Source organism: Struthio camelus, chromosome 6 (genome assembly GCF_040807025.1).
Source record: "Struthio camelus isolate bStrCam1 chromosome 6, bStrCam1.hap1, whole genome shotgun sequence".
NCBI lineage: Eukaryota > Metazoa > Chordata > Aves > Struthioniformes > Struthionidae > Struthio > Struthio camelus.
Genome location: NC_090947.1, coordinates 29,478,419 through 29,724,406, shown reverse-complemented (window position 1 = coordinate 29,724,406; position 245,988 = coordinate 29,478,419). Strand labels below are relative to the sequence as shown.

General features: G+C 45.7%; 3 protein-coding genes and 1 long non-coding RNA gene across 15 annotated transcripts; 3 read left to right on the top strand and 1 right to left on the bottom strand.

The window, feature by feature from the left end:
• The first annotated feature begins 27,646 nt into the window (after window positions 1-27,646).
• On the top strand, window positions 27,647-53,600 carry LOC138067659 (uncharacterized). 2 transcript variants are annotated; one of them, XR_011141944.1, is made up of 5 exons: window positions 27,647-34,282; window positions 40,714-40,852; window positions 47,082-47,189; window positions 47,632-47,787; window positions 51,713-53,600. It is a non-coding gene; the product is annotated as an uncharacterized lncRNA (long non-coding RNA). The 2 variants fall into 2 exon arrangements; XR_011141943.1 differs by having other exon boundaries at window positions 49,095-53,600.
• Window positions 35,189-148,926, bottom strand: MARCHF4 (membrane associated ring-CH-type finger 4). 2 transcript variants are annotated; one of them, XM_068948961.1, is made up of 5 exons: window positions 148,164-148,926; window positions 146,779-148,039; window positions 67,140-67,301; window positions 57,919-58,111; window positions 35,189-36,137 (listed from the first exon to the last, which is right to left on the bottom strand). In XM_068948961.1, exons 2-5 carry the CDS (start codon window positions 147,271-147,273, stop codon window positions 35,776-35,778), a joined length of 1,212 nt encoding a protein of 403 aa, XP_068805062.1. In that variant the 5' UTR covers window positions 147,274-148,039; window positions 148,164-148,926; the 3' UTR covers window positions 35,189-35,775. The 2 variants fall into 2 exon arrangements, with proteins under 2 accessions (XP_068805062.1, XP_068805063.1); XM_068948962.1 differs by having other exon boundaries at window positions 67,146-67,301.
• Window positions 148,927-166,619: 17,693 nt separating this feature from the next.
• SMARCAL1 (SNF2 related chromatin remodeling annealing helicase 1) lies at window positions 166,620-208,259 on the top strand. 10 transcript variants are annotated; one of them, XM_068948957.1, is made up of 18 exons: window positions 166,623-166,709; window positions 168,178-169,137; window positions 169,831-169,881; window positions 172,629-172,889; window positions 174,691-174,741; window positions 178,635-178,818; window positions 179,891-180,041; window positions 182,842-183,000; window positions 184,702-184,767; window positions 192,872-193,012; window positions 198,863-199,081; window positions 199,474-199,515; window positions 199,909-199,979; window positions 202,235-202,337; window positions 203,367-203,549; window positions 204,382-204,482; window positions 206,041-206,137; window positions 207,070-208,259. In XM_068948957.1, the coding sequence occupies exons 2-18, from the start codon at window positions 168,267-168,269 to the stop codon at window positions 207,226-207,228; spliced, it is 2,910 nt and encodes a 969-aa protein (XP_068805058.1). In that variant the 5' UTR covers window positions 166,623-166,709; window positions 168,178-168,266; the 3' UTR covers window positions 207,229-208,259. The 10 variants fall into 10 exon arrangements, with proteins under 10 accessions (XP_009687984.2, XP_068805058.1, XP_009687979.2 ...); XM_009689684.2 differs by having other exon boundaries at window positions 207,066-208,259; XM_009689687.2 differs by lacking the exon at window positions 166,623-166,709 and adding an exon at window positions 166,728-166,834 and having other exon boundaries at window positions 207,066-208,259.
• A 4,138-nt stretch (window positions 208,260-212,397) lies between these two features.
• Window positions 212,398-215,997, top strand: RPL37A (ribosomal protein L37a). The gene is made up of 4 exons (XM_068948960.1): window positions 212,398-212,917; window positions 213,128-213,256; window positions 214,473-214,555; window positions 215,843-215,997. Exons 1-4 carry the CDS (start codon window positions 212,915-212,917, stop codon window positions 215,904-215,906), a joined length of 279 nt encoding a protein of 92 aa, XP_068805061.1. The 5' UTR covers window positions 212,398-212,914; the 3' UTR covers window positions 215,907-215,997.
• Window positions 215,998-245,988: the final 29,991 nt, after the last annotated feature.

Here is a 245,988-nt window from a genome sequence, read left to right as displayed (position 1 = left end):
CATAAGAAGGTATCAAGGTATTTTAAAAAAAGGAAAGGTAACCTCTGGTTTTGTTATATGCTACTAAATTGTTGTCTGGAAGGAATGCCTCTTTGGAAACTTCTTCTGTTGCTAATAATATGGGACAACAACCCTGTTTAGCCTTGCTGAGAGATCAAAGCTTGTGATTGTGTTGTCTATTCCTTTCTGTTAATCTACTGCTTTGATATCTCTTTAACTCATTCAGCAGTATCAGTCAGGTTTAATGGAGGGGTAGCAATTTCAGCATTATATTCTGAAAGGATTTTATGAAAGTTGATGCTGGGAAGAGGAAGAGGGGGAAAAAGAGGAAAAGTTCAGTCCCTTTGTTTGACTGGCCTGGCAGCTGAGAGTAGCAGCCTGCAAGGTAATCAGCATGTCACACCAACAATATTGTATGTTGCCTTGTCCTAGTCTGCAGGTCCACTGGCTTCTTCCCCTCACCAGTTAGGTGAGCGTGGAATAGACAAGGATATTTTGCAGGATGAACTGTGAGTGGTGGAAGGTATCCAGAAGTATTATACCAGGAAGTGTTTGAACAGGGGATAGAGCTAGGAGTGTAGCATGGAACTGTGAATACCCTTTAGAAAGGACAAAAAACACCGTTTGGGAGCCATACGGGAAGAGTGAGGCTTTTCCAGTAATAGTGTATTGGGGATGGGACATGAAGCTGGGCAACCAAACTAAGTTAATTTCATTGCTAATGAAGCAAGCTGCACTGGCACTGAGGGATGGGGTCTGCTGACCCTGTAACACACTTCTTAAGTCTTGCCTCTTTCATTTGGTTCCCAGAACCCCATTTTCTGCTCTCAGACAGTTTTAAAAATACAGGCACAGACGTAGTGGAAGATGTTTTCCGAAATGTATGTGATTGAAGACTTTGCGATTCCCATGATACTGGATTGATTTGAAGTTGATTGTCAAGTCAACAGTATGGTGCCAGCCTGCCTGGAGAGTTCTAGGAGCAAGACTCCACCCTGGCTTTACAATGTGGCATAAAAGTATAACATATATCATTAGAAACACTTATAATATAATGAGTTTATTCTGCTGCACTGAGGACTCTTACTTGTTGGGGTAGACTTTCTTCTTAATAACTTTCCTGATTGTATTGTTTTTGACAGAATGGTCTGGTGATTGGGGCAGGGTCTTTGGGGTGAAGTGTTTGTACATCTAGAGAATATCAGGAAATAAGCAGTTTGCTGAAAAACTGGAGATGGTATTTAGGCTGTAAACTCTTCTGTCAGGGCCTGCCTTTAATATTTGGAAATGGTTTAGCATAGTAGAGTCCTGCTCTTTGGATGAGACTGCTGGCTGCTACCACAACTCAGACGATCATATATGATAAGAGAGCAGTTCCCTTTGTGATCTCAGTTGGGCTGGGGGTAATCCAGAAACAGGAAGATTTTTTTGACTTGTGTTTCATTAAACTGTAAAACATACCTGCAGATATTTCTGTTGTGCTTATAAGCAGTATTTTGTTGTTGTTGTTGTTTTTTCCAACTGAAATGAGTAGATAACTTTGTTAGTTTGTGATGGAGGAGAACTCATTTACACTGAACTTTCTGCTTCACCTCCCTTCCCCTCCTTTCTTCATTCATCTTTTCTTGAGTAGCAGCAAAACATAGGACACACAATTGAACAGTGCGTAAAGCAGCATTTACAAGGACAAGTAACAGAAACAAAAACCTTCCAAGTTCATTCCTATTTTGAGATCCAGGTTAACAAGATCATAATGTTGCTCGCAGCAATAGCAGCAAACCAGCAGGTCCAACCCAAGCCTACGTTCCTAAATTCTTTGAAGAATCACTGCCTAGGAAAGGATAGCCTTGCCTTTAAACCCCACCAGCAGAAAGGTGCTAGTCAATGAAGACTGCATTGACTTCTCCAAGAGACTGCTTATCTTTTTAGGTGGTGGAATTTGTGTATAGCATTTCTATGCACAGTTTGGAAAGCAGAGCGGTCCACTGGGTGAGCTACATTAAACATCCTGCCAAGCACTTTTGGGAGGAGCTCTGTATCAGTTTGGGCTGCTCTTTTCTTGTAGTTATTGCACCTGAAAATTTTAGAGGAATAGATTGCTATATGCTAAAGAAAATAAGGATAGTCAGAATAGCTGAAACTTTTCTTTTGTAATGCTGTTATAATCTTGAAAGAAGAACTAGGATAGATTTAAAAAAAAAAAAAAAGTCAAGGCTGTGTTTTTTAACCTGTTACCTTTCCCAAAGATGGAAAGAAAGCATACTGAATTTGAATTCTACATAAAAATATGACCTAGAGGCTAGACGGTCTATCTTTAAAGTACAAGAAAGTGACTTTAAGCTAGGACATAGTCAAATATTTAAGTTTGACCATATTTGTACATGCAGCAAGTTTTGATGAATTGAAAGTGAATTATTAGATCCCTCCCACCCCTTTTCTTTTACTGTTTTGAAATAATACTTGCATTTATAATAGTAAAAGGCTAAGCAAGAACTAGAAAACATGTCCCTTCCTCTAATGTTTACAGGCCAGACATAATTTTAGTGCATCTGTGACTTAAAAGTGCCTTAAAATCGTCCCTTCACTCATCTGACTTTTTTCTCAGCACATACCTGCTGTACTTTAGTGATTTAAGTGGACGGAAATTAATTTGCTACCTTTCCCCAGTAACTTTGCAAAGCCAATATAACTAAGACACAGTGAACTGAATCCTGTTCCTTCTGGCACCTGACTGGTACAATTCTCTGCTATCCACCATCATAAGTACCTTTTTTACTGGCAGCCTTAAGGACTCACAGAATTGTCCAGATGCCAGAAAGGGCCTCCTTTTTCCTGGAGGATCTTTCCTGTGATATGCTGCCCAAGATGGAAAGGAGACAAGGTTGACTCCATGCACAGAGGTACACTGATAAACAGGCAACTTTACAAAATAAAAGAAATAACTCCTGTCCCAGTCACCTAAGCCCATGTGCTGTAGAGCTAGTAAGAGAGTCTACTTTTTGTTATTACCAAATTGCATAAAGCTCCCTCAAAGGACCAAGGGAGAGGTGTACGGAGGGTGCTGTGCAAAGAGGTACAGGAACCTGTTCCTGCCCTGGCTCCACAAGTGGTCAAAACAAAGAGCAAGGTAACTGTTAAAACACCAGACTATTTTTTTGTGTCATTTTAATGATGTCAGTCATATATAACAGTAGTTATCTTAGGCAGTAATTGATTCTGTATGCTTCCACCCATCTTGAGCTGTAACTTAGCAAGCATCAGTATTGTTACATAGCAGGTGACTTTATCCAAAAATGCTCTTCAAACAGGAACAGTAGTGGAATTATGCATGTAGCATAATAGTTAAAAAGCCTATTTCACTAGAGTTGGGCATCTAAACCCATGTCAAACAGGTCTAACAACAGTTAACTACTTCTCCAAAAGCATTACCACCAAATTAGGAATAGAAGTCGGTGCTGGGCTACATTGAACTCAGTAGCTGCTTTGCAACTAGTAGTCACAGGACCACTGTCAAAATAGATTGTGACCAAGTTTCTTTAAGCTCTGATCAGAGGATCACCTTTCTTCCTTTCGCAAACATCTTTAGGACTTCCTTTAGCCTTGTTTTGCACTTTTTATTTTCCATTTCTCTTTTCACTGTCCTCTCCCCTTAAAAAGTACCTAAATTTGGTCATGTGTTGCTGGTGTACTAGTTGTTAGGATCCCTCCGTATGTGCCATAGCAGCTGTATGGGCTTCTATGGCAGAAGGTTTTTGAAGACTGCAGTGGAACTGGTAGGTCGACTACAGAAATGTTTTTAATGTGACTTTCAGTGTATCAAACCAAATAATTTTTTTTCTTGCTTACTTAGCTCCAACCTTGTCTCACACTTTCTTCCTATTTTATTGGGCAATAATATCCAGTAATAACTGTCATTTCCCTTTCCTCCAGAAGGGAGTGAATATTACAGCTTTCAAGATACCATAAAACGGACAGAAATTTCTCTATCTGCTGTCTGATACAAGACATAAAAATACCTGCTTCACAGTCTGTCTCTTCAGAGGCACAAGCTCTGTGCCTGACTGTGAAGCGGGTATTTTTGCCTGAAGCATGTGAATCAGAAATATTGTTAGGTAAAATAGCTGTAGTACTTGATCACTGGAGTTTCATATTGCTTGGATATGTGAGAATTCCTTCTGCCTGCCTGCTAATGTGAATAGTCAAATAAGTATTCTCTCCCCACAGAGTGAGGTACATCCACAATGTGAAGGGATAGCATGTAGCCGCATCCACTCTGCTGAATTTTCACAGGAGTTACAAAGCAGCTGCATCAAAATGCCTAGGACTTCTTAATTATTTAAAAAAAAAAAAGAAGAAGAAGAAAAGAAAAAGTATGTATGGGGCTCTTAGGTCCAAGCAGGCCAACATGGAAAGCCCTGAGCTGAACGAGAGTGTCAGCCAACAACTTCTACCTGTGGTCCCAAAACACCATGCATGAATTCCATGTGAAGTGCATCTTCCAGCTGTCAGCCTTCATGAATGTTCAGGGAATGACCTATCTCTGCCTACAAAGGATAAAAATTATGTAGCAAAGGTAAGATCAGAAATAACATGGCCTTTTCTATTAGCCACATGGGATGTATGTTCTTCACCCTGGAGACCTCTAGTACCTCTTGTGATCTAATTGATATTCTCCATCGCCAGACCCTTCAGTACAGTGCAGGCCTACTTGACTTGCTCACTTATGTTTTGGTATAAATAGCAGCACAGTGGAAGTAATAATCATGATTTGGAGCGTCTCCGTTACGAGGTGTCCACCTTGAATCTAATTTTCAGGGAGGGGTTTCCAGTGGTTAGCAAACATAGAACCTCCATGTCTCCACCTGGCCCCTAAGGTTTAGAAGGTTGTATGCTCCCCAGAAAAATGTAGCATAAGCAGTAATGATCCCTCTTTCACAAAACCATGCCAGGTGGTGTACAAACTTGTATATCATCTGAATGTCACCTTGGACGAACTTTCTGGTCGTTCTGTAGAAGCTAAGCTTGCTAATTCATTTATTTGCTTCAGTGGAAGTGTGAGGACAAGAAGTTATCAGAAGTAATGAAGTTAGAAGGGGGAAATTATCAAAGAGAACGTCAGCCAGCAGTCGTCGCCTACTTCCTGAGGAAAAAGGAGGAAAGGAGACAGTTTTGAGGAGGAAGGGGTTTTGGGGGATGTGGCAGTTGCATACGACTTGATGAACTTGCTTCTGGGTCATGTTCTACCACCTGAAGTATGAGAACTGTCGGTATTTTCTATAAATTAAACCGTTGTTGCCCTGGTGTTGGTTGTACACGCAGACAATAACGTCATCTTTAAAGGCATGCACTTAATGCAGAAATGTTTTGAAGGGACAGAGCTAGAGAAGCTTTCAGTCTTACACTTCTAATATTTGCTAGTAAACAACCAAAACTTGAGATCTGCCCTTACCAGGACCATGCATTTCACTGAGTTGCTTGAGTTGGCTAGGGTTTGTTTTTAAGGTGTGACTATACCAAGACAAATCAAAAGGCATGACTCAAAACTGAGTGAGATCTGACAGTAATGCTTCTTGGGAGATAGGGAAGGTACTGTAAGACAAGATGCGTTCTATGAGAGGTGGAGTTTCTGGGTGATGTAGTCAATACTAAATCAGCTTGTAAGTTGAAGATTTAAAGAAATAGCCTGTGTATATCCAGGAGCTTCAGTTTGAAAAAAAAAAAAAAAAAATTGCCATTACCTTACTTATTGAGAAAGTGAAAGAGCAAATCTGGTTCACTCTTGGAGGGCAGCAACACTAGGATTTTATGCCAAAATGGCCAAAGACCCATTTTGGGCTGCTTACTCAACCTCTCTGCCTCTTGATTCTGTCCTTTTCAAATGATGGAACGTTTTGTGCATGGAGTCTCACACAGGAGGCAGTTGAAAGAGTTTTGAGAGATTTGGGTTGGATGTGACTTTAGTATATAGAGAGGATAGGTAAGTATGAAAGTTTAGTGGTAAAGGAGTTAAGCAAAAAAGTAAATGAAGACAGAAAGCAAGCTACTGTAATGCCACCCGGGACCTTCAGAGAACATGATTGTGAGTCTTGAGGAGAAGTAGAGCAGAGGGGATTCCAGTACGTGTCTCACAGGCAGCAGGAAAATATCTGAGGCAGATGTTAAAAACAGAAGACTGAGATATTCTGGAAAAATACACGATCAGTTATTCCATGTAATGACTTTGAAAAGCAAGGAGAAGAAACAGATGAGGTTTCAAAGCTTATTACGTGAAAGAACAGGCTTTCTATGTCTCTTTCATGCTCCAAAAAGAATGAGCTGTTTTAAACAATGAACATTTACTTATGGTTCTCTTGGACACACACACACCCCCCCCACACACACGTACACTGACCTATTTAAAAATGCAAATGGTTACAAAGATCCCTTCAGGCAGTGACAAAATCAATGTAGAAGGAATAGGGTAGCCCAGCGAGACAATATTATGTAATTAGGTTGTAGCTTGTCCAGGAAAGATTTTTCAGCTGTCCTCAAGAGATGAGAGCAACAGAGGCTTTAGCATTTCAATGACTCACAGCTCAAGGTTTACACATGAGATTATGTATAATCATCATTAACCAAAAGCTGATGATGACTCAGGTGTCAGAACTGCAGTGAGACAGAGGACATGTGAAAAAGACAAACATGAAGAGATAAAAGTGTGCAGAAGTGACCATTTGTAACAACAGGAGTGATGTGTACCCAAGGGGACCACTGGAGATTTAGGGAACCCAATCACTGCCTAAGTATTGCATATGCAATTGCACAGACTGAGCGTGTGCTGGAAAGCAGGACCAGCATCACCTCCTGGACAGCTGTAAATTTCTCAAGATTACTTTAGTTCTTGATGGAAAAGCTGTGGGGAGTTCCAGAGCTTTAATGTGGGGTAAAGAGAATTGAAAGGCATATTTTTGGCTGTGTGCAGAAGCACACATTGGGTATTCAAAGCAAACTGTGTCCTTCTCCACTTTTTGCTACTGATGCTAATGTGCAGGAATTTCCATGACAGGATCAGTCCTTTAGGGTGCCAGTATCTGTTCCTGAAAATGTTTGTAGGTCAGACTGCAAATGGTTCAGAAATGGTACAAAAATATAGAAGGACCGGAACTGAAGAGAATAAGCTGTTGTGATTCGCTTGCTAGCTGCAGAATGACCAAAATCGTTGGGGTGCGATTCTGTATTTTGCTTGGCCTTAAAGAACAATGTCTTCTCCCTCGCTCTCCTGCCCTTAAATCCTGAGCAGATCCCAAATGCTCTGACAGCAGTGTTCAGTGAAACTTGCTCAGCTCCTGTGAATGCTGTTCCTCTGCAGTCACTTGGGGACCTGTGGATACCCATCAAGCCAGCAGTGTGGAGCACAGTCCCACCTCTACATGAATTAAGGGCAGCAAAGGAACTGAGAGAAAGGGAAGGGAAAAATAGCCTAAAACACGCAGTTAGGGCTCAGAGGTTAACTGAGAAATAGCGTTTCAAGACAAGGAGGGGAAAAAATTCGATGAACTCAATGAAGAGGGCATAACATTTACTATGAAAAGCGGGCAATTCGTATCTATCACCAAGGACGTTTCCTTAGGATTCATTTAACTGGACACACGCAGGCCCTAAGGAACACGATACTGAAGGACAAAAATATGTTCTCTTTTGGACTTTGCACGGCTTTCAGGATTCAGTCATTTGTCATCGGTTCAAAATACTACCCAGTGATAGAGAGTTCTTATGGCTATGGTGTATGGAGATTGTCAGTATTTATAATATATAAAAGTCTCTAATGCACATTAGTTTTATGTAGATAACACCCATCTGTCCTAGAGCTGCAGTCCCTTAATGGGTTGCTTTTAACAATGATTATTATCCAGCTTGAATTGCTTACTGAAGGCATTTTGCAAGGAAGTTACAACGTAGAGCTACACAATTTCTGCAGTACTTCAGTCTTTTCATAAGCAATCATGCTTTCTGGACCAGAGAGCTCCAATCCTTTGCATTTATTCACTTGGCTAATTAAAGGCAAGATTGTCATTTCTGCTAATATTGCTGTTGAAGCCTTAAAAGTTGTATCTGGCCTGTCTGCATCCAGGATCCAGGTATGGGGCTCCAGGATGGGATATCGGGGTTGAACAGTCCTGTAGCTTTCTGTCAGAGTGCTGAGGTCTGGGTGCCCTGAGCATGGTTCACCTTCCACCCTTGAGTAGCTACACCTACAGCAAGACAGGACTAAAGTAGAGAAGAAAATAAATCAGAGTGAGGATGTGCACAGTGCTGGCACGCTCTGCAGTTGGTTTCTCTGACTCCAACAGGATGGAACTATATGGTGACCCAGAGTCAGGTTTTCAGTTTCTTCTTTGTTTCCATTGGGGCAGGTTGCCTCTGTGGGCAGGGTGATGGTGATGTCTGCTCATGTGAATACACGTGCACGTGTCACAGGTATTCCCATACAAGCGCGCAGTTCCATAGCAGCACAGAACAGAAACACTGACATCTCCAAAATTTATTTTTAAAGTTGTGAAATAGATGCTTTATATCCTTTTCCTTTTTTTGCTTACTGCTGTAATTTGAGATAAGAAGCAATGAGTGGTTTATGAGCTGCTGTAGGCTGAGTGTATCACTTATTTTTACTGGTGCCCTGAGATCATCAATGGGGGCTCATTGGCTAGCCAACTGGCTGTTAACACCCTGGAAGGAAATACATAATTTATATTTACTAACAGAACTTGGAGAGACCATCTCACTTATCTCAAGCTCAGCAAGAATTTGAGCAAAAAATATGCTCAGGTAGTTTGCCTCTTGTGCATGGAACAGACAGCAAATCAACCCCTTCGACTGAATGATATTTCTCTCTGAGATTTTAAAAGAAACAATGTGTCAAGTGACAGTGGCTTTGTTAGTTGGTGTTTGAACAGCTCAGGACTTTAATGCTCAGTAGCTCAGGCTTAACGTGAGGAGACAGAGAAAATACCACCATCCCAGGCAAGTATAGCTGGTTTAGGAGTGACTTGGAATGGCTCGATATGCTGAGTCTCTAAGGTCTTCTCCTTTCTCCCCTACAGTTGCCATGGGTTTGTTATGTTTCAGTTATTGTTAGCATGTGGGCACCTTGTACAAAGGCTGTCACACTGCTTTTGCACACACATGTTTGAGAATGCAAAGATCCAACCCTCAGTCTGAGGAAGGTAAATATTGTTAGTCCTCATTTTTAAGGATGCTGAAAAAAGTCAGATAGAAGGAATGACCGAGTAAGTGTTCAGTGGAAGATATCAATATAAAAATCCAGGTGGCTTTGACTGCAAGGCCTGTGTGGTAGGGGACATCATTTTAATCTGTGTTTGTACCATTCCTCTTCACACAGCACAGGACCTGGCTCACGCTTGCTGTTGTAATTTGAAATAAGAAGCAACGTGTGGTGTATGAGCTGCTATAGGCTACGTTTGAAGGCTCATGTTTTAAATTCCACTGCTTTGCAGGTCAGCAGGAAGCAAAGCCGTGATGGATTCTGGGAATGTGATGTGACGTGGAAATACAGTAATTTTTTTTTAAACCCTTTCTTGGTAGTGTGCCTTCTCACTGTATTCCCCAGCCTCCTTCACTTGCTGTGTGAACTGCCTATGAAGTACCTCTGAACTTGGCTGCAGGTTCTTGGGTCTCCACCTGGCTTTGCTCATTTGTCCTCACTTCTGCCTTTTGGACAGGGTTGCCACTGTAACTATGACTGTTTCCTCCAGCCTATGCTTACTGCTGTGCTTCATTTCCAGGTCTCACCTTCAGCTGCAGCCAGCTTTGTCTGCTGCAGTTCCAGATTTGGGAGACAAAGCCACTGGCTGCAGGAAATTACCATGTGATTCCGACTCCTGGGGCAGGAACGAGACCCCTCAAATCCTTCTGACTTAATGGCTTTTCAAACTTGACCTCTCCAAGGGGGCGCAGAGGAGGCACCAAACCACCGTTCTTCAAGGCCATGTCTCTCTCTCCAGTGCAATATGATAGATGTCTTGTCAATTTGTCATCTTAGGTGCTAGGATGCTCCCTTTGCAGCTTTTCATCTTGTTCCTCCTGTGTGACTAATCTTTGGTCTCTGGAACAACTATCAAGCTGGTGGCCTGTCGTTACTTCTCTCTGAATTTTCTTGTGCTAATTCCTGAATGTCATTCTGGCCAATAAGATGAGAAGAACTTGAATTATGCTGCTGCTATGTAAACACTTCTCGTGTCAAGCATATGTATTTAATCCATGTCCAGAAATTTCTGTAGCTAACTTATATTGTTTTCTTTTCAGTAAGAATCTGTTAAAAAGATTTCAGGACTTTTTCTGTGTGGTTATTAATAACTCAGTGGCACAGAGTGCTGTAATAGCATGCTTTCATCGTGAGGTTTTCAAAAGACGGTTAAGTGTTGCTCCTATTTTTCAGCTGAGTGAATTGTAGCATAGGCAGTTTCCACACAGATGGGGTCAGTATAAGTAGAAATATCAGTGCTGGTAGGGCTAGATGGTTTCTGTGGAGGATTTTGAAGATGTTGCTTTTGGACTGGGACACCTTCAGCTGCAAATGCTCTGCTCGGCATCTGTATTCTGTGCATGTAGTACCCTACCTATGTCCCAAGGGTGCATCGCTTTCCTTGCAGAATTCACACGGGGGGGTGGTGTTCATCTGCAGGTGTTGAGGGGTAAGCGTGCTCAGACGACGTCTCCAGAACAGGTTAGACCAGAACAAAATTCAGCAGAGGCTGGCTGGTTGTGCTGTTCCCTTACCCCCTTGTTGCCTCTGCTAGCCAAGAGGTTAAAGTATCTTCTAGAGATACAGAAATCTCGGGTTCAAATCCTTCCTCAACCCGATTTTGCTTGGCTGTTAATCTTGGCTCTTAGACTTTCCTGCTGAAGAAGTGCTCTTTTGTATAAGTGTAATATTCACAGGGCAGCAAGCTGGGAGCTATATCTGTCAGGTGACTATTAACTACCAGCCTGGATCTGTATTTGCTGGGGTATTCTCAGTCTCCTTTATATACGACAACCCCTTTTTAAAGGGGTCTAGATGACCTACTGCTTAGGAGAGAGTTCTCACTGCTCCAAGCAAAGTGTCTGTCTGATGACTCTGGAAATAAATGAACCCTGCATTTTGCAGTTCAGGAGGGGATGTTTGTTAGGAAGGGGGAGGAGCAGGGGTAAACTGAAAAAAAGGACAGCAGTTTATAGTACAGGAGACCTAGATGCAGTTCTGGGCTGTGCCACAGATAACTGTGTACCTTCAGTTCAATGTACTTGTTTTCTCCTGTTCCTGATTTGCAGAGTGCCTATTTATCAATGCAGTGCATGAAACCTCTTGGGCACGGAAGGGTGTCCTTTTCAGAGCCTGGCTGAGGTGGCTGAAGGCATCACTGCTGCTTTGCTGGAAGCTTGTCATTCCCACCACCAGCTCTGTGGTAGGAAGGAAGAGGGAAACACAGCCTAATTCATTACTTTGCAAAGTCAGCCAGGCTAGTTCAGTCACCTCTGCTGGTGACTTTGAACTGGATTGGCTGGCTTTGGGGAATACTCTCATGTTCTGTCTCACCGGTTCCAGCATAAGGGAGGCAGTGGTGTCTTCCATCAGTAGTTAAAGAGTGCCAAGATACTGGCTGAGCTGGGGCCTAAGTGGAAGGCTGACTGATGGGGATTTGGAATGCGGTGTCCAGGTATCTCCGCCTGAATCATGGTGGAAGTGCCACGCTTATTTGGGACAATTCCTCCTCCAGCTTCTCCTTGGAGCTGAACTCTGCTCCCTGGGCTAAGTGGAGTCATCTCGCTTTACAGTTTCTGTCACGCAGTTTGTACAGCAAAGCAGTGATTTTTATAGCTCAGATAAGATCCAGCATAGATAATCTTTTAATGAAGTGGTCTTTGTGCTTGATTATATTAACATCACAGGGAGACGTATGCACTTGAGCTGCAAAAATGCCTTGCAGCTATAATTAGATGAATAAAGAGGTTCATATTGATCTGTATATCAGCAGGAGGAAGGAACAAGTGTCACCTGTGTAAGCTTTTGAGACTGAAAACTAGTGCAGGCTGCAGACAAGCCAACTTAGGATCTTCATGTTTAAGCAGCAGTTCCAGGACTGGCTCCCACCTACTCTGCAAAGCCAATAGTACTGAGCTGAGCCCATGACACAAGCTTTTGGGGTCCCTGTGTTATCTGCAAGCAGCTGTGTCTGGATTTATCTAGCAAAACTAAGACAGCACCTGGCTGCAGTAGCCCAGGCGCTGAGCACTACCTTGCGTTGGTCCAGGATCCCAAAAAACCTTTCTATAGCCCTCTCCTTACTCCTTGGCACCAAGTTGGCTTGTGCACAGCTCAGTGGTACAAGCAAAAATTGAGGATCTGTAAAATCCAGGTCTAGATGCAACTTAAGCACTGTCATCCTGTGCAATTTTTATTTCAATTGGGTCTTTTAGAGGAAGGAGAGTACAGTCCTCAGGGCTGTAGGCTGGCAAGGAGAAGGCATGACTGTGCTACAGACCTCTGTAGACCTCAGTCAAGTCACTTGGCTTCATCACTGTCTTCCCATGTATTCTGTCTTCTCCGTTTAGGTCACAACCTCTTTGAATCAAAGATCATTTCCTTAGTTGTATCAGGGCTGTTCAGCCAGTAAGGACTCAGCTACTCAGGAACTACAAATTGCAATGACAGCAATTATTTTGCAATGTTGATCTAAAAAAAAAATTTTGGGAGAGGATATTGTTTCTTTAAGTGCATTTAAAACATTTTGTAGAGTGGGGGGCATGGTGGGGACTGTCTGTTTCAAGGTAACGCTGGTAAGGTAGTTAAAGTATCTTACTAGGGGACAGAAGTCTAGGGTTTGAGCCTTGTGTGGAAGTCAACGGACTGGCTCAGAAGCTGGTCTGCAAGCCAATGAGTCTCTGCGCACCTGAGCTGGGCAAGTCAAAACAGGTCGGAAGTGATGTTAGTGTCTTCCTTTGTGCCCTTGGTGCAGTGTTGCTCCTGACCCAACATCAGATATGGTGGCAAAAGCCTTAATGGGCTTTTTGAGGTCCATTTAAACTATCAAAGACAAGCAACTGATACAAGCGCCTTTTGCAGTGGCGCAGAACACTTTCTCTGGGATAACTGTCTCTATCAGTGGGCTTTGCTTTACCAGCAAATCCTTTTCGGTGCTGATTTGTCAGTGAACAGCTGCAGAACGGGGCAACTGGAAAACCACGTGCGGGATGCAAATGATGCGAAAATCCAAATTGCACTGCAGAGATGGAGAAGAGGTGGAGAAAGCGTGGGAGGGTGAAGAGGAGGATGACAAGATATGCTGCAAGGCAGATTCTGAATGACTCCAAAAATACTTACTGTTCCTGATTGCAGAATGTGTTTCTGTGGGCTCAAAATGTGCCTGCGTTGCGACTAGCGTTCTCCTGTCATCTTCTGTCAAAATCCAGCCTTTGATAACTCTCTAATCTAATCTTATTGAGCCTAATATGAGCCAAACTTTCTACCAACTCATCTTCTTTGTGTTATCTGAGCACCTATAGTGGGGAGGACATGGCGAACTCTCTCTTGTGAAACGCACCTTGGAAGTAAGCATGTCTTGCTTGCCTGTCTTGCTAAAGATAGGATGCAACTGTGAGAGACGTAACCAGAGAAATGCTGATTTTAAGTGCGTGTGTGTCTGTAGTAACACCTTTAATCTTTGCACTTTGCAGACAGTGCTTCAGTTCTAGACAATCTGTTTACATCAGCTGCATGTTTCTTATGGTAATTTCACTGCATTTTGGTGGACTGGTAGTAACCTTCACCTCCTCCAATTTCCAGGTCTGTAATGTGCAGTTTAGTCATTTGCTTAGGGTCTCATAATTAATTAAAAGCGGTAATGGTAACAGAACTGCAGACACTTGATTCCCTGCTCTGACAGCTTAGATCAAAATATGGAGGAAACTGATGGATTTTTTCCATGTATTGAAGTCTTCAGATCAATGTTGTGATTTTCTGGGATGTGCATTATTAGCCAAATGAGTTAAGGGACTCAGGAGAGAAGGTCAAAGTAAATAATCCAATTGTTGTTTCTCAGGTTAGAATTCTGCACAAACTTTGTCCAGCATGCTGGAGCATGGAAGAACAAAGATGGAGGTGTCAAGCCGTTTATTTTCCCTCAGAGATCGCTGATGTAAGACAGAGCAGTGTTTTCGTCTCCTTCAGTGACATGGATTGGCTGAGGTTAGTGCACGCTCTTGAGTTTGGGGAAAGTGCAACTTTCCCCCATGCTCTCAGTGGAGAAAGAAAAAGCATTTCATTTTTATTAACTTTGGGTTCTTGATCCTTTGCAAAGCATCTTAAATGGACTGTTGAGTTAGCAGAAGCTACTGCACATGTGACCCTCTTCTCTCTGAAAAAATGCAACAATTAAAAAGCAAGAGGTATGGAAAGCCTTTATTGCTGTCTGCTTGGCACGTTTTAATATGATGCTGCTCTTTGACTGCTGAAGCCCGTTGTTTGTGGGTTTGCTGTCTCATGCAGCTGGCTGTGATCCTGACTCCGAAGGGAACAAACACATTCCCTTTCAGCTAGGCCTGCATTCCCTTGATTGCTTTTTAAAAAAATCTAAAAGAACATTTCTAAAACTATCGAAGGAATTTAATCGTCCATTTACACTTAATTCTTTGAGAGCTTGCAAAAGGACTCCAGATAGGAGTCATTTCAATGCAAGAGGTTGTTTTTGTACTTTGCTGTCTGTTGGATCTCGGCTAGCAGAGAGGGCGGTGTGAGAACGTGTCATTGGAGTCAGCGTTGCTCTAGTCAAAGCATACAAAAGCAGATGAAAGATCTTATGTATTGGTAGCCAGGTCTTATTGTGCTGGTAGTTAGTGGGGGATATTTGGGATTTTGACTGGGATTCAATTTCTAGTTTTGCCGTGGGTTCTCCCTCTACCCCAAGTGATTCAATTCTGAGCAGAACTTCAGCTGCCCAGTTCTTAGTGCTGTTCAGTGCATGAGCTTGTCTGCCATTGCTGACACACCCTTTGCTTTGTTTGTTTTTTATGTGTGAGAGAGAGATGTTCATTGTATTCCTAGACTTTTCCTCCTTTCAGTGCCCTCTTGTTGTTTGTTTTAAGTGCAACCTACTGGCCCGTTCCCGAGTCCTTTGATGTTTGACACATCTTTTGCACTTTCTTGGGTAGCGATTCTTCTCCTTTCTATGCTTCATTGCATTTCAGAGGAAACATTTGGTTCAGATGCCACCTGTAAAAGTACTGTGAAAATGCAGTATATTGTGTTAAGTAAGTGAGATGGAGGGATGAGGAGGAAGAGAGTAATAATTTTGTTGAAGAGGAAGGTGTTTAAAGTTGTACCATGTTATAGGTGGATGAAAGAAAAATCAATGCAAGTCAGAAATGGGTCTGAATCAAAAATCAGATAATATTCAAACCTAGATTGAGTCTTTGTCTCTTGAACTGAGCTGTTACAGTGGGCTGAACTTGAATGCTCAGCTCCAGACATGTATGAATACTTCGAAAGTTTATCTGTAAATGCAGATCTCAAACCTGGGACTGATCCAGCGTGTTAGGAGTCCAGCGTGTTGTGTTTTAATACTGTTTTTGCTGGTTTACATACCACTAGTTTCATTGACTTAAGCAGAGAGATGCTTTTTTTTTTTTTATTGCCTTGCGAATAAAATCAGTCCTTGTGCATATCCACATGCGTACAGTAGCCCCTAACAAAAGTAAGATAGCTACACTGCAGTAGCTAGTTAGCCAACTCAAAGACAACACAGCATCAAAGAAAGGTTATTTGTTTTGTTTCCCCCAAAGAAAGTCTTCCTCCTTTCACAGCTTCTGAATCTACTAATGAGACTCTCATGACATTGAGGACTGAGAATGTAATTAACAAGTGTCTAATGTGCCAGTCTAATTAGTGCTTCTCTTCTCTCTCCATGACAATAATGCTGTGTAAGTGGGGATATTTGTTGATTTATTAAACAGGACCTAGAAAGTGGTATGTTCTTTGAATTACACTTCCACTATATCCCTGCATATGGAGAAACAGGACAGAAGTGTGGACGAGAATTGCTGATTTAGTATAACGCTTGTTCCGTAGTGTGTCAGGTTACACCAGATATACCTGGTCTGTACAGTGGAGAAAAATAACATCAGGACTTACCTTGAATTGGTAGTGATAAACAGGAAATTCAAAGCTAAAGTTCTATGCATATCCTCATCTTGCCTTGCAATGCCCAAATACTGCAGGGAGCTTGGAACAATGGTGTTTCTCAGAGCGTACTATAAAGACTGGGATTTTAATGTTAATAATGCCTGATTATTTCTTCTAACTTGATTTTTTTGGAGGGAGCTATGAGTTTAATGTTAAACTTCAACATGTGAAATCAACCTAACCCTGAAACTGACAAAAAATCTGAACCCTTGAAGAAGGATTTCTGAGTTCTTTTCCTAAACGTGTATTCTCTTTGGGCTAAACAGGGAAAGGACTAATGGAGAGTAACATCAGTTAAATGTGTGCTACTTGGGAAGTGGTGCACATGCGCCTGCACTTCCTCTCTCCTCCCAAATAAAACTATCCTTTTGTTTGAGCAGTCTTTAGCTGAGTTGCAGGTAGAGTCAGAAAATCTGACCCAAATCTCAGGTTGAATGATGGATTCATTCTGCAGTGGATACACTTGTCTCTGTGTATCTGTCATATCAACTGATCTGCAGAGACGAGCTTTCTGATCTGCTTCCTAAAGATGGCTTAAAATGCATTGGCAGAACATTAGCCCCCTCTCATCCTTTGGGCTCTGGGGAATGCAGTGCTCTGAAGAGATACTTGCATGACTGACCTCGCTGGCTTTTTTTTCTGGGATGGCTAGGGCACATCTGCATGATACAGCCAAACCATGCTTACCTGAGCAGTAAGGGCTCCTTGCGTATTTTAGTTACTCCTTAGAAATTTTAGTTCCTGTAACATCTGCTCTGTCCTAATTTCTCTTCCATTCTTCTCCTGGGAAATCTAGGTATGCATGTGGCATCTGTCTCTCACACTCTTTAAGTTACACTGAGACAAAGAATTATTAGTATTTGCAAATAACCACTTCATCTGTTGGAAAGTACCTTCCTACCATCCCCCTTCCAGGTCCACTTTTTTTCTTGGCTCGTTTCCTGTTCTTCCTATAACTGGAGAAGTGGCCTGTTGTTTACTGTACTTGCAAGCTGAAAGTTTCTTCCCTTCCAGAAATGTTAGTAAGCCCTTTTGTGACCATCAGAGAAGCAGCTTCTGTAACTTAAAACAGAAGCATTATAAGTAAACCCATTTTTTTGGTCCTCTGTTACCTCTGTTTACCCTTATGTGCATGCTTCTTTCTCAATTACTGAACTAAAGACCCAGCAATAAAACATAAAGCAGGAGACCCATTGACCTAGGGTATCCTTCCCCCCCTCTCTAAGGTGATTATAAAGCAGTGATCTCTGTATCGAGTGCAACAAACCTGAACTTGTCAAAACTAAACTGTCTAAACTCTTCCCTGTCCCATTCCAGCATGGAGAACCGCAGCCTGCACTGCCTTCGGTTGGGGCTGCCTCGGCAAACAGGTTTCTCCTCTGTCATGCTTCAATGTGCTGATGTCTGCAATTGACTGGCAGGCTTTGGGATTGTTGTGTTATGGTCATATTAGCTAATCATTGTTGATAATTGTTAATAATCGTTGTCTTGGATCTGTGGTGTAAAGAAGCTTTAGTTTCTCAGTTATAACTATTTGGGGTGAAATACAAGAGCTGATTAACAGTGCATGAGTAGCATGAAAATTGAAGGAAAGGCTAGTTTTTCAGTCTGTCAAAAAGCAGCACCCTGTAGTGCAAGGACTCCAAACCACATATTTGAGCTGCACTGGCCTCTGAAGATGGCCTGGTGTCCTCTAGACGGTTTGCTGCAAAAGAAAGTGCTTTTTGGTGTCTCTTCAAAATCCCATGGTGGCCTAGCAGTGCTGAGTTTGGAAGACTGATGATCAGTGCAGACAGAGAGGGAAGGTAGTTAGCAGGCAGCGTAACTGATTTGTATAAAACAAGGGAGAGTTGTGTGGATCATTTTATCTGGGAGACGTAAATCGTCAGAAAAGTCCATGAAATGTATCACTTTGTGGATGATTTTATTTACATTTACTTTTTTTGCTAATATCAAGAGGTTTTATCAGCCTGACTCCTCTTGAGTTTCCTGCAAGCTAACATGCAGGAAATGTATGTCATTGAAATTTTTAAATTATTATTCATTTGTCTTAGAATTTCTCAGTGTTTTTAATCAGTTTACCATCTCACTGTTATGTCATATCCTCTGTGATAGGATCTCTGCAGCAAAGTTTTGTTTTATTCTTGAAACAGGAAGTCTTGGTAGAGGAATTGTCTAGTCACAGTCAGAACTGCCTCAATGCCTTCCTATTGCAATACCTGTCTTGAGCCCCTAACTCCTTGTATTGCCTACTTGGGAGGCAGATTCATCTGGCTGAAGCTGGCTATCATACCAAAGTTACTGCCTGTCTTTTCAACTGCAGGAATGTGATCACAGGAGTGTACTAAAATGAGGAGTATGGTTTAGCGAATGTTTGTGGAGTGTATGCAGAATGTTCACACAGTTATCCCTGCAGGTCATCTGATAGGGGAAACTTGTTAAGCTGTGGCTGAGCTGTCAGTTTTGTTGGCCAGAGTACGGGCCCTGACTGACAGCACTGTTCTGCCATGTGCTACTCAAAGCTTGAACCCACTCTTGCTGGTTTGCAACACTGCCAAGGCAATGCACAAGGCCTGTTCAACACCTGCTCTTCTTTTGTGATGTGCAATGCCATTCATCTGGAAGGGGCTGGTCTTCACCCTTCCCTGTCCCTGTGAATGTATATTTACATATTTATTCTTTGCCACAACCAGGTGGCTTTTCTGGGCCGTCCTGATGGATGCTTCATTTCTCAAGATTTTTCTGCAGCAATGACCTTTCCAAGACAGCTTTGGACTCCACAGCTGGAGAACTAAAGGAGATGCTTTTCAGAGAGGAAAGGGCTATCTATTTAGCAGCTTGGGAGTTTGTTTCTGTGGTGTAATGTGCACTGGGACTGTGTTTCTTCACACTTGGCAGCTTTACTATCAGAGTAATCTATAGATTTTAAGGTGGAAAGCACTAATTCCTCCCCTCTCCACTGCCTGAGGCAGGTTTTTCGTACAGTTGATTGTCAACATTTTTTACTCTTAAGGGATCACGTAGTAGGGCTTTCCCCTTCCCGCTGCTTTGCAAAGCAGTTCTGGAGTCTAGGGTTTCTTACAGTAGAAAGTGCTGTGATCATCTTCTATTTCTCATACCCTGCCTTTGTTCCTGACCCCCATGATCTGTGTCTGGTTTTTCAGATTGCAGCTCAGCGCAGAGTCTCTCCTTGACCTGTTCATGGGTGTATTTGATTTGCCACCAGTTCTTGGTCAACTGCTGTTGCTTTTTGTCTTTCTTTAAATGATGAACAGGGAAAACAACAGAAGAGTTCACCTCCCCATTACATTTCCAACGTCCTCCTCTATCAGGACTGGTTTCATCTGATCCAAGGAGAACAGACATTCAAGAGAGAGCAAATTTGAACCAATTCACTAAAACGCAGAGGGTTTGGACAGAGAGCATCGGGGCCTATGTCTTCTTAACAACACCCTCAGCAGTTCATACCTTTTACTGAGACTTTACTTCCTCTGATCTTGAGAGGAAAAGTAAGATAGGGGAATAAGAAGGAGATTAAACAAGTTACAATTAATAGGCCTCAGCTCTTGATATTCCACCAAAATATTAATGCATCACTGTTGAGGATATTTCGGACTCTATCTGCTTTCCTGCCTCTGTTCTGTGGCTGTTTGAAGTGGTTTGGTCTCCCAGCTCAGTCAGTGATACTGGTGGATTTATTGAGGACTCTAATAACTAATTGCTTTCAGACCTGAGAAGGTCTCATTGTAGTCCATCAGAGTTTTAATTAATCAAAGAGGCAGATGGGTAGTATCAGCCTTGAATAGTGGTGTAATTAACTCATTCATTATAGTGTTCTCTTGCTCTATGATGGTTCATAAAGGACATCTTTAATCTAGCTGCCATCATGCTGTCCCCATAGCAAGAGTTAAATGATTTTCATAAGTCTTTATCATAATTACCCTGTATCCCGGATACAGTTAGGGAAAATGCTAATTTTTGGCAATAAAATACGTGAGGCCCTCCTTGGCTTCAGATGGGCAAGCAGAGTATTGACCTGCAAGATGAGTGGGGCTGGTGAGAGTTAAGTTCCCACTGAAAGAGTCTGTGTGGAATGGCAGCTCACGCACCTAGCTCTCTTAGTGTCTCCAGGTTGTGTGCCTGAACTGTCTGGTCTCCTGGGTCTTCAATCTGTCAGGATAGAAAGGTGGTCATTTTTCACAGAGCACAACAGAGCCGCCTTACCTTGGGGAAAGAAAAAGAACACACATTCTTAGGTCTTCAGAACTGGATGTGGAAATTGCTGCAGGAGCATTTTGCTCACAGCTGATGAAGTCCTTACTGGGAAATGGCATCAGTTTGGGTGAGGTTTCTGGGGTCTTTCTGAATATGCTCCACCGAAGTGGTTTGAGGTATGTCGTCCCTTGTGTTGAATGGATGTAAGCTTTCAGTAACACTGTGAGATGAAGACATTGCATTCCCATTCAACAGTCAAGCTAAGACATACTGACTCCACCTATACCAGCAAGGAGTGCTGCCAGGCACTGGAGCTCTCTTGGTAAATTGTTAGCGTACCTCTTGGCATGCTTCTGGCCCAGGCCGTAAGCACAGTTCAGGAGTTAACACTGGCCAGAAACAATAGGCAGTTTGGATGTGGCCAGCCTGTCTTGAGAGGTAGGAGTCTGGACTCAGGGGAGTCTACACCTGTTGGCCTCAGCACCAGAGAAAGGTCCTAGGCACGTTTACTTTACTAGTATAAATGTTGCTGTAGTCACTCATCAAATGCAACATGAGGAGTTTGATGTAGAACCAAAAGGGAAAAGACCAAACTCCTCAAGTCCCATGCCTCTGCAGTATAGCCTATACCCCTCCCAAGTCTTTATGTGATGCCTAGGAAGACTGCTGAGTACCTCAGGACAGTAGCTCCTTCAGGAGCTTAGACATCATATATGTAACAGTTGGCATTCAAATGGCTGGCTATAACCTAATGCGAGTGCTGGCAAGCTGCCTTTGCTTCTAGATGATACTTCCTGGATTGCCCTGATGAGATGCAAAGGCAGGAGCTTAGGCCTTCTGAGGAAACCTTTTGTCCTGGATGTTCTTCTCGAGAAGAAAGGGAGGAAGGGTCCCAGTCTTGTCCCAACTGAGCCCCTTTAACATGAGGATGGGGGCAGCCTGTCCATGACACTGTCCAAGCTGTGAAGCCAGTGCTTCTCCTTAGCACTGACACCGTCCTAAATAATGAAGTGCGCCTTTAATGTGGTGTCAAGGAGGCGAAGCAAAGAATTTGCATCTCTGACTGCTACTCGAAGACTCTCTTCAGCTGTTTCATGGTTGCTTTCAAAACCATTTAGTAGGAACACAAAACCTGTTAAAATTTAGGCCAAAGCCCTCAGCCAAACCAGTACTGTGACTTTCTTAATCAAAAGGTTTGGGAAAGGAACAATTTGGCTTTTTTTTTTTTTTTAATTAAGATTCTCCTCCCAGGCAGATTAATTACCCAGAATGCGTTGCAAATTTCTGGATCCATGGATGGTATTGATCCAATTAGGCTGCCAGTTTGTGCTTGCAGGGATCTATCTGTGATCCTCATTCTGCAGGAATCTGGGAAGGGAGGGAGCAGACTGCCAGTTATTAATAGAATCTAGAACAGTTCCCCCCCAGCCCCCATCTGATTAAATCAAAATGCTAGACGGTTACATAATCTCGTGCATCTCAGTAAATACCACCATCACAAGCCAAGAGAAAAGTGTAGAAGTGTGGAGATGGATGCCAAAGGCAATAGTGGATTCTTTCTGGAAGGGTAAAGCCATGGGATTTTTTACATGTGTTCAGAAACAGTGTGCTCAGAAACATGCTGTGGATGGTCCAAACAACTCCTGGGCTGTAGTTTTATCCCAACATGATCTGTTCGAATCTAGCCTAAAGCAAGAAACGGGATACTGCTCTGCTGTGATGGTATCCATGTGAATTACAGGGGTGATCCCAGGGCTGTTGCCAGTGCTTGTGTGCTGAGGCCCTGTGGCCCACTTGCTGGTGGCGATGCGGTGGTGATGGGAAGCCAGTGACATCTGTACCCACGCTGCAGATGAATAGCTTCTTTTGCAAAGCAGGGGCAGCTTTTCAGCTTTCCAAGATGGGAGACCGAAACAAGAGCCTGTCCTGGATTCAGGTCAAGTGATGGAAGAGGAGCACTGCTGTTCAGGTAGCTGGGAAGGGCAACCCAAGGAGTGTCCTTTAGTGTGGAGCTCTCCCTGTAAAATATCGAGGCCTTTCTCTTGGTTTGGGGGGCACTGGTTACCAGGTCGGTGTGATCACTAACCATTGCTTGCTGTAGGTATGGTCATAGGTGATTTCCTTTCATAGATCAGTTACTTCGGAAAATACAGTGGATGCCAACATCTTTGGCTTGTTGAGCCCCAGATCTTCAACCTTCCAAATATTTTAAAGCCTCAAAACATCACTGTATGCTGCTTCTTGTTTCTTTGACTGGCAGGCAAATGCCTTAGACATTTCCAATGGTAATTTCTAATCCAGGGGCTATCCTCCAGCTTAAGGCCATGCATTTCATCAAGCCAGCAGGTTGAATATGGCGGCTGTAATTGCCACATATTCTGTTGTGTCAGGATTTTTTTTTCCCCTACTGCAGTCTTTATACAAGCAAACAAACAATTCCCCAAAGCTCTGAAAGATGCTTGTGATACAAGATGTGTTGTAATGATTAGAGCTCTCTGCAGTATCACGAGCCACAAATTTGTGACAGTCATGGAACTAGCTGCCTTGCTGTTTAGAGAACAGTTTTTTGCCAGGTTTCATTCACAGCCTTGCAGGGTTTGCTGTTAAAAAATGCTGTTTTCCTCTTAGTGTTTAGAAACTCGGGCTTGAATTTTCAGGAGGTAGCTGTGACTTGGGGGCTCTAACTTATGCCTAAAAAGGGTTTTTTTTTACTTTTAGGAAAAATTAAACAATATCCTTTTGGGATTTCTCCTTTAAAAAAAACTGAAAAAACCTAAATTAAACGTTCTGAATTACATCATCTTTTCTGCTAATTCAGACCAAATGTTGCGAATAGGAGACCGGCTGCAAGCGACAGATGTCGTGAGCTGTAGGTCACAAGCACAATTCACGGCAGGGCTAGGATATTTGGTGGCTGGACTCTTGTACTGACTGTGGATGGTAGGATAACCTCACTAGTTCTGTGGCTTTTCTTCTCCTTTCTTTGGTAGGATGAGTGAAGAAACCAGTGCTCCAAGGACCGTGTACTCTATTCAGCCTGGTGGACCTACCTTACTTTCTGTAATTAATAAGGTCAAGGGAAAGATGACTGATTCAGGCTGCCAACTTCCCAATATATGGATAGGAGAGATGGATGCGTTCTTCTGAACTTTAGGAATGGGAGTCAGTTTGAAATTAAGACACTGAAGGCCAGTCAAGCATCTCAAATTACACTAGCCTACTGTGTAGGCAGTTTGGTGCTGAGTACAATTAGGGTGAATATTTCCTAGGAGGTACCTATTTTTCTCTGCTGATTACTAAGGCAGCCTGAATAACTAGCTTAGAATTTGACAAGTGGCCTTTGGATGTATAAAGTTGGGTGAGATGTAGCTGTAGACACCTAGGTTAGATACCCGTTTAGGCAGGTTGAAATATATGGCCTGTGCTTAAGGCCCAAGCATTACTCAACTCATAGAGGTGGTTACTGAAGATTGGGGCAGGACAGATGTAGCTTCCACAGTCACTTCATGTGCTGGTGAATTCTGCGGAGGCAACTGCAGATCCGGCATCTTTCACCACCATTAAACCTTATCTGAATGGAAAGGACAAACACATGGATTGTGTGTCAAAGTGGGCCTGTAGTGGGATTTAGCATCCCTTTGTTCTGCTTATAGCTTTGGAAAAGATCCATTTTGCTCCGACCTGAGCGTGCTCTAAAGGATGACAAGACTTCAGTGACACAAGAAAGTTCACAGCATTCACAAACTAGAGAAGGCTGCTGGCATTTAAAATAATGAATGAGTTTGTACATGTTTGTTGATATGTAGTTCATTAAATAACTGAGACGTTGCTTACATTAATTTGTGCTTCTAGCTCATAGCTAAGTTCAAAATGAGAGAGGGGGGGAAAACTTTAATTATTCTTCTTTGTAAGATGTGTAACTCAGTGACTGTGTCTTGCCTGAATGCATAGGGCTAATATTGGTTAATTTTTGGCTGGTTATGGGTATATGGTAAATTAATGACCCTGGTAATGAACTCACAATGTTTCAGCTAATCTACCATAACTGCCTATGGACAGGCTCTTTTTCCCTGGCAGATGCAAGGTAACTAACTGTTTCTGCATAAGCTGTTCTTAGTTTATTGGGCGGCCGTTAAGACCATGCGCATCGGGAGTCGTCATAGCATAGCTGTGCTCGTTCCTTGGGCTTGCGTTGTACTAATTTTCTGTGTGCTCTTAACAAATTAAACGTCAACTCACACAGGCATGTATTTACACCTGTAAGCATGCCTGGACATAGGTGTGCAGATTCACGTGTCCTTTGTTTCAAAGCTGGTGCTTTTAAGATCAGTGGATATTAGTGCATTATACGCATTGTAATGCACTTTTTTAGTGGATGGTAAAAATGGTGGCTTTGGCAAACTATGCTGTGAGACTGACTTGGCCTAACAGAGAAATTCCACTTACTACTCTGCTGTGCTTTTGTCTCTTTGTTGTGAAACCAGAAGTTGTGAATACTGAAGAGCTGGGAATACAAAACGCCAAGGCTGCAGGCCTGATCGTGGGTGTCTGCTGTCTGAAGAAGAATCCTGATGATTTCAGTCAGGTTTATGTGAGGCCCTTGCTCGCTCTCTTTCAAAATAATCTGGTCATTTTACAGACCTATATTATGGGGAATTTTATCACTGAAATTTTAGACAATTGTCAGCCATGTCCTTCAGGGATTGTGATATCCTCAGGATGTTGAACAAAAGGCTATTGGATCACTTCTGGAACTGGTTCCTCCACAGCAATTTCTACATGGATGACACTGTTTGTTGCTTAAAATTCTCAAAACAGATTATTTTCTTTTTAGGACCCAGGTAAATATATCCCCTACACAGATACACCTGCATTCATTATAGGTTAGATTTTTGAAATCTTCACCCATTTCCAAACTGGTGTTCACCAAGTAGTTAAAAACTCTTTGTGCAACCGTCCTGCCTGGAAATCTTTTGAGCCTCAAGCCAATGATATTTAAAATTCTCTGAATTTTGCGGCTTGAGCTCAGACTCCAATGTTTTGGCAGTACTCCTGTTTGTATGTGAGGAAATACAGGCTGCAATATCACTCACACCTCCCCATTTTGCAGACAACCTTTTATCTCTTTATAGCAACTCAGCATTTCAGTATCTGTGTTCTTCCAAAATCCAGTGAGTTGGCTAATACCATAGTGTTATAGCTGCTACAATTCAGGAGAGCCCTGGCTGGCTGGTATAGGAAATTAGTTTTGGGCTGAGCAGGTTCTCACCACATTACAGGTTTAGCACTGTAGCCCTGTGCACAGAAACAAGCCCTGGGAGGCCTTCTTAAATTAGGAATAATACTTTTTGGGAAGGATAACTGAGTTACAGGTAAGATGATGCATGTAGTAATTTGCATTTGCCTAGCCTGGGTGATGCAGCTTTGTGTTAATTGGGGGTTATAATCTAACAAGAAGGTTTTTTGTCAGGCTGTAACGTGTGAAAGACCCATTTTTGGCCATGGACTCATAGAGGCTGGTTGGATAGGACCATGGGAAGTCCAGTCTGCCAGGATTTCATAGCTCCCTTCATCCTTTCCTTGAGGAGCCTTCTACAGCTTGTCTTGCCCTCTTTTCTCCAAACCATCAGTGTCATTACTTCAGTAATCAATAGTTGCCACCAGTCTTTTTGCACCTCATCTCTGTCTGCTGTTGCTTCTCCCTTCTCTCTACCAGTCCTATCCCTGCTTCCTACCACCTTCTCAACCCAGTCCCTACTCCCACTGTCTTTATCTCCTCTCCTACCCCCCCCCCTTTTTGTCCATTATATATTTCCGTTTCTTTTCTATTTAGCACAGCTGTTTCTTTCCAAGCAGGTACTTGTCCTGCCCATTTCTTTTTCTCCCTTTGTTCCCTTCTCCATCTCTCTGTGCATTTCCATAGACTTACTGGAATAGACCTGTATAAAAGAAAAGAGCTTATCTGGCATTGTTTCCTGGGGGAAGGAAACAGCCAGACTCGATGGCTGCCTCTCCAGGGCAGGATCCTCACGTGTGCAACTATATGAAAATTCTGTGCCCCTTCGGCAGGAGTTTTCAGAGCTTCTCAAGGTGGTGTCCTTCGTGAGCCCTGTGTCTGGCTGGTGAAACTCTATCCCGGGCTGCCCCTGAGAGAGGAGGGGTGTGTGGCTGGTCTCACTGGCATTCTGGACACATCACCCGAACGATGACACTGAGCACTCAGTGGGCACCATGGAAACAAGGGGCAGCCTCAAAAAAAACATCCTGAGGTACGGTTTGCTGTGATGTACCCAGCATTCAAGACGGGAGCTGCTGTTCTGTCTCAGCTCTTTGCCAACCCCTTCTCACTGTGATGTTGAGTGTTGCTTCCATCATTCTCAGTTTCTCTGTATATACTTGCTCTGGCCCCGGTGTAAGGGCTGAGGCTGCTGTTGCTTAGACAGGAGATACTAAGTGTCAAGGGCATCTGTAGTTTCCCTGGGAGGGACCTAGCCCAACCTATTGGGTACTCTGAAAATGCAACATTTTCCAGTGCTTGCCACATACTTTACTGTGGTTGCTTTGACCTTTCCATGCTTTTGCTTTGCACACAGGGTACGCGCTGCATGAGCCTTGTAGTGATGTTTGGCAATTTTTTTTTTTTTTTTTTGCAGTTTAAATAAATGCTGAGTCAAGTTGCTGATACATTGTGCTGTGTATGCTAAGCCATGGCCTCCCCCCCACCCCAATCCTCTAAGTGAAATCCTGACCTCTGGCATATGAAGGCAGAAGACGAAAGCTTACTATATAAGGCCCTGTGTGGATCATGACCAGAAAGAAAGAGATTTTTATTGACCAGGAATGGCAGTAAACAAACAAGGAGGAGGTAAATTTCACAGTGTGTGTTACAGGTTAACAGAGAAGGAGAGGAAAAGATTAACAGAGTCTTTAATTTGCTTTTTATTATGTATATTTTCATTAGAAAACAACCTTAAACACCCAGGAATAGTTTTCTAATAAATGTAAGCTCATGAAGAGCACTTGGAAGTTTCCATTCTGGGTTCAGGAGAATGACGGGACAGTAACACAGTCGACATGGTCATTCCTTTTAGTCAACCCCTCCCTCATGGCTGATTGTTTGACTTACATTACAGCCTTCCCTTCCCCCCCCATGCTTTCTGCCCTGAACAAAACCAATCCCCCCTAGTCCCCCCCCACACCCCCCAGCCCCACAGACATCTATGTGGAAAGTCTCAGAGTATTTCTGCATGAACACACTACTGTCTCATCTCATCCCTCAGTGGACATAGTGATTGTTCAAGGCCCTGTTCGGGACCCTATCAACAGGCCTCAGAGATCCATGCAGAGACACCATTGATCTCTCCTGGGCAGACCCTGTAGTAATGAAGGATCAATCTAGTCCTTGGGAATGATTTCAGAGGGGACTCATACCATGTGAGGAGATGCAGAATCAGCCTACTGGGGACTCTGGTCTCTGGGGATGCAGATCCAAGGAAGCGGATCTTTCCATCCCCTCTAGCTACCTCCCTCCTTACTCTCTGCCTCTCTGGGGCAGAAGTCCTGAAAGGGCTGATGCATAGCTATGGGCTGGTTGTGCTTCTGGTATGAGGAAGGTTCCCCCTCAAGCCTGGCCTGTGTTGCCTACAGGGGGTTTATTTATAATGGAGAACTGATGTGTATGAGTTAAAAATGCTAGGGACAAGGCTGTTTGTTTTTGCCACTGTATAAACCTTACAAAGGGGATTCTTGCTCCCCTCACACCTGGGCATTCTTCATTTGGATTTACCACCATCTGAAATTCAAATGCTTTGTCTTCACTGTGTTTTTGGCTCATGTTCATCGTCCACTCTAGTTATCCTGAGGTGAAGAAACAAACAAGATTTCCCATGCTGTTGTCCCACAGCTCGATAGCAGTGAAGGGAATGACTCAAAGTGTTTGCTCTTCTGGAACAAGAAGCCGAACTCCATGAATAAAGGTTCTGCTGGACACAGCAGCCTAGAGGGATGTGGAGGAAGGCTTGTGTGCCTGTTAGCAAGGAGGAGAAAGGCTGTCCACACATATCAGAGAGATACTTTGCCATTCAGTGGGTAATGAATCGCCCCTTCGCGAGGGAAAGCGAAGATGATAGGTTAGTGAGTGAAAAGGAAGGGGAATATAATCTCATAAGAACAAAGGTATCAAGATCAACTGTATGGAGAACATAAATTTTTTTCTCTATAGCTGCAAGAGGAGATCAGGTGGGTTAAGTAGAACTTCGTTCTGCTAGGGAAAATGACTAAACCGAACGTCTGTAACGTGCAGTGGAAAAACTTCTGGGGAAGTGTGACAGGCTGGGTATTAAAGGAAAGCGATCTTTAAGGAAGAGCTAGGGCAGAGTAGCTCTACTACCTCTTGGACTGTGGAAGGATGAGATAGAGTCATTTTCTGGGGCATACAGGCCATTTACAATTCTTGTAATTATTGATGTCAAAACTGATATAAACTGATAGATGTTCCTACTGCCCAGCAGCGACTTGCTAGCAACAGCCTTCTCCCTGTTGGGAAAATCTTTCTTCTTGATTAGTTGCCAGTACCCAAGCTGGTGCCTGCATAAATGATATGCTTGACCTTCATGAGACCTTTGAGCCCCTGAATACCGGCTCACATGGTGCAGACGTAATGTAGTAACAGATAGGGTGTCATCCTGCCCTAGAGGGGTGCAACTGGAAGCAAAACACCTTTGGCTGATGCTGGCTGTCCCATCCAGAGGATACCTGTTGTCCTCTGTGCAAGCTTAAGCTCTATGAAGACTCCTCAATTATGAGCAGACTCAGTTACTCAGGTTTTCTTTGAGCGGGCATGGAACAGAATTTCACATCCTAGTTCTGTTTGATAAAACACATCTTGATGCATCACATAACAAAACGTCTCCCCTTAGTACCTCTTCTCTACTGTTACTTTATTCATTAAGTCCTGGGTATCATAACCCCCTATCCCCTGCCCTTTTTTTTTTTTTTTTTAAACCTAAGATGCTTTGAAAAAGAAGGTGTTAATAATAGGTAGTAAACAAGTTCGGAACAATACTATCAATATGGCTTGGAAAAGATTTTCTCTCTCAGTCCTTCTCGCTGTTCAGAAATCCACCTCTTGTCAAGCAGTTGTCATGGCAGGTGTTTGTGCTTTTGCATCTTTGTGCTTGTTTGAGTATGGCTCAGTAAGTTGGAGGAGTCTTCAGTCCGTTTCCCGTTGCTGGAACTGAGTGTCTGTTTTCCACATACTTATACATTAATTAAATACTATACAGTAACGAGCATGACACAGGGATCACATAAAATCATCTCCCTCTTCTGTCTTGCCTTTGCCTGAAGTTGAATCACATGTCGTACTTTCTACACAGCAACTTCCTAGCTCCTCTCAAGACTTATTCAATATAGTTTGGTATTCTTTCAGGTTTATTTGTTGTTTTGTTTTCTTTCTATTTTGGGGAAAAGTTATACATAGATGTGTATATATGTATATATACTTTATCTTGCAATTCTAATTCTGGAAGAGAAAACGTCATTCTTCTTCAAAGGAGAAATTCACCTGCTGACCTAGGGGTAATTTGAATAATGAACTGAGATTTTTTTGATGTTTGTATAAACAGCACTGAAGTGTCAGATTCTGTTCTCCTTGTATCCAAGATGATAGATATGAGATCAAAGACTGCCTTCAGTAACTGCAGCATGTCAGGCTTGTGTTACTGGGGGAAGCATTCCTAGAGCCATCAGCTTATTGCTGTCATAAGGAAACCAATTGATGTTTTCGCTGTATTTCCCTCAAGGTGGAAGGGGAGATAAAGGTCAGAGCAATAAGCTTCTACACTTGTTTCTCTTTTCTGGATTCAAATATGCCATTGGCCGTCATTGAAATGAGTCTGCCTGTCTGAATACATGAAAGATCTGTAGCAAGACTGTAAAACCAGTCTCTAAGGAATCCTCTGCCTGTTTCTGCTCAGGAGATCTTCAGAGCAGGGGTTAGGGACAGCAGAGGGGATGATGAATCTGGTGACTCAGGAGAGAAAAGGAAGCATCACATGTTAGGTAACAAGGAGAGGGGAGGTTAGGATCCCCAGCCACTAACCACTAAGGCAAATGCACTGCTGTCCACCAAGGCAATTACTGCAGGGATTTTTCCCTTTGGGAGCTTGACTGACATAATAAGGAATAGGTCCTCTGGCCTTGTGCTCATAGTCTTGAGAGGCAGGAATCCTGGTGGTGGATCCACAGGTTGGAAGTGCTAGTGGTGCAGCCTGCTCATACATCAAAAGGCGGGTGGGATTCCTGTCTCCAGTGATTTGCTTAGTCAAAGTTGCTGCATTAGGATCTATGTGCTTTTATACTTGCCTGTTTCGAACATGTTAAGGAGCCTGTGAGACATGGGAGAGATCTGGCAAAGAAAATAATTGTTTTTCTCTTGAAGAAAATAGGAGTTTAGATGACTGAAAACCAGATGCGGGTAGAGGATGGTCTTCAGAACTGGATAGTCTTCAGATGTCCTCCGTCTACAGGCATTGGCTCTTATGTTTTACTGCTGACAGATAAGGGCTTTGAGGAATGTCAGGGAACTGGCAGACATGAGTAGTTTTTTTCTGTCTCCCTGAGTGAAAATGCAGCAGACCACTGATGCCTCTTTTGACTCAAACCTGTGTCGCTGACTTGCTCTTTCCTTGGGTCTGCCCACCGTAGTAAGGTGAGATAGGAACCTTTTCAGCACCTTGTTTGGGAAACCACAGCCCTCGCATGAATTACCACAATTGAAAGGGAACATGCTTGATTTACTTGAAAGACAGCCCATCACTGCTGACATTTGAAACTGGAAACCAAGTGTTAGTTCGATGTACGTGTTTCTCTGATGATACAGTCTTTTGTGGCAACCAATTAGCAGCAGGCACTGAGAGTGGCAAAGTGAATACATATCAAATAAGATTGACTGAGAGTTACAGAGTCTGACTGTAATATAGAGTCTTCATGGTCCCTGTGTTCTCTGGTCACCCTCGGGGTTGGTGCACGTGCTTGAGCCATTGCAAGCACAGAGGAAGAGGATCTGAACTTGGATCTTTAGCAAGAGAGTGAAGGGCAAGAATGGAACAGCTATGGGAGCTGGAGGCCAGCACTGTTGTTTCCGTAGGCAAAAACAGCATTGACAACTCACACAGAGTAAAACACCTCTCAAGAACATTAGCAGACAGACCTGTCAAAACTGACAGAAAATCAGGAGACAGTAGCAGAAATCACAAGAATGAGCAGGACCACACACACACAATCTCTGATGATGGCTGAACACGGTCCTCCACACTGACCACTCCCAAAAAGAGTTGGGGGATGACAAAGCCCAAGAACTGAGGGGTCTCCACAGTGATAGGACCTGGAATTTTTTCCACTGGGAGAAACAGCTGCCAAACTCTTTGCAAGCCTTATTTGTTGGTGGAAGCTGGTCTGACTGCTTTGTAAAAAAAAATACAAGTAATGTCTCTTTAGGAACCCAGTAGACAAGACCAGAGGAAAAATGTCAGTAAGAAGAGATACCTTCTGTAGCATAGCTCTGCCTTATCTTTTTGATCTGCCGGAACCCTCCTATACACAATGTACTTTGCATGTCTCAGGAGCATACTGTCTCCGTTTGCACCTTTTAAAGTCCTGCATAGTAGCACAAAGGGGATGGCATAAAGAGATTGGGGGATACCAGAGAACTGTGCTATGGAAGGAAGAGACCCTCCTCAGTATTTCTGCCATTAATGCTAGGAAGGGGTGGAAAAAAAAAAAAAGAAAAACCCAAACCCAATATTAAATTTGCACTTGTTCTCTTAGGCTGGCAGCCCAGAAGTTCATAAACTCAGAAGCACCTTGTTCTGGAACAAACTGGTTTGAAACAGTTTCCAGTGGCTTCCTCGAGTTTGCTTTGCTGGTGGCAGCCCTTCGGCTCCAAGCTGGCATGTATATGAAGCTCTTTGAACAAGTTTTTAGCTTCCTTTAGCCTGTCTGCCCATCAAGCCAGGTAACGACATGCTTCGTATTGCACAGAACACATACAATTGACAAGTTCATAGTGTTGTTTAAATATTAAACAATTTAGACAGGCTTTTGAGTCTTATGCCGATATGAAAAGGCTCAGACCATACCCATCTCTGAAATGGGGCTGTGGGATCATTTGCACAGTAAGACAGACAATAAGACTTGTATACATTGCCATGCAACAGAAGAGACCCCGAACCGCCAGCCCTAAGTGGAAAGTTTATTTCTAAGCGCAATATATGGAAAAAACAAACCAACAAACCCCACAGATATAGAAAACGTTGTAGCAAATCCCTGGTCAAGTAGGACTTCATATCTGTCGCTACCCTGCACCTCACAGCTGCTTAAAATGTCATGCAATGGAGGAGAGGGGACTCAGGTGACACCCTCCTCTTTGGGTTAAGGAGGATCTCTGAGCAGGAGAGGTCCCGTAGGACCCTCACTGAGTGATTCAGACTATAACCAGAAAAGGGTAGCACTGCTCACCCCCACCACGCTCCTCACGCTTTGTGACTGCCTGCAGTATGCATGAGACTTCGCATTTCAACAGGCTTTAGGAACGTGGATTCTCACAACACCCCTGTGAGGTAGGTATGTATTGTTATTCCCCCTTTGTGTGGATGGGGGACTGAGCCAAACAGCCCAAGGCTACAGAGTCGGTGGCAGAGCTGGAGTGAGAGTATGCAGAGTCCTGTGTGCTCAGATTACGGGATCATGCCACTCCTGGATGGCAAATTGTGCTTCTGACCTTATAAACTTTTAGCCTTTACTCAAATTAAAGGAATTTGACTTCTCCATATTAAATGAACAAGATAGGGAGGGAAACAATATTATATCTCACAGCTATCCCTCTGCTGCATATGCCTCTCCCTTCCCAAATCTAGCACAATTACCTATCTCTTGGAACAAGGATACCTTCCAGGACAGGCGTGGGCGTGAGAGGCTGCTGTGTTTGCTCGCTTTGACCAGGTTTCTACTGTGGAGCAGAAGTGTTTCTTCCAGAGACCTGTTCATTGCAACACCTTCGTTCTGGGGGTAGCTGCTTTTAGAGATGATCAGAATTGCCCCTTCCCTCTCCCTCCTCCCACTAACATTCCTTCCCTCCCCTCAGCCAAAAGCACTCTTGGGTAGATAGTAAGATTGGTCAGATAAAGGTACAGTGGTCTCAGAAACCATGCTGTTTGTGTAGGTCCTCAGTAAGTCAACTTTCTTGGCTGGTGTTTCATCTCCCACATTCTCTGCCAGAGAAGTACCTATTCTGTTGCATTCAGATATTCAAAGGGACACTGTCAAGTAGTTGAGGTGAAAAATATGACCTGCCTTAAGCTGCTAACCTCCATCTTCTAAACTGCAGAATGGCTGGTATTTTCAAACATGGAACTTAAAAGTTTGGCATCTTCCCTATCCCAGAAACACCTGACCCACAACAGCCTAGCTGCCAAAGGAGCTGGTGACTCATATCTGCCCTGGTTCCAGTAGAAGCTGTGAGAGATGCTGGTATAGTGACAAAGGGCAGTCAGACACAGCCATCGTGCAACATTCCTCAGCACTTCTGCTAAAGTCCTTAAATTAATTTTTGGGGAGCTGAGTTCAGGCTTGATCACTGTAAGCTCATTGTTTTGGAATTGTTGCTGAATTGTTGCTGCTGAATTGGCTAATCTCTATATTTTTAATGTTCCCACTTGCATGCTTCCTTTGTTACAGTTACACTGGCAAGTTCAACCCCTTAGAGCTGAGACATACCCTGCATGGTGCGAGGACAGCGAGCATGAGATCAGTAACATGGAACCACGCTTGACTTCCTATCGCAGGAGAACGGTGAGGATGGTGAAAGGAATGGGGTGAGTGGAGAGAACAGTACATGCCCAAATGGAAAAGGACAAAATCGTTAGGGAAAGAAATTTTATTTTCAAGCTTGTAAGAGAATATTACAAACAACGGAGAGTAAAAAAAGCCCAAACCCTAAAAACTATTTAAAAAGTACTTGACAGTGTCCCTTTAATATCCACAAATGATTCAGCCATTGTGCATTGAAAGAGAATGTTCCTGAAGAGCAGCCAGTACCTTTGTAGATATATCCCAGAAAAGGAGACTTATTAGAAGCCTAATATATTCGGTCAGTAACTGTGCTCCCTCTTCAGACTAACTCTCTGTTGAATGATTGAATGGAACAGACTCTGTAATAAACTAACAAACTGGATATGGAAGGCTCAGCCTGCAAGACTGAGCGAGACCCTGTTGCAAATTGAGCAGCAGGGATGCACGCACCAAAAAGATGTACCTTTCTAATGTATGGGCATCTGAATCAGCAAGGTAGCAGCAACCCACTGAGGTGGATCGCTTTCTTGTGACCGGAGGAAAATGGAAGGAAATTAACCTGGAAAGTATGCATGGAAAATGATGTGTGTGAGTGGGGAAGATTTGGATGCTGGATTTGGGGTAATGAAGGCAGAAATCACGCCAGTACTTGTGCTTGAAACACCTGCAGAGCGTTTGTACAAATTTGCCAAAAATGTCTATATGTCAAATAAAGGTCATGGAATGCCACCCCCCACCCTCTACCCCCTGCAACTCCACCCCCGCAAACCCTTTGTTAGGAACATTATGAAAAATCAGAAGTTTTGTTTTGCTGAAATCTGGGCAGGCTTGGGTTTTGTTAGGTTTTCTTGGTGAGGTGATTCAGTTCTCCCCCCCTCCCCCCCACTTTTTTTTTTTTTTTTTTGGTAAATCAATACTGAAAAATCTCCAGCCATTTCGCTTCGAATATCCTATGGTAAATTGAACAAGGTTCCAGAATGACTCATGAAACAAAACGACTCATAGCCCTGGTTAATCACAGTCTGGAAAAAAAATATCCCAAATATTTCATTCCCTTCATTGTTTTTATAAATCTCACACTTGTGTGTGTGTATGCGTGTGTGTGTGTACGGGGTGTGTGTGTACAGCATTACCTATTCCAGGTAATAAAATTTGAAAGACATACTAAGCTGTCTGTTCCTCTGCTTCCTCAGAACTCTGCCTACTCAGTTTTTAGTCTGTATTGCACTTGTTTTGTTGTTTTTTTTTGTGATTTGTGGTTTTTTTACTGGCTGGAAAACATTAACCTCTTTAGCATGAGTGTGCAGCTCTCCCTCCACCTGTTTTTTCCTCAGCTGGCCAAGTGCCGCCTCTTATATCTTGTGCAGTTACCAAAAAAGAAAAGAAGGAAGAAAAAAAAAAAGAAAGAGAAAGAAAAAGGCACACCATGCTCCTCTGCTTTATGAGTTCTTTGTCTCCTCCGCTTCGTGTTAAGGCCTCCTGAATTCCTAGGCTCAGACCGTCGTGACCCTCATGACGAGCTCTCTGTTACTACTAGACTGGCTCCTCTGTTCGTGAGGCCTCAGGTGGCTGAGTATATGCAGGATGGTGTAAGCACAGTGGTGGTCAGAGAGGGTGCCTGTGGCATGGCCGGCAGCCCGGGCCCCGCTGTCGGCTGGAGCGGAGTTAGTGGCTGTACCACCAGTGGAGGACGAGTGGGTGGTTTGGGAGGAGGGGCGCTGATTTGTCCTGGTCCCTGTTTTTTGTTCCTCCATGTCCTTTGTTTTGTCATAGTTCAGCACTTTCCACTGCTGATTGACCGCCTGCCACCGTTTAAAAATCCGGTAAACCGAGGGCCCTTCGTGTATTATTAGACCTGGAGGGAAGGGGGAAAGAAATAAGCATAAAAACAGAAACGAAATTTTAGGAAGAATCATAAACCTCCCCCAGCATCACTCCCTCTAGCTAGTTGGTTAGCTCAGTTCTCCCTTAGCTAGTGTTATTCAATGATAAATCATGTTTTTTAATTACCAACTGGCAGAGCACCAGTGCTCCTGCTCTGCTGGATCCCTTTTCCCCTGAGTTAAATGCATTACAGCTTTATCTTAGCAATCAATAAACAGGTCTTAAATGCAGCAGGGTGAGTTATGCTCTTACAGCAAAACAATATCCGTTTACCAATAAACACCTGAGGTTTATCCATCACTGGACTGGTTTTGCATGCTGCATAGGCATGATTCACCAAGCGAACGGTGCGCGTTTGGAGGGAGCGTCACTGGAACTGACGTGCTGGTGACGTCTGCTGCACCAACGTCATGTGTGTGCACAGATCAAGTCTCTCTCCACACACACAGCAGCAGAACAGACTTGCATATGGAGGCCAGAGATGGGAATCGAACAAAAAAGGGATCTATACCTGTAAATGGTTCTTTGTTGTCCTAGGCAAACATTTGCTCGTCTGCAAACCAGCTGCAATAATACCTCATTGCTCCCTTCTGAGGGGAGAAAACAACACGCTTAAAAGAAAATGCAGGTGGACTTGCACAGTACATGTGCTAACACTGAGTATGCACATGATACATATCCTGTTAGCAATCTGCATATACCGGAGTTGATGTCTGGAGGTGGCACCTGGCCATTAGGACACCTGACTTCCAATGCTGTCTGCATTTCAAAGACACTGAGCAGCTCAGGCCCTCCCATCCATCGATTAGTTCATCTCCCAGTGTTTTCTGGCATCGTCCCCACCCTTGCAAGTGGGTTGGAAGGATTAGATAATGTTAGAAGTCGTTTAGAAGATGACATTATCTGACTGTGAAGCACAGCTATTATTCAAGCTACCAGGCTCTGGCTAGATGCTTTGAATCCATGAGAAACAGCAGGGCCTGCAACACTGTGTTGTTCTTACCCGCTGAAGCTGGAGGAAACTGGAACATCTCAAGTAGACTGGCTTAGATGGCACAGTGCAATACAGCTAATAAGCTTTGATAGAGCTGTTTCATGTAAGGGTAGGGTTTATGTAGAACGAGGGGGTCTGAGTCTCCAAGTGAAGCCCTGCTGGCTTAGTTAGTTTATTTTACAGCAATCTATTTGTTAGGAAAGCACCCTTGTGCCCTGTGTGACTGCAAACAAACCAGCAGGTAGGCTATACGCTGGGCAAGATAGCACATGGTTAACTTCAGTTTTCTTAATAATAATGGATTTACTATTCTTGGTCAGCATCAAGGTTATGAGAAATGTTTCTGGGAGAAGCAGCTGTCTTGCCTATCTGTTGCAAGTGTATAAATATAAAAGCAAACAATGAAAGACCCTCAAGATCTTAAGAGTCAAATCATGCCAGAACCAGTTTTCCTTGACCAGTAGTGTGTGGGCAGAAGGTCACCACTGAACAAAGAGATTCACTACTATCCCTGATGAACCGAATGCTAGGGTTTTACCCTCCATCCAGCTTTTCCAGACTCCTCTCGTTTCTGACAGCAGCTAATTATTGGAGCAAGCCTATAATATATAAAAAAATCAAAATATCTGAAGGTCATCCTACCCCTAGGGCTGAACTCCCCTACACTCACTTATGGGATACAGCCACCTAGCTTCTTAGAGTTTACATCAGATTTCACAGTTTGAACTCTAGCTTCAGTTCAGATTGAGTTTCTAGCCTTTCTGATTCTAAACATACTTAGAAACAATGCTGACTTGATCACAAATTAGCTTTAGGGCAACTCTCACGTTCATCTTAATGGAGTGCTGAGCCTACTTAACAGCTGTAGAAGTAACCACATTAAATACTTTAAGTATTCAAATCTGGTTATTTTGGGATGGGGAATGGAGCTGCGCACAAAGATGAGCTTAGAATATGAGAGAGATCCCATAAACCACGGAGATTGCACAGATATAATCCTGTAGTAATGCCAGTTTTTCATAACCAAACATGATTATATTGTAATACAAAAACGTGGGGTTTTGCTCCCAACTTTGAAAATGTGATGGACAATTCTAACATTTGATGATCAAAGGATCAACCATAAAAAGCAGGACTTTAGGGACAATCAGCAGATCCAGTAGGATCTGGAAGGAAACAGACCTTTGAAGCAGGTCTAAAGTGGATTGGTCCATGACAAGGGACATTAGACATATATTTAAATGAACTCTCTGATCTATAATGAATGAAATTCCATTCTGCTTAATAACAGAGCCAGTGTTTCTCTGAAATCACTTTAAGCCATGGATAAAAGAGCCCAAATTGAGTATTTTCTCCTTGGCTGTACAACATCCTCCATAGACTCAAATCCATTCTCCCAAGTATTAAACACTGAGCCAGGAATGTAAATCTATTCTTAATTACCTTATCACAAATATTTAATGCGCAGCCTGATTCAAGAGGGCTGTTTATAAAATTCTTGTTTGTTTGCCTTCTAATTATGAATGTTTATGATCTTATGCAATTAACTGTGTGATGCTGATGGATGGGTTGCTGAGTCAACTGAGCACCTGTTTTCTTAGATAATTTTGGTTTCCAAATATTTATAAAAGTACAAAATAACTTGTTTTCTTCTATATTTGCCGGGCTCTAAATTACTTATTGATTTCCCGGTGTCAAGCTCAGGAAGCTGTAAAATTAAAAAGGAACCAAGCAGAGGGGTGGGCAGGGAGGCGAAAGTAACAGTGATTCATTTGCGACAGTGAATGCCAAGAGTAAGCAAGAGTCTTATCAGTTTATATCAAGCTATAGGAATTTTAGCTATTGAAACAAGTTTTGTCTGCCTGAGTTAAATTATGATTGGAATTCCTATGCTCAGCTTTGTGCACCCCCTTCCAGAAGCATCCCCTGTTGAGGATCATTCTTGTTAACTGAGTTGAATCTTTTCAATTAAAGACCAGACTTAAGTGGAAAATCCTTCAGGAATAACTGTATTCATCTAGAAGCATCCAACTAGAAGCAGCTATTCTAGAAGCCAAATCCTGTATATGTGGGGAATATAACATGTTGGTATGAACTTCTCTCTTTTCAGCTCAGAAATGTTTATATGAGAATTTCATATGGATTCTGGTAGACACCTAATCCTTCTCCACTCCTTCCAAGTTCACTTTCCTGCTTCTGCTTCACAAAATCTGTTCTCAATGGATTCTCTGTGAAAGCTGTCCTCTTGAGGAGGAAAACCTCTATGAATTTCATGCAAATCCATGTTGGTCCAGATTGTTGCCTCATCCACAAAATTCCTTGTTTGTGATGTTCATGAATTGAGGCTCTTTCAGAACATGGGCACTGAAGATGTGCTGTTTTCATTTGCCCTTTCCTTTGTGGAGACCTGAGTGGACCAGCGTCAGAGGAAATTCCTTGAGCTGAAAATTGTTGAAGGCTGGGGGGAGTACGCAGGGGAAACATCACAAACGCTTTCCTTGTTCTACTCTTTAGTCTGTTTGTGGTCATTGATGGAGACAGGGTAGCAGGTAAGATGGATCCTTGGCCATTCCTATGTTCTTAGACTTTTTGTTTGCAAAGGGTTTTGTCATTAAGAGACTTCCCAGATGGCTCTGGTACTAGAGCTGGCCTATATATGTGGTGGGATCATTACCCCGCAGTGAAGTCTGCAAAAACCATCTGAGTCTGATTGCATTGCCACATTAATGTGGCTGTACTGTTTCCAGGATAAGCAATAGTATCTCTGAGCTTAAACTGGGGGAGTAGGGGGAAGGGAGAGGTTAACCCAGTGCTGTGCTCTGAATTAATATAGTTGAATCTGGAACACATGCACATGTATGCACAGGAAACCATACTGATGTATTTCCGTTGAATTCACTCCTGGTATATATTAGACTCAGACTTTTCTGCTCTTTCTCATGTGGCTTTATTATTCGTGAGTCCATGCAGAGGATTAGCCCATGGTCAGCTCTGTGGAGCTCGGTAGAGTCCAGGCATGAGGGCAGATACAAGTCGGGACCAGTGATATTGTCCTGGATGCACATATTACTTCCCAGAGCGCAGAAGCTGCTTTATGCTTCCCAGCACAGGCAAACATGGCAATGCCTTGGCAATACGTTATACTCCACCTATAGACTATCACACTGTACACGCTCCTTACGCTAGTATCTTGTACTTCCCTTTTTACATTATACATGGAAGAGTACCCAGCATGGGGATTCAGCCTCTGATGGGGCATCTAGAGACTGTCCTTTTGCAAAACCATCACTGCAAGTGAACCAGCCCCAGAGAGCACAGAGCTGGTTCCAGATCGGATCTAAAGCAACAGGTAAGGATCATCAATACAGGTTGGCTATGCAAGGGCTGTTTCAGTGCAGTTGTATACACAATCACTGGCAGGCTCGCAGCATCTGGAAGAGAGCAAGCTGACGAGACTGCAGACTCTGGGGAACGATTTGTCTCCTCCATTTACCCACTACCCTACTTTCATTTTCATTACAGAACAGGAATAATCAGGCTATTTCTTTTCTAGATGATCAAGACGCAGTCTGCAGCAGAGCTAGCACTGGTGGAAGCTGTCTCATGTCCATGTTCTGCTGATTGCCACAACTAACTTGGAGCTTCTGCACACTTTAAATATAAGGGAGTTGGGAATGGGAGCACAATTAAGGGTGAGTATAAGACCCAGAGATGAGGCTGATGTCACCGTAGCATTTGCCTGAGCCTTGCAAAACATGCCCACGCCACACCATGATCCATGTGGGCAGTCTCCGTGCCAGTGAGGAAAATGTTCTTGGTGCTGAGGGAGGACACATGCAGACTATGTGCAGGAGGCCCTTTGCTAGAACAAGAGACGGGATTAGTCAGGACAGAGGTGGGTTGCCGTCAGCAGGCCTGCACCAAGAGTGCTTAAGAGAGAGGCCTTCAGGCTAAAAGGGCTGTTGGCAAAGCATGGGCGAAACCCGTATGTAACAGGGAGACCTGCATTTGTGGGGATCAGCTTATATTCCACCATGCTGTGAGATTAACCTGAGTGGTTATGAGCCTTCATTTTAAAGCAGCTTTGGAACAGCAGCTTCCCAGAAATGACAAGCAGTCAGCTTCTGCACGTTGTCAGCCCCTACCACCAAGTGATCTTTCCACCAGGACCTCCAGCCTCTATTTAACCTTCTGTTCTATTGTTCCAACACTTATCACGCATTTTCTTAAAAGAGATGGTTAAATTCTTTGGAGCAGAAGCTATGTCTCTCTGTTTGCCATTAAAGAAACTACCAAAATAAGGTTCTCACTGACTGTGAGTGGTACAGTATGCCTGCACTGCCACTCACATTATCTACAGGAAGAAAAATCAGTCCAATTCTTATTAGGTGCTCTATCCTGCTTCTCATAAAGCCTGTCCTGCCATCTGAGCCATTATCTCTTTTTTCTCACCTTCGGCAGCACTTTCTTCCTTCTTTTTCCTTCCAAATGCAGTTTTACCTCAGCCAGATGACGACTGCCATGCTTCAGCCCGTTTCTACTACTTTCATTGCTGGGTTTCAAGGGCAGATTATGGCAACTGTGATCAAAGCTTAGTATTTGCATCCACAGCAGTGGTGGCTTAGGCCAAGGCAAACCAGTCCTGGGAGATAAAGCTTTCACTGCTGGGCTTTCCCTCTGTTGACATCCTGTCTGAACACAAACCCTTCTCTCCCTTTCTGTGGATTCTTTCATCTTTTGTGGTAATTTCCAATTTCCCCACCTTTGTTTCCAAAGCTCCTGCAGCTCAGCCCTCACTTATCTCTTTGCCTTAATCTCATCCTATATGCTCAGTCCTCACCCTCTTTTTATCTTAACCTAAGAACATAAAAATGGTTGTGCTGGTTCAGACAAAGAGTCTGTCTGTCGTAGCATCCTGTCTCCAGCAGTGGCTCACAGTACAGGGAAGGGTATAAAAACAGGGCCAGCAGAATGTTTTTTTGGTGGGCTTTGCATACCACAGAGGACATCCCCAGCCACAGATGGTCCCTTTAGGCTCAGTTATATCCTCTAACCATAGGTCTCTAGTGCACTACAGTAATGTACTGACTTTTGCTCTGTGTTCTGCATTTGCTCAAGTTATGTTGCCCTTCCACATCCCAAAATCTCATAATCCCTATGAGGTTGCTCCATTCCAAAGTGCTTTAGAAATAACCACAAACCTCTGTCTCATGCCAGCTTCGCAAGGACCTCACTGGGCATGTGAGAGATGAGTCACTGAGCTCCCAGTGGACCCTTCCAATACATTCTACTTTTCAGTGCAAAGTACCATCCTCCCTGTAGTTTATCCCTCATTAATAATGTAAGATGGTCCTTGGTGATAAACCTGGATGAGACAGTCAGGGGGATCTTTTCATGGAAACATGGGCTAAGAAAGGGGCATCTAGTATCTTGCATCCCTCTACATTGAAGAAGGGTCAATTCCAGTTCCAGCCAAACCTGACACACTCTTTAAACAACCTAACACGTTCTTTAAATCCACCAGTGGCCGAGACTTAAGGCGGCAGAACAACGCTCGGCAGGGAATGGGGAACAGGCTGAACCAGGGAGGGAGGGGAGCTAGCATTTATTCTTCTAACTCCTGTCCATCATCTCCAGAATCTCTTCAATTTGCCCCCCCTTTTTCTGCAAGTGAGGTCCCAAAGAGGGTGCCGTCCCCAGAGCAGAGAGGGGAAGGATCAGTACTGTACACTCAGCCTTCCTTTCAATACTCTGATGGACCAAACTGACCTACATTGTCACACCGTTGCCATCTTGTCTTTGGGATTTTGATTTCTCCTTTGCACTTTTCTTTATTGAATTTCATCTTGTTGATTTCTCCAGTTTGTCAAGATCGTTTCAAATTCTGATCTGATCCTCCAGAATATTTTTCAAGCTTGGTGTCATCTGCAAATTTTATAACAGCACTTTGTATTTTATCATCTAAGCCATTAATAAAAAATACTGAAGAAAGCAGAGTCCAAAATGGTCCTGCTTGAAACATGCTCCCAGTTTAACAGTACACCACTGACAACTACCACGAAAGCAGTTTTTTAGTCAATTGTACACCTGCCTTATACTTATTTAGTCGAGACCACATTTCCCTGCTTTGTTTAGCAGACTCTTATGTGAAAGCATCAAAAACATTGTTTGAGTCATGTGGTATCAAACTGACTGCTTCCTCTTTAGCCACTAGAACAGTTACCCTCATAGAGTATGGTTATACTCTAGTGCTGAGCAGTTGGCCATTTAATGATTTCTTCTAATTTCTTTCTATGAATCAGGTTAAGCTGATTTGCCCTTCCTCTCCTTGATCCTCAGCTCCTGCCTTCTGTAATGATAGAGATTATATTTAAAGCTAGATACCTGGCTTGCATTTCCCCACCTGTCTGGCACCTCCTGCACCCTCCCCAAGTTTCTCATGATAAAATGCTTGTGGGTCAGAGACTGCTCCTGCGGGTTCCTCTGGAAGTTCATTACGATGTGCTGACAAGGACATAGCTAACTCATCTGAATGTTTTTGAGTCTTTTTTGATTCTGCCCTGGGCTCCTTTCTCCTCATTAAAATTATTTTAGTTAAGTTTTGAAGACTGAAACAAAGGCAACATTTAAGGCCCTTTTTTGCATGAAATATTATTTGAGTTCTTAGACTTGCCTTTTTTCCTCTCTTACTTTACATATATTTATGAGCCTGTTTCTTATTGGCTTTTGTATCTCTGGATGGTCATTCTGGGGCTGAGCCCCCTAACTCTGCTCCCTCATGCCTGCGTGATTCCTAGAGACTCATCGTTATTTGCATGCCCTTTTTTCTGTCTTGTTTGATTCCAGCTTCTGATTTTGGGTCCTCAAAGGGCTCCTGATGCAACCTCAGTGCTCTCTTCCCACACTTCTGAGCTTTCCCCTGCACAAACACAGTTTGCTGTTGAGCCTTTAGTATCATTCCTTTTGGCAACTATGAGCTGTTTGAGGGCCTTGTGTCCTTCAGGTTCTCTTCCCAAGAGACACTCCCTGCTCTGGTCCCCTGAGACTGCTGCTGTCCGCTTTTCTGGAGTCCATTATCCTCACATCATACTTTTCTTCAGCTCAGGAATGCTTTCTTTGCACAGTCACTTTTCACACAAACTACTGGCAAACTCAGATTTTCAGGGAGTTCTTCACTTTCAGTCAAAATCAAATATGAAGTATCAACTCCTTCATAATTGGCTCCTCTGCCTTCTAGATTACAAATTTTGTCCCGAGTGTGTTTCAAGAACCTAGGGGATAGTTAATCCTGCGTGCAGGAAACGTTCAGGTAATTGATGACCTGGGACCCCTGGTATTGTCTTTTAGACATTTCTGGTAGTTGCTAGACATTGGAGCAGTGAGCAGAATGCCTGTAGTCCACAAGATATATAGCAAAGGTCTGCTCTAGATAATGCTGGAACTGTATGAGGAGGATGTGCAGACTGCAAAATGTCCAGCATTGAAATGTATATAGCATAAACAGCAAACATGTATTCATAGTGATTTGAGCTTGAGTGAATGCTTAGCCTTTGGAAAAAGTAATTAACTGATTATAATCATGCATTTTCCTATCAATCATTCTTCATGCACATTTATTTCTAAAAGGAACTGACTAAATACGTGCAGGGCTGAGCTGTGTCTTGGCTTGGCTAAACTGGGGTAGCTGGGTGGCTGGACCCTGCTGACTGTTGTTGATCACTGAATGGTGTGTGCCCTCACGGAGTCCATGAATTTAAGGAAGACAAGACCCTCCTTCTTCTACCCATTGTCTTTTCAGTCTACTTACTGTAGTAGGACTCCAGTGATACACAGCTTTCATACTGATGTGTGTCTCATGGGGTGAGACCTCTATGGTCAGACACATTGGCTGGGCAGAGCCCTCACCTGTGTATACAGAAAAGTCTCTTCCAGTTGTCTTGGTGAGGTATTTTCTGGACGTATAGATTCTGCCTTATATGGATCCTTCCCTTTAGGGTCACTAATAGCCCACAAAGGCTGGCCTCCAAGCCTTCATTTGCTGATTGACTAGCAAACCTCATGCTTATTATGGCTTGGATACGCAGGCTGGGGTTCAACGCTTTGTGCCTCAAAGCGTTCTCAGCACCAGGTGGGCCAGGACCCCCCACAAAGGCAGCGAGAGCCCTTCTCTTTATTGCCTCCTCTGCTCCATCTGGCAGAGCTACAGGAGCAGCAGGTCCCATCTGAGAGGGTGCCTAGTCTACACCCCAAGTTCTGTGCAGCCATTAACACCCACCCTCAGACTCAGCAAGAGCCCTGCTGGATGAGAGATGGCTCCAGCATGTTGGGATCTCAAAGGGTCACCACAGTTACTCTTCTACCAGATGAGTAATCATTAAAGACCTCACCCCATGCCTCGCTGGGGCAGAGTGTGGGGGAGCTGGGGAAAGAAGGCAGCTCTTTCATTAAATCCTCCTGAGGCATTGATTGGAGTGCTTGGTCTGACAGCTGGGAGCATTTCTCCTCCAAGCAGCACTGCGATTTTGCAGGATGTTGCTGAATTATAGCAAGAGACAGTTTCCAGGTCGTGACACTGCAACACATCATACAGTTGTATAGCATCTTTCTGATGCAAGTATGCTGAAATGATTCTATGCACATAGGATGCTACAGGTTGCCCTTAGCAGCAGCCGCCATCCATCCCCACCTGTTTTATCCAGTGGGATCTACTGAGTGGCCAGAGAGGGACTGCCTGCCAGGGGGCTTGTGGAACACGTGGGAGCTGAGGACAATGTGTTGTTGGAGCAGTGGGGGAGCTTTGTGGCTGTCAGGTAGATGCCAGCTCCTGTGAGAGGTGGTACCTCCATCCTAAGGCCACCATCCTTAGTCATGTCCTCTGTCCACCCCTGCTTTCCTCTACACATGAGCTGGGCTCTATTGGGCTGAGCTGCTAAGACCCAAAACGAGGAAAGGGTGGCAAAAATAAGGATCTGATAGGAGGTGCCCAAGAGACAGGGAATTCCTTCTTGTTCAGCAGTCCCGCGTGGTTTGTTTGAAATGGGAAAACAGCATCAGTTGTCTGCAGGATGCCATCTGTGACAGAGGAGCAGGAATGACCCCAGGAACTGTACACAGCAGCACCAGCACTTTAGAAATGACACAGTATTTTCAGCTCTAAGCATATGAGCTACCAACCACCACAACTTTCTCCTTTCCTGCCCAGACTCACACTTTTACTCCCTGACTCAAATCTGGGACGAAAAAAAACGAAACAAAAAGTAAGAGCGAAAAAAGATAAAAGAAAACCAAGAGAAATCCTCACTCGGGAAATAGACAAACCATAAACAAAAGCACTCCTCTAAACCCCCTTGGCTGTGAACAGCTACAGCAGAATGGATGTTGTGCCCTTAAGGGCTCTTGTACTCCTGTGGTATTTAATTCACAGCACATTATAAAGTAGAGGATTAAAGGGCAGTGTCTACCTATGCAGGCAGCAATAAATGAGACTCTTCTTGGACAAAGTAAATAAATAAATAAATAAAGACTGGAGCCTGACCAGAGAAACAACCTTGCTTCTGAGCCATGTATCTCCAGCATTCTTCACTTGTGAGTGTACCCGTAACTGTGTCGGTATAGCAGGGATGGAAATTAGAGGGATTTCCCATATATCCCCTTGTTTTCTTAAAGTTTCTCCTCCTTGCTGTGTAACTAGGATTTTTTCCCCCAGTTTTAAAATGGAGATGATAACAACACCCCACACCTTAAAAGGGCTTTGTGCATGGGAGATGAAAGACACCAATTGTGTGCATGGTAGACACTCGTAGGTGTTTAAAAGAAGGGAGCAGAAAATCATTACAGACTTGAGCACTGGCCAAAAACAGAGCACTGGCCAAATGCGTGCCCTGGTCTCCTTGTGATTTTATGGGTCTTTTCTGCCCTCAGGTTCCAGAAGTTCCAGACAGAAGTTAAAGGAGGTGGTTGCTCTTGATGGAGGAGAGAAAAAGCATAAAGCTTCCATTTCACTATGTTTACACCGTGGCAGTCCTCCAGGTCTGGGTCCTGAACCTTCCCTATGCTATGACTAATTTTTAGTACTAACGTTTATTACTAATGTTACTTTGTCCGAAGAGCTGCCTTTGCAGCCTGGCTCTGTCCTCAGCCACTCCCGGGACATTTATTTAAGACAAAGCTGGGCAACAGCACTGTTTTGTGTAGAGCTTTGAAATCCAGCCTCATACGTGGTTGGAGCGAAAACTGAAAAAATTGTTTTGCCTCACAAAACTGAAGTATACATATGTGTTTTCAGACAGATCAGAATGTTTCATTTTGACTTGAATGTTTTCATGTTGTATACTAATTCTGATGCTGAATTTAAATTACTCAGCATGAAAAGTCATTTCTAAATGCTGAATTAGAGTGATTTGTTCGATAGTGATCAAAATATGACATTTAGTTATTGAAGGTTGACTACCTCCTTCTCTGTTTTTATTAGAAAATGAAAATCTGGAAGAAAAAGTGGATCTAGTCTCACAGTGTTTCAGTTTCCAAGGAGCTGCAGGCTGTTTGAGCATGAACCCTCCAGACTGCTTCGGCCACCCAGGTGCTCTTCCACTAATATCGACAGGGGCCGGTTGGGAAAGGCAGAAAGGTGAGTACCAATTATCCTAAACAGAACATCCACAGGGTAGTGTAGGGCACTTATACTGAACTGATGATGTACCTGGGAGCATCTCTGAAATTGCAGGTGGGAGTGTGCATTGGGATTTCTTCCATCCCCTTGTTAGAGTGAGATGTGAGCATCTTTCCCTTCTGCCTGGTGGGACAGTAGCCCAAGAAAATGAGGTACGAGGAAACTAAGGCACTCTTTGTCCAGGCCTTTCATCTGGATGAATGTGGCCCTGGGACACACCATAGAGTCCACCTGCCTCTCAGTTTTCCCATGGCCTTCATGTTTCACCTGGAGTGCCCGTTCCAACCCCACCAATCTCCATTTCTGGGTTCATTCAGTACTTCCTGCTGGCATGAGGAAAGTACTTGCAAACACAGCCTACCTTCACCCAGGGAGAAGGGAACTAGTGATTCATGGATAAATAAAATAGCACAGCCCTGCCTTACATTAAACTAGCAACAGATGGCATGGGGCAGATGCTCTGTTGCCTGCCTTTCACCACAGTACGGCAGTTAGCCCTGCAAAACCTCGTTATCACCACCCTCCTGTCATCTGCATTGTTTCTTTCAGGTCTTCTCCCTAGAGCATGGTGCAGTCTCTGTTCGTCTGCTTTGTCCTCCACAGCCCCAACGGAACCTTTCATTCCAGCCCCCAGGGTTCCTGTAAAATTTTCAGGAGTCTTTCCCCTTGGGTGCTGCAGCCTCTCCTCTCTGCTTCCCTGCAATGACCCTGCAGCTCTTACCTCACCTTCTCCCATTCAGATGTCTTCACCTCACACACAGGGGCACTATTCAAACCAAAGGAAAGAGATAGGAGCCAAGAGAAGAAGGGCCAGGGCCGTTGTTTCTTTTTGGTATCGTTATTAGTTCTCATGTCCCTGAGTATTTATATACTGTAACTGATCCATCACTAGCAAGGATCCCTGGAACGGTGACACTTTCATCTTCCTGCTCGGGGTATACAAGTTTCTTCCACTGGAGCTGACGACCATTTAGGGTTACAACACCCAGTTGAGAGAATGCTGATTCAGACTGAAAGGGGCAGGCAAGTATTCATATGCATTTATGGGGTCAGTCAATGCTGAACTGAAAAGAATGAGAGCAGTGAAAGAAAATGAGAGTGTCTGAGCCTGCAGCAAAGGGAGCACTACACCAGCCCAGTGGATTTGGGGAAGAACTGAGCCTTGCAGGTCTGTGATGTGGCTGTGGCTGAGCAAAGTGAATTATCCCACTGGCATAGTAAATGCCCACGCATTTCTTCTCTGAAGGCTTCTCTACATCCAACAGGTAATGATAACAGCCCACTCCTCCCTGGCCCTGCCTGAGAGTTGTTGCTGTGGGTTTGTTTGCTGGCTGGAAGTCTCTGCATTTCCTCTTCGAAGAAGGTAAAGTGCTGACTGGACTACTGGACACGGGAGCCGTGGCTTGATTTAATCTTACTGAATAACTTCATCAAACTCTACATGGTCATATGGGTATTGTACATCCAGTTATGTCACGGGGCAGGCAGACTCAGGCTGTGGCTATCACCAGTGAGTCTTGGTTCAGGAAGAAAAGCACTGCTTCAGGAAGTAAACTCCAGGCAGAATAAACTTAGCAAAGCCAAGACTTTTTCTCATCAGTGAGGCAACACAGGCACTGCTTGGCCTGAGATCACCCATGGGCCTATCTGCAGTATTCTTGCTTGCAAACTGTTAGTATATGAATCTGAATCATGGCTGTGTTGGTAGGTAGCCATCCCTTCAGTGGAGGAACCAATCAATCATTACTTTAGAAAGTGATCTCAGAGCTGAATTAATATGACTTCATGTTAATCTCCTCTTACCTCTATCTCTGGCTCCTGTTCCCTGTGGGGAAGAGAGCAAAAGCAGCTCATCTACTCCAAGCAGAGGAGGACGCCCCTGTGGTTTCCTCTTTGATTATGGAGTTGCCTCCTCTTGCTACAGCCACAGTGGCCTGCCACAGACCACAACCTCTCATCTCCAGGAGTAATGTGCGTGCTGGGACAGGGGCTCCAGCAGGAAGAGTGATGAGACAGAAGACAGCTGTGAAAACACAGCCTGACATGCAGCTGAAGGACCTTTTCTGTTGTTACTGTACAGCACAATATCATACATGTAGCTGGTGCAGGAGGTCCCACCAGCTGCCTACGAGGGAACCTCCTGCTGTGGTGCAGAAGCTGTGACAGGCAGGTGAGTGTTACTGCCTCTGCCCAAGTATGGGAACTTAGCCCAGAGACATCAGGCACTTCCAGCACAGGATTTAGTGACAGGGTAGCATCATTCTGGTTATACCTTATCTCCCTCTAAAGCACAAGATGCAGTTCACAAGCCAGAAGGATTTTTTTCCCCTTCAGAAAATGTTAATTATGTTGCCTTCATTAATTGCTAAACATATTGATCCACTGGAGCAGAGAGCACCATATGGTCATCCATGGCAAAATATATCTCTGGAGCCCTGTTGCAACGGTGGGAAGCTATGAAGATACATGTGGTAAAGGACTGTGGAGTTGAAGGGACGTGTGTAAAAGGCCAGGTGCTGTTCTGACTGTGCTGGAATCCAAGGCCCTACCCTGACAAAAGAGAAGATGTTCGGATCTGGGTGCAAATCCTGTTTTTTGCTCAGCAGTGATGTGCACCTTCTACAAAGAGCTACCAGTACTGCATTGGATTAAATATTCACATTGTGCCTCTGCAGAAATACCCGTTGGTGAAAACAGCACACATGTACACAGTGTGGCTGGCCCGCTCCACTCTCTTATTGAATAATCAGTGCAACATTAGACAAAAATAGTTCCCATCTTTCAGAAACAAAGGGGCTGCACGTCTTGGCTTTGTTGAGCATCCGACATTCCTGCATAAGGGCCAAGAAATAGGTCAGCAGATCAGTTGTGCAGCTCCAATTCTTGTGCTGCTGGCCCAGGTACGGGCCCTGAATGAGTGGTTCCTAGGGACAGTTTCTGCCCAGCGAGGTTGGAAGCCCCATAACCTGCCCTGTTCCCCTACTGTTCCTGTCTCCATGCCCCCCATTTGCAGCTGATAATCAGTGATTTATCAGACATGCACATTGTGGCAGGATGTATGCAGTCCAAGATTCACAGTGCAAAAAAAGGGCATCAGCTGTCTGTCTTTATCCTCTCTGCCTGCTCTGCTTTTAGGGCCTGGATCCAGTCCCTCCAGATAGCTTCAGGTAGCCATGGAAAACTGTGGGGACCTTAAACTCAGGGGAATGAGACAGGAGGAGAGTGTGAGGTAGAAGGTAATGAGGAAGAGGTACTAGACTAACACAGGCGGGTCAACTTCCTTCAGTCCATGTTTCCCAAGCTGGCATGTTGTTTATCCCTGTCCTGATTCTCCAGCCAGCTAGACCCTGTGAGTTGCCATATTCCCGTGACTCAATGGAAAATAATTAGGACATGGGGTTTCTCGGAGCACACTGCCAAGGGAGGAACAGTTATGATAGGCCTCTCCCCTTTTCCACATGGTTTCCATAGGAAGAACAGAGTGCTCAGATACAAAGACTGATTTTAGAGGTAGGAGAAAGAACCAAAGAAGGGAAATTTCAGTTATGAGAAAGCACAGTGTCCTCCACAACAGTCTTCTGCAGAACAACTGATGCATGACCAGGTGCTTCACAACTGCCCATACAATGGGCAGGAGATGTCTAACAAAAACACCCCCTTTCAGACATAGTGACACACGCAAAACTGTGCTATCCGTGCTCACCTTCATGAGACTGCTTTTCTCTCTCCTGGCCTGTTGGCTCCATTTTGGGATGTTATCTGAGAGAGGCCGCTCTGACTGCAGGGACACCCTGGCTATGTCTGTTTTTAAAGAGACACCCTGGGATTGGCTCATAGCATACATGACCATCATGCTCCCAGACCTTTCTGCCTCTGTTTGCAGGCAGCCTGGACAAGAAGTGTGTGAAGAGTGTGGCAAGCAGTGCATTAAGCTGAAGGGCATGGAAGATCTGCATCCTCTCATGGTTCTCTTCTAGGTGTGTTGAAGCTATTCATGTTTGCTGTCTGGGTTGGTCTCTCTTCTAGGTGTGTTAAAGCTATTCAAGTTTGCGGTCTGGGTTGGTCTCAGGCTTCCCCTCCAAAGAAAGACATTCACTCAACTTCTCTGCCTTGTGCTCTGCATTTAGAGTGCCACCCATTCAACACATGGGTTTGGTGCCTCCCCAGAGATTATTCTCTACTGCTGTAGCAGTTCTTCCTACTTTCTACCTCAGGGAACAGTACAAACCCGAGAGACAACATCCACTTGCCTCAGGAGATTCAGTTCATCAATACAGATGAAGACCAAGACCCTGAAGACGCTTAACTTTCTAGTTTCTCTTGATTTTGTGGGGACTTTGGCTTCTAAATCCTTGGGATGCTCAGGGCCCAAGTGACCTGGCTAGAAAACACTCTGAGGTTACCTCAGCCTGGTATCTCCTCAATGAAACAAAGCTCATTTAAAATGAAACCACATTAGTCTTGGCAGGAAGCTTGAATTGTGATTGTCTCAAGGAAGCTCCATTAATTACTGTTCCCATTGCACTATGGAAGATCAAATGCTGTGGATCAGTTTTAATTGGCTATTGATTTCTTATGTTATTACCTACGGTTGTGCTGAGATGCCATCAGACGCACTGATGCTTTTGATTATTCTTGCTGGCAGCTGGGATTAAAAACAGCGGGCACACACTTCCTGATCTGTAATGGATTGCCATGGTGTGCCAACAAAAATCGTTGGCAGGATGAATGGTCCTGCTTTGCTTGTCTCTTGTGCTATTGAGCTGCAGTGCAGTTACTGTTGTGAAGGCAAATACCTCAGGGACTGGCTGCCAAGGAAAGCTTCAAAGAACATGAGGATTTAGTGCTTACAAAAGTGAGCAACTGACAGCACCAAGGCAGGGGTGAGTCAGAGTACAAGGAGTGGATGGGTATGGACTAATCAACAGCTACCACCAAACAGTGATCCAAGGAAAGGCAGATCAGATTGCTGCTTGCATGTCTGGGGATAAACCCCCAGCATGCCAATCAGATGGATGCGCATGTGTGAGCACATGCAGGACTACCCACACAAACCATAACAGTTACAACCTTGCATGCATAGCCTGCTAATTGCCCTCCTGAGATGCAGTTCCCCCTCAGAGCATATCTGGTAATTTCCTTAGCCTAGACTGTGACATGCTCTCGTTAGCTGGCAAAGTTCCTCCTTGTTTAACAGGAGATTGTTTCCTGTCCTTCTCACCCTAAATGACACTTTAATCTACAAACACTGACTTTCCCTAATTGTACCTTGATGGAGAGAGAGGCAAACCCTTCCCTCCCCCTCCAAGGACTGCCATTTAATTAACAGGCAGGTACAGGTAAATCTCTCGGGATTTACAGCCCAGCTTTAAGCTGCCACTCTCTCTACTCAGTACCTCAGGCCTGTGATGACTCACTCCACTTATTTTTACATTTCAATACCTGCATTTCTGCTAATCTTTCTCTATGCCAGCTTTCTGGATTTAGCTTTCATGGACCTATGGGGAAAGTAGTTATTCCAACGAACTGTCCACATCTCACTTTTCATGCACTTCCTGGATACTGATATCAAATATTTATGTTATAGATGCCTTCAGAGCAGAACAACACCTATGCTCGCACTGTTACCAGATTCTAGTTTAATCCAGCCCTCATATCTGCCCTATAGACATGACCGGAGATAGCACACTTGAAAGAGGGAGAAATCAGAGTCAAAGATATTAGGACTGGCAGATCAAGAAGGCTAGTCCTCCTTCCCAAATTGGATCAACTCCCCCCAACCTGTTCTTCTGTTCTTGACAAATGCTTTTCTCACCAATTCTTAAAAAGTCCAGTATTGGCGACTTACACAATCCCAAGCAATCTTTTCCAGTGTTTCCTGCCCTCCTGTTATACATCTGAAAGCAAGGGAGAGAACAGTGTTGAAAGACCAGCTTGCACATCTTGCTCAGAGGGATACAGCTTCTGGCACCTGGGGCCAAATCCTCTGTCCTGCTGGTGGTGAGGAGCAGATTCATTTTACTTTGGTTGTGGTTTTGTTCCCATGGTGGATGAAGGAGTAGCAAATAGTATCCCTTACAGCTGTCTTTGCTATGCACATTGAGATCTAGAGAAGTCCAAAGAAAACTAATCTATTACTAAATGTTAGAGGCTGAGGGTCAACCCTAAGACCTCTGGATTTTAATGCATGGATCAATAGTCTCTGAGTTAACAGCCCTATTTTGAGAGCTCATCTTAGAGCAGATCTCAGACTGTTTCAGATCAGGCACAGCTCAAGTAAAGCTCATGAGCTCCAAATGGTCCAGGCAAATCCCACATTTGCGCATGCACCCGAGGGAACTGTATGTGCAAGTGAGCAGTTGTGCCCTCACCTTTGACTTCACATTGGAAAGACCAGTGTTGCCATGGCACTACCCATGCAAGCTGCCATAGATATCTCTGCCTTGGCAAATTGCTGTCTAAATCACTTGATGAAGGGCAGGGACTTGGCAGAGAGGAGATCACACAAAGCAGCTGGGGAGTTGCATTTCCTATTTGGCGATAGTCGGCATCTCTGCAGATCTGGTGTCTTCTCCAGCTTTGAAACTCTACGGTGTCAGGCTGTGCCTTGCTGAGACCTCTAGTGACAGGGTGTGCAAACCAGCCTCTCGGACAAATGTCACTAGCTCTTCAATGGACATGAGAAATCTAAGAACAAGCAAAGTGGGAACTAGCAGGAACTGCAGAGGAGCTCTGCCTTGGCACACCTACGTTTTAGTAAATACCTTACTTTTCAAACCTCTCCCCCTCTGCCAGGGAAAACAAAGTGCAGGGGGAAGGAACAATTGGAATTCATACAATTAATGTAGGATCTACGGGGTAACATTTGCATACTAAGAGTAGCCAGCCTGTTAGCAAACAATGCACCAGTGCCTGTTACATTAGCTGACAACAGCAAGTGTAACAGAACTGAGTGTATTTAATGTCCTGCTCTTTCCCCATCACTGAGCATTTCTTAGTTCCTAAATCTTTCCTATCCACCCACAGGCTGGAAAGCAAAAGGGGAAAAGGGGCTGAGAGTGGAGGAGGAGAAACCAAAATGCACAGACTGTGCCCTGGTATTTCAAGAGCTGTTGTCACTGCAATTATCCACAAGAGGTTTTATCCTGAACTTGCAGAAGTGGAACTAAAGCCCAGGGAGGGATAACAACAGGCTTTGGGCTATGCTAGCAGTCAGGAGCAGAACTCTTAAATCTCCGGAGCCAGCTTTGCCCAGCTGTGATCAAAGACATTGCAGGAGACTGCAAGGTTTGGGAGAAGGATAAACAGAGGGAAAATAGCTGTTCCATAGTGAGGAATTCACTGTGAGTCTTCTCTGGAGCTGACATCGCTGCATCCACTGTAGTCAAGGAAACCTTTAATTAATAAGGAATTAAACGTGGTTGTTTCATTCCCTTTGATCAGCCCCATCTGCTGACCTGACCTGGTCTCTCTGCAGGACAAATTAGCCTTTTGACTAGTGCTGGTGCAGCCCTCTGAAATCAGCAGGGCTGTAGAGAAGTCACTCAGAGGAGAGACCTGACTGTATCAACAGCCAAGCAGTTCCAATTCTTGGTGAAGACCTCATTTGTCACTCTATTCGACCTGGACAGAAAATGAAGAGGAGGAGGAGGCAGGGAGGAGAGTGAACAACTGATCTCAGCCTAGCACTGCTGAGAGCTGCCCTTCCCCTCCACTGCAGAGCAGTGAGCAGCACCAGCCGATATGGATTGTGGCTGGATTGCAGAGGGCTATTGATGCATGATATGAGAAAGTTTTTTACACAAGGAGGATGCAGAGGGCTAGCTTCACGCACATACTGACATTTCTAGGGCAACATATACAAAGGCTCTCGTGGTCCCAGAACATCACTTTTCCTAGCTGAACGTGGGTGGGCTGCCTGGCAATACAGGCAGACATGCTGCACACGACGAGTGGAGCCATCTCTGGTGGACGCTACTCTGAGGTGCCGGGCAAGAGAAGACATGTATGGACATGTCTCCAACATGGACATGTCTCCAACAAACTCCATCTAGACCCCTTCCTGCCTCCTTTTGAGTATGTGGAAAAAACAGCATGTCTGGCCCACTAGGACTCCCAGCTGGCCAAGGAAGACTGTAAGAGAAGGAAGGGGCTGCCGTAAGCCATGACTCTTAGATGTTTCTGGCAAGAGGATGGCCGCTTGCTCTTTCGCTGTAAAAATCAATGTTCCCAGCCTAGGGCACTAAGCTTAAGAGTCAGGATGGATTGGTGGGATGGAAAGGGGCTTTATTCCCCCTAGAGCAGTTGGAGAGGAGAAATAGATGCCAGATCCTTAAAAAAATCAAATAAGAAAAAAACAAAAAACCTAAAATCCAAATCTGTCTGCCTGGTTCCCTGCAGTTCATGGCTGGCATGTTTTGTTCTCCACCAATGGTGTGGGAGGATTTAGCTCCTATTGACAGATGAGCTAATCAGTTCCCCTCAGTTCTTGAAGCTTTATCAAAGCCAGCTAATCATGTTACTGACATCCGCCCAGGCCAGGGCTCTCCGCTTCCATCGTCAGCCAACAAGGCGACACACACATGCACACCCCACCAACATAGGGATCAATTTGTTTCCTGTCCCAATCCCACTGACAAGAGGATGTCAATAGTGGCCATTGTACCAACGCGTGGATGCTGCCTGTCTCTCTCTCATGTGCTCTCTGCCAGCCCTCATTCCTGGAGACATATGACAGCTCTACCAGCATCTCATGGAGAAGGAGGATGACCTCTGAGGGCCAAGCTCATGTCTGGTTACCAGCATAGTAATGTCAACAGTAGGAAGAATTGCTATGGGTTTTTGCAGGCCCAAGTCCTAACCTATAAGGATGCTGAGGCCAAGAGTCATTTGAACCCAGATACTGAGGTGCGCTGTCCAAATCTCTCTCCTTGGCACTGGGTTTGTTTTACTTCTGTACCTTCATTTCACCAACTACTGCTCTGTGTTACAGTCTGTACTGCTTCTCCTGAAGATCAAACTGGAGTCTGTGCTCCTTTCCTCAGGAGTGCTTCTACCCACACAGCTACAAATCTACCAAGTCAACAGGAATGGCTTGCCCCATCGAGTTTCTGGGAGGCTTCTTCTGCATTTACACCAATGATGGAAGAAACCCATCACGAGGTACTCCCCAGGACCGTCTTTGCTTCCTGGCAAGGTCACTTGAATCAATGTTAGCTGGTAGCCTGTGCTTGGGTGGACAATGCTCAGAAGCACATTTAGAGATGGCTGATGTTTACTAGACTTCTTTGGTAAATGCCACTCTTGCAATGGCCTGGCTTGGTGACTATCTCTGCCATCAGGGATCACCAGCTACATCCTCCCTTCTGGCAAGCCTGCTTGAGGCCTTGAGGATTAGAGCTTGAGGCCTTGGGGAGACTGCTGCACCCAAGCTGTCTGGAGGCAGAGATCTCTCCCTTACCCCCACCATCCTCCCACACCTGCCTGCATAGCTGGCTAGCTCAGAGCTGCTCAGTGCCAGGGGTTTCTGTCCCTCGGACAAGGACCCTGGGCTAGGTCATGACTCAGGCTGGTTAGGACTTGCAACTCCAGGAGAGGCAGCTCCCCTTGCCAGGCAGAAACAGTGGCTGGGGAGCCAAGCAGTTGCATGTGAAGACCTTGGTGCTGGCTGCGGGGTGCAAACCAGGCCCTGTTGTAGGTAAATATGGGTTGCTCCTTAAGCTACTTATTTCAGAAAGGAAAGAAGTGTCTTTCCCAGTGTTAATTAATGGCCTTACACTTCCCAACCCCCCAGTCCTCTCTGCCCTCTTCTCACTCTGAAGAGAGATTCATTTCCCTGGTTTGACTCTCGATGTGTTTGTGCAGTTGCTGCAGGTCCCTCTGCCAGCCCAGCCAAGGAGATACCCCAGGGCTGCAGAGGTTAGCAGAGAGCTCTGTAAAAGAGGTGCTGCAAAAGCAAAGAGGGGGAAAAGCAGAGGGTTCAATCCAAGCAGAGCTGCACAGGCCAGCTCTTTGCATGCCGTCTCCCGCTCCTTTCTGGGGATGAGTGGGCGGGTGACATCTGCTGTGCCATGAGATGTGTTCACCCACCTATACAGACAATGTCCATGAAGCCGTACATTCCATAGCAGATCTGGAAGAGCAGGTCCTGGCGCTGCCATTTGGCCGAAGGACTGAAGGTTGACCAGATGAGCCACGAGATACTGGCGATGAGGAAGAGGGAACCCAAGATGGCCGCTGCTATCTGAACCTTCTCAATGACTGTCAGAGAGATGGCCTGCCACTGCAAGGGGAGGCAGGGGGAGAGGAGAGGGGACAAGAGGGAGGGAGGAGGAAAAAAAAAAGAGATTAGTTATGTGGTGGACAGCACTGTTTTACATTGTGGTGATTTGGAGATCCCAGAGAGCACCTGTGACTTGAAATGTGCGCCCTATGCGTAGATCCTTTCGCTCGGTGCTGAAATGCAGGCTCTTCTGGGATGGAGCATGGCAGTTGTTTCCTGACAGCATGGTCCCGCATTTCCTGACAGCATTTCAGAAGAGGAAATGGGGAAAAATCCTGCATCTCACCAAGAAGGCACAGAAAGCTGAGGAAGGCAGCATGGACTGGGGGAAAGGTACCAAAAATAGCATCCTCATAGCAGTGGGTCTGTGATGGCCATCACAAGCCAGGACATTCAGTTGCTACCTGAAATGAAGGCCAAGCAGCATTCTGGGGCCACAGCATTCTATCAGCATGAGCAGAAGTGCCCTAGAGAGCTGAACTGTCCTTTGGAGGCCTCCCATGTAAGCCATGAGCTGGCTCTGTGCCACTTTGTGAGATCTGACAGGATCATAGCACTAGGTAGGATCTCACTGAGGCAACGCCCACCCCATAAAACGTGTTACAAGCAACACAAGTTGCTGTGGTCAGACTCCTTGCCTTTAGGGCGATGACACAATCAGGCTGTGTTCCAGGGTAAACGGCAATGCTTCTTCCTCAGAAGAAGGAAAAAAAGAAATAACTCCCCCCAGTCCATTCACTATGTCAAATAGCTCTGTATAACTCTGTATAGTATAAATATCCTGAGCCTGGACTCCTCTCTGTCATCCAGAATAAGCTCTCCCTACTCACATTTACACTGCTGAGAGAATGGCCCTGTAAAAACCAAGAGCTGAAATTGCTTTCTCTAACAAGACTAGGGAACATGGGCCAAGACTCCTCCTGCAAATCAGAAATCAAATGCTTAAACAAGCTGGGGAGAGCTAGTCTCTTCTGACGTTGAGGTATATAGGCCAGCTTTAGCTGTGAGATACATGCCCTTGAAATCTCAGAGGGACTGGCAGAAGGATAAATAAAGGTGGAATTCAGCCTCTTGGAGGTATAGAGGATTCAAAGGAGCTGAAAAGCTTCAGCCTGGAGTCAGCCCTCATTCAGTGTCCTTGTGAAGTGGTAACTCGGGAGAGCCCTGAGCACCTTGCCCATCTTTCAAACATCCTGGGACAGCATGGTCACTCCTCAAGCCTTGTACCATCATTTCAGAGAGCAAGAAGGGAGTTCAGTTGCTGGGTCCCTCTTTAATGGTCAGTGCCTCTGGAAAGTCCAGGCCAGCCTGGAGCTACCAGTGTTTTCAGGCCGTGGGCATGACATGGGGCCCCGCTCAAAAGGCAAAAAGGATAACAGGAGACTTGTGCTGGGGCAGGCACCATGACATTTCTATGAGTCCAGTGACTAGAACCCTAGACTGGATGCAGCCCCCTGCAAAGTGCTGCTTTTGGAGAGGAACAGATGAGAGCTTCAGCCTGATGTTGAGGTGTGCAGTTGAGTCTGGACGGAGATTTCTTGGCTTGGCTCAGAGGTGAGCTGAAGTGTCTGTCTCTGCCAGCCTTGGTCCTTGGCTTACATCCCGCAGGGGCAGACATCTTTCAGATTAGTTGTCAGGGATGTGCAGTATCAGTGAGGTGGGTGGTATCAGCTTATTTCTTAGCTGGCCATAAGATAAAATAGCCACAAAGCTCCTGAGCAGAGACAGAGACTGTACTCTGCTGAACCAGGCCTGGGCTCAGCTAACTGCAATCGCCTTCCTGCCATCCACTGCAATGGCTGGCCCAACCAAAAACAAACAGAGAGCACTGAGGACATACAGTATTCTGTTAAACAGCTCTGCCCAAAGACCCAGCCTGCTCCATTCCTCCACCAAAGGCAACCACACCAGTGGCCCCTTCATGCCATGAGGAACACGAGGCAGTGAACAGCCCTCTTTTGAGGGCTGGGAGCTTGATGGTGCCATTTACGACAGGAGGATCAAGGCTAGATGCTGGAGTCCATAAGAGATGCACAGCCATGCAACTCTTCTCCTGTCACGAGACAGAGCAAAGGCCACTCCAGGGCTAAGAGGGGGCAATGGGCCTGCTAGTATCCATCTCTCTCAAATTAGGATTCTGAGGATGGGACCAGCAGCTAGCTACACAGTCCTCCCACAGCCCAGTTCACCTTCGTCCTCATAAGACCATAAGCAGACGCAGAACAAATCAGCTGCAGGTATCATCAGCTCCCAGCTCCAGGACTACAGGTGTGTGTGTGAGGGAGGGGGCGGTTGGGTATGCTGGTGGGTTTGTATTTTCACCTTTGAAGCTTTCCCCAGACCTTGTTTCCCCTTCCACTAGCTCTGGCAAATGCTGAAGAAGCAGGAATGCCTTTCAGTACCTAGTGCTATGTGCTAAGGTTTTACTGCTGGTCCCTCATGCTGACCCATGTGCGCCTATGCCAGCCAAATCATTCTGCATCATTTCTCTCTCGAGAGGAGGTAATGGACTGGCCATTCACCGTCTGTCTGGCAAACTGCAAGCCTGTGGCAGCAACAGGTCCTTCCGAGTAATTAAAGAGAGAAAAAGAAGAAGGAGCTGGTTTCTACAATTAACAGCCATGTACAACTAGTGTGACTGCTTTGCAGAGACAGGGAGTTAGGTTTATTGCTGCAATTGTTATACTATCAAAGAGGACATGGCTCAGGGCATTGAGAAGTTACACTCCTGAGTGCAAACTTCAAACCCAGCTCCCTTCAGCTGGGAATAGGGGGGGCTGAAACAGACAGGACTGCTGCCTGACACTGCTCTGTGGGTAATTCACTGTGGTGATAATGGATGAATCTGGAGTCCTTCAGCCATGCTGGGTAGCAGGAGACTCTTCCCCCAGCATCTGACACTAAGTGACTGTGACACACACAGCAGCAGTCCTGACTCTGTTCAGGAGGTGGCACTGGGGTGTGATTACCCTCTGGCAAGGAGGTAAATGGGTCACAGCTGAACGCTGGGCAAAATAACTGCTTGCAAGAGAATTTAATATTTTCCAGACCAAAAAAAAAAAAAAATGCTGTATTTCCTCTTTGGCAACCCTGAGAACTGCAATTTAGCATTACACCTAGCCTGAACCACCAATAACCACCAAGTATTGGCGTTATTTTTTCATCTTTTAATTCCGTTTTGTTATACATCCTAGGGTAAGAGAGAAAAACAGGGGCCATTCAGAGGGTAAAGCATGTTGCCCCAGTGAAAGCACAGACAGAGGTGTCCAAGAGCTGTTCAGCTGATGAATTTTAGCTGCAGGAGGTGGGCCTGACACATCCCTGCACCGGCAGTCTCAGGGGCTGATCTCTATCACAGAACTGTGCCTTTCGGATTTTATAACAGCCCTTAGAAAATCACCCATTCTCCTAATCCATCTCCATAATCTTTAAGGCCAGCAGACCAGGGATTTGGTGGGTGACCCTATTGTCCTCAGGTCATTGCTACAGCTGCAAAAAAAAGGTCTTGGCAACACTGCAGTGTCCTTCTACTTGCACTTCTGAAACTCCCCAAAGCTCTTTACTTGAATGCCTGGTTATAGACATAGACTCCTCCTTCCATATCTCCAACTCAGACATTCGTATTCTAGCAAGGTCACAGGGTCAAGCAGTCCCACCTTACAGGGGAGAGACCTTCTATCCTCAGCTTCACTGCCAAGTCCCAGGTAACTGCTGAGTTGTTTTAGAAGTGCACCTTTAACAAGTGGCAGCTCACCCAAGTTGTCAGTCAAAGGAATAACTTCTGGATGGGTAGAAAGCTCTACAGATGATCTGCCACTGCTGAACAAGGCAGAACTAAGGCCTTGGTGGTACCAAAAAGCTTTAAAGGCTCCTGTGGGATAACAGGAGCAGCTCTGTGAACGCTGCGCTTACAATGGCTTCAGAGCATGCTGAAGCAGCAGTCTGCAATGGCTTGCCACCCGCACTGGAAAAAAGACTCCTTTCCTCCAGATTGCTCTGAAGAATTGTCCTCATTCACTCAGCAGCTGGCTGGCTCTTCTCTGCTACCATGCCCTTTGGCTGACTGCTTTGGTGCAATACCCATGTGCAAAACACCAATCTCTCTTGGACTGTATTCCCCCAGTTTTCCCCAGTTTCCCCAAACTGCAAAGCTCTGTGACCCAAATGCCTCAGAATGGCCAGGTCTGACATTTGCAATGATGTCTGCCAGAGGTGAAGCTGGGACCTGTGCCTGCCGGTCATGCCTTACTTGTTTTTTTGCGCTATTTTGTAATCTATTTTGAACTTGGGACCAGGCTGTTTCCCTGTTTGCTTCAGTGCTTCTGCTCAGAGACTTGTGACTGAAAACCCCTGTTGAAAAGTCTCCAGATATTCATAAGCAGCAACATGACCGGATCCAAGGCACATATTTGCCTGCAGAAGAAATCTGTGTCTTACTGCAGCCACTTGCTAAGAAGACTTGTTTGCTAGAAAAGCCTTCTACACTCCTCTGAGAGCTCCCCCATCCCTGCCTCAGGCAGTTCAGTTTATTTTTATTGCTGTATCTGACACATCCCCTTAGTATGTATCATTAACATCCTGAGCTGTGCTAGTCAGCGATTTCGTTTTCAGGCCCAGGATCACAAGCAGGCGGCATTTTTTCCTAGAAGGATGAAGTGGACCATTCCCAGCACTGCTTGGTCTGGCTCTCCCCTCGCTGCTGTCCCAGGGCCCTGGGAAGCCTCTCCAATCATCTTTTGGAGGATGGCTTTCCTTTCTACAAATTCACCAAGCAAATGTATCCTACAGCTACAATAGCTCCCTTGTTGTACATTTACAGATCATATGGCTTATTCAGATACTGGGAAGGCAGCAGGGAGGAAGGAGGGTCCATTCCCAAAGCTCCAGTAATGAAACATGGGCAGTGGTGAAACCCCCTCTCCCCCATGTGCCACAGCTTCCAATAAAACTCAGGCTATAGTATCTGTGTCCTAGAAAGCCCCTATTACAAGGCCTATCCTGTGATGTCTCTGTTGCTGTGACTGCTCACTCTGCTTGCAGGCTGGAGCTGAAGGGATGAGCTAGCAGGGTCTTAGCTAACTAGCTAAGGCTCATACTCAGAGCAAGAGATTCAGCAAGCTGGGACAACTGGGAGACCCCAGTGAACTTGTCTCTGGCCTTTTTGCTCAGGAGTTCAGGCTGAAGTTCAAGCACTCTGGGGCCTCAGCTGCATTTCTTGTGGATGTGGGAGTCCTGATGAAGAGGCCACAACAAACAAACATTCATCAGCTCTTAATGGACCACCACAACAGTCAAACTAGAGCTAGAGAAGAACTGGTAGCAAATCCCAGCCCCAGGACTGGATAACTGAGGATCTTTGGAGCTGAAACAACCCATGAGACAGAAAGTCTCGGAGACGACAACTGTAACCAGAGCAGAAATTCCCCAGACTTCAGACCGTTGTAGGTCTGGAAAGGCTGGTTCAAACTGATCTTGTTTTTGCTAAAATTAGAGGATATGATTCTGCTCTTAGAAAAGGGAATGTGGCTCAGCAGTGGTTAATAAGGAGCAGGACAGAGGAGATCCAATGCAGAGTCTGTCACAGTGGATAACTCCCCCACCACATATCAGCACCAAAGTGCCTGCAGTGTTATCACATGCTTCTTTAAAGTTACAGTTTTTGTACAAATTTTGCAATGAAGAGAAGGATTTAACCCCCCCCCCCCACACACACACACTGTTCTTTCCTCTAGGACTGGCAGACTGGGCAGCAGGAACGTGGATGTAGGGAAGCAGGCTCTGTACCCTCTGGTTTGTCACAGCCTATGGGATATTTTTGCTCATTTGCTGACTGACTGCTGCTTGGCAGGATGCTTTCGATGTTCTCTGACAACTTTAATCCCCCCATCTCAGCAGGTCTGCAGTGTTGTTGCTTTAAGATGTTTCCAGCAGTCCAGGGCTGGGGGGGTTAATTTATAGACATTCATTCTGTTCTGTCAGAATACCAGGCCAGAGGCCTCTCTCTGCTGTGAGACATCATAGCAGCCTGGAGGCTGGAAGGAATCTGCGTTAGTTAGATATTAACTGTGTTCCCCTGGCTGTAACTTCTCTGCCCATGCCGTGAGTCTCCACACACATATGGCCCATGCCATGCTCCTAAGCACTCCAAAAAATGTGCAGCACATGTCAAAATGGGCAGAGAAACAAGAAAATCCTGGGGAACGTGTGGGCATCGGGTGTGCTGAAGTACAGCATCCGGTCAGATCAATTAGACTTGCTCCAGGGAGCCCAGGGCCTGACAGCTGCCTATGTTTGACTTTCCAGTGGGCCGCCACAGGAGAGGACGCCGGGACAGTGGCAGGGGGTATGTAGGCTGTGTTGCTGGTTAAAATCCATCCAGGCTCAGAGCATCATCCAAATCAGTTTCACTTGATGGGGGCGGGGGTGATTTTTTGTGGTCCTCGCCTGTTGTATGGTTGGTCTGGAATAAACAGATGACTTGTTTCCTACAGCATTTGCCCTCCAAAACCTGTGATTGAGAAATTCAGAGCTTTCTAATAAGAATAAAACTGGGCATAAATTCTAGCAGACCCAGAGAAGAAAGGCCAGGGGTTATTGCTTTACGTAGAGACATGCTTGTCTGTCTAGGTGGAGTCTGTTATCCATGTGCAGGGTGAAGAATGAACAAAACAGATGCCCTTTCTAGCTACACACTATTACAACAGCAATCCATTGTTATAGCACAGAGCAGCAGAGTACTGCAGTCCCCTGTCCCTTTCTCAGTGTTGGAGGATGGAGGGAACCACAGAGGAATGAGGGAAACCCTGGTGGCATGGTTGGTGCTAGGTTACCAAACGCCTTAGCCCCTTAGTCCTCTTGGAAAGTCCAGGCCTTGTACATTAGCAACTGCCTGGAGAATTTCTCACACTAGTGCTTGTGTAGCATCTGCTTCCCAGAAGTGGCTTTGTGCTCACGCTACATAGGTGCCTGGGCAGGCAGCTACAACTCTACACATGCTGCATTTCTTCCAGACCAAGCAGCTTTTCACTCCAATTGCTCCTTGCCAAATCTCCCAGCATTTCTCTCAGAAATGCTGTGAAGCCTAAGCCAGAAACATGAAGCCCTCAGAGCTCAAGATTTGCATGGTCCTCTGGAAATCTGTCTCTCAGAACTAAGCTCTGTAACTCAGTTGCTTCTGCCAGTCACTTTTTGTTTGTGGCAAGGCCCATAGATTAGGCCACTTTCTAAGAGAGAAGCCTAAAAAGAGCAACCATTTGTGCAAATATTTGAAATGTGCATGTAGGGGGTGGGGTGGGGGCTTGTCTGTGAATAGCTCTAGCAAATTTTGGCCAAGTGAGGAGCAGGGTGGAGGTCACTGACCATTGCCCTAAGCTATAAAAAGGTGTAGGGCATTTGGAGTTTGTGCAGTATAGGCAGTGCTGGTTACATTCACGCTCACAAATCTGCACCCATGAGCCTTTGACACTGCTTGGCATCACACCCCTGATCTGAGACACGTGAAGCATTAGGGTGCTCATAGACCATCTTCCCAGAAATAAACAAATGCTGCTCTGTCCAAATCTCCCCTCCTGTTTTTCAATCTGGTCCGAGTTACTAGAGCCAAGAAATTAAAACACCCTGGTCTGGCGTTTGGGATGAAACTGCTGATCTCTTCAGCCCACAGCACATGGAAAATTGAATCAGAAGCTTTAGAGCAGGGAATCTTTTTCTTTCCCCCAGCAAAACTTCCCCATGACAGCCCACTAATTTTGCTACTTCATTTAAGTATGGATTCCTAAAGAGATGTCCCTGTTTCCTCATTGTGTTTAGTGACCTTAGGATTGAAAAAAGACAAACAGAGGAAGCAGTTTGGAGGAGAGAGCAAGGCTATGTCTTACCCTCTCCCTCCTGCCCCCCAATAGAATGAGGTTACAGCTCCCTGGCAAGGTCTTTGCCTCCTGTCAGAGAGCAGCGAGACCAACACAGAGCCAAAGTTTCTCAGCCAGGTGCTAGACAGAACAACATCCTTATAGATATGGTCTAAACCATGGCATGCTGCTGTAATATGTCTCCCCTCCAGATGATGCTAATTAAGCAGTAGTGCCTGGATCTAATGGGCTTCCTTACTTCTGAGGCACTAATGGTGCTCAGCAAAGGCATGCAGCAATTAGCCCAGCTTCAGGTGTTGCCCTAGCAATAAATCAATAGCTATTAAGGATAAATTATCCAATTTTTAACAGTCACACACTTCTCCCCATTCCGAATCTTGACTTTCAATTGCTAGCCTGCGTGAGCCTTAATAAACCCCAGTGCTTTTGAACTCAGAAGAGAAGGTCTTCTGGTGCCTTTAACAGCCATTTACATAAAGATGTGCTTTACCTGTTGTGTGCACACCTGCAAACGATCACTGAGAATCAGGCTTAAAGAGAACAGAACAGCAGATCTAACACCCTTCCTGCCATGCCAGGATGTGTTTGCTTGTGGGCAAGGGGGAAAGTGAAGATGTTTGCAGCATCAGAGAAGAGACCTGGAAGAGCTCTCCATCCATCTCCTCTATCCCTCATGCTAACACGAAAGACTCCCAGGAGGAGGAGATTGGAGTTAATGGCACAACTTTAGACAAGCAGGTGTGCAAGACACTGTTTTGCTGCAGACTTTTAGCGTGTCGTGTAGAAAATCCCTTAATTCCTTTGAATTCTGTCCCCCATCTGTCCCTGGGGAGACACATCTGCAGTCTCCAGTGGATGAACACATTGAAAAGGCTGTGAGATGTTACAATACTACAATAGTCACACAGCTTTTTATGCAGGAAGAAAATTAATGCAGAAATTGTCAAAGGAGAGGAAGAGCAGACTCCCAAGGCATTCCCCTGCTACCACCAGGCAGAGCACGGGGCCTCTCTGGACTGGCCCCTGACAACCCTTTCTACAGGGCTCAGACAAAGAGATCACTGCACATGGAGAAGGAAGAACCACTCAGGTAAAATCCACTCGCTCCCAGAAACAAAAATAGAAATGAGAATAAATAGACTTTGAAATGTCTCTAGTACCTTTACCTGCAGAGGGTTCTTTGTGCTTATGGCAATGACGTGATACTTGTAGTAACACAGCTCACAGCTCCAGCAGCCTCTCTCGCTAATCCATTTGATCAGACACGGCTGGTGCGTGCATTTCACCGATCCGTCACATCGACATGGGCTCAACAACTCCCCCTGAAAGAGAGAGACAATATCAGCAAGGCTCCCTTCCTCCCACGGTGCCCAAGCATGGCATGGCATGGCTAGGCAACCACATGCAGAAGCTGGTGGTGGCCTAAGTGCTCCCATCATCTGCTCTTTTGCTCTATGTTTCTTTTTACCTGGCTTAGGCAATTGTGTGTTGTCCATCAGTTTTCCCTGTAATAATTCCTGGCCAGTCTGAACAGTTTGACAGAGATGTAGAGGTCTCAAAGACTGAGGTCCTACAATTTTGCAGAAAGAGGTGGGTGGGTAGATGAGAAACACCCAGTATCACTGCTGAAGGAAAAACTAGATGAATACAACTCTTATTAGGCCCAGAGAATCCACCCTAGACTGCAACAAGCAGACACAGCTCTATCGGAAACCAGACGCCACTGTTTTACTGCTGAGACTTCTGACTCTCTGCAACCTTTTTTACAATAAAAAGTTCCTGGTGGATAAACACCAAGTGCTAGACACACTCTGCTGGAGACTGGTGTCCTACTCAGCCTGGGGCAGCTTCCTCGAACTGATCCAGGCACCAAGGGGGAGCATAGTCACTGTGGTCTTTGGTCTTTCTGTGTGACTGAGTCGTGCCAGACCTGGTGGTGCTGTTCCTCTCCTGGAGTTGGACCGAGCCCAGCACCATGTGGTACCTCCCAGGAATTGCCAGCTGGTAAATGTTTGCAGTGCTAGACGTGGGTCTCTCTTTCTGAATACTCCTGGACCAAAAGGAACGAACCTGAACGTGGGTATCAGGCGTGTGCTTTAGATCCAAGTCTTTGTATAAACCAGTGGGGAGAAGGTCCTTAAATTTCACCCCCCACCCCCCTCCCCGCCCCGCTTCAGACAGACCATTTCAAAAATGAGTCCTATGCATGGATATCTTGTGGGTTTGGCTACTTCCACCCTGGAAGCAAGCAATATGAAAAACAATCTATGTCCCAGCTTGTGACACATGCACACATTTATGACTAGCAACCAAAGTATCCACCTTCCTAGATTGCTCCCTTTTTTCTGGTATAGCTTTAAACAGAGGTATCCAGTAAACCTCTGTATTATTCTGATCCAGGTGCTATCATCCTGTTCATATCACAGGACTAAATTCACTTCTGTACACACCAGCTCAGGAGCTCATTCTACAGTCATTTGCCATCACTTATTTAGGGAAGACTAGAGCCATTACATTTTACTCCCCACCTCTTAACGTATAAAAGCCGTAGTATGGACCCCAACTGGGTATTTAGCTGAATACAGAATTGTAAAAGCTTTTAAAGGCAGAGTGGGAGTGTCTAAAGGATGGAAAAGGGTGGCATCATAATTCCAGTGTTGGGGAGAGGATGTTTCCTCTTACACCCCTAGATCAGATCCTTGTTCTTCCCACTGTTACCGCTGATAGTGCACCAGGAAAACAGAGCTTGGGGACTGAGGGTGCAGGACACAGCAAAAGATGCCCACCCTGGGTTGCCTTGGATTAGAAGAACAGATCCAACTACTGCTAAACCCAAGGGAAAACTGCCTTAAGATTTCAAGGATCCACATTAGGTCTGAAGGCCTGATGAACAGAGAGCTGTGCTGGGCAAGAGTGATACCTTTTTATATGAAATCTAATGCAAAAAAGTTAATCATTTCATTTGCTTCAGCTAGGTGGCCTGAAAATGTCATTTTTCATAGAATTTCAGCAAAACTGTAAATAACTGTTTACATTACAAAGCTCGGCTCCATTCTACCTGTCACTGATTTTCATTACACACTGGAGGGATGCGAAGGGAGGGGAATGGAGCTAGCAGAGTTTTAGTAACTGTGGATTTTTTTCCCCCTGGAAAAGTGTGACAGGACAAGACAGGTATATCTGGAGAAGGAAAATGGGAAAAGATTAGATAGGTGTGTGGGAGAGAGGAGCACTGATATTTGACATTCAAACTATCTGTGCAAGGTGTAGTTTGGAGGACCTGAAATTCTGCCGTGTGTGTTCGTGCCCCTTGCTGGGATCATGGACCGTGCTGGGATGGTGGAAAAGCACAAGTGCCATAAGAAGCCTATGTGAGCTCATGCTGCCAGCCAGGAGGCAAACAGAGAGGGATCAAGGCTCAGCATAGCATCCCCTCTCCCCCACCTGCTAAATCTGTGCCTGCTACATGCCCCCTCTGCTCTGAGCTCTTGGGGAAAGCAGGGCAAATGAAGTCCAGCTGGGAGGCAAACCCACATGTCATTTTTCCAGGCATCACCAGCAGCTCCCCTTTGTAAGATAGCATGGCCAGCCTGGCACAAGCATAGCTGCTTCATGGCTCTAGCCTAGCCTCCTTTCTCGATCCCCCTTGCTTTGCTGGCCTTGTTTTCTCAGGAGCTTCACTCCTCAGTGCGCAGGTTTGATCCCAGCACCAACAGCATCCCCAGCTCTGCAGCATCCCTGCCTTTCCACCTCATCAGATACCTGTGTCTCCTGCAGGGCTTAAAAGTGAATGACCTGGATTTTGCTTAAAGAGCAGCTGAAAGCATTGGTGATGCAGGCTCAAGAACAGGGCAGAATGGAGCAAACAAACAGCAACAACCTCCAGGCAAAGGTAGCGGACAAAAGCTGTAGTCATAGGCTGCATTGTGCAGAGGGGCAAGGGAGACACTCGCTGTGGGTTCTTTGACTCTGTAATAATCTACAAGATCTGAGCTCTTTTCTCCAGAGGCGGAAGATGTCCATAAGCTTCCCATACTGCCGTGGGAACCCAGTCCCCCTTTCCTAATCAGGAGTCTGTGACATAAGCAGTCCTGCTGTCTCCTGCAAGAGCTCAGGACAGAGTTGTGGAGATCGGAAACCCTTGATTTCTCGATATTTTGCAAATCCAGCAAAAACCTGACTTATTGCCATTTTCTCCAGCCGTGTGAAATATTATATCTTTGCATGTGGTGCACAGATATTTTTGCATACTGTGAAGCCCAATTCTGTACACAGCAGGCATTCATAAAAAGTGCCAAATGCACACACGTACACAGGCACTCATGTACCACAAGAAAAATAAACACCAAGTGCATATCAAAGGAATAAATTCTTAGTATGGCAAAGGAGAAAATCTCAATGCTGACTGTACAGCGAGCTCAGGAACGGTCCATCCGCTGTGATTAACACATGAAGGATTCACTGCACAGAGACCTTTGCCAAAAACTACACACACAAAAGCAAGCCTAAAATGAGGCACAGATCACAGCAATTAGAAATGGAAATCAGGCCCCCCGTGTCCGTTTCTGCTGGTTTGTAGAAGATGGTTCTGCACAACATATCCTCCAGCGCTTCAGGCAACAGCGTTTCCATCAATTCCCTTTGGAACTGTTCTCCAAAGACCTTTTGAAGGGAGGGAATGATTCCCAATACTTATTTTTGCAGTTTTCTTTTGTTGAATTACATCCTGTCATTCAGATCAGCCTAAGCAGTATTTCTGCTTTGCCAGCAACTAGTGGAGAAATGCTCCCCGGCTGCAGCTTCCAATAGATCCTCAGCTTGCTCTATACCATCTTGTTCCCTCTTAAACAGCCAAGAGGGCTTGGGACACAGAGGCATCTCCCTCATGTTTTGTTTTCCAGGTCTAAATCAGGGTTAGTATCAAGAGTGGTAAAACCTATAACAAAAAGGGAATTGGGGCCCCGGATTCAGCTATTGCCCTGCCAACGTATGGATAAAATACTGCTTTGTGGCTCAAATGCCAAGCTGTGAAAGGCCGTGTGGGCTCCATCACTGGGGGAATATTGTGCCTGCTAATGTTTAGCACAGCTATGCCTCCTGCCTAGCCCTTGTGTGGGATCCCCTGGGATCTCCCTCCACTGCCTTGATGAACTGGCTGGGGCAGAACTGTCCTGATTTAGGGGTTTCTATGGCTTTGCTAGGAGCCAGAGCATGGGCCTAATTCTGCCAGCTGCCTGAAATTAACTGGAAAACCAGTTGCCTCAGAAAATAGCCTTTCAGATAGCTGCAGAGAAACAAGGATGATATTGCTGGAGATGAACTGGGAGCCTGGGTTTGTTCCAGCTCTGTCCTCTCTTTATGAAATCCCAATCTGTGTCCATTGCAATATGTCAAAGTGGGTAATGATTATCTGGGCCCTGCTATTTTAAGCCTTCTGGGAGGGGTTCTGAGGAAGGATGGAACAAATTATTGCCAATGTGAGCTTCTGATGCTCGATATATCCAGGGAGAAAATAGCTGCATCAGGATCAGCATACTGATGTCGCTGTTTCACTCGGCCATTTTATTTGCTATTTAACAGGCTCATCTGTGGTGCTGGGACTCCATCCATACATTGCTACCAAAGCTGAAACTGCTCACCCACCAGCAGGCAGTTATGGGAAGTGTTTCTCAGGGCTGTTCTTTTAACTACAAATTAACTGTAACAGATTTTCCCCTTTTCTGTCCCTTTCAGATGGAGGACCGTCTAACCTGGTTTAACCTCCAGCCATCCCTCATTCGTGGTCTGATGGAGATAGCTGAAGAACGGGCACGACCCAGACCTTCCAGCCTTTGAATGTGCAGGTGTAAGCCATCCCGGTCTCCTTTTGAGCATGCAAGGCCTGGAGATGGCGATGCCGTTTGGCCAGCCCATGGTCTTCCAGGCTCTCCCAGCTCCAGCTGCGTGCACTGCAGAACTCTCTGGCCTCCTGTATCTGCTCCTGTGATCCCTCCTTATACCATCTCAGCTGGAAAAAGCCAACGTCTAGCGAGCGTTTTGAAAGCCAGTGCAAACCATGCAGCAAACTGTGATGGTTGGTGGTGATCTTAGCACTTGCAGCTTTTTCTCAGCTGTTTGTTTTCTTCGCTCAGGCACAGAAAGTAGCATCAGTTGTTAGCATCCGCAGCAGGATCAGTGTCACGGGACAGACCGTGGCAGTGAGAAAAAGCTAAAAGAGTTGCCCACACCATGAGGGCTGCAGCCTCTCTCTGGATATGTACATGCAGCTTCTATTCATCACAGAGTACCTGCACACATGGATCTGACTGCTAGCATTAATCTGAGTTTGTCTTGTTTGGAAAAAGGAAACTGGGAATATTTAATTTCAGGTCTTCAACTGAGTCTCCTAAATACACTTAACTTCACATTGAATTTAAATGCAATGGGAAGTTTTATTATGGCAAATAAATGCCAAATGATTTCTATATTAAGAACATAATTAGGGAGGAATTAACTCTGATGGCAAAGAGAAACCCATTGTTACATAGCTAGTAAACTTCAATAAATTTGTACTAATGATCACTCTATCTTTACACACACTTACAGGACCTGCCCCTCCATCCTTTTAAACCTAAACACACACTTTACTATAAGCATCTCAAATGCTTCCAGTAAGTACCCTCCTGTGTGTGAACAGCGCACCAGCCAGCAAGAGACAACAGGAGACACATAATAAGTACCTCTGAAAATCTGAAGTTATGCATTTCCACTGTGCCTTCTCTCTGAGTCATTTAAAAAAATATATATATATATATAGCGTAAGACTCTCCAGCATTGTGGGACATTGAATGTGGGCCCAGTGAGAAGAGGGCTTATGTTTCCCATGGTGTCAGGACAGCGCAGGGGATGCTTATCCTGCTGCTCGTGGTGGGAGCTCTCCTGGGACCTGCATAACCTCCTGCGGGGCCCGAGCACAACAGCAGCTGGGTGAGCAGGAGGGTGCAGGGGGCTGGGGCTGGGCACGGCAACGGCATGTCAGGGGTGCCCAGCAGAGCAGGGGGCCGGTGCCAGCAGGACAGCGGGGAGGAGTGAGGCCCTGCTCCCAGGCAGCTGAGGATTGCAGTGTGGAGAGAGGCACATGTGTCCTAGCTCTTATGGCACGCAGCTGGACTTCATGCCTGCTTTTGAGATGAAGCAAAGAAGCCAGAATACCCCGGAGGAAGGAGGAAAAAAACAACCACCCAGAGTGCCAGCAGGTGGGTCAAGAAAGGAGCTGCGTTTCAGCCAGGCAGCAGATGATTACGTCTGAGAGAGGAGATGGGGGAAGGCCAAGGAGTTGATTCAGGCAGCCACAGCCTTGCAACAGTCCCAGGTGTTGCTCCACACCCAGCCTGCAATGCACCCACTGGGAGGTGAGAGACGTCCTTAGGGGGGATCCCTAAGGCTGGGCGGGTCCCTAAAGCATGGGGAAATTATGTGAGTGATTATAGAAAGACTTCACCTGGTGTCTTTGCAGTTCCCCTCCTGCTCCCGAGTGTGACCCACTGGTCACGGTGCCACCTCTGTGGTCGGCATGGGCTGACCCCATAGCTCCTCTCTTGAGCCAGGTGCTTGCCTGGCAGGCAGGGGCAGTGCTGCCCTGGGCTGGGGCCGGGTGATATCTCTGTGTGCCCTGGTGGTGCTCAGCCTCAAAGGGCGATGAGCACCCCAGCCCCAGCGGGAACATGCAGCCCTGTGCAGGACAGCAGAAAAATCCAGCTCCAAACGATTATTCCTGTTGCTGAGTGGCAGGAACAAAGAGTAAGGACAGCAGAAACCGTTCAGGGGAGACTTCACGAGGAGGATTCAAATGAGGGTTTTATAGGCTTTTGTAAACGCACCACGGCACACAAATAGCTGTTCTCTCAGGCTGCCTGCGTTGTCTGCTGGCGTAAAACTAGTCGTGGGATTTGGTGTGCTCCAGACAGCCCCAAACCCCATGGCCAGGGCTCTAATCCCTCAAAGCCTTGCTCTGAAGGATGACCATCTCTCTCCTCCTTGGGGGCGGATGGTGGGTTGGGGAGGTGATCCGTTTCAGTGAGGAGATAAGGACTTACCAAGTCACAGTGGAGAGGAGTTTCCAGCCTGCAGCTGCCTGGCCAAAATTCCTGGCTTAGGATCTTGGCCAGAAAGCTCTCGGGGGCAGGACTGTCTCTCAGGAGGCCTCCGGCACAGTAAGGTGTAGGTCCCTTTTTAGGGTCCCCAGAACAGTTACAAGTGAACAACCACAACCCGGTACGTTAGTCTAGGGGCTTTGAAATGGGTGCAAGGGGGCACAGTTTTGTGGTTCTCTGCCATTTTCGATGGGTATTAGCTGCTCCGGCAGCCCAGCGAGTGGGGCGCTTATCTCCAGCAGGGCCATGACTAACCCCAGGCACCGCTCGCCTGCAGGCTGGGTCTGAGCAGAAAGCGAGGGATAAAGCTTTAACCTCCTCAGCAAAACCACCAGGGCCTCTCAGGATGTGGACAGGCAGGCTTATTTTGGGGCTGTCTGGAAATGCGGGCACTGGGCTGGGGAGGGATACGTTTCACAAGGTCCTGAGCTAAGACTGAATGTTTGCTCCAGAATGAATCCTGTCTGAAAAGCCGTCATGCTTGCAGAAAAACTGCCGGTCCTCTGAAAGCAGCACAAATTGCCTTTCCACCCACAGAAACTGCCTCCTGCAACACCTGCGAAGAGCACGGCTCTTGTCCTGTTGATGTCAGAGCTCTGAGGCTGCCAGACTTCTTTTAATTTTTGTTATCATTTTTTGCATCTCTCTGGTGAAGCCCATATTCGCGGCTGGTGAGCACAGCAAGGCAAAGGTGCGTCAGGGCGCGGAGATGTCTCGGCTCCCCCCTCCCCACCAGGTGACGTGGATTGGCGACATTGAAGAGCCTGGGGGCAGGCTGTGACGCTATCCCTGTGACGAACTGTCTCGAGAAATCAGCGGCTCGCAGCAACGTTAGGGCTTTCTCAGCGCTGGGGCACGCTTAGATCAATTCTGCTTTACCAGCTAGGACTTATGGCCTTTAAAATAGCACTTGACACCCCTTGCCCTCCCGATATCTGACTAATGTCTAAAATTCAATGCTTTTGCTGCTCTGAAATATTGTCCAATGCCCAGAGAGATAAGAAACATACCCTTGTACCTAGGACACTGCAGGCACCTAGGGAGGGGGGCTATGGCTGAAGTTTCTCCCAGATGTGTCCCTATCAGGTTAAAATATGAACGGCTACAGCCTCTTCTGCCAGGAGAGCAGGATGGGGCCAGCTCTGCAGTCTCCTTTCTCAGGAAAACTTGTCCCACCAGCATCACAAGTGACGTGACTTTCCGGCTGAGCAGCTGCTGCTCACAGCCCTCGGCTCCGCCATGGCCAAGGGGAATTTTAAGTGATCTCTGGTCCTCCCCCTCTCCAGCGTTTCGCTGCCAGTGAGCCCAGCGAAGCAGCCTGTCACCACAGCTGGGACAGATGGACGGACAGACAGACGAAGCTGGGGGTGGCAGCTCAGAATTTGGGGGCAGGGTGCGGGGGGGGAGGAGCAAGGGGGAGCGTCCCGGTTCTGAGCCTTTTAGATCCCGACTCTGCAACTCTGATCTCCGGAGCGCCAGCGAGTTTTGCCCACATAATAAGCCAAAACAAGCAAAGTTCAATGAAAGCGTACGACTCTGGAGGCTCAGCTTTGTTGTGGGCGCAGAGCAGGCCAAACCCCAGTGCCCCCAGGCCACTGCAGTGATTTGGGGGAGAGGTGTCCGACCAGTTTGTATCCCAGAAAGCCTCAGGGGGGCCCTGAGCTGTGCCGTCGTGTTTGCTGCCCGGTTCAAACAAATCGCCCTGCTCCTCCTCTGCCACCTCTGAACCAGATGCTCAAGGGCAGCTGCTGCAGGGCTGCCCGGTGCGCCCGCGAGGTGCCCTCCACTTACTAACAGTGACGGGTGTCACATCAAGAAAACCTGATGGCAGCCGCCTTACTCTGCCTTTCCCACGGGGTAAGCACAGTGCAAAGGACCCAGCTGCGCAGGAGCAGGGACGAGCGTCCTCTGCATACAGATCAGCACTCGGCCCTGTCAGGGAACAGAAGAAAGGACGGCTTTTTCTTTTCTTTTAATTGCTAAAGCTTAAAGAAGGTCTGCAGGGCAGCAGGGTGGGAGAGAGACAAACGAAGATGAGGAATAAGAGCTCAGGAAGAAAAGAAACAAGGCGGAAGAGGCGTTAGAAGTCCTTGGCATGGAAAGCCCAGTGCATTAGGGAGCAGCAGTTCTGCCTCCATCAGACAGGAGCCTCCGCGCTGCAGTGACTCATCATCGGAGCAGTCTGGAGCGGTGGCTCTGCTGCATAGCTCTGCCCTGGCTCCCTCCCTGTGTTTCAGGGGAAGGTGATTGAACCAGCTCCTTGGAGCTTCATGTGAGCTGTCAGGGAGCTGGGGCACGTTTGTGCAGCGCCTCCGAAACAGAAAAGCAAAGCAGAAACGTTGTGGAGTTTAACGTGAAATATTTGGATGTGCCCCTACCACTTCCTGTGGGGAAAAAAAAAAAAAAAGAGAAAGCTTCCTCTGGGCTAGGGCTATTTCAATACTCGGATGGAAGTAACTTGCCAATGCATTTGCCTACAGGCAAGCACAATCCACCGGCCCAGAGTACCTCCCTGCCACCACGACTGAAGGCCAAAGGGAGCTGGTGCAGGTAGGACCAGGTGTCTTTATGGGTGAACATCAATTCCCTTTAAGGAGAAGGACTTTAAAGGGACAGGAAACGTACATTTTTCAAAAAGCAGAGAATCACAGGTATTTTTTGTGCAACAGGCTACGGAGAATTTTAACACCCTGGTTTCAGGCCAGTGAAAGGTAAAGGGCAGAGAGCTCTAAGGTATAAATCTCATTCAGCTATGAAAGAGGCACCACATGGAAAGCTGCTCTTACTGGCCTGGGTTGCTATGGGCTGGTACTCATCCGGGACAGTCATTGCCAGCTGAGTGAGAAAGAGGACAGTCCCTAAGGATCCATTCAACTGAGCTAAAGATAGCCGAGATCCACTTCTGCATGCGGCTCTTGCCAGCTGATAGGCAAGGAGATTCCTCTGAGCAGGAGTGCTGACCCATCAATTAACCTCAGAGCAAATTACACAGAGGATTACACTAGCTGAGTGATTAAAATAAGTCCAATGACAAACAACAAAAAAAAAAGCCCATAAAAGGCCTTTATGAGGATGGGAGCCAGACACAAAGTTCGGAGCATGAGGTCCCCTCCTGGCAGGGGAGCAGTAAGGAAACTGCTGGCTCCGTGCCAGGGCGGGCAAAGCCAGCGTGTTCAGAAGCTGTGGTCAGAGAGGAGGTGTCTCCTGCTGTGCCACTGCTGACAGCCGAAAGCAGCTTGCTGCCACCACTGAACCTCACAAAAAGAAATGGGGATGATCAGGCGTTTAGGTGAGCATCACCCCCACTGCATTGCATGAACATGTGATCAGGCCCTCATGGAGAGAGTCCCCTGTCTCTGCAAGATGAGGCGTTGGGGTCTCCTTTGCACAGACTGGAGGAGATCACCTAATTTCAAGGTGACTGGAGGTTGGAGGTGAATTTCCCCTCCTCTGTCCCCTGTACCAAGCTTTCTACTTAGCCCCTTCACAGCTCCACCGGCTTGTCCTTCCAGGATCAGCTCCCTGGAGTAGCCAATCTCCAAAGACATTAATTTCCTGAAGTCAGAAAACACCCTTCCTGGCGGATGAAAACATGTTTTCAAGGATCTCAGTGCCTACTTAATAGAAATGACAAGTGATGGACCAAGGTTTTCTAATGTAACTAGACAAACACTGCAAAGGAACGTACCACTGGCTAGACACAGCATCGCCAGGGTCCCACCTGCTTTGTCTACATCCTACGACTAGTCCTCCGTCCCCTTTCCCTGGCACGGTGAAGGCAGGCACAAGCCTTTCCCAGCTGCACACACATGTGTCGCAGAGCCCAGCTGTGGCCCAGCTGTGCTGCTATGCAGCCTTACTCTGGCTGCTATTGCACGCAGGCTCTTGGCTGGTCTCAACCACACTGCCAAAACACAAGAAGGAAACGGTTGTAAAGATCTGTTCCACAAGCAGAAACCCAAACCTTGCCTGAAATACTGAATAACAAAAGTATCTCAGCAACTATATCTACTTATCAATAGCCCAAGAAACAGAGAGTAGATACGTAGTATCTACAGTGTGTATTGCAATATATAGGTCAAATTGGGAACCATTTGCTTTTCTCTCTAGAGAAAGATTTGCATGAGAAAAATAACTCTGCTTAGGTGTTCTAGAGCCCACTTCATCCTAAAGTTGTTGAACGTGTTTTTTGATTAGGCGATTTAAGTGATTCTTACTAAATGTTGCTCGGTTGCAAGGAATCAAAAGCCAAGTATCTCAAATATCTCCTGCTGTGCCTCATCAGGTGTGATAATAGCAACGATTAAATGAAGAGCCTTTAGTGCATAGAAATCAGAGTGCTGTGTATGTGAAATCAAGGCACCTGAATACCCCTGAGCGCTTGGGTGTTAGAGCCCGATCAGCTTCAGACTTGTGCTGAATGCAGAGCGGGAGCTGTCTCAGCTCCTAAGGGGATAAAAAGTGTCCTAATCTACAGCTCTCGGGACTTTCACCCCAAAGTATTGAAGCTTTAAACGTCTGCTGGAGTTTTACTCCAGACCACATCCATTTTGTAAAGCACAATCATCTGGTCTGTTCTGAAAGAGAAATCTGCTGTTGCTTCACTCTGGTTCTTCTTAATTGAAAAACAAAAGCATTTCAGACAATATGTAGATTTATTCTGTGTGAGATGCAAGAATAAGCCATGTTTTGCTCCCTGGGATGCTGGGATAAATCTGACGCATCTCCACGGAGCCGAACAGCTCTTCAGCACAAATCAAGTGCCCCTAAGTTATGGCTTGTTGTAATAAATTTTCAACCAATTAAAGAGGTTTGCCATTAAGAATTTTTTATACGGATGGCTTTTTCTAGTGAAAAAGTCTCAGCTAAATAGAATTCTTCCAAATATACCACTTATTTTTCATGAAAAAGATACCAATTATTCCTTATTTTCTCTAATCCTTGGGGACCTTCACCTTTCTACATCTTCAATCCTCATCAGATCCATCAGTGCGTATTTTAAAAGTTCAAAGTATAAAGTTAATGCTTTCAGCATGCAAGTACCATATAATGCAATTCTTATCAGAGCTATGCTCATAGTTCAGCAGATTGAACTTTGCAGCTACTTCCCTGGGAAGCTGTTCATAAAGATACTCAGCTAATGGCCATTTCAGAAAACATTATGCCATCAGCTGCTAAGGAGCAGTCATGGAAATCCACAGAAATGGATGCTGGTTAGACTCTCCAGATGATAGATCCTGCTTTGAAAAGTGGTGAAACAAACAGAACAATAGACTTCTTCTTCTTTCCCTGAGAAAGCTGAAAAACCCTTCAGTATGAGAGCTGAGAGAATACAGCTGTATTCTGTAACGTTTGCCTCATCTTCCTGCTTTATTCGTGACCAATAAAATGGCCAGGTGGCACTGGCAGCATTGCAGTAGCAAAATGCCCGCTTCCAAAACTGCAACAGTTGTTCAAGAGCTGCTTCTTGCAGGTACCATCAGCTTTCACTGCTGAGGGGACAGGAAACTGGTGATACGCCAGCATTTTGGGATTCCTGTTTGTCATAGTAACCTCAAGTGACCACTAGCCAGGGCAGAGGGTAGCGGAGGTAGGGAACCAAGGGAGCTGAGCGCACCTTAAATAAGTGGAATCCAATAGTAATGTGAGGACAAAAACCCAGAGTGGATTTCCAGGACTCAAAGACAGGAGGCAGAAGGGTGGAATTAATCAAAAGGTTTTAAAGAAGTTGGTCTACATAGAAATGTTCTTGTTAATGCTGATTTGGAAGGTCAATGAGCCCAGCCAAGTTTGTTCAAACCTGCTGCGCTGCTGTGCTGTGAGCTGTACATGTAGTTGCATTCGATGGCAGCTCGACAAGTTTAGTTTCCGAGTCTGGAGATAAGGGTCAGTGCACGCTTTTGAGAAAGCCTCATCCTGCTGCTGGGGATCAGCGCACAGGGTGCACCCGGGTGGCCGCGCCACGGGTGCCGTAGGAAGAGCCTCCAGCTGTGGGGCTGCAGCGGTATCTCTTGTTGCTTGTAGCTGCTGAGCTTCACGGTGTGCCCCAAAAGCTAAGGTCTTTGGGGAGAAACCAGCATTTCCCAGCTCAGATGACAGATTAGAAGTTAAGGCTGCCCGAGTGGGGTCTGCACGGGGATTGCTACAAAGGAGCTTTTGCTTACCCATCTGGATTAGTTCCGAATAGGCAACCCAGAGATGAAAAACCTCCATAGCCATTTGTGTCTCCTTTTGATTTGGATAGCATTGAGATGGAGGCCACTGCTAGCTGCGGGTGCACCTGGTACAGGCTGGAACAGAGGCCGTTGGTGCCCGAGGGCACTGTGGTGCAAGGTTAAAGCGGAAGCAGCAGAGGGGAAATGAAGTAGGAAAAAGCACTTCTGACATGGAGTTGCCGTGGTGCCTGGGTAACAACGACATAAAATAATGAGAGTCATTTGTTCACTTTTAGTTTTGGTAATGCTGCGGGACTGAACTGTTTCATTAAGAACAGGCCTGATCCGCTTTTCCTTTCTGCTTCCCAGACTTGAGAAGAAGAATACGCAATTACAAAGTTCACTCATGTAGAGCCCGTCAGTTACTGGGGAACTCTGTTACTGCCTTTCCAAACATTACAAGATTCATGCAGTAGGACATGACGTCTGAAGTAATTCATTTTTCATCTGCCGATTAGCAGAAATTAAAACGGTTCTCAGAACATCCCAATTTATGTGAGATCAAGTTCCTTATTAATACAGAGCATCTTAGTGGGGGAGTCATTTCTTTTTAAAGTCCCAGGCAACCCTGCAAGCAGAGATGCTGCACAAAAATATGCCAAAGAGGTAGTGAAGGGGAGAATATAGACCCCTAGGGCCTGTGGGCGATGGAGCTCTAGAGCCCTGCCTTCAAATCCTGCCATAAGGTCACTTAAATGTTTGGCAGAAAGTCAAAACGTGTGCTGGCATAAATGTAAACTGTAGGCAGAGGTACCTGCTTTGGAAATGGAGCAGTTACAGAATGAGGCAGAACAGGCTTTACCAGCAATGAGCTAAAAGCCAGCCATAAATAATAAGCTTTTCTTCATCAGTTATCTGCTGATCCAGTCGGTTAAGTGGCAGCAGAACAACTGACTGCAAGATGCAGTCGTGTAACGATGATGGATGCCGCGCAAGAACCCAAACGGGCAGAGCAAACAGCAGCTGGTGACACCTCTCTAAGGGGGTCTGGGGAAGGAGCCTGAGGGCTGGGGTCGCGGAGGTGCCTGCAGGGCTGGCAGTGCCGGGTCATGCCTGGAAGAGTCAGCAGCAGTGTGAAGCAGTCAGACCGAGGAAAACAACGAGCCCTGAACCGTTTGGCAATGATGAGAGCAGTCACGTTGCTCCTACAATTGCATTTTACTTCAAGGTATCCTGAGTCGTGGAAAAGTAGGTGAAGTCCCCTGGGGAAAAGAAGGGATTAAGAGGAGGGTGAGCGCGCTTCTGCCGACCCTCCGCACCACGGGCTGCACTGCTGCTCTCGCTGGTGGACCGTGTCCTCCCCCCACAGCAAGGAGCACGGTCCAGAGTTCATAAAAACATAGGCCCACTCATTCAAACTGCAGCAAAAATAAACCACAGGAAAGGAGAAGAGGCGACTTAATCCCCAAATCCCTTTGCCTAACATGACAACTTTCCAGATGAGTGAAGCTGGAGAGGATGAATCTGAAGGTACCACTGGCACTGGCTGCCCAGGGGAAGCTGCACAGCACTGATCCTGATTTTCCCGTGCTGCCCTGGCCAAAGACCTCCTATATATGAAACTGCTCAGATCCATGCGTTTCAGTCTTTGCTTGCATTTTACCAACTGGTGAAAACCCCTGCTGTGTTTTCCTACTCCAGCTGGGTAATCGAGTCAGCTGCCCCTTTTGCAAGCAGAGTATCAAACAGTGAGGACAGGAGGTAGAAACGCATCTAAGAATAACAGTATCATCAGTGAAGTGGGCTGCAGAGGCTGCCTTCTATTTATGTCTTTCAGTCTTCCTTTTGCACAAAAATAATGTCAGGTTTACTGTGTGCGTAAGAGTGAAATACACACACACATAGACGTGTGTATGTATAAACAGTGCCAGGGCTCTGAGGTTTTGGCACTGTCAGCATAAAGATTTAGATTAAGCATTACATAAGGCTGATTTATTTTCTGACTCTGCAATAACCTTTTGAAGATATACTGATTGGCAATTTGCATATTAACAGATATAGCAACATTGAGGCAATGTCAAATGTTACACACAGCTCTGTTCCACTCCGGAGGTGGCTGAATTTCGAACTGTGGCCAGAAGGAAAAACTCACTTGTATCCTTCAGCATGAAAGATGCGCTATTGAAATATGAATTATTAGCCTCTGTATAGTTGGTCTTTATTGTGCACTATCAAATTGCTTCTCCTACTCCCTCCCCATAGGATTTGCTATGTCAAATAACAGAAACTGTTTCTGTCATGAGAGGGGTCTCCCACCATACTTGGATTAGTTTATTTAATTCAGTGCACCACATCTGGTCAGACTGAGCTGTAACAGGTCTTCCTGCAGCCTCCTTTAGCTAGAAAATAGCCTGCCTTCCTGCAAAACAACACCACTTTTCCCCGACACCTTATAACTCTCTTAGCAAGTGATGTCCACCGCACAGGGAAGGCTAGAGCAGGTGCTCCTGCCTGGGCTTTTCTTTTGCCTTTATAATGAAGCTAAAGACCCAAGCAACAAAACTGGCACTCAAACTTCTCTCGGGTAGCCTTGGGAATAAAATCAAGGACTCACTGAGTGAAAACCTCTGGCCTCTGCCGCTCGAATTAGAGACTCAGCAGCTGTTACTTAGCAGCACTGGAGTTTTTATTGCCTTCCTAATCTACAGTCAGCTATTAGTAAGGTATCATCCTTCACACCCACTGAGCCCACTGTACTGCATGTCTAGGTGCACTGAGCACCTAGAGTAACCAGCAAACGTGCCCTTCTTACAGCCTGCTTCCCTGAAGATGACCTTCCATCTTCTAACAGGGCCATTGACTCCTCTACTGTTATTCAGGCAGCAGGAGATCTCTCTAGGAGGGCAAACATCTACCAAGCCCATCAGTCAGACACAGCTCAGCAGCTGTCACGTGCTACTGAATCAAGATCTCTTTGGTGCTGAAACTGCTTCAACTGAGAGATCAGAAGAAAAAATGGTCTAAAAGCATAGAGGTACCTGGAGAGCTCAGCAGCACTCGAGCAGTGGTCGTGTGCTCCATGCATTAGATGAAATGACCTCACTGAGCACCTGATGGCAAACCTGGCAGGTTGCTTTCCATGCAGTCCTGGCAGCTGGGAAGATTTGCTCATTAGAGTTACCTGAGGACAGACTATACCTGCACTATGACTCTTTTTTCATCAGTTACCTAAAACCATGGCTGGCACCATCCCATAACCTACACAATACCTGTGGCATCATGCGCTCAAGGAAAACCAGCAGCTCTTCTATCTCCTACCCATGGGGACACATAGGAGCTGGGCAGCTCATCATCGCAACTATCCTGCAGCTCACCCAATGGTGTTGTCAGGAATATGTGAACAAATGTCTCATATCATTTCTGCAAAGGCAAGATGTTAGAGCCATCCTTTTAGTTTCTGGTTTTTAAGATATATCTGCTTCATTAGAGTGCAGTTCAAGAAGCAGAGCTATCCCTTCTAGTTTTCCTTTCTTCCTGCGTTTAATGCTCTTATTCGAAAGACACATTTCAACTACCAGACACCAAAGACAGGTGTCAGTGGGATCTGTGGCTGCTTCCTGAGAGATACCAGCATCTCAGGCTGCTGCTCTGCAAGTCAGTCACCAGCTGGACAATCAGAGCAGAGGAAAGAGAGATACTGGACTCATCACTTTGCCTGGGGTGTCAGCAGTGTATGATGGACATGGGGTGAAACTCAGCTGGGAACGATGAGCATAAAGAACCACTGTGACTCAAAGAAGACTTTGTTTTTTCTGAGTCAACTGGCCTTGAAAGACAGGGCTGGAAGTCCAGGAGCTGAGAGATCTTTCAGCGCAGCACTCCTGGGCTTTGTCATGCCACAAAGATTTTAAGAGGTTTTTGAAAGTTCCTGCTTTTTTCCAGCCTTCCCAGAACTGCATTTGGTAGAGAGGTGAGCACAGAAATGCTCACTATTCACAGATGCATATTACCTGGAAGAAGTCCCACTAATTGTTAAGATTTGTGTTCAGAGCAGGGTAGTGTGTAATCAGCTACTCATCTGCTCTTTGGTGCTGAACGCTGTGAAGTTGTGTCTGCAGAGCTGAAAGCATTCAGGCAAGACTAAAGAAACTCATTACCCAGCCATCACCCTCCACAGAGATGCTCCTGGAATGGGAAATAGCTGCAGTAGCTGCAATCACTTCCCATGGGCCTGGATCCACCGTGGCAGGATGGGCTGCAGTGGGGAGAGGGGGTTGTGGCCCTGGCTTTTCCTTCTGCAGCTCTGCCAATGAATTTGGGGCAATCTCCAAGGTGGGATCCTCTCTCTAAGTATCAGGGATAATGACTCTTATCCATCGCACACAGCTGACTGGAGACTTCATTTATCAGCATTTGTCGAGGGCTTTGAGATCTTGAATAAACAAGACTGTTGAAGTGCAAATGATTGAACGTGACCAGCCACGAGTCAGGGTGGAAAATGAATTTTGCTGGTATGAATTAGCTGCTCCAGCAATCAGAGCATGTGCCCAGTCTTGAGTACTGGGGGCAGCCCATGTCAGCTCTGGAGGAAGGTCCCAGCCCCTGCAGCAGCCTTGTCTACCTGCAGGTGTATTTATCTGTAAGGTGTCCTTCAGGGCCTCTTGCCAATGTTGCACAAAGAGGAATTGAGCCTTTCAGGGAAGAGAAATTATTCTACTACTGCCCATCCATGTGGTCATGAGGGCTTTTGTTATTGAATACATTTGCACACAAATCCTCAGTTTGACTTTTGTGCCCTTGTTTAGAAGAATGGGCAGTGGGAGATAGTCTTTTTTAACCTCATTTCCAAAACAGATACCTCCCTAGCTGCTGTGCAAGCCTCCAGGGACCAGGGCTTGGGAAGCACCACAGTGACCTTGAGATGGGCGAATTGTGGTAGAAGGGACTGTATGAAGTGTCCAGGCTCAGAGAGGTGGCTGTGGCCAGGTCAGGCCTGCTCACTCCCAGTCTGGGGTGGCGATGGCCACACCAGCCTCTGCTAAACAGAGCTGGGCCAAGGTGTGCAAAATGATGGCTTCCATCCTTGCAAAGCTACAGTGAAATTTTAATGGCAGTCACATCATAGAAGGCTCGAAGGGCCTCATAAATGCCCACCAAGGCCACTGAAGGATTTGGCACAGCAGGTGGATGCTGTGCTTGCTGGGAGCAGCAGGACCGGGTCTGGGCGGGTGTGGGAGTGAAGCACGGGAAATCCTCAGGTCATCCCAAGCTGCTAGTGAGGCAGAGCAAACTGCTCTTCCCCGGGTCCATGCCACCTGCCTCCCACCTCTGCAGGACTGCAGTGCTACACTCTTCTCCCAGTTTGCCCACGTGGCCCCTGCAGAGCCATTACAACTCAATGCTTCTGTCCTTCAAGACTCATCACCCTCCGCCTCTCCTCCCAGACTGGCACCTTGGTGCCTTCCTTGCTCAGACGATGCCAGCTGTTTGCCTCCTTCCACCTCTACCCCAGGCTCTCCTTTTGCTCCATCCCCAGATTGGGGCACAAGTCACGGAGCTGTGGCCACGGATGGAGGGGGCCAGGGGCACACTGGCACAAGGGCTGCAGCGGGGTCACAGCACCAGGAGCTACAGAGCGGGGTCTGCAGACCAGGGATGAGATGTGCCGGCAGAGATATGGCGCCTACCTCCGTGGCTCCTGCCCAAGCCACATCTGCCTTCCTCTCTGGTATTCACATATTTCCACAGGCAGTAAATTTGCTTGGAGATTTTTTGAGGGGTAGAGGATAGGAAATAAAACCCATGGTGTCTGCAAGCAAGGGTAATTGCAATCATCCTGGGAACGTGGAGCACTTCTGACAGCTCCAGGGCCTGGCTGCTGGAAACTCTCCTTCTGTGTCCTTCATACCCCTCTCCCTTCTGCTCCTGGCCCCCTTCCCAGCAGCCAAAGAGGCTGGGCAGGATTTCCAGGTGGGACCTGTGTCCTATGCTTCACCATCCAGGATCTTTCGCAATTTTGCCAACCTGCTGCTGGGAGGGGGACAGCATTTTTTGAATTTTTAATTTAATTTAATTTAATTTTTAAATTTCTTTTGTTGTGGGAAAATGCCAGAGATGAAACACTGCCTGGTAACAGCACTGATGAGCATGGATACACAGGGCTTAGAGCTTGAAATGTGCTTTGCTGCATTGCCACTTGTTTCAGGGGCTGGGTATATCACAAAAAGAATGCAGGATGCCCAAGTCTCTCCTGACTAGCTTATTTTCTGCTTATATTCATTGCTAATAGGGACTAAAAAATGATAATAAAAAAAATCTAAGCCTGCAACTATTAGATCTGCCTGTCGTTATAGGGGGAGCCCTCCTCTCCTCCCTTGGCTGATTGTGTTGCAAGGAAACAGGGACATCAGCCGAGTGAGAGTTTCCCCAAGGTGAGCCAGAGACACCGGCATGTTTGGCACCGTGGGAATGATTTTATTTGCACAGCCTGCAGGTGACTTGGGCATGCGATGGCAGTTCTCGGTGGCGCTGGTCTGTGTTTGGACCGGAGGGTAGCAAGGGGAAGGCAGAGTGGAAGCGCTTACTTCGGCCTAATGTGATGAAAGGGAGCGAGGTGTGAAACTGCAAAGGAAACAGAAACGCGGAAAGCTGTGGTGTGAGGAGGAAACGCACGCCGTCAGCGCACGCCGAGCCCTGCCTGGTCCTGGCCGCACGCCGGCCACAGCTCGATAGCAGTTGTCTGTGCAGAAACAGTGAGGCAGCAACCGGGGGTGATTTATGATTTGGCTTTCCCCATGTGGCAGGGCTAAAACGCTGCTGGGACTAAGCGTGTTAAAATTATACTGCCTCGTGACTGCCAACAGACCCGGTCCTGCCTCAGCCTGGGTGATGCTTTGCTGCTCCTCCTCGGGCTTTGGGGTTTCAGCCAAAGGAAGGGCAGCAGATTCAAGGCCGGTCACTCGCTCGTCATCCCTGCGCATGAGCCGTTCAGGGCAGGGCTTTGTCTTCATCCGTGGCTTTGTACAGCACCGTGCACATTGTTTTGCAGAAGCAGAACCAGTATTTTCTCCACGTTAAGTGCGGGGCCAGCTCAGCCACGTACAGGCCATTGCTCAGACCTGCCCCGCTGACTCTTTCATAACCTTTCATTTCCTCCCTGTCTGCTCTTTACGTGACCTCTCTATATACACTGATTTCTCCATCTCCTCTTTCATCCCAGAATGCCATAAGTAGATGGCAATAGATGGCTGCATATGGCTATTTCACATCCACCAGCACTTTTCTCTCAGGAGAAACCTTGTTGGGTGCAACTCTGGACGATAACAGGGGCAACGTCTGTCGCCCTGATCAAGGGCAGCGCAAACACACGGAGCGAGGGACTGCAAGGGAAAAGCTGTTACCCCTTTGACGGGGGCCTTTAACAGAACAGGCATCGATGCGGGTGTATCCAGGCTTTGCACTTTGATATTCAGTTACCAGAGATTATCACACATAGAAAAGCTTCCCTATTCCCGCTGGACAGTAGGGGAAGGATCCTAAAAAAAACCACAGAATATGAAACAGTCCTATTACAGCCTCTTTTTAAAAATGTATTAATATCAAATTAAAACTGAAAATATCCTGGCTGAAGAAGAAAACGCTTCCAAACGCTAAAAGACAGTCCTGGGAGATCCAGGAACCACACAGCTGCAGAGTCTGCCAGCGCTACACAACCCCTAAATACATCTCAGGACTTCTCCTGTCTAAGCCTTCTCCTTACCTGGATTATTCAGGACACCTGAGGAAAGCCATTGGGCTCATTCCTGCAGTCTGTCTCTCGTTAGCAGACACACCTGAGTGCCTGTGTGCACCTTTTAAAAGCAGGAAGCAAGAGTGGCTTGAGGTTTGAGTGGAGTAGGTAGTTGCCTAGGGTGGTAGGCTGTTTCTGGATTTTTTTCTTCTCTCCTTTTCTTCTTTTTTTTCTCTGCTATATGTTCTAGTGCTGAGAAAAGATGACAAATAGTTGTTGGTGGTCTATCTGGGTGCAGCTAGTCTTCTCTAGCTTCTGCAAGTGGTGGCTTGCCTAACAACAGGAGAGGGGCAGGGGGTGGGTGGAGAAAGAAAGGACAGGGTTTTCTATCTCCTGCAGCAGCACTAAGTCATGTATGTGGGCCTTGTGTGCTTTGGTTATTTTTGACTCAGGCTGAGCACTTAGAATAGTGAAACCTGTCCTTAGGGAGCCCTGGACTGCCTGCCTGGGAGCAGAGGCTTGGTAGGTGAATGGCTTCCCCATACACACATGAGGAAACACTTTCTGGATCACTATGAAAGCAGAAAGGTGGCCAGGTATCATGCTGGGGCTGGCTGGCGGCTGCAGTCCAGGTTGAACTGTGGAGCAGTGCTGGGGGCAGCTTGTGCTTCTGTCCCTCCCTGCGCTGGGGCTTCACTGGGAGCTCAGCTCATATGATGTGTTTGAGGCAAACTGTAGGGTAGAAATAGTCCCCTTGGACAAAGATCAAGCTACCACTCACTGTGAGTTGACCTTCCCCTGAAGATAACCTTGATCTAGTTTTTATTTTCCCTTTTCAGTGAAAATACCAAACAAGGGTTTACTGTGGGCCTCACAGATATCTGCTCCTCTCTTGATTTCCTGGGGAGTCAGAGGTGGCTGGGAAAAGGCTTGTTGTTAGTTAAAAGAAGTGATTTTAGGTAGAGATGAAGTGGGGTTAGTGTCTTCTTTTAGGCAAATTTCAAACTTAGCTTCAAAACTATGAATAAAAGTTGAATAGGAAAAGATGTTCAAAACTAAATGCTAAGATTTTTATGCAGAGCTTTTTTTAGCAGAAACACTGTAATTAAATCTGACTTAGTTTTGCTAATCACAAGCTAAATAAGTATTTGTGAAGAGGATTTTTCTCCCTCCCTCCCCTCAGTGAAGTCAGATAGATGTTCTTAAGGGTAATAGGGTAAAGGTAAAATCTGATTTACTTTAAGCATTTCAAAGCATGGTCCTACCCTCTCTCCTTGGCTACAAGTTTCTGCCAGCTCCCTTGTGCAGTTGATCAGCTCTGTTCACTGATCTGGCTAAAAATTAACCTGGGGGGGAAAAAATGAAGTTTTCAGTGGGACAAAGGAAGGGCCTGATAGAAGGGAACCTGTGGTCAGAGCAGGGTGGAAGGGAGGCAGCGTGCTCATTTAGGCAGCAATATGGCTGTAGGTGGGCTTCTTTGGTTCATGATATGTTACTGAATCGCAGCGTTGGTTTCCCTGGTAGAGCAAAAATGCTAATGTGCACCTCTCTCCTAGGAGGATTAGCTCACCAAAGTTATAAAATGCCTTGAGATCCCTCAGAGGGTGCTATTGATTTTCTCAGCCTCCCCTTTTTGCTGTCTCCTCTCCTCTTCATGTGCATGCAGTGTTCACAGTACATGTGCATGCTTCATAGAGCTGATTCCTGGGCATGTCTTTTAAAAGTGACAAATGCTCTGAAAAAAATGCAAACTAACTTGTTAAATCCCAACTATTGTCCTGGGGAAGAAAAAAAGCCATCCAACAGCCCATGGTGATCAAAGTGCATCCAAGCCCACCCACATTTCAGGGAGTTTGCCTCCCCATGGCTGGGGGGCTGCAAGGGTCGCTTTGGAGTGATCCCCTCGGGGAAAGATGTGGTGGCTCTGGTCCATAACGTGAGCAGGCTCAAATGGGGATGTGAGCTCTGAAGTTATGTCTGGGACTCCTGTTGCCTCCTCCTTCCGCCTGCATGTTTGTTGGGTATGAAGTCCCCTATTAGCAAATTAACAACTGGTTGTGAGCAGGCAGCAGGTATGAGTTTTTTAGCCTGATGCTAAGCAATTTTCATCTTTATGTTTTTTTTTTGGTTCAGGAGCCCTCATGTTTCTCCAGTCCTTAGATATTTCCTGCTGTGTGGTGCAGGCCTAGGAAATGGGACTAGCACAAATGTCAAGAAGTCCCTCCTTGCTCCAGGCAGGGTCAATTATACTCTTGTGCTTTATCCTTATGGCTACTGGTGTCCCCCTAATATTTAGTCTACACTACCCTCCCTGTGTTTTAGGCCCCAAACTTGTCCTCTCTCCCATGAACGTGAATGGAGACACTAAGTTAATGGTAAGGAAATAGGAATTTTTCATCAGATGACCATTCCAGCTCTGATGTTTTCTTCTTGATCCTCTGGAGTTCAAAAGATGAGCCTGAGGCTAAAATCACAGTTTTACTCTCAATGAAACCCTGTCCTCCTGGATTTAAGGCCCATACTCACCTGGCTGCTCACCCCTCTATCTAGCTGGTGCTCTGTGTTTGAAGGGGCTTCGTGCCTTTCCCTTGTGCTCTTTCTAACCCCTCGCTAACTCCTGAGGCTGCCTAGTCTGTCTTCCCTCCCATAGTCCTGTGACTAGCTCAACCAGATTAATCCAACAACCCTCGTGTCTTACCTGTACTTGGCACACATTTTTCTGTGTGTTACAGAAAAAGAGAGAAAGCCAGAAAGTTTCTGTGTTTTTTCTGGCTGTATCAGCTCAGCTGATAAAAGACATTACTACTCTCCGCAAACCTTGCCATTGACTACATTGCTTCATGGAGATATTTCCTTGCTTTACTCCCAGGGCTGTGCAAATATGCATATGTCACAACCAGAGCAGCCTTTCAGGGTAGATGTTCACTTCTTTTCAGTAATCTTGCCTTAATTCTCTACTTTCATGAGCTGTGAAATTGTCTTTAATAGCACTGATGCTGGTGTCTGCACTGCTGTACTTCTTGAAATGAGCTGTGGTTCAGCTCTCTGACCTGTTATTTCAGGCTCTCTGAAAATTTAGGGAATAGTCACTGAGGCCTCCACAGGGCCTTTAATAGCTTTTTTGTAGGCATGACAGTATAAAATGTTTTGAAACTGCAGACTGAAAATCTGGAGAACAATTACAAAATATATACCTCAAAGATTCCCACTTCCTCCAACTAATTCTGCGTTTTCCTTTAACACTTTGAGAAAACTATATCTTAGACTATACTATTCAAGAAATAAGTAATGCTAGCAGCAGGCTGGATATGCTGTTGTGTTCCCTGGGATGCTTTTCCTCGGGGCAATATGTTTTTTTTTTCTATTCTCTTGAATGGCTCGTTAGATGCTATTTAGGTGGAAACAGTTCTTGTTTCACTTGGGAGATACTCAAAGCTGTCTGCCAGGCAAGCTGCATCTACCTGGAATTATTTTGGAGGATGCTTCTCTGCAATTCAAGAGTAATTGTAACAAAATCACCCAGGTGTATTAGCAAACTGGGAACATTGCTCATTTAATGTTATTGCTGAGCAATGAACTGTTTGCCAATTTGAGGTTTACTTGTTCCCTCACGTGTGAGCTCAGAGGCCTTTTAGCAGGTTGCTTTCAGTGACTGTGGTTGATTTCAGGATTGCTTGTCCTGATTCCTGATCCACAAAACCTGGAGAGGGAGCAACAGGGGGGAGCTCCCTGTGCTAACAGACTACAAGAAGGAAGGAGAGGGATAAATAACCCCACTGCGTATACGGCCTGCTGAAGGGTGCCAGACCAGGGAGGGAGAGTAGTTATTTAGCAAGGTACAAGGAGAAGCTATAGGAAGAAGTGAACAAAAATCCTCCCCTTGACATGGAGTCATCTTAGCCTGGATGGTGCTCGCTAGGCTGGGAAGAATCTTCTCCTCGTATTAACTCCTATCTGCCCTTCACGTGCCATAAACCATGATGCTTCTGCTGTTTTTGTGGATGCCTTTTCTGCAGCTGCTTCTGTTTTAGAAATATCAACGTACTTTTCTCCTCATGGTCAGGGACAAAAGTTTGGAAGTATCGAGGGACGTTCCTCTGGAAAGAGGGCCGTGGTCAGGTTTGACTGTAGAGGAAGGAATAACGTCTTTGGTGCAGAGATGTTTGTTCCTTTGCACTGTTGCTTCGCTGTAACTCCACGGACCAAGAAGCGGGAGCTTCCAACCCAGCCCCCAGGGAAATCAGACCCCAGGAAGCCAGTCTGAGCAATGAGGAGAAGCCCTTTTTGGGAGGCAAGTCACATATCTTCCCTGGCTAACCAAGAAAACTCACTCCTTTACTTTAAGAAATTGGAGATTGGGATTCTGCTTTGAACAGACAGATATAAGATTGAAAAGATTGTTTCAGCAGCCAGCTTCAGCCTCCTGTTATTGCATGTCATATAAATTTGCTCACAAATGTGCTCTGCTCCATTATAAAATCTGTTCGATTTAATGCCCCAACTCCTCCTGGAAAGCTCCTCCAAAACCTCCCTATTCAGTCACTTAGAAACTCGCTTGTGATTTTCACCCTAATTAATTCCTGGTCAATCTATACCCACCTTATTCCTGTCACAAAATAATATTTTACCTTGAACAGCTCCTTCCCTTCCGAGTGTTCCCCCTTCTCTCGTGTATTTATGGGGAAAAATCAGTTCCTATCAGCTGTTTTCTCCTAAACTCTGAATTTCTTATAAGATCACCGCACTGCACTTATCTACGTAGCCTGTTTCGGTCCTCTTGGGTTGAAGTCCTCTTTCTTAGGAACAGCTGATCTGCCCCTCACACTATTCTGGGTGAGTCCTTCCCACTGCTAGGCATGGCATTGCACACCTACAGTGGGGGAGACCCTATTTTCCACAGTGTTGCAGGATCACATCTGTCTTTGTCAACTCAGAAGCACACCAGTCACTCAAAATGATGGTATGTTCATCCACAACACTGAGATTTTTCCCTGTATTACAAACATGCTGATACCAGGCTTTCTCAAGGAATTCAATTACCTTTTCTCTATTGTTCTGAATTTTCTGGGGACTGAAATTTAGCTACAACAAAACAAATATCTTTCTCTGTTCTTCTGATGTGTGCAGGTCCTCAGAGCAGCAAGGGTAGGAATCTTTTTATCAGGTTGTTTGTATGGGAACCTTGTGAGACCAGCCTATTTGAGGAGCACTGCATTAGCTGAGATAGTAGAAATCCCACGTTTACCAAATCTCATAATATTTGTGCGTTAGGGACTGAGATTTTACCAGAGGATGCCACACCTTTAGCATTGCTCAACGCTAGATCAGCTCCAGCCTGCTGCAACTACCATCTGGCACTAAACCCCACACGGATCCTTCAGATCCTGCCTGCTTTAGGGGTAGGGTAAGGACCTGAGATTTTCCTAAAGCCAAAAGGGTCTTTAAATGACAGCAAACTCTGGTTACAAAAAGAGAAAAGATGTGTAGGAAAAGCGGTAAATGACGCATCAGCAAATGCCCAGATGAACTGAAGATTTCCTTCAGTAAAGCAGAAGCCCTCGATGTGTCACTTGTCTGCATTTCCCTCTTGAGACCTGAGGCGCAGCGAGCACTTTTATGCAGGGGTCCTCTGAGCCGTGTTGCTCAGGAGGGGGAGAACTGCCCTGCCGATGGCAGTGCTGAGAACATCCAGTTCCGTCTAATGCCAGAATTCCTTTGTTTCCTGCACATCGGTTCAAATGTTATGTTGTCCAAACGACAATTCATTACAAAAGGGAATTAAACAAACAGCTCCTTTCATTCTCCACAATAATTGTTTTATTCCTGAGAAACCTTTCTTGCTGCACTGTAATTTAATGGGCATATGACAAATGTACCAATTCACTCTAACTAACTGCTTCTAAATTTACTTGGTTGGTGCAACAAAAGGGAGCTTGACCTCGCTATGACTGAATTTCAATGACAGGCACTTTTGAGAGGCAGGTCAGGATAAGAGGCTAAATAAGTGCCCATCCTGGGGTGCAGTGCTGCCCTGTTCCAGTACTCCTCTCTGTAGCCATCCTACACACGGGGCAGAGCACCAGACTGGAAGGCAGCAGTTCAGACCCCCAAAATACACTCAATACCACTGAATACCAGGCAGTCCTTCTCCCAGCTGTACTCAGTCTGGCTGTGGCAATAGCAGGAGTCATACCGTAACCTCAGATTCACAGGATATAAGAGAAAAAAGCCTTCTGTATGCTATTTTCTGACGTGATCTTTTGAAGTCTATGGTTATTTTCAGACCTTATTCTGTGAAGTCAGTGGGAGGTTGCAGGCGCAGATCTCAGAGTGCCTTCTGGACCCCTTTGGTGCATCACTTTCCTGAGCACATCACCAAAGGTGCTCAATTATTGATGCTGGAGAAGCAACAAGGCAGTGCATGGGTTCCTGGGCACTTCTCCTCCTCTGCATTTCTAGAGAAAGGCACGATCCCCCAAGCTGGTGTCTCACATCCTCCATTGTTTCGGTGAATTTGGTCTTTGGGTTTCAGTTCAGCCCATATGTCCTGGCCCACGAATGTGGCTGGTGGCCATCTGGACAGCTCTTGGTGCCTCTTGTGCCTCCTCTGTGCCTACTCTGCAGTGAGACAACTTTCATGCCATGGCAAGGGGAAACTGAGTCATGGGGACACCTGATTCTGCGGAGGCACCTGTGTTGGATGAATGATCTGGCCGGCTTCACATCTAGTAAAGGGCAGGGCAAAATCTAAGGAGCTACCACAAAAACCAGTGCATTCAGGGCTGGATCCAGCATCCCAGATGTCCTGAATCTTCTGATGCACATTGTAGAAGAAAAAACCAACTCCTCAACCCTTACTCCATGTAATTTTCCATACTTCTTCTTATCCACACTGGCATGGCTTGTGAAAGTATGAAGGCACTCTTTGGTTAGAGGCAAAGATTTAAGATGTAATCCCTGCAATTTTAGACATTTTAAAAATATGAATGCATCAGAAGAGTGATCACCCCTCTCAGGTATAAGAGACTTTGGTTATATGTGAAAGGGAAGGTCAGAAAGGACGAAAGAAGCCTCAATCCTCCTTTCCATCAAATTCAACAGCAAAACTCTTATTGACTCTTTTGAAAGTGGGACCTTGAAGAAAGCGTCTCCTGCCGAAACACTCTAAGGATATTTTAAAACCAGATTAATAAATAATTGAACCATCTGCATCGGAGTCAGTAAGTGGAATGACACATGGAGGGTGTCTGTAAATGGAACAGCTTCAAATATGCAGAGTAAAATACACAATGGAATGGATTTTTTTTCCATAATAGACATAATTATCACCAATTTGGGTCTCTATTGCAGGCACAATGAGAGGCCCTGCCTGAGAGATGGGCTGCTTTCTCCTAAGAACTGAACAGATAAACACTAAAAGACTGCTCCTGCCCTACAGGGGTGACCATCGCATTAATAGGACAGACCAGGGTCAGGAGCCATACCAAGGAAATGGTTTGCCTGAGGCCATATAGCAGATCAGCAACAGAGCCGAGATCAGCCTCCGTTTCCTAGATCCCTGCGCAGACTTCATCTGCCAGGTTTCTTTGCTTTTAGACAGAAGACGATATTGCCTCTAAAGCCACCAATGTCTGTTGAATCGCCTCCCATCACCAGTCTGTATTTTCTGCCCTGGACCAGCTGGCTGGATTTTAATTAGCATTCTTCTTGCCTTGGTAGCAGTGGTTGGGGTTAACATTTTACGTTGGCAGTCTTCACAAGGACAAGGGTCAGACCAAAAGTTCGTTTAGAGCAATCGCATCTGGACTGCTGATACTAACTCCTAATCCCTCTCTGAGCTGTTTTATTCGTTTTGCTCCAGCAACATCTTTAGGAAGTGAGTTGCCCAGCTGATGCACTGTGTGGGAATACCTTCCTGTTTGCTACCCTCACATCTGTCATCTGCTAACTGGGTACCCTTTGCTTCATGGACTGGGGGAAAGGGTGAATAATTAATTGTTCCCTGTTCCTTTCTTCCACTCAGCCTGGATTTTGTAGATTTCTGTCCTATAATCCCCCTCACCCTTGCTTCATCAAGCCAAAGTGAGCTGGTTATTTAGCTTCTTCCTACGTAGAAACACAACGTAGAAAGGTAGCTTTTTGTTGGGGGGAGAATGGTTTTCATTTGCATAACCTATATGTAACAGCAACATCAGATTTTATATAAATTTGAAATAGAGAGAAACATTGAGAAAGCCACTGGCAGCAAGATATATGCTTCAACTGAGAGCCACTAAGGGTGGGATTTATCACACCTAGTGTGCAGCGTTCCTGTGCAGATGTCTCTGAGGTTGTCTCCCTGGGCTTCTGGTTTTGGGGTTAATCAAGGTATCTGAGAGAAGGCTGGGGTCTGTTTAGCATATTTAAGGTGCAATGAATCCTGCCCTACAGCCCACTGTCTATAACAGCTGATGAGGAAGATGTAGATATCTGCTTTTTAATGTGATGACACTGACATTAAGCAAGGTTCTTGGGCTGCGAGTCACCAAACGATTGAGGCCGGGAGCTGATATTACTGGGGGTCACTGTGATTTCCAGGTTAGCACGTGCCACAACTGACAACAGGGACCTGGCGCAGCCTTTGGCATGAAGCTTTTTAGGACACTCCCAAATCACTATGGATAATCCACTACTTCAACTGGAAATGTCAACAGGCAACCTCCATCCCTGTCTGTAGTGCAATGGAGAAGCCTGAACAAACAAGATCACTTGAATGAGTGAGGGCATCTGTTGGACATATTAATCCAATAATTGCATGGGTCAAACAAAAGAAATCCTACTTGTGTAGCAGTAACGAACCATGGCCAATGAGTTGAGTTTAACACTGCCTTACTGTATCATATCCATTGTTAATCCTTGGTGATAGTGTCCTGGGCTGGCTCTGCCTGGTTTCTGGACATTTTTGGAGGTATATGGGGTGTAGTGTGCTCACTGCTCCCTGAGCACCTGGAAATTTCCCTCCTCAAATCTCTATGGCAGGAATTCTGTCAAGAAATCTGAGATGTGCTATTTTTAGGCTTTTTCCTGCACAATCATGCTAACTAGAACTTAAATTTTTTATAAATGCAAAAATATTTTTGATCAGTTGACTTCTTGTCTATACTAATCGTCTTTGAACACAATGAGCTTTTACAGGGATAACTTTCCTCATTTTTAAATTGCAGTTGGAATTATATTACATGTATATAGAGGGAGGAGATAGACTTTTGGTTTCAGTTGATTTAAATATATCTTTGCTGAGAATAATACTCTTTGTACTTTTGAGAGAACAAAGGAGAAAATCACATATATCTCACTTCAGTTCTTCTTTTGGTGTGCGTGCACATGATCAAAAGAAAACAGCAGCATTAGCATTAAATACATGCTGAATATACTAAATACACGCCAGACTCCCAGAAAAGGGTGCCTAGTCATGGTAACGCTGGGGTCCATCTCCAGTGATAAAACTTTAACATAGAGCATCCCCTTGAAAAATATGAAAGTTCCACCTGGAAGGTAGAAGACTGATACCAAGAACAGCCACCCCCTGACTTTAGGCACCTGCCAATGTGGGGCCCAAAGACTGGGACTATGCCAGGACCATCCCCATGAGCGGACAGCTATGAGGCTGCTCAGAGAGGCAAACCACACAAAACCTGCAGCATCTCCCTCCAGGCCCTGCTCCATGACCAAGGCAAGGAATTGACTGAGGACTTCACCAAAGCAACCAAGCGATGCTAGGAAAAAGTGTGGGAAAACATGGAGACATGAAAATACCAGATGTTTCCATGTGGATCTCATTACTTGACTTTCCTCTACTTTCCTGACTACGGTTCTGGATGTCCAAGGAAATGCATAAGAAGAGATCAACCAAAGGGGCCGCTTTGGCCAGGACATATCTGACACATGTCCATGTTGCACCCTCATGATAACACACGCTGCCTACTCTTTTCTGTAAGAGCCTAAAGGCCAGTCCCTGCCAGCATCGCTGGAAAATCTCATCTCCACTCTTGGCCCCACCATTCTCACCATGTAAGAGTATGAGTAGGGTCTCCACTCACAACCTTTACTGAGATCCTTCATCTGAAAGGATGGCAGGACAACATCAGTGAAGTCCATAGCTGCGTTTTATGCCCTGTGGTCTTAGCTCTTAACATAGAACAGCAAGAAGTTGGTTTTCATGAGCACTTTTCTCCCCAAGCTATCCAACCATTGCCTGCTGAAATCTCTCTGATTAGGGGTTGGAGCAAGATGGCTGTCAGAGCCTCTGTGGGAGATTTGGGGTGGGAAGTGAAGATGACAGCTCTGGTTTGCTGCTTCTGGCAGATTTGATAACGGTTTAATCCTTGTGCAATACTTCCTCTCTGCACCCAGGCATTCAATGAATGTAAAGCAGAAATAAAAGAATTGCCTCATTAAAATCTCGTCACAGAACTGAAGATAATATCCTTGTTTTTGTGAAGCAGATATCAAGCTACATGAGCCCCATCAAGGAAGGAAAATGATAGATGGAGCAGAATTTACCTCCTATCCCTTAGACACCCCTCACTCCCATGCAGTGCTGCCAGTGGCTGCCGTCAGCACGTAACGTCTCGGGCAGTAATGAATGACTGACATTGCTGTGCGAATCCCTGCTGGAGAGCTGTCAGTCAGGGGCTCTCAGGAGGAAATGCGAGAGAAACCTGATTGAAGAAATAACCCCTGATTCAGAGCTCCACTGAGTCCCCTCCCACCTTCCTCAGCAGACCCAGACGCACCCTCCAGGGGCTCATGTCTTTCAGTCGTGCAAATGAGACTGCGGCTCCTTCTCCTCCTGCTCAGTGGTGACTCCTCCATCCTTTCAGTTTCATGCATCTTCTAATTCTCGATTGAAGGCTTGTTTCCTTGCTCCTCTCCTTGGACCCAGCCCATGCTAGAGAGCCACCTAAACTCCCAATTCCCCTGAAAGGTCCTGGACACCATTCCTCACGCACGTGACGTTATAGCTCTGGGAACTTCTCACCACCTCGCTCCTTCAAAATAGCCCCAGGGGTCAGGGCAACAGATGTCTCCTAGGCTCAGCTCGTTTCCCTGTCCATGTGGACAGTCGCTGACTGGGATTTAGACCAGTGAGCTAGAAAGGAAAAATTCCTGTTTTTCTTGTTGCCAGACCTGGGAGCTTACTGATGCCGTGACTGTTTTGGGTTTTCAGAAAGCAAGCAGAATCTGACAGCTCTGGGATAAATCCCTGAAAAAATAAAGCAGCATTTCATTTTCAGATCTGAAGAAAGAGAAGGGACAAAATAGAAATCTAGATTTGAGAAAAACTCTTCAAAGAGTCTCTAAGCAGGCCTTCTCCCCTAAGATTTATCACATTAAAAAAAAAAAAAAAAGCTTTTAAATGCTCCAGAGACGTGCCCTGGGCAGGGTTGATAGAAAAAGTGGAAAGTTGGAGCTGATGATTGTAACAAAAGAGGCCCAAGGCTGCCGAATTCAGGTCTGAAACCCATTCTGGAGGGCTGCCTACATTAATCTGTCTGAATCTTGGGCTTTGACTTCAGCCTGTTATAGCGACGAAAGCTAAAAGCAAAGGATACGAGCTAGGATGTCCCACTCTGGAGACACTGTCCAGTGTTTCAGGAGTCAGAGATGAGTATCTTGTATCCAGGTACCAAGGATGAGTGTCTGCCAGCACTGGACCTGTGGGGGCCCAGACGGGGGCTCGGGAAGTCAAGCAAGCTGAATTGTTGCTTTTTCTCTTGAATTCGCATGCTGTAGTGAACAGCTACAGTTTGGCTCTAAGGGATTTGCCCAAGATCCCATAGGAGGACTGTGGCAGAGTCAGGTTTCTAACTCCACTTCATCTTTTTCTCTTTAAATGAGCACCTAAATTACCTCTTATTTCTCCTAAGCAAGGCTTAGATTTTAGTACTGGCCAAGCAACAGAATTCCAGACAAGTCAAGAGCTAAGTAAACGTTAACACAGGATGATCGTCTCCAGAATTGACCATTACAAGGCTAAGAGTAAGGAAAATCACTTAAAATCAGTTTCTCCGCATGCCATAAACTTAATTCAGTCTGTGATAACGGGACAGAATGCAGAGCATGCAAATGAGATCATTAGTTCTTAAACGAAGCAGGGATTATACAGTACTCAGTAGGTCAGTGCTAAAATGCTGCAGACTGCTAGTCAGGGGCTGGCTCCCCATCTTGGCAGGTTTTGATTAGCCACGATAACAGCTGGATAACTTGACAAGTCCCTCGCAACAGCATCCCCTGGTCACAAAGCACAGCTCACAGAAGTGCCCAGCCACAAGTGCCTTAGACCGCAGCATCTCTTCAGTCTGCTGGTGAAAACAGAACATGCACTTGGTGGAAGACGTGGTGTGCTGTGACTGTAAATACCATGTGAATTATTAATTTGCTGTTTACTAACTTCAATATTTTTCTATTCAATTATTCTCTATAGATAGAGCAAAGGACTGCTCTGATTTTTAAATAATACACAAATTATTTTTTGTACATATTTACGGGAAGATTTTTTGCGCATCTTTTCCCTTGAATAGATTTTGAATCGTTTGTTGCATGTTTTATTAAAGCATCTATTCAATAATTAAGGAGGGTATATAATTATATGTAAGGCTACTGAACGATTTGTATTGCAGTATGTATTAATACTGTATAGAAAATGTAGCCCATCCCCCGCAAAGTGTTTTCCATGAATTACTTCAAAGCAGTTTATAGGGAGAAGATACCACTATCTCCATTTTACAAATGGGGTAACTGGGGCATGGGAAAGGCAGATCCCTCAGGAGACTGAGTAAGGGCTTAAGAGTCAAACCCAGGCCTCAAGACCCAGTGCAGACTTCTGCTCATTGAGCATTGTTGCCGCCTGGCATATTTTGCAATCCTGTGTGTCATCTGCAATCACAGCAAACTTCTGTAAACACAATAGCCTCCCCTTGGCAAAAGGAGTGCGGACAACTAAAATCCCTTTTGCTTTTGCTGCTGTTGAGTAGGTAGTCCTAATGACTGCAGCTTTTGAAGAACTAGGCCCCAAATCCACTCTATGGATGACATTTAAACACAAATGGCCTTAAAAGTTTCCCAGGCAAACTTGCTGACTCAGGAAAAGAGATGTTTCATGTTTAGGCTGAACCCAATTGCACATGCTGTGATGTAATTTATTGTTCGTACTGCACAACTCATTTAAGGCCCTGCAAGCTGTGAAATGTTTAAATCAGCAAGAGGGTGACTTTTAATCCTCGTAAAGGGTGACTTTGAACAATGTTACTGAAACATGCAGGGAAAGCCTTCACCTGAAGAGACAGGAGGAGAGTTTGGCATTGGCCTGTCTGGTGTTTTGCATTGGAAAACTAACTCCAAAGGGAATAGACTTCTGTTTAAATGCAGGAATTTATGTCTGCCTTTTCATGTATTTATTAACTATTTCTAGTACTAATCTCCAGACACTGTGTAGGGCTGTCCAGGAATATAAACTTAGCTGAAAGAAGTAAAAATGCAACAAGAGATCTTGTCCAAGGTAACATTTGCTTCTAGCTCTCACCTTTTATCAAATACACACCCTGCTCCTCATCTGAGACTTATGAATTAAGTTTCCATCAGCACCTTTTAAGCACAACATAAAGGATCCAGGCTGAGGTGGAGCAGTAGCAACAACTGTGCCGAGCTAGGAGAAGTCTCTGCTGTGGGCAGAGATTTTACAGACATGCCTGACCTCCAGCACGTCACAGACTGGAGGAGGTCTGCTCTTAAGCTCACCTTGTCTGTAGGGAATTAACCTCCCATTCTGGCTCATCACTTTTTTCTGTGGGACCTGTGAATTATGAGAGCTTGATTTTGTCCTTTCTGTGGATTTCAGAGTTGATCCATACAGAAATCTCTGCTAAATTGGATTTGAGAAACCTAGCCCATCCTCTGCTCTTAGCATCCCCCAAATCTTACAGTGCCTTAGTTATGTGTTAAAATCTTGCTAACTGCTGATTAGTATCAGATGAAGGAGATATTTTTTTCCCTTTCTATAGAAGGCGTCTGGCATGGAAATTAGAGGAAAAAGGTTTTGTGCTGCCTCCCTTGCTGACAGGCACCTCTTCCCATTCACTGACACTTCAGTTTTCTTTTTGGAGGTGGTTTCTAGTCCTGTTGTGTCCTGACATGGACTGTCTCATGGAGGATCCACATTCTAATTCATTCCTGGGGTCATTTCATAGCCTTATTTCTATGAACACATTTCCAAAGGGCTGGTGACCCCACTGGCTAAGGTGACCCCTAATTTGGCAACCACTGGTCCAGAGGTCACAGCTGTGATTTACAAGACGATGTAGAGACTGACTTGATTCTATTTTCAACTGGAGGCCTGGTGACGGCAAGGCTGGTCTTTATGAGGAACCTCATCCTGGATTTTTTCCTGGAAAAGTGAGACTTTTTTTGACTGAACCTATGCCTTTGTGGGAGAACAGCGTATGGGAAACGCCACTGCCCTCAGGCAGAACCAAAGAAAAGGGGCAAATCCTGCCCAAATGTGCTTGCTCTCACAGCGCTGACACTGGAGAAGGCCTAAATCACTGGCGCACGAGGACCTAGTTCAATTAGTCCAGCTGGGACCCGAACCTGCAGCCACATGAGATCACCATAGAACCCAAGTTTACATCGCAGCAAACCTCAGAGAAGTCCCCAACATGGAAACCCTCCAAAATCCATCCCTGCTTGCTGACCATCTCCCTTTGCCAAAGAGGTCAAAATCTACATGCTTCAGACAAAATATCTTTTTAGGATCCTTTGACGAGAAGAGAGTCCAAGTATCAGCACCTCCTGGCCCATGATTATAACATTACTCATTAACCACCCCTAGCATATCCCAAAGACACTCCCATTGAGACTTGGCGCATGGAGCAACCTTGCCCTGCAGAGCAGGAAGTGACATGATCAGACAGATGTCTGCACATGTGGTGCTGGCCTTAGCCCTGTCCAAGGAGCTCAGGGACATAACTAGGAGCTCTGCAGCCCTGGTAATGACGATGACATCTCACTGCCCTTATCAGTTTGGATGTGTTTTCCATTCCTCTCCTGGGACTACTTGGGTTTCCTCTATGAGCTGATATAATAGTTCCTCCACCAAAATGACCCCCCTCCCAAGTCCTGCTGCTGCTTTCTTTCCCATCCTAAAGAGATGCTTGTAGTGTGCAGGGTATGGTGATCCAACTCACAAAGCTGTGCTTTCCCAGTCAGTTGGGAGTACTTATAATTACAATTCCCATTACTGAAAATTGTGAACACCGTCCTGTAAAACATGGCACTTTAATCCTATTAATAGCTGCGTTTCCAATTCTTGCCAGTTATTTACCTTTCCTTCTCCCATTCCCAACACGAAAAAGAAAAAAATGATTCCATTTTCTCTGCCATGACACTGCAGTCAAAGGAGAGACCAGCCTGCAGCAGCCTGGTTTGGAGATCCTGATCTGCTCTCCCAAGTCATCTGAGGCTGACACAGTTCATAAGGGGTTGTAAGGTCCATCTCTCAGCTGCTGGGAAGATCTGCTCTTCCTGCAGGATTAGTACTGCCAATGCTCTGACAAAACCTAGGCTCATCAGTCCTAGCCTCTTCTCTCCCTCCCCAGTCATGCTCACACTCACCCTTCTCTGGAGGGAGTACACCCCTCAGTGCAGATTATCTGGGAGTTTAATTCAATCAAACACTAAGCTTAGACCCATTTCTGGTTCCTGACTCTCAGCTCCGTCTCATGGTTGACTCTTACTCCAGACTCACTCCAGAGACTTCCAGAAATGAGCACCCTAGCTTGTCAGGTAAGGGGAGTACAGCACCCCCAAAATAGCCTGAAGCCTCTTGGGTGTGCAGTTTGCAGGCATAGGTGTGTTAGTCACTAGCTCCTGTCCCCATTCCAACTTTCTTCCTAAGAGTAAAGCCCTGTTCTTCAGCTCACCTGTCTCCCGAGCACATCCAGTCTCTGGCTCTGTTTGGGCTGTTGTGTGCTTGGCAACAGTCACCTTCTTCTTCCCACCCATCACAGGTCCTGTCAGCAGCGGAGAACCTGTGTCCCGTCTTTGTAAACAATTTCAGAGCCCTTCCGGCTGAAAATAATGCAGCAGAAGCAAAAGATTGACATGTAATAAAGACTGAGTGGACTATAAACACTAATAGTTTTCATGTCTAGAACATATGCGAGGACCCCAAAGGGTTTTGCAAATGACAGTGGGGCTCTGATCATGTCCTGATGTTGGAAGACAGAGAAAATACGTCCAATCAGAAAAATGGAATCAAAATGAGATGATGGGGACCGAGGAAGGTAATAGGGGTCCTGCTCATCAATGTCTTCTCCCTATTTGCCTTAATATGAGAAATCTTATAAATGCATTGGATTCAGAGAGGATAAAGGCCAGCACTAAGACCCCAGCCCCAATTAAGTGGGTTGTTCTCCATGCTGTACAAGAAAGAGCAGAGTGAAGTAAACAAAAGCATGAAATGGAAATCTTCCTCAGAGTAAAGTAAACAAAAGCATGAAATGGAAATCTTCCTCAGAGCTAGGCGCTAGGCACAAGAACCCCAAGTGCTGCATCTGACTCTTTTCTAATCCCTCACCAAGTGAACTTTCATCATATTCATAATTAGGGGATAATAATTTAAAGAGATAGTTGAATACCCAAATCTGCTAACCCTTCAGTGGAGCCTCTTTCCTTTAATCTCTTTCTGAGCTGCTAATACATAGAAATGTAGCCAGGCACCCACTGCTCTCTCCTGCCCTTGTTAAAGGGAAACTTTAGCCTCCTCCTCTCTGCCTCGGAGGCATGCCAGGCATGAACAGAGGGCATAAAGGCAGCCCTTGGACCACTTAAGATGTGCAGGAACTTTGAAAACCTTAGGACTGGGCTTGTTTCAAGACTGATGTCACAACAGAGGCCAGTTGTCATGGTAACAAGTTATCAAATATCAAAAAATATCAGGAAAAAAAAGATATCACAAGGAGAGAAGAGAAGGAGGGGCAGCAGAGAAGGGGCATGCTGCAGGACTAACTTTGCCCCTGGATGAGGGGGAAGGCAGAGAGAGCCCCGTCCTCCATGGAAAAGAGGTACCGACCATTACAATAATCAACCATTGTTCTTTTGGTTACCATGTGGGTGCCAACGGGCAGCAGATCCAGACAGCTTCTGAGCACAGCAGAGGGGGCATGCGGACATGTAGACTCCCAAAGCCGACTGTGTGGGCCGTGAACGCGGAGGGGATACACTAGTGCTGGCGATGCTCTCTTTCTCTTTCCGTAGTGCCTTTTCCCTGGCAAGGCTGAAGCATTTCATAGGGGAGAGAAACCAAGCGACAGCAAACGAGAGACGGAGGGGATCTGTGGCAATGAAGACCTTCAAACCCTCCTGTCCAAATAGCACTGAGCCCTCGATTTGGAGCAAATTCAAAGCCTACAGACTGGCTGGAGGGAGCTAGGGCTGCGAGGAGGATGAAGAAACTGGGGCTGTGAGAAAGACAAAGGCCCAGCATAGGGGTGACTTAGCACCCAGAGCCCTCCGCTCTGACTTGCTATTCAGCATATTTGCTATCATTTTTGATTTTGATTTGCTATCACCTGGTGCAAGGTGTCACCCCACTCTTCCCTGTGACAAAGCTTGGGTGGCCACCAACATGGGCCTTTTGCTTGTCTCCTCCTGCCTTTTTGTTAGTGCCTTGGACACTGACCTCCCGCTGCAGGGCACTCAGGAACGCTACTATCTGGAGCAGTGCCACCAACATCAGCATCTGTTGGGTGAGAGCTGATGCACTTGATGGGCTAGGAGAATTCACAAGTGGGAAGCCACTGTTAAAAAATTGGACACGCAGTGTAATAGCAGTAATTGCAATCAATGTACTAGATAAGGACGATCAAGATGCTGCGCAGTCCCTGTCAGATAACAAATATATCTCCATCACCAAGCCTTGCAAGGGCTTCAGGAAAAGCTGGGAACGAGACCTTGGTGTATTGTTGTGGAGGTGGGCAGTGAGGGCTGCACTGTTTCTCAAGGCCCTCTGAAAGGCCCTCTTCTCCACTGGAAAGGCACATCAGCCTCAGGCCAGAGTTGAGTGTGGGTAGAGACTTCCTAAAAATGCAACACATCATCAACATCGTTCATACTGACTGGCTCTTCCCATTTTTTCCTGAGGAGCAACCTCCATGTTCCATTCATCTTATGTTGCCCCCTATCCCAGGAACAAGAATTTTATCCTGGAAAGACATTTGCATCTGGGCAAAGGGGCTTTCTAAAGAAACGGTCCTTCCTCCTTGCACATGTGGCCACAACTACCCGGCATAAACTGATAGGGTAATGCATTTTCTGAGACAGCTGCCATAGCAGAAGAAAGAGGTACCTTTGAAATAACAATACTTCTTTTCAAATAGGAATGGTTTTCATTGCAGGTACAGTGACTAAATGGAAGAAGTCTATTCCTGTTTCAAGTCTTGCTCTCCCTAAAGCACCTAAAGAAAAGAAACCCTAGATTTACCAAAAACTTTGACAGAGATAATGACCAGCCCCGGTTCAAAAACAGAAAATCATACCTTAATCTTGGGTAAAAAAAAAAAGAAATCTAAATACATTCCATTATAAGCAGACAAGAGGATATGAAAAATACTCTTTCAGGCTAAACAATAATAAAAAAAGATTAATAAAAATAACCCAAATTGGCAGAAAAGCCTAGTGAGTCATTTAATGCTCTCAGTGCAGCTGGCAGCAGCTGGGTAATTTTATGTCTCTCTACAGCACAGTCTCAGGGCAGGTCACTCAGAGCATATTCAACCCCATTAAGTTTTCAGCTGTGAAGAAGCAAAGGCTGTTTCCTTTAAAGGACGTAAAGGCTGTGGGGTGGTGAGGTGCCTGGAGATAATTCTAGATGGAGGTGTCTGCCCCACAGCCTAGGGAAACAAGGGACTGCTTCCCAAAGAAACTAACCAGTTCAGGGACTGCAACACCAGCACGGAAACAGTCTCAACTTGCACTTTCCAGGATTTCAAGAGGTCTGGAGGAAGCTGATGCTACCCCTCTAAAGGAAACCTCACAATTTCTCAGTGGAAAAATACAGTCTCTTTGAACACCACCTAGAAGACCAGCTGAAGCAAAGGCCTATGCATTCCTGTATCTGTCCTCTGACCATGCCCAGATGTGGGTGCTGAGGGCATCGAAACCAGGGCAAGCACAAAGTGAGCCTTCTTTTGGCTTAACTTCCCAGGCAGTGCTACCAAGAGTTCAGCTGACCATCCTCCTCCCCAGAATGGCTGCAAAGGCATCATTTATGTAACACAAACCATTGTGATGGCTGTGAGAAGCAATTTTACTTCTTTTTAGCAGAGGATGAAAAGGGCTGCATGGCTGCAAAGCCATGAGAGCCGAGACAAAGTCGAGACAAGGTCTTGGTGTCTGTGCTTGCTCCTTCCCCTTGAATATGGGAGCAGGGGTTGGACTAGAACAAATTTCAGCTCCTTTTGTGTGCTTCCTGACAGCGGACCCAGCTACTTTAGAGTGATGAAGAGCATGTGTGGAGATCTAGACCTTTCTAATATTTAATATGTTGCATGCAAAAGGAGCTTTATTCTGATTAAGGTTTAGGGTAATATTTCTTTATCTACGTGTAGATTCCAAAAGATGAACTGTCTGATTTACAGCTCTAGTTTTTGATCAGGGAGAAGAAACTAGAGATGATGAAATAGTCATAAGTTTGAAGTTATTTTTATTTTTTGCTAGCGCATGAGTCTTGAATGACTGAAACAAACAACTCCAGCAGAGGTTCATCAGCTGTATATATAGGATTTTATACTGAATATTGGAATCTCAGATCCTCTTCTTTCAGGTAAAACTTCATGGCAGCTTCCTCCTACCTGTAGTCACCTTATTTATTTTTGGGGGGAAATGACTTTTGTCATAGGGGAGACTTTGACCTTGGATAGACCAAGTTGCATGACTCCAAAGCAGGCCTCAGTCTCAAAGAAAGGAGCCAGGCACCTCTTACAAGTAGATTTCCCATCCTCAGTGTTCCTGTTGAAAGGCTGTTCTGGAATCTCTCTATTTTATTAGTTACAAACTGTCTTCTCACAGGCAATATCTCATGTTCACTGAGTATCGGCGCTGTCCACTAGCTTATAGCACTTGTTCTCTCTGTGGTCTGTCACCCCCAGCAGAGCTAGAATAAAACAGTGCCTCTCCTGCAGACTTTTCTCTCTCAGGCTGAACTTGTGGTTCCTCTCATCTGATGGGATCTCCATGCTCGTAGTCATCCCAGAAGCCTGTTTCTGCCCAGGGCTCCCCCAGAGAATTTGCCAGTGCCTTGGCCGATATTATTGCCTTACCTCTGCAGGAAATGCCTTGCCTGCTACAACTGACATTGACCTTTTCAGTTGCAACAGTGGAAGTCCAGGTTGTTATTCCCTGCAGTGCTACTTTGTTTTATCCCATTTTTATTACCCAGAGTAATCCAAAGCTGATATTCTCATTCTCCTCTCGTTGCCAATACCTCTGAACCTCGTATCACCAGCAGATTTCATTAACATGCTCCCGTATCAACAGTGGACCTGCTCTGGCCTTCAGTCAGGCTTTCTTTGCCCCTCAAGAAACCCGATAAGCAAGAGCCCCAGTGCTGGTGGCCACAGCTAGGGCTGCGCTGGCTGTGTTGGGGCTTTAGCTCTAGTGCTTTTTCTGCAGAAGTCCAGAGAGGGAGAAAGCTGACGAGTTCGCATCTCTCTCTGTTACACATGAATGATATTTTTTTTTCCTTTTTTCCTCTCTTGTATTTTTATACCTGTATTTTCCCAGCCTTTTCATGTTATTTCATTTTAAGGCGCAAAAAGGAACATGAATCCACACCTATATACTGTGGACACCCACGATCTCCGTATGGAAAAGGCACTGGGAGAAGATTACCTCTAACAGTCCTTTCTACAGTCTTCATGGTTCAGTCCTCATCGGTCCCCCAGACCTTAAGTTATCATCCATGACTTAAGTAAGAGAGGTTATCCTATCTTGTGTGTTTTGGGGAAGCCTGGTGGGGGAACAAGGTGGGGACCGCAATCACCACAAGAAAGTTGACTTCTGAAGCACTCTGATCCACTCTTTCTACCCAGAGAGCTAATAATCTTGTTGCTTATTGAGAAATTTAGCCAGTGTTAAGTTGTAGGTTTGATTGACTGTGGTAAATGCTTTTAGCTGGGATTTAGAACCAAACAGACAGACGGCTCATTAAACTCCTTAGAATTCATAAGGATTAATTATTTTTAGTCCGAATATTGTCTGTAACTGAGTATCTGCACTGCAGCTCAGTGTGTAACATACCTAAGACCTTTCACTTCTGCAGTGAAGTCCTGCTAACAGGACAGAAAGGGAATTTGGCCACAGTTATGCATGTGGTACTTGTGGTCCTGCCCAACTCCATGATTAACATGTACCCTTATATCTGCTGAGCTTCATGTGCTAAGCATAAAATCTCACAACCACTTCTCTATCGCATGGTGTGACATATAGGAGGCATTTCCTGGACTGCCACCCAACCATCACCTCCTGAGAAAGAAGATTTTTGCTATGCAAAGTCCAGGGCCACCTGAAAGCATCAGATTTACTGCTCAGTGTACAACTCACCTATGTGACACTTGGGTAGGAGGCGTCCATACATCAATAAGTATCTGGAAATGTGGCAGACTAGCGTCCAAATCAGGAAGGCAGTAGAGTGCCTCTAAAAGTAGTAATTTACTGTCAATGTCACTAGCGTTGGCAGGCCTACAACAATTTAATAACTCGAAGGTGAGATCTAGGCAGATTGCAAGAGCAGTGATTTCCCCAGCCTGGCATGTGGCCAGGACATTGGATGCCCTTTCAAAAAACATCGTGAGAATTTTCATGACCACTAGTGGGACTGGACATTGCCATTTTGAGCAAAAGCAGGATTCTCGAGTTAAATGCAAGCCCTAACATCATACCGGGGACTGGAAGCAGGTGGGAGTTATCTCTTTGACTCAGTAACACTGCTTCAGGCAGTCCATTGTGTTTGTCCCCAAGCAGCAGGCAGGCTTGTTCTGGTCACACCAGGATCACTTCCAGCCTCCTCAAACTCTCCTTTCTTCCCCCGAAACTTGAAATTGTTTTCTTCTTTCTTTCTTCTAGATATTTCTCTGTCATTCCTTCTGAGAAGGACCTTCAGTTCATGGCAGAGTTTAGACGCTTGGACATCTCTCTTCTGACACTGACCAGAGAGAGCAGGAGCAAAAAGGTGTTGGGGACTCAGGACAAAAGGCTTTGAGTGCATAGATCAAATTAGCTAGTAAGGGATTCATGTTTCACAGACTACAACAGCACGCAAAGATATGGAATTGGACATCTTTCTGGTTCAAAATGCCAAGGCCTGTCCACCCACTGCTCCCCATGGCAGCAATGACAGCATGTTCTCAGACTACTAGGATGAGAAACCGTGCATTTACACTGAGGGAGGAACGTGTGATTTAGGAGTGTGGCTTGGCCAGAAATCCCAGAGGTAGAGATGCTTTTTTAGACTTTGCATGTCTAGTCAGGCAGGAAGCACCCTTGTTATACAGCTGTTCTCATGTTACTCCGTGCTCTGGTCCCAGTGTAGCAAGGTAGGGGCTCAAGAAACTAGTGGTGGGAACAGTTATGTGAATCTGTTCAAACTTACATACTTACAGGAAGTTTCAGGCTGAGCTTTGGATCAATTCTTATTCCTTCCAGATTGCTTCACTCATCCCTCCTGGATTCTCTTGATCAAATCACAAAAATGCTGAGCAGGTTCTTAAAACATACTTTCTAATAAGCCCTTTAGGAAAGCAGAACTGACTGCATCTTGCATTTTTTTCTTCTTTCTTCCTTTTTAATCTAGCTCCACAGCCTCTGCCAAATGCAAGGATGCCAAGTATGATCAGGCTGTGGATGGCACCATTCGTTTGTGTCAATTCTCTTCATGCTAGATGAGCAGACAGGACATATGGGCCTTTCCTTAACAAAGTGTACACAAGAAATAAACAGGAGATTTTTGCAAATGAGTAAACTTCCAAGTCCGAGATTAACCCAACTACTGCCAGACAGAGAAAGGAGACACTGTAAAGGCCAGGCTCTGGGAAATCAGCCTCTCAGACAGAGCATGTTTGGCCTCTCACGCAGAGCCTATGCCTTATCCTTATATCCTGAGGTTAGTGTGATCATCTGAACCACGTGGAGTTCACCCTGACTCCTCATGGCCCTCCTACCATTTCAGAGGTAAAAAGCAGAACTGTGAGTCCATATTTGGGAAAGCCTGCCTTTCTAGTGAGTAGAGAAAGAAGCTTAATCTTCTTAGCTTGATGAAGAGAAGGTGAAGACGGGACGTGACTGCAACCTGTAAGTCCTACCACTGGGAGAAGGCTTTTAACAGTGGAGGGCTTTTTAATCTGCTAGACAGGCAGAATGAGATTTAGTGGATGGAAGATGAAGGGAGGCAGATACAGTCTAGAAATTAAGCAGTGAAACAGTGAAAGCAATTATTCATTGAAAACCTATGGAGAGATGCATTGGGTCCCCCAGCGCCTGAAGTCTTTAAAGAAACCTGGTTGTGTTTGAAACGATAGCGGTCACCAGGTCTAAACTGAGATGACCTGCTCAAATTTTACACCTGACATAGCAGAGAGGCCAGAATAGCTGGTATATAAAAGACCACTTAAAAATCTGTGAATTTACCTTTGCTTCCTGTCCTAAATGCTTCTGAATTGCTGTTTAATAGCTGCTGCCTTCCAGCCACGTGTTGTGTATCGTGTGGTTACACACATTCTCCAGGGGAGAACGTTAATCAGGCTCTTAATCACTTGCACATACTCCTCCTCTCCTACTTCAGTTTTCAAGGGCCCTACGGTAACAGCGACCTCAGCTCCCCACTTGTACGCAACCAGAATAACTTGCTTCCTTGTGCAGCCAGTTATCACGCTTTCTTCTCGCACTATTTTCTCCCTGATTCTCTTCAGTGCTCTCACTCCCTGCCTCTCCCCTGGATCAGCTCAGCTCGAATGTGTTTTGAGCCAGCTGAGAACATCTGGCTCCCGGACTGGAACGTTGTTTCTCCTTGTTTTCCTACCTTGCTAGCTGGGGCATGGGGAAGATCTCTGTTGACCAAGTCCCAGATGCCTCTCCAGCCCTCACTTGAAAGCAGTGGTTCTGGCTAAGGCATTGCACTCCAAATGAATGACAAAGTTTCCACAAAGAAAGTGATTTTCTCATATCCATCTGGTGACCAAAGAGCCACGCGACTGCTGTTGAGAGATTCGAGGAATTTCTGTCATAATTACTGCAGCCTTGGCAATGACATGTCACACAGGCATTTTCTATTGTCTTTGACACACATTGCCTAAACCCTTTGAGAAACTCTGGCAGTCCAACCCTGAGGCCCTTCTGCAGGGCACAATGTGCTTGTGCAATAATGTGTGCAGAAATGCATGCACAAATTCCTGCGCCTGCACCAACTTTCCCAGCGACTGCCAATGGTCTGTCCGGTTCTCTAGCTTAAACTCCAGGACATCCATAGGATTTTAGCATCAAGGCATTCAATTGAGTTCTCAATCACGCTTGAAATATCAACATTTGTCCAGAACTACAGGGTCTTTTAAACTAATCTAGCATGCGCTTTGACCAATATTCGTCAGATACATCCCACCATTTCAGCAGCCTCATGCACTGCTGAATTCCACTTTTTTCCGTCTCTCCAGCACAACCAAAGCTAGTTTACCTCTGCTCTCTTAACGCTGCCATCTCTGCGTATCCCATCTCCCTCTATCACCACTCTCCTTGTCTCATCAGATATCAAAGTCCCACAGAGTCCCCTTTTTAGCATGGTTTGCCATGGAAATGAGGCTTATGAGTTCACATCACCAATAACATGGGTCTGTGTATCCCACCTAATACCTCCTTTTTAAGTCACTAGCCAATTTCAGCCAACTTTGGCAAGGAGTGGAGGGTTCTAAGATATTAAATTTGATCATGTTTCTAGAAAATATGTGACTGTATATAGATAAGAGTAGCCTTATTAGAAACCCCTAATGAAGCAAAATCTATGGAGTGAGCTAAATTCTTTATTAGACTCTAAAGAATCCACATGTGGTGGAGAGAAGACAAAGAGGTGTCAGAAATATCCTAGTATTCTGGGAACTGCGATGGAGCCCTGGCAGAAAATTCAGTCCCTCATCCCGCAAAATAGTTGCCTGAAGCAAAATGAACTACACCTCTTGTAGGACAACAGCACAATTCTGCTGACCAGTTCTCTCTGCTCCCCCAAGCCCTTCCATGAGGAGGAAAATGACTATTACTTTTTTGAAGGAAAGAGTAATTTACATCGCGTCCTGCATTCAGCGTTCACTAGGACTCAATTCTTCAATAGACTCTTTTCTGTTTTACTTCTTCATTGGCCTCCGCCCTGCCCGGAAACCCTTCTGGCAAAAATAATCTTGGCTAAGGACAAACGGTTAGAATTTCACATCTAATTAATTTAGAAATATGTTTAGCTGGGAAGCAGCAGTGAGTCTGTCTGCAGAGCCCTAATATGACAGGGGTAGCAGCGCTGGAGGCAGCGTTCACTGAGGCTGTTTGTGGAGGATCCTGTCATTTTGAAGATATCTGACTAGCAGGAAAAGTACAATTTCCAGGCTCCTCTGGAATTCCCTCTCTGTCTACAAAGGAGTTAGTTCCCCCCCAGCTGACTGAATAGTGTGTGAAGGAGTAGAGAAGGCGGAAGATCCACCAAAAGAGCAGTTGAGAGTTTTCTCTCCACAGGGATATTGTAGGTGTTGCAGAGGTTTTACTATGTGAGGAAAGCTTGTCTGCCAAGAGCAGAGGGAAATTCAGGGAATGGGCATTCCTGTCTTGCACGTGGCTGCCCCAGTGGGACAGTGCTTACAGGTCAGAGCTAAAAGGCTGAGCAATGAATTCAGCAAGAGTTAATACAGCCACTGGGACTTGCAAGTCATCCCCGAGCGGCCATTGCTTTGGTGCTGGATCAGGTGTGGCTGTACCATGCCCCTAGTCTGGCCGGGATGCAGAGAGCACCGGGCTTACTGAGACGGGCAGTCCCTGCCGATCCCTCTGCTGTGTGCAATATGCAATGATTTACCAGTGATAACCTGATAGCCTTTGTCATGGTATCCCCCATCCCCCCGTCTTTGTCATGACTCAGAGCTATGTGTGGCTGTGACCATGGTTTCTGACCTTGTGCTGGCCCTGCTTGAGGCTGATCTTTGGACTCCTCCTCAGATTTATCTGAATGCCCAGTTAATTCCCCTGGCAATGCAGGCTGTGTTGGTTGTTCCTGGGATGCTGTTCCCTGCCCGGTTGGGCTTCCCTGGTGCTACCCCAGGGGTTTTTGGTTGTGATTTGGATTTAATCCTACGCACAGCTGGAGATTTCCGCATGGAAAGGAAGGGACAAAGACGCAGCAGGTGACATCTTCAGAGGAGGAGAGAAAACTAAATAGGTCTGAGGGCAAGAAAAGGCAAGTGCCAGGCACTATGGGAAGACCCACATTCCTCCTGCCTCCAGTCCTCGGCTTGGACAATGTGACCCTGGAGTCCCACACCAGTATTTCTGTCCTGCGTTTGAAAAGCCTCAACTTGGATACTGCAAATGCCCTTACGGCTCTGTCCCTAAGACAAGCTTTCCCTGGTGATTGACAAATCTGCTTGTCCTGATGCTGACACCTATTAACAGTGCAGCTTGGGCACTGCTGTGATATAAGTACTGCAGGGACTGCATTGACAGTTAGAGCAGCCGTGTGGGGGGGTTGGGGTCTGAAGCTGAATCGATGTGCCATTTTGCTGGCACAGGCAAACTCGCTCTGCCCGCGCTGCGAACAGCTGAGCTCCAGGCCCGCTGTGAACCGGAAACCACTGAGCTGCATTTAGCTCTGCTGCAAACCTATATTCACTTGTATCTAGCATTGCCACTATCTCCAGGTACAGACAGAGCCCTTTTCGTTTCAGCCTGCAAAGATTGTGCATGTACTTGGGAGAGGCACTGCTATAAAAACCTGTATATAGAGGCGTCAGAAGGATTTGGAGTCACTGTACCAGTAAGAAAGTGGCGGTGGTTGACCACCAGGTCCTTTGCACTCCCTGGTCAATCTTTGCTTTGTACTTTCCCACTCAGAGAAAGAGTACCAAAAGGTGGCGATTGCTACGTAGGAAAAGGAGGAGAAAAGACTCATAAGCAGATAGCGCTGGGGCTCCCAGCAACAGCAGGAGGAATGGCAGATGGGTGTGCTGGTGAGATAAACAGGAATGACTTTCAAAGGGAAACTGGCAGGTTATTGTGCGTAATTCTCCAGCTCTTCCTACCAACCTAGGCTCCCTGTTTGCTCAATGACACTTACAACAGCCTCCTGGAAACACATTTTTGCACTGAACTCTGTCATCTTGCATGTTTTCAGGGGCAGCTGCAGCTGCAATGTGAATAGGAGGGGAGGAGAGCCACAAACAGGTCACGTTGCTGGGGCAGGAGTTGCTGCTCAGTGCCCTGGGCAGGAGTGGGGCAAGGGGAGAGGAGGCTCTCTCTTAGCTTTCCCAGGGAAACTCCAGCTGGCTTTATTTCTTATTATGCAGTTGCTCTGAAATGCCAGGCTGCACATATGAATTTGTTACTGTGGGGTTACTCCTGCAGAAGAGGTTGCTGCATAAATGTATTTATTTTAATGAGAAAACAAGCAGTATCAAAAGATTTGTTCTGAAACCCAGAAAGCTGGAGGAGCTCATCAAAGCAGGAGAAAGAAACAGAGTGGTCATGTTTTGCATCGCCCCCTCACCCCAATGGTTGTACTGGAATATGTTACTTGGTTTTTGTGGGTGCCAGTGGTCAACATGGAAATGCAAAAGTCACAGCTGAAAGATATTTGTACTCAGCAAAGATGGAGAGCTAACGCTTAATATTCTGAGAAATGCAAAGCAGCTGAAGTCATGCAGAAATGTGCATCAGACCAGATAACCCCAACTCGATCCTGGCTAAAATTGTTGGAACTTACAGTTAACTGGATACCAGCTCTTGGAGCAGGGCTGGTTTTGCTCCTGCTCCCACAGTGGATCCCAAAGGCACGCCTATGACTAGGATCAGTGCTAGCCATCCTTGGTGACCGCTGGGTTTGGGGCCCAAGTGCTATGCTATGCTCTGCCTTTCAGACCAGAAGCAGTGGAGATGGCCCACCTGGGACGCAGCTCTGGTTTAACACAGCCTTCCTAAGAAGACCTATATCTAAAACCAGCAGATTCTCCTTTGATAGCCCTTATAGGCTGGGTTGTAAGATGAAGGATGGGAGTGAATCATTATAATCATTTTTTCTTTAGCATATAGGGAAACTGAGGCACAGCCAACCAATTATATGGAGATAATCAGTGCATTTGTGAACACTAATGTGGAGACACCCAAACTTCTCTTCCAGGCCATAAGCATCTGCAGTTAATGACAAAATGTTAATTACTGGCAATCAGCTAATGAGGGTAAAAGCTGAACTAATTTTCTGCTGCCTGAAATGCTACTCTAGACCGTGTTTTGCCCATCAGCTGAACTGCTATTTAAAAAGAGGATAAAAAAGAAGAAAAAAATGTTCTGGCACCTCATTCTGTCTCCCCTGCCAGACCAGATTAGTGTGGGGGGAAATTCTCCATTGAAGACAAGCCCCAGTTCATCTTCCTGTGTTACGCTGTGAATCGGTTATGAGCTGAATACTGGGCTCAGGGGCCCTGCTGCTCAGTCCTGCCTCCTGCGTCCCGCTCTCTTGCTGAGATTTGCTCAAATGACTTTAATCACGGATGGAAATTTTGGTTGTTCCTTGTGCTCAGTAAAGGCTCTGGGCAACTTAACGCTCCATAGAGGGAAAGAGACAATACGTTACCTCTCTTTTTGCCCATCTAGGGGCTTAGCTCTGAAGAGCTATGGCATGAGAGAGGTGTAAATCACCCCGCTCTTGCTTTTGAGGCTACAGCTAAAGATGACATTCCTGGAGCACTAAGCCAGCATGTAGTGTTGCTGTGCATGAGTAACCAGCAGCAATTCTGGAGGAGGCTGTACACTACTGCTGGGCAGAATGATTCATGTATATGTCACGGACATGGTGGCGATAGCCGTGTAACAAAAGGCAGAGCCACGGGATAATTTGTCATTATGGTATGCCTTGGACTGATCAGCCTGGGTGGTCACATCTCAGATATACGTAGTAAAACCTCTCCACTGCACCAAACCGTCAGCAAGGAGGGAAAGACTCCAAGATGGAGTCACTGAGCTTGCCCTGGCGGAAACTCTAAGTTGGTACATTTTACAAGGAGTTTGGGTGTGTGTGTGGGGGGGAGTTTGGGGGATTATGGACATGTTTGGTAAAGTCTCCTGCAGTGCACTGGGCGTAGGAGGGCAGATGAGCAGCATTGCCTATGGCATGGTAAAAACAACCATTAGCACTGTGTTTTAGGCTTCCCCGGCACAGCTGGTTTGTAGTAGCTCTGTGCTCTGGAACCAGAAATGCGAGCCTGACTCTCACGCTGGTTTAGCAGCTGAAGGCTCCTTCTCCACTGACCCAGCTACCAGGGACAGACTTGTCACTTGGGCTGGGGAACGCGGGGCAGCCAGACACGATATCGGCCACATCCTTCTTCTAGAGAGACATTCCTTCTAGGGAGACGGCTGTGCTTTTATCAAGGCGGTCCAATGGGCTAGCCGTACTCTGGCAGACTTCTCACATGCTACCTCCAAGGGTTAGTATGCAAAAGCAGGAATCAAGAAGCATAAGAGGAACTGTACTTAGTTAGGTCAAAGGTTCATGTAGTTCACTATCCTGTCTCCAGCAACGGCCAGAAGCAGCTGGCTAGGGAAAGAGGGAAAGAACAAAGCAAGGACATGCAGTGTTTCCCCTATGTATGCTGACCTGACAGCATCCAACAATATGAGTCGGATGTGGTTTCTGTGAATTTAGTAGCCCTCAATAGATTTCTCTTTCATTAGAGTCTCCAGCGTTTCTCTGAACCCAAGGAAGCTTTCTGCATGCAACAGTACCCTCAGGCAAGGAGTTCCATGGGTAAAATACCATTGTGCTAGCATAAACCAAGGATTTTAGTCAAGTTGCTTCCCTATTACACCTAAGCAAGTGTGCACATCTCTCTGTGTGGTTTAGCTAACCTCCCCACCCCCCCGAAAGAAAGGTTAGCTGAGCTGGTAGGAAAAGAAGAATTTGTACGGTTTTGCCCACAGAGCAGAACTGGTAATTGGTAACCAAGTTACCAGTTTTAATTCTGCTACCTCCAAAATTCACTTTTAAATCTCATATTTCAGATCAGTCCCAAGCCCTGGTTTATAGCCTGCATCCCCAGGGATTTCTTTGTGGTACCCTTTCCCTAGATGGTCCCATCAAACCAGCTGTGCCTGAGAAACCTGTAGATGGCATGCAAAACCTGCAGACAGCAAGATGATCAAATGCATTTGCAAATGTTATTGGCCTCAGTGGCATCATCTCTTCTCAAGCAGTTCTGTAGTCCATGAGGAGTTTGCATGGGAATGGAAGGCCTACAGAGAAAATGTCCCATGGTCACTGCTCTGCTGGCTCCCCAGTGCGCCATGTCTCCGCCAACAGCTGACCCGGCTCTGCTCCTGTGGCTCGGATGACCGGGGCCATTTCTCAGGTGGCACTTCCCAGCTGCTCTCCCATAGCAGGTGGGGTCCTGCTCTGGACCCCACCTCAAGTGAGACGGACAACTGAGTGACTGCCGTGTGCTGCAGGCCTCGAAATCCACGGGGTTACGTCAGGCGCTAATGCCTTCAGATGTATTTGGTGTCCAGCTGCCCGCTCATGGCTGAAGAAAAAGCCTCTAGGTTAAGCTGATTCTCAGCTTTTTGATAAAGTTCACATCTTTGTAGGTTTACCTCCCCACCACTGTGATGCTGAGTGTCTTTCAGTTTCTCCTGTTAGTGCAATTAATTCAATCTCCCTTTGCAGTGCAAGTTCACTGCATGTAGGGAAAGCTATCACATTTCATGCTCTAAAGGGCTTAACACCCCTCTGCACACTACGCATACACACACGAGCAGGGTGGCCAGCAGTATGATTTGCAACAGACTGGAGGAAGGGCAAATAAGCGGTTTTCATCATAGATGAGGCCATCCTGAAACAGATTTAGAGGGTGAGAGGACAGAGAAAACCAGAATCACTCCTGTGCAGTGTGACACAAGCTTGCCATAACTCACAGCTTGGGGTGGACACGTAAGCCTCTTACCCAGGCTATGGCTGTGTCCAGCCCGGCAACTGCTGTGGGTCAGGATTACCTGTCAGCCCAGCTGGGCTCTTCATTTGCTCACTCAGGCGGTTGACAATGGGTTGGCATTTCTTGTTTTCCAAGCCTGCAGCTGCTGCCATCCTTTCCCCAGTTAAAAGCTACCTGCCTGGCAAATGGGCCAGGTGGAGAGGTGAAGTGGAAGAAAGCAAATATGTTTTCCACAGGAGCGTTTAGCTCCTGAGATGCTCTGTAAGCACCTGGGTGCTCTTCCCCATGCAGAACGGGCTGACTCCCGCCTGCAGCTGGGAGGCAGTGCCCCGCAGCCCCGTGCCGTCCATGGACCACGTCCCCTGCTGTGGCGCGAGGGCTGGGTGCCCGGCAGAGAGCCCTGGCAGGAGGGATAGGTCCTACTCTGAGGACGTGACACGACCAGGTAGAGTAACATGGCACTTTCACGGATGGTTGCTCCAAATCTGAGCCTAGGAAACTACTGGGAGACCCACCCACCGTAATGAGGAACTGCTCTGCTGTGAGAAGGTCCCTTCATGGAGCTCAACTGTTTGATACTCAACTGCCACCTTTTCTGCACAGGACTCAGCAGCTTTGGGGAGACAGTGCAGAATGAATGGTAGGAAACGCAGATGTTAATAAAAGAGGGAGCCATTTTCCATTTGCTTTCATTTTTGCATTTCCATTTGCTTGCAATCTTTAATACATTAAGCAACCTTGTACCTATCAGAGCTAGCTGCGCTCACTTGTACTTTACATACAGCAGAAAATGAGACAAACAAAAGGCAAAGGGAGCAGCTGAAAATTGCAGGGAGGTGGGACGTGCCAGGGACTCTGGCTCTCTGCTGCCCAAACCTGCCCTGCAATGCAACTCTCAGTGCTGAAAAATGCCCCTTTGCTCTCAGAGGGGGATCTCCATGCAGCTACCAGCGTTTGGTAAGTCAAGCCAGTGAGGAAACCCAGAGCCCGAGCAGAGAGGCATGACCAGAGTTTGAGCAGCCAGGGCTGGGGCCATGCGATGTGGGACTAATGCTGCCAACAGCTCCCCAGATGACTGTAGGGGGAAAATCCTACAAGTCACTTGAGCTTATAATATTCGGGCTGCATTTTACAAATGTGCTCTCCCTGTTCAGCTTGACGAGAGCAAATTGAGCTGAGTGATTGGCTTGCAGTGACTGCTGCACCTCTCTGTTCTCATGCGCTAGCGCAACACAGCTGGCGCGCCCAACGCTGCAACAGCAAGTCAATAATAACTATTATCTTTATTAATCAATAATAATATCCTTATCTCCTCTTGTGGGGCTTCCCAGCACATCCTTTCTTATTCATCCTTTGTCTTATTTATCTCCTGAGTTTGCAATTAGATCTGGGCGAGTGGCTGCCTGCACTGACCTGGCTGCTGAAACGCAGCCTCACTCTCACAAACAACTCACTTTCAGGGCAGGAAAAATTTGACTGACTTCAATCAGCCTGCCCGTGAGGAGGGAGTCTTGCAGAGCCGGGACCTAAGTGATCAGCTCCTCTAGGCAGCTCTGCCTGAGCTGAAAGGGCTACATCTAACGTCCCTCCAGGGAGACACAGAGACATCTGCTGCAACTGTAAAAATATATCAAATAAGGCAAGGTTAATAGCGGCTATCTCAGGCATGTGTGTGCCCCCTTTTTTCATATTGTTTGAAGGCCACTTAATTGTTGATGCCTTTATCTTCATGGTCTCCCTAGGGAGGAGGGAAAGCACTGTGTCCCTGGAGCCCTGGTGGGAGCCAGCACGTGGGCGGTGGAGGACGCCTGAGAAGTCTCTGGCAGGGCAGGGGTTTAAAATGTGGATTTCCGAGTGCCAGGCTAGAGATCTCACCTCGGCATCACCCCCCCTTTCCACCACGCCTCGTTTTGCACAGCCCGCTACTCCCCTACTTGCTTCAAGAGCACATTGGCAGCGTTTGCATTCATCAACAAAATCTGCTGGTCTTACCCTCCCTGGCAGCAGCCCATAAAAAAGCACGGCAAATTCCTGAGCTAGGACATGTTTAACAGCAAAAAGCAACCGTTCCACCCGAGTGCCGCATTAAAGCTCATGCTTTCGGAGAGAGCAAAACGCGTTCTGTCTAATTGTCTCTGGCAGCGCTCTCTGCCGTAACGACGGTGGAACAATGATGGCAGAGAGGGGCAGCTCCACTTCTTTGCAGTGAGCCTGGCCTCAAAATACTTCCTTTTGTGTTATGTCTCCTAAAGAACAATGCGCGGCTGCTCTTGCTTCTTCAAGTCGCCTGCGCTGCGAAGAGCAGAGCCTGCTTTGAGTCAAAATACGCCTCGCACACACGCCCAGCTCTGAGCGCTGGGAGGCGTCTTGTCTCTCTCTCTCTCTCTCTCTCTCTCTCTCTCTCTCTCTCTCTCTTTTTTTATGAAAAGCCTAAAATACGTCATAAGTGAAAACTTACATTGTGGAAAGGCTCTTTGATATATCTTTTGGACTGCTTGTTTGATGTGCCCAGTGGGCTTTGCAATAGTTAATTTTGCTTCCCTGCTCTTCGGAGGGAGGGAGGGAGAGAGGTGTTGCTATTTGCAGTTTGCTGAATAGCACAGTGAGGTGGATGGCTGAGAAATGAAGTCCGTGGCCTGACTGTGCTTCTCGAAAGCATTAATGGACTTTCTTCCTTCTTACACGCTAGCACAGTGACATTTCACACTTCTGCTTGGGTCTAGCTCTCCAGAGACCTTGTGTCCATTCCCTAGGGCCTCTCTTCATGGCAGCTTAAGTGAAAATCAAAGCCCATGCCTAAATCAGAAAAACGCCTTCTCTACAAACTAATGCTCTGCTACCAAACCTTACCCTGAAGCAGAGAAAGTAACCCCGTCCAGAAACAGGCAGGCTGGTTGTGGCACCTGATCCAAGCACAGAAAGTATAGGACAATGGGAGAAAAATTTATAAAAGAAAAGGAAAGGTTTATCAATCAACTATTTCACAGTGGAGGGCAGAGAGTGTACCAGGGAGGTTGAAAACCTATCTCTGGCTGATGAAAGGACACAAAACCACATGAGTCTAAAATAGCCCAGACTTAAGGGTAGGCTAGAAGTAAGTTGAGTTTTCCTGGTAATCAGAGCAGAGGTGTTTGGGGTCAGTCCCCACTGCAAGCAAAAGGAGAAGAAACTCATTGTACACTGGTGTGGGGTACGATCAGGAAATACATGGTGTCTGGGACAGCCAGGATCTGGCCAGGGTGAGCTCCCACTGCCTTTCCAGACCCATGATCTTCACCTGTCTGAATCTGAATGGCATCACTTTCTCCCTTAGCTGAACAGGAACAAATAAAAATTCTTGGCCCACTCCTTCAAGGGAGGAAAAAGTGGTGTTTCAAAGCATACTCCAGAAAGCCATAACCAAACCTTTTGGTAGCTGCACCTCACAGGTAGAAACCAGCACCCACCGCTAAACAGGGAAGTTATTTACCCTTGAAAGACAGCACTGCAGTGAGGCTAAGACGTATCTTTTTTTTCTTTTTGTAAACGTCACAAATGAACTCCATTAAGCAGTGACTGAGCAGACTGCACTGAAAACAAACACCAAATTAAGTACACCCACTCTACGGGGAGAGGATTTGCCTGCGTTTTCCTCCCACGCTCCTGCCAGGGAAGAAGGTGATGGTGGTGGGGGGGGAACAGGACCTGGGAGGACCATTTCTGGAGCTTGGGCTGATTTGGGGAGCATGACTGTAAGAGATACTGTGAGAGGAAGGGAATGGGGAGGGGATGAGTAAGAGGGGAAAGAGCCCTGTGTGAGGATAGCCACAAACGTGATGAGTTGGCATGAGCTTGGAAGGTCTCTGGGAAAGATGGGTGTAGGGCGGTGCTATTAACTGGGGCTCTGAGGTAACAGTCACTGGGGCTGGGGGCATTGGGCTACCCTGGCGAGAGGTGCTGGGGAATCATACTGAGGGCAAAGGGTTTGAGGAACGGGGGAGGAAGGGTGTGATGTTACACAGGAGGGGTCTGGATAAACTGGAGTAAACTGAATTGGCCAAGGAAGTGTTTTCTCATTGCTGGCTGTGTTTCCCGAACCCTTGTTCCCTAGCAGGGAAAGGGCAGCAGCAGTGTTGGGACGCGAATGGGGATGCACCTGAGCCACGCTCTGCAGGGTCCTGCGAGCAAGACGGGCTTGGAGAGAGCAATCCCAATCTCTGCTGGGAGGGAGGGGATGGTGGGAAAGGGGCACCTGGGCTCACACCTCACTGGCAGATGCTCCTGCCCCGGGAGCTGAGGGGACCTCAGAGCAAGGCCCCATCACTAGCCCCCTTGGCTGCTAGCCCCGAGGAGGATGGACGGGATCTGATACCTGGCCTGAGGGAGGGAGGCTGGAAAAGGGAGGAGAGCCATACATAGAAAAAAGCTTTGGGGCAAAAAGCAGGCCTAACCATGGGCTTTCCAGCTCCAGTTTTCACTGGTTCTGCATTAATTTCATCTTAAAAGGGCAGCAGGCAAAGGGTGGGAGCACCAACCCCCATGCCTTTGTGGCTTGGCATGAGCAGGACGCCTGTGGCAAGCAGCTCCTGTGCCCCAGCAACACACCACGGGTCACCGAGCAGAAAGCATTCATGAGGCCGTTGCTTTGTTGTGCTCATTAGGGCAGGTGCTCACGCTGGAATAGCTCAGGCATTTAAAGGTCAATAAGACTGAAGTTGAGACACCACTGAGAAAGCCGCAGGCACACCAGCCTCTAAAGTCAAGCAAGCGTGCATGTGCACGTGTCTACGTCTATGCCCTGGACTCAGGGTTACCGCTTCGGATGTGCTCTTGGAAGCCCCTATGACAGCTCTGAGATGTGGGAAGGGACCAAACACTTGCAAATGACAAAACTCAAGACTTTGTGCATCTCTGTATCAAGGCGCTGTATGCAGTAGGGCCAGGCTGAAGGGGAACAGCCAAACTGCAGCGCACGTGAGATGTGCAGAGGGGAAGCAGGAGGGCGCAGACAGCAGGCAACCTGCTCAGTGCTGGAGCTGAGCTTACTTCAAGCGAGGGTTTCTTCAGTCCCTGCACTACTGCAGTTTCATAGTGCAGCTACTTACTGATGCTGAACTAGAGCTGGAAGGCGCGCAGAGAAGGAAGAAAGCGTGTGTGCCCGAGGCCACTAAAAGCCTTCTCGTATCTTTTTCTAACAATCTTCCATCCTCCCTCCACACACTGCTCCAGAAAAAGATGTCAAAGCCCTAACGACTGTGTCTGGAATCTTGGAGTCAGACCCACTGCAGCTTTTGCACAGACTGGTGCATCACTTGCTCACTCCTGCTTCGATTGCCTCCTTTCAAGGCGTTCAACCTGAGCAGAGACGTTGCAACTCCTTTTCAGTCCTTGCACCCTGTGTTTCTTGTAGGGTCAAAGAATAATAGGTTGGGAGGGGTCTCTGGAGTTCTTTACTCCAGCTGCCTGCTCAAAGCAGGGCTAGCTTCAATGTTAGGTCAGGTTGCTCAGGGTTTTGTTTTGTCGAGCCTTGAGGATCTCCAAGGGATCCCACCACATCTCTGGGCACCTGTCTCAGGGCTGCACCACTCTCATTGTGAAAATTTGTTTCTGTATATCCAGTCAGCATTTTCTTGCTGCAACTTCTGCTGTCGCCTCTTACCCTCTGCTGCGCCCTCTAAGAAGAGTCTGTCTCTGAATCCCCCATAATCTGAATTTAGGTAGTAGAAAACAGCAATTATCCTTTCACATTTTTGTCACGAGGCTGAACAAGCCCAACTCCCTCCTCCTCTGCAAACATACCACGGGCTCCTGCCCCTCGGCCATCTTAGTGATTTCCACTGCACTGGACCCACATTGTCAATCTCTTGTACCGGGGGGCAGTCTTTGGGAGAAGAGAAAGAAGCCTCTGAAATTATAACCTGTACCCACCCAGCCCTAGCATAATAAAGATTTGCACTTGGTCCCAGCTTGGCCGGAGGACATTACACCCCTGCCCTGGGAACAACTTCATTATCATTTGGGAGAAACAACGGAGTATGTGAGAATGGTTTTCTTTTTCCTTTTCACAGCAGTAGAGAGAAAGGGACTCCATCCTGCGATAGATATTCAGATGTCAGACCAGGCAAGGAATTTGGTTTCTAGAAGAGCTATGCCCAAAGCATTCGTCATCTCACTGGGCTGAATTTAGTATAATCCCCTTGAAATTGCTGTGACATATCTTTAAATCCTTATATTGCACCTTCACTGGAAAGCAGTTGCTAAATTCTTACTCTCAGGACGCAGTTCCGTGGCTGTGCTGCCATCAAAATAGGTGACTGATTCTGCCATCTCCCTTCCCCTCAGCCTCCCCCGGTGCGCTGTCCAGCCCCTCCTCTTGTGCTGGTGCCAATGACTGTGTGGTCACTCAGACTGCGGAAATGATCCAACTGAAAGCTAATCAAAAAAAAAAAAAAGTTGATTCTTGTTGGATCAAGTCCCTAGATACATGGTCACCGGTGCTAGAGCTCAGAAAGGGTGAAAAATGTAAAGCTGAGATTGCTCTTCACTATGGTAGCATAGGCTTAGATTGGCTCTACCTGCTCATGAACGCACACCACCAAGGGACCAGAAAGTCACCGATATGCTGAGGCAAAGTCTGTGGATTATATATTGCCTTCTTTCAGTGACACTCATCTCCTCTCATTCAACTTCAGTGAGACCTTTGTTTTTCTTCTCTGCTGCTCACGATTCAATTGCTACAAGCAGGGAAAGGTGTTGAGAGGACATAACAGTTTCCAAACTGCCTGTAGTCTGACTTTGCTCACCACAGACGTCTTGCTTTCTGGCATTGTATGTCTTTTTCCATGCAGTCTCTCCCCCGGAGTAAATCATCTGGGCCAGCCCAGTCCAGTCACCCCCACTGCTTATTCAGCCTGGCCTCTGTCATCTCTCCAAAGCAACCAAGAAGATGCCAGTCTTCATTAGCAAAGGACTAGTTTTTATGCTGGAAGAATTTTCCCAAGTGCACCGGCCGAACACATCATCCTAGCGGAGACAAGGCACTTCCAGGATTTCTCTCAGTGGTGCGAGCTGGGACCTAGCGCGGACATCACCTACCTCAGCTGGGGTAAGGGCTTTCCTAGGGTTTTATCTTAAGACAGTTGCACTGACATACCTATCTTCATCTCATGATATTGCCCAGCTCCCTTTTTCGAGAGGGGTGTGACCTAGCGTTTTGAAGGAGATCAGACTCTTCTGTATTACAAATATTTGGACACATCAGTGTCAAAGGAAAACGCATCCCTCTTAATCCTTCTCAGCAGTATTAACTGGACAAATCAGGAAGAAATTAATTAAGCAAAAGAAAAACCAGGCTGAATATCTGAGAAAACGTCTTGATACTGAATTGCCTTACAGTAATCTCTTAGGGAGATGAGGGCAGGTCGTGCCATTCTTGATGGTTGAAAGTGAGTGTGGACAAAATGAAAGAGAAAGCAATGGGAGCAATGTGCACCTGTGCTGGGAGGTACCAATGCTATAATAGGCCTTGCATATCTGTGTCACTGCTGGAAGAAGGATAGAGTCAGCCAGCTCAGATTTTGAAAAATCTCAATAATGTAAATTCCTTAAGTACGAGCCAAGCCTACGAATAAGATAAATCTCTTAGTCACTTTGCCAGTGATACCCTTCTAATCTCATCCTTCCTCAACGATGCTGCTCAGAGAGTGAAACACTTTGCATAAATGGTTTGCTGCTCAGAGCAATCACTCACGCCTCCCACTCAGACCCCAGGATTTGAGAAGTCCCCTGGATTAAGGTTGTTACTATTTTGAGTCCAGAGTGAACCAGCTGAGCAAGGGCTCAGGTAATTTTCAAGCAATTGCGAGAGAGAGAGAGAGAGAGAGAGGGAAAGAGAGAAGGGGAGGCAAACAGAAGGGCACCACCATCCTATATAACAGTATGTCCCACATTGGTCTTGAACCATACAGAAGGATCTTAAAGTGTTTTACAAACAGAAATGATCCAATAACAGGGAATTAGCAACATGGTGATGGCAAGGTAACAGTAACTGGAACACTGGAGCGTCTTGCTCCCCAGCTGGAAACAACCTGCTCAAGGTTAAATAGTGAGTTGGGAACCATAGCCAGCTGCCCCGACCTCGGATGTCCTAGGAGTGCGGTAGAGTCATTTATACCCAACCAGGGAGAGCGTTCAACATTGCCAGGTCAGGTTTTCATACGCATTCCAGGTCACTTTATGGAGAGGAAAAAGATGATTCTGGATGCCAGGAAGACGAAAACCAAGCATATTTATCCAAACTACATCTAGGACCACTAATAACCATTGGCTTTTTGCTTACTATTCCCTCGTAGTGCATGTACACACAAGAACTGCCCTCAGTACTACTTATACAGTATACACTATTAAAAAGTATGTAATCCCTTAAAATACAAGAGCTTTCATAATAATCCATGCACATGTAAATCCCTGCATACATTTCATACTTTCTTACCCTATGAGCAGGGAGTAGTTTTAAGGTAAGGACAGACATATGAATTTTCAGAAGTGCCTGGTGCACACTTACTGTGTCACTCCCCCCACCTCTCTTTCTCTGTGGAGCGCCCCTCTGCCGGTGCTCTTCCCTCCCCATGGGATGGTTTCCACCAGGGATTCCAGTCTGATACTGGAAAGGGAAAATACTGAGAGCCAGGGAAGTCTTGTCATTAGCAGCAAAGAGGCCGGACTTGCAGAGCTGTGCCGGGGGAACGCTTGGGGGAGAGTGGGCATGTCACGTGCCATTTCTGCCTAGCTCAGCACAACAGTGTTTCTGGGTTTTGCTTAATTAAAACAGAGTATGTGTTATACAAGTTTTGAACTCTCCTATTTGTGGGGCTGCAGACTCTCTGTCACATCTTGCAGGTCCCCTGTGCCAAGACCATAGTTTTCTATTTGATTCTAAATTATCCATTTTAATAAGGTATAAGACAATTATTATTGGTTTTTAGTGAGTCACTTTTCTCTCAGTAATTAGTACTTGTCAGTTCAGCACAGCCCAATGCTGGTGTAACCCAGTGACTTCAAGGCTGTGTTTAAAATCTTTTTTCTCCCACACAGCAGTTCACCATAAACAATACCATTTTTCCTGCCTTGTCCACTGGAGCTGTGTTACACAGTGACTGTTTTGAAAATTCACAATCAGGCCAGCAACACTGGCCAGTCTGAGCACATAAGGAACTGCTGGCCAGGGAAAGAATTTGGTCAGATAAAGGCAACTCACCTTGTTGACCTCATTTCATTGCTATATGCTTCATATCTTCGCTGTGTCTGTCTCTCTACAAAAATGTCAGACTGTCTCTTACGCTCATTTTTACTCACTGCTTCAGCGAGGCCTTACTTGGCAACTTCTTCCATCTGTTTACTACTCTTTCATGTTCTGCCTGTATTCCCAAATTACTCTTCTTATAATAATGCTAATACTCAGCATTCACAGAGCATCTAGCTATGTAGGGGTTTTAGGTGTTTTGCAATCAAGTGAGGATGTCTTACTGCTTGGCTAGGAGGAAGTGGCGATTTCTAGTCCCACTTTCTGGTGGATGAAAGGGCTCTAACATTTCACTGAGGGGGCAACCAGGTCCTAATAGAAGGTATCCAGATGCGGCAGCTATATGTGCGCAGGGTATCTGTGTTCCCATATAATCAATGGAGGACTAGTCAATACTGTCAGGGGAGCCTGCAGGGTGAGTCAGCTGAGCGAATGTTGGTGTCTAGCTCTTCAGCTCCCCTGACTGTAACAAGGGGCGCAGCTCAATTACCTACCTCGCGATGTTTTCAGCTAAGAAATTGTCGCGTGTGCATGAGTCAAGCTCCTAATTTTCACTGCCTAGACACCCGGTCCACGTGCAGACACCTACACTGCAGCATTTGCACTTGGAGTGTCTGCAATCCAGAGCTGAGTGCCGCCTCAATGATGGGCCCAAGATCACAGCTTGGTTACAAAATTCGGAAGTGAAGCTGAGATCCTTGGGTTGCTGCTCATCCTCCTTTGTCCACTTTGAACTGGAAGAGGCACCTCCTCTAGCCAAGTTGTTACCATGGGGAACAGCTGCTTGTGTCCTCTGAGAGCCAGCAAGCAACCCAAGACCTGAGCTGTTGCCTGCTTGTTACTCAGTGACCAAGCTGCTACCTTGACCCTAAAACCTAGGGTTTGCTAATGCTGATTTCCAGCGTTAACTCTCATGTGAGTGGCCTCTGTTTGCTGCTCAGTTCCCCTCTACCCTTCAGTCTACCTTATTTTTCTCTAGCAGAAAGGCAGACCCTGCCTCCTTAGAAAGCGGAGGTGGCCCTCTCTGAGCGCTTGCAAGGGCAAATTATGTGTTTTTTCTCCATATCATGGTGGTGCTATTTGCTGGGAGGTCTCCTCGCATGGCTTAACAACTGCCCTGACTGGGAAATTTTTTTTATGATTTGTATTGTTTAGTGAGGGTTTGCTGCTGTTTCACAGAGCCACAGCCCTGACATTCCTGTGTCAGAGTGCTCATCCTCAAAAATCTCTGCATAGACCATCATGCGTATCCAAAACGCTCATTGGAACCTGTTAGCTCCTAGTCTCCAAGGCAGAGCCCATGGCATCCTCCAACCCCTGGCCCAGACAATTTGCTGGCATTTGCAGAGGCAGTTTTCCTGCCCCAGCTGAATGGCTCTGCACATCCTTTCCCTTCCCCCTATCCCCGAAAAACATGCTCTCCTCCCACTGGCAGGTACCGCACAAAGTTCAGGAAGTAAATAACAGACAGGGCAAATAAGGTGCTGCAATCTCTTCCCTTTCAGCTATCCAAGCTTATACAACTGTGTCATTCTGCAGATGCAAACAATTCTCCTATGGAAGTGTTTGGGAAAAGGTTTCACAAGACAGGGAAGCTGGATCTGAAAGAAGTAAAGTAGGAATTACCACTGCAAAGGTTCTAGGAGCCAAAAATCCCTTTATCAGTAGGAAAACAGGCCTAAGTTCTTAAATATCACGACTTGGATGTTTCCAGGTCAGCTTGCGTTAATGACTTGATGACGCTCCCAGCTGATCAGCCAGATGGAAACATATTTTTCAGTGGACAGGCACAGAGCACTGGTGTGGGGATCAAAAAAAGGCACAGGCCGGATCAGTGGGCTAGTGGGATTCAGCCTCATTGTGATAAGCTGGAAATCACCAAACTGCACTGGACGAGCCGTGCACACACCGCTGGGAGAAATAACCCAAACTCCAGCGCTTCCCTGGGCTGCGGGAGCTCTTGCGTCAGCACACTGTGGCTCCAGTCCTGCTGCAAGCTCAGAAGAGACGGCCGGCAAGGCGCCCGGTAACATCCCAAAGCTCTGCAGCATCTGCTAGACAGCCCAGCTGTGCACTGTGGCCCCAAGCCACCCTTTGCAGGAAAAGCTGACCCACAAGTGACCATTTAATCTCCTTCTCTATCCAATTTGGTTCAGCTATGTGGCATCTGCCTTCCACTGCACTGCCACAAACGCGCATGGCAAATCCCTGCCTAATAACGACCACTGGGATCAGTGCATGCTGCGACAATTCACGCTAGCTGGCTGCTGCTTGGGAATGATATTGACCCTCAAAAGATAGAGGTGTCAGGGGGTGTGTTAATGGGAACTCAAGGTACCAATCTCCAGCATCCCACAGAGCATCACATGGAAACCCCAGCATGCATATAGTCTGAGAGGGGAGCAATGAACAGAAGATACCTTCCTCAAATACCGCGTGCCTTTTGCAGGGGGAGCAGAAGAACAGCTCAGGGCAATGTAGTACCCATTACTACAAGGAAAGGAAACAGATTAAAGACAGTCACATCGGTGCAGCTGTTGCACAGTAGTTATGCCATACACATTTACAGGTAGATAGGTAGATCTGGCAAAAATTGCCCCTCCCCCCCCAATAGGATATAAAACTTAGGAAGGGCTGTTATTCATGCTGTGGCCCACCCATTACTGAGGGACACGGCACATCATCTGAAGCTGTGTCAGAGGCTTACCAGAGTCTAGCAACAGAGTGTCGACAAGGAGGACTCGTGGGTTTTATCTCACCTCTGGGAACCAAATGGAACAGGACAGGCAGAGAAAAAGGAATCAAGGGGTACATATTTGTCCCAGACATGGATAAGACAGGCTGAATGGCAGAGATCCGGATAGTTTTGGCAATCTCCATGTATTTAGGCAGCCTCGCTTTGACTCATCGGTATATCTAGCATACAAATAGCTAAGCGCCTTCCAGACTTAGGGGAAGAGACCTTGGCCAGTGCTGAGGGCTGCGAAGTACATGAAAATGCAAAACAGCTGTCAGTGGAAGAGAGTTTTGAACTCCAGGTTGTTTCATTTCCAGCTGAGCAAATTTTCTCTTATTTTAAGGCATACAGTGAGAACACACTCTGGAGTGGTGCCTAAGGACCGTTCCTTGTCTCTGCAATACAACAGAACAAATAGCCTAATCAGGCCAAAATGCACAGAACACTGAAAAGCTGAGAACATTTGGGATGTCATTAGAGAAGATGAAAACCTCTCTTGTAGCCTGGGAGGGCCAGTACTGCTGGTCTGATCACAGTGCATAGAGGCAAAGGATTATCTGCTGAGAAAAGACAGAGAGTAACGTTCTCCAGCTTTGTCTGAGAGACATCACCTGCAAAGGGATGAAGGTATAAATCCAACAGAAGGAATTATGAATGTGGGATGGGCAGAACTAGGCATGATGTAAAGAAGTGAGGAGCAGGGTTAGGGGAGACGAATGTTGCTGGGCTCTTGTGGGGGCAATGAGATAGCCTGCGGGAACTATTGGAAGCTGAATCAGGTGCAACACAGTGTTGTGCTGATCAGAGAAGCAGAGCACGTGTTTTCCAGCTTCTGCTCTCCCAAGACGATCTGTTTGCACTGTCTGTTTCACCAGTGAAACCTGATATGAGTGGCCTCTTCACATCCATTACAGGGAGAAATAACTGGATCCAACCCAAACAGAAAACAGAGCCATGATACGGTAGCAAACCTTCTGCCAGCTTCAGAGGAGATGGCAACATTCACCCTGTATGTTTCTGATCCTCTTAAACACACACAGAGCAGCTCAGTTACACACACACACACACACACGCACGCACACACGCACATGTTCAAACTCCCTGTGTTAGCAAATAATCTCTGAAGTGGAACCGCAGTGACTGCTTTGTGGGAATCTATAAGCCTGTAACAGTGTCTGTGTTCCCCTTGGCTTGCCACGACAATAATACCTTCTGCGGAGTTCCAGCAGTTCACTCTCCCACTTGCAGATGTACTTTGGCTGCCTCTAATTAGAGCTCATTCTCTCATTAAGTTGTGCAGAATTATTTCTGATATTCTCTCTGCAATGCATGCTGACTTAACTGATCTACAATCGCTTCCTCAACCACCTGGCTCTCTACTCCAGTTGGGTTTGCTATAGTGATCGAGTGACTGCTCTGTAGGCTTAGGGAAGAGGTGTTGCCATCAATCACACTGCTATAAGTTGCTGATTCAATCTTTCAGGCCTTCCTTGGTGTTTGTCTCTCAACCTCCTCCACGCCTGCGCTGCCTGAAGGACAAACAACATCCTTAAGCTGGGTGCTACCACCCTGTTGGGAAGTGCCCTCGGAAGAGCAAGACTGAAATAACATGCCCTAGACTGTGGCCAGTGGAGAAGAGTTCAAAACACCTACCATGTGCTGCTTTGATTTTCCTAAATGTGTAATTTTCTGAAATCCTTACATTTGCATTCAAACTTGCTAGACTCAGCTTCTGCCGAGGATGAATCTTTTTCTAGCCATTTTTTTTAGCAGTAGGATGGAGGAAAGAAAAAGTTCTGAAAGCAATGGAACTAAACAAAGTGTAGTTTCTACCACCTTTGTGTCTAGAAGGTGGCTTCTTTGGTGTATAGTAGGGGTAGACCTCTCACGACGGTTCCCCTCCATGGGGTCACTAATTTAATGTGGAGATATGCCCCCCCTTGACCACCTGTTTTCATACAACTCATAAGAACTTAAGAATTATACAGCCTTAAAGCTTTTGTCAAAGGTGGGTGAATTTGGCAAAAAGGTCTCAATCTTATTCAGCACATCTCACAGACTTACAGACAGAACTTACATGGACAAGTACTGCTGCTTTGGAAAGCAAGCTAGAAAGACGGAGAAGAATATTTTTCACTTTCAGTAAAAATACATCTTCAAACAGGCTTCGAACAATTTTCCAGATGAAATAAGTGAAGGCAGAAAGCTGAAATAGCCTGTAGAAGGGAGAATGACTGTGAGCTTCCAGAAAGCAGCAATTATAACAGAATGCTTTTGCTTCTTATAAAGAGACTAATGGTTGTTTTGGTAGTCATTAGATAATGTGTAATAAATTTCTTCCATATTACTTATTTTTAAAGATCCTTAATTTTTCAAAGTCTACTTTTGCAAAATTGAAAACCTTAGTTACAGATCTCTTTTAGATTATCCTTCTGTTCAATTTAAACAGAAATAATTCCTACTCAGCTAAGCTTTTCTACAGCTAGTTTTCCTATAAGATTCACATTTGAAATAGCATCACCTCTTGGAGATTTAGTAATTATTGGATCAAGAAGTGTCTTGGCTATAACAAACAGAAATATTTGAGTCTTTGCTATTATTAGCAATGTTTGTTCTCATTCTTCAGTCTGCATCCGGGCAGTTAGTCTCCCGTGATATTTATTTGCCTACCATCACAAAAATCTCAGCCTCTATCCAAATCCACCCTGGAGAGCTAGAGCAGACATTTAATACTACCTTTTGTACAGTTCCTCCTAAAATTACCGTAAGGGCTAAGGGGAGATCTTATTGCTGTCTTCAGCCACCTCCTGGAAAGGTACAGATGGAGCTAGACTCTTCCTGAAGGTGCATGGTTATAAACCAAGAGGCAACAGACACAAGTTGGGACATGGAAAAATCTGATTAGAAATCAGAAGAAACTTTTTCACCATGAGTGTGGTCAAATATTGGACCCAGGGCCCAGAGAGGCTAATGGAATAGCTACCCCTGGAGATATTGAACACTCAGCTGGACAAGACCCTCTAGCAACCTGACCTAGATGGATCTACTTTGAGCTGCAAGTCTGACAAAAAGACCTCCAGAAGTCCCTTCCATCCTAAATTATTCTGTGGTTCGGTGATTTTGTTTGACCTGAGCTATAACACTGCGAATCACTGTCTTCCCCTGACATTTGCTTCATATGCCTGAGCACACCTCCAAAGAGATGCAGTTTTTGTCCAGCAACACCAAGAAAAGGTCAGAGAGGAAATCTCTCGAATAGATGGGAAGGCCAAGACCTCTTCTCCAGATTTTAAGATGTCTGTAAGAACAGCAAGAAATAAACCAGAAAGCTGATGGCAGCTGGGGAGGCAAAAAGGGTTAGGTCATGGTAGTTCAGCAAGGTAGAGTTTAGCTATGAGCCCTCAACTGTGGGCCGTGGGCCTGTAGAAATGTTTTTCTTAGAAATAATGTAGCCATCCTGTCTACAAAAAAAATTGTCAAAATGTGGGTTAACTGTAGACGGCGACACTTCTGCCTTCCTGAGTCTGCAGGCAGCCTGGGGCAATAGGTCTAAAAGATGAATGAGTTCTAATGTGTCAGAGGAGGTTGTCAACTAAAAAAATAATGAAGGGTATTTAAATGTCATAACTATTGCAAACTATACAGCTTCCTGGCTGAGCACAGCAGTGCAGTGGCTAGACCAGGCTAAGCACTGTAGTGTGGCACCACCTTGGTCCCACTCCAACACATGCATGAGCCCAAGCAGTGCTCCTGGCACTACTGCTTCCCCATACTGCTATCCACCACTGTGATGTACCGGTATTCCGCACGCACCAGACACTGGAGACAGGAAAGGCTTGGTCTACAAGACAGAGAGAGGTTTAGGAAGCAGGTTTGAAGGAGCAGACAAAGCTACGGAGAACTAGGAAAAGCTGGTAAAGCACAGCAGGTCGGGAATCCTCTGAAGCATGCTGTGTCATTGAACCTCCCATTGAAGGTTCAACCTTCAAGTGGAAGTGGGGGGAGATGCACTTTTTTAAACAAAACACACCTAGTACAGACTGGCAATTTAGAGTCAGGAAGCAAGTGCAGCCTTATCGAGGACAGCCACATCCTTTGGGCTATCACTTGGGTAAAAGAACAGCTCCAGTCCCTGCTCTGCCTGATTTGTAACCCAGGAAGTGCTTTAACATCTGTTACTCTTTTTTTCCTAACTAGCTGGATCCCATGCATGTTTTGCCACACTGAAAGCTTCTTGCCTTTAATTTGATGTGGAATAAAACTGTCTTCAAAGATAGGACTTTTTCCACGAGGGAAAACCTTTTCGCTAGCCAACCCAAGGGTGATTGAAGTTGGTTTCCAAGGATGCACACAATATACAGTCCTTTCTCTGACAGTAAAGACAAAGGTTCATATGCAAAGAGAGTTTCATTTCTCAGTTTCCCCAGCTTTTCCCCTTGGACATTTTAATAATTTTCCATTGTTGGAGATTTTAAACTCAAGATAGGACATTTCTTCTCTAGTCCTTGCACAGCTATTAAATGTCAAGCAGAAATTTCATTGAGGGAAATTATTTGACTGCTATTATAAAGACGTTCAGACTGCACTAGCCCAATAACACCCTCTAGCCTTAGATCTTGGAAGAATTCACCTTTCTTCAACGTTAAGGAAATACTGGGTTTTTAATGTCCTGAAATGTGAACTCTTTGGGGCAGGAAAAGCCTTTGCTTCATTTCTTGGTACAGTGCTTTACATATGACACCCTCTAAAGAGTACCGCAGTATTAAAATAAAAAATAGTCAAGAGGTGAGAAGCATCCATTGCTTCACTTCTTCCTCTTGTGAAAACCATCTCTTTAATTACTTAACTACTATTTCTCAGCTGATACAATATTTTATTATTACCTACTTTTCTTGAATGCTCAGCTGATCTGTCTTAATGTTCTTTTAAGATAACTTGGAACGGGATAATAATCAGCTTGTACTTCTCCAGCACTTTTAATCCTGACAGGTCCTAGTGTGCTTAACAAGGAGAAAAGGAGAGGAAAAGTGCTTCATTCATTTATCAGATCTGACAAGGTTGTGCAAGATACCAGACGGGTTAAGACCCCACACAATTGAAAATGCTGAGGAGTTCAGTGGGGCAGTGATAGTCTATGGCCCTGTAATTGTGGAAAGTGCAGCACCACTCTTAGAGCTTTAGTTCAACTCCCACATGAAGTTGCCAGAGCAGATACTGATGTGACGTGCGTGAAGTGTCACCAAGATTCCTGCATGTCACTGTGTACATCAGTCACGTCTAAATCAGGTCCATCCAGAGGGCTTTCTTGGCTCTCTCAAAGTCTGAGACATGGAGTAAAAACTAGGCAGGACCCACCTGGATACGGACAGGGAACACAGACGTGGAAGTTCCCTGGGAAACCACTTCTTCCATCAAAATACCAGTCAAAGAAGGTGACCTTCACATTTGGGTTCTGACTGATCTGAAGCAGGGCAATGTCCATGCTGGGGAGGCTGGAGAAGAAGGGATCACAGAAAGGAAGGCAGGACATGAGGACTTGAGCAAATGTTTGTATCGCCCAGAAGAAAGCCAAAGAAGTTCTGGGCACAGCATGAATACAAAGGTGGGAAGCAAGAGTGAAAAAAGTTCCAGCTGAGAGTTGGGTTAATGCTCCAAGCAACAGTGCTGGCACAAGGGAAGGAAGAAAGAAGATGGACATGGAGGGAAATGCTGGATACAAGACTGACCTGATGCCAGAGCATTCAGGAGAAGATGTTTGCAAGACAGAAAGAGATCTGGAGTAGGGTTGAAGCAAATCAAGCCTGCAGAGCTGGCTTTAAAAGCTGATATAATGGAGGAAATGGATAAACTGGAAAAAGACAGGAAGGGTGAAGGGGAAGAAGCGTTGTGAGACCTTGTTAGGGGATTGCAGAGGAATCACGAGCCACCCAGCCAGTGACAGTTTGATTGGAGAAGAGGAAGAGAAACAGGTGATGGGAACAAGATTTCAAGCAGCATTAGCTGAAGGTCAGGAAAGGTCATGTTCAGCTTTGCTGAGAGTGACTTAAACTAGGGTCAGAGAGCAGGTACCTGAACTGAAGTAACGAGGATCCCTTCTCCCCACAGCTACATGTGAACAGCGGCAGGAACAACTCCAGCCATGCCATAAACCTCATCTCGGGCAGCCTGGGGATCCTTAAAGAAAAGCAAGGTCTACTCCTCCCGCCTTTTCCTCCCTCCTCTCCCCCCGAGTCAAGGCAGAAGAGTTCAGGTCATTAATGACATGGAATAGAGTAACACTTATTGCAGACCCACCTGGAAGGGGTTGTTACTGTGAAGGGGATAACTGAGAAGAAAAGGATGCAGTTCAGTAGGGCCAAGTACAGCTTGTCCATTAAGGCAGTAACGTCAGCTGCACAGATCCAGGACAGAGGAGGACTGGCCAGGGAGCAGTTCTGAAGGACATGGAGATCATATGGGAACACGAGTCAAATACGAATCAACAGTCTCTTGGGTCTCCCTCCCCAAAAAAGAAAGAAAGAAAAGAAAGGAATGGACAGCATCTGTTATCTGTTAAACAGGAACTATAATCTTTCTGCACTGCTCAGCACTGACAAGGACTCAGCTGGAGTATTGTTTCCAATTTCAGACACTGCGTTTAAAGAAAAATATGGATTAATTGGTAAGAGTCCGGAGGAGAAAAATAAGGGTGATTAGAGGTCTAGAAAGCATGTCATAAGGGGAACGATTGATAGAATTTGGATTGTTTGGCCTAGAGAATAACCAGGAATGTCACGGTTTCAAGTGGCACTTCAACTTGTGAAGTCCTCAAAGGATCAATTTTCTCTATATTTACATGCAGCTACTGGATGATGCACTCAAGTACTTACTGCTTGGAAAAAGGGAAAGAAAAAGGTAAGAATAACCTGCTCTCTTTCTGATGGATAGGGCAAGAAGAAATGGGTTCCTATTGCAGCGGGAAAGATTCAGGCCAGACATCAGAAGAAACTTGCAAACAAGATAGATCAGGAAGTTCCTAAACAGAGTGTCTAGGGAGGAGCAGAGTCTCCAACCATGCTGACCTTTAAGAACTGGTTAGATAAGCCTCTGTCAGGTCAGGAGTTAGTTGCTTAGATTTTGGACGTGTGAACTATTTGATTACTTGAGACCTGGGCATTGCTTAGTGCTTGGACAACATCAGTGCATGGATGAGGAACAAAAGCTAAAGCCACAGAATATCAGAGGTTATGATAGTAGTCACAGGGAACTACTTCAAAAAGGCTTCAGTCACAGGGATGTCTCCATCAGATGAAGGCAAACACCCCCAAATGCTCAATCCAGTATACCCTTTGGGGGTGCTTCTTATACAGAGGTCTTAGGTTGAGACAAGTACTTCTTGCATGGCATAGACGCGACCTCATGGTCTCATCTTAAACTTGAATACATTGTCATTTTTTGGCAGGGCTACAGCATGAAACAAACAACGCTTGGTAAACTTCTCCTTATGCAGAACAGCATGGCACAATAGGACACCACAAAGACAGTATCAGTCTTTGGTCCCCAGAATAATTGGAAGAATATTGAGTTCATCATCTCTCTCCTATTCTGCAAAGTCGCTCTGTGTCTAGGGCTGGCAGGTCTAAAAGGATTTGTGGTTCAAAGATAATGAGTACAGCTGACAATCCTGTTCTCCAACCATAATGAAAGGTTTGTGTCCAGTGTTAAGGAACACTGTAAAGCTGATCTACAGAGGAGACAAAACTTTCTCAGGAATTGGCTCAAGACTGAATTACCCCATCCCTTGTGCAGTTTACACAACTTTCCCCCAAGCATAGTTTGGTTTCTCCAACAAATACAAAGCATCAGGTGTAGGAAAGAGTAAAAAAACAAGTAAAAATTGTTGGCTCATCATTCTCCCATTGTACCTCATCCCTTCCCTCACTCCCATCCAAGGGAAGGTTAAACCCTGTGTAACAGCTGCGAGTCATCCCACTCCATGCACCACCAGTGTTCAAGCTGCAAATGGAAGGTGGTGGGATACAAGGGTAACATAGGAGAACCTGTGCAGAATTGAGCTGAACGGTATGAGTGGGACCAGGATCTGATGGGTGCATTGATTTTAGCCAAGAAGAAGAAAAGAAAGAGGAGGTGAGAGAGGACCACCAAAGAGTTTAAAATCATGACTGACAAAAGGAGGCGTGATGACTGCAAGATCTGGGCCCTGTCTCTGCAACCAGTCTGCCCACTAGCATTTTGCCTCATCTCACTACTTGTCACAGAGGGGCATGAGAACACTGGATTTATTACCTACATAAGTTTCCAGTTCTCACTGTTTTCTCCCTCACTAGGGGAAAGCCATCACTCATCACTCCCAGCTGCTGACAATATAATCTGTTCTACTGTAACCAATGATAGAACAAAAAAGGATAAAGGGTTAGGTGTGAAAGAATGGGGGAAGCTAAGTTAAGTCTTCATCATCAAGTAACTCGTTTTAGGCAAGTGACCCCTGTTAACAAACGAAAATGAGAAAGATAAAAAGTTAACAAGCTATTCTGCAAGTACTGTTTCAGTCTGTTTTCCCTTGGAAACAATATTATGCTGACTTTTCTCTGGTCTGATAGGATGCCAGCTCCTGTTAAAGCTTTTGCTTCAGCTGAAGCTCTGTCCGGCATGGACTCTCCATGTGCAGGGTAGCTGAGCCAACACTGTAATCTTTCCCTCAACAGGACATTACTAGCTTTCCTCTTCTTCATCCAGCCACAGTCTTCATGAAACTTGCAGGAATTTAATGCCTTTGAGATCCCCACTCTCTGCCAAATCTGAAATTGGCCAAAAGGCTTAGAGGAGGGCTGAATGTAAAGTCTCATAGCTAGCACAATCACATGGCTTTATTCCTTTAGAAATCAGCTACTAAAAGGGAGGGGATGATTACAGATATGTACCAGTAATTATGGTCTATCTTACTCCCTTACTCCAGGCCTAGGACTGAAGAAAACAGATCATTTTAATCTGGTCCACATCATTATATCAGCTCTCCCTATGGTTGGTATTCTCCTGGGAGCTACGGTGAGATAAGCTAGCCATGCAGACTAGATTATCTCTTTAGTGGCAGCTCGTTGTGTCCTCCCTCTCTCCCCAGCAAACGGAAGGCTTTAGGTGGGGGACCGGTAATTAAACTGTAGCTGAATTTTCTCTAGCATAAAAATTCAGTCTAAAATAGTGACCCGCACAAGTTCAGTGAGCATGATCTCCAATTGGTTTATTCCTTCCCACTTGCCATGGATCTCTACAGGCATAATTTGAAGGGCTGCTCAGCACTTTCAGCTCCTCAGGAAGTGAATCAAGGACAGCTTCCACTCAAAAGCCTTGGACTAAGTCCTGCCACTCAAAGGCCTTGGACTAAGTCCTGGCCCAGGAACGCAGTCAAGGTTGGAAGCTGTACACGCACTTATTAACCTTTCATCGCCTTGGAGCCACATGCACAGCAGACACACGGGACACATCATAGCATCACAAGTGCTACCAATCGTCCAGCTTTTGGCACAACCATATTTCTGACTCCTGGACCATCCTTGAACAGAAATACAACAACATGAGCAAGAGGCTGCCACAGGGGAAGCCCTTGCTGTGAGTGAATATTTGCTTGAAAGACAGCCTGAATGCAATTCAGTTTTGTATGAACAGAGCCCTTCCAGGAGCAAGTGTTGCCTTTGTGGAAATAACAGTGACTCTACAGATGCAAACAATGGAGCTACATGCTTTTGCACTGCTTGTTCTGTCACTAACTGACATCAGCCACTGTTAATCATGGCCTGAAATGTATATCTAAGAAACAGTGACACAAACACAGACAAGTTCCTTCATGAAGCCCTTTATATGGGGGAAAGTGAAAGAAAAGAAAAACTGCTCCTCAGGTTAGCTAGTGCCACTGAAATAAATGGGTCAGGCATCAGTTTCAGAAGGCACAAAGGGTGAAAACCCTGTATCCTCGGGCAATTAAGAGTCAATGGGATTAGGAGCCTTCACTACTGTTTATAGAAACCCTGCTGTGTGCACAATATTATTGAAATACGGGGTCAAGTCCCTGCCTACCCCTCTGCTGTTGAAGTTAATGGGAGCTTTGCTGATCAACTCTGGCAACAGAATCCAAATCTAAAATAGATGATATCCAGGACTATGTTCAGTTGATGTCTCTAGCAAGACTTTTGCTGAAGCCAAAGAAAATTCTTCCTTAACAATATAGATTTGATACTGGGACAGGTGAAACAGGAGAATTAGAGATAAAGGTGTTAAAAGTCAAAGACAGAAAGGCAGACAGGTGGATTGAACGTCACAGGAAGCTTCTTCCTTGTCTTTTTGTCATAAGTTGCAATATACATATTGAAATCTAGGGGGCTGCGTACCAGCATCTGCTAGTCTTTAGTTTTATCAGGACTGGCTGTTTTCCAGTGAATGATTCTCCTTCTAACACCAAGTAAATGAATCATGTGGGAATATGCATATGAAAAAGGACATGGATAGGACACCTGCGCAAGAAGCACTGTTGTTACGTGACTGAACGTGTTTGAAAACCATGTGCAGATATTCTAGCCAGTTTGGACAGATCCCACTGAACATCAGCTTCTCTTTTTCTGAGTTTCTCTGGCTTTCCTACATGCTTGCAAAGTTGGTTGCGCAATTGCTTCTTCTTCCACTCACTCACTATCATGCTCCTGTCCTGAATTCTGCCATAGACCACCTTTTTCCTCTTCAGCTGACGCTAGAAACAAGGTACCTGATTCTGCTCTCTCTTAAAAAGGTGTAAATCAGAAATCTGAAATCAACGGAAGGTGGCCTTGAATTCTTTTTATACACAGGAGAAGTGCTGCAGCTAGTTCCTGCACTCCTCAGTGTTGCTAAGAGAGCAGTTTGTAGAGTGGGGATGTTTCCTGGCTTCATTCATGACTTCTCTGCAGACACTACCCAGCAGGAAGCTAATGATGACTTCTGTGTATGCCTGTATTTGTAACAGGAATCGAGCTGAGATTCTCACTTGTTATTTCAAACAACCCTTGCTACTGACCAGCCATTAGATGGTACTAACGATTCATTACTCCTACGTTTGGCCTCCAAGAATGACATTTTGATCCATACTGAGAAATTAGGAGCAGGAACAAAGCAGGAACTGTCAGGTAGGGGCAGAGCTGCCACGCATCTAATCTAGTGAACTGTGGCAGAGTGGCCTGAGCCAGATGCTTCAGGGAAAGATGTAAGACTCCAGAGAGAATCTCTCTTCACATTTAGGGCCATCTTAGCTTTAGAGAGGTCCTGGGCATGGCAGGTGCCTACACACTGAAGACATGACACTACATGTGCCTGAAATCCTGACTTGTGCACCTGGTGAGGTAGATCTCACTGGCCATGCACAAGCAGCTGTTGAGCTGTGGGGCTAAAGCCTAGCCCTGGGGATCTGTCCATTACCTTGATGTCTTCTAGATTGGCTTCAGATTTAAAACATGAATCTTACTTTCAGATGTGTTACCATTAATTCCAATGACCCTAGGTATCCTTAATTACTACATGGTTTTACAATCCTTTATTAAACTTAGTTAACCTCTTTGTCCTGCTAACCTCCTGCAGCAAGGAGTTCCACTGCCTAATGACACATCACACGGAAAATTTGTGTTCCATTACCCTTCGTAAGTAGTCTTCTCTTCCAATTTCCTTGAAGGTCTTCATGTTTTCACATTAATGAGTTGGTATCCCTAAAGTCTGGAGGGTATTTTGAAGTGGAAAGCATAGATATAGTGTCTATTTTCAATCATTGCTACTGAGTACGGAGCTAAGTCCAAACTAGCAGTCTGCAGGCAAAAGCATCCACAGTTTATTCTGTCTGATCCTCCTTAGCCAGCCAATCCTATCTGCGCTGACTTTTCAAATTTCCGTCTTTACAGTATTTTTTCTTAGAAAGGAGAAATAGAGAAACACAGACAGAAACTAACAGGTATAAAAAAAATTTATGCATGCTCTAACTGACAATCTAACAAGCAATCCTTGAGACACACTGATTTCTAAATGATCTCCGTTTCATTTAAGAATGCTTCTCTATTTATTTTCAGCACAACTAGCACCAACTCTGAGATCCTAAACCCTGTCGTACTGCTAACTCCTTGTGACACAGACAAGCAGTTTATCAATTGATGTGAAGGGACTTTTCACCCCATGCCTTTTTACTGCTGCTCTCCATAACGTGCTTTCAACTTGGCTCCATACCAAGCACTATGAAACATTTGTGGGAGTGGAGCTCATCTCAGTTTCTTTCTCTTGCAGAACATTGTCAAAGATCCAGGAAAGCAGACAAAATTCTGAAAACGCAGAGCATTAACCAGAACAGAAGAAAATACTCCAGGATTTTTCTTTCTCTCACTTTCCCCCCGAAGCTCTGCCTTTCAATTCATGGCCTCAGAATTAGCTGGCACAACGGTGCAGGACGTTTACTCAGTGAAACCTTTGAAAACGCAGAGCAAGTCCCTGAAAGGCAATGCCATTACCAAGTGCCGACTCCAGCTCATCCATCAGCTTTCATAATGTTAAGCCCTGGTTTTCAATAAAAGCAATTGCCTCTTTCAACTGCCAGCCTTGAGCAGATATTGCTCTTCATGCCCTAGACTCAGGAGCTCAGACGCTGTGTTCACCTGGTCATCAGATCCACTCTTTTTTGTCTGCATTACTGGTTGCTCTTGAGTAACATGCAACAATCAGAACAGTTTTACACTAATGAGCTTTACTCCTTCCTACAGTCCTCAGCGTATTTTTAAATGAAAGAAACAGCTTACCCATAAGAGCCACAAACAAACACAAGGAGCTTAAGATATAAGCAATTCAGTAGCCTCAAGTATTGTGCATATTGGGCAACCATAAATTTAAAGTGAAAATCCCTACAGATTTTGTTTTGCATTAAATATTAAATAAAACCCACTTGCAGAGCCAGATTAGTAAGAAACCTTTTGGGCTGTTGTATTTTCTTAAGAAAATCAAAACAGGATTAAAACATCTTTTTGAGACTCACTGTCATTTTATCTGGGTAAATAAGCTTAGAGCGCCTAACAGTCAATTTATAATGAAGGCTTTTGTTCTCGGTAGTGCGATGCAGCACTGCAAATTTGCCCACAGCTGCAGCGGTTTCAGATGTTTTTGACAGGTAAAGAAAATACTGTTTATTTCTGTCATTGTCATTAATCTGCACAGTGAAGAATTAGCAATAACATTTTGTGCCCAAGCGGATAAATTTTCATGATGATCTTGGCAAGACTGGTATAGAATAACATACATTTATCACTTCTGTGGTAGTGAGGGTCTAAAACATGAAGGGTCTATGCTCAGCTGTTAGGCTGGAAAATGAATGGGAAATAAAGGCTAAAGCAGCAACAATCACCATGATAAAAAGGAACAAGGATTTCAGGATATAGCCCAGTTATAGTTTTACTGGGGTAAGGAGCAAATAACCAAAGTGCAGTACAGCCTCAGCTGCACCGATTCAGTTTTCACAGTTATTCTGAACTTTATTTCTGTGAAGCTGTAGCCAGGATCTGACCATGCTTTAATACCCCAGGACGTGGGCCTACATAATGATTTGTGCTTCTGAGCTGCTCCAGGGCAAAGGGTTTCAGATACTCCTCAAGACATGCTAGTTAGGAAAAAATCATTTGCAGAATAAGGTACTACTCGAGAACAAGTGTCAGAATCCAGCTGTGAGTGTCCTATGATACTGGTCAGAAACCGAGAGAAGCAAAAAAGAGAAACCTTGGTGTAGCTGTTACATGCAGGTCACATCTGCTCAGTTTCTCACTCAGGTAGGCTGGCAGATGGTCAGCAAATAGTCTCACTTTGACAATGCAACTTACACAGGTTTTAAGTGTGAAAATTAGCATCCAATTATTTTCAAGCGCTTATGTTCTCCAAGGAAGCCAGTTACCTCTATTTTAACTCTGCTTAGGATCACACACACATAAACCAATCTTGCAGGCGCTACGTCTCGTGTACGCAGGCAGAATGGTAAGCCAGGGAAGAGTACTAGAAATGTGAAATAATGCAAATTCCCAGGCAGGGAGTTGCAAGGCTTCCAACTTTTACAAGAGCTGGGGAGGAGATACTCAGGTAAGGAAGGCAAAAAGCATGTCTGAAAAAGAAGGATTTCCCTCTCCTCCATCTAAAAGCCTGTCATGAAAACTGTGCCTCATAGCCATCAGTCAGCTGCATAAACCATTAGAGAAGGCTATAGTCCATTGAGCACCTAGCTCTGATCCATGACACCTATGGTTTGACACACCCAGCAGAGCTGTGGATGTTCAGATGAGTTGGTGGCAGGCTCTGCTTCTCCCTAAGAAGAATGTGAGGCCATTCCTCCCCTCCATGCCCCTGTCACCACCACCTTGGACAGACACAAAGGAAGAGAGGATGGCTGCATAGAAGACGTTGTCATTACCCATGGGACAGGCAGGATGTGTGCCCGAGCCTGGCCACTCTCAGATGAGTGCACTGGCTTTCCTGAGCAGAGCATACAAGCCCATAAAGGGGAAAGAAGAAATGGGGCAAAAGCTGTTTTGTTCAAGTTTTCAACTTAGGTGACTGGATCTATGCCAGAAATGGAAATGGGTATTAGCCAAGTCTAGCCTTGCAAACCTTCCTCATGCAAAGATCCCTTATTATCACAGGTAACAGGACTGTCCTGGGCTGTAAGGTTATCTGCATATCAGAGCTTGATCCCACAAACAGAGGTCTGCAGCCTTTCCTACTGCCTGCAGTTGTGCCATGTTAAATACAAATGTTGCTGTATATATGACTGCTGGAAGCTGCCAGCCTGAAAATACATGAACTACTTTTAGTTACCTTTAAATGGGGAGAAAAATGCCCCGGGGTGGCACTTTATGTTTTAGTGAGGTTACGTTTGTTTCATTCTCCAGCGTGGTGGAGGGAAACTCGCTGGCCCAGCCTCTGTCTGTACCAAGAAGCATTTCTGCAAGGCTGCAGCAGATACTCTTCCACCCAGCAGTTCTCCCCTCCAGCTAGTGCAACTGCGCGCATGGGCCCAATGGCATACCCGCAGAGCTCTTGCTGGCTGTCCCTGGGAACGGCCGATCAGCTGTGGTTGCCTCCAGCCACGTGTTTATAGTGACTTCAGTTGTATTTTTAAAAGCGAACAGCATGCGAAAATACTCCGGCCGCATCACTTCTCCTTGCAAACGGGGATTATGGTGCGCGGGCACCCGCCGGGCGACCAGGAGCCCCCACCCCCAGAGGTGCCCTGCTCCACGGAGCGGTCCCCGAACCGCTGCCGTCGCCACACCTGCCCGGCCCTGAGGCTGGCCAAGGCCCCCGGCCCCCAGCCTGCTCTCCCCCGCCGCCGCGGTGCCCGGGCAGCCTCCGCGCCGGGACCGAGCGCCTCCGCCAGCCGGTGGGGGGGGGGGGCGCCGCGCCCACCGGCACCCACCCGCGCCCACCCGCGCCGCCGCCCCCTTCCCCCGGGGGCTGCGGCCGGCGCTCTCGCCTCACCTGCTCGGGCCCCTGGAAGCAGATCCTGCAGAGCGGGGTGCGGATGCCGCTGTCGACGCTGCTGCCCAGCGAGTAGCGGTCCTCGGCCTTGCCTTTGGCGAAGTCGTCCGAGGAGGTGCTGCTGGGCAGGGAGGCGGGCGGCTCCCCGGCCGGGCTGCCCCACTCCTCGGCGGCGGGGCTGCCCGCTCCGCCGCCGCCGCTGCCCGCCGCCGCCCGCCAGCCGGGCCCGCGCCCCCCGGGCGCCGCGGCGCCGCCGGCCCCCGCCGGGCCGCCCGCCGCCGCCTCTGCGCCGCCGGGCATGGGGAGCGGCGGCGGCGGCGGCGAGGGCGGCGGCGGCGGCGGCGCGGGGGGTCTCCGCAGCAGGAAGACCTTCAGGTCATTGAAGAGCATGCGGCAGCGGCACTTGAGGAGGCCTTGGTTTCGCAACATCTGTCTCGGACGGAGGAGCCCGCAGCAGCAGTAGCAGAAAATGACCGCGCCGGGTGGTATTAACATGTGCCTTTCCTGGGCAGGCGGGGACGGCGGGGGAAAGAGAGGGCTGGAGCCGGGCGCCCCGCGGCCGGGGGGCTCTGCCGGGGCCTCAGCGCTCCGGCGGGGGCCTGCGCTGGCGGCTCGGAGAGCGACGAAAAACCTCGGGAGGACGGCGGGGTGGCAAGCGCCGCCGAATCGAGCGAGGGTGATGACAGCGATAATAATAATAAAAAAACCCGACTCGGCGCCCCTGGGGGGGGTGGTTATTCCCCCCCTCCTCCCCCGACGGGGCGAATTCCACAAGTTTGTTTAGAAATAAGCGTAAAATCAATGTCCCACGCCCGAGGGTCCGGGGGGCGCGGGGCAGCACGGCGGCTTTTGGAAATCGGTGCAACGCTCTGGGGAGAAAACCCCAGATCAGCTCTCGCAACTCCTAAGCCTGTAAAAAAAACGGGTCCACGTCTCCGGTGGGTGTGGGGAAGAGGGAGAATATGGTTCTCTCGACAGTATTTGGCATCTCAAGTAATTTTCCTTTTTTCTTCTGATTTTTTTTTTCCAGTTAAAAAATAAAACCCAACCACATCAGCCCCAGTGTGCACCCCGACAAAACAAGAGCCAGTCGGGCTAACAAAATGCAAAATTGGTAGCTGTCGTTATTATCAAAACTGCCTCTTTGACAAAAAGACCTTCACATTGTGGGAAAACACCCTACATTTCCAACACTGTACTCCCAGGTGGCTTCACATTTCACCGTTGCCTTTAAAAGATTTCATTGTAAATATTAAAAGTCCTGAAAGAAATAATTAGCATTCAATGAGCTTAATCCCAGATGTACTGAGATAAATATATTTATATATATATAATATATATATTATATATATCATATATTTTAATATATATTTATATATTCTGACCTTCTCTATTCCAGCAGCTGTCTGGACCACACCAAAAAATCAGAGCGAAATTGGTGAGGGAGGGTGGCTGAATTATTCCCTAAACTGTTACCATGCTGGACCAAAAAATCCCGTCGAAATCGGATCTATTCTTCGCATGTAATAGACCGGGGAAACGTGGATCTTACATGGTCACGTTTCCTTTCCTCCTTTCACAAAACAGGAACGTCATCAAACGCATTGGCAGCTTGTACAGACCGTTGTGGATGGCGAGGCGGCCAGGGCTCTTTCAGCAACTGCAGGGACCTCCTTTTGATGCGTTGGACGAGGCTCCTTCTTTCTCTCCACCACCGTCCCCACCTTCATTTTCCTCCCCTTCTGTCCTCCTCCTCTGACTGTTGTTCTCTCTCACAGGCATTGACATTCAGTCATCGCAAGTCTATCGCACTCTCTGTGGCAAGGAAAAAAAAATCGGATCAAATAATTCTCTTCTTCCTCCTAAAAGGCTCTGATGGAGCACAATGCGCCAGACACACAGGGAAGCATGGCTTATTTTTCTTGCAGCTCCTACTGCTTTGGCAACATCGAGCTGGTGTGTGCGTGTGCGTGTGTGCCTTTCTCTCTCACCAGCCTCCTCTCCGCTCTCCCATCCGGCTTGCAGTGATGATGTTGCTGTTGCTATCTCCCTTGGATGCAATGGGGAAGGCAGATTGTTTGCAGTGCAAACGGGGATTTGCAGGAAGGGAGGAGTGTAACGTGGCCGCGCTCTCCTCCCTCCCCCGGCTTGCGAAAAAAAAAAAGGCAAAAAGAAAAAAAAAAGCAAACGGCGAGGTGTGGGGGGGGGGGGGGGGAGAGACTCAAAGGCAGAAACGGGGCCCTCCCCACCCTCTGCTGCCCCGGGCTGCCGGCTGCTTGCAAGAGCCCACCCCGGGGAGGAGGGGGGGGCGGGAGGAAGGGGCAGGGCGGCCGCTGCGGCTTCAGCACCGCGAGCTGCGGACAGCTCCGGCGGGCGCGGCGCGGCGCGGGCGCGGCGGCTCCGCGCGGCTCCGCGGGGCGCGCACCCGGTTGGGCGCGGGAGGCCGCAGCCCAACGCGGGAGGTCACGTTGCACCGAGCACCGCGGGAAGCGGCCACCTCCGGCCGCAGAGCGGCGATTGCAGCACTAAGCCCTTCGGTCTCAAAGGAGCTGGAAGGCAGCGTGTTGTCGCGGCCCGTTTAATAAGAAGCCTCCGAGCTCCGGCATGTTTTCAGCCTGGTTTTCACCTCCCACTGACTGTTGCAGGGACCTATGAAATAAGGAAACTTTCAGGGGCAGGTGGCAGCAATCAAGTGTTTGGTGGTTTCTTAGGCAATGGTGCTTGCTTTACAGGTTCTCAGCAGGATGCAGAAATCCCACTAACATACTTTTCCCTAGCAAATTAATTAGTTGCAGAGGATTTCACGGTTTAATAGGTATGATAATCAATATTTTTCATTTCACTCTAGCAGTGTTTGTTCACTGATAGATTTGTTTTGTTTCAAGAGCATATATTTCAGCAGAAATATGGGTTTCTTGTAGCCCGGTGAAGGGTAAATATGACTGAACGCTATCATTTAATTAGAGATTTGCTAAAGGTAACCAACAGCAGCCAAGCTGATAGTTTTTACTCTCTTCAGCCTATTTAAACATTTTAAGTAGCAGCTACTGGAGTCCTGTAGCTTGTGGCTTTCTCCCCATTGTCCTGTGAAGTGTGTCCCTGCCTCCAAATAAACGCAAGGGGAAAGTCAGCTCTCCACAGTCCTCACCGTTCCAGCTGGAACAGCTGACAAAGGTGCCTGATTTGATGTGGACCAAAAGTATTAATGATATGGATGATCTGAAGGCTTGTAAACTATGCAATCTGGCAAATGTTGATTGATTTAGCTCAGGGTCCAGTGAACATCCTCCAGAAGAGATGCGCCTTTGGTTAAACAGAACTGCGTCTGATATCATGTCAACACCATTGAAATTTCAGACTCCTTAATTTGGTTTCTCTATAGGCTGTCCTCAAACTTCTGCTTCGATAGGAGGTAACATGCAGCAACTCCCAGGCCCAGTTCTCTAGCTAGTCTGTGTGCAGGGTCTTCACTGGTAGTGACCTGGAAGTTATGACCAATAGACAGGGAATCTAATGTCATTCAGGTTGTTCTAGGCCCTAAACGACAATTTGAAATTGTCTCCCTCGGTATAAAACGTGACATGCATAACCACTGTGCCATGATATGCGGAGGAATCTGTGTTGTTACCTAATTAAAAAGAGAGCAAAACTGATTGTTCGCTACAGGAAAATGAAACCAGCACATGCAATTAACTTCCAGCAAATAAATTACACATCAGGATACTGCAAAGTTAAAGCATTCATCATTGCAGCCTGCCATTTCTCAGAAAAGCTGGGCACATTTGCCACTGAGGATCTCTACAACATATTTAAGGCTTCTCAGAATTTCACATGTGTCTAATGCGGTCATTAGAGAAATAATAATGGAATGAGCAATGTAGGGACTTCCTGAACCTGAGACAGGCTGGCTAGAGGCTGAGTCTCTGTGCCCACACGGCTTTCCTGCCCCCGGCTTTTTATTGCCCTCATCTCATTTTCTTGATGTCACCAACATTTTCAGAATGGTTCCATCAATAACAAAATTGGAAAAAAAAATATATTGTTGTCATCCTTTGCTTGTGTAAAGCATCCTTCATTCTTCCTCTCCTGCCCATGCCTGTTTTTTTCAGAAAGGATGTGCTCAGGGTAGAGGAGATCTTTGTATTATACTCTGGGTTTTAATGTATGGGCTGTGTGCCCAGAGAGTTGAATGGCTGATAAATGTGACAAAATAAATAAAACAAATAATAAATCGGAGGCACTCCATATGCTTCCCAGAGGTGAGTGGGTACTATTATTCCTCTTTCAGTGAATGGGAGAGCGGCCAATGTTTTCACACTTGGATGCTGCATTCACGTCCCTTGATACGGATCAAGGTGCCTTGCTTTAAATGCTCACATTGGAAAGAACTGGCCCAAGTCACTTCAATAAGATCCCACTGAGAGTAGGGGGGCTGTCAGGACAGCAACGCAGGCTGCCGAACTTTGCTCTGCAGGAAGCAATGTGGAGCAGATGATGTGCAACATCTTCTCCCCTTGCAGAAGAACCTGTCTCTGGCAGGTTTGACTCTGTGTCTCTTCAGCTCAGTGACAGTTATGGTGATTTCTAGGGATGAAATGTACTGGAGGCATCAGTTCTGGGCTATCCCTGCCCTCCTCAGGTACACAAGGAGTGAGAAAAAACTATGGAGTCTGCAGTTGGGAATGGGGAAATGGTTCTTCTTGATTCTGGTTATCCTTGACCTACTGACTGGGAAGTCTGAGCTCTGCGACGTCCAGGAAGGAGAAACGACTATTCTCTCTGTAGCTTGTTCAAGAGGAGAGAGCAAGCAGGGACTGGCAGGGTTAGTCTCCCTCCAGCCACACGAGATCAAGTGGCTCAAGGTGTTGCACAGCACAGAGAAGCACAATCCAACTCAAGACTTTACAAAGCTTTAGCTGTCAGTGCCATGTAACAGATCTCCCCTGTAATGAGAGCATTCGTGTGCTTTTCTTCCTCCCCTTCAAATGAGGCCAGGATTCTGGCATGATAATCTCTCTCACCCCCATTGTTAATAGCAGTAACAGCAATAATAATCCTTATTAGCAGCACAGCATATCTCATCCTCTAAGCTGCATACAGGCAGTGAGCTTGGGAAAGGGCCACATACCCTATAAAGCACCCATCCCAGCTGGGCCTCAGCACCAGGTCTGTTGCCATCCACACCATGGGCTCTCAAGGTCATTGAGAGGGGACTTCTACAGAGATCTGATGTCCTCCAGAAAGGGATCGCTCTCACTCAGGCATTTTAGCGCAGATCTGTGTGCACGTTTGTTGTGGATCCTGTGACAGGATGGACTATCTGCAGGTAAGTCCCACAGCAGATATCCAAGCTCTGATCTTGAGCAGAGCATGGGCCCGTTGGCCTTTAGCTACTACCCCAACAGGGAGGAAAGGAGTATTGCTATTTATATGCCTCTTCTCCTCTGCTCTTCATCTCTCTATATAAGCCCTAGTTCAGTGCAGAGGGGATGGAGGAAGGAAGAAGGAGGGTGGGAAGAGCAGGCAGCGATACCTGATCTGCTTATGCAGTTGGGGAAAGGAATTATATCAAAATTCCCTGTCTTTGATGTCAGGACAGAGATTAAGAAAATAGCAGGGACAGAGAGAAGACAGATGCGAGCAGGAAAAATTCTCTGTGTGGATCAGCCTAACGGCTTCAACACCGTGTAGCAGTCATAGTGCTTGAGCATAAGAGAGAGAGAAGATAGAAATGCTTAGGTAGACAGCCAAGATCAGAGGGACAGAAAGCTGTCAGAGAAACATCCCTTTGTTTTCCATCATCTCTCAGGAAATAAACAGTCACCTAAACCCATTTTCATGCCCACCTACTTGGTCAATATCTGCACTGCACTTCCTGCTCCACTAATGCTCCTTAATGGTGCAGAGGAGCTTTGATTGCCATGGTGTGGACCCCATTCCTCTGGCAAACCATTACTTAAATCCAGTCCATCGAAGGCTCCTACTGCTCTCTCAGCAACTGGGAGCTACTCATCAGCTGAGTACCCCTCTGATTGCTGGTCACAGCCAGACTTCCTAGTTCTTTTTTCTGGATGGATATACTAAATAAATCTCAAGTGATGTGATTAACATAACTCAGCTGATGAACCTTGTGGACAGACACAGCTGGGGGCTGGAGGTCTGTCACATTTTATTCTTTCTTTGGCCTTTCTGGGCAGTTGCAAATGTGCTGATGCAAAGGATGTTGCTGCTGGGAAGAGGGACTGAGCAGGTCGGGGTTGTGCATCCTCAGAGGATCTAGAAATAATCTATGTATTGATTGGAACGATCTTCTCAAAGAAGATCACAAATAATTTCTGGAGCGCTGTGCACTGCTGCCTTGGGCTGCAGCAAAAAGCAAGGTAGCTTGCTCTCAGAGAGTCTCTGTGCTCTTGCCCTTCTCCCCAAGAAGGGATCAAACTGCCATTTGGTCTGCTCTGTGAGGATCATAGTATGCATCTGGGCTGATGCAGAGCAACTTTTCTACTTCCACCACAGCATGCTTGCTGCTAAGGAAAGAGAAGGAATTATTCTTTTTTTTTGGAAAACCATGCGTGGCCTTTCAGGTGCAATAGGAGCCCAAGCAGAGAAACACAACTGCACATCTCTTTTTCCTTGGGTTTTCGCTCCTATTGAGCTTTCTCTGCAAGCAGTGTAGGGGCCCTCACCTTTCCTCCTTTAGGATTTCAAATGCAAACCTGCACAATGAGAGCATTTTTCTTCAGGACTAGACAACCCAGAACATGAGGCTTTCCTTTTATCGAGCCCTATGCTAAATGCTGCCATAGGAATTTCTTATCCCCTTGGATGACTAGCCAGAACCGTGACTTGAATAGAGCAGATGCAATGGATGGTGCATTTCAGGATAGCTTAAGAAGGCATTTGGCCAAATGCTTTTAATTATCCAAGAATGCAGTAATTGTCATGAAATCCCAAGCCTAACAGGATCTGGAATTTAGGCATTGAAAAACAAAGAGAAAGTATATAATCACTGGTCCCTTGGGTATTTGCACTGTTCTCCTGAGTCAAGTCAAATTTGTTTCAAGTCTCTAATTGCGTTATCAGATGTATCGGCTATTTTACTGACACGCACAAGTCCTAGAACTTGCTCTCTCTTGTCTGACATGGGATTCAGAGAAAAAACAATGATGTTGTTAAACAAGCCCATTAGAGGCTGATCCTCAGAGATATACTGTGCTCTCCAAATCAAGGTGAGCTGAGGAGACCTAGCATGTCGTTAGACATTTGCTAGCTAGCAGGATTCATGATCAGACACAGTAACACTGAGGATATTCCCCTTAGGATCATCATGACTATAATGTGGTACAACTCTCCCTTACTCAGCTTAAGGAAACAGGAGGAACTTTGTACAGCAGGACTGAATGTCTGTCCTCTGGAGGGTCTTTCAGTAAAAGAACCATCTCAAAGGGGCTTTAACCTGTTGGGACAAACTGAAGAAGCTGTTGGGCCATCTTCACCTCACAACTCCAAGAAGCCACAGCCTCAGGCACATGGGAACAGGGCACATGGGAAGGACAGAGCAAAGTTTAATCCTGTGGTCTCAGAGCTCCCCCAGCAAAATGAGGGAGGGACTTTTGCTGGTCACTACCCTCCTCCTTGAGGAAGCAGCTAGATCCGCAGATGCCCCAGCTCCCCTTAGACTGGGGAACTGCTTTGCAAGGTGCTGCATTGTTGCTCCCTGACAGGATTTTGGGAAACCACAACTGAGATGAGAAACAGTCACTCCTCACCTTCCATCTCTCAGAGCTGACATCCCCGAGCTTATTGCACTGCTGTGTGTGACAACTCTACACTGCGGCAGGACTGTGCTTGATGCCACATGTCGGGGCTGCGATGAGGAGAGCTGCACTGGAAACTTCCCACTGTGAGAGGGACAGGGATCCTGCTTTGCAGCAAGGTCTCAGTTGCAGCTAGCTCCTCGCCTTCTCTCCCACAGTGCGACCCCATGTGCCTGGCACTACAAGGTTGGCAGATCAAAGGATCCACTCATGACACAAAGGAGTCATGGGTGGTGACATGGTGCTTGGATGTCCAAGAAATGCTGAACCTGTGAATCCTGTGCTCAGCTGAGGTCCCTCTTGAGTTACAACTCTGCTACAGTACAATGAACAGCTCAAACACTATAGACCGTTTCCCCTAAGTCCTGTGAATCCCTGTCTTAGGATTGCACATATTAGGGTGACCATATGACTTCCTCAGCTATAGCAGCTTGTCTCTGGACCAGCAGACAGATGTACACATGCTGCATAAATACAATGCAGGCAGAGAAGTCACTTACAAGCCAGAAAATCTTGTTAGCTTTATCTGAATAGTAAATGAATCTCCAGGCTGGCAGAGGCTGAGGTCCAGACATGAGGAGAAGGCCACTTTAGGTCTTTCCTAAGTGACTCTTATCATGCATAGAGGATCTTGAGAAGGGAGGAGCTTCTGGAGGTTAGAGAAAGGCACGCAGTGGAGACTACTGCAGTGCATCCTAGTTCCTCCTTATGCTGAAGAAGCACCCATTGCATATGCACCAGCTTCATATTATTTTCACAGCAGGAGAGGTCAATAGGTTTCCACACCTGCTTGGAAATGTCAGGTGCAAAATACTGAGCTAGCCCACGGTGTGTCAAGATACAGTGTTGTCTCTCTCTACTTGATTATGCCCCAAAGCACATCGGAAATACAGGAGAGCTTAGAAGCTAATAAGTGTGAGATGATTTCACTGGCAGGTATCATTCTCCCTGGTGGTCCCACACCTTTGCACAGAGGACAAGTGCAGTGTCTGCTGACAAACAAGCTGAGGGCTCCATCAGGAAGAGATCAGATAGGGATAAGAAGATAGCGTGGATTTAAAGGCAGGGCTGTCAGAGAGGGAGTGCTGCTGGAGATGAAAGCAGAGAGCAATGCAAAAGAAGCGAGTAGGGAAAGTTAATGGATTTACACTAGTGGAAACGGGAGTTGGTATTTGACCCTTGCACTTCTGAGGAGGGTCCCCCAACACTACATCAGCAGGTAAATCTTAGCCCAAGAGAGAGGTCTCAGCCTGGCACCTGGCCCAGACACAGCATGTGAAAGGCAGCTCAAGCACTGCAGTGACACAGTCTCCCAGGGCTTTAGGAACACATGAAGCGAGAGACTCCATTACCTCAAAGTGATGGCCTAGATTTACAACTTCCTAATGGACTTCGTGTTAATTAATGGGAGATTTCAAAAGCATATATGTTTTCCTGATGAGATAATTAATTGATTTAGAATAAGATTTATGTAGTTAAGGGGTTTTATAATTACATTTCACGGTGAGGGGAAGGAGGCTGTTAGGTGCCGAACACCTTCTGAAAGGTGCTGAGTGGCAGGGTTTCTCAGTGGGCTGAACACTTTCTGCTGAGGAGTTGGAAATCTTCTTGCTTCCCTGGGGTCGTACAGCTGTTAATGACTTGGCCGTTAGACTGAGGTACTTGGATCACAGGATCAGCCCCCCCAAATGGAAATCCTCAAAAAGGCTTCTTTCAGAGCCAGAGTTTGCATGCAGGCTGCTCTTCCCTGCTGTTGAAGGGGCTTCTCCCTCCTACTGGGCTTCAGCTCTCCCTGTTGATGGTTTTTAGTCCTCAAGCCAGATGCAGGTCACTGTGGTGATGGGCTGGCTCCAGTACCAGCCCTTTCCTCTTCAGATTAATGAGGTTTCTCTGCATCTTCCTCCCAGACAAACACTTGATCTTATTCAAGAAGAGGGGAAAAACACAGGATGTTACTCTGGGAAACATTTTCCTCCGTATTTTATCCCCAAACTCACAAAAAACGGGCATAAACATGACCTTCCCTTCCTGGGATCTGGCTCCTGGGAGATCTGACAAGCTGTAGCTAGTGTCTGCCCGGGCTGGATGTGAGCCAGCAGCTGTCCTGCAAGTATTGCTAAAGCCTTAGCCTTGGCAGTCTGTAGCAAGGCTCGGAGGTCAAGGCCATAACAAGTCCCAGTGCCACAGAAACCCTGAGCTTGTTCAGCCTCCCTATTCCTCACTGCCAACCAGAGTCCCTTCCCTCCCCAAACCAGGTTGTTAAATCTGAGCATCCCTCTGTTTCCCTAACCTCCTCTTTGCCCACTCTGTTTTTATCAAAATAGGCCCCCCCCCCATCCTGTGAGCCCTTACCTCCACATCATCCTCCTTCCTCATCATCTCCCCAGACCAGGATCTTGGCTCCAAGGCTCACCAGTAGGTCCGAGCTGTGGCCCCTCTGGAGCATCTTACCACACATCCAAGCCTTCCTGACCATGCGTAAGTGCCTGAATAAAGGCCTGGTCCTGAAAGCACTTAAGCTATGTGGGGAAGAGCTAAAAATCCTTTGATTTCTACAGAGAAACTGAGGCACAGGGAGAAGAAAACATCTCTCACTCGAGAGAGGAAACCCCTCCTTCAAGTCAGCAGCAAAGCAGTAGGTGGGAAGCTATTTCACCTCACAGCAAGATTCTCTTCCGCGAGTGATTTGTACATTCTTGTGTAATGTGCAAATAAGCACACATACAGCAAAAATTTATTTTTCTTCCCTCTCTTACAACTGAACAACAACAGGACCTTTGTTCTGTGGAAGTTTGACTGCTGCTGTTTATTGCCCCCTGGAAACAGGCTGATGATAGCCCACCGCTCCTCCACAGCAGCTCGCAAAGGCCTCCCGAGTGGAGGATTATGCCCATCGGAGGACATTAACAGCAGGAATGATAGAGTGACTAAGCGCCAAAGAGCTGGTGTTTGTGTGGAAACTGGCAATGAGAAGGAGGAAAGGACACCCTGGAGGATAGATAGTGCCTTAGTACAAAAAGTTTCCAGTATGTTCTAAAACTGAAGGTTCCCATGTGGAAGACACTAGCCAAATTTGAACCCCATGATCTCCAAAGCTGGCAGAAGCTTCGTGAGTCAAGGGAGAGCCCTGTCGCCCCAGTGCCTGCCCTGTGGAGAGCCTCATTTATCCAGCGAGGGATCAAAAATATAGGGGATCTCAGCACATAAAAGCCCTCCGTTTCTTTTCAGCTATTCTTGTGGTGGCACTGGCGAAACATGCTCCCATGAAATTGCTGTCCTGATGAAAACTCAGGTCCTGATGTGCCAGGAAACAAAAATCAATCTCCTTCTGCTCTCTTCCCTGACCATCTCCTTTCTACACTTTTCTTTTTGATTCATTTTTATTTTCAGTGCTATAAATTTTCCGGGTCAGTGCTAAGTCCCTTGCTTGTGTGATCTTTGCATACCAGCAGACTTATGTGGAGAGATGAGTGGAGAGCAAGTGCAAACCCATCCATCCTGCTGACACTTTTATTTAGCTAGTTTCTTTCCCCATCCGCCATTGCTCAACTCCCTGTGTGCATGTGTGTGGAGGGATGGGGAAAGAGGATGGGTTACTGGTAGAGGCACTGAAGATCTCTTTGCTTCCAGTCGTAGGTGTCCCTTTTCCTTCCTACAGCCTTGCGATCCATCCCTTCTCCAGCCATTTCGTGCTGCCTCCATCGCTTTGCTAATGCTCTGCTCTCTGGGGAAAAAAAAAAAAAAGGAGAGACTAACTTATCTAATAAAAATAACAAAGGGGTTTTAGTGCTGGTGCAAGATGCCAGGGTGACAGTCAGGAAACCGGAGCCATCTGCTAAGCCCTAACTGAGCACCAGTGGCAAAACTAGCCAGGTGGCTGCCTTGCTGCTGGCAGCATCAGAGTTTCCCAAAGCTAAAAGCACCAGTATCCACAGTCTGAGTTGGGCTCTCAGGCTGAAAGCAGAGACAGATGCACATCATCTGTGGTTCAGGCATAGAGGGGGACACTTAACTTACACTGACTATTAATATTTAACGGCCCTGATGTCCAGCAAAAACAGTGAGATGAGAGACGGGAGTTTGTTCTTCACATTTAACCATGCCCTTCCCTCTAAGTGCGCTAGCTGAGGCTAATCGTGGCACGCAGTGGAGTCCTCTGCTTACAAGACCTGGACTGAGATCTTGATTATTCCATTTAGTCTGTATCTGCTGTAACAATTTCTAACCAATTCTGACCTGAGATGGATCTGAAACATCGACTGTGCAAAGCAAGATCTGGCAGCTGTTAAATCTCTCACTCATTAAATCATTCAGATAATATCCTTCTAGAGTATTTATATTTTCCAGCAATCCTTTTTTCTCTTCTAGGAACTAAGCCTCAAGAACTCATGACCCACCAGGTATTTGCAAAGTGGCATGCATTCAACATGCACTTCTTTTATAGCAGTGATGTTATCACGTAGTGAGCTTGTTCCTGGAATGAGCATTGCTTAGGAGCTGTCAATACTTTAATCTGATTTACACAAGCTGTGTTCTCTCTCCCTTTCTTCCCTCAAATGAGCACTAATAAGTTCTCAACCTGGACAAATCCCAGATAGTGGGATCAGTACATTGCAATATATCAGCTTGGTTGGTGAAATCAAGGATGAAGCAGGGTCAACAGAAAATGTTTCTCCCATTCGTTCATTTTTAACTCTATTTGCAAATAGTCTGGTGCTTGTCTGAAGTACGACTATGCCCTATAGGAATACACTCCATTTCTTATATTACTGTGCTCCAATTAAGGAATTCGTGGAAGTCTGGAAAAAATCTACAAAAAAGTTGTTTGGCTCCATGGGAACCGTTAATACCTCATGGTGCCATGACCATAAATAAAACCTGAGAGCATGTGGAAATGCAGAAGGAACTACTCGTTCTATTGTTAAGAGATCCAAGTTCAGGCTCCATTGAATGATTTTCAAGACCTGATCTTTAACTTGTCTGCAGACTGGAAAATATTTGCAGGGCATATGAGGGGTTAGTCTTTGTCCTCCAAGACTCAGGTGTCACTTCACAACCATGTGATGTATTAGACATTGCCAGACATGAATGTCACTGCTTTTAGCCTCAAATTCTAGCAGCATGATATTGTGCTGTGATGCAGTCACAGTCAGCATCTTGATTTGATTTGTGCCTTGCTTCACAGTTCTCTCCAGGAGGGCTTACGGTCCAATTCTGCAAACGACTCTGCTAAAGGGGAAAGTGAGCTCCATGACTGCTTGCAGAACTTGCACCCCTAGCATCCAGCAAGCAGCATTCTCAGAGCATGGGCAGCACCATCCACCCTGGCAAAACTGTATAGAAATGATGGCTATTTCCAAACTTTTGATGACCTCACAGGCAATGCTTGATTTCTCTGTCTTACAGGGAATCCAGATGGACAACAGGGAAAGAAGCAAGAGGCGTGCTGAAAACCCAGCTGCTGCTTCTGAACTTTGATTTTCCAGGTCAATACATTTCAAAATCTTTTTTCCACTGACAGAGAGAAGGGAAAACCTCACCCTTCCACATTCGGCCTTAAATCTACCTCTTCCTTTGAAAGGAATTTATTGCTTGCTAAAAGAAGTGTGACTGGGAGAACCACTCTGATCCCATGCCTCTGCATCATCCTCTTTTTCAAGGCAACACCATCGCAATGAGCACAGCTTCATCACCATCCAGCCAGTGCATGTTAGAGCTGCTAAGTCAGGGTCTAAATAGCAAAGGTGGGTTTTGTGACAGGAATATCTATTTCCTAGGAACTGGATCAAGAATCACAAACTCTTTTCACATATGTCAGTGAGGAGCTGTCGGAGAGCAATAGCTTTCAGCTCTCATAAACTTAAAAGCAAATCCAGGCAAAGAAGTTACGGACAAAAGACTGCCAATTCATCATTGACCTTTGAAGCATTTCTGTCCTTGAGAAGAGCAACGTAATCTCGGGCTAAGAGAAAACAATTCTATCAGCAAACCTACGTATATATTTTTATATATACAAATATGTATACATGTATAAACTCAATGTGTGCATTGTCTGTGTATGTATGTGCACCCTTGCATGGCAACAGACCTAATGAGACAACTCTTACACTGATCTCCTTTCTTAACACAAGAGCTAGTGAGAAGCCAGTGAATCTGAAGGATGGAAAATGTAAAATGGACCACCAGAAATAATTGTTGTATAACATATGATCAGCAAATGAAATATGTTGCCTCAAGATATCGCCCAAGATCAAATAGCTCATGGGGTTAATATATAACTGTCTCCTGTAAAATGCACTATCACCTGTGGATCTGCTCCATTGCAGAGACAGAAGAAAGGACTCGATGGACAACCATGCTGAATGGGACCAGTAGTTCCTACATTCTTGTATAATGAAGCTAAAAATCGCCATCTTCTATTGTTGTAACTCTTGTATTTTTGAAATCCTTCTTACTAGAGCTGGACAGAATTATTCCAAATAACACCAGTCTGTTGAGTCCCAGAAGTTACACTGAGTGTGAGTGAATTTCCTGTGGATCCCTTGGAATCTCAGGGTGTTTCTCATGGTGAGGTGAGGCCTGCGCTCATGATGTTGCAGGAAATTAAGCTCCTACATCAAATGTGAGCTTCTAATTGAAAATGGACATATTTGACTACATGACAAATGCTGAAACTGTTGCTTGTTGTACAATATATATTGTCTCTCTTTAGTTATAACCCCACAGGGGAAAGGGCAACTCTTTTCATTTGCCTGTAAAGAACCCTGGATGCCTGTGCCCCCATAAGAATAAAATAATATTATTAATTGCTCTACCAGTCCCTTGAGCTGTTCATGCCACTTCCTTCTCCCCCATAACCCTATAGTCAGCCTTTTAAAGCTGAAAGTGGCTGTAAATCTTTCTAAATGCCAGAGGACTGTTTTGCTAAAATATTATCCATCTTAACATCATGTCAGATTTCTGAATGAGAATGACTTCTTCAGTGGGAACAGGCCTATAACTTATACTGCTTTTCATTTCCTGAAGCACTGGAATTGTGCTGCTCCCTAATGTTATTTTATTAAGATGCGATTTGTCATCATATTGCTGAAAACAAGATAAAATGCAGGCTAATTAAATTCCTTATTTAACTTGACGAGCATCTGCTTTCTGTAGTCACGTTTTTTAAGCAGAACCTTTATAGCTGTTTCTTGGGATCTGAGATGAAATGGGGAAATACTCCACCCCTAAACAGACATGTGTGTTCCTATTGCTCATGACTCTTGCTATGTATAATAACAGATGTATAGCACCACCCAGGCACAGACTCCCGCTGTGCCTCGCGAGCACGTTGTCCTGACACTTCAAGTGCACTCTCTGTTGTGGAATAATTGCTATCCCAAGGAGCCCAGTGGAAGACACTGAGACAAGCTGGTAGCAAAATACTGCAGCTGATAGCAAGTATCTTCTAGATCTGGCTGCAAAAATATACAAAATTTAACAAACAAAACACATTGTGACCCCTCCCTCTGTAGCAGGTGAGACCCCCAACATAAAAGAAAACCATCTCTATTGGGGGAGGAGGCTTAATAAGATGCTTAAGCATACACTTAAAGTTAAGCGTGTGCTGCTTGCTAAGGCCAGATTCTGGCCCCCTTTCCATACACTTCACTCATGGAGGTTTCTTAGACGAGAGCAACCTTCCTGCATTATTGGGTGAGTGAAGACTGAGGCACAGGAGAGCTCTGTGCTGAGTCCACATTCCTTATTAAAGCAGTAGTATTCTGCTGGTTCTGTCTACATCACAGCAGATGAGGGCACACAGTTACATCAGAATCCACCCTAGGATCAGGGATTTTTAGGAGTGTCTCTGGCTTGCTGGGGCTGTCTTTTGGAAAAGCCCTTGGCATCAGCCCTTACATCTCACAGAAGCCCAGAGCTGCTCTGCCAACTCCTCTTGGTCTGCAGCATGCTTTGAGGTCCTCCAAAGAGAGACACTACTGCTGTGCAAGAGCAAAGGACCATTAATATTACACTGGTGGATAATTATTTAGCATCAGTGACCTCTGATGCTCCTGCTTTAAGGATTTATCTGTATCTCTGGGTCTCTTGCGCACCAGGAAGAGAAAGGGCCAGAGAACCATGGGTAGTTTTAACCAACAGAAGCTCAAAAGTTGGCTTCACATCAGTACTAAAGCTATAGGATTAACTGTTTATTCTGAGCTTGAAAACTAGGCCAGTAATTTAGGCTCCAGAATAGAACTGGGAGGGCAACTTTTGTTTCTTTAGCCTGGTTTCCTAAGGAAATAAAGCTTATGCAATTAAGTTATCTGTGCGTACATGTGGGCCTCCCCTTTTAACTTTGCCTCCTTCAGCCAGTTCAACCATGTTTCACCAAGATAATGTTTTGTTCTGCATTTGGGGAAACAAACAGTTGTGTAGACCAGAGGGATGTATGATGGCCTGAACTCAAATATATTATAAGACATCGGGGGGTCCAAATTGCTAGTGCCTCCCAGAACTAGATCACACCTCACTTTGTGTTAAATGCTGGCAACACAGAGGCTTTGGAAACCCTGTTTGCATCTTAATGTAGGATATTTTTTTTCTCTTTTAAATCTTTATTCCAGGTGCCAAAGAACTGTCCCACACACCTGAGTTCTATCATATAAAAAAACAAGAGTCAGCTCAGCCTTGCAGCAACCATGTGAGTGTGGTGGAGGCCTGGCAGTGAGGCAGAGGCCATGTGCTGTGCAGACCATTGCTCTGGACTGGAGCTGTGGAGAGGAATCCAGCCAAGAAGGACAGACGGCAGAGAAGAGCCCCTGCAATCTGTTGGAGGGGCTGCACAATAAACAAGAGCAGGAAGGCTTCAACATGCTAGGGGAGAGCAAGCTGTGTAGATAAAGGCGGCTGCTTCAGAAGAGTGGATGGTGACTAATTTTCTTTGCACGGGGTGGCCAAGGAGCAGGGAAAGAGGATTCTTCTTCACTGAGCTGGCTGTCAGAGGGGGGAGCAATCCTCACATGTTAGAAATACCGAGAGAAAAGGCTCCACAGGTCCCCTTTCATTAGGGTTTTAAGGGCAGCTGGGCTCCAAGTTTTAAGGGCTCCAAAGTTCAAATTTTGTCTTTGGTGATACAAAGAAGCTCTGGGAAAGGGTCTGATTCAGAGTGGAGTTGTGGTAGTAGCTGGGCTGTCAAATGGGCCAGTAGGCCATTGTCCTTGATGTGCCGAGGCAGAGAGAAAGTAGAGGGTATTAACAGATGACTAAGAAAAGAAATCCGGGAAGAACTGCTCTGGGAGAATATGGGGTCAGCCACTGTGCCCAGGTCCAACCCTGAACCCCAGCACCTGTGGGAGCTCTGAGCATGGGGTTCTGGCTCTCCATTAGGAAGCTTTGACCCTGCTGAGGACCCCAGACCAGAGAGGAAGGAGCACAGCCCCTCAGCCCACGGATCAGGTGCTGTAGAAAGTATTCAGCTCAGATCCTAGCAGCTCAGATGACAGATTGGTTTTCCCCAATGAGCTGTGCCAGCCCAGGGGCCTTTCCCTGCCTCCTCTGCCCTTAGACCTTCCTTGAAGGACTTGTGTGTGACCTGCACATTCTCACTCTGGTCACTTGACTGGTTTTACCTGGGAAGGAGCTGATAAAGCCTATGGTCTTGGGCTTAATTTCTTTTAAAGGGGGTGACTACAAGTACACCTCGGCTGGTCAAAGGTGAGTGTGTTTGGGAGCTGATAATGGTGTTGCTGAGCTCCATGCGGGCTTCTGAACTCCTCTGAGAAGTCGGAGCACCCGAGGGCTGTTACTGCATGCCAAGCTCTGTGTTTCTGATTGTCTCCCAGATGGCACCAGGCCTGAGGATATGCAGCGGTGAGAACCATGGAGGTGTGTTTGAAAGGGGATGGAGCAAGGTGAGTACATTCAGCACGACAGCAAGTGAGAGAGCCTGAGAGCAGCTCAGAAGATATCCCCAGATGAAGAACTGTGAGATACAGAACAGGTCCAGGATCCGGGGTCACTAATATTTCAGATATTAGCTGCTGTTTGTACAAGATGTATGACAAATGTCCAGGCAGTTTTGGTTTCTTTCAGCAGGAAGCAGTCAGGATCAGCCAGTCCAGTCCATGAGAGGATCACTACATTTTGAGTATGATCCAAATGATGGAAAGATCCTAGTGAGAGCAGTACTGAGAAGCCTGTTTCCTCAAGCTTTTTTGCTAACTGGAGTGGTTCTGAGGAAGCGGAAGAACCATCTCCTCCCCAGCAGAGCTGGGGTCTGCTAACCCACTCATCCTCTCAGGATTTTCTTACTGCATCTCTGTTCCCTGACCTAGTATGTGGAAGGTGAATCCAAGCCATTGCTGGAAGCATGTTCTGATTGAAAGGACACCTGGAGTGCTACCAGCAAACTGCTTGCAAACGGCCTCTCATTTTGTAGGTCTGTTCTCTGCATGGTTGGGCTGTTCCTTGTGCCTTGCTGAAGTTGTGCCATATGGAGCAAATGCTTCAACGTCTGTCTGTGTGTCTGCCTGACCGTGCAACCCAAGAGCTCTTATCTCTGCAAATGATGCTTTAATTTCATTGTCCTCATGAGCTGGGGACAGTCCCTGAGAGGGGCTTTTCTCTACTTCTCCCAAGTCTATTCTTTTCCAGCTCTCCCAAAACATAAGGAGTCATCACGAGAGCCCTGGAACTGAACAGCCGCTGGAGAGAGAGAAAGTGGCTGAAATACTTGCAGGGTTATGCTCTGTGCTTCCTCCCTCTCTTGCCTGTATGTAACTCCGGGCTCTGGTTTAGCTTTGAGCAGCGCAAAGTGTGACAAGAAAGAAAAAAAAAAACTGATCTCTCATCCCTTCCTTCCTCTCTCTGCCACTTAATCAGCTTGAGGCCACTGGCTCAAAAGGGAAGAAAAGGGCAATCACTGATGATCTGAAATGAGACCACAGGACTGAACATCCTTTCTTACCATGCTCCGGCTCTGCAGGGGGGAGCCCTGGCTTCTGGAAGAATGGTCAACTTTTACTCTTTTGCTGTCTTCCTAAGAGAAACTAAGACAAAACTCTTGGTCCAGATCTCTCCTCAGCACTGTGGCTTTCTTTAAAAGTTGCATGTTTGCGAGTGTCTGCGTGTATGTGCCATGCTCACGTTTGTGTGTTTGTGATTCCTGGGTGAATAACTGCACTCCCGGGGTTGTGCTATTTGTCAAGTCGCACCTCATCCTCGCTGCCTGCCTTGTTTTTCTCAGGCTGACGCGCTCCTGACTAATGGCAGTCACTGCTTCTTAATCAGAAAGCAATTTAAGGATAACCTTTTTTAATTAACAGTGGAGAGAAGACTGAATAAATAAACTGTGAAGCAGCCAGCTGGCTGCTTTGTCCCTAGCTGAGGGGTCTGTCAGGTGGGGGAAAAAGGTATTTGGGGACAGCGACGGCAGGGGCTGAAGTAGAAGGTGGGAAGGGGCTAGGCTGCTACCCAGAGACGATCACTCCAGCTACTCTGCTCTGGTCGCTCACAGGGGAATCATGACTTGAACTGTCCAGGAGGGACAGCTTGCTCTACGTATTTAAACCCTGAAAAGTCCTTTTATTCCGAATTTTAAAATGGAGGCAAATAATTACCTCATTGTGAATTTATTGCCACTCTTTTTCCATGTATTAACTCTGTTTTTAATTTCATGCACTTACTAACACCTCTAAGAGTGACGCCCTTCCTCCCAGGCCAACCAAACCCGGGGCACCAGGACACCGTTGTACGTGTGGTTTTGGGAGCGTGGCCCAAAAGGATTGAGGCTGTGGGGCACCGGGGTAGGGCAAAGGCACGGTCCATCACGGGTAGAAGGGCTCCTGCGCCCTGCATGTTCGTACGAGAGAAACCGGGGCGAGAGGAGGGTGCTGCGGCGCCCGGCTCCACAGCTCGAGCCCCTGGGCCGCGCTGCCCTTCGCGCCCATAAGATGGCGCCGGGAGGAGAAGACTACATTTCCCAGCATGCCGAGCGGCCCACAAACCATCCCAGTTCGCGGCGTGCCACCTGCGGTGGGAGTACTTTATTCTCTAGAGCGGGGCCTGCTGGGAGTTGTAGTCCGCGCGGCTGCGCGCCCTTTGGCGGGGATACCCGGCCTCTGCCATCCGGTGGGTGCGCGGGCGTTTGGGGCGGGGGGCGCTGGGACGTGGCTGCGACTCAGGCGCGCTGCAGGGGAGCTTCGGGGCGATGTGGGACATTGCGGCCTGTAGGGCGGGCGCCGGGCCCCTGAGAGGTGAGGGCGGCCCGGGCCCCTGTTAGGGGTGGGCTCCGGGCCCCTGTGGGGTGAGGGGGCCCAGGCCCCTGTTAGGGGTGGGCGCCGGGCCCCTGTGGGGTGAGGGCGGCCCGGGCCCCTGTTAGGGGTGGGCGCCGGGCCCCTGAGAGGTGAGGGCGGCCAGGGCCCCTGTTAGGGGTGGGCGCCGGGCCCCTGAGAGGTGAGGGCGGCCCGGGCCCCTGTTAGGGGTGGGCACCGGGCCCCTGTGGGGTGAGGGGGCCCAGGCCCCTGTTAGGGGTGGGCGCCGGGCCCCTGTGGGGTGAGGGGGCCCAGGCCCCTGTTAGGGGTGGGCGCCGGGCCCCTGTGGGGTGAGGGAGGCCCGGGCCCCTGTTAGGGGTGGGCGCCGGGCCCCTGAGAGGTGAGGGCGGCCCGGGCCCCTGTTAGGGGTGGGCGCCGGGCCCCTGTGGGGTGGGGGGGCCCGGGCCCCTGAGAGGTGAGGGCGGCCCGGGCCCCTGTTAGGGGTGGGCGCCGGGCCCCTGTGGGGTGAGGGGGGCCCGGACCCCTGTTAGGGGTGGGCGCCGGGCCCCTGTGGGGTGAGGGAGGCCCGGGCCCCTCTTAGGGGTGGGCGCCGGGCCCCTGTGGGGTGGGGGGAGCCTAGGCTGGAGAGTGGGCGCTGGGACAAGGGAGCCTGGTGTTTGGGAGAGGAGTGGGGCAGGGAGTGAGCCCCACAGTGCAGGGAGAGGAGGGCAGCCCCCAGGATAGGATGCTAGGAGTAGGTGAAGCGAGGCCAGTTCCTGGGAAATGCGGTGGGAGCTGGGTCCTTGTTCCCATCAGAAGGTCCTTGAACTGGAGTGGACCTTCCTCAAGGCAGGAGCTGACCCTGCCCTTTGCAGCAAAGTATTTCTGCTCTATGCTGTGAACGGCCTGAGGACTGGAGGACGCTCAGGAAAGATGGGGTGTGGTCCCTTCTTTTTTGTTAGGTACCAAAAATGTGAAACACTTCCCATACAAAACTGTGCAGATTAACTGCTTTGCATGCATTTGCCTTTGTGGGGCAGCCTCTGTGCTGCAGGGTGTCCCTGTGTTTGGCCTTTTTATCTGAACTGCCAACAGCTGGGATTGGGGAGGAATGGTGCCCCAAGCTGGCACTGGAGTGGTATGAGCAGGTTCTCCTTTTTCCATATGCTCTATCTATGTGGAACTGCCCTGCAAAGCCTAGCAGCGGTTGTCAGCATCTGCATGCTGACAATGGCTTAGCATTGACCTGACAGCTTTGCTGTTTTTGTGTAGGATCAGTTACAGTAGTACCTGATCACTAAGAATACCTACAGAGTTGAAACTTCCTGTCTGCTATATTTTTATAGGCTGGCCTCCAATCCTGTAAAGAAGCAACTGCCCTGAGATTAACTCCCGATGTGGTTTTGATTCAGGATTATTATTTGAATTGCTGAAGATGTCATCAGGCCTTACAGAGGAGCAAAAGAGAAGAATCGAAGAGAACCGCCAGAAGGCCTTGGCTAGGAGAGCAGAGAGACTAGCAGCCCAGAGAGGTGGGCAGGTGGGGAGCACTGAACCTCAGCTGAAAGAGCGCAGTTTACGCAATCAGGGAAACTTGAAGCAAGAAAACGATCATGTCAGGTTCATTAGCCAGCACCAACAGAATCCGAACAGTCCTAAGGAGCAGAAGAGCTATCTTCATAAAGATTATAATCATTGCACTGCAAACCAACAGATGGCTGGCTCACATGGAGAGCAACAAAAGAATTGTTCGGAGGACTCAGAACAAGCAAGTGGCATTAAGCAATTCCCTGCAACGATTCCAAATTCTCTGAGTTATTCCCATCAACATAACTCAGGTGCTGATGGCCAGAAACACAATCAACAAGCTTTAATTAATCTTGGTACATTCCAGCAGTCCAAGTACTACCCAGCTTACAAAAACCCTACAGAACTATCTCATCCCAGATTAATAGATAACTGGCACCCTGGTGATATTAAAGATTTACAAAGTCAGAGCAAATCTGCCACTAAATATGTTTCACCACCAAGCAGCACCACCCCAGGTGATTCAGAAATGCTGATAAACACAGGCAGATCAACAGAAAAAGAGGGAGGAGGTGGTGCCTCTCAGGCCAGTGGTAAGGTGCAAAAGCTGACCAGCTCTGCTGGTGCAGGCTCTACCTTTGAAGCTGTCTCTCACAAGAAAGCATGCAGTGTTACAAAAGGAAAGTGTGTGAAATATGGAGAAGATCGATTCCAGGTTGAAATAGGGTATAATGCCGAACTCATTGCTGTGTTTAAGAAGGTACCAAGCAAAAGCTACGGTAAGATTTGCTTGTTTGCTCATATCTCTGTTTTACATTGGAACAAAATTTCAGCATCTCTTGGAACTGTAGTTGATATATGCTCTTAGCAATGCATCTGCTGTTAGGGTGGAATATGGAATATTAATGGGGGATTGGAAGTAAAGGCAGTTGAAATTTGGAAAGAAATTCAGGGACTGAATAGCTTGAACTTGGATTTAGCCAAGAAATCAGAAGTCCTGACTTATGAACCATGCTGTGAGATGATTAGTGGTGCCAGCTGGTCAGGGTCTTTTGGGAATGATGGAAGAGAAGTTATTCATAAACTGATGTGGGAAAATGGGTCAGTCTGAATTCAGCTATCACTCAGAGTTGATGGGCTGATTCTGTTAACTGGGTTACTGACAGGACTAAAGCCTGCACCTTTTCTGGTTGCTTCTGTTCTTTTCTTCTGGCTGTTATTTGCATATTTATTATTGTTAGTATTTTTTTTTCTCCTCTGTTGCTGCTTTCTGTGAATGGCTGCTGCATTGTTCTTACATTGTACCTTCTGACTTCTTGGGGGACCATGTACCTGAAAACCTGGGCATGCTGTTTTCCAGATGTGTGTGGAAAAGCTTGAATGAGAGAATAGAGTACATCTTGCCTGGCATAAACATTTCATAGGACCACTTTTTTTCTATCCCAAATGATTCATATTCTGCCCTATTTTAGATCCTACTACGAAAAAATGGAATTTCAGCTTGGAAGATTACAGGAGTTTCAGTAAGTAAATGGATTGCAGAATGATAAAAAGGGTTCAAGCCTCTCTTCCCCCCTCCCCTCCCAATTATTATTGGACTTATTAATAAGAGAGGTAGCACTGTATAAAAACAGAATGCCTATCTTTTAGGCATCTGGTTCATAACACTTCTCTGAGAATTGGTTGTTGATTAAAAATAACTTGAATTTTTTGATGTAATCTACTCGTTGAGCATAGACTTAATTTTTTTCCCCATTTAATGAGTATTTCAGGGGTCAACAAGCCTGATCATAGGAAAAAATCTCTGCTGGGCAGGTGCTTCGTGTGAGTTTATATAGAGAACTAAGAGTGTTCCAGTGGCAAATGCTTAATTTGTGGGCCTGTTCAGGTATTTTCTTTTCAAACAGCCCTTCTTTAGTTTTTCCTGTTACTTTGGGGTGTCAGAAGAAGAAGAAAGGGTAATTCTGTAGGGTCCTGAGTGAGGTTGAAAATGAAGTTGCCTTTGTTTGGCATAACAAGAGTGGCTTTATATTTTCTCTGCTGTCATTTTATTCTGGAAAGATTGAGAGATGATACGAGGCAAATACTTCAGGTATGCTTTTCAAAAGCACATCATATTGAAGCCTGTGATAAATCGCTATTGATTTCAGTGGGAACAGAATTAGCCCTGTGTTGAGCACTTTGAAAAACCCACAGTTGAGTGCTGGTATTTTAGCTTCCCATGTGGGTTGCCACACATTTATAATTTAAATGCTGCTGGTTTGCTTGAAGTGTATCAAGTACAGATGAGAGCAGAGTCTCTGCACCAAGGAGCTTGCAAATGAAGGGGGTGAGTTTTAGAAATTATGTGAGGCTTTTTTTCCTTAAAGCTATCAAATGTATGAATTCTCTACAGAAAGTCCCTGATGGCAAGCTTGAGACAATATGTGATCAGCGTTGGACTATCGGTGTTGGCTATCGTTATAGCAGTGGAAAAATACCCTGAGGGAAGGGGGGACTGATTTAAAAGGGTCTTGGTCTGAAGTTCTTGTCAATCTTTAAGTGCAAAAGCAATTATTTTTTTAAACGTTAGGTTGTTAGTTTCATTCTTCTGAGTGATGTCTTCCTATATTAAATTTCTTTCCTTGTACTGCAGATGAAACATGCAGTCAAGCCTAGAAACAGATAATGAACTAAAAGAGTTAAAGACATGTATTTTCCAATTTCATTCAGTAATAACAGTTGTAGAGGTGAGATCTTAAATACATACTGCTAAAATAGTAACATTCAAAATCTTTTTGTTTGGTGCAGTGGGAGTGGAAAATCTACGTCAGTGGTTTCCCAGGCCTCTGCTATAAACAAGACTTTCACTTGATGCTCTGGAACTTATCTTTCGGGTGGGAATTTCAAATGACTGGGTTCAATCTGGAAGTAACTTACTTTAAAGTTCCATGAAATCCAAATGATTTGTTCATTAACTGGCTAGGAGGAAACTGTCTTTTTTTCCCCTTCCCCTCTCTCTCCCTTTTCTTCCCTCTTAAAGGCTTAACCACTGGACTTAAATTTCTAAGTTTTTCTTGCATATTGGTGAGTTGGAGTGCTTAAGGAGGAGAAGCAGGGTGGATCTTGACGTGCTATTCAGCCCACAAAGGACTGGGTTCATCTGAGTTTACCCTCATAGCTACTGGGGAGGCGAGGTTGTCTCTCTCTACAAATGTATGGATGTAGAATGAGTTTAGTGGTCCTCTGCTCTGAGTCTGATGAACTCTGATGCTAGTGAATATCTGTGTTACTGTAGTACCTATAAGCTGGAGTGTTGTGGCAGAGTGTGGCTTCACTGTTGTGGTGCTCTAAAAATACAAGACAAAAATGGTTCTTGTTATAAGCTATCACAGTTTAGCTATAAGGATAAAGACCGCATATGGATACGGATCAGCAGAGAGGTGCAGGGAAAAAATGAGACAACGTTTGTTAGTGTGAATAGCCATGGTCTTAGGCTAACAGCCGTAAAATGCTACGTCCCTTCTCTCTCCAAGCTCTGGCATCACGGCAGAGGTGGTTGCTAGTGATTAATAAGATAGGAGCGCAGGTGGCTTGTTGGAAGCACAAGTCTGTAACTGTGAGATACACCAGGTAGATACATAAAGGGTGATGGACTTAAATCGTAACAAAGAAAATTTAGGGTTTGGGCTAGGTTCCTTCTTGAAATACTCCCTTCGTCACTGAGTATAGGGCATTCCTCCTAGAAGAGATTGAATGTCAGACGTTGGCATGAGACAAGAGGCAGATATTTTAGATCTTCCTCCTTTTCTGCTTGCAGAAGCACCTCCCAGCCTTTTCATGCAATGTACCATGGATCAGCTTGCCCCTGTGTTGACAACTTTTTAACTGAAAACGCTGTAGCGAGGGTGGGTGGTTTACTGCTGAATGTGGTTCTGCAGATTGCCTGCCCTGGCCTAGTGAGCCATGGTTTGGGATTGCTGACAGAGGGAGCATAGCACAGGGATGATCCTGGACAGGCATTGGTTCCCCTACTCTTGTGTGCTCCCCCTGTTCCTACTGTGTTCTCGGTGATGAATCCCACCAACCTGCTGCTGCAGGCCACCACTCTCTCTGTTCTTTGTCCTTATGAGCAAAAGCAAAATGTCCTCATTCCATTTAAACTTGGAAGTACAGGGTTTGTCTGTTGTCCTCTTGTCCGTTCTCTTCGCAAAGTGTCCTGTGCATCTTTAGTAGGTCCATGCTCTTAGTTATTCATTCTCTCTTCTGTATTCCATATTTTTCTCCCTAGTTGAAGCAGCAAATCGACTTTCCTCAGTAATTCTGGTACCCCTAGAAGGAGAAAATGCTGTGGACTTGGTGTCAGGTGCTCGTTTCATCAGCAGTGGGACTGATGTGAAATCCCTCATGAAGATGTGCAACAACTGGAAGAAACCCTCAGCCCTTGTCAAAGGGAAGTGTGTGCTGATCTCTCGCTTTCGGTTTGAGGTTGATATTGGGTACTCCGCAGAAATGGTTGGAGTGTTCAAACAGATGAATTCTAGAAATTATGGTGAGTCTCTGTTGTTCCTTTAATCTAAGGAGGCTGTTGGGGTGCTATGAGAGCTACAGAGGAGAAAGATTGTGAGAGCACATTCCTCTTTGAAATAGGCATAAGGGAATGTGGTCTGGTGAAGATTTTGGGAGCTCCCATAATCGTGGTATGGTGCTGCACCTCTGTCCTGCGCTTTACTTCATACTAGGATATGTCATCTTCTGAGCGCATTAGCCGAGATGATGTTTCAGCGCTCAGCATGATTACTTTCAAGGAGGGATGTGTTGGTAACTTGCCAGCAGTACAAAGGCCATGCATAGATTCTTGTCTGTTCACTGTTACACACTCAACATCTTGTTTATGGGCAAAGGAAGCTTACTTTTTTTTTTTTAATACATATCTATCTACACACACCCACACACAGCCAGGAATATAAAGCTACTCTATCGGAAATCTTAACAGTCTAAGTCAAGAATCGTCATTAATCTAGACCTAATTATTACAGAAAAGAAAGAATTAATAAGGCAGTTAAGGTATTTACGTAGAGGAAAAGTAATAATGTTAATGTAACACACGGACTTCTTAGCATAACACCAGGAAAAAGAGGTGAAACTCACCCTTCCACTGTTCCTCTGGTTCTGAAAATAGGTGGTTTCACTCTGTTGTTGGGGGTGGCAATATTATGGTGAATTGTCACCATCTGAGTCTTTTGTTGGGAGGAACGTGGTGTTCATGTTGATGGTTTCTTCTTTCCCCCTGTCCTGGGGTCTGCTTACAGTCATTTTTATATGTTAACACACGTTTAAACTTTTCTTTTTCTTCATTCATCTGCAGCTCCAGGTTATATCCAAATTTACGTGCGTTGGATACTGTTTCTTTGTTCTCTTTGTTCCTAAAACCAGTTTTGTACAGCTGTGGGTCTTTTTAACTGTGGGACAGCAGTGAATTGTATATGGCTGTGGGGTCTCCAGTGCCAAGCCTGTGCCCCATGTCTTACCAACCCGTGCCTGTACTCCTCTGTGCTACGTTCTGTAGCACATACTCCTCTTTTCAAGGCCTCTTTTATCATAGCAGGCCTGCGTTTCTCTACACTCTGTCAGTGTTAGTCGTAAATATCTCATTCTACACACAATGACTGCTTATTACTGCTACCTGCATAAAACTGTGGTTGTACCATGCAAAGATTAACGAAAGTAAAACAAATTAGCCATAGACAACTGATCGGTTAAAAATGTCTGTCACAGCTAGACCAGGTGTAACAAAGCTACAGGCCACTCAAGAAAACTTCTGACAGAGCAGGACTGACAAGTGTCAGTCCTGAGGCCTTGCAAACTCAGTACAAAGCTTATGGCCTGTCACTAGCAATGGCAATACAGGGCTATGCAGTTATAACTGTGCCTCCAGCTGACTGTGGATCCACTTTGCCATTGAGGGAAATTGCAGGAGCTATCCTGGGGTAAACCTGCAAGCTAGATCTTGCCTTCATGTTGCACTTTGAATATGGAAAATTTGGGCAATTTCCTCTGCACGGTGCTGAGAATGTTCTTTATAGGGTACGGAGAAACAACTGAAAGTGATTGTGCTACTAACTGTAATCAGAGTTTGTTAAATAATGGATGGGAACCTTCATGTGTACTCTTCATGCCTTCCCACAGTGAAGAGAGAGTGGCTGCTGAAATCCTTGGGCAGGCGAGTTAATTACAATGGCTCATTTGGGGAACTGACCTTGGCTTGCTCCAGTGATACCATTTTAAAAAACAGCTTTTGACAATGTTTGTTTTAACTATTGCATTGACAACGTTTGTTTTAACTATTGCAGATACGAAGAACAGAAAATGGAGTTTCCTGCTGGAGGACTATCCCAAACTGAGTGAGTAGCTGCTTTTTCCTAGCAAGGGCTACTTTCTGGGTAGGGAAATGAATTCTAACTTCATTTCTTGGGCTAGGCCTCTTCAGTCTGGGGAAATGAGTGGCTAATGGACCACAAAGCAGGTGTCTTCCCGTTCTGTCAAATGTTTACGCTGTTTGCCTAGACTCAAAACTTTATAAATGTGTGTTATTAATGGCAGTCTTCAGGGGCCTTATCAGGAGGGTGGCTCTGTTGTGTCAGTTTCTGCACAAATATTTATAGACAGGATTTGTGTCAGGGAATTTCTGTTCAGTTTCTTAGAGCGTGTGTATGTATTTACTCTTACAAAAAGTAATTTTGGTTGCCCAAAATTTGCTGCTGAGGTACTGCAGCTCAACTTGAACTAAGGAGCTGCAGGAGAATGGGCTCCTCTCTTCCCCCTTGCCAGGCTTGAAGAGGGAGGCATGGTGGCTGCCAGGCCTTCATGTCCTTATAGAAATTCTGTCTTAACTGTCTCCTCAGTGCCAGCCTGCCCGCAATTCTTTGCTCCCTTCTATGCATACATCAATTCTGAAGCTGACACAACAACCTCTTGCTCAGAAGAGAGCACAGAGCAAACACATATCAGGCTGTTTTATTGCCAGCTCGTCCTTTAGTTGCCACAAGATTTAAGTAGTGTGTACAGTGTCATGCTATTTCATTTCACACCCAGCAAATTTTCTTTTTCAGGTCAGGGCGCTAGGCTTTCAAGTCAGCTGATGATTTCTGTAACAACCAGTTCTTCCACAGTCACAGTCTGCGTGCTCACTGCCTCGCTGGTTTTGTTCAGCCTCATATATTACTGCTAGTAGTAATTGCTTTGCAGACAGCAGACAACTCTTAGGTTTTTAGTTGATGTACAAGGCAGGTTAGAATTGAGGTTGCTTTCCCATAGCTGAGTTGATTGTGGGGCAAACCAGAAACACTGCTTATTTGTCTCATTGAAGTGTGCAGATCCACTTGAAGCAGATGCTCTCTCTGCAGAATTTCGTGTTCTTGTAAAACGCTTTGGTGCTAGGTTGATAGGTGCTTAAAAAAAAGCTTAGCAAAAAAAATCTCTTTAGAGAGCATCATTTTCCCTTTTCAAGTGGAGTCAAAGTACTTAGTGTTGCTACAGTGTTCATTTCTGGGTGGAAGTAGACTAGTAGACTCCTGGCTTTTTGCATCTGTACAATGCTGTTGAAATTGTGACTCACTGAAGTGAAATGTATAACTGTGTTATTTTAAAAGACGGACGCCACTTTGCAGAACAATCCAATCTCGGCAGCATGCTCCCAGCACATCTGCTTCTTAGTTTTGTATGTTAAGTTAGTACTGTGCTTTGAGATGAAAAGCATTATAGAAATACTAAGTATTATAATTATTATTTACCGTTCCAGTTGGCCTGCTGTGTTTGTCTTAGTATTTGTGCGAGGGTATGCGGCTGCAGAGTTTGATTGGGATAAGCTTCAGAAAGATAACAGGCAAGATGCTCTGCACTAGTCCTTAGAGAGCTGAAATGGTGTGGCTTAGAGTAGTATTGCTCCAGCATTGGCTCCTGCTTCTATAGGATAATAAAGTATGTTTAATAATTGAGTATGTGTGTGTTCCTTAAGATGTGTGCCTTAGGAACGCTGGTAATAGTTGTAGGGCTGGAAGCCACTTGATGTGGCTCTGCAGAAAAAGCAACTCTTTATCATGAGGATGAGTGAGTGTGTCTTTGTGGAGACTTCATTATGAAACTCCAGGATTAGGATGTTGGTAGTCCCTGATTTCAGTGAAAGTCGATGATCTTGCACACTTTGCAGGAAAGAATCTGTGGTACATGCAACGGGCCTGATCCAGTAACACACGCTAGGCAATCTGAGCAAACCTAGCATCTTGCAGGCTCTTTAAAACTCTCTCAGTCACACTAGTGCAGTGTTCCTCACATTGGAGGAAATATTCAGAATACCGCAGGTTTAAGGAAAGCTAAATAAATAAGTAAATAAAAAAATCTCTGTAGATGCTCTTACAGGATGTAATTGTGAGGGCCTTTGAGGCTTCTAGCGTGTGCCTTTTTGAGGAACAGCATTAGCTTTATGCCTGTTCATTTACCTACTTCAAAAAAACAACATTTTTTTTTTTTTAAAGGTGGCTGGTTGTCATTTCCTGCAGTGATATTTGTTAGCTGGGAACTGTTTGTAGAGGTTAATGTCTCTTTGCCTAGTTGCTCAGTCATCTTTATATAAAGGTCATTTCAGTAAAAAATGTCTGTTGGATGATTCATGCTGGTGGCAGATATATCTTAATCACTCTCCCAGCTCATGTACAGAACAATAGCAACAGAATTATCAGTGAGCAAATTGTAGCAATTATGCTAACACAGAGCTCAGTCTGTGAGTGTAATAACAAGCTTGTGCTGTAGTTCGGGTGGAGAGAGTTCCTGCTATTGAAGGAGTATAAATTAAACTGGAGAGTTTAAAAAGTTTGGGCTATTGCCCAGCCACAAATGGAAATCTTTTCATATGTATATTTCTTAGAATTGCTTTCCCCCTTCATATAGCAGGGGTCTATTCTGCTACTTTCCTTTTGGAGATAACATCTGAAATTAAAATATCCAACTGAATTCTGGAGGTATATTTACTGGTGGTGTAGCGAGTCCTTATTTCAGTTTGCATAGCTGTGGTTATTTCCGCAAAAGGCGTTGTTTTGTATCTTCCTGGCTTCATACACAAAGTGAGCACTAAATGAAAGATACTTCCCACAGTAAAGGTTCTGTGCACATGCATTTGTGTGCCGAGCGTAGAGATGTATGTTGTTTCTCCTTCAGTGGTCAAAGATTGATTACTAAACATGATTTCCTGGTCCCAACTCACTTGCTGCATCTTTTAAACTTTAATTTATTTTCATAGAATAATAAGAAGAAATACTTCTATCTTTCTGGAGTGGGATAGGAAGGCTGCCAGAGGAGACTGAAGTAAAATTGTCTAGGAGAAAAATTACCCTGAGGATTTGCTTGTTATGACAAAAAGGAAAGCAAAACACGAAGATGAAGGCCACAATGTCTTTGCACAATGAAGGTTCCCTTTGGTTTGACTGGAAAAGTTTTGTGCTGCAGGTGATAGTGAGGAGCTGCATGGATGAAACATCAGTAGTGGTAGGGGGTTCAAGTCGCTGCCTGTGGGTTGGTTTAGGCCTGTGAGCTACTTCCATCTGGGAGAACAGCAACGCCTGCTGGCTGAGCCGCGGATTGCTGTCAGTGCCACGTCCCTGAAGGATGGCTGAGTGGTGCAGGTCTTCTGAGACTGAAGACGCTGCTTGTTTTCTTATCTAAATGTGAATGAGGGATGATGTAATGAACACGGAATGAAACCTGTGTGAATTTGGGGAAGGACAGGAGAAAAAAGATGGCAAAGCTGAATATATATGGCCTTCTTTAGGTAACTCTGTCTCGGATGTCTCTACCAACCTTGAGTACATGATTAGAAGCTATCAGAGGTGTTAAATGCAAAATCCTAAGGCCAAAACTAAATGCCGCTGCCTTCTAGGCACTGGAGAGTTCTTGTTCAAATCTTACTTTTATGCCTGAGTAAGTGTGCTCTGAGCTGCCCACAATGTGAAGAATCCAGCTCCAACTGTATTAGTGGCAGCCATCTTTGAATGATGGCATCAGACGTTTTTAGTTCTTTACAGCCAAGTCTAAATATGAGGGAAGGGGATGTGATTCATCGTGTATTGAAATAGACTTCAGGGAAGAGGCCAGACCAACACCTGCCCATGATGCAGTGCTTTCTTGAGCTGTTTCAGGACAGGAAACAAGTTGTTGATGAGGTCAACGGATGAACCGTGATGTCGGCAATGTAAGCTGTATGTACGTTGCCCCTTCTGATAATAAGCTGCTCTGTTTTTTGCAGTGGAAATGGTACAGAGCCTTGTGTCAGTAGAAGTGGAGCCGCTGCCCACAGCAGTAATACAGACCTTCGCTACTCAAATAGAGAGATTTACCTCACAGACGGTGGACTTTCCTGAGGCTGACCTTTCAGTAGTGGACTCCAAAATTGTGACAAGCCTCATGCCCTTTCAGCGGGAAGGTGTGAAGTAGGTCCTGTGTGCATGCAGAGCAGTCCTTACAGAGGCTTGGGTGGTTATGCTCTGGGGCTTGGATAACCTCTTGCTGGGTTTTAAAATTATTGTTGTTTTTATTGTTGTTATTATTTTGAGTGACAAATCTAGTCCATATTTCTACCTGCTTTCTATCTAGAATTCTTCATAATGGAGTAAGGCAGGAAACAGCATTTTGCTGGTCCTCAAGTTGTTCAATTTATGCTACTTTGATCTCCCTCCCTTGATTCAGTATATACCTAAGTGTCCTATGACCTTTTTTTTTTTTAAGTCGTTGTTGCCTTTTTTTTTTTTTTTTAACCCAAGTGCTTTTTTTTTTTTTAACCCAAGTGCTTTTCTTTTTTTCTTTTTTTTTTCCTTTGGTTACATGTGGGAAAGTCTCAGGAAGTGGGACCCAGACCATGAAAGATTTAAAATAATTAATTGTATGTGAAGAAAAACTTTTTAATATCTCTACCATTTTAATATCCCTACCACATATGGTCAGTTGACATCAAGAGACAATCCAGGAAAGTCTGTATCTACTGGTACTAAAACAGCATTATTTTTAATAATGCTTTCTTAGCCTGACCAGAATGAACTCTAAGAACATGAATAATATCATGGAAAGAATGTGGTAAAGTCTTGAGACTACTCCTTGTATGAGATCAAAGTCTCGAAGAGCTGGACTGAGCCATCCTGTTTTGGAGCTTCCAAACTTTGAGTGAAGATTTGTATGCATGTGTGTGTTGCTCACTTGTGTTAAGGCTGAGTGAGAAGATCAGAGTTTACTGAAGAATCCGGATCACTTCCAAGAGATCCACCATGTAGATTTAATCTACAAAAGCATCTGTAGTTCTCTGGTAAAATGGAGCGAGTTGAAGACATTTACTACAGTTGATATTATTCACTGTGGTGTCAGCCATGGTTTGCAGAAGGATTTAGTTCTGTTCCCTCTTCTGTAATTCTTCTAGAAAGAGCAGGTGATGAGTTGTGTTCGTCTTAGCTGCAGAGACAAACTTTAAACCTTTTATTGACTTACTTATTTCTCCTCTCTCTCTTTCCCCAGTTTTGCAATTTTAAGAAATGGACGTTTACTTCTTGCGGATGACATGGGCTTGGGCAAGACTATCCAGGCAATCTGCATTGCTGCTTATTACCGAAAGGAATGGCCCTTGCTCGTGGTGACTCCTTCCTCTGTGAGATTTACATGGGCAGAGGTACTGTCACCTGAACTGTGTGTGGGTGGCCTGGGAAAGGGCATGTATGATGGTTATGCTGTGTTGCACTCTGTGTACAGATTAAAAGACATGTTTTTAAAAATTTATTTATGAGGAGAAATTAAAATTTCTACCCATTTAGAAACTTGAAAGAGGGGAAGTTCCTTGGCGTTGACCATGTGATGTGTATAATTTCTTCTTGTATTGGCTGATTCTCTTTTTGTGGTTCAACTGGAAAGGGGGAGAAAAGGAGCAAATATCTCCTCTGACCCAATGTAAGAAAGAAATTTATTTTTTTCCTACAAGTCAGCTGGCTTCAAGGACACGTCTTGCTCATCAGTGCCAAAGACAATAGTTGCATGTAAGCAATTGTCGGTTGCATTCAAGCTCTTTACAACAGGACTTGCCAGCCCCTTGGCTGGAATAGAAGCCCAGATGTTGGGATTTTCCCTCCTGTTCAGGAGGCCCCATTATTATCCCTAAGTGTCAGTCCTAATATGTCTTTTTAGCCTGTCCGCTCTATGCTGCCGAGTGCTCTAAGCCCTTTATTATTGTTAATCAGAACCCTGAGAAAGCTCATGAGGCTGGGGAGTATATATTCTTGAAAGAAATCGCCATGTCGTGGTCTGTACACTGAGGCTGTTGAGTTGTTCATTTTGGAAGAAGAGGTAAGCCGGAGGTTTTAGGTTAATAATTTCGTGCCTGAGCAGGAGAGGGTAGGAGATTATCTTTTCCTGGGATTTTGCATTGATGCATTTGATATATTGGTTGGGGGGGTTACTGTTTTTATGCTGTAACCTGGTTGTTACAGCACAGGTTCTAACCTGGTGTTTTCATGTCTAGTAGTGTAACAAAGCATTGGGTGACAGAGGAAAAAATATGAAAATTCTTGCAGGTTTCTAAATAAGACAATAAAGCTAATTGTGTTTGAGCTATGAAGGAAAAGGAGTTATTTAAAAGGCCTCTAGATCTCCGGGTCAACAGCTAACCAGAATTCGTGGCTCCTACTGGGAACAACTTGGGGCCTGGTTTCCAGAAATACTGGACGCTTGCAGCTTAACTCCTATGTCCTACTCACAGAGATTTAAGCAGTCTGAGGCTTTTTGTTTGAATACTCAGTTTCCTCTCCATCCCTCTGCCCCAGGAGGCTATGTTAGGACGTTTGCTTTAAAATCATTCATGTTGCTGTGTGCGTATGTGAAAGATGCAGGTCTAGGAAAAATATATTATAGCAAGTTGAAGGCGAAGTCTGTTTTAGGCTGTAATCCTCTCAGTTCTTGCATAGATGTGTCTTACTCTAAAGGTAGGAGCTCTTGTGTTGTCTCTGGAACTGAGTTCCCAGAAATTCTCTTCATCGCAGAGATGCAGGCTCTTTCTTTTTAGGCATTCTGGGCTTATGCCATTGAGTGCCTTTATATTCAAGGTGCCATAGGAAGCTAGCAGGAAGAGTTGAGATGCTCTTAGGTGAGAAGTGCTGTAGCTCTGTGCATTTGGAGTTCAGTGTTGAGACTTCACTAATTAAGGCTGTGTCAGGGCAGATCCCCTGTTCAGGGAGTTTCACCGCGTTTCTTTTGGACAAAGGTCAGCATCAAGTGAGAAATGTGGGATCACTTTTACAGTGCGGGCTAGGCACATCCCCTTAACAAGAAGGGAGGACAGCATACCTAGGAGCTTTTGAAAACTTTCTTTCCCACTGCTGTCACCTTTGTCTCAGTTTGATTTAGCATCAGCCATATATTTTTCAGCATATATTTTTCTAACCTTGTCTTCTTATTGGCCCATTTTGATTGTGATGTTTGCCTTAAGTGGTGAAGGATGGCTTCCTTGTTGATTCCTTACATGCTGTTGGTGTTTATCTGACTACTGTGTGTCATTGCTGAACAGAGGAGAGGAATGATGCTTGGGGGATTTCCACAAGTGAAGAACATGGGGCAGAGATGCCATTTACCCTCATCACTCCTTGGATATGTTTCTGTAGGGACCAGACCCTGGTTGCTAGATCCCCAGCCAGTTCTCTGCAGGGAACTGCAGAGAGGTTGGTGTCCTTGGGGACAGAATTACAAGGGAAATGGTGGGTGCTCAGTACCTAACAGATGGGTTTGGGGAAAGATATTTTCCTTGGGTGTGTGGAGCATTTCAAGAGGTAGTTTTGAATAACTATCACCATATGTATTTCAGCTGCTGTCATAGAGCAGCTAGCTGGTGAGGTGTCAGCTTGATATCTTGATTTTTATTTATTTATTTATAGTGGGAAGGGTAGTAGAAAATGTTTTTGTTTTTTCTTTTTTTTTACCAGGAGGAGATGTACTTCATTGTCACTGTGGAGTAAACACTGCTGTAGTGCGAGATGTTTACTGCCTGGAAGTCTATATTTCACAGACTGAAGTTTCCTGTTGAATGGCAAAATTGTAAATTTCCCTGCCAGTAGTGGTCATTGCGTTCCTGTTCTGGCTCTGAGCATAGCAAGTAAAATTGTCAGGTGGCTATGCATATTGCTACTGCAGATCAGAGTTTCTTTCTCAGTAAAAAGTAAGAATAAACTGTTCAAGTTTTCCTAGTTGCAGGAGGTGGATTTGGTTGTATAGCCTGGATTCTGTGCTTGAAATTCCCGTTACTAGTGGTGTTGCCTTGGGAAGGCTGCTTACCCCTCTGTGCTCCTGGTTGATCTTTAATTGTGGGTGGGGTGGCCCCATGTTCCAAGCATTCATCAGGAGGCCAAATTATAATTTGTGAAGGGTTTTTGGATCTCGGCAGAGGGCGTGAGCACCAAAATGCAATTAATGACTCTCTTCTCCTCCAGGCATTTCACAGGTGGCTTCCATCCTTGAGTCCAGGTAGCACCAATGTCATAGTGACTGGCAAAGACAACCTAACAGCAAGCTTGATTAACATTATCAGCTTTGACCTTCTCAGCAAGATGGACAAGCAACTCAAAGGCGCTTTCCAAGTAGTTATTATTGTAAGTGTTGCACTAGAATCTTTGAAGTTAATTGCATGCTGCAAGTGGGATAACTTTTATGTTGTATGGCAAAGAAGTGTGAGGAGGCCTTATGTAGGACTGAAATTCTCTTGTAATTATGGCTGTGATCACAGCTGTGTTCATGAGTAGTAGTAGGTTACTCTGAAACCTTTTGAGATAGCTAGTAGAGTCTGTTTGCCTTTCTGATTCCTGAGGCTGTTTTCTCTTTTCCTGGATATGATGCTTTTCTGATTTCCTCAAGGTTGGGCATGTGCTTTGGCTGGAGAACAGGGTGCTGCATGTGGTGTGTCGGTACAGTAGTCATGGAGTTTTATCTGCTTAAGGGAATCGCACTTTGGGCTGGTTTCAGGGTGTATCCATTAAACCAGATAACATCTCAACGCCAAGTGTATCCATAAAGCATCAAAATCTCCTTTTGCCTGTGTTTCACTGACAATGTGCATTAAACTTTCTTTGATCTTTTGTATCATTTCTTTTATAAATGACTTTGAAATCCATTTTCTAACCCTTTTAGGAGCTGTGGCAATAGGCATTTTTTCTAGATATCAATTAGTAAAAATTCAAGACATCTAGTATTGCAAATCCAGCTTGGATCAATAGAGACCAAAAATATCTACATAGTTTCTTGTGAGTGTTCAGTGTTCTCAGCCTAATTTTCAGCAAACAGATGCACCTGTCCCCAGAATTATGACAACTGGAGCTTAATAGCCCTTTTGCTTCCCAGCAGTGGCTGGGAAGATGTGAATAGATGCAGCCTTGGGGACCAAACTTCTTATGAGGGGATTGGTTTTCCCCGCCCGCTCCCAAGACACTCCATCAGGAGGATGGAAATGCAGATTGTTATTTTGTATGTGGTGCTGTTTGGGATGGAGGGGCTTGGGCTCTGGGACTATTGCTCTGGCACCTTTAACCAGCCCTGAGCTGGCAGATGTTCCCTCCGTGTGTTTATATGTTCAGAGTTGGACCCTGTACATGTTCTTACAGATGTAAATAGTCCTACTGAGTGTTGTGCTTCCTTACTTTTTTTTCCAGTCTTTTGCTGGCTCGGGCCGTAAACGTAGCTTATTTGTTAACTGGGAGGGAGAATGCTGTGCCTGGGAGGCTAAGCAGTTGTAGTGCCAATTCCTTTTGTATCTAAGTTCTGCCTGGCTACAGTAGTAGAAATAGAGCCTGTTTGGGGGTGATGTCTCAGGTAGGGCTCACCAGGTGGATAATAGCCTCTATCAGCAAAACAGTTGGATCATAATTAGATTTCTCCTTTTCTTGTGGTTTTCATTAATCCTTTCATTTAGGATAGTGGCAGTGTGTGGGCCTCCTATTTTTGCTGCACTTAAAAGGACACATAGAGGCAAATGAGTATCAGTAGCGGAAACAGTGTTCCTCTTTCTCCTCCCTCTCCTCCTCCTCTACTCACTTGCTGTGTTTGTTTGAGATTCATGACTTTAAGGTTTGATTGCCTTTCCATTTGATTGCGGCTGCGGATTTGAGTGCAGGAAGCCTGCTACTCCCCTTGCTGTCTTCATGTTTAGAATTTGATGTGACTGTCCCAGCACTTGAAACCTCCTCTATGATGATAGACTTGTAATATTAGGTAGCCAAGAACACTGGGAGTTTGTTCTTTATCCAGGAGCTGGACTGTGGCTCAGAATTCTCTTCATTTTTGTGCCTGTTTTGTTTCAGGATGAATCTCATTTCCTAAAGAATATAAAAACTGCACGATGCCGAGCTGCCATGCCTCTTCTCAAGGTGCGTATGCTGTGTGCCAAACCTTCAGCAGTTCCTTTCTAAAGGCTTTCTAGAGGTGGGAGTCAGCAGCTGAAATGTGCTATTGTGCCAATGGAAATCCAAGCAGCGCTGTTGATCCAAGAGTAGAATTTGTTTCTGGTTTCGGTGTCTCTTTCCATACAAATGTTTGATGGTGAGGCCCAAAAAAATAAATTCAGAAGCCCCCTTGATCTAATCCTGATACTGCCACTGACTTATTTTTATGGCACTGAGAATTCCGTTTCCCCTGGAGAAAAAGGCGATACCAAAACTTACTGAATGTATTCAAGGAGAGTACCAACAATATAGTAGTATCAGTGCAGCTTATTTAAAGTACGTAATCATCATCGGTTATATGCAGTACCTGATGGCACTCAAATTGCTGCTGTATATCAAAATACTTGGATTCTTTCTGTGGCTTTGGGCTTGGGCTCTGCTGTGTTACTGGCAGCTGCCAATGTACATGTGGCTGGGGTACAGGAGTGCTCCTGCTCGTTAAATGTACAGAACTGAGGAGGAAGTGGCAGGCAGCAAGGCAAGTAGCCCTCGTAAGGGTGGTGATATTGAAGCATATGACAGTGAGAGAAACACACAAAAAATTTTAGTATCTGTCTCACATCCCAGGAACAAAAAAATCAAACTTTGATTTGGTAGTCTTTGATAGATTAAAGTTACCAGTAGTTTCTAGACACAGCAGACTCTGTAGCTTAGAACAAGATAAATTCAGTTCTTTTTCAGCAACTGACAGTAAGTGTGCTTAAAAGAGAAGATCTGTGATGGCTTTATAACAACCAACTTTTATTTTGAGAGATTGTTAATGGTAAGCCAAAGGTTGTCATCTTTATAATGATAACTCCATCGCTCTGTTTAAAAGCCTGACTCTTGTCTTCTGGCTTTGGAAATGCTTCAGGCTTTTAATGTTTGGAAACTGAGTAGGAGGCCCAATTTTATGAGCAGTTTGCAGGACAGTACTTGGGATACATATGCTAAAGGGGTGGAAAGTAACAACTTCATCTCACTGCAGAATGCTCAGAAAGAGGCCTCATTGTTTCCTACATGTAGCTCTGTGAGGATCAGCTTGCCAAAATTATTTGCAGGCTACAAGATAGAGCATAGTGAAGGATGGGATCCTATTAAACGGAGGTTAATCACCTTTATGAACCTATTGAGAATTTACGGTTTTATGCCGTCACATCACTGGTCATACAGGATTGAGAGCTGGTGCTTCTGAAACTGAATTTCAGTCTCTTGAAAGTGTTAAGAGTTTCATGTTTGTGCCACGCAGTTTTAACTGTTGCTGGCCTTAGTCTGCTTTAAACTTTCTTAAATTGCCATAGTTAAATGTACTTCCTATGAGGTTCCCAACTGCCTAAAGAAATGAAAGTTGCCTAAAAGGATTAAAGTCAAAGGAGCTCCGGTTTTCCAGGTCCTCACTGATAAAAGCCATGCAAGTAAAATTAACGCTCTTTTGGGATGATCAAGCCATTGTTGTGCCACGATCCTCTGCAGGCCTTAGGAAGTTCAGAGCCTTCTCCAGACTCTGGTCTTAGTGGCCTCAAGCCTCCTTGCTTGCTCTAATGCAAGTTTTGTGGGACACCCCTTAACTCTACCCAAATCTCACATGCGAGGCTTCAGTAGGTTTCTGGAATAGCACGTAGCAAAGTGTTTTTTGATCATGAAAGCTTAGCCTTGAACTGCTTATGGGAAGGGCGTTGGGGGGAGAAAAAACCCTAAGAAGTGCAATCTCTGGTCCTTAGTTGCTACAAAGATTTGTAAGTCTGGCCAGGTCTAAATCGGAATGTTTGAGCCTGAGAGTGTCCCTTCCATTGGTACTTAATGGACTTACTTTATTTTGCTAGAATCTGTTCCTGTGGCTTCTCCACTTTAATAACAACTGAAATATAAAAAGTGTTGTGGGTGTGTAGACAGAATTGCGTAATTATTGGATTAAATCACCAAATTCATAATAAAGATGACTTGGTTATTAATCATGACTCTGCCTTGTTAGACAGCCATGCTGAATCTCCATTGCTGAAACACTGAACCCATGATTACAGCATTTTAAGCCTAATTTTAATCTTTAATATGTGAAGACATTGATAATTTTTCAGAATGAAATTATATTTTTAACCCCTCAGTTATAACTCATCTTTCCTGCTGTCTTGTGTATATTGTGGAGCAAGTGTGTTATGGCGTTGTCAGGCAGAGCCACGTATTAAACATGTGGTCCATGTCTCAGTCAGTTGGGAACTCTTTGACTTTTTTTTTTTATATTTAACAAAAAACACAAACTTTTTTTTTAATCTGTGTCACACTTGATGTCTTTTGTGACTGATTTGTTGCTACCCTGACAGAGATTTGGGAAAGTTTTGCCTGAGAACAGTGGGAAGTGTGATTAGAAAGACTTTTTAATGTGTTCATATATAATGGCTGCATGTATGCAGTGCCTTGTTCCCTACTTGGTAGCTTGCCCCAAATTACTACCACTTTAAAATAAGCATATAGATGTGTTGTGCTCGATTATTTTTGTTGAACAAAACTTGGGGAGAGGAACTAACCGTTACACAAACTATACAGTAGAGTGAGCTGAAATGGCAGCAGCAAGATTTCTTACTCCCTTCAAGATCCCAGTGGATATGCAAACTTGTGGGTGTGCCGACTTGTATGTGGAGCAGAACGTTTCAACCACCTACTCTGAGCCAGGTGGTGGAGTTTGTACACAGCCTCTTTGCGTCCTTCCAAAAATACAGAGGTGGGTGGTTTGAAAGCCATAGTAGAAAACAGTCCTTTGATGTCTTGGCATGTGGCAAAAATCCTGCTTTCACACTCAGCCAGCTTTCACACCAGCCAGTCTGTACCAGCAGTCTGTGAGACCAGCTGTGTCCCCTGCTTCAGCATCTCTGATGGTACGCAAGGGGGCAAGAAGTTCTTACGTTCAAAGGAGTCCTTTCTTTTTGTTTTCGTTCATACCAAAGTGAGGATAACTTCATGTTGCTGGGCTTTGGTTGAGCTGCCATTGTCCGATCTGGCTTGTCTCTACCCCTAATCCAGAGGTGTGGCAATCACCACATAGGTAATCACCACATAGGTCCTAAGTAATAGGACCTACTTGTCACCTTGCTGGGTTTTTTTTCAGCCTTATGTTTGGGACTCTGTTTTCCTGGGCTTGCTGCCAATACTGGTTGTTCCCTATGTCTCTGCCCTACATGTCCCTCTGAGGCAGAAAATGTTGTCTTGTTCTAGCTCTTGTACAAATTTTGGTTTTCCCTCCAAGATTAGACTAGCCCAAAGGCATGAGCATTGGAGAAGGAATGTGTGTGCTACTAGTATTCAGAAAACAGCAGAGCCCCAGGGGAAGTAGATGGAGAAGAAACAACAAAGTGAAAATTTTTCACTGATCTGTGGAGGGTTCTCCTGGGACTTGGGTGAAAAGAATTCTACGTCCTTTGACCATCCAAAATGCTGCATGGTCTTTATTCTTCTGTAATTGCACGGAGTATCCCAAGGCAATGGAAACTGAGGAATGTCCCAGTGGAGCATGGATGAGATTTTTGGAAGCCTTACAATAAGTTTACAGTGAAAAACTGGGTTAGAAACTGAGAAATAAAAGTAGTACCTAATCTAAGGTTCCAGTGGCATAAAATGGACTTATTTCCATTGTGCTCCCTATGAGCTTTGTTCCACAACACTTCGGTCATATTACTGATGTGAACGTTCCTTTCGAGCTGCTGTTCAGGTTAATAGCATGATGTGCGTGCTGATGTATGCAGGGTTAAGGGTCTTTGCTTCTATTATGGAAGTCCAAATACATTGTGTAACTGGAATCTGATGTGCTTTTGAATGTGCTTGTTTTAATAAAGAGATGCTTAAAAGTAATAGGGAAATGGGTCAATGCTGAAGGTAGAAGGTGGAGAGGAAATAGAAACAACTCCCTTTCCAGTGCAAAATAAATAGCTGCTGTCCTTAGGCATTAAAATTCTATAGGGACTAGATGAAGAAGCATTTACTCGTTGTCACCCGCTGAGAGAAGGAATTTCATCCTGAAATCAGAGAAGCTGTGGGCCGTCAAGGCCTGTGCTGCATCTTTACCTCTGTTCTCAATTTGCAATTCCCCTTCCGTCTTGAAGTTGGCAAGTCACGTAGCTTGTTCCCGTCATAGATGATCATCACCATTTGACACCCGTTCTGTTTTTAGTTGTTGCTTGAAAAAACAAGAAGGCGTTTATATTTTTGGAATGCCCACTATGGAGTCATGCTATGAAATGCAGGACACTAGCTCACCCGAGTGCAGAAACGGACTCTCCAAAACAGCTACAACCCCTTCCCTTTATCAAATCTTCTATTTCATCAAGTGATTCTCTGTTATTTAATGGTCACTCTCAAATTTTTTCATTTGTCAGGATAATGTGTTCTTATGCTAAGCAGTTCAAAAGGACAGAGTAAGCAAAAATTGGGGACACAAGTAATTGTATATCATGAATCAGCCACACTTTTTAAAAAAGTGTGTCGGTCTGTTAGCATATGGCAGAGCTCATGCTGTGAAATTCATTTAAAACAGAGAGTCATTGTATGTTAATGAGGCACTTTGCATGTTCAGTTATTTTTTTGTGGCATATAACCCCCCCACGCACTCCTCTTGAATCAGTTGGGTGCTGGGTTTTGACCTCTAAAGTAAGTGTCCCTGGGGGGTTACCACGTAATAAATTATTTTTGACTTTCAGAAGTGACTTTTGTAAATGTTGTCACAGCTGGGGAACTAAGTCTCGGCTGATGTATTGCATGTGTAAGTGCAGTGCTGCAATGCCACAATTGTCTTGTGTTCCTCTGTAAATGAGGACTACAGAACAGATCTCCACTTATCAAATCATTGTCTGAGTTCCCTTAAGTACTCTCCCGAGAAAGTAGCTATAAGAACAGTCACAGGGATACATGAGGGAGAGGTATGCTGCTGGGAAAGATGACATTTCATGCCTAAATGCTAATGGGGAGCTGCTGTTTGTTCTATGTGGAGATACATATCAGTTGATGACAGATCAGCTCTTGCTAGAAAGTCCTTGCTGGTCACTGAGATCTTATTTTCTGCAGCTGCTGTTCCATAGTTGTTATAAGCCTTGGAAGAAAGAGGGTAAACTGTCACTTCTGACACCACAGAAGGTTCAGGAGGAAACAAGAATAAGCAGTGATCAGCAGATACTTCTCTGCAGGAACAAATCTTTGTTGGCATCTATTCAAAATAAGTTGCCACTAGCAAAAGAAACGTGAATCAAACCCACCTCTTTCATCCGGGATTCAAATAAGTCTTCAACACTTAAACCCTCCTAGGGAGATAAGGTTCTTTCTCTCTTGGGTTCCTCCTTTCATGGATTTGAAGACTGAAAGGGACCACTGGAATAACTAGTCAGACCACCTACCTTCCACAGGATATTTCTGAAATTAATGTCGTCTTCAAGTTATTCACACCTCTTGTGGAGCTAATGTCTGTCAGATTTTTTTGTTTTGTTTTTTAGTTTTTGTTTTAACTTCCCATCTTGATTTTTAAAATGGTTAATTGTAGAAGATGTATGACAAGCCTTGTTAAGTTCTTGCAATGGTTCAAAAAATAAGTTCAACTTCAAAAAATAAGTTCTGCATAGAGAAGCAGCAGCTGTACAAGTTTAGAATTCAAATAATGTGTAACTTAATTCCCTCTTTCAGTGCCTGTTTAGGGACTGGGGAAGGAACAAGGACCCCGACTAACAGTTTTTACTACTGGAGAATGAGTGTTCCAACCTCATCTCATGTAGCTCCTGAGGGAAGGAGCTTTGGAAATGGCATAAGACCTTTCAACACAGTTGGTTTTATGTTATATTTGTCATGTCCTGGTCAGTTGTGAGTGAATATTACTAGCTTTAGCTTGATCCAGGGTTATTTGAAATGAGCTGACCTGTTCAGTTACTACTAAATAGGTGTCTGTGTTGCTGTTAGACTGAATTATTTTCCTTGAGAATTCAGTCTTCCTCTAACTGCATGACTCTAACACAGCCTAGTTTTAGTGTTACTACGCTTAGAAGCCTCAGTTGAAGTGGGCCTTCACCCAGTGGGGCCACAGAGACTGAATTCCCCCTGACTTTTAGGAAGAGAGGCATGGAATGGTGAGGAGCATGGTGCTGTGAATAGAGCCATCAATCTCTAGCCAGTCCACTCCTGATGGGAGTGTGACTCAGGAGTCTCCACCCTACTCTTGGGGTAGCAGTTCACAGGACTAGGAATGCTGGCAGGAGCTGAGTTAATGCACAGCCCCTCAGGGCCTGTCTCCATTCCAATGTCTCTGTCTTCTACTGGCTCTGCCAAGAGCTTCTGGTGAAATTCCAGCTGTGCTTTTCCCTCCTCCTCCATCCTAAACTTGGTCTGCTCTTTCTCTGTGAGCATGTAATTGAGTAACCTCCATGTTGATCCCCCCCCCCCCCCCATAGCAGTGGCCTCCTGCTAGTCTAGGAGGAAGAAGTTTTCCGCAAAAGCAGGACTGGCTTGTCTTGCCTTTCAAAAGATTTCCCAGAGTGGTGTCAGTTAACTCCACAAAGGCTTCGGCAAAGCACTGGATGTTGTCCGGGCTCTGCTGAGGTGTATTCCTTTGTTACCTTCATTTTAAAAACTGATGCTATTTCTGCTTTATCATTTTGTTCCCTTATGGGATCTGATAACTTTTGGGTTCTGTGACCTATCCCTTTTTTGATCAGCGTGGGGACCTTTGTCTTCCGTAAACTAACACTTGCCTTCTCACACATGAAAAGTTTTGACCTCCTCTCTTATTTGGTTTAATAAGAATACTACTTTAAAAAAAATTGTGAGAATTGTCTCATCCTGGTAGTGACCACATCTCCTTCTGATCTGCTTGGATAAAGGGGGAAGGGAAGTCCCGCTTTGACTACAGCCTGTATGTAAATACCTGATAAAGAATCCCAAAATTAATTTCCGGTAGCTGATCTGTGAACTCTTTTTCCACCGGATTTGGTTGGCGAGTGAATGATTCAGCTGAATAGATTTGGGTGACTGGTAGATCTCAGTGAAACGATAAAAGAATTTCATTTTCTTTTTCATTTAAATGTGAATGAGCTGTTAGTACAAATGTCACTCAAGAATCTCTTTGTTATTTTAATGATCCTGCATTAAACCATGCAGGAAATTACAAGGCATGTGTAATTTAACTACTATATGTGAATTTACAGCAGTAGAAATTCATAGCTCTCTTCTACTAATAGAATTATATAATACAGGAGGTAAGAGGGCAGAAATACGTCCTGGGCTTTTTTGTGTACTATGATGTAACTTTTTCCCACTTATTTTTTGGGGAGCACCTATTTGGATACTATTTTTTCGGTTGGTTGTTTTTTTTTTTTTTTTTTTTTTTGCCTTCCCTCCTATCTTCCGTACAAAACATTGTAAACAGTCAGCTGATTTGATTCCTATTTATTAACTCCTGTTCTAGCATCCAACAAGCAGTACATAGACTCACCATGGTTGCCAGGTAGGCATCTTTTGACTCTGCTTCAGGCAGCATCCTCTTTGTCTCCTTGCTAGTAGAACTTGAAAAGAAAAAAAGAACTAAAAGTAAGAAAAAAATTCCTGCTTATCCAGATTCCTTCTGCTATTGTAAGCAAGATGGTGGCATGGCTTGCTGTGGCAGGCTTATTAAAAGAGAATTTATTTCAGAGGTGAAGATGTACCTGGGAGGGGTGTGTGTCATGTTCCAATGACATTTGATGCCAAATGAATTCTTGAGCCAGGCATAAGATGTTAATGTGTCTAGTGGGTAAACTGGAATTCTTGAAGTAGTGTCGTAAAAAAAGATGTCTCCTTCCCTTCCGGCATGTGGATAATGAATAAGAAGCAATATAGTTTGTCCCTCTTCCTACAAGTTTGAAGCAGTGTCCTGGAGTGTCTTTAGACAGTGAAGGCCAGAAGTGTCTTTAGAAGATGACATGTTCTTCCCTTTAGACTGTTTGAACAGTGGTTCTGGGGTTTTCTCTTGCGGCTGGGGATTTCTTCTTAGAAGGTGCTGCTTATGTAAGAAGCTGTATGATGAGGATGTTCCATTTTACTTTCCTAGGCTGCTAGAAGAGTGATCTTGCTTTCAGGAACCCCTGCCATGTCGCGGCCTGCAGAGCTCTACACGCAGATTGCTGCTGTCCAGCCAACCTTCTTCCCGCAGTTCCATTCCTTCGGCCTGCGCTACTGTGATGCCAAGAAGGTACTTTCAGTGGGATGGTGGGGAAGTGTCAGTCAGGGACACTGCAGCTCTGCAAACAGCTTATTTTCCCTGAAGTAGAGGCTATTCCTTCCTCTCCTTCCCCTGTCTGATCTTATGTATTCTTTTTTGAGAAAAGTCTCCTTTTCACTTCACAGCAACATTTTGGAAGCTCTCAACCTGAGAAGCTCTTACTGCTGCAAATAAACAGTGTACCTGAGACATGGAGGCACTAAAGCTTCTTCTCAAAATCTGCCCTGGAAGGACACTGGGAAAAAAAAAAAAACCTTTGTGACAAATTGGTCATAGCTGGGGGAAAGGAGCCTTTTCTGAGAAGAACTTACTGCTAGGGTGCTTTGAATGGGCAAAGTCACTGTGGGCCTTTTGAGGAGCTGCGGGATTGGGCTAATTGTTTAAAACAACAGTTTCTAGTCTACATTAGCAGTTTTTTAACAATGCAAGGCCTTTGTTGCTTAGGACTTTGGATCTTATGCCTCCAGGTAGGTGGTAAATGAAGACTCCTAGGCCATCTTTGTATTCTGCCCTCTCCAAGTTCAGGCCATGAATGTTGACCCCAACGTAATTTTAAAATATTTTAACTTCTCTCTGCCAGCTGTTCAGCTGAATCACTGAGTGCAGGTGTTACAAGACCTTGGCTTTGCGGAAAGCCAGAAGTTGCAGCCATGATGACAAGTCCCTGCTTTGTTCTATACACATGGGTGGTTCATCTGTGGTTGGATTTACCATCTCTAGGAGCGCTGTGTCCATTGGAACGCGCACTGCTGGAAGCAGAGCTCTTGCTGCTGCCTGTTGTACATTGAAGCTCTGAGATCTTTTGTGTTGGTTACATGGACGCAAGGAAGGGGACTAAAGTCACAGTTGACTTTGTATTTGGAACAAGAGCCCTTTAATCTGGCCTGCCCTCTAACTCCTCCAGGACAAGCATGTACTGATTAGCATGTGGCATAGATTGGCTTGGCAGTGTGAGCATGGGCTTGCGTTGCATGAGCTTAGCTTGCTCCACTTTGTTCTCGAGTAAGGCACTTCACTTCTTGTGCCTCATTTTCTATAAGATCAGGCAGCAACTCCAGCAACTCGCTGGAATAACAGCTGGAAACAAGAAATGGCCACGTTAAGTGCTCAAAAGTATTTGCAAAAGAACTGCACATCATCAGTGTATTTCATAAAAATAATTGTGTTTATTTGTTAGGGCTTTTGTGTTGTGTTTTCTCAAATTTTCTCTTTGGTAGCTAGTGCATGCCCAGTTTTCGTTAAAAAGATTTATACTGCAATCCCATCTGAAGCTGTTAAGTTCCTTTTTTCCGGGATCTAAATGCCCACTTTTTCTTTCATAGCTAGCTTAGTGCTGTTCTGTATACATCCAGATGTGCAAGATACATGAGCAATTCATTGGCTTAGGTACTGGTATACTGATACCATTGATTAAAGTAAGATCATTTAGCATGCAGAATCACAGATACAGAGCTTTGGTTCTGGAAAGTGATAGCATTCATGCTTGCAAAGCACTGCTTTCCTGGCAGAGAACAGAAACTTCTTACATCTCCATCCATAGTAGGAATCATATGGAGGAAGAGCTCAGGGGGAGGGAGGGAGCTACATGTTCTGTTGAGCTTCATTCTCTTAGCTGAAAGATTCCTGTCTGAGCAGTGTCTGGAATACCTCCTAGAGGGAAATGAAGAGATGCAGTTTAATCTCTCTGGTTTTCTGCAGTAAAGAGAAAGGTTGAATTGCAATGTGCAAGTCTGAGTAGATTTGGAGTTTCATAACCCCTCTGACGGTCAAGTTCTGCCTGACTGGCTGTTGCTTCAATTACAAGGCATATGGACCTCAGGTAGGATGTTGAAATGGATAAAAGAAATAAAATTGTTCTGCACAATCCAGGCTGTAGCAGTGTATTGTGTATAAATGAGTTTTCAGCCTACAATGAAACTCAGCGTGGAGGTCAGGCTGCATCAGCTCCCCTTCAAAGCCTCTGCAGGGTTGCTAGTACAATTTTTGTTTCTCAGTTTTACCCAGCTCTGCTAGGCAGCTGAACATTACTGGTCTTCTCAGTGCTCGCTTGGGACGTTTTGCTGCAGTTAATGTCAGTAAATGATAGAGTGAACTTTGAAAGAATTTTGTTATTTGGAGAAGAGGAGGAACTGCTGGAAATGGAGAGATGAGGGTAGGATTAGAGGGAAAAAAAGGAACTTCTGAATATTGGGTTGTCATAGATCCACTCAGCTATAAGTGAATAAAAAAGGTATTTTGATGACTGTACTATCTCCCTTATGTTCCTTTTTGCGGCTCTAGCCTGAGATGATGTTAAGTTGCTTCCTCTCTGAAAAGCTGTTGTGGTACTTCTGCTGTCATTATTTAAATAGGTTCTTCCTTCTGTCCTGAAAGTGGCTCTAGGGAATGGTATTGCACAGAGTCGGGGAGGTTTTGTAAAGCTTTTGAAGATCTGTCAGGATGAAAGGAGCCATGTAAAAATGTTTTGGTATTAATAAATCTGATTACATTGTAAGACTAAAAATTGGCAAACCTGAACCATTCATTTAAAAAGCTAAATTGTGATAATTTTCCATTTGAAAAGAATGGATTTCATGAAAGAAAACTGCAAATATCTGGCAGATGTGATTGGAAAACATATATAAAATAAGTTTATCGGTTTGCAGTTCAGCCTCTCAGCATCTATAGTCTTAAAAATGCAGCAAGTGAAACGTCACCTGGCTATTTACAAAATAGCTCGAGTCTGTTTCTCAAAATACATGCTGTGAATTTGTTTTTCAAACTGGTTAATGTTGGCAAATATTAAATAATTTCTATATGAGCACATGCTCTGAATTTATAAGAGTTTGGCAGCTTCTTCTAACGCTGTAACAAGTTTACTGACTCATGTAAGATGTTGTAACATTTTGGTAAGAAAATCGTTGCTGGATGCGTTTGTTCTGGGATATTATGGACCCAAGTCAGATATGTATTTTGGCAAAATAAATGTCCCTCTTTTTTTTCTCTCTTTTTCTCTTATTTTTTTCAGTAGGATATACTAAAACATATTTTAATAGTTTCAAGAATAACCATTTTTTATCACTAGCTAGGCACAACCCAGAACAAGCATGTTCCCTGTTTACAGCGACTGCATTGCTGAAGAATTTGCAAAAGAAATACGGTAATGAGAGCATGCTATTGGAGTTGTGCCTGTATATACTTTTTAATATGACAGTAGATAGTATATGTGCTCCGTCTGTGCCCTGTTCTTTCAGTTGTTATGAGGTTACTCTTCTGAAATGAATTGTGCTAGGTAGATACAAAACGCACCTATCACTTGTCTATTATGCAACTGGAAAGTGGAAAAAGTATGGGCTGCGTGAGTAAAATGAGATACGCTGCAGGGAGTGGTCCAGACCCCGTAGCAAGTCTTGCCCAGCAGGCTAGTGGCCCTGCTGCTTCACTACTGGAGCACTGAGCAGTGTGGGAAAAGGCTTGTTAGGCTGGGTGCAGCGTCAGATCCCGGCTGGTTCTGTACATCTGTTCACTGTAGAGTTTCAAGACATGCAGAAAGAGGGCACAGAGACTGTGGCTCAGCACTGTCAGCTTGCATGCAGCATACCTTGAGCTAATAAGCCCAGCTAGATTTGAGCCAGCTTTTTGTGGACCAGAGGGGGATGTACCTGCATCACAACTCCTGGTTTCAGGGAAGCAGTACAGTAATACCATGATGGCTTTTCGAGGGCTTGGCTTAGATCCAGGTGCTTTTATTTCCTCTAGCTGTATACCACTGTGCTATTTCCAGAGCCAAATTCATAACTCTGCAGGACCCAAACTGGCTCTGTATCTAGGGTGTAAATTGTTTCTAGCTTCAATGAACCAACTATAGATAATTGGAAAGTATTGTCATTGTGTAGGAATAGATTAAGTCAAATAGGTTGTAATAGTGGCTATAGGAGCCAGAATCTGGAGTTGTTCATGGTTCAGACTGGTACAATATGGAAACAGCATTGCAGATTTTCCTGTTACGTCTCAATTAGAGGAAGGAACGTTCACTTTCAAATACCAGAGGGGTCTTAATTGTCTGTGGCTCATTTGATTCCTCTTCTTTCTGTGTCTCATAGCATGTTCTCTTTCCTGTTCCTTCAAAGCACCATCTGCTAATAGAGTCAGTAATGTTACTGACCTCTGGTTGGTATGCATTATTTCTGATCTCCTCCATTCTACAGCAGGATGGAGGGCATAGTGAATGTTTTGGAACTTTTTCCTATTTTACTTCAAACTCCCTGTTATAGAAGGTTTCTCTTGGGGAAGACAAATAAAAGAAATATGAAGGATTTTAAAGATTAAATCTGTGTTGGCAATTAATGTGATATAATAGGAGTGGAACAGCAGATGAAAGTAGTTGGTGCTGAGGGCTCTCACGTTTCTGTTTTATGCAGTTCAGGAGCGTATACGTGTATGTATGCATGTGTAAGGTTTACTTTGGATTGTTGTTCCAAGACCAAAGCTTGTATTTTTGGCTCTTTTTGGTGACACTGAAAATAAGGCTTAGAATTAGAACTATGAGGAAGATAACTTTTTGTTCCTTGTTTTTCATTTTTTCTGTAGTTTTATTTTATATGCTTACTCGTGAAACTTCGGCAAGAAGCTATCCCTTTATCTTTTAAGTCAGCGTAAAAGAACGTCATTGATCTCCTATCCAAAGACAACTTGTTGAGAGGTGTTTGGGTTGGAGAATGTACCAATTCTGGTGCCACTGGTCGTTAGCTTAGTTTTTCTTTCCTGGAGAAGAAATTAGAGGCTATGAGGTTAATCTCAGTTCATCACTTCTCCTTCTGATAATGAAACAGATGTATCCTGTCTATGCAAAGGATCTTGGATATAGGACAAGTATGGCAGTGAGTACTTCAAGCTGGAGTAAATAAAGGGTTTGTTCAGAGGAGCTTTGAAGTGATAATGTTTTGAAGAGGTGATTCGTTGAGTGATGTATTTTGAGCCAAAAAATTATTCATGTTTTGCAAGAGTTGGAAACCTCTGAGCCAAACATGATAAGAGTAGAAACAGAATACGTCAGGGTCAAGAGATGGGTCACTGTGAAAAGTCAGTTTTGATCCAGCATTTACTGGGCATGTCGGCCAAGTGTACTGCCTTCGTGAAGGTGTTTTGGTTGAAGATATTTTGCCTCGTACCAGAGAAAAGACTTTTGCCTCTTTCCGCTTAAAATCTGTGTAAAGAACTGCATTGAGTTCTGTAGGCCTGCCCGTAGGTACAAGTGGAGAGCAGAAACACCTTTCTGTGATGTGAGGATGAACACTGGCACAGTGCTGTGTTGGGATCCATACCTTTCTCCTCTTTCCTCTACTTCCCTTTCTCCTATCTACAGGTTTTTGGGGAGGTGCCGGAAAGAGAAGTTGCTAGTTACCTCCCTGTTCTGGGGAGATTAATTTATATCCTTCTATTTTGTTGCCATTTTGGTCCAGTCTGTATTAGAAAACTCCAGGGAAGCAGCTAGACAAAAGTCATATTCCCCCAGTCTGTAGCCAATGAGCACTTTTTTGTAAATTCAAAACAGTATTGAAGTCCACCCTGGGCCTTGGAGCCTCTCTAGTCCTTTGCCTTTAAAAACTGTTTTCAGATGGGGCAATTCTTTTTGTTTTGAGGGCCATATTAAGCATGTGTCCTTTTAGGATGAAAAGGTTTTCTTGAAGAAGAAAGGTTTCCTATATTTCCTAGTGATCATCAGGCTCTTCCCTTGTCCAGTTTTCCTGGAAGTTCATTCCGCTGTTAGATTGCCTTCAGACGAGAAGACTCAGTCTCTTGCAAGTTTGACACGGATAATTGTGCTCTGATCTTTCCCAGATGCCGTGGGGCTGGGACTACTCTGGATCATCCAACTTAACTGAACTGAAAGTTTTACTGGAAGAGTCTATCATGATCCGACGTCTGAAATCAGATGTGCTTTCCCAGCTTCCAGCAAAGCAACGCAAAATGGTTGTGGTGGCTCCTGAAGGCATTAACGCAAAGACCAAAGCTGTCTTGGCAGCTGCAGCAACAAAGATGGCCAAAGGATATGAAAGTGTAAGTCAGAAATTGTTTTCATGAGGAGCCATTGGTATTTCATGTGCTTTTATTTTTTCAGGTTGGGATAACTTTTTTTTTTTTTTGATTGAATTAAAAACGTCAGTGGAAAGCAGTGTCCCCTGTTCCAAGGAACGCTATATCCCACATGAACGCACAACTAAAAGCTGTTGAGAGCACAATTTTAAATGAATATACAGCACAATCAAAACAGATCGGCTTTTTTCCCCCCCCTCTTTAGATTTAAGTGCTTTGATTTGGCCCTTTGTGTCAAATATCGTTTGCTCTCTCTTTTTTCCCCTCTTATTAGTGCTTTGTAATTGTCTTTTATGCCTCTTTTGCCTCTCTGCTTACTCTTCTGTCTTGCCTTGTATCCCATCCACCTTACAAAGCCTGTTGAAGCTGCATTGTGGAAGACAGCCGTAGCCAAAAAGGTGAAGAATGTATTTTTACATTTGTTTTTCTTCTATGGATGGCAAATGCATATCCTAAGCTCCTGTATTTCTAATGTAGTTCTGTGAGGACTTGGGAGTGTTTCTTGCCGTTTTAGTTGGGAAATGCTTTCCCAACTAAAACTATGTTTGTAATATGCTTATCATCTGACTTGTAGGAGTTGAGTTGGGAGTAGGAAGGGAGGTGGTCACAGAAGTAGGAACGTGTGAGTATCTGCCATGCACAGCGGTAGCAGAAGACCCCCCACATTGTGTGTTTTAGGCTGATTTTTCCTAGCACAGTATTTGTTGGCAACATCAGACATCCCAGATCTGTAAGAAAGAAGAAGAAAAGGTAATTCTGAGAGTCACGTAAATTTATCTTCCTCTCTGCAGAAACAACAGGAAAAGGAAGCTCTTCTCCTCTTCTACAGCAGAACGGCAGAAGCTAAAATCCACTCAGTTGTGTAAGCTGCATGTCTTTGCTTCGTTCTTACCTAGTAAAATGTATTTTTTCGTTGAGAACAGGAACACGGTGCCTTAGAGATAACAGTGAAGGGACATGAAGCATAGCCTCAAGCCAGCTCAAAAAAAAAAAATTGATTTTAATTACAATGCACTAAACGTTTTCTTCTCTCAGAGTTCCTAGGCTGAATGAGTCTTCTGATTTCATTCCAGATATGGATCTAAGCAGTGTCAATTGAACCATCTAAAATTACTCGATGTTTGGGACTTGGATCCAGTTCCCTGGTTCAGACCCTGTTTCAGTTTGGGGAGGGGTAGAAGTATCAACAGAATTTAAGGAAAACAAACACTGCAGTCCTGCTGCAGCAGAAACCCTGAGCCAAAAAGCTTATGAGACGGATCGAGCTTTAGCTTTAGCGTGCTCTAAGGATGTCACAACCCCTCTTGAAGCTCTTAGCTCCTCCACAGAGCTTACGTGGGACCTTAGTAACAAAAGTTTTCTCCCACAGGTGTGCTGTGACCTCTGTCCTCCCTAGGAATACTTTCCTCTGTGACTTTTCATGCCCTTTCATCCTTAGTCTTTCTGCTGTGACTGCAAAGGAGTCACATTAAGTCATTTTGGATGACTTATTAAAAAGAAAGACGCTAATAGCATACCAACAGTTTACTGCTTGTGGCCCCACTGAATGTAAAGACCAGCCGATGCGCGCTGTGTGATTTCACAGTCTCAGACCTTGCTGCGGAATCTGTCTGTTGCCAAACTGTTACCAAACAGAACTGCACCTCAGAGTCCCAGCTCTCATTTCTTCAGAAGAGTTTCTTCCTTTTATGTCAGTGAACAGTTAAAGAGTTTCTTCCTTTTATATTCAGTTGCAAGTGTGAACTGAGTATAAGACTGTGAAGTGGTGTTTACTTGACTCTGTAGACACTGAGACAGGAGATAATCCACTAATTTCTGGGGTTTTAGTAGCATTTAAAATATCATTTATTATAACTTGATCATGTACAGTGCCATCTAGCTATCACTACTGTCCTGTGATCGTCAGCACCTCCTATGCCTTGCCCTTGATGACAGTTTTTTTTACAGGGCTGCTGTGCACAGTCACTGAAACGACTGGCCGTTTGTTAAATGGATGTATGAGGATGAGATATTAAATAATTGTAATGTCTTGGCATCTAGTTGCTACACTGAATGTTCATTTTGATATTTGTTTTGGTTTAAACCCAGCAGTCCCCCTCTTCCCCCAGCTGTCTTTGTTAAAAGGTACTATCATAATTGGGATCTGAACATTACAGAACTCACAGAGTTGGCTGTAAAACACTGATCCATCTTAATATAGTGCTGGAAATCCCACTTGGTGTTTTCTGCCAGTTGCTGCTGACCTAAGCTGTGTTGTATTTAGCAAAGAACTTGGTAATCCTGATTTTGGCAACAGCTTGGCTGTTCTAGAGAAATGACATTTGTATCATCTGCTCTGATGAGTGTCACTATACTTAGTTACAAATTTTAGGCTTTTAGGTGTTTTTCAGGCTCCAGTTTATAGTTAATCTGATTACTTTATGAGTTGCTGCCTATTGGCTGAACTGCAGAACCCATTTATATGTACACTGTTAGTCTATGGCAAATGCCAAATGTTTTGATTTAATTAACCCTATTTAACTGCATTTAAAAGGAGTCTTGCTCCCTCTCATTTGTCATTGGCTAATATGCATATGCATGGTTTCTAGAAAGAGCTGATGTATATAGCTTGTTAGGCTGTGGTAAATTGTCAATTTGAAGAAAGCAGCTTTCAGGATACTCTGCCGCCATGTGTTTAGAGACTTTTTCTTCTAAAATGAATGCAATTCTAAGTAAACATAGGAAGGGCAGTTGCCTACAGATTACTACGCAGGAGTTAACTAACTTATTCACTCGTCTATGTTTTTAAGTTAGTATAGGTGACTTCCAGTGGATTGGTCTACGAAGTCATTTTTCAAGTAGGATATAATCAAATGGTTCTTGGTGATAGACAACTGCCTGTATTTATATTTGTGTATCTGTGGTCCAGAAAAAGGAATGGATTTTCCTACAGACGGTCATTCTTTTAATTTGTAGAGGATTCGTTTGCTATTTGCATAGTAACGCAGCTTTTTATGCTAACCTGTTTTCTAGTTTTTGTACATGGATGAGCTGTAACTTTTAAATCTGCTGTGGGCAAAGCCTGAATTCTCTCAGCACGTAACTCAGAGTTTTGGGTTTTTCTCCTCTTTAATGTAGAGAATATATCCTGGAGTTACTGGAGAGTGGGAAAGATAAATTCCTGGTGTTTGCTCATCACAAGATAGTGCTGGATGCAATAGTTGCAGAGCTGGAGAAGAAAGTAAGTGCTTGACTGAGACTCATATTAACTTCATTACTGTTCCAACTTTAAAGCTGTTTAAGAGCTCCCGAGGGTTATGGCCAGTCAGTTAGTTTATGAAAGTTAGTGGCAGAGATGGTTTCTACTTGCTGCACTTCTGAATGTGCCCTTCACTGGGGCAGCTGAGCTGTCAGAGTGAAAGTGCCTCATGGGATGCACTTTGTATTAGCTGAAGGGCTTTTGCTGTATTTAATGTTCTTAGCATCATCTGGCTTGGAGCATGTGGACTGTCTGGAAAAGTTTTACCATGTATGGCCATTTCTGTTCTTCCTCAGGCTTTGCTCAGTAGAGGGAGAAGGTAACAACAACATAAGCCCAGGCTGCCTTTCTCTGACTCTGTGGTGCTCTTACATTTTTGAATTGGCCTACCATAGGAGGACTGCGTAGATCTGAGAGATGATTTCTCTGGGATTATAGGTCTAGGTGGGAGTTTCCCTGCTTATCTCATCTGATTTATTTGCCCTTTAAACATAAAGAGGTTGGACAGTGGAGAGTGATGGTCCTGCATCATCCAGTTTTTTTGCATCTCTCCTGAGGGTTCAACTAAGATTTGTAAGATCCCGTGTCCTCACGCTGCAAACAGTGGAGAAGACTTGGGAGAGGTTATGGCAGGTATAACATCAGTGAGTGGGCAATGTTCAGCTCGTGGCAAACCAGTTCCCTTTTCACTGTACCCGAGTTGCCAGCTTGTTGCTGTTCTTTTTGTTACTCAAGTCTGGTGGAGGAGCAGTGAAGCACAGAAGCAAGTCATACATTGTGAACAGAGGTGAGGTACCAGTAAGTGCTGAGCTACAGTGCCTGCACTTCAAAAATAGGGAAAGGTATTAATAAGGCAATGATTTGAGGTTTTTTTTTTTTTTTGTTTAACTTTGCTAGCCCTGGTATGGGGAAGGGAAGCAAAATTTCTCTAGAACATGGAAGCAGGAGACAAGGACAAGGGAAAGGGGATACAAGGCAGCTAAGTGTCTTCCTCCTCTGCCTTTTTCTCAGCGTGTTGAATACATTCGTGTTGATGGCTCTACACCTTCAGCTGAGCGGCAGTCTCTGTGCCAGAAGTTCCAGTTCTCAGAGAAGCAGATTGTGGCTGTCCTGTCCCTCACTGCTGCAAACATGGGCCTGACGTTGTCTGCTGCAGACCTGGTGGTGTTTGCAGAGCTCTTCTGGAATCCAGGGGTACGGTTTCTGGAGGGAAGATGGACTAGATGCTGCCTGCTGAGCAGAAATGTTGGAGCCTGGGGAGGAGATGTGGTGGGCAGGGTTTTTCCTCTAGGGTTTTCTCTTTCTTTCCCTAATACTTGTCTGTGCACACCCGGCTTCCTGTGCTAGAACCAGTGAGGCTAGTTAAACAGCTCACTGGCTGGAAAGGATGACCTAAAAGGGAAACAGATTCCTGCTTCTTAACTTGGCAGAGCTGTTGTTAGCTCCTCCTGCCTAGCCAAGACCTGAAAAGGCCCATCATCAATACTGACCCTTTGCTTTTCTCCGTAAGCAGGGGGAGCATAGATTTTCCCTGGCTTAGTTATCAGTTTGCCTTAATTGCAGCCACACATGTCTGTCTTTACACCTGGCAGCAAACACCTAGGGACAAGGGCTCTGTGAGTGAATGCAGCTTGTGGACAGCCCTTGGCAGTCAGCTTGTGGAGGCAGCGCTCCATGTTCAAGAGAGTTCAAGTATCTCTGCATAATCTTATGTTACTCCGCAGTCTCCTGGGGGTGAGTCCTACATCAGGAGCCTCATTCCCTGAATTACTTAAGTCCTGCTGACTATAGTGAGGAGGAGGGTTTAAAGCAGCTTGTGGGAAGTGCTCAGTACCTTTTAGGGGGACTGCCGCACTGAGTAGCTGCTTGGCTTAGTCTGTGTTGGCGGTTCTAGGTGTTAGCAGGATCCAGACAAGAAATAGTCACTAAGCACAAGAAAGGAGAGCTCCCGGTTCTCTGGTTCTTATGTTATTCCTTATATGTTGAAGTTCTCACTTCATTTTCTTTGTCGTCTTTTTACATAAAGATTTTGATCCAAGCAGAAGATCGGGCACATCGAATTGGACAGACTGGCTCTGTTAATGTTCACTACCTGGTGGCTAAAGGCACAGCAGATGACTTCTTATGGTAGGAAGCGGAGAGAGCCCCTTCTGGTTCTCCTCCCTGTTTTCACTGTTTGTCACATATGTGACTTAGGTTGCTTAATGTCAGCACTGGTTTTCAACTCTGTGAGGGGAGAAACAGTAATTGTCACCTAGGGCTGCTGTGAGCTGGTAACATGGCCTGGCCACAGTGGACATAACTAAGTGGGTGATGGGCAGGACAAAGAAAGGGCTGTTGAAAAATTTTGGGAGAGTTAATGAACCTTCACAGGTTCTGAGTAAAGAGAAGGAAGTGTCTTAGATATAGCCCAGAGCATTTGTATGCTGGGGTACTGTGAGTACTTTCCAGCGAAGGCAAAAGGGGCTGGAGATCGTTTAATGTATTGTGGATCAGGTCTGAACAGCAATCTGGCTGCCAAGTTCTTAGGCAGGGAGCTGCAGAGGGCTGCACTGCTGCTTTCCTCTTGCTCCTCGGTGAGCCCTTCGAATGAGTTCAAGAAGTGCTGCTGGCCTGCCTCTGGGGAAATGTGGTCTGAGCTTCACGGGTTGTGGTGGGGGCTGTCAGTGTGCAGCAGTCACTGGAGCAAGGGCATCTGACATCCTGGAGAAATGGATGATCTGGGGAATCCTTAATGCTGCAAGGGAACTGACCTGCAAATGTTAAAAAGAAATTATCTGGCAGCTGGTTCATTTAAAGTCCAAAATTACAGCTTTTATTACCTCATTTAAAAGAACGAATGAACTGAGTGAACTTGTGCAGTTCCCAGAATATCATGATGGCAAATAATTACAACCCTACAATGCAGAGATCTGGAGACTGATGCACTGCCCACGTTTCACGAAAAGTTAATGACAACAATTCTGCCTTTATTTGTGAAATTCTGCCCGTGCAGTTGTTAATGCTTAACTGGAAGGAAATGTGGCTTTTCAAAGAAGGACAGTGGCATCCTTTTTTAAGGGGAGAGAGAGAACAAGAAGACAAGGCTATTTGGCAAATGTATTAATTGTTCTTCTGTGCTGTGGCCTTTGCTCCTTTCAGAGTGTCCAGTCTGGAGATGAGTTTGGGACCTCTCTAGGCCTTTTGGGCCAGTGTTATCCTTTCACTGGCTTGGAGCTGGATTCTTCCCATAGTACATTGGGAGGTACCCTGGAAATGCTGGTGTGGCTGTTGATAGAGATTACTGTTGCCTGTCTTGGAGACCGAACACTGCCTGTAAAGAATCCCTTTAACTGCATCCTCTTGTTTTGACTTTATCATCGGTGTTGCCACAGTCAACTGCTTTTCTTCCTGAACATGTATCCTCCCCCCCCCCCCCCCCAAATACTTATAGCCTGAAATCACGTTCTCTTCTTGTTTGTTGCTTATTGGATTGATCGATATGCTAGGGCAGTACGATCATCATAAACAAGATCAGGACAGGGTAAGGGGCTAACAAGCACTTGCAGAAAAGTTATCTTTTATACCCCTATCGTATCTTTCTTTATCTGCTCATAGTAAATGACACAGGGACCCTCTGCTTGGATCATGGTATCTTGCATGATATTTTCATTCTTCTAGTAACACCTGCATTTATCACTCCTAGGCCAATGATTCAAGAGAAAATAAAAGTGCTGGGTGAAGCTGGTCTTTCTGAAGCCAATTTCTCTGAAACGGCTGAACCTACTGACTACTACCCTAAGGTAATTGAAAAAACTCCTGAAAGAACATCAGTTCTTTCTGGGAGTCTCTTCTCTGGGAGGGGCTGAACGGGCTTTGGCTTGTGTACATCTAGATTGACAGGTGATTGGCAGGCTGACCTGACACCTTTCTGCCTTAAATGCCACAGACCAGATTCTACAACTCCTTCCTGGATCCATACTTTGACTTAGACTCTCCAAACTGTTTCCAACCCTGCTGTGGGGAAGGAGATATGAGAGCCTCTGCAGCAGCGCTCTCCCTCATCAGAGTCTATGGCATTTGCTCTGCACAGATGAGAACGATGGGAGGAAAGGATGGTGTGGGTGTAGGCATTTTAGAGCAATATGGGGTCCCTCTCTGGATCTGCAGATCTCGTGCTGTTAATGTAACTGTGGGCTGTATTACTTTTACTGTCAAAGCCCCTCTTCTTCCTACAAAGATCTGGCAGGGCACGACCGGGTACGACCCCTGGCAGTGAGGCCTTCCTGTAGGGATCTCTGGCTGCCTGCAGCTCTCCCAAGTAGGTTTTTGGGGGGAAAGAGGATCTCTACTCTGTACCCTGAGGGAGTAAGCCCTGCTGCCGGTGATCACATCTCTGATGGGGGGGATTGTTGCAGAAGTTTATACAGAGAAGGTGCCTTCTACAGACTCTTTCCTTCTCTTTGAAGATGCCATGGTATTTTGCATATCTACCCTTTGCTGGCAGGAAGGTAATGGCATGCGATTTTGTATAGGGTTCAGACTCAGCCAAGACTGAATTCGTCCTGCATCCCAGCACCCAAGCGTAGCCGTATCACCTCTGGACTTGAATTGTCTGTTGGCTAGCGAAGCTGGAAAGGGGCTAGGAAAGTGGGAATGCTGTGTTATTGTCACTTGCTATGTTTTTATTTGACAGTGCATATGGATATTCTGTCTATTCTAATTTCTCAGTCAGATCCAAAGCAGAAGACCATCTATGACCTTTTCCAGAGGACTTTCTCTAAGAACAGAGATGACACTGATGAAGTTTTACTCTTTGAGGCAGCTAATGCCTGCTGTGACATTGATCCTGAAAGTGCCTTGCAGGATATGGAAGGAGAGAGATGCTCAGTGAGTCCCCCTAAAAAACGGCGTATTGAGGAGTTTTTTAAAGTTTAATGGTGGCAACAAAAGAAAAGGTGGCTAAGAGATTTTTATTTAAAAACAGCCAAGGGAATCAATGCATTGTTTTTGAGTTTACGGAAATAAAATGACTTTGGGTGGGTTTTCCTGTATCTCTAGTGTGTTTCACTTCAAAGGATTAGGAGAGAAGGCAGCCTGACAGCATGACAGATGAACGTGGGGCTTGCAGCCTGCAGGTTTGCAGTCCTGGTTTTGCTGGTGACTGAGGGGCCATGGGCAAGTATCACGCTGCTTTGTTTCAACACCTCAGCTTCCACAGTTGTTTTGTTTAAAAAGCAAATAGATAATGTTCATCCGCATGACACAGCTATTGCGAAGACTAATGTCTCGGCAGCTGTAGAGTGCTCTGAGGAATCCAAGCTCTCTGCAGAGGGCTGCTGTAGTCTCAAAGAATTTTTGTTTTTATTTATAGGAGTTGGTTTTTGGCAAAATTTGGCCCTTGTTTGGGTTACTCACAAACTGGCTATCCGGTGTTTATTTTGACAGTGAGGAGAAAAGAAATCTGGGTCCCGACAAATCTTGATGTTTTGTGAAGGCGGAGGGAGGAGGGAGAGCCCCAGACCTTTGTGTGTGCAGGGCAGTCAGTACCTTGGAGCCAAGTTGCTGAGCTGTCTAACAGCAGGTGTGTATGGCCAGTTAGGCACACATCCTCCCAGGCATGCTGACCTCTGGCCTTATCTGCTAAATCTTATCCCACAAATCTGCTCTATGGCATGTGCTTCTTGCTTGTGGGGAGGGTGAAGGCTGGGCTGACTGCTAGTGATTAAACTTGACTGCCCAGGGGTGTGTGTGTGTGTGTGTGTGCACACGTTTCCTTTCTTTAAGATTCAAGACTGACTTTCACAGATGAGTGAGGAGAGGGGGATGTGTGCAGACTTTTCTCTTTTTGTAAGACCAGAAAAAAAATGATTCTGAACGATTCTGAATGAAGCTGCTTACATTAAAAAGTTGTTTTAACTCATAGCTCCCAAGCTTTTGGTGCTTTTTCTATTTTAGAATTTCATCTCCCTATTGGACCATAAGCTTGAGAAATACATACTAATGTTTATCTTAAACGTATACAGTGACTACAGGATTGGTCTCTTTGGGGACATTTCCTTTTGGGCCTTCTAAAATGCGTCAGCCTTCAAAAGGGAAGCTCCTGTGATGTTTGCTTATAGGTGAATCACCACCTACTTCCATATGACATGTAGGCTGGTAGCTGAGGACCTGTTATTCACTCCGTTTACGTATCTGTGCTGGCTATGCTGAGAGTGCTAGAAGCAGCGCTGTTGCTTGATACAGTGATTCCAATGCTTGTTTGATTTTCCTATAGTCTTCGTTGTTCACAGCATTGTCAGTGCTGTGAATTGGGAGACCTGAACTCTGAGCCCCTCTCATTCCTTTCAGGAGTTTCCGTGACAAAATCCCAGTCCCTTGTGAGTAGCCTGATTCCGTCTTACCGCAGTGATGCCTCTGCAGAACTTCTACAGGCCACTATTGATGTAAAGACAAATGGCTCTGTGTATCATGGCTAATCTTTTGAGGTATCTCTGCGCAGTCATCTTTCATTTCTTGTGTACTGTTGCCAGTGCAGTGTAACGTGATCCCAAATTCATGCCTTTCCCCCTTCTGGTCTTAGTCCTGGATGATACTTGGTAATGGGCTAGCGTCAGCAAATGCTACAAGGGAGTAGGGGAGAAGGTATAATTTCATGGAGGTTCCAGTTATCTATATTTGATGGCCATAATCTTTGGAGAGAGCAGGGAGGGAGGGGGGAGGCAAAGCTCAAGGCTTACATCTAGCTTCTGGATGCCAGGAGCTAACATACTGGGTAGGTAGGTTACTTGATTGTGGGCAGCTACCAGATACCAGCAGAAAGCCTGCTCTTTTACTATAGAGGAGCATAAGGTCCGTGCTACAAGATCAACCTGATAATAAGTGGGATATTTCTTCCTGCATTAAAGGGTTTGATTACCCCATTTACAGCAAGTGTAGTCATGGAAATGCCCTACAGGCTGTGCGTGCAGTTGTGCTGGTAGAGACTGTTGCAGTTCATTCATGACTGTACGAAAGGTGCTTTGATGTGTGTACAAGTGAAGAAAGAGTAGGAGCAAGGAATGTGTGACTGGGCGATTGAGGGAAATGCTTTGTTTCTGGGTTTCAGAGTTAAAGCTAAACGTCGTTTCTCTTGCTCCAACAACTGGCCAGGAGATAAATGCATGCTTTGTTTCTAAATGGCTTTTTTCTTGAGCATGAAGTATTTAATCTGTTTCTAGGACACGTGACCTTTCCTTTCAGGGAAGGTTGTTCTGAGTTAGGGGTGAGAAATGTTGCCATCTGCCTACTGGAAAAAAGAAAAGGAAGACCTTATTTGTGTGCCGGTATTGTCATCTTCTATAGGAAAAATTCTCTTCCTCCTTGTAAAGCTACAGCAAAATAGTATTTTTTCTGAAATCTGCTGAAAGTACCCTTGGAGAATTCTGCTTCTCATAAACTCAATTTGTCTTACCCATATATTGATAAATCCCAGCCCTGTTAGAAGAATGCTAGGTGTACCTCTTTGATAATGACCCATAAAATCTCAGCTTGATTGCTTCATAGTTACAAAGGCTCTTCAAATACACTTGAGATGCACTTTATGTTTGCTAGATTAAAAAGGAAGAAAGAATCTCTTGCAGAGGAGTGCTTTTAGTCGTTACATCAAGGGACTGGAAAGATTCTGCGTGCCTTCCTTAGCCCAATTATGCTATTAGTCTTTCATTAGTATGATGAGGAGGTGGTTGGGATGCAGCCAGCAGGCTCACATAGGATCTCCAAGGCTTGCTGATGAGAAGTTGTACGCGGCAGTCTGCAGGTTGCCAGCAAGGCCCACGTGCAGACTCAGGAACATGCAACGCTCCTGGGGCCTCCTACACCTGCCCATCAAAGACAGTATAGCCATAACTTCTCAGCATTGTCGAAAGCCCAGTGAAGTCAATAGAAGGACCTGTGGAAAGTTCTTGACACCTGTGGTTTCTTCTGGGCCTCCGTTCTTCAGCTCTTAAAGAGGATGTCTTTTGGAGTTCTTTCATCTTATTTTGTTATTCTGTATGTTTTGGGAGCTCTTTAAGGCAAAGCCGTCTCCTACGTGATCTAGTGCATTAGGCTATCTTGATGCTGTCACAATATAAGTGAAAAAGGACAGTAAATACGTCGATCGCCCTGCTATATGAGAAACGCTGTTAGGGCAACAACAACATTGAGTATCCTATGTGTGTTTGAATTTGGAAGAACTCAGAACTGCAGCCGTTTTACTACTGTTCTGGAACTGAGCTTGGGTCTCGGAGCATCTTGCCAAGACTATTTACTTCCTTGTACGCATATATCTGTATTCTCACCCACTTAATAGGACGACACGTTTTTAGGAAGGATGCCCAACCGGAAAAAACAGGTAACAGAACCTCAGCAATGAAATGGAGCAGTTTGAGCTACTGCTGCAGTATGTACAGCTGGCCAGTCTGGCACATGCAGAAGACTTCAAGGTGGCAAACTGACAAGACAGGGATGTTGAAACTGTGCTGGCCTGTCTACATTCATCCTGTCTTCACAGTCACTTGGGGATATGCTTTTATTGTGGTAGTGCTGGGAGATGGCTGTAGTCTGAGAGGGCTGGATTTGGTTATGGGCAGAGCTGTCGTACCCTTTGTCTACCAGTGTTATAGACAAGTCACTGTATTCACACAGAAAACTAATTTTGTAGATATAGACTGGAGAATACCAGTAGATTCTCTGTCCTGGATGTCTTAGCTGACAGACTTGTTTACCAAATAGCCAAAGGATCTTTTTTTGTTTACTATGTTGGTATTTGAAGATTTATCCTGTGAGTCGTCATTATGACGAGCATGTGAAAAGGGCAGATATGGTCCTAAGATGTGTCGGAAGAGAGATTTCCACTCAACAGAGGAAGATATAAATACCAATGCCTAAAGCCCTGCTGAGCCCTCATCTGGAACACGGCCCTGGCCCACCATCTCCAGAAAGACTGCCCAAACTGGAGAATGGCTTACAGAAATGATCAGAGCAGCACACGAGAGAGAATTAAGTGCAAGCATTCAAACCCTCAAAGCAGGAGCCAAGACGGGAGATGATATCTGTCCATCTGTACCTCAAAAGTGCAAAACACCAGAGAGAGAAAAGCTAACGTGGTGCCAGGACCCTGGGCAGACGCTAGTCATAAGTAAGTCATAAATAAGCAGAGGTTGGAAATTAGGAAGGGGGTTGGACCTGGCAAAGGTGCGTTGTTCTGCAGGCTCCCCGTGGGAACTGCTGGGGTGAGGGACCTGGCTTACCTGGATGGCACGTAAACGGGGGTCTCCACGGTGGCTGTGACGGCAGGACGTGGTTCCCCCCCACCTCTGACCCAGAAGGGGGGGGGGGGCCACAGCATGTGCGTCCCTGTCCCCACCCTCCAGCACAAGGAGGTGAGTGTTGCTACTCTGCAAGAAACACCTAGAGGTGGTTTCACCAGGTGGGCTCAGCAGTCCTCTGCTCCCTCTCTGTGGGAAATGATGAATTACGGCTGGTTTCGAGCATTAGAAAGCTCTCAGCCTAACCAGATTATTTCTTAATGGAGGTTAATGGGTGGTTAATCCTGTTATGAGCATTGCAACTCAGCGATGTCGGTGCGTGTTTCACTTGTGTGCGCCTGCTCCGCTCGGTCTGAGCGACTGAGAAATCCTTCCCTGGGCTGTGCCACCCAGACTGCGCTTTATTTCAGTGTCTGGCCCTGTGTTTTTGTATTTATGATAAAGGCAGATAGCATTTTTTTGGATGTCTGTGGCGTACTGTCTGGGCCCAGGAATCCACTTCCGAACCTGGGGCACACTGAGGTTTTATGGCTGTTTGGCTCGATACTCGGTGACCAGCAAGGAAATTTGATAGGTTGCACCTTACCATGTATCTGTGTGCTTTAAAATCTTTGTTTTGAGGGCTGGTATGTCTTAAGATTGAGAATTTATCCTCAATGTTTTCTCTTTCTTTCTCTTTCCTTCTAAAGCTCTGGTCGAGGTCGCTGTTCCTTTTTTATTCTAACTTCTACCTACTACTGGGTTTTTTTGTTGTTTTTGAAGAAAAAAGACTGAATGTAACTGCTCTATCTCTTTTCCTTTTATAATTTCCTTAGATGGAAAATCAGAAATCTGTATTCTCTGGCTAAATGCCCAATCCAGTAAAACTGGGGCCGATATGCATCAGTTTTACTGCTTGAGTGTTTGCAGGGTCCCCGCACGGATGCACAGTATTTTCTGAGTGACACCTCCTTCCCTCCCAAGCAGCAGATAAATTTCAGTTTGTGAGTTTGGAGGATTTAGGTATCCCCGTTATCGGGGGACAAACTTGTAGAATTAAGGGCGCAAAAAAAAAAAAAAAGCCACTCCTTGGTGGGGAAGTTTTAGCCCCACTCGCGAGATCAGCGACACTGCAAGGGCGGGGAGAGCCCTAGCGACCGTAGAGCTGCGCACCACCACAGTACAGAGCGACCCGCTGCGAGTCCCGTCCTCTCTGTGTTCCGCTGCCTTCCCCGCCCTTCCGGCGGCGCCGGCTCATACTGCGCATGCGCAGCCTCGCCTTCCCTCTCCGCCCAGCGGCCCGCCGGCAAGATGGTGAGTAGTGTCGGGGGCGCCGCGGCTTCATCCGTTGTCATCCGCCCCGGGGCCGCCGCGCCGCGGGGGCGGAGCGGAGCGGCGGGGGGCGTCCGGTCCGGTCCGAGGCGGCGCTGCGGGGCGCGGGGGCCTGTGTGGGCCCTGCCCGCGGGGAGGCCGGCGGAGACATGGCGGTCTGGGTCAGGCTGACGGCGGTTTGTCTCCCACCAGGCCAAGCGCACCAAGAAGGTTGGGATCGTGGGTAAATACGGTACCCGCTACGGTGCGTCCCTTAGGAAAATGGTGAAGAAGATTGAAATTAGCCAGCATGCCAAGTATACCTGCTCTTTCTGCGGCAAGGTGAGAGACCTCGTCCATTCCCCCCCGCCCCCCCCCCCCCCCAAAATCAGCCTTTTGCTGTTGACGTTAGAAACGCAGGTTTTGCTTCAGTAATTTTTCTACTGGAAATGTAATAATAGCTCGACTGCTCTTGAGACGTTAACTGGTCTGTCCTGAAATTTAGTCTACTGTCAAAATCTCTCTTGCCTTTTAAAATTTAACAGACGTTTCAGAATTCACGGTCTGTGGTAGTTAAATGAAAACAAGCTGAGATTATTTTTCATTACACAAAGGAGTTAGAAATGTCAGACTGTACGTTTTAGTATCTGATAAAAAGACATGACAAATTAATATACTTGCTATCCTGATTAAGACATGGCTTGATTTTTCTCCATTAACTTTACAGCTTGCTTGGGGGGAGTAGGGCGCTTGCTTTTCCTCCTTGAAACTTACGATTGCAGTTTGTAACTCTTATATAAGTGTGCTGTATAGCTCTGGATAGGGAGGAACAACTGATAAGACTTATTTAGTCTTCTACGTGACCAAAACTCAGCTTAGAATTTGAGTATTCACAGTTTGAGAGGCCCATCAGCTTGTTCCTTGTCCAAGTAATTTCTATTGATACCTCTAATGTAAGTGTTTCTAAGTGACTGGAAATTGAAAAAGTTTTCTACCTGTTTTTTGTATTGAAGATCTCGTGTGAAACGTGTTGGCCTGATAACCCCATTTTCAACAGTAGCGCAACTCTATTATAGGCAAACCCGTTGTCATCCTTGCAATTTAATAGTCTTCCATAGGTGGAAGGAATTTGATACCTACTACTCGCTCTTTTGATACCCTTTGTAGGGATTCCAGTTTAAAGTAATTTGAGGATGTCCAGGTGGAACTAATAACATGGGTGCTAAGTTGGTAGTAATAACTCCTATTCTCACCTGATGTTATTTGCAGTTTAATTCCTCTATTCTTTTCTGCTCAGAAAGAGCTGAATTGTTCATAGTGTGTTTAGAAATACCTGAATGAAAAAAATATTTCAGAAGGATTTTTTTTTCTGTTGTAAGTGATCTAAATAAAAATATTCATCTTTGCATGCCCTCACCAGGCTTATAGTCAGTGCTGTGGTGTGATGCTGAAATCCACCTGACGTTTGTTTTTGAAGTAATTGTAGAGTATATATTTTGTTGGGTTTTTTTCTAGCTGACAGAGAATACGTAGTTACTGGGTTTTTCTTTTATTGCAGACCAAAATGAAGAGGAAGGCTGTGGGTATCTGGCATTGTGGATCCTGCATGAAGACAGTTGCTGGTGGTGCCTGGACTTACAAGTAAGGGAGTGTGACAGCCTCTTTGTTTTCACGCAGCTGATATTTATTTACTTATTTCCTTAATGCACTAGCTATTAAGGAGATCTCTCTGTCTGAGTTAGTGACCTATGTGGGGTTTTTTTCTCCTGCGTTGTTAAAATTTGTTTGGAATTTTAAGTACTTGACATTTTTGCCAGTATCGATTGTCCGCCTTCTGTGAAATTGCATTTCATATTTCTGGTTTTCGTGGGTCCCTCCAAAGTACTGTTGCCTCTCAGGGCCTTATCGGAGCAGTTAGTTTACTTAAAATGCAAGTTCCAGATCTTCTCCAGAACTTCAACTAAAGATATCCAAGCATCTGCAAATGGTGAAACAAATGTTAATACCTAAGCAGTCTCTCTTATGCCTTGATCATAGTAGCATTTTTTTACTGGAGAATTGACAGCTTTCACTTCTACAAGGTAGTATGCTTGAGCTGTTTTTTTGGTGACGCTGGAAGAGAAGGAGCAGAAAGGATGGCTGGCCTGTCCAGCCATCTCGGGGCATAACGAGCTAGATAGATGTCATCACACACCTATGCAGCCTATTCTTAAAGAGTTCTGACAGCTTCTAAGAAATTAAGCCTCTTAACCTGGTGTTTATTTTTCCTTCTGATTCTTTTGGCTGCATATAAGTTTTATTTTATTTTCTTTCTGTTAAAACCATTGAATCACTAACTTTGTGAGGATACCTTTGCTTATTCCCTTTCTTTACTCTCCCTCCCCTCAAATCTAGTTTTTTTTAAAAAAAAATAATCCACTTATTATGGGCTAATGCCCATACATAGTGTCCTCATAAGAAAGAAGTGAAATGGATAGACTGGAACTGGTTTTATTTCATGTGGAATTTGGACATCAAGCTTTATAGGTGATTGGGGTTGTATATTCCTCTTTAAAGTAGCTGCAGTATTAAGTCCATATGCACCTTTTGAGTGTGTATTTCAGTACCACAGATTTTTGAATTTCTTGTCTGTTTTCACTGGTTGAAATGCCTTCCTGTGGCTAGGGATTGGAGCCCACGTCCCTGTGCGTTCAGTCAATGCACGATGCCATTACTTGGGTTCACATGTACTTTGTAAAATTGTGTGTGCTTCCTTAGACATGGGCCTACGCTTTGTCATGACAATCAAAGTGGAATTAGCGCATTGTTGACAATGCAATCGACCAATAACTATTTGAAAGGAATAGTGTTGTTTTGTCTTAAAAAAACAAAGCTGGGGTGAGATGTACTTCTACTGCAGCGTGCAACTGACTCTGCTTCTTCTTTCAGTACCACCTCTGCAGTGACAGTCAAATCTGCGATCAGAAGACTGAAAGAATTAAAAGACCAGTAGAAGCTACATCCTATTCTCCTTGTGAAATGTGTTTTTTTCACCACTCTCAAGATCTGTCCTTTTACCAATAAAAAGGTGATACGGATTGGAATTGTGTTCATCTTTCTGCACAAAGACCTCTCTCTCTGGCTGCACTGTATTTATAGGTATAATTATAGAGGCATTGATAGTTTTTTAGCTGATGGTTGAGTAGCTCTTGTTATGGGTTAAGCTGTTAACAGACACTTTTTTCCTTTTCAGTTAATTATGTCCTCTGGTTCTGTTGCCCAAATGTGCAACAAGGTGAATCTGAGGAAAACTTAAATATCTTTGAAGACGCCTGGCATGCCTTGATATATCCTTCATCTCTGTGCCTTGAGGGACAGTAGAGCAAATACGAGTGGCGGAATGGACAGATGTGAGAGGAGGAAATATATCTGCCTCTTCCTATTTATCTTTTGGGGTCAGGGTATGTGCTACAAGATGGAGAAAAAAAGAACACCATGACTGGCTTTAAGATGGAGACTGAAATGATTCAAGAGCAGCTATCTTCATCCATTGCTCCTTTGCTGTTACTGCTTCCCCACTCTGTATGACCTGCTCTTTCTCATTCCTCATAGCAGGCCCCCATGTCTGCATGTTCAGGTTCCCTAATCCATATTGAACTGAAACAGTAAAAGTTTCATGTAGAAGCAACTACTGGGATGCTCAATCTTGAGTTAATAACTCTGCAAATCATCTCTTTAGACTTAAGAGACTGAAACTTTTTTTTTTTTTTTTAACAGTCTACTTGTCAGGTAGGTTTGGATTTGGTGTGAGATTATGGGTTTGTTTTGTCTGGGTTTTTTGATGACTGCAGCACCTTTTCTGTCCTTAGCAGCACAGGTCAGAAAGTACAGGTCTTGATAATAACCTTTGATAGCTTCTGGAGGAAAAACAGTAAGCAGATAACATAATGGCTGCTAACTCTTGGCTCCGACTTTGCCTTTGAATGGATTTAGGATGGTGATGAGCTACAGCAAGAGTGTCATTAATGAGCCTAGCATCTTTGAAAGATGTACTCAGAACATATTTCGGAATAGAAAACTACTCCCGAAGCTGGAAAAAGCCTGTCTGCGGCTCAGGAGTTTAACTTACGTGTCCCTGAACTTGTTTACCAAACATTTTTTGATTCAGTGCTGCAAAGCTTTTTTTTTTTTTTTAATAAAGTAAAATTAGGTATTCATGTGTCCAATGTCATTCATAACAAGCTGTATATGCTTTGCACTACCTCCCAAAGGCAGGGGCTGGTGCTTCGGTGACTTCCATCTCCAGTTTCCTCTTAGGAGCCAAGGTATCAAGTGGATGGAGGGAGGAGCATGTGGCAGGGGCAGCACACGTACAGCTTTCAACATCTGTTAGTTGTGTTTTCCAGGAGGTTTTTAGAGATACTATTCTAATATTTGAAACTTTTCTGAACTGTAAGAAAAAAAACCATAAAGTTTATATCAGTGTGTGAAGGGGAAAACTGAATTGTAAAAAAAAACTAGAAGAGGGAAATGATAAGTCTTATGCTTGACTGGTGGGTTTGGAGCAGGAGGCTGGCCAGAGCGCTCTGGAGTGTGAGGCTGGAAGGAGGGTGGGTGGTGAGGTGTACTGGGGGGCAGTAGCGGGTTCTCAGCTGCCCTCTCCAAGGCAGGTCTTCCCTGTCCCTGCTGGGCCATCCCCAGAAGAGATGACCCTGTGTACAAGGGTAGGGGTTCCCCCATGAGGAGCTGATGTACATCCTGGCTGAGAGAGCACTCTGCACGCTGCTCAACGATGACCCACTTCATTTCTGCCTGTAGTGCAGGGTGAAAGTATTGTGTGGCAGGTTTGAAATGGAGGTGGCAATGGATGACTCCCCTTAGAAGTATTTTCATATATGTGAATGAACGTACCAACGCGAATGAACACCATCATGGCAGTCTGCTTTCAGACAGGAAATGGTCCACCATTGTGTCCTTTTAGCAGGGTTACTGAAGAAACCTGTAGTTTTAAGAAACTTGTTAACTGAAGTCTGTCTCTGCTGCTGTTTTTATTACACAGCATCCCTGCAGCAGCTTCGTCGAGGTGCTTGTCCAACCTTCTGGTTTAGTCAGACCAGCTGCCCTCAGCGCTGCTGTTGCTAGTCCTGGTTTGCGTTGACCACAATACAAATGCGTGGCTCTTGGTGTTGCCTCCAAACTATCCTGAAACTTCCTCTTATCTGAAAAGAAAGTTCTGCTCTCTTGGAAGTGACTTGTGCACTGCTGTATGGATAGCTGGAACAGCTAAAGCAGATGGCCTTTTTCCTGTTGGCCTCTCCTACTGCGGAGAGGATGAATGGTGTGTGAGGCTGCCACAGTCTTAGCACTACTATAAGGGGATCTTGGCTGTCTGAATAACACCTGCTGAGCTGCCTCAGAGAGTTTAAGAGACACTGCCCCTGACTTTGGGTTACCTATGTAATAAAGGGTTATGAAGTGCTGTGATCTGGGAGCTGCTTTGCAAGTAGCTGAACCATCCTTTAGGGGGACCCCTGAGAGAGAAGGGTTGGGGAGTTGATGTAGAAGCCTTATGAGGAGTGATGCTAGCGCTCAGATCTGTAGGCTCTGGATGCCAGGAAACCGCTTTGTGTCCTACTTGGACCCCAGGAAAGGGGTGGAGTGGAGATAACCAGTTGCCAGCTCACCTGGAGATGAGTGAGCTCAGGGGATTTTGGCCACATGTCTGTGCATCATATTGAGTGCTGTCCAGAAAGTTTCTGAGCAAGGTCAACATTTGCTAGAAACATAAATGAAAATAAAGGCAACTCTTCTTACACGAAGGGAGTTTGATTGAAATGTGAGCTCTTTTGTGCTCATGTGCACTGCTGATCTTTTTTTGTGCTGGTCAGCCTTAAGTGCTGCCAGTGAAATAGGGTACAAGATAGAGGGGGTAGGAGAGATGAAAGATGCTGCGGTTAGAGCAGTGTGTGCGCCGGCAATGCTGCAAGCAGCCAGTGGGCGACGCTGCTGCTCTGTTAGTCAGGGTCGCAAGGCTGTTTTTCGTCTGTTCTTCCCTTTCCCATCTCTGCTCACCTGTACACCTACTGCTTAGCTTCTTGGCTCAATATATCACGATTTTCTCTCTTCCCCTTGCCCCGCCCAACAGAACATGACAGTACTTTTACACTGGAACAGGGGTCTGTACCAAAAGAGATCAGGAGATAGGAAAGGGGAGGCTGGGGCTGGGGGGTTTTGTGATCACCTCTTAAGAGTTGTAGTTGTCTTTTCTTCAGTTAAAACCCTGTGTTTACCCTGGGAGATTCTGATGTATCAACTGCATGATTTGGCCAGGTGATCATCAAAAATTTGTTGTTTCCTTTGGAAAACACAAATTGTCAGCAACTTTACTTACTGCTTTCTAAATACTTGTAGTTGTGTCTGAGCCTTAGTCAGGAACTTGAACGAAGTCATGTTAGGTGCTGTACAAGGATGGAACAAAGTGCTGGCACCTGCCTTGAAGGGTTTGAGCTTAAGGTAGCGTCTTATCCATCTGGACTGCTACAGCTTTGGGAATTGGAGGAGGATTTGATGGAAAGGGAGACTTTGAATCTGACTGATTGTTCTGTAGATGTGGCTGAACAGGTCGGACCTCAGTTGCTTTTGAAGAGCAGATGGGAAGAGGACAGCTTTTTCAGAGCAATCTGTCCATCTCACAAGGTTTTTTGCAGTATCAAGGAGAAGACCAAGGAAGATGATGGCTATTATCAAAGTGACAGCCAGATGCTTTGGCAGTTCAATGGCCCTTGGAAACCAAAGATGGAAACACCTCAGGGCAGCTATCCTCATTCTGATTTCCATCAGTTAAGCATTTATCTGCTTCTGAAAGGAAAAAGAAATGCCTGAGCTTTTCCCTGTTTGAGCTTCCTGCTCACTAACAGCCTCTTTCGTCTGTAGGGAATCTCAAATGACCTATAGCGAGTCAAAGTACGAAGCCTTGCAGGGAGCACCATTTTTATTTGTGTTATGCTTTGTGCAAAGTCTGTTGGTCCCTAGGGCTCATTGGGCTGTGAAACCTCAGCCACAGGTGTTGGTTGTCCCTTGTGTCCGTCATGATGTGAGGATGGTGCAAACTCAGGCAGTGTTCAAGGACCTTCTTTTGGCTTTGTGTTTTACTTGGGGTGTTTACCATAAGGGAGCCTGACAGTCATAAGTGATGGGCGCCATGTTCCTAGGAGGAGATCCTCATGCAATTTCTAACTTTAATGAACAGCAAACGTCTCATAGTCTTACCACTTAGTTGGCTGCCTTCATCCTTGTCTAGGATCCAGGGCCACCAGTTGCCTTCCTGAGCTCCTTCTTGCCTCTTCCCCTATGCCGCATCCCAGGGAGGTTTGCAGCGGCACTTCAAAAACAAGAGTGACCAATGCAGGTGAATTATTTTCCTTGGGCAGATATACTCTGTCCTGGAAACATTTTCTAGATCTCTTCTTAGGGAGAAAGGAGCTTTGGGGCTGCACTTAGTTGGTGGCTCTGCAGTTCAGAGTGTTGGCCAGTGGGAAAGTCAACCGGGGCTGCAGAGTGATGTGAGGGCCAGTTTAATGGGCTACAACCCACTGTGAAATTTCATGTGCCTCTAGCTGCTGCTCAACTCACCTGAATGTTCACCAGCTCCCTCCAGGAACGTTGTCCTGGTGAATGGGTAAACAGCCTCACAGAGCTGATGGTACAGCTCCCACTAAAGTGGGGAAGCTGGCACATCTCTGTGTTTCCCAGCTCTGCAGTATGGCTCATGGCTTTGTTTAGAGAAATGATTCCTCAAAGGATATTAGAAAGTGACGCGTGGTGGTGGGAGACTGTATATTTCCAGTGGCTCATGGGGAGATGGCCCATGAAACATGCTTGAAATTGGCCCCAGGACTTTGAAAATGGGCAGTTGCCATCAGTAACGTATTCTTCCTCTGTGTATTTGATCCCTAATGGATGTCTTTTGAGGCATGGAGGGTGCCAGAGTTGTGGATATGCCTCAGGTGCCCTTATTAGATGCCTGGTTGCATTTTGAAAATGGCTGCTTAGAAAATGTCTAATTGCTATTCCACATATTCAAAGTGTTGTGTTTTTTGCTTTTTTTTTTTTTTCTCTTGACAAGGCTTTGGCATGCCTTGGATTGCTAAATATACTTTTCTTTTGCAAATTCTTGGCAGGAAACTGTGTAAGGAATTACGCCAGGCCATCTCTTCAAATGTTAACAAGCTCATCCGTGTGGCTTTCCCAGTGCAAGATATGTACTCTTTTTTTTTTTTTTCCTCAACCCCCTCTTCCCAAACAGCCCCCACCCTTCTCCCCTCTGTACAGTGTTGCTCTGAGCATATGAACTATAGCAGCTCTGCAAGAAAGAGTTTCTCTAACTAGAGCTGAAAAAAGTACTTGCTTGTTCAGCAGGGTGTACCTCACTGCCCTGCTGAGCCTCATGGGGCTCCTGTTGAGTTGGAAGTGTGGATTTTGGGGTGCTTCTGAGAAGCCCAGTCCATTTCCTCTCTTCCTTTGCCCTGTCTTGCCTTTTCCTCTGTTTTTAGCAAGTTGGACTGTATCCTTTCATGGCAATCACAGATTTTATGTCTTTCTTTCAATAGCCAATTAGCAAGTGAATGATGCTGCCGTACTACTTTTGTTTTTACCCCAGTACTTTAACTGATCTAGAAGTGGCACTGGAGCTGGGGCCTACAGCCAGGCCACGAAACACGGACTTTGCAGCTTGGAGCTTCAGGCGCTGGCTGCTTTGCTCCTTCTGCCCCAGGCAAAGGGCAGTGCCACTGTTACATCTTAAATGGCAAAAGTGAAAGATGGGAGAAGCCAACACAACGTGACCAAAAGCCCAATGTCTCCCTAAAAGAAACCACCTCCTAGGATTCTGGCATCCATCAGTTTGTCAGGCTCCAAACTTCCCTTGAGCACCACCTGAGCCAATTTTGCTGCAGTAGCGGTGTTTGGAGAGCCGAAGGTCTGACTCCAACTTTACCCACCTTGTGTTTCTTCTCTAGTCCACTCTTAACTCACCTCTTTCTTGAGTGCAGCTCTTCCTGCTACCCTGTGTAGCCCTATCTCTGTGCCTCCCCTGATCCAGAGGTCAAAGGGTGTTGCTGTGAGAAACCACCTGAGCTCCCCTGTGTGCAGCCTGCATGTCTGGGATTCTGCTTTGAACCTGAGGAATACATCTGATTTTCAGGAAAACGTATGAATTGGAGCTCCCCTCAACAGGTCTGCTGCTGTGTGCTCTGTCATGGCTGCCCCTTGAGCCTGTGGCAGCAGAGAGAGGGCTGGCCTGGGTTTCTTATTTCTGTGCAATTACAGATGCATTACTGCTAGGTTACAGCAGTTGAGGCTTTGCCCTAAGCTTTTGAAATATGGATTCTGTAAAAGATTCTCTGGGCTTTGCTTTGCCTCCCTCATACTCTTGCAGCCTGCAGAAATCTAGTGGACCCGTTTTGTGAGTGTTTGTGTTCAGGATGGTGATGGTTAGATTCCCATGTGTTCATTGTCTTACCTACCCTTCATGGAAAGAGACATGTATGGGGACACGGGGAAGCCGCTGCAGATGAAATGGAGTTTTGAGGGCACAAAGCCTATGTTCATCACAGAACAGCCTGGGATGGGCAGAGGGCTGTAAAGCCAAGGGCTTACCTTGGCACAAAAGAGTCCATCAACTGGAGGAAGAGTCCAGGCTAAGTGATGATTACCTGGTGTTCTTCCCAGGTGCTTATTTTCTCACATTTTCTGCTTAGAGCTTCATGACATTGTCCTATTTGCATGATATGGGCCCGTTAACCTGCAGAGCAGATCACAGCTCCTCATGGATCTTGTTGCTCTCCTGTTAATGATGACTTTTTTTATACTTTGTCTACAAAAATGGAATATTTTCAGCCCTGACTCACTGGGCTTTTCCGAAGGGGCCTCTGTCCATGCCAAGGAATGCTTATTTATAACTCGTGAGTTTAGTTTCAGGAATTTGCTCTGTGACCCCTCTCCATTCCTTTGATTAAAATCTAATATTATAAGAAGAACATTGTATTCTACAGCCCTTGCCCATCCTGAGACAAATGACCTGCAAGTTGCTGCTTTGTTCTGCAGTCCAGTCAGTTCTGGAATGGCTTCAGTTCTTTGAAGGTGGGAAGGGGCACTATGTTAAGAGAGAGAGGACCTGATTATTCCAAATAAATGTTATTTCACAGGAGATGCCAAGTGGGGGACCAAGAGAGCCCTTTGCTTTTTTACTGAATAAAGTTCTTCCAAGTCACCATTTACTACTAGGCTTCCCCTCTGAAGGCAGAAGACTTGATACAGAGCAAGGTTCTCTGATATCCTGGCTGTGAGGCCAAACTGTCTGTCTAAAGAAGGAAGCTTCGTCTCCATCAACCATGTCCATTTTTGTTCAAGCCATTGAGGGTGAAATTGTTTTTACTGTAATGGGCTGAATTTGAGGAAAAAAAGAGAGAATCTGTAAAAGAAGTATTGAGAAAAAAAAACTGTAGCTGTATGGTAGATGCAGGTCATTTAAGGGCAGAAGGGAAACACATAAATAATCCATGCATTAACTAATTTTTAACCTGAGCCAGCTGAAACTATATATTCTCTGTGCATGAAGAATCACAAAGAAATCAATGCAAACTTCCTGTAGCGAACAGGTCCTTATTCTAAAGTGGGCCCCCCCTTGTTCACCAAGCTGTTGTGTGTGCCATGATAGTCCTTATGAACCTCAGATGATGGCTATGCTAATACCTATCTAAACAAAGAAGAAAATACTCAAAGGATGAGATGATAAATAGACAGATGTGGAAGCCTCAAACAATTGGTCAGTGGTCTGAGCCTAACGACAACCTCACCAAGAGCTTTGATTTGTTTTACAAAAGCCTAGCAGCTTAAGGTGAGAGTGGCTTTTACAGTGGGGACTTGGGCAGTAATAAGTCATTTCATATGCTTGCTTGGAATCTAATGGTAGTAGAGTTACTGGCTGCATTACCTCTTCTTTTATTTCTAAATGGTGAACGTCAATGTCCAGAGTGGTTATAAGTGGGGATAAGACTACTTCATTAGCCCCTTCCTGCTACTCCCCTTTTCCTGTGTACCCACCTTACCTGTACCTCTTGGAGAATGTGAGATCCTTGAGGCACAGAATATCTTTTTGTTTTGCTCATCTCTGAAGAGGCGAGCGCAGTACTGCCTTTTGCCTCGGTTGTTCATCTGTAGGATGGAGATCATCCTATCCTCCGAAAATGTGTTTTAAAAGCGTTCCCTGCCATCACTGTAGGAAGATGGTACATTTATCAAAGGGAGAACTAGCCACTGCTTACCGAAAAAGGGGTTGCATGGAAATGAGAGAGGCTCTAGCTTGTGGTCTTACAAAATCAGCTGTGTTTCTTAACATTCGGAAGCCAGCAAAGATGAAAGACTCCTGGTCAACCTCTCCATTCTTTTGGAAAAAAAAAATACAAAGACTTGATAAATGTTTTACATTAATAAATTCCATTTGTCTTATAAAACAAAGCTTGCCAACTACCAAAGCAGGGAAAATATTTTACATAACTGAGCATGATGTCTAAAAGGTTGCTATGAGCCTTGAACAACTCTTTCCACATCCCAGAATGCGAAGGAATGCTAAGCTTCACACAGGCTAGGATCAAGCTTGCTCTGTGTGTGCATGTGCTTTTCTGCTGGCTGGTTGATTTTCCTGCAATGGAAATAGCAGGCTGCCTGCGTTCGGATGAGTGGAGTCTAACAGGTGAGAGGTGGGCCATGGAAAAAGAGATGAAAGCATGAATGTAGCCCAAAAGCTGTTTGTAAACCCAAAACAATGTCCCTCACTGTGCTGTGGGAATAGTGCTATAAAAGGCATGAAAAGCACAGCTGTCTACCATTATTGCTTTGTTATTAATTTTTTAAGAGTGGTGGTGATTAACCAGTGGAGTGGATTCCCCTGGGATGTTTTTTTGGTCTTGACTACTGAGAGTTTCTGATTTTCAGGCCAGGGACCAAGCACTGGCTGTTCCTGTTAACTGTGAAAAGGCCTGTGCGATGGTTTGCATCAGCCTGTTCCTGTTTTGCAGCAGGCTCTGGGATTGTGGCGATCAGCTGCAGTCTCTCAGTGGACTGTGGCAGCTTTTCCTTGCCCCTTGTAAGCTCCTGCCCCTGATCTCAGCTAATGCTTCCAGGAGTGCAGAAATATGAACTGTTATGAGTTGTGGAGGAGACCCAAGCCTGAGATCAGATCTGAGCTCTAAAGCTCCGTCTCGGGAAGTCATGCAAGGGGCTTTGTATGCAGAGTGAACCCACCTTGCCTCATGTGCCCTTGTGCAAAGAAGGCCTCTGAGGGTTCGGAGCACATGATTGGCAGAAGTGGCAGCCCCAGGAAGATGTGAGGCCAAGGAAACACTCCTCTCTGACCTAACCTCTGCTGGAGAAGCGACTGCATCTCAGTAAGTAGGAAGCAGTGGAATCTAGGGGGACAGAGCAGTCAAAGGGGAGTTTCCTGAAAGTAGTAATACCATGGCGTTAACCGTGCTCCCTAGATGTGCTCCTAGGTCACTAGGTGCTGTCAGTGGCTTTAATAGCCAAGACGAGCAAGGGGCTGAGATTTGCCTCCAAATGAGAATCCCAAGACCACTCATGGTTTGGCCAACTGGACCTCAGGAGCACTGCAAACCATGTGCCCTGTTTCAGCCTTTTAGGATGTATGTCATCGTGACTGGCCAACCTCCCTTCACCCTTCTCCCTTCAGGCCTCTGTCATTCTTCTTCTCGGTTATCTGCTTGGCTTGGAGGAGCTGGGATTGGACTTCAAGTGAGCAGAAAAACACCTCTGCCTACCCCTTGAGGATGAGCTGATTGCAGGTTTCGCACGCTTACACCTGTCCTTGAGTCTCCCTTTACCCTGGGCCCTCTGGCACCTGGCAAGACTTTATTAGAGGAAAGGAGGCAACCAGAGCCTCCCAAGTCTCTGTCGGTGCCAAGGCCAGCCAATGCTGTGAGTTAAACTATGCAGAGAACAAGGCGAGGCAGCAATTCTGGGTGCACGAGCACAGTCGGTAGCTTGGCTCCTAGAAGCATTAAACTTATCCAGCCCTCAGTGCTCAGGATGTACATGTCAGGAAGATATGCCATGGCTACAGTCAGTTGGGAAGCCGTCATTCCCTCTTAGGAAAACGTCTGAAATAGTTGACTAAGGATTTATCCTGAACTGGGGTGAAAATTTATTTGTGAGTCCCAAACAATGTCCCTCGTGGAGCTGTGGGAATGTTGCTATAAAAGGCATGAAAAGCACAGCTGTCTATGATTATTTTTTTTGTTGTTAATTTTTAACAATGAAGGTAATTACCCACTGGAACAGATTCCCCTGGGATGTTTGTTGGTCTTGAGTATTTAAACTATGAGATCCTCGGAGCAGAGACATGTCTAGGGCAAAGTGTATGTACAGCACCACAAACCGCAGTGCCTTCAGCCATGGCTTGTGCAAACCTACTTTCGATTGTGCTGCAGTAGTCTGGGAGGACGCGTGTGGCCAGACATACTGTCTCAGCAGAGGGGTGTCAACTCCCGCTGGGGTGGCAGTAAGTCTTAGGAAAACCTGGAGAGCTGAGTAGCCCTGAGTGCCCGAAATCTTTCTCAGTTTCATCACATTGGTACTTTACAGTAGAACGTCTTCAGTCAGACTGTTTCTAGCCAGCCCCTAGCTAAGAACAATTAGCATTTGTTTTAAGAAAGTAAGACTCTTAAGAAAGAGTTTCAACAGCAAAAGGATCAGCTCTTGGTCAGCAAGGGCTTTTTTTGTGTGTCTCTTTTCCTCCCTAATGGACTGTGCAAGTACCTTCTCTTCTAGGAATCATTTCTGGAGCAAATGGAGACTTACTAAATTATATAAACAACGCTAGGCTAGCTCATTGATTCTGTAATGTAGGATACAGACCCCCTTGCTCTGCCTGCAGTCACCCACAGATGCCCTGGAATCTAATTAATAATTTGCAGTTATGCAGTGGCTACTTCCTTGCAAGCAAGAGAGAGCCAGAGAGACAACGACAACAACAACAACAACAAAGGTTTAAAGTTCTAGGAAATGTCACTATGTGAGGTCAAAAATCCTTGCACATTCAAGGTCTGTGCTGTTCATTGGCAGGCGGCTCTCTAGTTTAAATGGCAAGACCCTTTCTGCGGAAAGGCCTAGTATCTTAAAACCATCTCCTGTTTGACTAGAGTTTTTCAGCCCTGAAATGCACTTGTATTTGAGGAAGGGGAGGATGTTGGGGAATGTCGGACTAAAAATTTGAAGAGGAGACAAATGAGAGTTTTTCTTATGCTTGAGGAGATTACAAACGCTTTGCTGGGGCGGGGTCAGGCAGGGCAGGAGAAGGTCTGCCAAACAGTGAAGCAGAGCTTGCAGGTCAGAAAGCAGATGGGGGCAACATGGCTAAGGGATTTGCAGAGCAGAGGATATCCAAGCATGAGCTTACAGTCAGCCATACCCATCAAAAGAGACTGGGTCCTAACTTTTCCAGATGTTGTGGAAAACATCTCACCAGGAGCCTCTCCTCCCTGTTTGCCTGTCAGCAATCAGAGGCAGGGCCTGCATCTGGCCTGTTCGTGGCACAGAAGGGCTTTCCTCTAGGTTGAGCATTATTAAGCATGGTCTCCTTAGAAAACAATAACAGTAATATCTGGTGAGTTAGGTTTTCCACTCTTTCATGCTGCTAGCCCTGGGGAAGAGCTGCGGCATGCAGCATTGTTGGCACAGCAAGAAGTACCAGAGCTATCAACAACTGAACCGAGCACTTGGATTTCTTTATGCTTCTTTGTGCTGGAGGTTTTCAGAGACATGAGGGGAAGCAGCACAACTGAAGCTGGTGTTTGGAGCGTTTGATGAACTGTTTCTGCTTTGCTTGTCTTTCCTCTGTCTTCTCCTCCCTATGGAAGAAGCCTGTGGAGGCACACGCTTCCAACTCTTCCCATTTACGGCCACAGTGCTCTTTGTGAGGTCAGCAGCTCCGTGATCTGTGCAGTTGGGGACTAGCAATCACCAGGGGGAGGCAGGCAAAAATGATCAGCATTCTCAAAACGTGACCTATGAGGAAAGCCTGAAAGATTTGGAGAAGGAATAGCTTTCTGAAGACATGTTTTGTCTTTAAATATACAAAAAGTTGCTGCAAGAATAAAAGGTCTCATCAGCTCTCTGTATCGATGCCAGGCATGAAAAGAAGGGATGGCTGAAATTGCAGCAAGGGAGATTCACATTAGCTGTTAGTTGGCCACCGTTGGCCTTACTTTGAGTCTGGGTTGGAGCAGAGACCACCAGAGGTCCCCTCCAGCTTCAGTTATTCTGTGATTCTGTTAGGAACAACTTCCCAGCATTAAGTGCAGCCATGTAGTGGTGAAGTGAGGTGGCAGAAATGTCACCTCTGGAAGTTTTTAAGTTGAAGGTTAGACAAATACCTAGCAGAAGTGACTCAGGTAGAGCAGATGCTCTCTGGAGAGGTAAAGCAGACCATCCCCCTGAGGTTCCTTTTGGCTTTGGTTTCAAAGAAGAGCAGATCTTGCCTTTCAAGTGCTGAGCTGTGAAGGCAACAGGCTATCCATCTGCCACTTTTGCTCCGAGGAGCTTGAGGTATACAGAGACCTGACACGAGATAAAGTAAGGGATCCTGGGAGGCCGAACAGCTTCATCAGTAAAAACATCCTTTGCTCATATTCACCCTCCTGGGTTGTGGGTCTTCTAAAGAGGGAAGGAACCAACTGTGTGGATGATTCATGGCCTGTTTCTGTGAGACCTAATAATGCTGGGTTGAATCACCGAACAAACATGGGTAGAGCAGCAAACAACACCCAGAAGTCTTGGCCTTCTTCCTCCACTCCCATTTCAAGATTTTATTACTAAATCTAACCTTCATAGTCCTTCTTAGGAAGGCATATTTAATAGCACGAGTGTATCATCAACCAGATCTCTTTCTCTTTGCCCTGAGCCTCTGTACACGAAGCAGTGATGGGTTACCTGTAGCTTCTTGCACTTTTCTGCTTCTGTGGGAGTCCTGTGGGCTGAGCATGACTGAATGGCTGCAGTCCTGTGGATGAGAAATGCCTCACACCCTGCTGGGATAGAAAAGGAATTACTCTTCCCCTGGTTAATGCATTTATTTAATGCCTGTTCCATAAGGCTGTTCTTCTTGCAGGATGTGTCTATGTGTGTGTAATTAGCTAAGAGAGATTAGCTTAATGACTCGTGCGTGTCTGAATTAGGCCCGGCCCTATCTCAAACTGCTGCCTTTTCCCTCACCTTTCTCTCCTGTCTGGAGACTGTTCTCTGCAGCACAAACTACTCTGCCATGCTCATGCCAGGGGATTGGATATAGACAGTGCTTTGTCAAGGCCTCTTACTGGTCCTCAGCCAAAGAAACCCTGCTATCATGCATAATTATCTCCTTGACTCATCATGGCTTTTACCAACATCTCTCTTTTTTTTTCTTTTTTAAACAAGTTTGATTTGCTCTTTCAAAGCTATTGTTTCCAGATCTTACTTCCCAGTGGCTCTGGGGAACTGCAGTGTATTCATGCAGGAATTACTGAGGCGGGCTCTGTGGTCTGTGTTGTGCAAGAGTTCAGATTATGAGTGATCATTATGGTTTCTTCTGGCTGGTTTCTGAGCTGATGGGTTAGGCAGAGGGAGGGAAATATCTGGCCAGCAGGCTGCATTGTTCAGGAGCCTGGTGCTGAAGTACAGCATCCTTCACCAATATGTAATTCGTCAATTAACCCTTGGAGGCTACGGTCTTGGTCACCTCTAGTTATCCACAGCAGTCAGGCAACTGGTAACCCAGGTGAAATGAAGGGGACACTGATCGTCTGGTCTCCTGAACAGTTCCAGTGCTAAGAGTTCCCAGGACTGCAAGAACAGACCTTAAAGGGAAATATCCAACCGCTGCTCTTAAGCACCAGCGATGGAGACGCCATCACAGCATTTGGTGGATTGTCCCAACAGGTGATTCCTTCTGCTGCTATAAAGCTTATTTCTAGGCTGAATGTGGCCAGTTTCAGCTGCCAGATCTTGGATCGTGTTTTGTCTCTGTCCACAAGGCTAAAGAGCCCTCTGTCATATTGCTTCTCCATGTGCATACTTACTGCCTTAACTGAGTTGCCCTGGGCTTGTCTCTTTGATAGGCTGAATGGATCAAGTCATGCTTTCAGATCTGAAGTTACGTCTCTGAACCTGCCCACCCATCTTTTGTTCTCCATCATTTTTTCCCATGCGCTCCAGCCCCAGTTCCAAGTCTCAGCTCCATGGGTAAAGAGCAGGCTCCTCTTTTCCCATTCCTGGCTGGACTGAAACTTGTGCTGACTCCTCCAGGCATAAATGGATGGAATTTCCAGAGCCATCAGTGTGGAAATTTTTGTCGTGATCAGACTTGCACAATGACATTTATGGAAAGAAAGACAAATAGATATGGGCATCTTTAGGGCTTGCTGATAGATAAAATCATGACCAGGTAGTTTATCTGAATCAGTCATTGTCTTCCTAAAGCCACCTCCAGCCCTTTCCTTAAACGTGGAGGTGGGGAGTGCCATACGTTTTTGGAAAGCAGAAAGTTTGCATCAGTAACATCATGGCTTTGCAAAGCTCTGGCCTTCTGAAAGCTTTCACTGAGCCCCCAGAAGTGACAATCCCCTTTTCCAGTTTCTCCTTTCCCATGCCCTTACCCAAAGGTAAGGATCCTGAAGTCTCCTTGAGATGAGGAGAGAAGGGACAATTGGGTGGCCCACAGGCAATGTGTATGCCACAGAGCCAGCTGTGCTGGAGAAGGTGGTTTGGGATCTGGTCTGGAGCAACAGGAAAGTGAATGTGAGAAGTTCGTATTCATTACTTTCCCTCAGTAATTTGCACTTCTTAAGTAGATTTGGCAAGGCATCAGCTTCAAATTTGGCATCAGGAGGAACAATCTGAAACAATGTACCTATCCCTGCTTTAAAAACTCTCCAGTCTATCAGTTTATTGTCATCCTGGACAGCACTGTGACATTTCTCTTATTGCTGAATCCATTGATCCTATTAAAGAGTGTCACTCATGATGGCTTTTGACGTAGATGGCTATAAATCAAATGCATTCCTTTCATTGATGCAATTAGTGTGCAGAGGGCGTGGGGAAATTGTTAAGCTGTTGAATACTGCAAATTAAGGCTTTCAAGAACAACAACAACAAATCCTTGTCTGTAATGAAAAGAGCAAAGACACGTCATCTTGTTTACTTACCTAGTTAGAGGATACAGGTTCCTTTCATCATCTGGTCCAAAAAGAGTGTGACAGGGTGAGAATATTGGATCTAGTAGCTCCTACTGAATGAAACCAAAATGAACTGTTTCTTTTCATATGCTTCTAAGTTTCTCATAGGAATTGTTTATCTATGGTGAAAACAGCTTTTTTTTTGATGAAACTGTGCATTTCAACAAGGCATAAGGGTACATCTCTGTCTGAGGATTTCTTTCTAGGTTTTTTATGGCAAACCAAAAAAAAAAAACCCTTTAGTTTTGTTTTTCTTTTTAAACAAATTTGTGGGCCTTTACTGAAAGTCTTGGAGGTTTTGTTTCTTCATCTCAAACCTGAAAAAAATAGTAAAAGGAGGTCAACAATAATGAATTTTTTTAGCAGGGAAAACCAAGAACATTATAACAATTTTCCTTCCTGACCAACTTGGCAAATTGTTCATTAAAGCACTCTTAAAAGCCTTGGAGAGGAAGAAACCCGCCATGCTTAAGTGGCACTGAAGTCTGAAAGGTCCTACTCAAATAGCCTGGCCATGGTGCCAGCAGCCTCATCAGCCCAAGCTGGCCAGCCTGACTTCTTTAATTGCCAGCTCGCATAACTGAGTCTTAGGGTTCTGGCTCTGGTGAAGATAGTCCCCCTTGCGTGGAGATGAGAAGCTCCTATGGAACCCATTTTTTTGACACCTCCTAGGGGAAGGAGGTGAAGAGGGTCATCCTGGTAGACAGCCAGAGAAGCTGGTGGGCACGTGCGAAGCAAGGACTGGACTCTTGCCTACGCCTGCTCTGTATGTTATCTTCTCTTAGAAAGCGTCAAAGGTCATTACTGTGCCTGCTTCTCAGGGCTTGGCTTTCCCTGGGCATGCAGACCTGAGTTCACCATTGCTGGCTCTTCTTTCGGGCTCTCCTTGACCTGTGGAGTAAATTATCTCAGTTCACAGAGTGAACTCACTAAGAGAAGATCCAAGTAAATCTCACAAGAAGCACTGGAAGTCTTTATCCCTTTCAAACCTTTAGGACAAAGCTCCACTGGGCCTACAACCATCTTTAAATAATTAGACTTGTGTCAAAAAACGGGTTTGTCCCTTTGTTTATTGGTCAAAATGGTCTGATCTCTCTGCCTTTAGGGTCTTACACTAAAACTTTGCAAGTGTTGGACGTGGCTGGCAGGGCCACTGTTGAGCAAGGCCTCGCTGCTGCCGTGATGCTTTAGGTTATCAGTGAAAAAGTGAGAAAGTCAGATACACACAAATGCACCTGCATGCAAGCAGTTCCCCCTTTCTGCAGACACTACCAGGCAGTTCACCCTGCTGGAGTCGGCTTTCCTCCATTGCATTCAGAAGAGAAAGGGTAAAAGGGGTGCCCAGGCTGCAGCGAGCCAGGGATGGAGGCCAGCCATGCCATGCACAGGCCTCAAGGGCTTTAACCTCCAGACCACAGTACTCAGCTCCTTCTCAAAAAGGACAAAGCTGTTCAGCAAAACTGTGGAACTGGGAGGCTTGCGGGCTGAAATGAGTCCAAAAGACATATTAACAGGCATGAGAGGCCTGTGATGAAATAGCTAAGGTATTAATGCAGCCAGAAACTGGTAATGAATACAAGAAATGCCCACGTTTACCCAAGAGGTCCCAAAGGTCTCTTTTCCAGAACACTGTGATCCTTAAAGGAGGCTTGAAAAGAAGTTAAACCACAGGGGTAGGGCTCCAGGAACAAAGTCTAATCTCTTGGCTACTCTGACCTTTGGCCAATGACACCCTATTTGGGAACTTTGCACTGCTTAAAAAGCATGGACATTATGCTATGAAGGTTAACACCCATGGGCCACTCAGAGCCCTGCCGGATGTGTGTGCCCCATCATCCCTATGGATGGCATGAGTCTTCCGCTGTGCTGTAAGACTGGTATGCTGGTACTGGAGTGTAATCGTCTTTTTTTAGATGAGGCTATGTTGGCTCATCCAATGGCATGGGAATCCTGAATGCTCAGGTATTACCTGGCTGCTTGTCACACAGAAGCAATGTTCAAAATGCTTCCCAGTGCTTTCCCATCTGTCCCCATCTCTCAGCTGCTGGAGGAGATCCATGGGGTGTAGGGCATGGGCCAGTGCAGGCTAAAATGCCATCATCATGATTTGGCTGTTGCTTCCTTCCTCAGTGACTTGTCCTATTTCTTTGATGCATGCAGGGCCTTGAGATGGTCCATCAGAGCTGCACTGCAATGAGATGGGAGCTGCAGAGAGAAGGAGAGGGTAAAAGAGGAAGTGTTGGAGGCCGGTGGGAGCAGCTGATTGGGGGTGCTGACCATCCCTGGTGCTGGTTATGATATAATACAGTGGCAGTAAGAAAACGAAAAGACGATTGATGTCTCTTCCTCTAAAGTTAATTCCAAATTAGATCTTTTCTTTTCATCTTCTCTTCCTGTTGTGGTAGGTTTCTGGGACAAGGGGTGGGGGCCTCTCAGCTTCGGGGCCTCTCAGGATCAGCAGTGGAGGCTTTCTGGTCAGTGCGAAACACTACCTTGGGGCTGTGCTCACCTGGTTTCTAACCCAAAGAATTGCAGTAGGGGACGGTCCAAACCTGGGTGGATTTTAGGTGTTTGGAGAGACAGCAAAATCCTTGGTCATATTAACTCTCTGCTCTACAGTACCCATTTGGCCTGTTTTATGGGGGGCAAACACAGCTTTTGGGAGTGATTGAGTGCAATCTCATGCCTTTTTTTACCTGTGCTAGGGAGATAGTCCCAGCCATTGGTGTGGGCAGGTCCTACCTGTCCCCAAGGCAGCACCCTACATTGCGTAACTTGTGTTTGTGTCTCTTTTAGCCTCCATCCCTGAGAAGTTGTTCTTTTTTTTATATGTATTTTTTTCCCCATTCAGGAAGGCTGTTGAGTGGGGATCTTGTAGCACGGTACCGGGCCCCTCAGCATGAAAACACTACCATGCTGTTGTTATTTAGTGCACCTGATATGATAATCCTTACAGCCATTGTTTGCTTTGATCAATTACAAGCGCTGATTTTAGTCCAAAACAAGCTTCCTTGAAATAAAATAATCACTTTCCAGCCTTCCTGTAAAAGCCAAAAGTATTTTAAGTTGGATTGGATGGGCCTGAACACAAGGTAGGGAGAGGGTTGGTAGGCTAGGGCGTTTTTGTAATGAAAAGAAGAACGTGAAAGGAAGGATTAAATCTAGTGTTTTATGTGTATTTATTGAGTCAATTTATAAGGTGCCTTTTGCAAAATATCTTGAGCACTGCATGAAAAACCACAAAGCAAAATATTTAAAAAATCTGGATATGAAGCCAATGTGTCACAGTGTACAGCCAGGCAGCAGAGGAGAACCTGGCACCAAGAGAAACTCTCTTAAGCGCCAGGCCCAGCACTGGCGGAAGGAGATCCATGTCTGTAGGGCAAGGCGAGCCATGAAGGAAGGGACCTGTTCCCTATGGGCCAGCAGATTCTGGCAAAAGGGATCTGCTCTGTGGGCAGCCCTGAACGGAACTTGCTGTCTCCAGCCCCAAAAGGTGGACGGAAAGGGGCGGCCGCAGCCCAACAGAGGGCAGTGCAGGGCCCTATGCAAAGGACAGGAGGGCTGGTTTGGCCGTTGGATCTCCTACACATGGAGAGGACCTCATTGGAGCCAGGGTGACTCTAGAGCTTACCCACATTAAGCACCAGGTGGTGACTGTGGGAGAGGGGTGACTCTGGCCCTGAGGACAGGAGGGTGGTGAAGGGGAACCGTTGCTCCCACTGCACTGTGTGTGCTGCTGCCTCTGGACCAGTTTCAGAGAGAGGCCAGTTAGTAGCCCGTTACAGTAATTTCACCTGGCCATGATGAGAGCACAGATGTTTGTGGCAAGGTCTCTGTTACGGGATTTTCTCGCTCACAGTTTAAGGTCAACACGAGTGTTGACTCTGGCTTGCTGGAGTGCTGACAGTGTATTCCTGTTGGACGTGCTGAGCTTCCCCTCCCAGCGCAAGGCGGCCGCATGGCTTTGCCCAGCCCTGCAGCCCTGCGAAGGGGCTGCTGCCTTCCACTGCCAAGTGGCTGGGGGTCAGAAACTTTTGGGAATGCTTGGGTCACCGATGGGATGAGAAGCACTATAAAGAAAGAGGTTAATAATTTAGAGTACTTTGCCGTCACAGGTGGCTGGGGTAAATCCTTGAATTGCTGACTGCTTTTGGACAGGCCCATGACAGAAATATTCTGTTGAGGATTTAACCAAATTAAAGAGCTGGTAGAAACCTCAGAAAAAACTTGCAGGATCTTTCTTATGTATCTTTCTCAACTTTTTAAAGTTCACAAGAGGGATAAAGAACTGAAAATGCGTAGGGAAGAAAAATGACCGTGCAGAGAGATTTAAACAATACACGATTCATTTCTTTAGCAGCTGTAGCATAGTTAATTTCCTGATGCAGCATTTCTCCTGTAAATAGTTTACTATAAGAGAAGGAACACCATGCCCAGGAGGACAATGATAAATCTGCTAGACACAAGGACATTTCTTCGGGGAGAAAACGTAAAAGATGAGGATTTGCTACAGGAAATACTGCTCACTAAAATGCTGGGCTAAACATATTTGAAGAGATTATTTTATCTTAGAAATCTAACTTCTGCAGTACCTGCTCTGGCTCAAGCTGGAGGAGATGAATGGGCTCAACAAAACATTTTAAATGGGATGGGCTTCCTCACTCCCTTTCCTATGGTCAATCACTCCCCTCTCTTGCAAGGAGAACAAAAAACTTTAAATAAGAAAACTAGGTTGTAAAACCACAGCTTTTGGCAGTGAGGTGTCAAATAGGACTTCAGTCTGTTTTTTAGCTCTTGTTTTTGTCAACTGACTGGAGCTCAAATCAGGAAGGTAGCCATTAGGTTGGTTAGGACTTTCCTAAAAATAGTAAGGCTTCAAGCAATCTCTGCTAGGAAAAGGGGATCAGAAAGGCCCCTTGAGGATGGTCCAGGGGCTTTTAGGTTGGCTTCCCAGTGGGAAGGAGCTTACGGTGAAGTCAGAGATACTCTACACGTGATCCATTTTATTGATGTATGGTCTGCCCATCCACCTGTCTATCTATCGGTCCCGTTCTTGGAAGCGAGGTGACAATGGAAATCACGAAGCACAGTCCTCCAGTTTGGGTCTTGAACCTGAACCATGGGCCAACATGTGCCCAGTGATCTCAATGTGAAAAATGCCAACATCACCCGGCTCTCTGTTGCGTGGTTTTCAGGTATTATTTAGAGACTGTCCTTTCCTCGAGGACTTTACAAGCTAAGAGCAGAGCTGATTTACAGCATGACCTTTCCGAGGTATGTGCGTGCACAAAGCAGAGAGATGCTTGTGCCAAAGATGTTAGAATAGGGGGTGCTACTTGGTAATGCTGCATGGCATTGCTGGAGCAGCTGGTTTGCATGCAGGAGGATTTGACCTTGAACTTTCTCCTGCAGTTTAAGCTAATATCCCCTACCCCCTAGGCCTGAAAAATGTTCCTCCCCCTTATTTTAAAAATACATTTGTTATGTCTAATGTCTCTGGCCTGGGCAATGCTACAGACTTTTGCCCACAGAGCTATGTGGGTCAGGGGTGGGGGGTGATGTGATTAGTGAGTGGCTTTAGCTGGACTGACTGAAGTCCCTGGTGGAGTTACACTAGCAGAGCCGTACTTTTCTTGGGCTAGTATTTTTGCAGTCCCAGGGGAAGGTGGCTTTACTGTCCCAGTATGCAGCGCAGCCCGGCTGGACTCTCTAGGCTCATGCTAGGAAGGTTTTGGCAGCTACAGGCTAGCTGTGACATCCACACTGCTAGTTCAAGAGTGGGTTTGAAAGCAGGCTGAGATACCTAGAGCTCTGACCTGCTCCGGTTCAAAGGACCTGCTGGAGGGCTCAAACTCTGGGTGTCTGCCCAGGACCACAGCAGTGTCTCTGATCTACTCTGTGGGTCTCCAGGGTTCATACTGAGCATGTATTCGTGTACCAGTAGCATGGCTAGCAGGTGAGATTGTCTCGGCAACAAGCTCAGGTAGGGTAGAGGCAATGATCACATGGGTCAGGTGCACAACAGGGCATCTACAGAAGTGATGCGCCTCGGGGTTTGTCCCCCTGTGCTCCCTGAGCCGGGTGCAGCAGTTACAGCTAGCCTGTCTGGTTCACAGCATCTCAGCACCCATGCCCAGGTGCACCCTGCAGTTCTCCCTCAGGACCAAACCCGTGCATGCACAAGACCTCTTCTACCCCCACCATCAGGGTTCGCGGAGGAGAACTGCTGTCCATTGCCATGCTGCCAGGTGCCAGGGGTGAGTCACGGAGTGCAACCCTGTCAGTCTAGACACAGGGAAAGCCCATCTGCCTGCAAAACCCCATCTCATCAGATTCCCAGCCCAGTGGCTCTATCCTGGTGGGCTTGGATAATTTGGAAGGGCTCCAGTGGAGGATTTGCCAGGCTGATCTCCCAAAGCTCTTCCCAGTTCAGACTGATTTGGTGAACTGGTTTACCAAGCACTTCATGATCTCTGCTGCTCTTTTGCCCTTCTTTGAGTAATTATTGTGTTTGTTGGCAAAATGGCAATATGTATATGATGATTCCCTTTCTACCCCGTGTGAGAGGTTACCGTCTTGATAGAAGGTAGCATCTACTTGCTTTTAAGGGAGAAAACTGTGTAGGGGACAACTGTGGCAATTCTGCAAGCAGCAGTGGTGCTGGGTATAGGAGGCCGCATGGTCAGGTCCTATCTGCCACACCAGAGTGGGTTTTCCACTGAATTCCCAGCAGCAGCAGATCTGCAAGGTGTCTTGGGAAATAGAAAGGCTCTATCTGAGCAGGGGCAGTGAAAGAATGGATGCCATATGGATGCCACAACACCATATGGATCATGCTGAATTTGCCGTCGAACCGCCCCATGTGCTTACTACCACCACTGGTTTTACTGTGAGTAACTTGACTAGAAAGGCTGATGTTTTCCTACGGGGTCATAATTTAAATCTCATGGGAGCTCTTGTGCAGGCTGTTGTTATATGTAACAGGAATTCTTGGTAGCTCTCATGCTGCTTGGTGCTGGGAATGAGTGGGCCCTGCCCTGGTCTGTTCCCTGAAATTAAGAGAGGCAGAAGCTGCTTCCTAGGAGATCTGTTTTTTGCTGTGCTGAGTAGGGCTGGCCCACATAAAGCCACTGGATTGGGGGTTGTTTTAGCAGTGGCTGAGTGTCTGGAGGAGTTTGAAAGCTGCACAGCTTCCCATAGCACCAGCCACCCTCCTCTCCGTGGGGCCAGGCAGTCCGGTTCAGGTAGAAGAACAGCAGCGCCCTCCTGACATGCACCATCTTGCTCTTCTAGACATGCGCCTAAGGCATCCTCGTGGTCTGCAATCTGATTGGAAAAACTCATGCAGAGTGGCCTGGTGGCCTGGTGGCCTGCTGTGTTTGCCTCCTCCAGAACAGGCATGTCTTCAGAGCCCGGTGCAATGTGGGACAGACACCTAGGCAAGGCCAAACACCAGGCGAAGGGCAGATCTTGCTGAGAGCTGCGTCACCTCTGTCTCTCTGTGGCACTGTACCAAGCCACCATGTTGTGCCCTTAGCTCAGCAGCGCTGTTCCTGTCAAACCCTCAGTGGCTTGGAGCTTGGGTGGCCCCGTGCTCGTGCTGGGCTTCCCGTACAGCACCGCTCGTTAATTTGGTATGAGTGATCCCCTGCTTGCCAGTTCAGGCCCAGCGCTGGGAGGCTCATTTCTCCTTGCTCCTTTGTGCTGCTTGCATGAAGCCTGTCTCTGCCCGGCTCACAGACAGCACTAGAAAGCAGTATTAAACTCCTTGGGGCAAACAGACACCTGGATCTTGAGAACCAGAGCTAGAAAAAGCTCATTTCATTGAGATGCTGGGCAATTCAGAGAGGTACAAGTGGGGACAGTAGGGTATTTCTTTTTTTTTTTTTTTAAGTCACCCTCCCTATCATTTTCTATAACCACTGCTGTTTCTGGCTCTTCCATTCTGAAATGTGTAGATTTTCCTTTGGATCTATTATTTCGTACCTTCATAAAATTACCCACGTCCTCCCTTGCCGTTCCCAGTGCATGCAGCCCTGTGGAAATGTGGTACCAGACTACAAAAGAGCCAGCTCGAGCCCAGGTGCTCTGGATATTGGATTGGGCTCGCCAAGCTCCTGGCATCCGGCAGAGGGCAAGCGAGCTAAGAGAGGAATTCTCTCCCTGCAATCCCTCCTGCATTGCTTACATCAGCCCCAGAACAGCAAATTGCCTAGGAAAGACCCTTTGGCATCATTTTGGGCTCTCATCGGATGAGAACACCTTATCCAGCCCTCTTTTTCCCTCCTCCGCTTGGCTGCATTTTGCGATTTCTCCTGCCCAGTAACACCATCGTTTGTTCTAATGTGGCTAGATATAAAAAATATTTTATGTGTAGCTTTCATTTCCTCTGTCTGTCTCCTGCTTTTTCAGAAAACGTCTCCCCTTTTCTTATTTCACTTAAATGGAGCACAAGCTCTTGGATCTTGAAAGCTGATTCCTTGGAAAAGTTGCTGTTTCCCAGGCCTGCCTGATGTAAGCAAGGAGTAGTTCTGCCCCACGTGTGCATGAGCGTGGCTGAAATTGTGCCTGCTGCTGTTTTAAAGCTATAGCGCAGGTGCACGTTACCTGTTACTGCTCTGGCTGATAGGTGCACAGTCTCACACACTGTAGAACAGGTGACTTTTCACAGTCAAGTTCCTTTCTTTCTGGGGATGTACGTCATCCACCTACCTTAGACTGTGAGAAAGGAAACCTGCCTTGGCTAGTGTTTAGCTAATTTCGGCCCTTACTTGGCCGGGGGGAATACATCAGATTTAAGCAAAAAAAAAAGTTTGAAGTGAAGCAGGTATTTCTGTCTTTTTTGGGGTGCTCTGTATTTGTTCCTAGGACAAATTAATGTGTGCATATCATCAAAGTGATTCAGCTCTCAAAAGCCACTGTGGAAAAATAGCGCAAGTTGTTACACAGTTTGCTTCCTTTAAAGGGTCGGAATTGGGCCGTACTTGCTGTAGGCTAGGAGAGTTGAAAATGCTGGCTGAAATCATGTACTCGGTTGCCACTGAATGCCTTTAGGGTTTGAATTCCTGATTCTCTTGGGCTCTTTTGAAAAATCCTGGTGCCTGGAATGAAGGTAAGTAGGTTTTACCAGAGCTCACAGCTGTTCTGCTAGGTAAAATAGTGAGTAACTCATTTATTGCCTAGAATACAGGCTGTGTTTGCTCTTGACTCCACTGCTGCTCCCCATATCCCTGTGCAGCCAGCACCAGCAGTGCCTGCAGGTACGGACGGACCATGGGAAAGGTGAGCACTGGAGAAGGAGGATGGAGCCAGCTCGAAGCCAGAGAACTGATTAGCAGGTTGTGGCTGGGTAACTAGCCTAAAAGCCAGGGTCTTGCACAGCGTTTGGGGAGGCAGATTTGGGCCCTCTGTTTTGGTGCTGGCGGGTGAAGGAAGAGAACCTGCATTTGTGGATGGCTCATTAGAAAACATCTCTTTTTAGTGGAATGTGTTTCATTTGGAGTCTATAAGAGAGAATAAACAGGAAGTCCCACAATTACATTTTTATAGCGTTGCTTTGCAGAATGGCGCTGCACTTAACATCCAGATTTAGTTTATTTGAGTGGGAGTGGCCTTGTTTTTAATGTCTGCTCGCTTTCAGAGCAACGTGATGGAGTTTGCTTGTGTAGCCCTATGTCTCTGCAAAATCGCATTCTAGATCATTCCTGTTATCTCCCTAAAAGCCCTGTGCTCTTTCTTTGGGCTGCTTCATTGCTCTTCCTTTGAGACCTAAGCTGTAGTGTTTTTGTGAAGGGCCAAGTAGCAAGCTGTATTCTGCAGTAGAGATGACTGCATTTTAGGCCTGAAGTAGCTTTGTACATTGAGCCAGTAAAACTTCAGGAATAAACACAGAGCTATAAACCTGAAATCACGCTTTACTGCTGAGTGAGACACCAGATTCTTTAATAAAAGGATAAAAACCTTTCTAGTTAATAACTAACACATAACAGCAAGCAATTAGGAGGGGCTGAGAGCTGGGTTTGTTGAGCCTGGAGAAGAGAAGGCAAGAGCTAATTGCTGTATTTGACTCTAAAGGGAGGGCTGTGAGAAGACGGAGCTGGTCTCCTCACAGGTGCACTGCAAAAGGGCAAGAAGCAAGAGGCACAAGTTGCTGCAAGGGAAATTCTGACTAGATAAAGAGGAAAGAAGTTCACAGTGAGAGTGGTTAAGCCCAGAGAGGTTGTGGGGTCTCCATCCTTAGAGCTATTCAACATTGGCCTGGATGAGGCCCTGAGCAACCTTCTCCAGCTCCAGAGAGGACCTCTGGAGGTCTCCCCTGCTCAACCCCCTGCTTTGCACGGCATCGGGCTCTGGTGGGAGGCCCCAGGGTGCTGGTATGCAGGGTTACCAAAGCCCCTGTCTTGGCATAGAGGGAGCATACAGCCTTGGGCAGTGGAGCCTGTCCTTGTTACTTCTGTGACGCATTTGCTTTGGCAGGGGGCCATGTCGGCAAGGAAGGGGAGAGCTTGTGAGCCTGACTCCTGGCATCTGACAGGATTCAGAAGGGTCCAGAGGCGCCCACTGGAAACTAGCAGTGACGCTTGGCCAGAAGGTCCTGAAAGAGGTCTTGCCTGTGAGCTGCATGTGATTATGTGCTATCTCAGCAGAGCTGTACCGGTACAGGAGAGATTACAGCGTTACGTTCAAGTGAGATCATCCAGATCACCGCCTCCCACACCTGCCGTGACAGGCAGGGTGCTTTAAGGCATATAATTAAATATTCTGAGTTGAGGCCTTGCGGTTTTCTGCTGTGCTCTTAGTTAAGTACCGTTATCAATTGAATGGCTGTAATGCTCACCTGAGGATATCTGACTTGAGCCAGTAACAGAAAAGGGCAGTTTTATACAGCTTTGGTTCTTTAATCTTTCTCCTGTGCTGTTGCTGAGGAGTGTGAGTGTGTCTGGAGGCAGGAAAGCAGAGCTGGTGTCACCCCGAGATGCCCTATAAGCAGTATCTGCCTTTATCGTTGAGCAGGGATAGGACAGGGCTTGTCTGCGTCCAGGGGAGCAGTGGGGTGAGGGCCTGTTTCTGCGGGATGCTGTGTCCCCCCGCTGCCGGCTCACCATCCCCTGTGTACTGGCCTCATCTCCAGAAATGACTCAGACTCAGAAGCAGTGCAGCTGACACAGGACCAGGGAAACATGGCTGGGGAGATTCTTGTCTGATGAAATGGTAGGGGTCAAAGGCAGCATAGCCATGTGTGCTCCCTAGTCTTACATATCTCCTACTTCTCTTGGGCCAGAGGATTGCAGGGGCCTTGGGTTTTCTTTGTTTTAGGGGTAAATATTGGTGCACCTTCCAATAGCTCTCTTTCCCTTGGAGAGCTCTGTGCTCTGGGTAAAGATCTGAACGGTCTGACTTGTGCCCTGCCAATACAGAACTGTTCCCTGTATTTTTTCCCAGTGCTTGTTTTGTTTGTCCCATGAGACAAATAAAGTTACTTTCCCTAGGAGGCTTCAACACAGGCAGCTAGATCCCAGCAGCTGGAGTCTTTTCTTGATACGTAGTTGCACTATGCTTTCCTTTGCCTTCATCCTGTTCCATCGAAGCACTTTTCATGGGCTCGTGTAAGCAATTCCTTTTCCTCCTGGGGCTGCAGCCCCTTTCCACTCCGTTCCTGCAGGCGATGTTGTTACTCAAAGCAGTATCACAGCACGGTGCCTAGGAAAGAGCTGTTTTCTCTCTTGAGTAGGTTCTCCGAAGTTGTTATTACTTTTTCAACAGCAAATACAAATCAAGTGGAAATGTTGGCTGATGCTGCTAATAAAATTCTTGAACATCGACTTGTGCTTTGAAATGCTTTCATCCTGCTGCCCTGCTTGAGGGGTACCAGAGGCACCGAGGGAAAGTCTGTCAATGTATGTGTCAAAGGGAGCTTTGGGTTCTCATATTTGTCAAAGGGATCCGGCCCATTTCCTATTCCCACTGTGCCATGGGGTCGGGAGACTGTTCCAGCCCTCTCCTAGGACCCAGATCCGCTAGTATCTGAGCTTGCTGAAACAAAGGGATTTTGAAACCAACTTTTACCGGGGGATCAAAATTCCCATGGAAACCAAGGAGCAGCTGGGAGATTCAGTAGCCAGAAGTTATAAGTAACTTGGTGGCTCTTGCTCCCAGGCTGGTGAGTTTGCGGGAGCACTCCTAACACTGAGGGGAAATCAGTGCCGTATTCAGCTGAATGGCCTGGAGGGGGAAGATCTCCAAGACTAAAGGAGCAGATCCGCAGATGAGAAAATAGAGCTGTTTGCCCCCAAGCCCATTGAGTGTTAATCCTCCCTATAGGTTAGTGTTGGGACTTTATGATGTCTAGAAAGGTACTAAAGTTTTCAGGTCTTTGCAAAGAAGTCCCCTTCTGCTGCTATCCTGAGGACTGCATTTGGGAAACTGTAGAAAAGAAGCTGTGAGTAGTATCAGGTCTTTTAGCCACCCAAGGCCCACTTCAAACAGAGATTTTATTGAAGGAGAATATCCTTGCAAAAATGCACTTCAGCCTTAGACTGAGATAAAGGCTCTTCCTTCCCTCCCTCAGCTACGTCTTGTCTGTCCTCAGCTGGGCCCTCTTCCAACAGAAATAAGCCCTGGTACCTGTTGAAATCAAGGCTACTCTTCACACAAATCCTCTTTGTTTGCATTTTATCGTCTCTATAAACTGAGTCAGAGTGCCCAGCTGGCCCAGGTCAATATTTAAAACCCATTTTGCATCACCTCCTTCTAGCCAGCTGCTTGGTTTCAAGCCACTTCTTACATGTGTGACTAAAGAAGGCATCTCTGAGGCACATTTAGTAATGAGCAAGAAGTTTGGCTAGCAGGGAGTCCAAATCCACAAGCTTCTGCTCTGTACGGCAACACGAAGCCAGACATACTCCCCTGCACCCTCCCTGGAGAGGGTAGATGAACCATGGTCTCACACCACGTGGCAGTTTGCTCCCTCCTGCCCTCCCGCATGCCGCAGTGGAGCAGATGAGGTTTGCGGCAAAGTAACAGCTTACTTCCGGACCGTTCTTTTACTTTCTTACAGCCTTAAAACATTGCAATTTTCAGTCTGACTGGCCTCCACAGTCCCCTGCCCCAAGACTGCCTTGGGGAGCTGTGAGCACTATAGAGAAACGGGCTCAGTCGGGTCTTCCCCTCCCTCCTCCCTGCAGTTCTCTATTCTGCTCGCCCATGTACCCGATTCGGTGGGTGAAGCTGCTGAGCTGTGGGTGCTCCTGGCAGATTAAGTTTCACATCCTCCCTGCTCGCGGGGATGCTGTGCAGCCAGGGGGACGGGGTGACATGGGCTGGCGCGGCCGGGAGCTGAGGACCTAAGCGGTGCTGCGGGGGGACAGGGAATGGCTTCCCGAGCACCAGTGTGGGAAACGGGAGCTGGGCTTGTGCGTGAGGTGGGTTTTCCTTCCGCGAGCACACAAGGGAGGGATCTGCTCTGGCCCTCCCGAGCGCCGGGAGCATGTTTGGTTTCAGGCTGTTGCTGAGGGGAAAAATGCGCTTGCTGGCAGCGGCTGGGCATCAGCCGAGCCCGCGGACACGTACTGCTCCCCGCGTTCGCAGCCAGTGCCTCCTCCCTCCCGTGCGCTCTCGCTGCGGACGGAGAGCGCTCGGCACACACGTTTGGTAGCTGCTTTCTGTGAATCGGCCCCTTCGTGTCTCATGAACTCCGTAATTGCATTTCAAGGCTGTTTGGTTCCTTCCGAGGGGATTCCCCGGCTTCTTCTCAGCCAAAGAGCTGGGAATGGGGCAGAGCTCCTTCTGCCTCCGCTACCGACTCCCTCCTGGCCTCGGGCACGTCCCTCCGACGCACCGCAGAGAGAGCCCGGCGGCACGGTAAAGCCAGCCCTCGCCGTCCCGCGCTGACGCTCCTCGCTTCAGGTGGCTCAGCGGCAATTCCCAGGTCACAGCCCCTTTGCAAACCGTCTCGCCTTTACTCATGGCCACAGTTTGCCAAATCAAACTCACTTTCTCCCTGGAGAAAGGGAGATGCTCACCATTAAATGCTCACTTTAGGCCCAAATAAATCCTTGCAGCCTTCTTGTAACCTTCCCGTACTCATTACCTGCCGTTCACCCTGGTAGCTCTGGGACATGGGAGGGTTTTTTTGCAGCATTCCCTGTGAAGTACTTTGTCTCTTGAACAGGAGGCCCATAAAAATAATAAGAGGGTTTTTTTTGTTTGTTTGTTTCTTACCCATAGAGCTAAAAATGAGGGAAAGAAAAATGCGAGAGGACACATTGCTTTCCTTTCCCCCCTCCCAGAGCTGTAAAATACTTCTTAATCATTGGGCGCAAGAAGATCTCTGTGCTGGGCCTCCACTTTTTGTTTGCGAGTTTATTTTTCTTAATTCATCCTTGACAAAGGACAGAGCCATAAAAGAATCGACCAGCGCGTCTGTGGGAAAAAACTGCCCTGAAAAGGGTCCGAGGAATACTGTAGCATTTACAAACAATTCCAAGGGCTAATGCCTCTGTGAGATGCAGCTTCAGTTATAACTTGTCTTTCTAGGAACAAGCCTACATCTGTTTGGCAATGCCATATTTTGTAGGGTAAAATAAACCCTTGAGAACAAACAGGCCAACTTATACAGAAGGGTAAATGCCTGGGAACAGAGCTCACTTGTTAATCCTAAAACTGTCAGCAAAGACCCACTGGAGAAATTATAGCTGGCCACGGGCACTCAAGCTGTTTTCTCTCTGCCTCCCCGCCTCCCCCCATCAGCAGAACAGCTGTAAAATCTTCTTTATTGTTCTTTTGGAGTTGAAGTTTTACAAAGAGGTC

Coding starts and splice junctions, on each gene's coding strand:
- MARCHF4 (XM_068948961.1), bottom strand. CDS start 147,273: ATGTTAATACCACCCGGCGCGGTCATTTTCTGCTACTGCTGCTGCGGG. Junction 58,112..67,139: donor AGAACCCTCTGCAGGTAAAG/GTACTAGAGACA, acceptor CTCCCCTTGCAG/TGGCAGGCCATCTCTCTGAC. Junction 36,138..57,918: donor CATGGACATTGTCTGTATAG/GTGGGTGAACAC, acceptor CCTTCCCTCCAG/GTCTAATAATACACGAAGGG.
- SMARCAL1 (XM_009689684.2), top strand. CDS start 168,267: ATGTCATCAGGCCTTACAGAGGAGCAAAAGAGAAGAATCGAAGAGAAC. Junction 169,138..169,830: donor GGTACCAAGCAAAAGCTACG/GTAAGATTTGCT, acceptor GCCCTATTTTAG/ATCCTACTACGAAAAAATGG. Junction 183,001..184,701: donor CTTTCCAAGTAGTTATTATT/GTAAGTGTTGCA, acceptor GTTTTGTTTCAG/GATGAATCTCATTTCCTAAA.
- RPL37A (XM_068948960.1), top strand. Junction 213,257..214,472: donor CCTGCTCTTTCTGCGGCAAG/GTGAGAGACCTC, acceptor CTTTTATTGCAG/ACCAAAATGAAGAGGAAGGC. Junction 214,556..215,842: donor GGTGGTGCCTGGACTTACAA/GTAAGGGAGTGT, acceptor TTCTTCTTTCAG/TACCACCTCTGCAGTGACAG.